A 239,641-nucleotide genomic window follows, 5' to 3' on the forward strand; every position below is an offset into this window, starting at 1 on the left:
AGGCAAAAGACAGATCTAACACAGATCTAATAAAATCTCAGCTTGTTTTTTTCTTTTGCAAAAATTGACAAACGAATCCTAAAATTCATATAGAAATGCAAAGAACAAGAATAGACAAAATATTCTTGACAAAGAACAAGGGTAGAGGACTCACACTTACTGATTTCAAAAATTACTACCAAGCTATTGTAATCTAGACACAATGGCACTGGCATAGGTTAGGCATATAGATCAATAGAACACAATTGAGGGTCCATAAATAATCCCTTACTTTATGAAGGTCGATTAATTTTTAATAAGGGTGTCAAGACAATTCAATAAGGAAAGAAGAGTCTTTTAAACGATACTGGAACAACTGGAATTCACATGCAAAAGATAAAGTTGGACCCCTTCTTTATACCATACAAAAAATTAATTCATAAAGGATCACAGACCTACTAAATGTAAGATCTGTAACTATAAAGTTTTCTTTTTTAAAAAAAATGGTAAACAGGCGAAAAAAACCACTTAGTATTAAATCTTCATAACCTTGAATTAGGCAGTCTTCCAAGATGCAACACCACAGCCACAGTGACAAAAGAAAAAATAGACAAATCAGACTTCATCAAAATGTAAAAAAAAAATTTGTGCAGCCAAGGAAATCATCAAGAAGGTAGAAAGACAAGCCATGGACTGGAAAAAAAATATCTGCAAATCATATCTGATAAAGGACTTGTATATAGAATATGTAAAGATCTACTAGGCCACTGTGGAAAACTTGCAATAAAAAGACAACCTAATTGGGACGCCTGAGTGGTTCAGTCAAAGCGTCTGCCTTTGGCTCAGGTCATGATCCCAGAGTCCTGGGATCGAGCCCTGCATCAGGCTCCCTGCTCAGGGGGAAGTCTGCTTCTCCCTCTCCCTCTGCTCCTTCCCCGCCCCCCACCACTCATGCTCTCTGTCGTTATCTCTCTCTCTCAAATAAATAAAATGTTTTTAAAAAGACAACCTAATTGAAAATGGGCAAAAAATCTGAATGGACACTTCTCCAAAGAAGACATAAAAATGTCCAATAAACACATGAAAAGATACTCAACATCATTAACCATTGAGGAAATGCAAATCAAAAACACAATGAGATACCAATTCAAAACATCTTGTATGGCTACAATCAAACTAATAGCAAGTGTTGGGGAGGATAGTGGGAGGAACTGAAACCTTCAGGCACTGTTGTTGCAAATGTAAAATGGTGCAGCTACTTTGGAAGAGTCTGGCAATTCTTCAAAAGATAAACATGGAGTTACTATATGACCCAGCAATTCTCCTAGGCATATCCCCAAGAAAAATAAAAACATGCATCTATACAAAACTTATATTCATAGCATTATTCATAATAGGCCAAAAGCAGAAACAACCCAAATATTCATCAAATGATGAATGGATAAACAAAATATGCTATATTCATAAAGTGGAATATTATTCAACTATAAAAAGGAAATAAGTACTGATATATAGTACAATATGGATCTTGAGAACATTATGCTAATAAACACATAGACCAGTGGAGCAGACTAGAGATCTCAGAAGTATATGACACATAAGGCAACAAATTTTCAACAAAGTCGCCAGGAGTATACAATGGAGAAAGGATAACCTCTTCGATAAATGGTGTTGGGGAAACTGGATGAACATATGCACAAAAATAAAATTGGATGGTTATTTTACACCAGACCATAGGATGTAAAAACTGTCAACTCAAAGTGGGTTAGAAACTTAAGCATAAGACCCCAAACCATACAATTTCTAGAAGAAAACATAGCAGAAAAGCTCCTTGACATTGGTCTTGCCAACACTTTTTTGAAAGTGACACCAAAAACACAGGCAACAAAAGCAAAATTAAACAAGTGGGACTCCATGACCTTTGCAAAGGGAGAAATAAAAAAAAATTAAAAAGTAACCTAGAAACGGGAGAAAATATTTGCAAATCATATACCCAATAATAGGTTAACATCTAAAATATATAAGAATCTCCTACAAATCAATATCAAAATAACAAATAACTCAAATTTAATGGGCAAAGAAAAACAGGAAGGAGAGGGTTCAAGATGGCAGCATAGAAAGATCCTGATTCACCTCCTTTCATGGATAAAACAAATCTACAACTACACATAGAACAAAGGAAGCCTAAAGCCAGCAGAAGGAAGGAAATAAAAATTAGAGCAGAAATAAATGTTATAGAAACCAAAAATCAATAGAACAAATCAATGAAAACACAAGCTGGTTCTTTGGAAAAAAATAATAAAATTGATAAACCTCTCGACGGACTTATCAAAAAGAAAAGAGAGGGGCGCCTGAGTGTCTCAGTCGTTGGGTATCTGCCTTCGGCTCAGGTCATGATCCCAGGGTCCTGGGATCCAGGCCCGCATCAGGCTCCCTGCTCAGCGGGAAGCCTGCTTCTCCCTCTCCCACTCCCCCTGCTGTGTTCCCTCTCTCACTGTCTCTCTGTCAAATAAACAAATAAAATCTTAAAAAAAAGAAAAGAAAAGAAAAGAGAAAGGACCCAAATAAATAAAATCACAAATGAGAGAGGAGAAATAACAACCAACACCACAGACATACAAACAATTATCAGAGAATATTATGAAAAACAATATGCCAACAAACTGGACAACTTGGAAGAAATGGATAAATTCCTAGAAACATATAAACTACCAAAATTGAGACAGGAAGAAACAGAAAATTTGAACAGACTGATAACCATTAAAGAAATTGAATCACTAATCAAAAACTCCCAACAAACAAAAGTCCAGGGCCATGTTATCCAACTGTATATTGTTTACTTTATTGTAAATACTGGTAAATATTTATCAATATCAATATCAATAAATAGTTCTATATTCCTTTAAAAAAAAAAGTCCAGGGCCAAATGACTTCATGGGCGAATTCTACCACACGTTTAAAAAAGTAAATATCAGCGGAGGAGCAAGATGGCAGAGGAATAGGAGACCTAAATTTTGTCTGGTCCCAGGAATTCAGCTAGATGGCTATCAAACTGATGAGGGAGCAGAAGGCAAGCTGAGGACAAAGCCGAAGCTGGCACTCTATACCCCTCCCCCCCACTTTGAGATGTATGTGACGTTCCTCAGGCACTCCTGACTGCCCTAAAGAAAAAACAAATGGTTAACTGATAGAGACAGTCCTGCAGGACAGGAGTAGCCCTCAATTTACAAATGTCCTAGTGATTTACAAGGAAGAGGTTTCTTATCAATAGCCTCACTTCTAAGAGACCCATAACTCAGTTTCGTGAAGCCCTAACATCACCCTCCCCTCCAAAAAATTAAGTGAGGCTGAGGCAGAAGGAAATGTAAATAAAATTGAATTTCTTTTGAACCTGAAGCCCACTGACAATGACGTGTGGTAGGAGGAATGTAACATCCCTCCAGGAAACTCCCAACTGTCTTCATGTTAGTGACTCATTAGAGAGAAAAACAACCTTGGCTTGACAATAACCAGGCCTCCAGTATCCTGAGAGTCTTTAGCATATGACAGTCCTTCTGGACACCCCATTTGTCCTCACCTCCCCAACTCCTGAGTATATAATCAGCCACGCCTCAAGACCACAGGGCAGCCGCTCTTTCTGCCCATGGGTCCTGACCCCGTGCTTTACCAAACCACCATTTTGCACCAAAGACGCCTCAAGAATTCTTTCTTGGTCGTCATCTCTGGACCTCACCCATATTCCAAAACTGCATAAAAACCATCCTAAACACCTACGAACTCAAAAGGAGATCGAAGAAAAGAATAGCAGCAACTATCTGAACAGAAAAGCGACCACTTACTGGAAGGTAGGACACGCGGAGAAGTGAATCCGAGGTGATATTCGGGAGGATAGACGGCGGGGGAGGGGGCTTCCGTCGACTGCTTCTGGCAAGTGATGGGAGCACAAAATGGAAACTTTTAGAAGTCGGCTCCGCTGAGGGACGTCGCTCCAGTGGCTAAGCAGGGAGTGGAACCCTCGCGGGACAGTGTGGTCTCAGGACCCTCGGGGTCACAGAAAGACCGGGGGTGCCTGAGTGCGGCAGAGCTCCCAGGGATCGGAGTGGGGAAGCCGGCTGCAGAGACGGAGCCGAGGCGCGGGCTCTCAGCTCGGGGTTGCCATAAACTGTGATCTGCGGCCCAGTCGGGCCACTGCGCTTCCAGCAGGGACCCAACAAGCGGCAGATCCGGGGAGATTCCCCTTCCTCCCCCGGTAGGAGCGGCGCGGGAGCGCACCGCAGGGATCTGCTGGGTTTGGAGACTCCACACGGGGTCGGGTGCCAGAGATAGAAACGCTCGGTCACAGGCCGGGTGAGCACGGAGTGCGGCCGGAGACCAGGGAGACGGGAGTGACTGCTTTTCTCTGGGGGCGCACTGAGGAGCGGGGCCCTGAGTTCTCAGCTCCTCCCGGGCAGAGATTGGGAGGCCACCATTTTCACTCTTGTCCTCCAAAGCTGTACAGAAAGCTTGCAGGGAACAAAACTCCCGAGAGCAAACCCCAGCAGATTACTTAGCCTGGACCGGCAAGGGTGGGGCACTTCCGCCTCTGGCAAAGAAGTTTGGGAACCATGGCAACAGGCCCCGCCCCCAGAAGATCAGCAAGAACAGCCAGCCAAGACCAAGTTTGCCGATCAATGAGAATGGGAGAACTCCAGCGCTAGGGGAATACTGCTCATAGAATCCATGGCTTTTTACAATGATTCTTTAGTCTTTCATAGTTAATTTTTTTAATTTTCTTTATTTTATTTTTTAAATTTTTCTTCTTTCCTTTTTCAACCAACATCTTATCTTATAAATTCCTTTTTTAAAATTTTTTTTAATTTGCATCTTTACAGTCATATTCTCTCCCTTCATTGTATTTAACCTTATTTATATATATATATATATAAGTTTTGCTTTCTTTAAAATTTTGGGATACAGTTTCTTCTAACAGACCAAAATATACCCTAAATCTAGTGTATGGCTTTATTCTAGTCTCCCTCCTGAACACATTCTCTCTCTCTTTTTTTTTTAATTTTTTTCTTTCCTTTTTCAACCAAATTCTTCTCAATTCCTTTTATAAAATCTTTTATAATTTTCATCTTTACAGTCATATTCCATCCCTTCATCCCCATATTTACCGTTATTTTTGTACATATATAAGTTTTTCTTTCTTTAAAATTTTGGGAGGCAGTTTCTTCTAACAGACCAAAATACGCCCAAAATCTAGTGTGTGGCACTGATCTATTCACCAGCCTGATCACATTTGATCATATTCTTTTTTTTCTTTCCCTTTCTTTCCCCCCTGCCCCCCCAGGTTCGTGTCTCTTCTGAATTGTTTAGTGTATTTTTTTCTGGGGTCGTTGTTACCCTGTTAGCATTTTAGTCTCTCATTCATCTATTGTCCTCTGGACAAAATGACAAGATGGAAAAACACACCTCAAAAAAAAAAGAACGAGAGGCAGTACTGACTGCCAGGGACCTAGTCAACACGGACATTAGTAAGATGTCGGAACTAGACTTCAGAATGACAATTATAAAGATACTAGCTGGGCTTGAAAAAAGCATGGAAGATACTAGAGAATCCCTTTCTGGAGAAATAAAAGAACTAAAATCTAACCAAGTCAAAATCAAAAAGGCTATTAATGAGGGGCAATAAAAAATGGAGGCTCTAACTGCTAGGATAAATGTGGCAGAAGAGAGACTTAGTGATATAGAAGACCCAATGATGGAAAATAAAGAAGCTGACAAAAAGAGAGATAAACAAGTACTGGATCACAAGGGCAGAATTCGAGAGATAAGTGACACTATAAGACAAAACAATATTAGAATAATTGGGATCCCAGAAGAAGAAAGAGAGAAAGGGTCAGAAGGTATATTTGAAGGTATATTGGAGCAAGTTATAGCAGAGAACTTCCCTAATTTGGGAAAGAGAACAGGCATCAAAGTCCAGGAGGAACAGAGAACCCCCCTCAAAATAAAAAAAATAGGTCAACACCCCGATATCTAATAGTAAAACTTACAAGTAACAGAGACAAAGAGAAAATCCTGAAGGCAGCTCAGACGAGAGATCTGTAACCTACAATGGCAGAAACACTAGATTGGAAACAGATCTATCCACAGAGACCTGGCAGGCCAGAAAGGACTGGCACGATATACTCAGAGCACTAAATGAGAAAAATAGGCAGCCAAGAATACTATATCCAGCTAGGCTGTCATTGAAAATAGATGGACAGGGGCGCCTGGGTGGCTCAGTTGGTTCAGCGACTGCCTTCGGCTCAGGTCATGATCCCGGAGTCCCGGGATCGAGTCCCACATCGGGCTCCCTGCTCAGCGGGGAGTCTGCTTCTCCCTCTGACCTTCCCCCCTCTCATGCGCTCTCTCTCTCTCTCTCTCATTCTTTCTCTCAAATAAATAAATAAAATCTTTAAAAATAAATAAATAAATAAATAAATAAATAAAAAATTAAAAAAAAAAGAAAATAGATGGACAGATAAAAAGCTTCCATGAAAAACACAAACTAAAAGAATTTGCAAACACCAAACCAGCCCTACAAGAAATATTGAAAGGGGTCCTCTAAGCAAAGAGAGAGCCTAAAATTGACACAGACCAGAAAGGAATAGAGACAAATACAGTAACAGTCACCTTCCAGGCAATTAAATGGCACTAAATTCATATCTCTCAATAGTTACCTTAAATGTAAATGGACTAAATGCCCCAATCAAAAGACACAGGGATTCAGATTGGATAAAAAAACAAGACCCATCGATATGCCGCCTGCAAGAGACTCATTATGGACCCAAAGACACCTCCAGATTTAAAGTGAGGGGGTGGAAAACCATTTATCATGCTAATGGACACCAAAAGAAACCTGGGGTGGCAATCCTTATATCAGACAAATTAGATTTTAAACCAAGGACTGTAATAAGAGATGAGGAAGGACACTGTATCCTACTTAAAGGGTCTATCCAACAAGAAAATCTAACAATTGTAAATATTTATGCCCCTAACATGGGAGCAGCCAATTATATAAGCCAATTGGTAACAAAATCAAAGAAGCACATCAACAATAATACAATAATAGTAGGGGACTTTAATACCCCCCTCACTGAAATGGACAGATCATCTAAGCAAAAGATCAACAAGGAAATAAGGGCTTTAAATGACACACTGGACCAAATGGACTTGACAGATATATTCAGAACATTCCATCCCAAAACAACAGAATACACATTCTTCTCTAGAGCCCATGGAACATTCTCCAGAACAGATCACATCCTAGGTCACAAATCAGGTCTCAACCCATACCAAAAGATTGGGATCATTCCCTGCATATTTTTAGACCACAGTGCTTTGAAACTAGAACTCAATCACAAGACGAAAGTTAGAAAGAACTCAAATACATGGAGGTTAAAGAGCATCCTACTAAAGAATGAATGGGTCAATCAAGAAATTAAAGAAGAATTTTAAAAAATCATGGAAACAAATGAAAATGAAAACACAACTGTTCAAAATCTTTGGGATGAAGCAGACACAGTCCTAAGAGGAAAGTATATAGCAATACAAGCCCTTCTCAAGAAACAAGAAAGGTCTCAAATACACAACCTAAACCTACACCTAAAGGAGCTAGGGAAAGAACAGCAAATAAAGCAGGAGAAGTGAAATTATAAAGATCAGAGCAGAATTCAATGAAATAGAAACCAAAAGACCTGTAGAACAGATCAACGAAGATAGGAACTGGTTCTTTGAAAGAATAAGAGTGAAAACACCTAGCCAGACTTATCAAAAAGAAGAGAGAAAGGACCCAAATAAATAAAATCATGAATGAAAGAGAGATCACAACCAACACCAAGGAATTACAAACACATAGGGGCACCTGGGTGGCTCAGTCGTTAAGCGTCTGCCTTCGGCTCAGGTCATGATCCCAGGGTCCTGGGATCGAGCCCCACATGGGACTCCCTGCTTGACAGGAAGCCTGCTTCTCCCTCTCCCACTCCCCCTGCTTGTGTCCTCACTCTCGCTATGTCTCTCTCTGTCAAATAAATAAATAAAGTAAAGTAAAAAGAAATACAAACAATTATAAGAACATATTATGAGCAACTATAGGCCAGCAAATTAGACAATCTGGAAGAAATGGATGCATTCCTAGAGGCGTCTAAACTACCCAAACTGAACCAGGAAGAAATAGAAAACCTGAACAGACCCATAACCACTAAGGAAATTGGAGCAGTATCAAAAATCACCCAACAAACAAGAGCCCAGGGCCAGATGGCTTCCCAGGGGAATTCTACCAAACATTTAAAGAAGAATTAATACCTATTCTTCTGAAATTGTTCCAAAAAATAGAAAGGGAAGGAAAACTCCCAAACTCATTTTATGAGGCCAGCATTACCTTGATCCCAAAACCAGACAAAGACCCCATCAAAAAGAGAATTATACACCAATATCCCTGATGAACATGGATGCAAAAATTCTCACCAAAATACTAGCCAATAGGATCCAACAGTACATTAAAAGGATTATTCACCATGACCAAATGGGATTTATTCCTGGGATGCAAGAGTGGTTCAACATTCAGAAATCAATCAATGTGATAGAGCACATTAATAAAGGAAAAGACAAGAACCATACGAACCTCTAAATTGATGCAGAAAAAGCATTTGACAAAGTACAACATCCTTTCTTGATCAAAACTCTTCACAGTGTAGGGATTGAAGGTACATACTTCAATATCATAAAAGCCACCTATGAAAAACCCACAGCGAATATCATTCTCAGTGGGGAAACACTGAGAGCTTTCCCCCTAAGGTCAGGAACACGGCAGGGATGTCCACTATCACCACTGCTATTCAACATAGTACTAGAAGTCCTAGCCTCAGCAATCAGACAACAAAAAGAAATAAAAGCATCTGAACTGGCAAAGAAGTCAAACTCTCACTCTTTGCATATGATAGGATACTTTATGTGGAAAACCCAAAAGACTCCACCCCAAAACTGCTAGGGCTCATACAGGAATTCAGTAAAGTGGCAGGATATAAAATCAATCCACAGAAATCAGTGGCATTTCAATACACCAACAACAAGGCAGAAGAAAGAGAAATTAAGGAGTCGATCCCATTTACAATTGCACCCAAAACCATAGATACCTGAATAAATCTAACCAAAGAGGTAAAGAATCTGTACTCAGAAAACTAGAGTACTCATGAAAGAAAGTGAGGAAGACTCAAAGAAATGGAAAAACGTTCCATGCTCATGGATTGGAAGAACAAATATTGTGAAAATGTCTATGCTACCTAGAGCAATCTATACATTTAATGCAATCCCTATCAAAATGCCTACAACTTTTTTCAAAGAAATGGAACAAATAATCCTAAAATTTGTATGGAACCAGAAGACCCTGAACAGCCAGGGGAATGTTGAAAAAGAAAAGCAAAGCCGGTGGCGTCACAGTTCCGGACTTCAAGCTCTATTACAAAGCTCTCATCATCAAGACAGTATGATACTGGCACAAAAACAGACACATAGATCAATGGAACAGAATAGAGAGCCCAGAAATGGACCGTCAACTCTATGGTCAACTAAACTTTGACAAGGCAGGAAAGAATGTCTAATGGAAAAAAGACAGTCTCTTCAACAAATCATGTTGGGAAAATTGGACAGCCACCTGCAGAAGAAGGAAACTGGACCATTTCTTTACACCACACACAAAAATAGACTAAAATGGATGAAAGACCTAAATGTGAGAAAGGAATCCATCAAAAGCCAAAGGAGAACACAGGCAGCAACCTCTTCGACCTCAGCTGCAGCAACTTCTTCCTAGAAACATCACTAAAGGCAAGGCAAGCAAGGGCAAAAATGAACTATTAGGACTTCATCAAGATAAAAAGCTTTTGCACAGCAAAGAAAACAGTCAACAAAACCAAAAGATAACTAAATGAATGGGATAAGATATTTGCAAATGACATATCAGATAAAGGGCTAGTATCCAAAATCTATAAAGAATTTATCAAACTCAACACCCAAAGAACAAATACCCAGTCAAGAAGTGGGCAGAAGACATGAACAGACATTTCTTCAAAGAAGACATCCAAATGGCCAACAGACACATGAAAAAGTGCTGAATATCACTCGGCATCAGGAAAATCCAAATCAAAACCTCAATGAGATACCACCTCACACCAGTCAGAATGGCTAAAATTAACAAGTCAGGAAACAACAGATATTGGTGGGGATGTGGAGAAAGGGGAACCCTCCTACACTGTTGGTGGGAATGCAAGCTGATGCAGCCACTCTGGAAAACAGTATGGAGGTTCCTCAAAAAGTTGAAAATAGAGCTACCCTACGACCTAGCAATTGCACTACTGGGTACTTACCACAAAGATATAAATGTAGTGATTCAAAGGGGTATGTGCACCCCTATGTTTATACCAGCAATGTCCAAGATAGCCAAACTATGGAAAGAGCCAAGATGTCCATCGACAGATGAATGGATAAAGAAGATGTGGTATATATATATACATTGGAATATTATGCAGCCATCAAAAAAATGAAATTTTGCCATTTGCAATGACATGGATAGAACTAGAGGGTATTATGTTAATTGAAATAAGTCAATCAGAGAAAGACAATTATCATATGATCTCACCGATATGAGGAATTTGAGAAACAAGACAGAGGATCATAGGGGAAGGGAGGGAAAAATGAAACAAAACAAAACCAGAGAGGGAGACAAACCATAAGAGACTCTTAATCTCAGGAAACAAGCTGAGGGTTGCTGGAGGGGAGGGGGCTGGGAAGGACGGGGTGGCTGGGTATGGACATTGGGGAGGGTATGTGCTATGGCGAGCACTGTAAATTGTATAAGACTGATGAATCACAGACCTATACCCCTGAAACAAATTATACATTTTATGTAAATAAATAAATATATATAAAGGAGAGTTAATACCTATCTTTCTCAAACTATTCCAAAAAAGAGAAAAGGAAGCAAAATCCAAATTCATTCTGTGAGGCCAGCGTTACCCTGATAACAAAACCAGATAAAGTCACCACAAAAAAAGAGAACTGCAGGGCAATATCCCAGATGAACATGAAGATAAAAATCCTCAACAAAATACTAGCAAATCAAATCCAACAATACATTAAAAAAAAATCATTCACCATTATCAAGTGGGACTTATTCCTGGGCTACAAGCGTGGTTCAATTATTCACAAATCAACATGATACATCACATTAATAAAAGAAAGGATAAGAACCATATGATCCTCTCAGTAAATGCAGAAAAGGCATTTGACAAAGTACAACATCCATTTATGATAAAAAACCCTCAACGAAATAGATTTAGAGAGAACATACCTCCACATAATAAAGGCCATAGAGGAAAACCCATAGCTACTATCATCCTCAATGGGGAAAAATTGAGAGTTCTTCCTCTACAGTCAAGAACAAGATAGAGATGTCCACTCTCACTGCTGTTATTTAACATAGTACTGGAAGTCCTAGCCACAGCAATCAGACAACAAAAAGAAATAAAAGGCATCCAAGTCAGCAAAGAAGTCAAACTTTCACTATTTGCAGATGACATCATACTCTATAAAAAACCTGAAAGAGGGACACCTGGGTGGCTCAATCGGTTAAGCATCTGCCTTGGGCTCAGGTCATAATCCCAGAGTCCTAGGATCAAGCCCCACATTTAGGTTCTCTGCTCAGTGGGGAGCCTCCTTCTCCCTCTCCCTCTGCTGCTCCCCCTGCTTGTGCTCTCCTGCACATGTTCTCTCTGTCAAATAAATAAAATTGAAATAATGGATGGATGGATGGATGGATGGAAGGAAGGAAGGAAGGAAAGAAGGAAGGAAGGAAGAAAACAAACCTGGAAGACTCCACCAAAAACCTGCTAGAATGATAAATGAATTCAGTAAAGTCACAGGATACAAAATCAATGTTCAGAAATCTGTTGCATTTCTATACACCAATAATGAAGCAGCAGAAAGAGAAATTTTTTTAAAAATCCCATTTACAATTGCACCCAAAACAATAAGATACCTAGGAATAAACCTAACCAAAGAGAGTGGAAAGACCTGTACTCTGAAAACTATAAAAACACTGATGAAAGAAAATGAAGATGACACTGAGAAACGGAAAGACATTCCATGCTCATGGATTGGAAGAACAAATATTGTTAAAATATCTGTACCACCCAAAGCAATCTACAGATTTAATGAAATCCCTATCAAAATACCATTAACATTTTTCACAGAACTAGAACAAACAATCCTAAAACCTGTATGGAACCACAAAAGACCCTCAATTGCCAAAGCGACCTTGAAAAAGAAAAGCAAAGCTGGAGGAATCACAATTCCAGACTTCAAGTTACATTACAAAGTTGTAGTGATCAAGACAGTATGGTACTGGCACAAAAATAGACACATAGATCAATGGAACACAATAGAAAATTCCACACGAACCCATAACTATATGGTCAATTAATCTTTGACAAAGAATATCCAATGGGAAAAAGACAGCCTCTTCAATAAATGGTGTTGGGAAACCTGGAGAGCAACATACAAAAGAATGAAACTGGACCACTTTCTTACACCATACACAAAAGTAAATTCAAAATGGATGAAAGACCTAAATGTGAGATCTGAAACCATAAAAATCCTAGAAGAGAACACAGGCAGTAACTTCTTTGACATCAGCCGTAGCAACTTCTTTATAGATATGTCTCCTGAGGCAAAGAAAACAAAAGCAAAAATAAACTTCATCAAAATAAAAAGCTTCTGCACAGCAAAAGAAACAATCAACAAAACTAAAAGGCAACCAATGGAATGGGAGAAGATATTCTCAAATGACATATCTGATGAAGGGTTAGTATCCAAAATACGTAAAGAACTTATAAAGCCCAACATCCAAAAAATGCATAATCCAATTCAAAAATGGGCAGAAGACATGAACAGACATTTTTCCAAAGAAGACATACAGATGGCCAATAGTTACATGAAAAGATGTTCAACATCACTCACCATCAGGGAAATACAGATCAAAACTACAATGAGATATCACCTCCCTCCTGTCAGAATGCTAAAATCAACAACACAAAAAACAACAGGTTTTGGTCAGAATGGAAACTGATGCAGCTATTCTGGAAAACAGTGTGGAATTTCCTCAAAAAGTTAAAAATAGAACTGCCCTATGATCCAGCAATTGCACTACTAGGTATTTACCCAAAGAATACAAAAATACTAATTCAAAGGGATACATGCACCCCAATGTTTACAGCAGCATTATCTGCAATAGCCAAATCATGGAAACAGCCCAAGTGTCCATCAACTGATGAGTGGATAAAGAAGATGTGAGATATATATATATTTATGAGAAATGAGAAGATGTGATATATATAATATGGCTGAGTAAATATTACTCGGCCATAAAGAAGAATGAAATCTCACCATTCACAATGACACGGATAGAGCTCAAGAGTATAATGCTAAGCAAAATAAATCATTCAGAGAAAGACAAATACCCTATGATTTCTCTCCTATGTGGAATTTAAGAAACAAAACAAATGAGCAAAGAAAAAAGAGAAAGGCTAACCAAGAAACAGACTCTGAACTATAGAGAACAAACTGATGTTTACCAGAAGGGAGGTGGGGAGATGAGTTAAATAAGTGATGGGGATTAAGGACTGTACTTGTGATGAGCACCAGGTGTTATATGGAAGTTTGGAATCACTATATTGTATACCTGAAACGAATGTTACAGTATATGTGAACTAGCTGGAATTTAGATAAGAATTTAAAAAAATAAAATGTGTACAACTTAATCTAATGATGATTCAGAGATATGAAGCAATTAGCATCCACTTCAGAGATATGATGGAAAATGGAGTGTGGCTGGCTTAATATAATATAAAATGATTGAATCACATAATCATAAAATCAAATCTGTAAAACTATGTGATAAGAAAACCTACATACAGAAGTGATTTTCAAATACTGAAAAGGTTTTATAACTGTGCCAAAAAAATTTAACATACATAATCCTGGATTGTCTAAAAAGGAAATGCCAGATAGAACATAGATATCTAAGGGGGGTAGAAACAATGACATGTTCTAAATCTGTAAGAAATATACTTTTGCCAGGGATTAAAAAAATAATAGATTATAAATTACATTAATCATCTGAAAAATTCCTGTGCATTTCAAGGCCTTAAAAAGGTACAAATATATACATTTTCAACCTATTAAAAATCTAAATTCTTCAAGACTTTCCAGAAAGAAAGAATTACAAAGAAAAGAAGAGAAACTATAAAGGAGGAAGGGGAAAATGGAGGAAGAGAAAGAAGAAAGGTAAGATAAAAGGAATTTCTCTGTAGTAAAGAAAGACTAGAATCTGAGGATAAAAGGATTCACTATACTTGGCTTATGCAAAAAACTAAGAGACGGTATAATTGGAGCATAGTGGCTAACAGGGCGATGAATGTAAATTGAGTTGGAGAAGTAAACAAAAGACGTTTATGGCAGCTACTTTGCAATACCTAACCCAGCTTCCATTCCCAATCCCCTTTCTCATTTGTCTGCTTCCAACACAGAGGTAAAGATGCCATATACACATCTTCCCAGCCTGTCTTTAAACTGAGGCTTTAGTAGGTGGCCATGTGGCATAGTTCTGGTGAAGCAGACATAAGCAGAAGTTTTTGCTTCCCAGACAAAAAAATGGATGGGCTGATGCTCCTTTATGCCATGATACTAAATGTGCTTCCTGGTACTCTACTCCTGCAGCCATGAGGTAACAAGCCAAAGCACTGAGGATAGCAGATAAAAGATAGAAGTACATGACTCCTTGATGACAGTGTTGAGCCCCACACTAACCCTGGACTGCCAATCTCTAGACATCCTGTTTCATGATGGGACACACCCCTAAGAACTTCTATTTGTTTAACTGACTGATAGGCAGACATTCACCAAAAGCACTCCTAAATGGTACAACCTTGTAGGCCCTATTAAGGAGCTTGAAATTTATTCAAGTGCAATGGGAAGCAGTTAGGGTTTTTATATTTTTTAAAGATTTTATTTATTCATTAGAGAGACAGAGAGAGACAGAGCACAAGCAGGGGGAGGGGCAGAGGGAGAAGCAGACTCCCCGCTGAGCAGGGAGCCTGACACGGGACTCAATCCCAGGACCCCGAGATCATGACCTGAGCAGACGCTTAACCATCTGAGCCCCCCAGGCACCCGGAGTTAGGGTTTTTAAACAAGGAAATGTCATGATCTAATGTGCCTATTCTGACTGCTATGTAGAGAAAAGCAAGAATGGAAGCAAATAATTGAAGGACAGCAATTGCATCTGTCTAGGTCAGAAATGATGGTGGCTTGGATTAGTGGAGATGGAGGGAAATAGATAGACAATAAATATTTGGGAAGTAGAAACGACAATACCCATAAAAGAAGAGAGAAGGAGAGTGTAATCAAGATGTGCCTAACTAATTGAGTGCATGATGATGCCTTTGAGAAAAGGAGGTGGAACGAAGTTGAGGGACAGGAGCTCAGTTGTGGACATGTTAAGGTTATGAGTAAATTTGAGAATCATCAGCATAGAAATGGGTTGATGTCACCTACAATAAGAGTATTAGGAGAGAAGAGGACTCGGGACAAGGCCCTAGAGCATCACCAGATTTAGAGACTGGCCAGAAACATAGTAGAACTGTGAGGCAAGGGGCGCTTGGGTGGCTCAGTTGTTAAGTGTCTGCCTTCGGCTCAGGTCATGGTCCCAGGGTCCTGGGATAGAGCCCAGCATCGGGCTCCCTGCTCCACGGGAAGCCTGCTTCTCCTTCTCACACTCCCCCTGCTTGTGTTCCTTCCCTTGCTTTGTCTCTCTCTGCCAAATAAATAAATAAAATCTTAAAAAAAAAAAAAAACTGTGAGGCAATACTCAGAATTAGAGGGTTATGAGATAAACTTACCGAAATCAGTCTGCCCACCTGTGTAGGTTTTTCCCACCAGCTATGTTCAGGTGCTTATGTGTAAACATGGAGATAGTGAGTGATTATTTTATCTCAAGTTGGAGTTTTACTAGTGTAACAGGATATTAGACTGGGACTCTCTGCCTCAGTTTTGACTGAGGAACCAATACAATAAATATAAAGATACCAAAGTGAGTATGAGATAGATTTTCCTCTTCAATATGTAGATATGATGTAAGAGCAGCTGACAAGTGGAGTGATGAACTGGGAAAGAATAAAATGGAAAAGGAGTATGGCCACTCCCCATACAGGCAGATCTGAGCTGAGAAAGGAAAGAAGAAAACAATCTTTTTCTTTTTTTTAATTTTTTTTTAAGATTTTATTTATTTATTTGAGAAAGAGAGAATGAGAGATAGAGAGCACGAGAGGGAAGAGGGTCAGAGGGAGAAGCAGACTCCCTGCTGAGCAAGGAGCCCGATGTGGGACTCGATCCCGGGACTCCAGGATCATGACCTGAGCCGAAGGCAGTCGCTTAACCAACTGAGCCACCCAGGCGCCCAAGAAGAAAACAATCTTTATATGATTAAATTTGTCCAAGAAGACCCAATATAAGTCTTGCCCAGCCAGACTTCAGACTTTTAAGATACATGCATAGTCTTCAACAGTAGCATACCAGTAGACTGGTACACCTGCCTGAGGAAATAAACTTCCTTTCCCCTACTCTCTTCTAAAAGGCTGCTTTAGGAAACTCTTTCTAGGAAAAACTTTTTTTGAGAAAAATAAATCATGAGTTCATACTGTATTTCCAAATCGATTTTAAGATTGCAAGGCTTTTACTTTGCTTCTTTGATTTTATTGTTATGGACTGAATTGTGTTCCCCCCGACAAAATTCATATGTATGTTGAAGCCCTAACCCCTGATGTGATGGTATTTGAAGACAAGACCTTTAGAAGGTATTTAAGATTAAATGAGGTCAGGGGCACTTGGGTGGCTCAGTTGGTTAGGTGTCTGCCTTCAGTCCAGGTCATGATCCCAGGGTCCTCTGATCGAAGCCCACATCGGCCTCCCTGCTCAGTGGGGAGCCTGCCTCTTCCGCTCCCCCAGCTTGTGTGTGCTCTCTCTCTCTGTCAAATAAATAAATTAAATATTTTTAAAAATTAAAATAAATAAATAAATGAGGTCGTAAGGGTGGGGCCAAATCCAATAAGATTAGCGTTATTGTAAAAAAAAAAAAGACACCAGTCTGTCCGCCCTCTCTCTCCCTGTGCACGCATAGACAGAGGAAAGGCCACGTGAGGACATAGCAAGAAAGTGATCATCTGCAAGCCAGGAAAAGAGCCCTCACCAGAAACTGACCCTGACAGCTCCTTGATCTCAGTCTTCCAGCCTCCAGAACCATGAGAAAATAAATTTCTGTTGTTTATGCCATACTTACACACACTCTTACCACCTCTCTGTCCCCTTGCCTCACATGGCCAATTTCCCAATCACTTCTCCAACCCACTTTCTTTCTTTCATTCCCGCTGCTCCAGTTTAGGTTTTCACCATCCCCTGACAAAGCATCTAGCCTCAAATCTCTCCAATCTCTGTTCTCTCCTCCACACTCCTACCACAATGATGTTGAAGACTAGCAAAACTATTCATATCTCTCAAAGGCTTCTCATCATTTAGAACAAAAAGTGAGGACAGGCTCTTAACAAGAAATGTTTCTTAGGTAGAGGCCTATCTCTGACCAACTTAGATCCCGGCCATTCTTTTCCTGACCGTATATGCTGGCAGTATCAGCCTCCTGCTCATCATACTGTCTCTCACAACCCAGCACCCCTGCACATGTTCTCCTTTCTGCCTCAAATGCCCTTCCCACATCCCACCTCCCTCTCCCCTCAAGCTACATAGCCCCTGGTCAAGGGCTATGTATTGATCAAGTCTCCTCTCTCCGCAAAATTATGCATTCCTTTCTCAAGGTTCCCATTACCTACAGTTGTTTTACACTTATTTCTTTACACCTGTCCCTACTAGACTGTGGCCTTTTTGAGAGAGGGAGTCTCCTTTGATTCATCTTTTTGCCTAGCACAGAGTCTAAGAAGTGTTCTATACCTGTTTGCTAAGAAAGAAAGGAGTGTTGGACCGACTGTGTGGGAGAATTCTTATTTTCCCAGTCTTCCCTCACCAGTTGCTAAGATGTTTCGATGGTTAAAGACAATGCACTATACCTGTATTTGGGCCCTCAAATTGTCTGTGCCAGTAGCCTATTGTTTTCTGTTTCTCTCGATTTCCTAATACATTCCCAGTCCTCCCTCTATCTGAGAAGGCGCCATCAAGCAGCCTGCTCATGGCCCATCGAACTCCTTCATAACTGTCACACATAAATACGTGCCAACGCTGGACTTCTCTCCGTCTCGTAGATATTGAGAAATAACACCTAAAATCAAATTGGGCACAAAAACCTACAGAAGTTATCTTTAAAGGAGCTGTGGGGGTAGAATGCTTAAGTCTCATCATTTAGCAGTGTCCGATGTTCCCGTGTTTGATGAATGAATGAGGTTCCTCTGATTTGGAAGGCCTTGTCCAAGCCTCGGAGCTCGGCGGAAGAAAAGGAAACCGAATGGAATAGTTAAATGAAAGGCCGGAATCCTCCACGCTGCAGTGGCTCCGCGCGTGGAGAAAGGGCAAGGACAAGTCCCCCGTTTACCCTCGGTCCGCGGTTCCCTTTAAGGGGGAGTGGGCGGAGTCATGCCTTTACCTACCCACCCACCCAACCCCACCCCCGCCCATGGCTTGATGGGACACGCGGCCAATGAGAGGAGCCGTCCTGGGCGGAGCGCCTTGTAAGGACGTGACGTCGCCACGCTCCGGCCGCCCATCCGGACTGCACGCGCCGGGAAAACAGAGGCGGAAGGCGAGCGCGGGTCGAGCCCTGCAGTTGCGGAGGTGAATTCGGAAGAGCGAGACGACACCCCCGTGAGAACCTGGAGGCGAGGCGAGTGGCCTGATCCCAGGGTAGTGCGGGGCGGGAGAGTCAGTGATCCCATTCTACCCCAGGTCCGGCCGGATGGACTCAGCATTGACTGATAAAGAAAGCAGTCCCAAGTGAAGATGTCCTCCAGTGAGGAGGACTCCCCCGGCCGTTCCGCCTAGGCCGTGAGCACGCGAGTAGCGGGGCTGGAGCCTTCAGGGACAGGCTCGCCCAGCGGAAGGAAAGAAGTAAGGGACACCAGTAAAGACCCACGTTTATTAGCGCTATTGAGCGCCTTCTAGGTTAAACCCTCAAAGCACTCCTGTGAGTAGATCCTGTTCTTATTCCCGTTTTGCACAGGGGGAAATAGAGGCTTAGATTAAAATGACAACTCTGTAAACAGTATGAAGGTGAAAGGTTGGGTTAGGGGAAATAGTGAAACGTGTAAGCATCTCTAAAGTGATTCCGGAAGGCCAACAAAAAGTGTTTCTGAACTTCAGCAGGTCTAGTAACAAAATTCAGCAGCATATTATACTTTGAAATTTGTTTTTCAGGTGACCAAAGCCACATAATGTCAGTAGTTCGTTCATCCGTCCATGCCAAATGGATTGTGGGAAAGGTGATTGGAACAGCAATGCAAAAAACAGCTAAAGTGAGAGTGACCAGGCTTGTTTTGGATCCCTATTTATTAAAGGTGAGGAGTGTCCCTTTTTCAGATGGCATTGATAAATCACAGCATATTATGGGTTCTAAGCAGAGAAACAGTTCCCTGTCAGTACAGATGCACTGAGCATCTGCTGTGAAGCAGACACTGCGCTGATCTGTGGGTATAACAAAGTGAATTGATCATGGTTCATTCTCAAATTCTGGGGACACATAGAGTTAATTTCAACTCAGTCTGATAACTGCTATAGTCATTCTATGTGCAAAGTACTGGGAGCAGTGAGCAGGATACCTGTTTCTTCCCACGTGGCTGAAGGAGAGCATCCTCAGTTAAGACACATTTGGGCTGAATCTCAGAAAGGCTTTTATCCAAAGGACGGGTTTAGGGGAGTCATTCTGGCCATGATGAGTTGTTTATGGAAGCTCTTTTAGCCATTAAAGGGCATGACACTGTGCAGGAACAAGTGGTTTGGCAAGGTCGAGCCCAGAGCTTGACCCTAAGTAGGCATTGACTGTTGCTGAGTGAATGCAAGAACACGGGGAGCTGGAGTGAGAGTGGTCTTGGATGTGGTATTTTTGGATTTCATCCTATAAGCAAATGAAGACAGACTTGGAGACATAGGATGAGAACTGGAGGTAAGGAAGTGGGTTAGAAGGCTATTGCAGAAATCTAGAACTGGATATAAGGACCTGAATAGTCCTTGGAGCAATGGGAATGGAGTGGGAAAAGTAGATTTCAGAAAGAAGAGTCAGAGTCCTTGATTTGTTAGATGTGCAAGGAAGGAAGAGGAAAGTGCCAGGGATGGCTCTGCGTTCCAGGTTGGGCACACAGGAAGGTAGAAATGCTCTTTGCTATCTAGGATCAAAAACACAGGAGCAGAGGTGACAGGGTTTTTTGGGTTTTTTTGTTTGTTTTTTTAAAGATTTTATTTATTTTTGAGAGAGGGGGAGCCCAAGCAGGGGGAGGGGCAGAGAAAAGCAGGCTCCCCACTGAGCAGGGAGCCCAAAGCGGGACTCAGTCCGGATCATGACCTGAGTCAAAAGCAGACACTTAACCGACTGAGCCACCCAGGCGCCCCCAGAGGTGACAGAGTTGAGGGAAGGGGGCATCAGGTGCGTTAAGGAGCAAAATAAAGTGGTCTTATTGGGGAGGGTATATGCTATGGTGAGCGCTGTGAATTGTGCAAGACTTGAATCACAGATCTGTACCTCTGAAACAAATAATGCAATATATGTTAAGAAAAAAAAAAAAAAACGGGAAGAATGAAGGGGAGTAAATCGGAGGGGGAGATGAACCATGAGAGACGATGGACTCTGAAAAACAAACTGAGGATTCTAGAGGGGAGGGGGGTGGGGGGATGGGTTAGCCTGGTGATGGGTATTGAGGAGGGCACATTCTGCGTGGAGCACTGGGTGTTATGCACAAACAATGAATCATGGAACACTGCATCAAAAACTAATGATGTAATGTATGGTGTACATACATTGTATGTATGATGTAACAATAAAAATTTAAAGTATAAATAATAAAAAAATTAAGTGGTCTTTTATTAACAACACAGGAGCAAGCTGAAGAGTGACAGCATGATCATTGGCCTGAGAGTCAGAAGACCTTAGCTTGAATATTGACTGTTGTTTCCTAGCTGCGCCCATTACCTTACTCCAGAGCCTGTTTTCTCATATGTAGAATGAGAATACCTTCTGTAGCAAGGTTGTTTATGACCATCTGTGGCTTGTTTGCAGTACTTCGAGCCACCCATGGAGCTAAGTGTTTTATGTATATTACAACATTTGATTTTCTGGTTAACTTTAGAGATGCAGATATTGGAGCCTCATTTTACATTAGGGAAAAAAAAACTGCGCTTGGAATGATGGAAGTGACTTGTTCCAAATCATACAACTAGAAATGAAAGTAGCATGTTTATAGGCTGGAGAGAAGGCTCCACTAGGAAGGAAGAGTTTAAATAAGGGTAAAGAAGGATGATGACTGATAGACAAGGATACTGAAGGTAATAGGCTGGAGAGCTCAGGGACATGATCCACTCTAGAATATACTGTTTTCCAGAAATTAAGCAGCTACTTTTTGTATTAGAAGCCTCCTAAGTATATTATCTTTTTTCCCCAAGTCCCAGCTTGTTTTCTGTGCATTACTCTTTCATATTCTATACTGTATTGTCAGATCACAGATGGGAACTACTGATTTGTTCCTCCTTCTTTCAACAGTATTTTAATAAGCGTAAAACCTACTTTGCTCATGATGCTCTTCAGCAGTGCACAGTTGGGGATATTGTGCTTCTCAAAGCTCTACCTGTTCCACGAACAAAGCATGTGAAACATGAACTGGCCGAGATCATTTTCAAAGTTGGACAAGTTATAGATCCAGTGACTGGAAAACCCTGTGCAGGAACTACCTACCTCGAAAGCCCAGTCAGCTTGGAAACCACCTGCCTAACCAAAAATCTGGAAGAACTCAATAGCTCTTCAGCACAGTGAAGGAGGATTGGAAGAAGGAGCCAAAGGGAAAGATCTATATGTTTGCTTTATGGAAAAAGGAAATTTTTCTAAGTTTCATTACAAAGTGTCCAATTTCTCTTCCAGTATTTATGGAATAGCTAAAAGTAAATGAAGTAAAGGCCTTGTTAAATGCTCATAAAAGTTTAAGGTCATGTTTTCAATTTCCTTTTCATTGAACATACTTTCCTCTTACAGTAAGCGTGCCTAGCAATCCCCTGCATTGTTTCGTAGGCTGTTTTAGAAGGTGTATTTTTTTTTTCATTCAAAGGAATCTTGAATTTATTTTAGAATCTTTATTTGAGGAGGAAAAATCTTTTGATATAAAACAGATAAGACTGCATTAAGTGAATATTTATTTTTGGTGGCATATATTCGAAATTAAATTTTTGTCTCTGATTTAACCAGTTACAAATCGAAATAATCTTTATCAGATTAAAGTCTGTATTATGAATGTTGACACATAGAAAATAAAACTTGAAAATCACTTTTCTTTTATCCTGTATGCTAGCATAGATTAGATAGGACTGAATTCATAAAATCCAATACATTGATGAAGTTTTAGAGCTTCTCACACTGTGCATTTGAGTTGGAGAGTTTCAGTTTTGTTGCTGCTTATTAATAAACTATGAACCTAGATTTTGACCTGAATACACACTGAATTACATATTTCAGTTTCCTGGCTCCTAGAAAGAGACCTGGAGCATGTTTCAACCTCAACTAGTATGTGTATTGTGTAAGCACAGGGTTTCAACAGTAACTGCAAGCACTACCCACCCACTGAAGGCTCATAATCTAGTGAGTGAGGTATGCATGGTTTCCTTCATAGCAAACAGAAGCATATGGGTGGGGAAGAAATTAGGATAACTTCCCCGGAAGAGACTCATACATAGTGCTAGACTGAATCTTAAAGGAACAGTCTCCAGGCTAGTAGATGAGGGTTGTGGAAAGGGCATTCCAGGCAGAGGGAAGAGTGTAAAATCCTGAAAGTATGAGAGAAAGGAGCATAACCAAGGGCTTCTGTAAGCTGATGAGGACTGCTGGGACATTTTGGGTTTTTTTGTTTTGTTTTGTTTTGTTTTTTTGCTGGGACATTTTGAACACGAGTGGAGCTCAGGTAAAGAAATAGGCGGAGGGCAACCCTGTCAGGACACCTCTCACTCCTGAGAGCTTTTTCTGTATCCTTGCTTAATAAACTTCTATCGTGTAAAAAAAAAAAAAAAAAAAGTGGAAATTACACTTAAGTGGTTGTGGGTTGTTTGACATTTTTAAAGAGAATGACATAATTAGATTCACTCTCCTATAAAAGTAAGAGCATCATGTGGAGAATGGGACTGGAAGGGGAAAGATTAGAAGGAAGGAGACAGACTTATTCAAAGACTGGTCCTAAGACCTAAACTGAGCTGGATAAGGAAAGGGGAAAAGGGGTTGGATAGATGATGTTCCAACAAGCAAAAGGGTGTCCAGGTCTCCCACGGGTGAAGCTATATGGAACCCGTTATCCTGGAAGAGACAGGACACCTATACAAGCCATCTCAAAAACCTCAAATATTTAAAATGTTTACATACACTCTATTTTTTGTCTTAAGATACCTTTCTGAATAATCTTGGTGTGAAAATTATGCTCCAGGAATATGCCCAATATTTCTCCTATGGCACTGAGTAACCTAAGCTATACACCTGTGAAATAAGAGTACCTCGCCCAGTAAAAAGCGTTGGGTTAATGGAACTCCGCAGCAAGAGGACAGTGGAGAAAAAAATGCAGAATAAGCGGCCTAATACTAAATAGCACAAAAGCACGGGCAACCCAAGAAATATTTACCAGGTTTACATCTCGAAAATACATTTGAAAGCATTTGTCTCTTGATAAATAACTGAGAAGTTGGGAAACTATGTGAAAAAGTCACAAGGGTACAGTGACACTGGCTTGAAGAGGCTTGCCTTCTGCAGAGGAGGATTCGGACATGTCCTTTCTGCCCTCCCTGAGGAAAGCTCACTTCAGCCTCCCTTTGGGCCTCTCCAGTTTCTTCACAGGCTCACCGAGCATTGGCCAGTTGAGTTCAGGAACCTGCTCAGCCACACAGCCTCTGGCCTCCTGGCCTGCGTCCCTTGGTCTTCTTTTCACTGGCCTCCAAGAAATCTTGTTGCCATTCCTCCGTCCACAGGACCCCATTGTGTCCTCCCTGGTGGCTCCTTGATATATTAACATGTTCAAATATTCCCCCGGTCAGAAAACTGCACCCTTTAAGCTCCAATGCTTCCTTTGCCTCCAAGAAGCGCAGTTCCTGTCCCCACCCGTCTTATGCAGAGACCGGCCTGGGTAACAGAGACCTCCCAGCTACCCAGTCCCGAGGGCATTTTCCTCTTGGCCTCGGCAGACTCTTGCACTGTCCTTCAAATGCTCCCCTTGCTGGCTGGGGCCTCTACTCTTCCCTGTGCCTCCCCCTTCTCTCACTGTCTAGCTCCCTTTCTGCCTACCTCCTCTTGGTTGCAGTTTTCAAGGTTACACCTGTGGCTCCTTTGTCTTACCCAGGATACATCGCCCATCCTGACCCAGGCCTTTAAGTTGTTTTCTTGGCCGAGATGTCCTCCCTTCCACCGGTCAGCTCCTCTTCCCTTGGGACTGCGCTGTTGTGCCAGCAACTCGGACTCTATCCTCTGCTTCACAGCCACCGCCACTTACTCGATCTCCCGTCTTTGGGTTCGCCACTTACTCGATCTCCGGTCTGAAGAGGTTCCCGTCCCGGGAACCTCTTCATTTCAACACTTGACACGCTCCGCCAATCGTCATTTCACATCCAGCCACACTAGACTGGACCGGCTTGACGGTGGAGACCCGACCAGCGCCCGCCAGTGTTGAAATGAAACGGGAACAATGTAGTCCCGAGACCACGAGATAACTTGAGTATGTTTTCAACCAGAATGTTTTTATTAAAGCGTTGTTTGGATCTGGTTTTGGTTTGAAAAGGCAATATATTTACATGGTACAAAGTTCAAAAGGTATTGGGGGAGAAGCCTGGATTTAACACAGTGTTACTCTTTTCTTGTACAGTAAAGCCTTGCTCGCGTTCCTCTTGCGCACCCTGTTCAGGACACCCAGCTCCTCTCGCAGGGGATTACTGTCTCCTAGTGCAGTCCTCTCCCGCGTGGCGCGCCCTCCTCACAGCTGCGGGCCTCCCCGCGCGGGGACCGTGCGCCCTACTCCCCCGGGCGGCGGGGCCGGCGCTGCAGCGGTCGCGCGCCCCGCCCCGCCCCGCCCCGCCCCGCCCCGCCCCAGCCTCGGCGGGCCCGGCCGGGGGAGGGGTCGCGGCGGCGGCGGCGGCGGCGGCGTCAGCGGCGGCCGGGGTGGTGGGAGCCCAGGCACCAGAGCAAGATGGCGGCGCGAGTACTGCACGCCCGCGGAGCGGCCTCGGCTGGCGGTGTCCTGCGGCGGGCCGCCCCCTGCAGCCTCCAGCCCGCGCTCCGGTGAGCAGCGCCGCCCTTTCCGGGAGCGGCCGGGGAGTGGCCGCCGCGGGGCGGAGGGCGCGGGGTCCCCCGGCGCGGGTCTCCGCCCCGGCCCGGCAGCGCTCCCTCGGGCAGGGCCGCCGGGGCTGCGGGGCGGCGGGTCCGAGGCCGCGGTCGGCCCGGCCGGGGCGGGCGGGAGCCTCGGCAGAGTCGGAGCGCGTTCCCGGCTTGCCGGGCTCAAGGTCACGACGGGGACGGCGCTCGGTGCCAAGGCCACGTCCGCGGGCCGTGCGGGCCCGGCCTGCGGGACCTTGACCCGGCGCCACCCGAGCGGTGGCCGAGGGCGCGCGCGCGGCTGGGGCCCCAGGCCCTGGCCTCGGCCTCCGGCTTCTCGCGGGCGCCCGGAGAAGGCTGTGCGTCCGCGCAAATACTCGATGTCTGCATCTGCAAATGGCAGTAGAGATACTACTTAACCTCTAAGGTGGTGAGGAAGAAATAAAATAACTCATCCGGGGTGAGCCCTCAGGGAAGCGCAGGGGAGTAGTGGGGAAGTCTCAGCACTACGAACAGTCTGACTTGCGTTGAAAAGTAGGTAACGGATCAAGAAGTATTTACAAGTTATCAACACTAAGTAGGCGTTGGGCTCAAGTTTAAACTTCTTCAAAACGCATTGGATTGAATATTCGGTTTAATTCATCCCTTTGACATCCATTCTTGTTTTCCATGTTCAAAAACCAACCTCATACTGACTTACACGTAGATTTGGCTTTCTTGTTTTCTTTACATTGGATAATTTAAACGTTATCTGTTTGTGGTTAAATAACGAGCCTCTAGAAAATTCACTTGTCACTTAACGAAAGAGTAAAGGGACTGCCTGTTTGTTAAATTCTTTACTATGAGCCAGAGAGTTTATTTAATCTAATCCTAGAAGCAGTCTTAAGTAACAGGATCTGCATTTTACAAACGAGATGGAACCTCAAAGAGGGTGAGACATCTAGCTAGAAAAGACATTTGAACTCAAGTTTATCAGTCCCAGCACCTTTCCTAGGACTGATGCCCAACTTGTATTTCCAAATTTGATGTGTATGTTTCCAAGTTGATTAACAAATCAACCTCCTTTTATTTTTATTCTGTTATTGAGCATCTACTGTGTCTTGTTTTTTTTCCCACACAGGTGATAAGAAACTGAAATTCATATTCTTTCCAAAGAGACAGCTGAGGCTGAAGGTGTTCACCCAACATATTCACCTAAAGTGCTCAAAGTCACAAAGCTAGTAAATTGGAGATTTGGACCAGGGTCTGCCCAGTACCCCCACTTCCTGCTGGGGCCAAATGCTCTTGAAACTGAAGCCCAACCTGTTGGCTCTTGGGATTACTCTCTCAGGCCCCCTGTATCTTTTGACTGCCTCAACTGTAGGAGTTTTTTGGGACTCAGTCTAGACCCAATTAATTCACTGATTCTACACATTTTGAATGTATACGATGTCTTTGAAGTCTTGTGGAACTCAGCATAATAGCCGTGGTCACTATCCCCAGGAAGCCATGGCAGACATAAAAATTCATATAGACTTAAAGATTGAGGTAGGTGGTATGAGAGAAGATCAGGGAACCTACCCCGTGAGATCATGGAAGGCCTCTCCAAGAAGGTGCCATTAAGCTGAGACCTGAAGGGTCAGTGTGCAGGAAAGCCCTGACTGGGAAGGAATAAGGCATACCAGGAATCTCCAGAAAAGCCTAGGAAGATGGAACATAGGAGTGAAGGGAAGACGGGCCAGGTGGCAGGAAGCACGAGCCCCATGATTCCAGGCCTTACAAGCCATTTTAGAGAGTTTGGATTTTATACTGAGAGCCGTGGAAGACATCCTTAAGGGTATACATTCTAGTGTGACATGATCTGATCTATGTCTTTAATTATCAGTCTGATTTTGGAAAGGAGACAGAATCAAGGGTAATAGCCAACTGGGCAGATGCTGGTGCCACTTACTGAAAGTCACTGGTTCCACAGGCATATGAGTGCCCACCATGTGCCAGGCGCTGTTGGGAAATATCAATGAATAAAGTTGTTGCCATCTGGGAGCTTGCTCGTAACTCAGAGGAGGAAGAACAGATACAGGGTGGGGAGAGGGGAATCCAGAGCACTTTTGAACCTGGTAAAATTTGAGATGGCTGTGAGCTATTCAGATGGAAAGGCATTTGGCCTGTTTGATCTATTTGACCCTCAAAGGAGATGTCTGGACTACAGGTTACATTTGGGAGTTGTTGGTATATAGAAATGCCAGATGTTGATAGATCCGTGGGTTTCATTATACTGTTTTGCATTTAATTGAAATTTTTCTTAGTAAAACATTTTTAAAAACCATAGGAATGGAGAAGATTGCTTGACGAGTGTGGATAGAGAAGGGGCTAAGAAACAGGCCCTGGGGTGTGTCAGCATTCACAGGCTAGCCAAATTATGGAAAGAACCCAAATGTCCATCAACTGATGAATGGATAAAGAAGATGGATGGATGATAGATAGATAGATAGATACACATACACAGTGGAATATTACTTAGGCTTCAAAAAGAATAAAATCTTGCCATTTGCAACAATATGGATAGAAGTAGAGGGTGTTATGCTAAGCAAATTAAGTCAGAGAAAGATACATAATTTCACTCGTATGTGGAATTTAAGACACACAACAGATGAACATAGGGGAAGGGAAGGAAAAATAAAGTGAGATAACAGAGGCAAACCATAAGAGAATCAAATACAGAGAACAAACAGGGCTGGGGGGTGGGCTAGATGGATGATGGACATTTAGGGGGGCACTTGTTGGGATGAGCACTGGGTGTTATATGTAAGTGATGAGTCAATAAATTCTGTTCCTGAAACCAATACTACACTGTATGTTAACTAGCTTGAATTTGAATTTAAAAAGAAAGAAGGAAGGAAGGCACATTCATTCATTCACAGGCTAGCTGTAGGAAGGAGAGGCAGCAAGGGAGACTGAGAAAGAGGAGCCAGCGAGGTCACTGTTTGTGGCAGTGCCCAAGGGGAGATATTTCAAGGAGGTGATGGTCAACTGTGCCAAATGCTGCTAAAAAGTTAGGATGACAGAAAACTGGATTTGCCAGCAGGAGTCTGAGTGACCTTGTAAGAGGGATTTCGGAGGGGAAGGAGGACGCCTTCCCAGGAGACTTACTTGCCAGCACCTCTTAGCTCTGCTCAGTGCCAGGCCTGGAGTTCCCTTTGCTTAGTGGACATTGTCTAGTGTCCTACTGGTCCTTGAGATGCTTTTGTACCCAGAATTTAACTCATCTTCCTCCTACAGAACCTGCTTGTTCCTCCCGGGTTCTCTCCCCAGTAATGGTACATCTTCCATTTAGTGGCCCCAAACCCACCCCGTCTTGCTCTCTCCCAGCTAGCCAGCTGCCAGATCTGTCAGTTCTACCTCCAGCAGGTCTTGACTCTATCTTCTCTCTCACCATTCCCCTACCTCAACTCTTGGCAACACTTGTCTGGAGTCCTATGAAGAGTAAGGACTTGAACCTGTTGGTGAAGGGGACAACTAAAGAATTCCGAAAAAGAATTTTTTCCTATTAGAAAGATCTCTATGACATGAACTTGGACTGGATGCTAATCCCATTTCTTTCCCATCCCACCCCACCCTACCCTTGCCAAGAAAAACTATAAAAGACATTTTGGGAACAACTGGGGACAGTTTTTGGTGTCTTTTTTTTTTTTTAAGATTTTCTTTATTTGACAGAGGGGGAGTGAGAGCACAAGCAGGGGGAGCGGCAGGCAGAGGGAGAGGGAGAAGCAGGCTCCCCGCTCAGCAGGCTCGATCCCAGGGCCCCAGGATCACGACCTGAGCGAAAGGCAGACGCTTAACCAGCTGAGCCACCCAGGCGCCCCTGGGGACAGTTTAATATATGAAATGGATATTAGATAGAATTATTTTCCTCAGATGTGAAAATCATATCATGGTTTTCTCTCTGTTCTTAGGAGGTGCATCCTGAAGCATTTACGGATAAAGTATAGTGTCTATGCTCTGCCTTCAAACGGTTTGGTAAAAAGAAAAAAGCAAATATATATAGAAAGACTTAAAATGATAAAATGTTCATCATTTTTTCACCTACATGCAGGGTATAGAGGTCTTCATTATACTGTTCCTTCATCTCTTTGCAGTTTTTCTTTTATTTAAAGATTTTATTTATTTGAGAGAGTGTGAGGCACACAAGATTTGGAGAGGGACAGAGAGAGAAGCAGGCTTCCCGCGGAGCAGGGAGCCCGATGCGGGGCTCGATCCCAGGACCCTGGGATCCTGACCTGAGCCGAAGGCAGACACCTAACGACTGAGCCACCCAGGTGCTCCTCTGTGTAGTTTTCAAAAATGAAAAGTTAGGAGATAGCTCTCTGTAGCAGCAGTGTGGAAGACAGGTTTATTGGGGTGGCAGGGGGTTTGGTGGTGAGGAGGGGAGTCACCTAGTGACTACTTTCATGCAAGACTCTTCTTTGGATCAGGCCCTTCAGCCTCCTCTGTCCCCCTCATGTCCTGCTATATTCACATACTCTTGGCTTTGGCAGGTTTGGTTCTGCTTCCTCTCTTGGGCGTCTACCTGACAAGTGTTCCTCATCTTTCAAGTCTTCAGTTCAACAAGTGCTTCTTCAGAGAATTGGTTCATGTCTCCCCCCAGGCCAACTTAGACTCCATTTCCTCTGCCCCCACCGATGTCACAACCACTACCGTATGTGTCCATCGAGGACTTACCTCCCGTTGGGCTGTGATCATGGTTGTCCATCCGCTCTCACCAGCAGACAGCTCTGTGAAGTCAGGGCCGGGTGCACTCATCTTTATAGCCTCAGCCTGGGCCAGTGCTTGGCAGGTGCGATGCGCAATCAGTAGGTATTTGGTGCTCAAATGAATGAAATCCATTTTACCACTGCAGCCTCATCCTTTGGTCTCAGTGCTAAATGTATTTCCCATCTGTGGTTTGCTCCAACTAAATCACAACACTGTCTAGACACCTAGTCAGGGCCCATGTCTTCTGCATTTCACCTCAGGAATATCTTTTGAAGGTATTCCTTCCCTTTCATTCCTACCACCATAATCGTAACCCAAAGTCTTGGGTTACGGGGCTTGGGTCCATTCGTCCATCCAGTGAGTACTGAATGCGTCAGCCAGCAGGAAGCCCAGGAACCGTGCTCCCTGCCTTTGTTGTTGTCCACCCACCACACCGCTGCCAGGCTGCTTTTCACAAACTTGCTAGCATTGCACCACATACAGGATACAAATGGGCATGGTACGCAAGAGCCCAACCCCTCTGCCCCCTTGCCTTCCCGTTCTTTCTCTCACCGTCCTCCCACACCCTGTTCTCCTGCCTTACTGAACTCTTTGCTGCTCCAGAAATATTCCATACGGTTTCACGACTCCATGCCCCTGGACATGTTGTTCCTTTCGACTGGGATTATCGCCTGCCTTGTCCACCAGTCTGTGTTGTCTTCCAAGACAGAGCCAGAATGTCAGCTGCAGTGCCTCTCCTCACAGGCCAAGCCAATGGTTCGTTCCCTTGACCTGCCACAGTGTGCGTGTGTGCGCGCACGCGCGCGCGCGTGTGTGTGTGTGTGTGTGTGTGTGTGTGTAAGTCTATAGTATCTGAGACCACTCGATGTTTACTGTGTTTTTCCTATGAGACTGAATAGGCGAAGCATCTGGTTCACCTTTATATCCACAGAGCCTGGCACATAGTGCTTATTTTTTTTTTTTAAGATTATTTATTTTAGAGAGAAAGCATGCAGTGGGGAGAGGGAGACAGAGTCTCAAGCAGACTGTGCTCTGATTGGAGCCCACCGCGGGGCTCCGTCTCACCTGAGATCATGACCTGAGCCAAAACCAAGAGTCGGACACTTAACCCCCTGCACCACCCAGGCACTCCATGGCACATAATGCTTATTCTATTTAAAGTCTAATATTCTGTGGGGTGCCTGGCTGGCTCAGTTGGTAGAGCATGCAACTCTTGATCTCTCCAGCCCCCACGTTGGGTGTAGAGATTACTTAAAAATAAAATCTTGGGGAAAACACAATAAAAATAAAGTCAAATATTTTGTAGACTGTACTGCCCCCCACCCCACCCTCTGTAAAGTGCCACGCAGCATATGTATAATGTTATAAAGACTGCTGATTGTGCTGTTTGTCACTCAAAAAAGAACCCCCGCCCGGATCTTATCACCCTGACAGCTGTTGGCATAGCTGCTTCTGCTGTCTTCTGTGATTCGGCTTGGACAGCTAGGTGGACTGGGCACATTAGTCAGCTCTGGTCACCTGACACTGAAAAGATTTCAGCTGTACTGGGGATTGAATGAGATGACATAGACATGCTACCTAATTCAGTGCGTAACAGGAAGTATGTATTTATTAATTTGTAATCCCCTAAAATTGCAAAGGAGGAAAAAAAAATACCTTGGGATCTTTTCCCTTCCAAATTTAGTTTGCCAAGATACCTATATGCCTTTCCTGTAAAGGACTCTCTAAATGTGCACTTTTATAGCTAATTTTAAGTATAATAATAATGTGTGTATATGGAAAATTTGTCAAATAGTCCAGAAGGCTATACAGTGAAAAGGAAAAACTCTACTCCCACCCCAAGCCCAGTCACATTCCCCAGATATCACTACTATTAACAGTTTACTTCGTGTATTTATGGCACAGTTCTGTACCTGCTTTTTCCACATAATTTATTTTCAGAAATATCAACATATCAGTGCATGTAGATCTACTTCATTCTTTTTAATGGTTGAATTCTATTCCAATTTTGGATATTCCAAATTTATTTGACCAGTCCCTGTTAATGGATATCTAAATTGCCTATACCAGGAAAAAACTGGAAACAAAGTGCTAATAAAGGTTCTGTTTATAAAGTATTAAATGTAGAAATTAAATATCTGTATGTACACATGATGCATGTCTACGCATTTCTGGAATTAAAAACTGTTAGTAGTGGTTGCTTTCGTGAATATTTGTTACTTTAAATGAAATTCCCTAATGCTGATATTTTTAGAAACTTTCATTGTACCCCTTTCTTAATTCATAATAGTTATTCCTAAGCTCTTACAATTTATTTAACCACCCCCCAAATTTTGAAACACAGTTTCTGTCTAGTGAACTTAAAATCTAAAATAAAAAACAGGAATTATATAGTCTTATTAAAAAATGTTAAAACTTTCTACTTTGTATATCACTAATTTTATATACTTGCCATTGTGCTTCATGATATTATTAAGCAAATATCCCAAAACGTGATATGTTTAAAACACTTAAACAAATTGGCAAAATGTTTTTATTGACATAAATTTTACTGTGGTCATTTGGAGAATTGCCGCCTTCAGAATTTATTTATATAATCAGAATAAATTGAAAACAGAAACAAACACTATATGGTTTTGGGTTTTGCTAAAAGGCTAATTTATGTATAATTTATTCTTTTAATTTTAAAAGTTTGTTTTTATTGAAAAAGTTTTAAAAACTTAATTTTTTAAACTTTTACCATATGTCAGGTGCTGTCCTAAGTGCTTTAAGCGATTTTACTATGGGGCTAACTATGTCCTTAAAAAATACAAAAGAGGGGCACCTGGGTGGCTCAGTCGTTAAGCGTCTGCCTTCCGCTCAAGTCATGATGGCAGGGTCCTGGGATTGAGCCCTGCATTGGGCTCCTTGCTCAGCGGGAAGCCTGCTTTTCTCTCTCCCACTACACCCCCCCCCCCCGCCCTGCTTGTGTTCCCTCTCTCGCTGTGTCTCTCTCCGTCAAATAAATAAATAAAATCTTAAAAAATATATATATACACACAAAAGTAAAAGCAAAGCATAAAGAATATGGTCAATGGTACTATAAGATGTAACACATATGGACATACATGGTAGCTACTTGGTGAAATAGCATAATGTATAAACTTGGAAACAAGGCGCTAATAAAATTTCTTGTGCATTCAACTTTGTGCACTTGTCTAAATACTGCCTGTAAGACAAAACTCCTAGTACAATTATTGGGCTGAAAGGCTTACACAGATTTAATTTTGATGCAGATAATGCTACACTGCCCTCTAGGGAGATTTGGAATCCGACTAGCAAGTGAATGGAACTTAAACATGCACTTAAAAGTTCATAGTTAAAGTGTAGTTTGTTATATATATATATAGTTCAGTCAAATTTATCCTCGCTTTCTAACAGTTTGTATGGTAGAAATTATAAAATGAAAATGAGAAAATGGTGTGTCGGGGGCACCTGGGTGGCTCAGTCGTTAAGCGTCTGCCTTCTGCTCAGGTCATGATCCTGGGGTCCTGGGATTGAGCCCCGCATCAGGCTCCCTGCTCCGCGGGGAAGCCTGCTTCTCCCTCTCCCACTCCCCCTGCTCGTGTTCCCTCTCTCGCTGTCTCTTTCTCTCTCTGTCGAATAAATAAATAAAATCTTAAAAAAAAAAGTGTGTCAATGAAATTTATATTCTTAAATTTGGTGTATATATATATTTATTTGAGAGAGAGAGCCAGAGAGAGAGAGCGCAAGCAGAGGGAGCAGCAGAAGGAGAGAGAGAAGCAGCTGTCCACCGAGCAGGGAGCCCAATGCGGGGCTCGATCCCAGGACCCCGAGATCATGACTTGAACCAAAGGCAGACGCTTAACCAACTGAGCCACCCAGGCGCCCCGATATAATTTTTTTAAAGAAAGAATTTATTTCTTTTTCCCTGTATATTTTCACACTTATTTGTTGTGCTAGAGTATACATAACATAAAACTTGCCATTTTAATCATATTTGTGTACAGTTCAGTAGTAACATTAAGTAAATTCACACTGTTCCGCAACTGTTACCACCATCTATCTCCAGAACTTTTTCATCTTCCCAAACTCTGTGCCAGGTAAAAAATAACTCCCCGTTCTCCTCTCGCCTTATCTTCTAGCGACCACTATACTACTTTCTTTCTCTGTGAACCTGACTACTCTAGGTTACCGTATATATTTTTTCTGTATCAGAAATTGTTTTGGAGGAGGGAAAAACATAGCAGAAATGGCAAAGATAAATATGTACTCTCTGTGAAAAGATGTTCAAACTCACTTATCATCACGGAAATGCAAATCAAAACCACAATGAGATATCACCTTACACCTGTCAAAATGTCTAGCATCAAAAAGATAAGCAATAACAAGTGTTGGCAAGGATGTGGAGAAAAGGGAACCCTCATGCGCTGATGGTGGGAATGTAAATTGGTTCCGCCATTGTGAAAAACAATATGGAGGGTCCTCAAAAAATTAAAAATAGAAATGCCAAGGGGAGTAGGAGGTTTAAGGCTTGCAGTTATGGAATGAATACATCACAAGGATGAAGGGTACAGCATAAGGAACATAGGGAAAAAGAAAATTACCATACAATCTAGTAATTCCGCTACTGGGTATTTAACCAAAGAAAATGAAAACACTAATTTAAAAAGATACATGCACCCATATGTTTATTGCAGCATTATTTACCATAGCCAAGATAGGGAAGCAACCCAAATGTTTATCAATAGATGAATGAATAAAGAAGATGTGGTATGTATAGATATACATATGTATACACAATGGAATGTTATCCAGCCACAAGAAAAGAATGAGATCATGTGACAACATGGTGGAACTGAAGGGTATTGTGCTAAGTAAAATAAGTCAGAGAAAGACAAATACCATACAATTTCACTTATATGTGGAATCTGAAAAACATAACAAATGAACAAAGAAATAAACTCTTAACTATAGAGAACAAACTGGTAATTACCAAAGAGGACGTGGGTGGAAGGGGGGATGGGCAAAATAGGTGAAAGGAATTAAGAGGTACAAACTTCCAGGGGCACCTGAGTGGCTCAGTTGGTTAAGCGTCCGATTTTGGTTCAAGTCATGATCTCAGGGTCATGAGATCAAGCCCCATGTCGGGCTCTGCACTCAGCACACAGCCTGCTTGGGATTCTCTCTCCCTTTGCCCCCTCCCCACACTCAGTCTCTCTCTCAAATAAATGAATAAAATCTTTAAAAAAGAGGTACAAACTTTCAGTTATAAAATAAGTCACAGGGATGAAAACTACAACATGGGGAATATAGTCAATAATATTGTAGTAGTGCTGAATGATGACAGATGGTAACTGCACTTATATAGCTTAATGTATAGAATTGTTGAATCAATATGTTGTATGCCTAAAACTCGTATGCCTGAAACTCATGCCAACTATACTTATAACTTAAAAAAAAAAAAAAAAAAACTCTCTTAGGAGAACCACAGGTTACATCTCTTACACTTTACTCCTGCTGTTCAGATTGCATGCTATCATAATGGAGAGTGGACACTTTGTGGTATCCCAGGTTCTGTAACAGTGCCTAGAACAGGTGCTCAAGGTATGTTTGCTGAGTGGATTGATTTTATGAAAACAATGTACTGTGTGACATTATCTAAAGATGCTGAAATCTTGGGCGCCTGGGTGGCTCAGTTGGTTAAGCGACTGCCTTCGGCTCAGGTCATGGTCCCAGGCTCCTGGGATTGAGTCCTGCATCGGGCTCCCTGCTCAGCAGGGAGTCTGCTTCTCCCTCTGACCCTGCCCCCTCTCATGCTCTATCTCATTCTCTCTCTCAAAATAAATAAATAAAATCTTTAAAAAAAAAGAATATATCTAATAAGATAGGTGTAAGATTTTTTAAAAAAAATAAAGATGCTGAAATCTTCATACTGCTCACGGGACTGAAATTTTTATATTTGTTATTCCATAGGAGATTGACGTCCTCCAATAATAGACCTCGAGAAGACAGCTGGTTAAAATCCTTATTTGTCCGGAAAGTTGATCCAAGAAAAGATGCTCACTCTAATCTCCTAGCCAAAAAGGAAACAAGCAGTCTATACAAATTGCAGTGTGAGTGATAGGTTTGCTATCTTCATAGTTGACTTTTTTCCCTTTGTTCGTAAGTTTATCGTTGAATTTTCTTTTGTTTCAGTTCACAATGTTAAACCGGAATGCCTAGAAGCATACAACAAAATTTGGTGTGTATACCAAACTATCCTTTACTTGGGGAAAATTAACAATTTGAATATGTGTTGGTTCAACTAACACTTGATAGCAGAGTGAGATCTTTGATCCCTCTTCTTGAAGCTGAATGTTCAGAGGCTCTTAAGTTGAGCTCTGTGTGGGATTGCCAAAGGCATCTTGATTTTTAGGACTCCCATGGCTAACTCATCACGTAAGCTCTCAGACATTAAAATGTTCTAGACTCTTAAGGTTGGAAGGCACCTTGTAAGTCTGTCTAGTCCATCTGCTCATCCGTGCTTGAGTCCTTTCTGCAGACCTTCCTGACTGGTGTGTTTAAGTACATTCATACATTCCATCTCTGGATAGCTTTGCGTGTTAGGAATTAGAACTCACATCCCTGTGATCTCTGTTGTTTCCAGTTTTACCTCTAAGTAAAATTGCCACATCAAAGTCCTGTATGTATTTGAATATAGCCACCATTTCTTCTCAAGTCTTCATTCACCAGGATTTAAGTCCCTTTGGCAGATTTTCATATGATAATGAGATCCATATGCTTTTACAGAATTTGTAAACTTTACGACCAAAGAGAAAAGTGTATTCGGTCTTAATTAAGCTAACAAATTATATTTTAACGATCAGTTGTGAGCAAACATCATTAAGAAGCATTTTTTTACCTTTCATATCTGCTACTTTCATGAGAAAGCAAATGATTTTGTCATCAGAATCAGCATAATTATCAGATGCAAAAATCTTGTTGTTTTATTTTGGGAGGTGATTTATGAAATATAACATTAGCATAGAGTTTCTTAATCACCTCAGCACAGTTCTCTTTATTAAAAAATGTCCTAAAACAAAGCAGATGCTTATTTCTAAATCTTTGTTCATAAAATGAAATTTCCTGTCTGTGCTAATGTTTCCCTGGATTATCTTTCCTGTCCTGTTTGTATCACTTCATCGCCTGTCTCAGATTTTCATTTCCTATCTATTCATATTTCCATTTGGATGTCTTCCTCCCCCTTCAAATTCAACGTGTAGAATCACCTGGCCCTTCCTGCTCCCACATGTGTCAGTCACCATGGTTTTATTTAACCTTTTCCTTAGTTCTTTGCATTTGGTTGCTAAGAGCTGTGCATTCCTCATTTGACTTGCATTTTGGTTCTGTTTCATTTCCTTCTCCATCTCCCTCTCCCAGCCTGTTGAGCCCCATTTCTGAGTAACCTCCTTGCTGACTGCCGTCCTGGCCTCAAGGTTGTACCCGTACGTTACCCCACACCCAGTCCGTTACGTATAAGTTTGTCAAAATGATCTCCCTGAAGTTCTCCTTTTTCCTTCATCATGTTTTTTTCTTTTCTCTGAAACTTTCAGCAGCTCTCTGTTTTCAGTGCATCAAGACTTAACTCCTGCCTGGTTTTTAGGGGCCCCAGTGATGAGGTTCTGCCCAACCCAGCCAGTTCTGGGTACAAGGACTACCTGCCTTACAGCCTTCATTCATGTAAGGAAAGCCAGGGCTTCCAAGAGCAGCTTTGGAGTCCCCAACAAAGAAGATACGACTTTGTATTGGGGAATAACCTAGGCCTCACCGTCAGGCCCCAGCCCCTTTCTGGACCCCACATGGGTCATCCGTACAGATTTTCTTCTACATTGGCTCTCATTCAGGGTTGTTTATGTCATGACAAAAAAGGAAAGCCAGGGGCGCCTGGGTGGCTCAGTTGGTTGGGCGACTGCTTTCGGCTCGGGTCGTGATCCCGGAGTCCTGGGATCGAGTCGATCGAGTCCCACATCGGGCTCCCGGCTCAGCGGGGAGCCTACTTCTCCCTCTGACCCTCTCCCCTCTCATGCTGTTTCTCTCTCTCTCTCTCTCTCTCTCTCTCTCAAATAAATAAATAAATAAAATCTTTTAAAAAAGAAAAAAAAAGCCATTTCCAATAACTTCACATAATCCATCTTTCCCCACCCCTGATTTCCATCAGTCCCATGTTATTTCTAACATAAATCTTTTTTGACCTGTACAATGATCACACCATGTGTATGGCATTTCAAAAAATACACATGGTGTGGTCATTGTTCAAGGTCATGAAAATGTACAGGTTTTCATTTAGTTAGACATAAGAGCATTCTGAGCTTTTCCCTGTTAACTGCATATACACTCAGTTCTAGTGCCCCAGCCTCTGGTGGTGATCATGAACTTAATTTTCACTCAGTGTCAGCAGATAGTTCGATCAGGTTCCATTTCTGACCCTTGATATCCTTTTGCATTTATTGTTGAATCTGTATTGTACTTTTTCATTGTAATTTTTCTATTCAAAAAGTGTGCAGGTTTTAGCTTTTATTTTGGGATGGCACAGTTCTGTCTCTTCCTTTTGCCTTGCTCTGTACACTAGAATCTGTACCATAGGAAGGTTTCCCTGGAGCCAAGCTCTGGCACGTCTGTGAAATTAATACACGGCCATGACTGTCACAGTTCTGCCGCTAGTGCTGCACAATCTCTGGTAATGAACTTGGGGGTGTGCGACATGGGACTGTATGATCCTTCTCAAGTCCCGTCAGCTGGTTGACTTGAATAGAACCTAATTTAGGCTCCATGCTGAATCTTTAATTTGGGTCCCTCTGCCATGTTGATGCCCTTGGGGACTGTTAGAGCTGGGCTGCTTCCAGACTGTGTTGGGTTCTAGCTCTGTCTTCTTCTTCCTTCCTGCAGCCAGCTTGTTCTCTGCCCCTGCCACCTCTGCCTGCTCATGCCACTTCTGTGGCCCCCTGTCTTAAACATCACTTCCTGCTCTTATTTCTTCTTCCATGCTCTTTTTCTACTCTTCCTGTTTCTCCCCTTTCCATTTTGGGAACGAGCAGAGCTTAGCTCTTAGAAACTTCACCATTCCCAGGTACTTCTTTTTTTTTTTTTTCCTGAAATAGCAAACAGTAGACCCATGTAGTTCCTGGAATCCTGGGACCTTTGGCTCTTCTTTATCCATTTTTATCACTATACTTGAGTTGTTTACTTTCTTCTAGGTAGTTGGGGTAACAGAAACCTAAGCCTCTGATAAGTGGGATATTAGAGTGCAGTAGAATTCAGCTAAAAGGTTAACTCTGCACGTATTTTTATCACAAATATTTCTGAGGTCAGTTGTCAGAAGAGAGTAGATGGCCTTTTTCCTATTGTTGATCATGTGTTGGACCTGGTATAATCTTGTCAGTTGTTTAATTAGTGTTGCTGTTTCTTCTCTTTAAGTCAAGAGGTGTTGCCAAAGATTCATGAAGATAAGCATTACCCCTGTACTTTGGTGGGGACTTGGAACACGTGGTATGGCGAGCAGGATCAAGCTGGTAGGAAGCAGAAGTCTTTGGAATAAACACTTGTTCCCTAAGCCTTTGCTGTTAACGACTTAAATAATATTCAATTTAATGCTTGTTTTTATAATCAAAGCTTTCCAAGTCTCAGTCTAGTTTTGTGGTTAAAGTAGTTTCTCCAGTAATTCAAAAACTACTTTTTTTTTGTTGTTTTAACATTTGAATCCATTATTGAAACTTTATGGTGTAACTCATATGCCAACACATGGCACATTACAATTTTGTATTAACATTATGTGTATTAGACTATTTTCAAGGTAGGAGTATCATGAAACTCTAAATGTGTGTTTTTTTTTCAAAATATATTTCAGTCCACCTCTGGAGGTATGAAGGAGGCTATCCAGCCCTCACAGAGGTCATGAGTAAACTCAAAGAAAATCAGGTAATGATTTTGAAAAATGTTTATTTATTCAGACTAATGATATAATAAATGATAGTACAGAATTAAATGACTCTTTTCTGTCCTTGTTTTTTTAACGGTAATAAACTTCTTTGTAGTAAAAGTTTTATTATTTGGATTCTTGAAGCTGTATTGAAACATAATTAACCAGTTGTAATACTATTAACATAACAATTCTTATTGTAAAAGTCAGTTGTACTTTGAAACTGCTGAGCTGGTACTTTGATGCCAGTAAATCAGCATGGTAGACACAGTCCGCCCTGGATTACCTAAACGCATATCAGCTTCGGGAACCGCCAACCACATAGTCTCTCCCTGGGGCTGACTTCCATCTCCTCCCCCTCCCTTCAGTAATAGGTGCAGGTCAGGGAAGAGAATTTTAACAGCCATATGTTATTAGGAAAGAAAACCTTTTGTGTAGATTCCCAGTCCAAATATAAGTGGCTTTTGGACCATCTGGTATTTTGTAGTCTCTATGTCACTTCTATTAAAATGTTGTCAGACACCATTAGGAGAACTTAAAAATGTAGGAAATTAAATTTGCTTACATTGTTACTAAAATAATTAGGATGGCCATGAAGTTTGTCATCTAAATCTGGACACTTTTGAGAGTGAAAGTGAGTGCTTATAGTTATTATGTTGGTTCAACAAAATGTAAACCAGGGCTGTCTCGGGCCACCTGGGACCCTTTTTTATGATAGTATTCTATTATAGGAGGAACATAAATGATACTAAAATGGGTTTATATGTAAATATTAGCAGATATCATGAGCACTTTTTTTTCCCCCTCTAAGGAATTTGTGGAATTCCGCAAGGCAAGAAGCAACATGCTTCTCTCTAGGAGGAATCAGCTGCTGTTGGAGTTCAGTTTCTGGAATGAGCCTATCCCACGGTCAGGACCTAATATATATGAACTCAGATCTTACCAGCTCCGAGTAAGTACTGAAATATGGGATAATGGCCCTCTCATTCTTCTGTGAGGAGGCGTAAGCACCCCTTAGTGCCAGCAACAAAAGTTGAGTTTACATTTTTTTTTTTTAAAGATTTTATTTATTTATTTGAGAGAGAGAATGAGAGACAGAGAGCACGAGAGGGAAGAGGGTCAGAGGGAGAAGCAGACTCCCTGCTGAGCAGGGAGCCCGATGCGGGACTCGATCCCGAGACTCCAGGATCATGACCTGAGCCGAAGGCAGTCGCTTAACCAACTGAGCCACCCAGGCGCCCTGAGTTTACATTTTGTGATGTGTGTTTGGCATAATATTTTAATCGGTTTGTTTTCTTTTCTGTCCAGTCCCTCTCTTCTTTCCTTTTTTTTTTTATCTTCTTCGCTCTCATTCCTTCTCTTCTGCTAAGCTCTTTTGTTTTTTATAATCTTCCATATAATGTTTATTATTTGACATTTTCCATGTAGCATTGCTGTTTTTAAGAGGAGAGACCTAACATGCAGGACTAGCTGTAACATGTGGCATTTGCTGTAATTGAACTAGAGCAACTAATAAATGTGAGACTGCGGAATAAATTACACGGCACTGTAAGAGTCAAAGGGAATAATATTTTGTAAGACTTTCATGTTTCCCCACTAAGTGACTACTAGAAAGAAAGCCCCAGATAGCAACATAACAACATTATTAAAAGGAGTACATTGCAGCAGTAGTTCTTAGTAGTCTAAGATTCACCATTATATGGGAAAAAATAGGGATTCAGTTAAATTGAATTTTTTAAAAACTTCACGATAAAGTCTGAATGGATACCAACAATTTAATCATAAGTTCAGTACGTCTGGAGGATGGGCCTAACTATGGTTTTGATAACCATAATTGGATGACTTACTGTAAATATTGCCTTCTTATATGAATTAGAGTAGAATATTACTCCCACTATGGGATAGAAATGAGCATGGTAAATAATATTAATTTGTTTCCTTTTTTATTTGTTACACTTCCCATTATTAAAAGTAATTTTTAAGTTAGTTTTGTCATTTGATATTTTTATACTATTTCCAAATTTCTTCACAGAAGAACTAACAAACCAAAATCCAAATCTCTTTTCAGCCAGGAACTATGATTGAATGGGGCAATTACTGGTGAGTATATTCCCAAATGATGAGTTTGCAATCTTATTAATAGATTATTTTAGGTCATAGTGTTAATTCTAGAAATAAAATCTGGGGATAAAGCTATGACTTGATACTAGACTGCTTTATTTGATGTTTCTATTATCAAATTTTTTGAACATACACAAAACTAGAGAGAATAATACTGTGGATCTCTCCACCTTCCATACCCACTACTTAGCTTCAGACATTACCAGCACATGGCCAACCTTGCTTAGGTCTAACTCTCCCAACCCAGATTATTTGAAGGTAAATCCTGAATAATATGTCATTAAATTGAATTTTTTAAGAATTTCACAATAAAATAATACGTCATTTCATCCATAAATATTTTATATATATATATGAGAGGTAAGGATTCTGGGTTTTTTTAAAATAAAACCCCAATGTTGTATTAGGTTATTTCATATTCTTCTTGGATATTACCTTTTTTGGAATGTTGGGGGCTTTTTTGTTGTTATTGTTTTTTTAAGATTTTATTTATTTATTTGACAGAGACACAGTGAGAGAGGGAACACAAGCAGGGGGAGTGGGAGAGAGAGAAGCAGGCTCCCCACGGAGCAGGGAGCCCGATGCGGGGCTCAATCCCAGGACCCTGGGATCATGACCTGAGCCGAAGGCAGACGCTTAATGACTGAGCCACCCAGGCGCCCCTGAGTGTTGTTTTTGTCATATAAACAGCACCACAGTGACACAGTTGCTTGTTTTTTTCTTCATTTAAGTAGCAAAGTACCAATTTTTCCCCAGACTGATCTATAAATTCACCACAATCCCAGTCAAAACCCCAGAAGGCTTCAGAAATGCAAAGGACCCAAAAGAGCTAAAACCACCTTGAAAAAGAAGAACAAAGTTGAAGGACTCACACTTCTCAATTTCAAAACTGACTACAAAGCTAGAGTAATCAAGACAGTGTGGTACTGCATAAGAACAGGCATACAGATCAATGGAACAGAAGTGCAAGTCCAGAAATAAGCTCACATATATGAGCCATTAGTTTTCAATCCATGCACCAAGTCAATTCAATGGGGACAGACAGTCTTTTCAGCAAAGGTGCTGAAACAACTAGGGATCTTTGCAAAAGGATGAATTTAGACCTCTACCTTACATATATACCAAAATTAGCCATAACAGAGCTTTTAGAAGAAAACATAGGAGAGAATCTTTGTGACCTAGGGCTAAGCAAAGAGTTCTTAGATAAAACACGAAAACCACAGCCCACGAAAGAAAATGATAAATTACGGTTTATCAAAATTAAAAACTTTTATAATTCAAAGGGCATCATTTATTTTTATTTTTTTAAAGGTTGGATAATTTTTTTTTTAAAGATTTTATTTATTTGTTTATTTGAGAGAGAGAGAGAAACAGCACGAGAGGGGATAGGGTCAGAGGGAGAAGCAGGCTCCCCACTGAGCCGGGAGCCCGATGTGGGACTCGATCCCAGGAGTCTGGGATCATGACCTGAGCCGCCACCCAGGCACCCTCAAAGGGCATCATTTTAAAATAAAAGGCAAATAAGTCATAGACTGGGAGAAAATTTTACAAATCATATCTGATAAAGGACTTGTATCCAGCATGTATTAAAAAATCCTACAACTCAATAATAAGAAGACAAATAACCCAGTTAAAAAATGGACATAACACATGTTGGGGAGGTTGTGAATAAGTTGGGGCCCTCATACATTGCTGGTGAGAATGTAAAATGGTGCAGCCACTTGGGAAAACAGGCAGTTACTCAAAATGTTAAACATGGAATTACCATATGGCCCAGCAGTTCTATTCCAAGGTATATACCCAAGAGAATGAAAGCATGCATCCATCATATAAACTCATATACAATGATCATAACATTTTTCATAATAACCAAATAGTGGAAACAACCTAAATGCCCATCAGCAGAGGAAAGAATAAATGAGTTGTGGTATATCGACATAATGGAATACTCTCCAGCAATAAAAAGGAGTGAACTACTGATATGTGCAACAAATATTTGCTATGTGCAAGAGTCCAAAGGAGCACATAGTCTATGATTCCATTTGTACGAGATGTCCAGAAAAGTCTAATCTATAGAGACAGGAAGGTGAGTGGTTTCCTGGGGCTGGGGGTGGCAACAGAAAAGGATTATAGGTGGCACAAGGAATCTTAGCATAATTGGATTGATGATTGCACAAGTCTGTAAATTTACTTAAAAAAAAAGTTCTGTGCATCTAATTGAATTTTATGGTATATAAAATATACCTCAGTGAAGCTGCTAATGACACACCTCACTAAAGAGAATTTATACCATGAATCCAAGGATAATTCAAAATGAGGAAATTGATCAGTATAACACAGTCAAGTGTGTAACCGGTGTCTGGCCTCTGCACCCCAGCACGTTGCCTCCATGCCTCTGTTAGAGTGCTTGTCACCCCAGGGGAGGCCCCACTTTCCAGTTCTGCGACTCTGTCTACAAGGCCTGGCACATCCTGGGTGGTTGGTAAACACTGAATGGATGGTGGAAACTGGTAGTTACATATGAAGAAAAGGTCAATTGCCAAACCTGTGAACAACCTATGTGTCTGAGGGAAATGGACTATAGTATATTCGTGCAGTAGAATCTTAACACGGTGGTGAAAGTAAAACACGGGGGGCGCCTGGGTGGCTCAGTCATTAAGCGTCTGCCTTCGGCTCAGGTCAGGATCCGAGGGTCCTGGGATCGAGCCCTGCATTGGGCTCCCTGCTCGGCGGGAAGCCTGCTTCTCCCTCTCCCACTCCCCCTGCTTGCGTTCCCTCTCGCTGTCTCTCTCTCTCAAATAATAAATAAAATCTTCAAAAAAAATAAAAATAAAACAGATCGGGTCACGGATAAATATTGAAAACACCAAGATGAGGAGAAAGCTAGTTAGAGAATATGTACAACACGATGTCTTTTAAGTAAATTTTAAAATGATATAACGAGAGTTTATAAACAAGTTTTCTATAAAAAGATATAATTATTGTTCATGGATACGTACACATGAAGTAGAAATAGAAAACCATGGACAGGAAGACTTGTCTTCAAAAGAGAGGTAACTGCTTCCACAAAGTGGTGACTCATGGGGATGGGGGGAGGGGATGAAGATGAGGAATGCAAAGGGAGCTTCAACCGTTTCTGTGGTGGTCATTGCTTTTTGAAAAGATCTGAAATATAAGAAAATGTATTGATGTGGTTTTTTTAATATTTATTCATGAGAGACAGAAAGAGAGGGGCAGAGGCAGAGGGAGAAGCAGGCTCCCCACTGAGCAGGGAGCCCCGATGCGGGACTCGATCCCAGGACGCTGGGATCATGACCTGAGCCGAAGGCAGATGCTTAACCATCTGAGCCACCCAGGCATCCAAGTCCTGATGTTTTAAAAATCTAGGTGGCCAGAGTGTTTTAATGGGCACAAATTAACAATATAAAAATCATCTTAATACATGTTCAGAAGGCATTTGATAAGATTCAATACCAGTTTTATTTTATTCATGACACGAATTTCTAATAAGAAGCACTTTAAAAATTAGGAATAGAGAATATTTTTTTAAATTTTTTTTAAAGATTTTATTTATTTATTTGAGAGAGAGAGAGCGTTGGGTCAGAGAGAGAAGCAGACTCCCCGCTGAGCAGGGAGCCTGATGCGGGACTCGATCCCGGGACTCCAGGATCATGACCTGAGCCGAAGGCAGTCGCTTAACCAACTGAGCCACCCAGGCGCCCAAGAATAGAGAATATTTTATTTAAATCACGGGTTGGCAAACTTTTCTGTAAAGCACCAGTTAGTAAATATTTTAGGCTTTGTGGACCATTCTGTGTCTAAAACAATTAACTTTGCTGTTTTAGTGTGAAAGCAGCCAAGAATGATTTGTAAATGGATGAGCATGGTTGTGTTCCAACAAACCTTTATTTATGGATGCTGAAATTTGAATGTCATGATTTTCATGTGTCATGAAATATTCTTTTTTTTTTTTTTTTAAGATCTCTTTATTTATTCATTCGAGACACACACAGAGAGAGAGAGAATGAGCGGGGGGAGAAGCACAGGGAGGGGGAGGAGCAGACTGCCCGCTGAGCAGGGAGCCCGACACAGGGCTTGATCCCAGGACCCTGGGATCATGACCCGAGCCGAAGGCAGACACCCAACCATCTGAGCCACCCAGGCGGCCCTGAAATATTTTTCTTTTGATGAGATTTTTTCCAAGCATTTAAAAAGGTAGAAATCATTCTTAGGTTCTGGGCCATGAAAACAAGCTACAGAAGGTGGGATTTAGTCTGAGGGTCTGTTTTGCGAGCCCTGATCTATAAATGATAAAACTTTCCATTTCTTCCATCTTCCATCACATTAAACTTAATGGTGAAATGCAAGAAGCATACTCATTAGCATTATCACAAAACACCAACTTTTACAATCATAATTTTATATAGTTTTTGAAAATCCTATTGTGAGAAAAAAAACAAATAGAAGTTATAATAATGTAAAGCCTCAGTAATTAAGAGGGATACAAGAGTAGGTTATTGGCCATTAGATATTAACCCTTTGGTTTCCTTATCTTTAAATGAGAATCTGTGACTTTTTACTTACTTTCAACTTAGATGTGTTCTCGTTTTTCAGTTATGAAATATCTTGCTTTGAACTGTATAATTTCTAAGATCTCTTCTAGCTCCAAAAAACGGTCTGGATTTTTTTTTTTTTTTTAAGATTTTATTTTTAAGTAGTCTCTGTACCCAACGTGAGGCTTGAACCCACAACCCGGAGATCAAGAGTCGCATACTCTACCCACTGAGCCAGCCAGGCACCCCTGTGATTCTTATTTCTAATAAATCTTTTCATTTTGGGTCATCAGAGGTTACATAATGCAAGTTAGATTTTTTTTTTAATTTGAAAACTAAGACATACCTATTTAATTGGCTACCACTGTTTTATAGGCACCACTTTAATAAGAGACCTTTTTTCGGGAGGGGCCTTATAAATGTAATAATTTAGTTGCCCACAGAATAGGATCATTCATTAGTTCTATTTTTGCACGTTACTATTAAGACTTGCCCACTGTGAACTTCGCAAGGAAGTACTGAGGTTATTCTTAGTTATTTAAACAAGTATTTATAAAGCCAGTTCAGCATTCAATTTATATTTTGGCACATAGGTAACTATTTAAGATGGTGATCTCCTCTTCAGTACATGCTTCTGATTATTACCAGGCTAAGGCAAGTATGTTTTCTTTGCCTACTGTAACTGAGTTAGAAAAATTCATAATGGAATGAATAATCCTGAATATTTATCACTATCAATGAAAGACAGTTTTTCCCTGAGTTAGAGTGCACGTCAAAGTGATTTGCTCAATTTCAATAATTTACCAATCAGATTTGTAATTTTTGTGAAGTTATTGATCACTTAATTCTAACTAGAAGCGTTAAAGATTTTAATATCGTTTGGGGGTAACCCATGGGGGCAATAGCAAGAGATCCCTCCTTCACCACAGAAGAACCTGAAAGCTTGGGTCCCCCTCAGAGTTGAGCTCATGGGGATGAGAGCCGAGATGCATAAATCGATCTTGAGGACTCTGGCTTTATCACTCCCACTCTGGTTGCCCTTGCTCTGATCCTGTGCCCCACCACTGCCTTGAGATGTGCCAGTTCAGTTGCTATGAAGTTTGCCTCCAGGACAAGAATGTACTGGTCAAGCCAACTTGAATCTCTTGTCCCTCAAGAGTTATGTCTCACTGTAAATATTAGTAGATTAGAATCTTTGTTCATATGCCTCCAGCTCCTTTAAGTTAATGAGAATGAATCCATCTTCCTAAGTCCTGTCAATTCTGGTACCTTGATGTGACAGACTTGAGGCCCAAACCCGGGCAGTGTTGATGTAAATACACTGGTGGTCTGTGGTGTGGAGTCTCTGACGGACTCCAGCTATGCTTTCCCAGGTGACCTCCTTGTATCACTTCAAGCCACTTCCTTCATTTTCAAGTTTGATTCTTGAAAGAAAACTGCTTTTGGAAAACATACACATTTTTTAAAAAGATGTTATTTGCGAGAGAAAGCGCGGATGCACATACCCGAGCTGGGGGAGGGGCAGAGAGAGAAAAGCCGACTCCCCGCTGTGTGTGGAGCCTGATGAGGGGCTCGATCCCAGGACCCTGAGACTGTGACCTGAGCCCATATCAAGAGTGGGATGGTTAACCGACTGAGCCACCCAGGTGCCCCTGTACATTTTTTTTAAAACCATTTTAGGATTTCAGATGCATCACTAGATATAAAAATAAAGTGCGTGGTGCAAATAAGAGAGAAGGTGTTTAAGGAGCTGATACCTTTTGCAGTAGGAAATGTTGAAAGTTTAAGACGTGCCATTTTTTAGCCAACTTAATCGCAATTTCATGTTAGACACATAGACACATATATATACACACATTCTTCCACACATAGGAATGCCATTTGGTATTCATTATCCTGATGGTTTGTTCTGGTAAGAAAAAAAACAAGAAGCAGGGGTTCTTTGTTTCATTTTTTATTAAGTATAGTTGACACACGTGAAATTAGTTTCAGGTGTAGAGCAGTGATTTGACAAGTCTGTACATTATGCTGTGCTCACCCCAAGTGTGGCTGCCATCTGTCACCACACAACACTATGACAATACTATGAGGCAGCTTCCATTTTGATAGTGATGGTGTATTGCCAGGAAGCTCCACGTTCATGGTTCTTCGGTGTGTTTTCCAGAATTCATGGTCTGCAGGTGCTTTGAAGGTGTGCTCCCTTCATCCCTGTCTTAAACCCCATTCTCCAGGGGTGGTCCCTGTCTCCCTAAGACACAGTAACTTCTGGCATCTTGAGTGGTCTAGCATCCACGTTTCCCTCACTCCCTATCAGCACGTTCTTAGAGAAGCAGTTCTTTTTAAGTTGATGGGTCCTATCCTCAGCCAATTTTCTCGACTATGTATTCTCGAGCACTGATTTTAAGAGTCATTAATTACTGTCTGCTTCCCCCAAAAATGACTTACAGCTACAGAAAAGTACATTTACATCTTATATATGTTATCTACATTAAAATAATTTTCAACTGCATTTGATAGTTAAAAAACAATTTGTCTTCATATCGTACAACTTGCTCTGAGGGCAGACGAAATCGGATTCTTTTCGACATACCTAGTTCAGTATCCGAACATTGTCATTTTTCCTTACAGGGCTCGTGCGATTCGCTTCAGACAGGACGGTAATGAAGCAGTGGGAGGATTCTTCTCTCAGATTGGGCAGCTATATATGGTACATCATCTTTGGGGTATGTATTTTTTCCTTCATTTTTGTGTTACTAGGATTTCAGAGTTCATTACCAAATAAGCTATACTAGGGCAATAAAGCACATCGCAAGTCAGTAACTTTAAACAATGTAGCAGGGGCGCCTGGGTGGCTCAGTCGTTAAGCGACTGCCTTCGGCTCAGGTCGTGATCCCGGGGTCCTGGGATCGAGCCCCGCATCGGGCTCCCTGCTCCGCGGGGAGCCTGCTTCTCCCTCTCCCACTCCCCCTGCTTGTGTCCCCTCTCTTGCTCTCTCTCTCTGTCAAATAAATAAATAAAATATTTTTTTTATTTTTTGGGGGGCCTCGATCAGAAGGACTTGGGCCCCCCACAAGCGGCGCAGGGGAAAATAAATAAAATATTTTAAAAAATAAACACTGTAGCAAATCTAAACATCACAGATAGAAAGTAAGTGCTGGGCTATCTAGAAGGAAAGAGTCAACAGTGAAAGGCCCATAGCCTCGGGGCACGTAAGTAGGCTGGTACGAGAGTAGGGGTAGCGGTGAAAGGAACAAGAGAAGTGAAGCACACAGCCATGGGAGAGAGACGATGATACAGCTGCTGTCCCTTTCTAGACACTTCCCATGGCTCTTCAGAAATTATCCTGCATTTTATCCAGAGAGGCAGCTCCCCACATGTTCACTCACGGCCTGCCTTGTGTCTGATTCCATCGTTCTGGAGGCCCTTCTGTCACCTTTTCCATCCCCACCCACTCCTGTCTGGCACCGTCTTTGGTGTCTCTCCGGTCCTGACTCGGGCATGCCCCCTCGCCCCCCAGTGAATGTCTCTCCCCTCCTGAGCCCCCAGAGCCCGGTATCATGTAGGTTGTCACACGGTGGCTATCTGTGTCTGTCTCCCTGCTAGAACAGGAACTGGGTCTGAGTAATAGCTTGGTACATTTTGGGCACATCTGTATATGTTTGTTAAAGTTAAAAAAAAATGGACAAACCATGAGAGACGATGGACTCCGAGAAACAAACGGGGTTCTAGAGGGGAGGGGGTGGGGGGATGGGTTAGCCTGGTGATGGGTATTAAAGAGGGCACGTTCTGCATGGAGCACTGGGTGTTACGCACAAACGATGAATCATGGAACACTACATCAGAAACTAATGATGTCATGTATGGTGATTAACATAACATAATAAAATTTTTTTTAAAAGTTAAAAAAAAATGAAGGGACTCAGTTAAGTGTCTGACTCTTGATCTCAGCTCAGGTCTTAATCTCAGGGTCATGAGTTCAAGCCCTACATTGGGTTCCACATTGGGTGTGGAGCCTACTTTTTTAAGAAATGAAAAGCATAACTCATTTCCAGACCATATTAATTAACCGACGTATTGGTTTGGCCTATCCAGTCGCACGCAGTGCTGCACCGTCCGCCTGCTGTGTGGGCATGGCAGGCGTACAGAGACTGGTGACGGGTCTGAGAGGGGAAAGCCAACACGAGGGACTTGCCACGAGGCAGTGTGTGTGATCAGTAACATAGGGGTTTATATTCGGGGCACCCCCAGCACTTACGGGGATATAAACTTACACGTAATTGGGGGAAACCAGTAAAAGGTGAATACGATCTAAATGGGTTGGCAGGTAAATGCAGGAAGGAAGGGGCAGAACAGTGATGGGAAAACGGGAGATTATAAAAAATGGTCAGAAAATGAAATCATGCAGACTGGCTAAATGGTAGGAGAGCTGCCGGGGACCTAAGTCTGAATGGGAACCCCTTTCCCCCCCAAATCTTCAGGGTCTGGGGAGGAGACCCCCATCAATCACTGCTTGGACCAGATGCTCAGCTCAGCTGCACACACGGGGTTTCCCTGGCGTGTGAGCAGTTGAAGACCCTGCACCAAGGGGCACCCAGTGGCTCCGTCGGTTAAGCGTCCAACTCTTGGTTTCAGCTCAGATCATGATCTCAGGGTCGTGAGATCGAGCCCCGGGTCCAGCTCCGTGCCCAGCAAGGAGTCTGCTTGAGATTCTTTTCCAGTCCCTCTCCCCCCACCCTGCTCTTCCCCCTACTTGTGCTCTCTCTCTCCTTCTCTCTCCCAAAATAAAATAAATAAAATCTCGAAAGAAGGAAGGGAGGGAGGGAGGGAGGGAGGGAAGGGGGGAAGAAGGAAGGAAGGAAGGAAGGAAGGAAAAGTTTTCACATGTAACATTTGGAAACACATCTTTAAAATCTGCCTTTGGAGATTGTGCTAAACATAATTTAACCTTTCTGGGTTTGACATCGTTTTTATTATTATTATTTTTAAATAGTATGTGTTCTGTCCGGAGAATATAAACTGAAAAGTCAGGCCTGTTCCCTTTGCACACTTTCCTCTCCCGCTTGGCGCCTGCACACCTTCCCAGACGTCCTCGGTACACGAGCACAGGGACTGCACTCGTGTCAGGGCTTACAGTGTGTCTGGATGGGAGCTCCCAGGTGAAGGAGGAGACAGGCAGGCACCAGGGCGTCCCAGGCCCTTAACTCTGTCCCGCGGGAAGGGCTTGAGGTTTCACACATCAACAGCAAGATGAGGAGTCCACCAAGATCATCCTCGGAGCGCAGACGCAGAAGCTAGGAACAGTGTGGTGCTTCGGCTTTGGAAAGTGGCCAGATTGCAGCTCGTGTCTTTTCTGAGGCCGTGCCTTTCTCTGCCTTCCTTTGTTGTCCCAGTTAAGTGTCCCAAATGTTCACTGCCTGCTTCCTCCTTTATAGGAAAAAGTATTGAGATATGCAGAAATGAATTTTCAGTTGCCTGCCCCAAAAACTTACCCTCACTTTTCCATACTTTTTAGAGAACCACATTGGTCAGGCACCTCCAGTGTGTTGGTTATTTTAAGCATCATTCTCTTTAATCCCTACAACCACAAACCACAATGAGGTACCTGTGACTCATGGATGATAAATAAATCACTTAGAATCCACAGCTGTTGAGTCACTGGACCAGGCTCAGACTTGGGCACGTCTGGCTTCAAAGCAGGCCTTCCTACCAGGTAGCACCTCTCCTTCTACCCTTGCACTTGATGCCACTCCTCCCCCCCCTTCTGCAAGGCCTTGCTCCATCCATTTGCTCTAGCACCACCCCATCTAGGGGCTCCCTCCCCAGTAATATGTATATGCTCAAGTGCCTCCCACCTTCAAAAGCCTCGCTAACAGAAAATAATAACATAAAAGCCTCCCCAAATCCAAATGTCCATTGACGGATGAACAGATAAAACAAAATGTGGTACGTACGCACATTCATCCATAAAAAGGAGCGAAATGCCAGTACATACTACGACATAGATAAGCCTTGAAAACATTAGATTCCACTTATATGAGGTGCCTAGAATAGGCAAATTCATAGAGATAATGCCAAGTAGCGGTTACCAGGGGCTGGGGGTGGGGGCAGGGAGAATGGGGAGTTAGGGTTCAGTGGATAGAGTTTTAATTTGTGATGGTAAAAAGTTTTAGAGATGGATAGTAATGAAGGGGACAATTGTGAATGTACTTAATGCCACTGAATTGTACATTTTAAAATGGTTAAAAGTAAATTTTGCTGGGGCGCCTGGGTGGCTCAGTCCGTTAAGCGTCTGGCTTCGGCTCAGGTCATGATCCCAGGGTCCTGGGATCGAGTCCCACGTTGGGCTCCGTGATCAGCGGGGAGCCTGCTTCTCCCTCTGCCTGCCCCGCTCCCCCTGCTTGTGCTCGCTCTTTCTGACAAATAAATAAAATCTTTTAAAAAAATGAAAAATGAAAAATAAAGTTAATTTGGCTGTGCATGTTTTACCATAATAATAAATTTTTAATTACGAAAATTAAAATTTGAAATGAAAAAAATAAGAACACAGCCCTCCCCAACCTGTGTGTCAGCACACAGTGCACCGGCCATGCACCTGACCTCAGTTGCAAGGCTGCTGCTTGTCACGTTAATGCTAACTGTTTTGCTCTGGGTGGTGAGAGGTACAAGATTTGTTTTCCTTCCATTTTTCAGCATCTTCAAAATTGCATGTAATAAATGTATACTCCTTTACTACTTGAGGGAAACCTTAGATGGTTAAACTCCTAGGCCTACGAGGGTAGGTCTTCTCATCAGGGAAAGGAAGTCTTGTGGAGAACAGGTGTGTGTCCCAGAAGAGAAACTAGAAGCCCTGATTCTTGTCCTTGTCTTGACTGAGCCCCTGTCAAGATGCCTAGGAGGTAGTTCCCTGGTGAGTACTTGGAAGCAGGTTGCCTAGGCTGGGAATCAGAAACCAAGGCCCCCAGATGAGGTACCTGAATTGCACCACATGACACCGAAGATTCTGATGCCTTTGACCACGCTCTTCTCTCCACCTGGAGCAGCTTTCTCTTCTGTTCCTGTCGACGTTCTTTTCAACCTTCGAGACCCACGTGATCAAATCACACCCTCCAGACAGCCCTCTCGTCCCCTCCGTGCCCTTGTGGGCTTGGTTCTGAAGCATACCCCAGAGCTCAGCAGGGGCTGACCTTGCCTTTACTTGTCCTTCTGCTCTCCACTGCATTGAACACAGCCTGTCCAGCACATCATCGTAGTGCTTGGAAATGTTGAGCAAAATGGAATCGAATATTGCTTACCTGTAGCCTGACGGTTTCTGATTATAAATTTAACGTGTTATTGAAGAAATTCACTTGGTTTGAAAGGTAGGTCTTGGATCCACTGGATTTTCAAATTTAAAGAGTTGTTTATTTTGCTTCTCTCACAAGGCCTAACATAATTTTGCTCAGAGTAACCAGCTCGCAGTGATCTCAGCTTATTGTTAAATCCCCAGAGTGGTCTGTTTGAGAAAACTAGCTGAGCAGCTGACTTGATGGACATACTAGTGGAATGCAGGACATTTTGTTTGGTTTAAGCCTGCTTCTTCTGTGTGGTTCTTTTTCAGCTTACAAGGATCTTCAAACCAGGGAAGATATACGGAATGCAGCATGGCATAAACATGGCTGGGAAGAATTGGTATATTATACAGGTAATACTTTCATAAACATAAAACTTGTCATTCTTCTCATCTTACTGTTTTATGTTCTTTCCCCCTCAAGGCTAATATGTGTTTTGGTTTGTTTTTTGTTGTTGTTAAATAGTATGTTGCTCTAGGATGGTGAACAAGGTTGCGGGGGGGGATGGAGAATAGTCAGATTTTTCCTTAATAGTTACCTGCCTTCTTTTCAATAAGGAAATTTCATTCTTTCAAGTATGTGGGGGGGGGGCACCTGGTGGACTTGGTCAGTGGAGTGTGCAACTCTTGATCTCATAAGGTTGTGAGTTCAAGCCCCACATTGAGTGTAGAGATTATTTAAAAATAAAATCTTAAAAAAAAATAGCAAGTGTGTATATTGTCTGGTACAGTTTTCAGACACTTGTATGTTGGAAATTTTACATCATTACTTTTTTTTTGTACTTTTCTATATTCTCTGAATATTTATTACACAATTTTTTTCTAAGCTTTCCCTTTCTCATCAAAATTATCTAGTCCCAAAAACACTGTAATACAGCAATTAAAAAGTAATTTTGAAAATTAATTCGACATTTTGACTTTGTGTGTGTACACGTGTATGCATGGGCATGTCCATGTATACTATGAAGTCCTGGTGGCTTGATTTTTATAAGAACAATTGGGCTGAATACAACCCAGTAATACTGACCCAGGTAGTAAGCACCAATCATGTTGCTTGTCAGGTACATTTAAGCCCGTATACTACTAAGAAGATCAAAGAGTACTTTGTTCCAGAAAATAAGTATTATCTTGTCTTTTAGGTCAAAACATCATATAATTGTATGTGACTGGTTGCTTATTCTTACATGTTCATTAGCTCCCAGAGGCGTATTTGACTCAGCAGTGAGTTTTACAAGTGCTGGTTATACAGTCACAGGCAGTATGATTTGATTTTATATGACTTTGTTTTAGCTCAGAGTTCTCAACCTTTTGAGAAAGCACCACTTTTCTTACAACATGGACTTTCCTAAGTTCCGACAAATGAAACAGATCTCCAGATAGAATCTGCTTTAATTTTCAAAAACATCTCCCGGGATGTTAACTGATCTACCCTTAGCTCGTATATTTCTGTCCCTGAGATCAGTTCTCTACTTTCCAGTACTCTGTTCTGATTCCAAGCGGCATGTCTTCTGAACATTCTCAGCAACCTGTTTGTTACTGTACATTTACCATAATCTGTTTAGAAAAGAACAAGCACAATAATCTTGATCCTTGTTTTCAGTCCCACTTATTCAGGAAATGGAATCCAGAATCATGATCCCACTGAAGACCTCACCCCTCCAGTAAACAGATTTTAGACGTGCCTACATAAATTTATGTGACAAGTATTTGTCATAAATTAATTTTAATTGTATATCAAGTGAAAAAGAAACACTGAAGTGTAAACTGCTGTATATAGCTTGTGAGAGGCCTCTTTTCTTTAAAATTTACATAATCACAAGAAAGGAAACGATTAGAGTTGGATTGTAACAGTGCTCTGTAGTCCTCTTTGAAACATCCCTGTGTTTGTTGAATACACCTTATACTACCAGCTACCCTTCTCCACCCTCTGGGAAAAGAGGGCCCAAATTAAAATTTGAATCCTCTCCAAATAGGAACCTAACCATGAAAAAAAAGTTAGCCATTTCTTTATAAAAAGCAAATCTGTTTTATAGTTACAGATTTTTAGACAAATTTCTTGTATCAGGAAGAAATATAAATTTTGTCATGTTACTCTAGCAATTTTTCTGAGCCTCAGACTCGGAACAAATTAAGAGCGTACCCAATACCTGAAAATGTTTTACTTCCCTCTCATTTTTAATCAGTTGGCATAGTAAACGACATGTCATTACTAAGCTGGTAGTGGTTGCTAAGGTACCCTTAATCAGTAATTCAGTCTTTACATAGTGTATTGTGATAGCTCGATATGAGGGGAAATAATGGCTTGACCCTGTGTATCATATGTGATTTTGAAATGAACACCTTGAATAGCACTAATTTTTATTTGTAATATTTTTCTATAATAAAACGAGTAGCATTAGGAAAAGAGGTTTTATTTTGTAAACAATCATTTGTGACCTCAGACATCCTGTAGTTAATGTTTTAGTAAGCTCATAGCAGATACTTCAAGATCATGTATGAGGGGTGGTGCATGTTGAGATTTAAGTTGGAATAAAGTGCATACTTTGTCTAGCTCTGTTTGATTTAGTTTTTTTTAACATAGTGTGCCTATTTTGTGACTGTCATCATGTGAAAGTCCCACTGAAGTGAAAAATTATGTCTGACCCCCAAATTAAAGAATTTTTGTGTAAAATAAAGTGTGAATAAATCTCAGAGCAAATGTCAAACTTTTACATGTGAATGGTTTTCTCCAAGAACCTATAAAAATCAATAAAATCCTCTTGATTTTCACATATTACTTGTTTGTAGTCTTTTTTTTTTACTGAACTTGTGCTGAGAATGACCCTGTCCCTCTTGAAAAACAGCTTGTCCCTGCTGAGTGGGCATATGTGAGTCTACAGAGCAAAATATTAAGAAAGCTCCTCAGCGTCCCCCTAGCCGTTTAGCAAAGTGTTGTGTGTTTTTTTTAAATATTTATTTATTTATTTATTTATTTGAGAGAGAGAATGAGATAGAGCATGAGAGGGGGGAGGGTCAGAGGGAGAAGCAGACTCCCTGCTGAGCAGGGAGCCCGATGCGGGACTCGATCCCGGGACTCCAGGATCATGACCCGAGCCGAAGGCAGTCGCTTAACCAACTGAGCCACCCAGGCGCCCTAGCGAAGTGTTTTGAGGACCGGGTGTTTGTACCAGGGCTTGGGGCCTGGGGGACTGGGTCAGCTGGTAGAAGAACAGGCACTTCCAAGTCCAGGCTCTGCTCCTTGACGAGGTACTTCCCGTCTTTGGTGTTCAGTTCCCTGAATCCGTAAAATGGGGAGGTGGAATCCCATGGCATTTAACATCCCTTCAGCTCTGAATCTTTGTAACTTCTTAATGCCACGGGAAGCAGGAGGAGAGAGAAGGGATGGGGAGCTCCAGCACAGAAGACCTGCATTTTAGCAGTTGTACTAATTGGGTGCTCAGAGCACGTTTGTAGGATGTGAATGAAAGAATTATTTATATGAAACTGCTTTCTACACTATATAAAGAAAAATGGTAGAATTAGTATTACTGGTGAATTAGCTTTACTGGTGATCTAGCTATTCGGAACTGGGAAAAAAAACTGCTAGGAACGGAGGGAATTTTCACTTACAAGTTGTGTGGACTTGAACCCTGCAGAAGTCCGGAATTTTCTATCATTCACTAGGGCGTTAAGGTTCTCCAGAGAAACAGAACCAATAGGATATCTAGATGAGATACGCGTAAGAAGAGACAGGAATTGGCTCATGGTTATGGAAGCCAAGAAGTCCCAGAATCTGCCATCTGCCCGCTACAGAACCAAGAAAACCAATGGTACAATTCTGTCCCAAGTCCAAAGGCCTGAGAATCAGGAGAGCTGATGGTTTAACTCCTAGTCCAAGGTCAGAGGCCCAGGAACCAGGAGCTCCAGTATCTGAGAGCAGAAGATGAACACCCCATCTCACGCAGAGAGCCTACATCTGCCCTTCCTTTGCCTTGTTCCACTTGGGCCACCAATGGATCAGATGCCCCCCTACATCGATGAGGAGGATCTGTATACTCATTCTGTTGAATCAAATGCTAATCCTCCAGGAACACCCTCACAGGCACACCCAGAGATGTTTTAGCAGCTACCTGGACATCCCTTAGGCCGTCAAGTTGACCTATAAAATTAACCCTCACAACTGAGCTCACAGTTGGTGAATGAGTTAGATGAGGCTCTCTAAACTGCATCATCCACCCAACTCCCTATCCAGGGGCCATTCGGTATCTGGTGAGCACCATGATGTCCAGATGCCAAATAGAATATGCAAGAATGAGGTTTTCTTTTAGAAGCTTTGCTTTTCTCTTTTTGTGTTGCTTTCTTAAAGGAGCTTTCTGTTCAGAAAAGCACAGAGCAACAAACTGTAAAATGGAGCTCTTTCAGAATATACCCTACTCTAGGAAGAGGAATTTCTGTCCTAATCAAGTCATTGGATTTCACAAAGCAGCCTGCCTCACGCTAGGCTTTAGTCTTCCTTCAAGTCAACAAATACTGAGTTTCTGTTATGTGCCAAGCATCAGACACAGGGAAGAACATCATGAACAAAACATGATCCCTGCCTTTGTGAAGCTTACAGTCCAGTGAGAAGAGACTGGCAATTAAAATATAAAATACTCTTACGTTACATGATATGGTAGAAGTTGATACGTGCTCTAGTGGGGGAAGGTAGAACAGGGTAATGGAGATCAGGAATCTAAGGGTGGGCTGGGAGAGGCGGTATGCAGTATTGTCAGTTGGCCTCGCTGAAAAGCTGAGATCTAAGCAAAAACTTGAAGGAGGTGACAAAGTGAGCCAGCATTTGGAAGGGGGTCCCACCAGGCTGAGGGGATGGACTACAGCAGAGGCCCTAAGGCAGGGTCATGCCTGGCATGCACTAGAGCGGTGGGGACCAGTGGCTGAAACGGGGGAGGGAGGACTTGGTGGGAGAAGCCAGAGGTCATGGGGCTGGATCAGTAGAGTGTTGGGAGCCCCTGGAGGGACCTTGACTTTTACTCCGAGATGGGATCCACTGGAAGGTATTGAGCAGAGGAAGGGCATGATCTGACTCAACATTTTAAATGGTGGCTTGGACTAGGGGTAGCAGTGGAAGTAGGGAGAATGGTGAAATTCTGATTTTATCTTGACAGCAGAGCCAAGATGATTTCCTGAACGAATGATTGTGGAGTGTGAATGAAAGAAAAAAAGATCAAGTGACCGAAGTCCTGTCCTCCACAACTGGAAGGATGGAAGGCTATATGTAGGTGGTTAGGTGCAACAGATGTGGGGAAGTGAAGATCAGGAATTGTTTTGCTCGTGCTGAGTTTGAGATGGTCTATGCAGATACCCAGGTGGAGATACCAGGTAGGCACGTGTGAATTCTGCAGTTTAGGAGAGCAGTCTCACCTGGAGATAGGCATTTGCGAATTGTCTGCATAGAGAATTTAAAGTCTTATGGGGAGTGCGTGTAGACAGAGAAGACAACCAGGGTAAGGAGGAACCAGGAAGAGAGTCAAAACCCATCAGGGAAAGAGGAAAAAACTCAAGGAAGTGGGATGTCATGAAAGCTAAGTGAGCAAAGTCCGTCAAGGATGAGATCACCCGTGCCAAATGCTGCTGCGAGACTGGGTTAGAGGAGGTCTGAAAACTGACCGCTAACTGAGTAACATGGTGGTCACTCGGTGACTTACAAGAACGTTCTCTCATTATGCTACTTTATCAAATAATCACTATTTTACCAATTCCTGCCCAATCTGTCACATCCTTTTATTAAATGCCCATAGAAGAATGAATTGTATTATTTTGTGCCACTACAAATTTTCATTAGGAATATTCAAAACTTCCAAACTCATTTTCCATTCGTTGGGTGTAAGCCTGGTGAATATTACTTGCACAAGCCCACTCATTTTTTTTTTTAAGATTTTATTTATTTATTTGAGAGAGAGAGAATGAGAGATAGAGAGCATGAGAGGGAAGAGGGTCAGAGGGAGAAGCAGACTCCCCGCTCAGCAGGGAGCCGATGTGGGACTCGATCCCGGGACCCCGGGATCATGACCTGAGCCGAAGGCAGTCGCTTAACCAACTGAGCCACCCAGGCGCCCACAAGCCCACTCATTTTTAATTATCATTTATGTGGTATCATCCCTACTTCTTTTCAAAAGCCCTCTAGGACCCACACTTTGCTCTCCTAAAACCAGCATTTGACAGAACGTATTTCTTTCCCCCTTATTCATACCATGGCTGCCTGTGAAAGAGCCTTTCTTCAGTTCTGCATTATATTTATTAAATTGATACCTTCAGTTTCTGGCTGGGACACAGTAGATGTTCAATAATGTGCTTGATGAATGGACAGAAGGAAGGGAGGTGGAAAGTAAATGGAGAAAGGGAAGATAAGAAAAGAGAAAGTATGGAGGGCGCCCGGGTGGCTCAGTTGGTTGGGCGACTGCCTTCGGTTCAGGTCATGATCCTGGAGTCCTGGGATCAAGTCCCATATCTGGCTCCCTGCTCTGTGGGGAGTTTGCTTCTCCCTCTGACCCAACCCCCTCTCATATGCTGTTTCTCTCTCTCCCTCTCTCTCTCTCATTCTCTCTCTCTCAAATAAATAAATAAAATCTTAAAAGAGAAAGTATGGAGACTGTCAGCTCCAACTGACATGAGGCTCTCGGAAAGCAGGGCAGTGTCTTTATTCATACTATTTTTGATGCAAGTTCTAGCGATCCTTGGAAATTAAGATACATGCCCAGGTAAACTCAGTAAAAACAATTCAAAAGGAAAATAATAAACATACATCAAAATATGTTCAGAGGTGGAAACTGATCAGCAAAGTACTGAATGGTCCTCTATTAACTAGTGCTAAAACTAGGACTCTTTGCAGAGTTCAATGACCATTGAAAATGAAACCACTTGAATATTTTGTAAAATAGGTCTTCCAACCTAGGGAATAAAATCTCATCTACTGCATTAATATACATTAACACCTGTGATCACAGTGTTAAGTGTTAGCTTACGGTAGATTCTCCTGGCCCCAGTAAATTAACTCTCCAGCAACGCACACGATGAAGAACGCTGTGGAAATCATTGGCCCGAGCTCCAGCTCTGAAAGTCATTAACTTTTGTGAGCTTGCTGCCGTCTGTTAAAAAGACAGCGGTATCTATGCTGCTGACCTCAGGGTTGTGAGAATCACATGAGGACATGTGAAAACACCTTGGAAATGTGAAAGTAAGCAGTGTGACATGTGGTCAGATCACTGCCCAGGTTTTCTGAACCTGATCATAACAATCCTGAGGGTCACAGAGGCCAAAGCCATTATGCTTGTGCCAACATTTACTGAGGCCGACCACTTGAATCTCTGGAATCCTCTAGAATCCTCCTAGGCTCCTGCCCCAGGTCTGGAACGCTCTGCCCAGCTCTTGGGAGTGACAGCCCAGCGGGCCGCCCCAGGAGTCATGGAGAAACACTTGTCTCCAGGAGAAGAGAGAGAAGAATCCTAACAGCAAACCACAGAAGGGGGCTGGCGTATGAGATAAATGCCATGGGGTTGTCTCTTTTTTTTAAGCAGATAAAAGCTTTGAGGGACTTCCACCGTTTCAATTTAATTTAATTTAATTTAATACCACGAAAACCCTGAATTCTTAACTTTACCGGCTTAAAAGGGTCCTGTTCAGGCCGCTGCGCTGGGGAAGGCCGGCCTTGGAAGCGTTAGGGGCCAAAAGCTCCTGGGTCCTCCGCCCACCGCCCGCGGCTCCCGCCCGCGCGCTGGGTCCCCGGGGGACGGCAGTACGCAGCCCTCCGCGGAGCCGGCCCGCCCGGGGCCTGCCCCAGAGCTCGGCTGGGCTCAAAGTGCCCAAGCCCCGGAACGGCCGGCGGGCGAGCTGCCGGCAAGCACCCTCACCGCCTCGTCGTCTGGGGTCTCATTTAAACGTTGCCCACACCTATGTGACGGCTCTCCGCTCGCAACTCGGATTTGGAAGGAAATCTGATTCATCTGATTTGGTTATTTGGCTACATAATAACCTGATTATTTGACCAAATTTGATTATTTGGTTAAATTATAAGTTTTTCAAGTAATTTCCTATATTCAACCCTTCCGGGCCTTTCTACTTAATTGTCGACTGCATGCCTCTCCCTAGAGCTGTGCTTTATCCTCCCTCATTTTTCTGCCAGGGAGGATATATGACCGCATACTTTCAAAGCATGTTCTGAAATCTTGGCACCGCACAGAATAAACACAAACCTGGCTTTCAGGTCTTTCCAAGTCCTCTGTTAAGAAAGAATGGTTCATATAGGCTATTAGGAGGTACTTCTTAATTCATTTAAGGCGAAACTCATTTGGGATGAGTAAAATGTGTTCTTAGTTCTTTTACTTCATGTGATTATCAAATGCCCCCTTTTTTTTTAAAAAAAGAGTTTGTTTATTTGACAGAGAGAGACACAGCAAGAGAGGGAACGCAAGCAGGGGGAGTGGGGGAGGGAGAAGCAGGCTTCCTGTAGAGCAGGGAGCCTGAGGCGGGGCTCGATCCCAGGACCCTGGGACCATGACCCGAGCCGAAGGCAGACGCTTAACCACTGAGCCACCCAGGCGCCCCTCAAATGCCCATTTTTTAAGGTCACTACTTTTGTCTAAGGCTCCATTTTCTTTTAAAAGCCTTTGTAACAGTCCCAATATGACAAATTCCAAGAGCTAAGAAAGCACCTCCAGCTCTCTGGCCCAGTGTGAGGGTTGGTGGGGGCTGCCCTGTGACCAGCACGATGCCCTGTGATCAGGGTGGGGTCTCCAACTCCTTCGTTCCTTGCCTGGAGGTTGTTTCTACTCAAACACTGAAAGTACTTGAAATATTTGATATTGAAATACATGATAGGCAGAAAGTGACAATGCCACCAATCTGTACTGATATATGGATAAACTTTTATTTACCTACCAAAGGGAAAACCAACATTTACTTAAAGCTGCCTAACCCATATCTCCAATAGGGAAGGTGTTTCATTTACTATCCACCTTTAAAAGGTTTCAAATAAAATATCGCTAGGAAAATACATAAAGAATTCAGATTATAAAACTCTCCAGCTAATTAATGGTCATAATAATGCTGGGATTGCAGTTAAAAAAGAGCAATTTTCCATAGTTTACTTGGAAGTACAGATAATCAGTACCACATCTATACATTAAGTTGTAATAGGCAATTGTAAGCAAACGGTATCAAACTGTAACTTTAAAAAATTAACCTGAAGTTGTTATGAACCGTATAAAAATTGATATTATTCTTCCAGTTCTCCCAAAAGCTCTACAAAATCAGTGATGTACCATTGTGCATTGTCTTTTACTTGTTGTCTGATCACATTTCCTCCAAATCCAATGAAAACATCCTAAGAGGGAAAAAAAAGAGGAAAGAGTTAAAAAAAAAAAAAAAAAGATACAGCAACACCCTGGGGCAGTAAGTGTTATTTGAAAGAATAAACTGTTTGTGTAAAGACAGGTAAAGCCCAGCCTCGAGGGGGTGCCTCCCCAGCTCCCTGGGCCTCCTTGCCTCCTTGCCTCCCCTGTCCCAAGAATGAAGGAGTCAGGGCACCACTGCTGCAAATCCATTCAGGCTGGGGTCATTGCAGGCTTCAAGGAGAAATCAAGCCCCTTTAAAACCAGTAAAATTGCTTACAAAGATAAAATCCCATCAGGTGGTAAATGTCTTTAGTTCTCAACTGGATGCAGGCACAGCCAGGCCAGGCAATCTCAAAGAGGGAAGATGAAAGAGAAGCCTAGGGTGCAGCTGAAGTCCCACTGGGCCTAGAACCAGGGCCAGAGCAGGTAGGTATCTCCTGACAGGTGCTCTGTGTGAACCTGACGGACCTCCCTCCCAGGGAGGGTGTGGTTCTGGGCCAAAGGAGATGACAGCCCCACCATCTGCTGGCAGCACTCCACTTTCCATCATTAAAATTATTTAAATGTTACGTCTATGTTGTTTCCTTAATTTCTACCGAGTGATGCCTTCTTTTAAATGGTATTTTCTCTTTTTGATCTTTTAAATGGTATTTTCTCTTTTTCTGCCAGGATAGAGGCACATTATACCTAATTTGGACATTCAAAATTCTTTTACTTGCCTTTTCTCTTCATTTTTGTTTTCAGACTACACAAGGGGGCAAAAATAACGAGATTCTGACCTTCCAGCTAAATTTAGCCTCCTAACTGAGCTTCCTGCCCCTGTGGCAGCCCTTACTGCATGCACCACCAACTCAGCTGTCCTAACACACTGATGCATTCCTTCTCTGTCCAGAAGCCTTCCAGGGTTCCCCACGACCTAATGGTAACACCCAAGAGCCTGATACATAAAGTCTTCAGCAGTTGCTGAAGAGAAAGCCCATTCCTGCCGGGTCTTGCCCCCTGACCGGCCCAGGTCCGTGCCTAGTACATGCCCACTCTGCTCTGCTGCCCCCTCCCTCAGTCCTGCCAGGCCTTCACGCGGTGGCCACTAACCTTCCTCCAGATCACTCATTCCTCTGACCACTTCTGAGGGCTACACACCTGCATGCGCACACTCGCGCTTGGTTCAGTCAGGCCATGTCATCTTCTGATGACTGCTAGGGTCCTCTGGAATTTATAGTTTTGTCATTTCTTGACATCAGGATGAGCAGCTCCCTGACAGAACTAGGCACCGTTTCCTTCCACACACTCCTCATAAAACTAGCCCAGCTTTTGTGACTTAGTCAACCCCAATGTGGGTTGTAAATCATCTCAAGATGTCTTATCTTGAATTGACTCAAGTCAGTTAAAAGGATCCAAAGATTCTTTAACCACTCTGGGTTAATCATTTACAGAGACAACTATTTTTAGATCTCAGGAAACTAATAAAAAGTTCACCACTATATTTTTGGTTCAGTTTTTCTTTAGGATGAAATGATAAGGGCAAAGTCCTACGTGAAAGGGACACATCTGATATTCAGGAACACTTGCTATACAGGCTGTTTCCTGCTAGTCTCAGAAAACAGCATTCATTCAGAAAAACAAAATGCTTTAACACAGGCACATTATCAAACCTCATGAGCCGCAGTTCCCTAACCAGTAACAAGGAGAAGATAATGTATGAAGAAATACTTTATCAAATATAAAAAAGACAGGGGCGCCTGGGTGGCTCAGTCGTTAAGCGTCTGCCTTCAGCTCAGGTCATGATCCCAGAGTCCTGGGATCAAGCCCCACATCAGGCTTCCTACTCAGTGGGAAGCCTGCTTCTCCCCCCACCCCTCCCCACCCCTCCCCACCCCTCCCCAACCCCCCCCTCCGCTCCTGCACGCTCCCTCTCTCTCTCCCTCACATGCACGTGCATGCTCTCTCTCTCAAATAATGAAATCTTATATATATAAAGACATTAAAATTTTGATTACAGTTGTAAGAGCTGTCTTATTATTTGTGGTATTGTTTGGGGAAGTAAAGCCGAACCTGGAGCACACACCTGGGCTGAGAGGTGGCAGGAAGGGGGTCGTAAAGTTCTAAGTGGTTTTCTTCCTTAGGTTTGCAAAAAGTCGGCTGACATGCTGAGATTGAAGTTGTTTTATTTGTTTTGGTTTTTTTACAATGATACCTAGAAGTTCTCGTTTAACTGTCACCGATCTTACGGAGTTCTAAATCAGCCATCTAAAACAAAAATACAACCAGAAAAGGCCAGCACACTCGATACATACAGCAGGAGGGCAGGCTTCCATGTCTGTGGCTCCATCTCCAATCATGACTATTTTCTTAAATTGAAATTTTTCCTTTAAAAGTTTAATAACTTTTCCTTTCCCACCAGATTCGGCTGTTGGCTGCATCTCATCAAAACCTGCATATTCACCTTAAAAGAGCAGTTAAAACAGTGTCAGTGATCCACAGAATTATACCAGTAGGGCCAGCTTTGTGCACAGATGATACCCTCACTTAAATGTCACGGAGAAAGCTAAAAATGGCCCTCAGTAAAGTAACACAGCCTGGATTTCCACACCTACTTCCCCGCATAAACAACCTCTGCCTTTAAACTGCAGATCCCTCTTGTTGAGGTTACTCCTTTAGGTCATAAACACCTTGGGGTCAATCGGTTTTATCCTCTAAGCTGTCAGAGTTGTAACTCTCAAACCTCGCTCAGGTGGCAGAACACCATGAAACAATAATATATTGACGTTTTTTAAAAAGTTAATATATAATTTCATCAAAGAGGAGATTCCAACTTATATTTGATGGATTTTCTTTCTTACAGTAATTACCACACTCCCTGTCTACATTTTTTTTAATGATCTGTGCCTGTAGACCCTTCAAAAATGTTCCACCAACACATTTAACATTTTAAAATTAACATTTGGTTTTGGGGTGCCTGGGTGGCTCAGTCGGTTGGGCGTCTGCCTTCAGCTCAGGTCATGATCCCAGGGTCTGGGGATCGAGTCCCACATCGGGCCCCCTGCTTGGCAGGAAGCCTGCTTCTCCCTCTCCCTCTGCCTCTGCAGCTCCTCTTGCTTGTGCTCTCTCTCTCATTCTTTCTCTATGTCAAATAAATAAATAAAATCTTAAAACAAAAACAAAAACATTATTTGGTTTTAAGGATGTCAGCCACCCGTTGCCTTAACTAGAGACCTCCTGAGATGGTAGTAACCACAGCCGCAGCTCTGCGATGGTCCAGAGAAGGGCCAGGAGGCACTTCAAACCCAGTGACAGAGCAGTGACTCGCTGCTAACAAACTCTCCCTCCTGGGCCTAAACTGGTTCAAATACATAAGAGCTCTCAAAAAAACTGAAATATAACACATAACAAAATGAGTCATGTGGGTACACAGGAATCAAGTGCAGACGTTTATATTCTGAGAGAGATTAGATGGACACACTAAAGCCAGAAGAGGTGATGGCCTAAGTCTATTTCACAGAACAAAGGATACCAAGAAGCAAAAGACATCAGTCGAGAGAATCCTTCATCTCAGAAAAAAAAAAAAAAAATAGAGGGTATTATGCTAAGTGAGATAACTCAGTCAGAGAAAGACAATTATCATAGGATTTCACTCATATGTAGAAGTAAAGAAACATAACAGAGGATCATAGGGGAAGGGAGGAAAAAATAAAATAAGATAAAATCAGAGAGGGAGACAAACCATGAGACTCTTAACTCTAGGAAACAAAACTGAGGGTTGCTGGAGGGGCGAGGGGTGGGGGGACGGGGTAACTGGGTGATGGGCATTAAGGAGGGCACGTGATGTGATGAGCACTGGGTGTTCTATGCAATTGATGAATCACTGAACTCTACCTCTGAAACTAATAATACACTATTTTAATTAATTGAATTAAAATAAATTAAATTAAAAAAAAGAATCCTTCATCTCAATATTTAACTCTGAGGCTGCCTTAAGTTGCATTCCAACAGACATTATATAAGATATTGAACAATAAAACTGACAAGAAAGGGAAAATGGTACCATTAAAGTCTTACCATTAAAGTAGAATTTCAGCCTATTGGCAAAAACATTGGTTGACGGGATATTGAGCTTTGAAGCAACGTGCTCTACAATGCTCCTAAAGCCACCAGATATTAGGAAAACCTGAACATTTCGCTCTTGGAGGCGACTTACTAGCTCCCTGCAAAAAAAGAAATATAAAACACCAAAATGATTAATATAAAAGAAAAAACATGAAACATGAATAGGAAACTAAAATACATTTTTTTCTTCTCAAAGCATTTGCCCAAATATATTGGATAGGTATATTGCCTGGTTAATCATAGTGTTTTATGTATTTTTTAAAAGATTTTTTTTTAATTTATTTGAGAGAGAGAGCTAGAGAGAGAGAGAGAGCACACAGAGAGGGAGAGGGATAGAAGCAGACTCCCCGCTGAGCGGGGAGCCCAACACAGGGCTTGATCCCAGGCCGCTGGGATCATGACCTGAGCCGAAGGCAGACGCTTAACCACTGAGCCACCCAGGTGCCCCATGTATGTTTTTCTAAATGCACCTAGAAATTAATAGGTGGGGCTGGACTGCTTAGGAAACCATCCCACAACTCTATTCTGCCCATGAATCTAGAAACACAAAATGAAGAGGAAGCTTAGGCTCTCCCTCAGGAGAGATGACTTGGGCAGGGCCAACCACTCAGGACCACACGTAAGAGCTGAAAGGAGCAGGGAGAAGGGAGGACTAGAGCGATGACGAGAGACTCTCGAGGACATCCCCCCAAATGCAGGTGCTGACAGAGAGACAGTACCCAGACCGGGGCTTCTCTTACCTTATGCCCGGGGTCAGGTGTGGGGGGTGCTCTGCTATGAGCCTTTGCACCTGTTCCCTGGAGGGCTGGATCAGAGCTAAGCGCTCTGTGAGGGCAGCCTTGAAAGGCACTGCCCCACCCATGGCTCGCCGCGTCCTAGGAGGAAGACCCAACCATCAGGCTAGCCATGTCAGATGTCCCTGAAGTCTACACCTTACCTCCCTAGCTCGTCCAACGTCCACCCGTGAGGAAGGGGCTACCTAGAGCCCCACCATACGGCAGACATGCTACAATGCCATGGGAGCAAGGCCTGGTAATAAACTTCCTGAAAATTTGCTTGAGAATCATATTAATATTTTGTGGCCACGTCTTGGTTTTATTTTTTTATTGTTATGTTAATCACCATACGTTACATCATTAGTTTTTGATGTAGTATTCCATGATTCATTGTTTGTGCATCACACCCAGTGCTCCACGCAGAACGTGCCCTCTTTAATACCCATCACCAGGCTAACCCATCCCCCCACCCCCCTCCCCTCTAGAACCCTCTCTTTGTTTTTCAGAGTCCATCGTCTCTCATGGTTCGTCTCCCCCTCTTACTCCCCTTCATTCTTCCCCTCCTGCTATCTTTTTTTTTCTTAACATATGTTGCATTATTTGTTTCAGAAGTACAGATCTGTGATTCAACAGTCTTGCACAAATCACAGCGCTCACCATAGCACATACCCTCCCCAATGTCCATCACCCAGCCACCCCATCCCTCCCACCCCCCACCACTCCAGCAACCCTCAGTTTGTTTCCTGAGATTAAGAATTCCTCATATCAGTGAGGTCATATGATACATGTCTTTCTCTGATGGACTTATTTCACTCAGCATAACACCCTCCAGTTCCATCCACGTCGTTGCAAATGGCAAGATCTCATTCCTTTCGATGGCTGCATAATTGTGGCCACGTCTTGCATCAAATGCAGCTGAACATGAAATGGTCCGTGACCTGGTGACTGCAGGCAGCAATGCGGAGGATAGGAAGGAGGGAAGACTCTCACCCAGGCATAAGCTGAGAGACTCTGAACCAAAACTAGCTTTCTAGCAAACCACTAAGGCCACACATTCAACCGCGACACAAAGCACTGGACGCTTGGTGACCCCCTACCCTGTCATCTTCTTTGGTTAGTTATAGCCATAGTTTCCCTGACTGAGCTAAAAGCATGTCATCCATATTTATTTGTAAGAGGCAACAATTTTTTTTTGTGGTCCTAAGAATTTGTATAAATGGATGACTGGATGATGTACACTAGCTAATTCAGCTCTGAGTGAAGGAAGAAGCTTACTGCCCATGATTTGCAGTCAGGGACTAAAAATCGGGGAGTTGTGGCCCTGGTCCTGCATGTCATCCAAAAGTCACTCTCTTTTGCAATTCTTTATCATTTCATAAAGTGAATAAATACTGTTCCTACATTTCTGACACAGCATCCTCAACTCCACAGAATTTGGCTAGCTCATCAATTCCTTCTTCTCTGATGACAGTGCTATCAACATCAAAGCAGACTGCATCCGCTGAACAGAAAAGTTTCCTCAACTCTGAATGGGAGACCATCCTTGGAAGAATCTTCCTCCTACAACACAAAAAGATAAATATATTTAAAGACCCATCATCATAAAAAGATCCAATTTTGCTTACTAATGCCAATATACTTTGATCCGTGTCTTAAGTCAGCATATCCCACATAAACATGGACTCATGGGCTCATTCGTTTTTAACACAAAGTCAGCACCTTCTAAATGTCAGGTTCTGGGGATACAAAGATGAGCAGGACCAAACTCTTCTCTACTGAAGGTACCAACTTATAAATATATTTGATGTTCAACCAATATTCAGCAATTTTTGACCTGACAATTATTGCAATAAGGCAAGTTCTGAAGTGGAAACAGGCATAAGATACTAAAGATATTATGGGCACACAGAGAAAAATGCTTAACCTCGCCTATGAGACAGGGCTTCCAGGGGCATAGAAATTCGAACCGAATCTTGAAGGGTAAGTGGCCTGAGTGGGTTATTAAAGGACAGGGCATCGGTTTGGTGGGTGCTGGGAGTAGGGGGCAGGGAGATGGAGGAAAGAAGAGAGGGTAATGATGGCAGAAAGAAGAGCAGGGGCAAAGGCAAGGAGCAAGAATGATGGATGACATGCTGGAAGCTGCCCAGTGGAGTCCAACCGCCAGGCGGGGCACCAGGGGGGTCCTGGGCCGGGCTGATGAGTTTGGATTTTAACATCTAGGTAATGGAAAACCTTGAAAGGCTTTTCGCCACAGAAGAGAGGTCAGAGCTGAACGGCACATCTGTTAGTCACCAGTGTAGAGGCGGTAATTGAGGGTATGGCCTGAGGAAAGTCACCAGAGAGTGGAGAGAGAGGGGAAAGAAGGGGGCTGAGAACAGAGCCCGCAGGAACAGAAAGGATCAGATCAGGAGCCTGTGAAGGAAAAGGAAAAGGAAGTCAAGACTCACAGGAAGAGGCTGAGAGACCACAGTGCTGCAGAAACTATGGAGGACACAGTTTCAAAAGGAATCGTGTGGGGTTTTTGTTTATTTTTTAAGAAAATCGCTGGACTAGAATCTTGGGGGTAAATGGGATCCTAGAAGTTGCCTAGACCCATCTCTCCTCAAACATGTCACGTACAAGGCCACCCAGATGATGCAAATAACCTATATTTAGAATAGACACTGGCTAAAAACAGACTCGAAGGAGCTGGCCAACACACTTCATAACTGATTTCTAACCAATGCATCTGGCAGAACGATCCAGGTCAAAGTTGACCTGGGGAAAAAAAGACATTTTACGCCAGGGACTGGCAAACTATAGCCAGTAGGCCAAATCAGCCTGTTTTTGTATAGCCTGTGAAGTAAGACTCATTTTTTTAAATTTTTTTTCAAATGGGCTCCAGCCAGTCAGGGTTTGAACTCACAACCCTGAGATCAAGACCTGAGCCGAGATTAACAGTTGGACACTTACTTAAGCAACTGAGCCACCCAGGCACCTCTATATTTCAAATAATTGAAAAAAAATCAATAGAATAAAACTTTGTGACACACGGAAACCGCATGAACTTCAAACTTCAGTGTCCATAACTAAAGTTTCAGTAGAATACTGCCACGTTCACTTGCTTATGTGTCCACAGCTGCTTTCATACAACAGAGGAGATGAGTAGCTGCAACAGAGACTGAAAGGCCTGCAAAGCCTAAAATATTTACCACCTGGCCTTTGACAGAAAAATTGCTGACCCCTGTGTGGAACCCTTACAAAAGAGTGCTCCTAATGGGAAACAGGAGTTTCACAGGAGACCCACTAAAAAAGGGGAAAGAGAAGGCAATTCATGAATCCAATAAGATAATAGAGTATTAAACTCTAAACTAGTATCAGCCTCAATGTAAGTGAAGTTTCCATTAAACAGAGACTCAGCTCCTTTGCTCGTTGCTTCTCTTGCATTCTCTTAATGTTGCAATGACCACGGTCCACCTCTGGTCTTCTCTAACCATACTCACTCCCTTGATGAATTCATCCGGGCCCGCGGCTTGAAATGTCATCTCTAGGACAGGAACTCCCAAATCTGTACCTAGAGCCCAGTCCTCTCTCCCAAACTCTCAACTCAAACCACCTACCTGACCTCCACTCAGGTGCTGGGAAACACCCCAAACTTCGCATGCCTAAAACTGAGTTCCTGATCTTCCTGTCCCGCCGAAACTGCCATTTTTGCACCTTCCTTCTCTCCCTTGATGGCCCATATCCAATCATTCAGGAAACTATGTTGGTTCTACCAACCAAAATCTGACCACTTCTTACCACTGCTATCTCTCTAGCCTGAGTTACCAGTGTTTCTTGCCAAGACTGTACCAAGAGCCTCCTAAAAGGTCTCCCACCCCAGTTTTTGTTCTCAAAAGAACAGCCAAAGTAATCATGGTAAGCGAAAGCCAAATCATGTCACACTTCTAGCTCAAAATCCTTCAATGGCTCCTCATTTTATTAAGAGTAAAAGCCAAAGTTCTTACAATTACCTGTAAGGTCTGCCCCCTACCCTCATACCACTACCACCACCACACCCTCCCCATTACACCTCTGACCTCATTTCCTACTCATCTCCCCCTGCTCACTCTGCTCCAACCACACTGGTCCTCCTGTTGTCCTGGAAAATGCACAGACCGGGCTTCCCACTCAGCGCCTTTGGTCCAGCTGTGCCCCTGGTGGGAATGCTCTTCACTTGGATACCCACTTGGCCAATCCCTTATCAAGAGTTTGCCCAAACAACATTGTGTGTCAACTATGCTTCATTAAAAAAAAAAAAAATGAAATTTTAAAAAACGAGTTTGCCCAAGTATCTTTTCCATGGCTTTTTCCATGAGCCAACCCTGACCACCCTATTTACGACTGCAACCTCTCCCTCCTTATCCTTAACCCAACTTTACTAATATCCCTCACTATGCCTTACTTTTTCTTTTTTCCATAACATCTATCATCTTCTAACATATGATAAGATACACTTATTATGTTTATTATGTACTATCTGCCCTCATTAGGATGTAAATTTCACAAGCGTAGGATCTTTATCACCTTTGTTCACAGCTGGATCCTTAGGACTGAGAACAGTACCCAGCATATAGTAGGGCTTAATAGTATTGGTTGAATTAAGTGAATGAATAAAGCTCACATGCCATCTTCACTATAAAGTCTCCCCTGATTCTCTGGGGCTGGAAAAAATTTCTCCCCAGAATTTCCACAGTACTTCATGTAGACCTGTCTTCAATATATGAAATTCATAATATTCCTACTTATCTTAAGCTTATTTATGTGCGCGTCACCTCCACGCCTGGATCACAAACTCTTTATACTAAGATCCAAAATTTTCCAAAATACTTATTTTGCGCCTCTTTTGAGCAGATGATTAATTAATTTCTGAAGGCTGAATGAATAAATGAAAGGATATAACTGTGAATTACATACCCACAACTATTTTTTTAACTTTTTATTGTAGAGAATTTCAAATACATACAAAAACAGAAATAATGAATACATGAATTCCATATATGCATCATCCTACTTCAACAATCATAGTAAATCATGCTTCATCAACCCCACTAAAAAGGGTTCTGTACCCCAATTCCAACATGGAGGGATTCCTATATATCTGAGCAATTCTTAGACACCAGCACAGTGTCCCCTATAAGTCAATTCAATTCTGACACTATCTACCCAGATAGCACCAAATTCCACAGGTCAAGGGTTCAGTTCCACAAGACTAGACACCCCCCCCCACCACACACACACAGACACACACAGACACACACACACACACACACAACTTATGCTCAAGGTATACAGAGGATGTCTTGTTCCTTAAATATGTCATGGTTTTTGAAAGGCATGTCTATGCCTTTGCAAATGCTGTTCCCTCTGCCTCAATCACCTAATCCCTCATTCCCAGTGGGCAAATTCCTATTTATTCCTCAAGATGAAGATTAAATAACCTTCCCTATACTACATTATCTCCTTCCTACTCCTTCAGAGAATTAATTAATCACTCCCATTCCTCTCCTTGACTGAAGTATCTTTCATCTCTGTTTCCAGGGCAGGTGTAAAGTAAATGTTTCATAAATTAAATAGAGTTGAATCTAAGAAGTTATTGAGAACTCAGCAAGAATTGAGATTATTGTTCTCAATAAAACTATTCCAACTTAGAGTGCTATCAGCCTAAAATTAAAATCCTTAACCGCAATGACGACTATCGCCAATGAAACAGAACTGACATCATAAATTCTGAAGTTGAAAGAAACCTCAAAGCCATCATCTGGGTCTGGCCCCATGCCCTTCTGCAGGAACGATATTAATGTGTCCATTTCACAGATTAAAGACTAGAGGTATAAGGAAGTTAAATGATCCAAGGTCACACAGCTCCTAAGCACTGGCTAAAAAACTAAAACTTGGATCTCAAATATACAGAGACAACATAAAAGGTGGTGGATAAATTAAGAGGTGGATAAATTGAGAGGTAGATAAATTAAGCAGAACTAAATAAGGTTAAACATTTCATAATAACCTATGTGGACTCAGGAAATGTCAAAGATTTTCATGAAGAATTCAGCCCAGGGTGCCTAGGTGGCTCAGTCAGTTAAGCATCTGCCTTTGGCTCAGGTCATGATCCCAGGGTCCTGGAACTGAGCAGGGAGCCTGCTCTCCCTCTCTCTGTGTCCCTCTCTCCGCTCATTCTCTCTCTCTCTCATAAATACAATCTTTTTTTTTTTTTTTTTTTAAAGATTTTATTTATTTATTTGACAGAGAGAGAGAGAGCACAAGTAGGCAGAGAGGCAGGCAGAGGGAGAGGGAGAAGCAGACTCCCCGCTGAGCAGGGAGCCCGACGCGGGGCTCGATCCCAGGACCCTGGGATCATGACCTGAGCCGAAGGCAGCCGCTTAACCAACTGAGCCACCCAGGTGCCCCTCTCATAAATACAATCTTAAAGAGAAAAAAAAAAGAATTCAGACCAAAGTTCTGCTAGCTGGGCAACACAATGGGTGATGATTCATTAACAGTGAAAGAAGAAAGTCTGCACATTCTTTGGGAGACCAGCAGATAGAAACGGGTTTCATAAATCGTCAAATTTCCACCAAGCCGGGGAACATCAAGGAGCTTCATATCCCACTTTCTCTGTGGCTCAGTAACCACCCATGTGGCTCTGGTCCAGAGGGAATCGACACAATTCATACCACACGGCTAGGCGGGCTCGCTTAACCCAGCCTAGCAGACAGCAGTCTGTCAGCGGAAAAGCAGTGCTTAGTGCAATGCAACCCCACTGAGCACAGAGAACGAGTCACACGTAAGTGGAGGGAAAGCCAGGAACAGACGAATAACATAAGAAGAGCTCAAATGAGATCAATGGGACACAGGCTAAAGACTGTGCATGAGGCAATACAATGTACCTAAGAATGGGCAATACTCCTGAGAAGGACCGACAGCCTTCTGAAGCTTTACAATTCCTAACAGCAAAGCCAGTCCACACTGGCCCCGTGCCTCGCCGAAGACCTGGGAAGTACAGACCGGGCACCACCTCCAAGAGGTCACCAGGCTCCCTGAGATGACCAGACAAATCATTACTGCTCATGTCTGAAAAGCCAGTGGCTTGAGCCTGTCCCCAACCACTGACAATAGAAATAGCTTCAACCAGACCATCAGCCTCAAATATGAAAGGAAAGACACACCTCCTCAAACAAAGTGAGGACTGATTTCCAGATCCCCAGATGAACACAAGTCCTGACTTAGGACTCCAAAATGCTGATCCCTGCCTCCTGGGGTGCACGGTGGCACCAAAGGCAGAGAAAGGAGGATGTCTGAGACGAAAGTTGCACTGAATTTACTTGGAAGGCTGATTCTGTCTCCACACCCTCCCTAGGAGACAGAGCTGGATTATATAACCGTAACTTTGCCCACAAAATGCTCACATCAGGGGATACGACCTCCACCACGGGGGTTACACAGGTTTCAGCTCCCTGCTCAGACTTCAGACGGCCTCAGCCTCCTTCAGCCTTTCCCAGCCTGCACTGTAAAATGCCCTGCCTCCTAGCTCACTTCGGTTGCCTCATTTTTCAGGTCTCAAATGGGAGCCACTCATAATTCATAGTCAAAATTCTCACGGCTACCGGGGCGGGGGTGGGGGGTGGGGGGGAATCTGCTAAGTTCAGGTGCTTCAAAGTAAACTGTACATTAGAGTTTCACACACACAAAAATCATTGCTAGAGAATGGACTCTGGATCCCTCACATGTGGCCCTGGGAGGGGGACAGGACTAGGGGTGGAAAAAATTCTGGTGGAAGGGTATGTGCTTTGACATGGCAGCTCCCAGGCCCAGTCCTGACCGCTGAGCCACTGCCCTTCTGTGGGCAGAACAGGTCTCCCACCCGCCCGGCGCCCAGCTGGTCCATCTGGGGGAAAGAGAGCCTCTTCTAAATGTTAAAGAAGCCGGGCGCCTGGGTGGCTCAGTTGGTTGGGCGACTGCCTTCGGCTCAGGTCATGATCCTGGAGTCCGGGGATCGAGTCCCGCATCGGGCTCCCTGCTCGGCGGGGGGTCTGCTTCTCCCTCTGACCCTCCCCCCTCTCATGCTCTCTCTCTCTCTATCTCATTCTCTCTCTCAAATAAATAAATAAAATCTTTAAAAATAAATAAATAAATGTTAAAGAAGCCTCCTCCGACGACTCCTTCTCACCCCCAGCTCCAAAAGTACAAAAGCAAGGGTTCCTTCAGAGCCAGCCTTAGGAGGTCCGATTTTAGGTGAGAGGAAAAACCTCTTCCCCCAAGCTCTCTTTGAACTTCTTCATCTATGTATTTCAGGAGAGGCATCTGAAATTGCCTTCACCAACTTACTCTTTTATTAGGACTAGCCTCTTACCTTCACTCATGTAAGAACAAATACAAGCTGGTACAGAGGCTGTGGAGATTGTGGAGATGAAGCACACCCAAGAGAACAAAACTTACTAGGCTTAGATGGATGTCACCTTGGGTAGGAGGGCTGAGTCTGTTTCAGGTCCTCTGGGCATTGCAACAATGCACAAATGCAGCCAGGGAAGCTTCTGGATCAAAGGAGAGTCAAAGAGCCTCCGGTAACTAGGCCTAGGGTTCCTGGTCAATGCATTTATAGTACATTTTATGATTTAAAAAAAGAACAGCTGTTCTGGGGAACCTGAGATTTTATGGATCCCACATACATTATAGCAGACAATTTTTTTTTAAGACTTTATTTATGTATTCATGAGAGACAGAGAGAGAGAGAGAGAGAGAGGCAGAGGGAGAAGCAGGCTCCCCTCTGAGCAGGGAGCCCGATGCGGGACGCGATCCCAGGACTCTGGGATCATGACCCGAGCTGAAGGCAGACGCTTAACCAAATCTGAGCCACCCAGGCGCCCATAGCAGACAATTTTATTCAGGTGAAGAGGATACTGATAACTGATAAATAACAACAACAAAAGACAAATCGGACTCACGTTTCTCCAGTGCCGGATTCCTAGGAAATGACACTCTTCTCTTCCTGCTTCTTTCCTGAATAAAAATGTAGCATAAAGTTCTGACTACAAATTTCTTTACGAGAGATCTTGTGAGTTCTGCAAGAGGAAGAGCCTAGAAGGAGAGGAGGAAACGAACATCAAGGTCCAGACACAAGAGAAGAAAGAGAAACAGTCAAGCTTTCCTCTCCCCGCTGGTAGGACTGGTATGAAGGGTCAGATGCCAAGTGCCCTAAGACTGCTTCCCTTGCGAAACGCTTGACTTCTGCCTCCTTTCAGCACTGCAGAGGGGTAAACACATTATTTTCTGTGGCTTCGATTCTGTAAAAGCGTCAGGTCTGACAGGAAACCCCCCACAGCTGATTAGCAGAACGCCAAGGAGAGGGAGGGGAGAGGACCTACTGAGAGAACAACATGCAGACACAGAGGAGCTGACTCAGGTGTATCACAGACTCTGCAAAACAGATCCTGCTATCTTCAAAATGAGTACACAAAGTCGCCAACATGCCAAGAACAGTCACAGCAGAGTCCCGTTGCCCAATATCAGGGGAACACAGCCAACAATTTTGAATTAATATCCTCATAATTAAAACTGTAAATAGTAGGTAAAAGTGCCAAAACTCAGAAGAAGAAAAGATAAAAGAAATAATTAAGAAGATGAGGCAAGAAAAAGCAAAGAGATTGGAAAGGAGGGGAACCGTAATGGGAATAAATAATTCAGAGGGTTCAAAATCCAGTCTTTGCATAGCCTTTCTCTCATCCGATTTCTGAGTTAATCTCAAAAGCAAAAACAGGAATGTGGCTTCCATCTTGGCCCAGCCTCCCTCCCTGCTCTAAGGAAAGGCAGTTGCCATGTTGGTAGCTGCCCTATGGTGAGGCCCATCTAGCAGAACTGGAAGGGGCCCCCAGGAAACAGAAAGGAAATGAGGCCCTCAGTCCAACAACCCTCATGGAACTGAATCCTGCCAAGGAGCTAGGCAACAGATCTTCTCCAATAAAGCATTCAGGTAAGTTGACCTTGGCCAACGACCTCTTAAAAGACCCTTAACCGAAACCACCCAACTAAGCTGCTCCCAGATTTTTAACTCAAAGAAACTGTGAAAAAAATAAATGCTTGTTGTTTTAAGCTGCTAAGTTTGGGGGTAATTTGTCATACAGCAATAGACAGCTAGAATAACAGCTTTGAGGTAGGCAAAACTTTCTTAAATAAAACCCCAAAAGCATGAACAATAAAAGGAAAACATGATAGAATGGACTTCATCAAAAATAAAAACTTCTGTTCTTCAGAAGATACCATGATGGGGCACATGGGAGGTGCAGTGAGTTAAGCATTTGACTCTTGATTTCAGCTCAGAATCATGACTTAGGGTGGTGAGATCGAGCCCCACGTTGAGCTCCACGCTGGGCATGGAGCCTACTTAAGATTCTCTCTCTCCCTCTGCCTCTGCCCCTCCCCACCTCTCTAAAAAACAAACAAAAACAAAACAACAAAAGATACCATTATGGAAAAAACAAAAAAAAGAAATGAAAAGACAAGCCATAGAACAGGAGAAGATATTTACAATACACATATTTGACAAAGAACTTGTATCCAGAATAAAGAACTCTTACAACTCAGTAATAACACAAACAACTTATTAAAATATGAGCAAAATATTGGGATAGACATCCCAAAAAAAGAAGATATGAAAATAAACTGAAAAGAAAAATGACTACAATAAAAAAGAGTACCGAACTCTTTGAACCCTCTGAGTTATTTATTCCCATTACAAGTATTGGTGAGGACATGGAACACCTGGAGCTGCCAGGATAGAAAATGGTACGACCATTTTGGAAAACATTTTAGCAGTTTCTTATAAACATATATGGTAGGGTAGCAATCCCACCCTGGAGGTTTATCCAAGAGCAATCCAAGAGCGCTTTATTTGTGACAGCCCCAAACTAGAATGTCCATCAACAGATAAATGGATGAACAAATGGCAGTATATCCTCACAATGGAATACTACTCAGCAATAGAAAGGAAGGAATTAGTAGTACATGCCAAAACAGGGATAAATACAAAAAACATTATACTGAAAGAAGCCAGACACAAAAGAGTACATACAACATGCTTCCATTTATATGGAACATTAGAAAATACAAACAAATGCTATAATGACAAAAATCAGGTCATTAGGGCTAGGGGTGGGGCGACCTGGCTGCAACAAGACTTTAGGAAATTTTCAGGGGTGATGGAAGTGTTATATTGTGCTGCTGATTATAAGTGTGTATACAATTGTCAAAATTCATCCAAATGTACACTTAAAATGGGTGCATATCATTGCATTAAATTATATATCAACAAAACATCAGCTTTGGGGCGCCTGGGTGGCTCAGTCATTAGGCGTCCACCTTCGGCTCGGGTCATGATCCCAGGGTCCTGGGATCGAGCCCCACCTTGGGCTCCCTGCTCGGCAGGAAGCCTGCTTCTCCCTCTCCCACTCCCCCTGCTTGTGTTCCCTCTCTCGCTGTGTCTCTCTCTGTCAAATAAATAAAATCTTTAAAAAAAAAAATCAGCCTTAAAAAAGTTATTAGGCATGTATCAAATTATCTGAAAACTTAAAACGTCCTGACTACTTTATTTCACCAACATATAAATGACAGCACTATTATTATACTGAAAACCTACCAGGTAGTTGTAATAAAATTTAGAAATCCTGGATTTTATCATTTTCTTCCCTGATCCTCATTCCAATACCAGTCAGTCAAATATTTAAAGAGTAACCACAATGTGCAAGTTGCTTATAAAAAAATATAGTAAATAACTTTTATGAATGAAAGAATATTTTAATTCCCACCTTGAAGTTGTCGCTTTACAACAATATATCTGGTAAGTGCTTATTTAAAATTCTAATTCGGACGGGAAAGAAGATGACAAAGTCAGACAGACACGGCCACTCTAAATTCCCGAGATTTTCCCAATCTTGTACTGATGACTCCCCTATGCAGGATTGCATCATTCATTCATGCTGTTTGGTAACAGGCACCAGTGGGATAAAACAAGGGAAAACCACTCAAAAGTAAATTGATGAAAAGAAAGCCTTGAAATCCCATGAAATTTTTTACCTATCCCGATTAAGAAAAATACACGTAGATTCAGAGCTCTGGATGTGGAAAAGGCAGACTGGTAAACCAGAAAGCTGGGCACCCGGAGAGAGAAACACATGCCCAGACTCACCTGGGTGCTGCTGTTCCTTCCTGGGCCGCCGCCACCGCCTCCCGGGCTCCCGCGGCTCTAACCTTCCGACTGCGGGGGGCCGAGGGCTGGCTCCCACCTTCAGTCGCGGAGATCCGAGGAGGTGACCTGTGCAGACCCGCAGAGCTTTTACCAAGCAGTCAAATGAGACCTGCTGATAGTGCGGTGGATTCTGGTAGGTTTTGCACGTGCTTTTCTAAACTGCGGACTGCACATTCACACTCCACAGAGCGGAGCTGGGCAGAAGCGCCGAGCCCCGCCCCTGGGTGGGGCTCCCTGAGCCCGCCCCTCCGCCCGGCTGGGGCTCCGGGCCTGCCGCCCAAGACTAGCTCCGCGGTGGAGCCCGGAGCCTCACCGCCCCGACTTTGCCGAAGCGCTCCCCGTCCGCACCACTAGGGATGAGGGTAAGAGAGAGAAGCCAGGGACCTCTGTGCTGATTTTGCAATTGACGAAAGCTCCTTAGGGACCTTTTTTGAATCCGCGTTTGACCTGTTCTTCTAGGAATGTAGGTCTCCAAGAGAATTTCAGTAACTACTTATATTGATATTATATGCCAACTATACTTCAGTTTAAAAATATATATTATCAAAAGCAAAACTACTTATATTCGCAACTAAAATGCAGAAAGCCATGAATGACAAAATGAGTATGCAGCCTTTTTCTTTTCTTTTTTCTTATCTTATTTTCTTCTAGGTGTCATTTGCCTAGCTACTTTTAAGTTGACTATAATACATGGGGTGAGCTCCTCCAAACATTTACCTTTGGCTCAGCTGGCTGGAGCTGGGCAGCGAGGCCCCGCCCTAAAACCCAACCTGAAACCTCACATGCTAACAGTTCAGCTTCCCTACAAGTGGACACTCCGGCAGGAGGATGCAACTGCTGGAGCAGGACATTTGGTCACCGTATCCCTGCCCTCTGCTACAGAACTTCCCCAAAACACAATTCTATCCGGAAACAGGAGCGCTGCTGCTCTTTAGTCAGGCGTGCCCTTGACGTTCAGCAAGAAAATGGCGGCAGGTTTGGGGCACACCTGGTTTAGTTTCTCCCAGATCGGTCAAAGAGGGTTCTGATTTGAAGAGTGGAGAGGAGGAATTTTGCTGTTTTGAAATAGGAGCTAAAAAATGATACCACGAATGGGGGAGGGCAAAATAAGGGGGTCTAAAGCAAGAATCTAGTCAAGAACCTGTTTATATTTCGTAGTAATTTAGAAATAAGTATAATAAAAGAACAAGATGTTAAACACCAAATATTTGTATATAGATGTTATATAAGTATATATGTATATAAATATATAAGTATATAAGTATAAATGGTAATTATTTCTAGGGGGAAAGAAACCCAAGTACAATAATGTGAAAAAGCAATATTAATTTCTGCTATGTTCATATTTCACATACGTTTAATAATTTCAAATAAAATATTTGTACTGAATAAAATCTGTCAGCTATTCATGGTCTCCGTATCACACCTGTACTAACACTTGTGGTCATGAGGTGGCAGTGTTGTAGACACAAACCACATTAAAGACAAAAAAAAAATGTCCAGAGGAAGCTAATGGGTGGTCACAGATACATGTAAGAATCACAAAGTAATCTTGCCTGACAATCCATAACTATACAAGCAGATTAGAATATGCTTCGTTGTTGTTCTTCTGGAATAATGTTAAATAACACATGTGAGCCAAATACAATGCAGTATAATAAAAACATTAGCAAGTTATTTGCAAAGTTTTAATCATAATTGGTTAGTAAGAAGTAATACAGGTAATACTAGTAGTGTTCCTGAAAAATTTCCTATAGATCACAGTTTTATAAGCTAACATATTGACTGATGATTAACTGTGTCAGGATCATGTACTTTTTATTTTTTTAAAGATTTTATTTATTTATCTGAGAGAGAATGAGAGAGAGAGAGAGCACGAGAGGGGGGAGGGTCAGAGGGAGAAGCTGACTTCCCCACTGAGCAGGGAGCCTGATGCAGGACTCGATCCCGGGACTCCAGGATCATGACCCGAGCTGAAGGCAGTCACCTAACCAACTGAGCCACCCAGGCGCCCTAGAATCATGTACTTTTAAAAAATTATTCAGTGCTAGGGGCGCCTGGGTGGCTCAGATGGTTAAGCGTCTGCCTTCGGCTAAGGTCGTGATCCTGGGGTCCTGGGATGGAGCCCCACATTGGGCTCCTGGCTCAGTGGGGAGCCTGCTTCTCCCTCTCCCTCTGCCTCTCTCCCTGCTCATGCTTTCTCTCTCTCTCTCTCTCTATCTCTGTGTCTCAAATGAATAAATAAAATCTTTAAAAAAAAATAAAAAAATAAAAATTATTCAGTGCTAATAAAATAGGCTTCTAAAATATAGTAAGCTGGAACAATCACTCCAGAAAACAATATGATATCATTTAGTAACACTGAACATGCACATTTTCTATGACCCAGCAATTCCACCTCTGGAATGCACTCAGAAGAAACTTTTGCCCATGGGTAGCAGGAGTCACATATAAGAATGTTCACAACAATACTGTATACATATAAATAGTCATTGACCAGAAACTTAAAAGAGAGAGTATCATTTAATATCATAAATGGTAACTTACAACATAAAACCTAACCTGGTAGTTATCTCTGGATACAGGAAAGAAAATGAGATTGGGAAGAAATTATAGATTTCTTTAATGGCAGTGAGTATATAGTTTTTTTTAAATCTGTGAGTATATACAAAATATGATACATGTGATACTTGTATATCAATACACGTAAATACCAATATACTGAAATATCATGAATGTTTTAAAAAGAAAAGAAAAATACAACTTAATGTAAACATTGACATTCAAAATAAGTCACACCATGGAAATATGTCCATGATGTGTCCTGTGAGTGAGGCAGACTGCAGAACAATATATATTGGTCAATTCCCATTTCTGAAAGAAGAAAACTCTGTGTATGTCAATAGTAATTCTGGCAAGCAATTAATTCTGGGTAGTAAAAGGAATGAAGAATTTACCTTTCTAATTAATTTGGTTTCATATTGGTTGAGATTAGTTTAAAAACATTTTTTACTTTTGTAATGATTTGTGAATCAGTTAAAACTAAATGCTTTAGGAGTAGGGGGAGGGTGAAATAGGTAAAGGTGGCCAAAAGGTACAAATTTCCAGCTATAAATAAGTAAGTTACGGGTATATAATTAAAATGAGAAAAACTCAGTTTTTTCCTTCCCATGTAGGAAGCAAAACCCAATTCCTTCCTCCTGTGTTGTCTTTTACTGCTGACACAAAACACTTTACTTCTGTGGAATTTTACCCCATATCAAATAATTCTCTGCAACACCAGCTGTATATCCTATTATCCTGTAATTTAACTCAGTTCTGACACTATCTTCTCAAAGCATAATATCCCACAGGTTAAGGGCTCAGTCCCACAAGACTGCCCGCCTCCACACACACACTTCAGATACCAGTTATAATCTGTGCTTCTGACCAATTGAATATAGATCAGAGGTTCCGGTGACCCCCTCCTTAGGTTTAATTGATTTGCTAGAGTGGCTCACAGAACTCAAGAAATACTTAATTCACCAGCTTACTACAGGATACAGATGGGCAACCAAATGAGATACACATAGGGTGAAGTCTGGGAGAGTCCCAAGTGCAGGAGCTTCAGTCCCCATGAAGTTGGGGTGTATCGCCCTCCCCACGTGGATGTGTTCACCAACCTGGAAGCTCTTTGAATCCCATACTTTTGGGATCTTATGGAGTGTTCATCACATAGGCATGACTGATCATTAACTCCATTTTCACCCCTCTCTCTTCTCAAAAAAATGGGGGGCAGAGTTGAAATTTCCAAGCTTCTAATCATGGACTGGTCTTTCTGGTGACTAGGTCTCATCCAGAAGCCCACCCAGAGTTGCTCTGTTAGGAACAAAAGACGCTCAGTCAGTTGAGCATCTGCCTTCGGCTCAGGTCACGAGCCCGGGGTCCTGGGATTGAGCCCCCGGAGGGCACCCTGCTCGGCGGGGAGTCTGCTTCTCCTTCTCCCTCTGCCTACTGCTCCCCCTGCTTGTGCTCTCTCTCACTCTCTCTCACCCATGAATAAATAAAAAATGTGTTTTTTTTTTTAAGATTTTATTTATTTATTTTCTGACAGACAGTGAGAGAGAGAACACAAGCAGGGGGAGTGGGAGAGGGAGAAGCAGGCTTCCCGCCGAGCAGGGGGCCCCCAGAATCCCGGGATCATGACCCAAGCCAAAGGCAGACACTTAGCAACTGAGCCACCCAGGCGCCCCTACATAAAAAATCTTAAGAAAAGAAAAGAACAAAAGACACTCTTCTTACCCAGGAAATTATAAGGGTTTTAGGAACTCTGTGTCAGAAAGAGAAGTCAAAGACCAATATTAAAACAAGAGATGCTTCTGGCATTCTTATCACTTAGGAAATAACAAGAGTTCTGGAGCTCTGTGCCAGGAACCAGGGGCAAACCAATATATATTTTCTATTATTTCACTGTAATATACAACATGGTTGCAGAGTTAATGATACTGTATTGCATATTTGACAGCTGCTAAAAGAGTAGGTCTTGGACACCGGATGGCTCAGTCTGGTTAAGTGTATGCCTTTGGCTCCAGGCATAATCCCAGGGCCCTGGGATCGAGTCCCACATTGGGCTCCCTGCTCAACAGGGATCCGCTTCTCTCTCTACCCCCACCCCCTGCTCATGATCTTTCTCTCACTCTCTCTCTCTTTCTCAAATAAATAAACAAAATTTTTAAAAAAGAGTAGATCTTAAAAGTTCTCATCATAAGAAAAAAATTGTAACTAAGTATGGTGACGGATATTAACTAGACTTATGTGATCGTTTCACCACACATGCAAATATCAAATCATTATGTTGTACACTTGAAACTAATACAAGGTTGTATGTCAACTATACCACAGTAAAAAATAAATAATAAAACAAATTCTAAAATAAACGAATGAATAAATAAATGCCTCAAATCGCTAAGTCAAATGATTACGTATCCAAAAAGTTATCTAAAGTTGCTAACTGATCTCAGCCAATTGTGAAATCCTGTAATCCACATTCCCAGCTCTCCTTCAACTTAGGGTGACCACGCATTCCTGATTTGATTAGTGAGATTCATACAGAAACATGCTGAGGAGTTTGCTGGTCAATATGAAGAGAATAACATCTCTGGCCTACTCCCTTTCTATTTCCTCCAGCCTCTAATATTAACGAGATGAATGGAGGTACAGCAGTCATCTTGCAACCATGAAGAAAGACCAAAAGAATGACAGCAACCCAACTCTGAAATGATTGCACCATGGTTCCCAATACCAGCAGCCACCCATCTTTAGATTTCCTTTTTTTTAAAAAGAAAATCCTATTTGTTTAAGCCAGTGCAGGTGAGCCCTCTGTCATCTGTAGGTGGAAGGCGAAAGGAAGCTGAAGAGAGATTTCAGCTGCTGTCCACTACAGAGTAACAGAGTTTGTCATTTGAATTTTGTCAAAGTAGAGGGGTTTGGTACACATCTTTGGCTTTCCACTACAACCCCAGAAGGACCACAGTTTAGGAGTAAATATTATGTCCCAGAACGGAGTATTTGCTCTAAAACTGAGAGCTAAGGATGAAACTAAGGGACCCAGTCTTCAAAGGGTTTGCTTGAGAGGTCAAGAGGGGACAGTCGGACAGACAAAGGTGCTGGGCTCAGCGAGGGGAGTTTAGCCCGGAGTGGCTGAGCTTCCACAGTGTCTCCCAGATGCTTTGTGAAGCCCTCTCAGGGCCAGCTGCTGACCTAACAAAATATAATATCAAGAGACCACAAGTACAAAGCAATCAACTAGTATTTTAACTTCCTGGTAGAACAAATGCAAGCATTCTTTAGAAAAAGAGTGGAAACTAAGTCCTGAAAATATTCAATCCAAAACATCCAAAATGTCCAATATCCAATCAAAAATTAAGACTTTCTAAGAAACAGGAAAATGTAACTCACAATCAAGGGGGGAAGGCAATCAATATAATAGACCCCAAGATAACAGAGATGTTACAATTCCCATACAAGATTTTAAAGCAATGAAGCTAAAGCTAAATATATTCAAAGACCTAAAGGAAAAAATTGTCACATTGATTGCCCAGATGAGAAATCTCAGGAGGAAATGGAAGCTTTTTAAATGAAAAATATAGAACTAAAAATTAAACATACTAAATAAAAATTTACTGGATTGATTTAACAGCATATAGAAGACTACAAAGGAAAAGGTTCAGTCAACTTGCAGATACATCAATAAAGAACCAAGGTGGGGGGCGAGGGGGAGGGTACAGAAAAAGAAGAGCAAAGTAAACCCAAAGCAAGCAGAGGAAAGAAATAATAGATATTAGAGCAAAAATGAATGAAATTGAAAACAAAAAATACAGAAAATCTATAAAACCAAAAGCCGGTTCTTTGAAAAGATCAATAAAATTGACAAGCCTCTAGCAATATTGACCAAAAAAAGACACAAATTTCCAGTGTAGGAATGAAAGAGGAGATATCACTGTAGACCTTACAGATACTAAAAGGATAGTAAGGAAATACTCAGAACACATTATATACATAAATTCAACTTTGATGAAATGGACCAATTCCTTTGAAAACCACAAACTACCAAACTCAACCAATAGGAAAAATATATAATCTGGATATTCCTATATTAATTAAAGAAATTTAATCTGCAGGGTTTTTAAAGAAACTTTTGAAAAAAATTTCCAGGCCAAGATGGTTTCACTGGAGAATTCTATCAAACATTTAAGGAAGAATTAACATCTATTTTACACACTCTCTTCTAGAAAATAAAAAAGGAGGAAATACTTTCCAATTCATTTCATGAGGCCTATATTACTTGATACTTAAAGTAGACAAAGGTAGTACCAAAAAAAGGAAAGAGTGAAGCAACGCAAGGCAAGGCAAGGCAAGGCAAGGAAAAAGGAAAAGAAATTAAAGAAAGGCATAGATTGGTATCTCAGGAACTGAGGCACAAAAGTTCTCAAAAAAATATTAGCAAATCAAATCCAGCAATGAATAAAAAGAACTATATACCATGACCGAGTGGTATTTATTTCAAATATGCAAGACTGGTTCAACATTAGAACACCAATCAATATAACACACTATATTAACAATATAAAAAAGAAAAAACACATCTTATTAACCAATGCAGAAAAATTACTTGACAAAATTCAACATTAATTCATGATAAAAGCTCTCAGCAAACTAGGCATAGAAGGAAACTTCCTCATTCTGATGAAAGGCATCTACATAAAACCTAGATATATCCTCATTCTTAATTAAGAAAATCTGAATGCTTTCTCCCTAAGATGGGGAATAAGGCAAAGATATCCACTCTCACCACCATTCCTATTCAACATTATATTACACTAGGCAGTGCAATAAGGCAAGAAAAAGAATAAAACTGTCCTTTTTTTCAAATGACATGATTATCTACATAGAAAATCCCAAGGGATTAAAAAAAAAAATCTCCTACAACTAAAAAGATAAGAGGATACATGGTCAACACACAAAAGTCAACATACTAGCAATGAAGAATTTGAAAAAAAAAAAACCTAAAAAACAAGACCAATTATAATAGCTTTTTAAAAAGGAAATACTGAGGTATAAATTGAATAAAGTTAATAAAACATGTCCAGAACTGTAGGCTGAAAATTTTTAAATATTGATGAAAAATTTGAAGACCTAAATAGATAGACATGCCATATCCACAAATTGGAATATTCAATACACTAAAGAAATCAACTCTCTTCAAATTGATCTATAGATTTCTTGCAATTCCAATCAAATCCCCAGCATATTCTTACAGATATAGACAAGCTGATTCTAAGTTTAAATAAATAGGGGGGGGAAAAAAAGGCTAGATTACCTGTAACAATTTTGAAGAAAAGGGATAAATTTGAAGGAATCACAATACCTGATTTTAAGATTTATTATAAAGCTACAGTAAGGCATTAGAAAAGGATAGGCACATACATCAAGGGTGCAGAATAGAATCCAGAAACAGACCCAAACAAATATCACCAACTGATTTTTTTACAAAGGTGTTAAGGCAAGTCAGTGGAGAGAGGATATCTTTTTCAATGAATGGTTTTGGAACAATCGGAATTTAATATGCTCAGAAAAAAAAAAAAAGCAAATGAACCTCCATGATCTAAAGTTCACACTTCCTTTAAAAATTAACTCAGATGGGCACCTGGGTGGCTCAGTCGTTAAGCATCTGCCTTCGGCTCAGGTCATGATCACAGGATCCTGGGATGGAGCCCCACATCGGGCTCCCTGCTCCGCAGGATGGCTGCTTCTCCCTCTCCCACTCCCCCTGCTTGTGTTCCCTCTCTTGCTGTGTGTCTCTGTCAAATAAATAAATTAGATCTTTAAAAAAAAAATTAAAAATTTAAAAAAATTTTTTAAAAATTAATTCAGTATGTACCATAAATCTAAATAAAAACACTGAACTATAAAACTTTTAGTGAAAAAATGTAGGAGAGAATCTTATGACCTGGGGTTAGGCAAGTAGTTCTTAGACAATACTAAAATCCCAATCTAGAGAAGAAAAAAAAAAACATAACAATGGACTTCGTCAATATTAAAAGCTTATGCTCTGTGGTTGTTTAATGAGTAGAGAATTTCAGATCTACAAAATAAAAAATTCTATATGTCTATTACCCACAACAATGTGAATATATTAGCACTACTAAATTATATCTGAAGTTCCAAAAAGAATGATTAAATAAATCATATATTTCATAGTCAATGAAATATGGTCTCATCAATAATGCTGTATAGGATACACGGTCACCCATATCTATGTGTATAGGATACCCCCACTGATAAAGATGTTCATATTTACTAAATGAAAAAGTTGTTACATAAGGACATAGTTAAATTCAATAATACCATCAATCCACTAGATATAATTGACACCTATAGACTATTTCACCCAACAACAGAACATTCTTCTTAAGTTCACATGTAAATTCACCAAGATAGACCACATTCTGCACCATAAAATGTACCTTAACAAATATGAAATAACAGAAATCATACAACATCTGCTTTCAGACCACAGTGAAATTAAACTAGAAATCAATGACAGAAAGATAATTGGAATCCCCAAAAATGTGGCAATTAAACAATACTTCTAAACAACACATGGGTCAAAGAAGAACTCTCAAGAGAATTTTTTTTTAAAGATTTTATTTATTTATTTGAGAGAGAGAGAGAAAGCACAAGAGGGGGGAGCAGGAGAGGGAAAAGCAGATTCCCGCTGAGCAGGGAGTCTGATGCGGGACTCGATCCTGGGACTCCAGGATCATGACCTGAGCCGAAGGCAATTACTTAACCAACTGAGCCACCCAGGCGCCCACTCAAGAGAATTTTTAAAATATTTTTAATTAAATGCAAATGAAAACACAACTGATCAAAATATGTGGGATACAGTAAAAACAGTGCTTAGAGGGAAATTTATAGTATTGAATGCTATATTAGAATAGAAAAATAAGATCTACCTTAAGTTTCTACCTTAAGCTAGGGAAAAAAAGAGCAAATTAGATTGACAGTAAGGAGAAGAAACAAAAATTAGAGCAGAGATCAATGAAATTGAAAACAGGAAATCAATAGAGAAAAGCAACAAAATCAAAAGCTGGTAAAGTTATTAAGACTATAGTCAGGCTAACTAAAAAGAGAGAGAGAGAGGAGACACAAATTACAAATATCAGAAATGAAAGCGGGGACATCAGTATAGATCCCGTGACAACTAAAATGATAATATAGAAATATTATGGGGACGCCTGGGTGGCTCAGTTGGTTAAGTGTCCAACTCTTGATTTTGGCTCAGGTCATGATCTCAGGGTTGTGAGATGGAGCCCCAAACAGGGCTCCGCGCTGGGCATGGAGCCTGCTTAGGATTCTCTCTCTCCCTCTCCGTCTCCCTCTGCCCCTCCCCTCCCCTACCCCCACCCACATGCTCTCTCTCTAAAAAAAAAAAAAACTAAACTAATGAACACCTCTATAAACACAAATTTGATAACTAGATGAAATTGACCAATTCCTAGAAAAACACATCTAGCAAAACTCACAGGAGAAGACAATTTGAATAGGCCTATATCTATTAAGGAAATTGAATCAATAACTGGTCATTTTCTAAAACCAAAGACCAGGGCCAAATGGGGATAACTGGTCTACCAAACACTCAGAGAAGAAATTATACCAATTCACTGCAATCTCTTTCAGAGGTTAGAAGAAGTGGGAATACTTACTTCCACTCATTCTATGAGGCAAGTATTATTCTAATATCAAAAACAAAGACATTACAAGAAAAGACAACTATGGAACAATATCTCTCATGAACAGATGCAAAATTTCTCAACAAAATATTAGCAAGTCAAACCCAACAACATATAAAAAGAATTATATACCACAACCAAGTGGGATTTATCCAAGGTATACAAGGCTAGTTCAACATTTGAAAATCACATAATGTAATCATCACATCAACAGGCTAAAAAATAAAAATCACATGATCATTTCAACAGATGCAGAAAATACAACAAATAAAATACAAACACAACAATACTCATTCATGATAAAAATTCTCTGTAAACTAGGAATAAAAGAGAACTTCCACAACCTGATAAAGAATAGCTACAAAAAAAAATTTTAAAAGACACCCTACAGTTAACATTACACTTAATGGTGTGAGAAACCAGTTTTCCTATTAAGATCAGGAACAAGGCAAGGATGTTACCACTCACCACTCCTTTTCAACATTGTACTAGAAGTCCTAACTAATGCAATAAAATAGGAAAAGAATATAAAAAGTATACTGATCAGAAAAGGGAGAAATAAAATTGTCTTTGTTTAGAAATGGCATGTTCATCTAATAGAAAATCTGACAAAAATCGACAAAAAAAAATAGTAAGTAGAGCAAGGTTGCTGGATACAAGGTTAATACATAAAAGTCATCTCTTGCCTATATGCTAGCTATGAACAAGGAGAATTTGAAATTTTAAAAAAATGCCATTTACATTAGCACTCCCCAAAATGAAATACTTAGGTATTAGTCTAACAAAATATGTACAAGATCTATATGAGCAGAACTACAAAACTGATATATAAAATCAAACAAGTACTAAATAATGGAGAAATATTCCATGTTCACAAATACGAAGACTCAATATTGTCAACATGTCAGTTCTTCCCAACTTATTTATAGATTCAGTGCAATACCACTCAAAACCCACCATGTTATTTTGTGGGTATAAACTGATTCTAAAGTGTACATGAAGAACCAAAAGACCAGAATAACCAACACAATATTGAAGGAAAAGAACAAAGTAGTAGGACTGCTTTAAGACTTTAAGACTTACTATAAAACTACTAATAACCAAGACAGTATGGCATTGGTGAAAGAGAGACAAATAGATCAGTGAAAAAGAATAGAGAGCCCAGAAATAGACCCATATTAATACAGTCAACTGATCTTCAATGAAGGAGCTAAGGCAATACAATGGAGCAAAGACAGTCTTTTCAACAAATGGTGCTGGAACAACTGGACATCCACATGCAAAAAGTAATGAATCTAGATACAGGCTTTACACCCGTCACAAAAATTAACTCAAAACGGATCACAGACCTAAATGTAAAATGCAAAACTGTAACACTCCTAGAAGATAACATAAGAGGGGTACCTGGGTGGCTCAGTTGGTTAAGCGTCTGCCTTCGGCTCAGGTCATGATCCCAGGGTCCTGGGATGGAGCCCCATGTCGGGCTCCCGGCTCACTGGGGAGCCTGCTTCTCCCTCTCCCTCTGCTGCTCCCCCTGCTTGTGCTCTCTCGCTCTGTCAAATAAATAAATAAAATCTTAAAAAAAAAAAAAGATAACATAAGAGAAAACTTACATGACCTTAAGAAGGGCAATGACTGTTTAGATACAACACCAAAGGCATAATCCATGAAAGAAATACTTAATGCTCATTAAAGCTGAACTTCATTAAAATTAAAAACTTCTACTCTGTGAAAGACAATGTCAACGGAATGAGAAGACAAACCACAGAGTAGGAGAAAATACTTGCAAAAGATATATCAGATAGTTGTTATCCAAAATATACAAAGAAGTCCTAAGAGTCAACAATAAGAAAACAAACAATCCAATTTAAAAATGGGCCAGAAATAAATTTAAAAGTGGGTCAAAGATCTTAACAGATACCTCACCAAAAGAAGATATACAGGTGACAAAAAAGCATATGAAAAGATGCTCCACATCATATATCATCAGGGAAATGCAAACTACAATGAGATACCAGTAAACACCTATTAGAAAAATTCGAGGGCGCCTGGGTGGCTCAGATGGTTAAGCGTCTGCCTTCAGCTCAGGTCATGATCCCAGAGTCCTGGGATCGGGTCCCACATCGGGCTCCCAGCTCCTTGGGAGCCTGCTTCTCCCTCTGCCTCTCTGTCTCTCTCTGTCTGTCATGAATAATAAAAAAAACAAAAACAAAAACAAAAAATTCGAACACTTAACAACACCAAATGTGGCAAAGGTGTGGAAACACAGTAAGTTTCATTCATTGCTGGGAGAAATGCAAACGGTACAGCTATTTTAGAGGACAGGCAGTTTCTTAAAAAACTAAACATGCTCCTATCATACAATCTAGCAATTGTACTCCCTGGTATTTACCCAAATGAGTTAAAAATTTATGTCCACACAAAAATCTGCACACGGATGTTTATAGCAGCTTTATTCATAATTGCCAAAACTTAGAAGCAACCAAGATGTCCTTCAATAGGTGATTGGGTAGGGGTGCACCTGGCTGGCTGTCAGTAGGCATGAAACTCCTGATCTTGGGGTCAGGAGTTCAAGCCCCACACTGGGTATAGAGCTTACTTTTAAAAAATTAAAATAAATGGGTGAATGGATAAATAAACTGTGTGTAGTACATACAGACAAAATATTAATTACTCAGTGCTAAAAAGAAATGAGGTATTGAGCCTAAAAAAAAGACATGGAGGAAGCTTAAGTGCATATTAATAAGTGAAAGAAGCCAATCTGAAAAGGTTATATACTATATGATTCCAACTATATGACATTCTGGAAAAGGCAAAACAATAGAAAAGGTGAAAAGGTCAGTAGTGCTAGGGTTTGCAGGGGGTGGTATGGGGTAGGAGGATAAATTGAATAGGCAGACCACAGAGGATTTTTAGGACAGTGAAAATACTCTGTGTGACACTATAATGATAGATACATGTCATTACATATTTGTACAAACCCAAAGAATGTACAACACCAAGAGTGAACTCTAATATAAACTATGAACCTGAGTGAACAGGATGCGTAGGCTCATCAATTGTAACAAATGTACCATTCTGGAGAGGGACATTGATAATGGGGGAGGCTATGCATGCATGGGGGCAAAGGGTATATAGAAACTGTACCTTCCTCTCAATTTTATTTACTTTTTTAAAGATTTTATTTATTTATTTGAGAGAGAGAGAATGAGAGAAAGAGCACATGAGAGGGGGGAGGTTCAGAGGGAGAAGCAGACGCCCTGCCGAGCAGGGGGCCTGATGTGGGACTGGATCCAGGGACTCCAGGATCATGACCTGAGCCGAAGGCAGTCGCTTAACCAACTGAGCCACCCAGGCGCCCGCTTCCTCTCAATTTCAATCTGGACCTAAAACTGCTCTAAGTATATAAAGTTTTTAAATATTAAAAAAGTAAGCTATAGTAAATTTAAAACCATTCTGAGTATATATAATAAAGGGAAGTTAAGACAGAGAAATAGTTAGATATTTAATGGAAGAACTAGGAAGCCTAACAGAGTATGGTAAAGCAGCTCAGAGATTAACAATTGCAAGAAGCCATTACCAACTCTGGGGAAGTGGTAGTACTAGGCACAGGATTATCCGATAGAGCTGGAACCGCAGTGACCTGCCCAGCTGAAGCAGGAGCCACAGAGGGAATACACGCACTGCCACCTGAAACATGGGAGAGAAATACCTTGGTTTCTCACTTCCTCTCTTCAGGGCTTTCTCTTGGCCAAACCTAGCGAGAAGCCAGCTGACACAGGCACCTGAGGGGAAACGTATTTTTCCTAGGTGTCAGAGCAGAGCAAAGGAAAAGCAAGGAACAGATATGACAAACGCAGGCCAAAGAACAGCACAGATTATAAGAAGGCCTACAAATAAGAGGAGAAAACTAATTGCAGTAGAAAAATGGGCAAACAACATGAATATGCAATTCACTAAAGGCCAATAAGCAAACAAAAGATCTAATTAAACTAGTAAAGAAATTCAAAGAAAAATAATGAGTTACAAATTTTTTCACAGACATACAAGATTGAAAAGGTTGATAAGGACGCAGGAAAATGGGCACTTATTGGTAGTGTGAATATAAATCCACGCAATTTTTTAACTACGAGTTACCTATCCCAAAGAGCTCAATCAATGCATAAATATTTCTCTTTTAGGATGTTCATTAGATAAGCCAAACAATTTATGGTATATACATCTATTGTACAATAGAATACAGCATAGCCATTAAAAAGGATGATAAATCTATATTTATTGACAAAGAACTTTGGACAAATTACTGAATAAAAATGCAGAATACAAAACAATATATACAGTATGAACTTATCCATACAAATCTGTATGTAATTGAAAGATATTTGAAATGTTTACCAAAATGCTGAACGGCTGCCTCTCAATGATTTTCACTCTTCCTTATACTCTTTTGTATTACTTGAATTTCCTACGTGGTTATGCATTATGTATTATGTTTGTCATTAGGGAAAACATAAAGCTATCCTTATAATGGAGAAAAACAGGAAAATTTATATTACAAAGCAATATGATACAACATAAAAAGTACAGCAATTCATGACTGAATCTTCCCTCTCCTCCTAGAAGTTCTACAGAGCACCAGAGAGATGATTGAGGGGGACCTGAAAATCCTGTATTCCATAAAACTAGGAGACGAAAAGCAACTGGAGACTCCAAGACCTGAGTAAGGGCTACCAAGAGCAGCCGAGATTGGGCAGCAACTACATGGGAAGTGGCACTTGGAAGTGTTTAAGGGAACCAGCAGCAGCAGATCCCAGAAAACACCAGAAAGTACATTCCCTGAGGATGAAAAGTTCACATGAAAATGAAAAAGCTTGTTGTTCAAAACACCCAGAGCATACATAGAGATAAGAAGTGAGGTTGAACTGAAGCTACAAGGAACACAGTAGACAGAGAAGGTACAGAGTTTCCAAAAGAAAGTCTTGGAAACCAAATATGGTAAATCTCAGAAAGTAGATAAACAGCTCACCTCAAATGCAGGCACTGTTTCCTGGGTGCAATGACCAGTGACGATGCCAGGGAGCACAGGCATGACACGAGAAGTCTTACTGGGCCCATTTAGAACAAGGAAGCAAAGGAAGAGGGGCTACACAAAAACCGCAAAGAAGAGCCACATGGAACGAGGTGGTCTGACTGCGGAGCTAAAAACTTTGGTACTGTTCAGCCTGGAAAACTACCTTGGCCCCTCTTGCCCTTCCTTCACAGGAGATCCCTGAAAATCGTGTGTCCTAGAAAACACAACTCATTTAAAAATGGATTAAAAATAAAATAAAGGAGAACAAAGTGACAAATACCTTTGTTACGAGTTAAAATTGTGTACCCCCAAAATTCATATGCTTAAGTTCTAACCTCTATTAAGTTCTAACCTAGTTACTTCAGAATGTGAAAACAGTTGGAGAGAAGGTTCTCAAAGAGATGATTAAGTTAAAATGAGGTCTTTAGATAGCACCCTAATCCAATCCAGCTGGGATCCTAATACAAAGAGCAAAGTTGTGGGGCGCCTAGGTGGCTCAGTTGTTAAGCGTCTGCCTTCAGCTCGGGTCATGATCCCAGGGTCCTGGGATCGAGCCCCGCATTGGGCTCCCTGCTCCGCAGGAAGCCTGCTTCTCCCTCTCCCACTCCCCCTGCTTGTGTTCCCTCTCTCGCTGTGTCTCTCTCTGTCAAATAAATAAAATCTTTAAAAAAAAAAATAAAAGAGCAAAGTTGGGATGCATGGAGAAACACCAGAAATGTGAGTACATACAGAACAAAGACTCTATGAGGACACAGTGAGAAAACAGCCATCTACAAGCCAAAGAGAGGCCTTGGAAGAAATCAAACCTGCTGACACCTTGATCTTGGACTTCTAGCTTGCAGAACAGTGAGAAAATAAATTTCTATTGTTTAAGCCACCCAGTCTGTGGTTTCTTGTTATACAAACTAATATAACTTTTCATACAAAATTACTATATAAGAATGGTAGAAAAGGGTAACAAATCTTACCTACAGATAAAAGTACACACCAGAAAACTGTTAGTCACAGAAAGGACAAAAACTAAGATTGATTATACATTCTGTCTTGATATTAAAAACACACTGAGTTGCCTCCATCCAAACAAAACTACAAAGGCAGGAATTCAGGGAAGAGATGACAAGAGAAGAGGAAGACATAAGACAAAACATAAAATCTAGGGAAAAAGTCGAAGGGGGAAAAAGCAAGAAATAAAGATGAAACTAAAAAGAACACAAATAAAAATAGATACTATGGAAAACTCATTTACCAATACAGAGGATAAAAAGGAGCAAACCAGCAAACAATTTATAATGAAAGAGAATTAAGAAAACTATATAAAATGAGAGAATGAAAGAGAAAATGATGTTACAGAAAACAGGCAAGGGAGAGGCAGCAAAAGCACAGCTGAACTTCCCAAGAAAATAACCAAAACATGAGAACAAAATAAGTATTTAAATATACATAAATAGGGGCGCCTGGGTGGCTCAGTCATTAAGCATCTGCCTTCGGCTCAAGTCATGATCCCAGGGTCCTGGGATCGAGCCCCACATCGGGTTTCCTGCTCCGCGGGAAGCCTGCTTCTCCCCCTCCCACTCCCCCTGCTTGTGTTCCCTCTCTCGCTGTTTCTCTATCAAATAAATAAATAAAATGTTTAAAAAAAAACACTTAAAAAAAGATATATAAATAACAGCTACTGGATTTAAAAATAAGGAGAGACAGTTGAAGAAACCATCATCAGCTTCCTGCTCACCTTGTTGGTGGGAGGCAGGCGCTGAGCTTCCATCAGCTCATTGTCCTCCTTCAGCTCCTCCCCCTCCTGGACCTAGTATCATAGCTCCATGACAAGGCCTTCCTGATCTTTCCAGCATCGGCAGGACATTCATCCCATCAAGATGAACCATAGTGTGGTCCTCACTTCTAAAGGCCATTTGAAAGCAAGAGCCACTGCCCTCGCCAGAGATAATGGTGTCTGAATCAAGCCCAGAGGAATGAAATGGGGGAGTTGTGAAAGATGCAGTCTGGAGATCCATATAGTTCTTGGGGATCTAAAGATCTCTTCAGGACAGGAGTTAAGATGGCAGAAGAATAGGGGGACCCTAAGTTTGTCTCATCCCTCGAATACAGCTAGATAGTTATCAAATCATTCTAAACACCCAAAAAATCTATCTGAAGTCTGAGAAAACAAATGCTGCAAGTCTACTAGTAGAAAAGCGACCACTAATTTGGAAGGTAGGAGGTGTGGAGACTTGAATCCAGTGTGATATAGCTAAGGATATGGTGGCGGAGAGAGAGCCCGCCTAAGGAGACCACCGCAAAGTCTTAGAAGCAGCAGAGCCAACATTGGAACCTGTAGAAGTCTGCTAGAGTGGGGGATGTGCCTGGCTTAAAGGTGCTCTGGTGGTGAAGCAGGGTGGAGTCCCAGGTGTGACTGCAGGGTCTGAGAATCCCCAGGTCCGCAAGAACGGGAGGTGTCTGAGTGCCAAATGGTTCCCAGGCATAGCAGCATGAAAGCCCGCTGAGAACAGAGTCTAGGTGCCAGCTGTTTGCTCTGTGTTGTCATAAACTGCAAACCGCTGCGGGGTCGTGTGACCACTTTCATGGGCCAGGTCCAGCACAAGACAGAAAGGTGGCGAGACTCTCCCTGGGAGGAAGAGTGTGGGTCTGCGCTGCAGGAGCCCCTAAAAGTTAGAGTTTTGGAACTCAGTGCATGCCTGAGATAAAAATGCTCAGACACAGGCAGTGTGAACCCAGAGTTCTGGCAGAAACCAGCTGGACAAGAGCGATTGATTGCTCTCCTGTGAGGGCTCACTGAAGAGTCTAGGATGCAAACTTTGAGCTCTGTGGCTGGAGAGCTGGGCAAGGAGATACTCATCCGGCCCATCGGTGCTGAAAGCCTAGGGAGCCAAACAGCACCACCTAGTGGACCCCAGGACTGCTTACACAGAGCCCTGCCTCCCGCACATCTCCACTAGGGCAAGTCCACCTGAGACTCAGGGCAACAGCCCCCCCCCCCCCCCCCGGAAGACCACCACAAACAACTCATTCGCACCGTTTACTGATCATAGAGGGCTGCAAAGCTTCAGCTCTAAGGGAAGACAGTATCTAGCATTCTTTGTATTTTTATTTAGTCTTTTAGTATTACTTTTTCAGTTATTTTCTTACTTTTTCAATTCTTTTTTAATTTTTATTTTATATATATTTTGTAGGTGTATTTTTAGTTTCCTTTCATTGTATTTTATTTTACTTTTACATATATATGTTTTCTTTCTTATTTTGGGATCTAGTTTCTTTTAACAAGCAGACCAAAACACACCCAGGATCTAGTTTTTTTTTTTCTTTTGTTTTTTGTTTCTGTTGTTATTTTTGTTTTCTTTTCTGGACAAAATGATGAGATGGAGAAATTTACCCCAGAAGAAAGAACAGGAGGTAGTACCTACAGCCAGGGATTTAGTCAGTATGGCTAAGATATACAAACTGGAATTTAAAACAACAATTATAAAGATACCAGCCAGGCTAGAAAAAAGCATAGAAGACACTAGAGAATCCCTTGCTGTAGAGATACAAGAACTAAAATCTAGTCAGGCCAAAAGTAAAATTGCTATAACTGAGATAAAGTCCCAAGTGGAGACCACAAAAACAAAGATGAAAGAAACAGATGAGTGAACCAGTGATATAGAAGAAAAAACTATGGAAAATAATGAAGCTGAAAAGAAGAGGGAAAGAAAACTATTAGATCACAAAGGTAGACCTAGGGAACTTACTGACTGCATAAAGCAAAATAATATCTGTAATATAGGAGTCCCAGAAGAAGAGTGGGAAAAGAGGGCAGAAGGTTCATTTGAACAAAGTATAGATGAGAACTTCCCTAATCTGGGGAAGGAAAGAGGCATTCAAGTCCAAGAAGCACAGAGAACTCCCCTCAAAATCAAAAATAGGTCAACACCTCAAAATACTATAGTGAAACATGCAAATTACAAAGATAAAATCCTGAAAGCAGTTTGGGACACGAGGTACCGTGCCTACAAAGGTAGGCACACAGGCTGGCAGCCAACCTGTCCACAGAGACCTGGCAGGCCAGGAAGGACTGGCATGATATATACAATGTGCTAAATGGGAAAAATATGCAGCAGCCAAGCATACTTTATCCAGCAAGGCTGGTCACTCAGAAAAAAGGAGAGATAGTTTCCAAGACTAACAGAAACTAAAGGAATTCGTGAACAATAAACCAGCCCTGCAAGAAATACTAAAGGGCATCTTTTGAGCAGAAAGAGAGATCAAAAGTAACAAAGACTGGAAAGGAACAGAGACAATCTACAGGAACAGCAATTTTATAGGTAATACAATGGCACTAAATTAGTATCTTTCAATAATTACTCTGAATGTAAATGGACTAAATCCTCCAATCAAAAGACAAGGGTATCAGAAAGAAAAACGAAAACAAGACACATCAATATGCTGCTTACAAGAAACTCATTTTAGACCCAAAGACACCTCCAGATTCAAAGTGAGGAGGTGGAGAACCATCTATCTGCTAATGGACACCAAAAGAAAGCTGGGGTGGCAATCCTTATATCAAACTAGATTTTAAACCAAGGACTGTAATAAGAGATGAAGAAGGACATTATATCATAATAAAGGGCTCTATCCAACAAGATCTAACAATTATAAATAGTATGCCCCTAACTTGGGAGTGGCCAAATATATAAATCAATTAGTAATGAACTTACAGAGGGTGCCTGGGTGGCTTAATCAGTTAAGCATCTACGTTTGGCTCAGGTCCTGCATCAGGCTTCCTGCTCAGTAGGAAGTCTGCTTCTCCCTCTCCCTCTGCTGCTCTCTCTCTCTGTCAAATAAATAAACTCTTTAAAAAAAAGTTTAAAAAAATAACAAATTTAAAGAAACTCATTGATAATAATACAATAAGAGTAGGGGACTTTAACATCTCACTCACAGCAATGGGCATCTCATCTAAGCAGAAATCAACAAAGAAATGAGGGGTTTGTTTTCTTTTTTGTTTTTTTGTGTGTTTTTTTTAAATTTTTCAAAAAATTTTTAAAGATTTTATTTATTTATTTCAGAGAGAGTGAGCACATGAGAGAGCTACAGAGAGCATGAGCAGGGGGAGGGGCAGAGGGAGAAGCAGACTCCCCACTGAGCAGGAAGCCCAATGTGGGGCTCGATCCCAAGACCCTGGAATCATGACCTGAGCTAAAGGCAGATGCCTAACCAACTGAGCCACCCAGGCACCCTGAAACAACAGCTTTGAATGACACACTGGACCAGATGGACTTAACAGATATATTCAGAACATTTCATCCTAAAGCAGCAGAATACATATTCTCTCCAAGTACACATGGAACATTCTCCAGAAGAGATCACACACTGGGTCACAAATCAGGACTTAACCAGAACAAAAAGGTTGAGATCATACCATGAATATTTTCAGACCACAATGCTATGAAACTTGAAGTCAACCACAAGAAATTTGGAAGGACCACAAATACATGGAGGTTAAAGAATATCCTACTAAAGAATGAATGGGTCAAGAAGGAAATTAAAGAATTTAAAAAATACATGGAAGCAAATAAAAATGAAAACATGACAGTTCAAACCCTTTGGGATGCAGCAAAGGCAGTCTTAAGAGGGAAGTATATAGCAATACAGGCCTTCCTCATGAAGCAAGAAAAGTCTCAAATACACAACCTAACCTTACACCCAAAGGAGTGGGGAAAAAACAGCAAATAAAGCCCGAATCCAGCAGGAGAAGAGAAATAATAAAGATTGGAGCAGAACTCAATGATACAGAAATTAAAAACAAAACAAAACAAAACAGTACAACAGGTCAACAAAACTAGGAGCTGGTTCTTTAAAAGAATTAAAAAGATTGTTAAACCCCTAGCCAGACTTATCAAGAAGAAAAGAGAAGGGACCCAAATAAATAAAATCATGAATGAAAGAGGAGAGATCACAACCAACACTGAAGAAATACAAACAATTATAAGAGAATATTATGAGCAATTATATGCCAACAAATCAGGCAATCTGGGGGAAATGGATGCATTCATAGAAACATATAAACTATCAAAACTGAAACAGGAAGAAACAGAAAACCTGAACAGACCCATAACCAGCAAAGAAATTGAATCAGTAATCAAAAATTTCCCAACAAACAAGAGTCCAGGGCTGGATGACTTCCCAGTAAAATTCTACCAAACATTTAAAGAAGAATTAATATCTATTCTTCTGAAACTGTTCCCAAAAACAGAAATGGAAGGAAAATTTCCAAACTCATTCTATGAGCCTAGCATCAGCTTGATCCCAAAACCAAAGATCCCGCCATAAAGGGGAATTACAGACCAATATCCCTGATGAACACGGATGCAAAACTTCTCAACTAGATACTAGCGAATAGGATCCAAAAGTACATTAAAAGAATTATTCACATGACCAAGTGGGATTTATTCCTGGGCAGCAGGGGTGGTTCAACATCCACAAATCAATCAATGTGATTCACCACATTAATAAAAGAGAAAAGGATAAGAACCATACGATCCTCTCAATAGATGCAGAAAAAGCATTTGACAAAGTACAGCATCCCTTCTTGATAAAAACCCTCTACGATGTAGGGATAGAGGAAACATACCTCAACATCAGAAAAGCCATATATGGGGGCACCTGGGTGGCTCAGTCGTTAAGCGTCTGCCTTCGGCTCAGGTCATGATCCCAGGGTCCTGGGATCGAGCCCCGCATCGGGCTCCCTGCTCGGCGGGAAGCCTGCTTCTCCCTCTCCCACTCCCCCGGCTTGTGTTCCTGCTCTCACTATCTCTCTCTCTCTGTCAAATAAATAAGTAAAATATTTTTAAAAAAGGAAAAGAAAAGAAAAGCCATATATGAAAGACCCGCAGCAAATATCATCCTCAGTGGGGAAAAACTGAGAGCTTTTCCCCTAAGGTCAGGAACATGATAAGGATGTCTACTCAACGAAGAGCAATAAAAAGCATCCAAACTGGCAAAGAAGTAGTCAAACTTCCACTCCTCACAGACAACATGAAATGTAGAAAACCCAAAAGATTCCACCAAAAAAAGTGCTAGAACTGATACAGGAGTTCAGCAAAGTTGAAGGATATAAAATCAATGTACAGAAGTCTGCTGCATTTCTATGCACTAACAATGAAGCAACAGAAAGAAAAATCAAGGAATCAATCCCATTTACAATTGCACCAGAAACCTAGGAATAAACCTAACCAAAGAGGTAAAGGATTTGTACTCTGAAAAATATAGAACACTTATGAAAGAATTTGAGGAAGGCAAAAGAAACGGAAAAACATTCCATGCGCATGGGTTGGAAGAACAAATATTGTTAAAATGTCTATGCTACCCAAAGCAATCTACACATTCAATGCAATCCCTATCAAAATAACACCAGCATTTTTCACAGAGCTGGAACAAATAATTCTAAAATTTGTATGGAACCAGAAAAGACCCCAAATAGCCAAAGGAATGTTGAAAAAGAAAATCAAAACTGGAGGCATCACATTTCCAGACTTCAAGCTGTATTACAAAGCTATAATCATCAAGACAGTATAGTATGGCACAAAAACAGACAGATCAGTGGAACAGAAGAGAGAACCCAGAAATGGATCCTCAACTCTATGGTCAACTAATCTTTGACAAAACAGGAAAGAATATCCAATGGAAAAAAGTCTCTTCAACAAATGGTTTTGGGAAAACTGGGCAGCTATGTGCAGAAGAATGAAACTGGACCACTTTCTTACACCATACACAAAAACATACTCAAAATGGATGAAAGACCTAAATGTGAGACAGGAATCCATCAAAATCCTAGAGGAGAACACAGACAGCAACCTCTTTGACCTCAGCCACAGCAACTTCTTGCTAGACACCTCTCCAGAGATACAGGAATCAAAAGCAAAAATGAACTATTGGGACGTCATCAGGCAAAAAGTTTTTGCACATCAAAGGAAACAACAAAACTAAAAGGCAACCTACAGAATGGGAGAAGATATTCACAAATGACATATCAGATAAACGGTTAATATCCAAAATCTATAAAGAATTCACCAAACTCAACACCCAAAAAACAAAAAAATCCAGTCAAGAAATGGGCAGAAGACATGATCCAAATGGCCAACAGACACATGAAAAAATGCTCAACATTACTCAGCATCAGGGAAATACAAATCAAAACCACAATGAGATACCACCTCACAGAAGTCAGAATGGCTAAAATTAACAACACAAGAAACAACAGAAGGTGGCAAGGGTGAGGAGAAAAGGGAACCCTCTTACACTGTTGGTGGGAAGGCAAACTGATACAGCCACTCTGAAAAACAGTATGGAGGTTCCTCAAGAAGTTAAAAATAGATTGTTTCTCAGAGTCCAATCTATTTTTAACTTCTTGAGGAACCTCCATACTGAAAAACAATCTGAGGGTTTTAGAGGAGAGGGGGGTGGGGGGATGGGTTAGCCTGGGGATGGGTATTAAGGAGGGCGTACTGCATGGAGCACTGGGTGTTATACGAAAACAATGAATCGTGGATCACCACCTCAAAAACTAATGATGTACTGTATGGTGACTAACATAAAAAAACAAAACAAAATAAAATAAAATAAAATAAAATAAAAAAGGAGTTAAAAATAGAGCTACCCTACGACACAGTAATTTCACTAATAGGTGTTTACCCCTAATATTTATAAATAAATAAAAATCTTAAAACATTTTTTTCAGTTTGCATCTAAAAGTGAAACCAAACTGTATGTTGCATTATTGAGGCTCACCTAATGTGATTCAGAAGATTGAAATAGGATGACTAAAGATCTGCTAGTCAAGGGCAAATAAAAGAAAGCAGAAGTAATAATTTTAATAGAAAATAAGGTGGAGGCCAAAAATCGCTAAGAAATACTGCTTACAGTTATAATTCACAAGGAAAAGTTACAAATATCAATTATGTAATAACATTGTATAAATCAATTATGTAATTATGTTGTATAAATATCATACTCATAAAACAAAAATTACCAGTGATATAGGGAGAAATAAACTTACTTTTGCAGTAAAAGAGGTATTTTTAATGAGTACTTAAATTTACAAAAACATTAGCAAGTTTGACCACATATAAATAAAAATGTTTCCACACAACAAAAACACTCCACAAAGTTAAAAGACAAATCTGTTGATTCGAGTGCATAAGGAGTCCAAAGTGGTCAAGTGACAGTCTTAATTTCCAATTCATTGGAATTATTACTGTTAGAAGCATTTCTCCCTTTAGAACTAAGATAGTAGGCTGGTAGAGCATAAGGTTGTATGTAGGGATAGGTAGCAAAAAATTTACTGGGTTACTAGGGATGCCATTCCCACTCCCACCCCATGATTCCTAGACCAGTGAATGCTTGCTATGAGAAAAACAGCACCATATATTGGACATTGATTCAGAGCATATAAGCCTCCTGGAGAACCTTTTCCCCAGTCCCACTAGGTACTGCCTCCTGGCTGGCACTGTGACTGAGTCTGAAAGGCCAGTCTACCATTCTGTCAAACCAGCTACTTCAGGATGGTGGGGAACATTGTAAGACCAGTGAATTCCATGAGAATGGGCCCATTGCCAAGTTTCATTTGCTATAAAGTGAGTCCCTTCACCAGAAGCAATGCTGTGTGGAATACCATGATGGGGGATAAGGCATTCTGAGAGTCCGTGGATGGTAGTTTGGGCAGAAGCACAGTGTGCAAGGAAGGCAAATCCATGTTCAGAGTAAGTGTCAATTCCAATAAAAACTGTTGCCTCTTCAATGACAGAAGTGGTCCAATGTAATCCACCTGCCATCAGGTAGCTGGCTTATCACCCCGAGGAATAGTGTCATATCAGAGACTCAGTGTTGGTCTCCGCTGCTGCCAACTGGACACTTGGCAGTGGCCATAGCCAGGTCAGCCTTGGTGAATGAAAGTCCATGTTGCTGACCCCATCATAACCTCCATCCTGCCACCATGGCCACTTTTAAAATAAACTCAATGGGCAATGACAGTGGTGGCTTGAAGAGGCCAATTGCTATCCACTTATTAAAATCCTCTTCTGCTGAGGTCACCCTTTGGTGAGTGAGCATTTATATGGGACACACATATTCATGTTTTTCACCCATTCAGAAAAGTCAATCTATGCATCTCTTTCCCAGAGTTCCTTGTCCCCAATTTTCTAATCATGTTCCTTCCAAGTCCCTGACCATCCAGCCAAACCACTGGCCACAGCCCATGAACTGGTATATAATCACACAACAGGCCATTTCTCCTTCCAAGCAAAATGAATAATCAGACGAACTGCTTGAAGTTCTGCTCACTGAGAGGATCTCCCTTTATCACTGCCTTTCATGGATGTGCACAGCTGCCCTCTTTTGGGTGGTGCCTGCATGTCTCGCAGAACCATTCGTAAACCAGGACAAAGTTTTCTCTTCCTCTGTCACCTGATCACAGGGAACTTCCTATAAAGCCACAAGTGCAGACTGGGAGAGAGAAGGTAGGATAGCAGGAGTTGGGACCATGAATATTTGGGCCACTTCTTCATATAATTACTTGTGCTTCCAGGGCCTACTGGGATATTAGTCTAGTTACAGTTCTAGAAGCAAAGAGGGGTGGTGGGGATGGGTTCTGAAGAGAATCAGCAGTATCCTTCAAGGCAACTGCCTTGGGGGAGACCATTACAGCTTCCTAGTGCAATGCGGGGTTTATCTCCTCAGACAGGAGCTATAGAGACAGACTGCTTCTACTGGCAAAGTACAACGGAATTTACAGGCCCAATGTCCCCAGCTTCATCAGGGTATTCTCATACATTCCATTCCAAATATCAGGATCCCATTCCTTCCTCATCGATGCCCTCACTTTTCAATTCGCACTATAATTCAGCTACTAACATGATGAGATTCTGGGTTTGGTTTTCAGCAATCTCAGCTCTGCAGCTACAGGAGTATCTTTCAGGATAGACATAGAAGCTTTCAATCATTTATACAGTGCTTGGGGCTGGGAATCTGAATCCCTGATCTCATCCTTTTTTCTCCCCACTTTGTTCAGTTCCATTAGGAGCAACAGCCAATCTCATTATACTCATTAGTTTGACAACAATGTTTGAAGGTATCACATACATGGTAATCCAGTTCCTTGCCTCTCGTTAAGTGTTTGATTAGGAATATCCAATAGTGATATTTGGCATATTTCTATTTTTATATCATGTCACAGACTTTATCATTACTTCTAGTCTCTTTACTATTGGAAACAGAATCATTAGTGTCTTTAAATCTAATTGGACCAGAGAGCCAATTCTAGGAACACCAGAGCCAATTCAGAGAATTCATCCTTAAGATTCTGTTCCTTTAGAACCACTCTTAGTATCAAAATCTGTATTAGTTAGGATTCTCCAAACAGAACCAACAGGATGTGTATACATCCATATATCCATCTATAGTGAGGGCATTATCTACTGTTGAGAGATTGAAAGAAATTTATTTTAAGGAATTGGCTCATGTGATTGTGGAGGCTTGGTAAATCCAAAACCTGCAGCATAGAGAGAGTTGCAGTTTGCATCCAAAGGCAGTCTGCTGGCAGAGTTCCTTCTTGTTATAGGGAGGTCAGTCTTTATTCTATTAAGGCCTTCAACTGATTGAATGAGGCCCACCCATATTATATAGAATAACCTGCTTTATTCAAAGTCCACCAATTTAAATGGTTAATCTCTTATCCAAAAAACACCTTCACAAAAGTTTCAGCATAATATTTGACCAAATATCTGGGAACCAACGTGGCCCAGCCAAGCTGACATATAAAATTAACCATCACAAATGGTTCTCTCTGAAGGGAGTTCTGTGAATTTATTTAAAAATCTGTTTTTGCTACTTTTTCTATGATTATCATGTATTATCTTTGTAATAAGTAAATATATATTTTTAATAGTTTTTTTTTAAAGATTTGCTTTGGGAAGTCTTCCCTAGTAGCATGGCACTCAGAACATACCATTATAGCTGTCTAGTACATCGTATATATTGTGTGTCCTACCGTATGTTTGTCTAATAGACTGGGAAGGCTCTAAAGGAAAGAGCCTTCTCTTTTCATGTGCATGTTTACCCCAAGCACAGTACTCTGCCACAAAGTACACTCAAAGAATGAATGGCCAATAACAGAAAAAATATTACCCCAAATCAATACTATTACTCCACCTACCCATTCTAAACCTGCCCCACTTCTGGGATTTCTCTGACCTCTTCAGACTCCTAGACTACAAATGGTAACCATGTAGTACATGTTTCAAAATTCTGTCAATTTTACCTCAAGAATTCCTGTAGTCCCTGGCCTTTTGGTATCTGTATGTCCACTGCTTTAATTTGAATATCCCACATATAAAACATGTGTTTTATTAAAAAAGTAATACATACATAGGTCAAAAGAACAGATTTTTCAGAACTAGATAATTCTATACTTCATTTAGGAAAAACAAACATGCAAAATAGCCAGAAAATTTCTGAAGAAAGATTGAAGAGGATCCAGCTCTACCAAATTTTGAAACATATTACAAAACTACAGTAAATAAAATATGGTGTTCCTACTTGTATGGACTTAGCTATGAATACAGTCCAAAGTGGGTCCAGATACATATGAGAACGTAGTATATGCTAATAACTGCATTACATATTAATGGTGGAAAATGTGAATTAACCTGGAAGAAAATAAAACCGGATTCTGTGTGAGCTCTTTCCAAACACCAATAACCAAATTCAGTCCTCAGACATCAACTTCCTCGATTCTCCAACACCAACTGGGTGTCCAGCAACAACTCAGTTCAATTCTAATTCTACCTAGAATTAGCATAGACCCTGCAGTGAAGGGCTCAGTCCCAGACTGCCTCCACTTCAGACACGAGTTACAAGTGCCAGGCCTACAATGCTACCTCCATTTCTGTCTGACTTGGCTGCAAGTTTGGGGGTTCCCACAATTCCCTCCTCAGGTTTGAAAATTTTTGAGACTTGACTCAGAACTTGGGGAATCACTTCACTTAGGTTTATTTATGAAGGATACAACTCAGGAAGAAACCAAATGGAAGAAATGCACAAGACCAAGTATTAAGGAAGGAGCAGAGCTTCCAAGCCCTCTAGGTACACCGCCCTACCACGGTATCAATGTGTTTACCCACCCCGGTTATTCAATCATTTTTGTAACCTATCTGCTGCCCACCTCCACTCCCCCAGAGGATGGGGGAATGGGACTGAGAGTCCCCACCCTCTAATCACTGTGTTTGGTCTTTCTAGTGACCAGTCCCCAACCTGAGGCTATCTAGGGTTCCCACCTCAACTCACATCATTAGCACAGACTCAGGTGTATTCTAAAGGGGATGGTTAGGGATAACAATAGATACTCCCATCACTCAGAAATGGTTAAGGAGTTCTGTGCCAGGAACCAGGGGCAAAGACCAAATACATATTTTCATAATACCACAGATTCTTATTACATTCCTTACTAAAATAAATTTCAAATGAATCAAGGGTTAAAATGAAAACTAAAACCTTAAAAATACAAATGAAAACCTGGGAGAACTTTAAGAATACTTTTTAAGAGCATAAGGCCTGTCTTACACAGTATAGCACAAAATCCAAATGCCCATAAAAGGGAAAAAAAAAATACATCTGACTACATGAAAATAATTTTTTAGATTTTTATTTTTTTTATTTTTTAGATTTTTAATTGGAAAAAAGACAAATACAAAATACTGTACAAACAGTATTGAGACAAGTTAATATACACACATACACTTGGGGGACTTAATAAAAATAAGACATTGGATATACTTTGTAAATTTTATATTTTCATGTATATACTTCTGCATCTCCCTTCTGTAGATACATAAATTTGGGGAGGTCCGCAAAAATAAAAATATTCTGAATTTTTTAATATATTAATATTTTGATGCATACCCTCATTTTGGTATAGATACATGGGGAGTGGTTACAAAAATGAGAACATATAATTTATGCCACTTAAAACGTTCTTCCCTCTTATCAAGAACACCTCTTTATGTCATTAAATATGCCTTCATCACCTTCTGCGTGGACTTTTCAACATCCTTCTCTCTGATTGCCCTATCCTTTGTCTTCTCCCTTAGTTCATCCTCCATTCTACCTCCAGAGTAATCTTCATCACTAGTTTGTTGTGTTCCCACTGCTGCCCAGATGTCTTAACCAGGACACGACAGTCAGGAAATGCTACTTCTCCAGATTTGTCTCTTGCAACCTTCTTCCCTCCATCCTAAGTAACCACCTTTCAATGGGCATGCCAGGTCCTTTCACTGTTGCTCTGTCTGGAATCACTCTCCTAAGCCCTCTTCTTCCAAAAAGTATCTATGTATCTTTCAAAATCCTGTTAACTTCATCTCCAAGAAACCTTCCTTGGTGCTCAAAGCTAATACCTTTGTGCTCATTGTACTTCATTTATCTCTTAACTATAACATCCTACACTTTACGGTCATTTACCTGTTTACAAGTTTATCTCCATAACAAGACCATGCGCTTTCTTGAGGATTAGGGATTTTATTTCTTTCTATACCCACTGGATGGGAATGGGGATAAGAATGAGGAGAGGAGAGAAGTGGTCCTTGAAGAGTGGTTCAGGCTGAAGAAAGGCAGGTAGAATGTTCCAAGCACTGAAAAATTCAGAATGACCAAAGCATGAAGTGAGTTTCAGAAAGAGAGAGAGAAAAGGGTTTTAACCCAGAGAGGTAGGCACAAGATGTAGTTGATTCTGGAAGCAAATTAAGGCATTTATATTTCAGTCTAAGGTCTTGAGGATAACAGGGATTATAAGCAGAGCTGTGGCTTATAGATCTACTTTTGACAGATTGCTCCAGTAGTAACATGGGGAATAAGGCAGAACAATTACTTAGGGCACTATAGTAGTTGTACAAGTAAGAAATCATCATGGCCTAAACCTGAGTGGTGTAAGTGGAGATGGAGAAAAGTAGATATATCTAGAAAGTGAAACTGTTCAGGGAGTAAGTGGATGTGGGGGGCTGGGGCAAAGGGAGAAGTCAAGGGTGAAACCTAGGTTTTTGGCCCTCTCCTCATATAACACAGCATGACCCTGTTGGTCATTTAACCTTTCTGTGTTGATTTAATCATCTATGACACCGGTTTGATTATACCTGACCTATTAAATTTCAAAGGATTCATATTAGGATCAAATGAAACACTACATGTGAAGGTGCTATAAGAATTATACAGCTAAAAAAAAATTATATGCCTTAATTATACCATATGAATGCAAAAGTGGCAATTACTTCACACCTTCCATGTCAGGCACAATACAAAGCATGTTACACATGCAATCTCATTTAATTTTCTCTAAGATGTCATTTACCCCTATTTTATGTATTAGGAAAGAGTCAAAAAAGTTAAATAACTTGTCCAAGTTCACCTAGTGGTAAACATTGCAAATCTAGAATTCAAACTCAAATTGTTTGATTCTAGGATTCTTTCTAATATACCACCTTGCCTCATTAGGGTTCATTCCTCAAAATTTTATTCTTTATTGAAATCCCTCCTGAATCAAATGGCGAAACATCTGCTACCACCTCAATTTTTTCAATCATGGATTGAAACGGATCTGCTCCCACAACATGACCTTTTGTGTGAAATTCTCCAAAGACGTTCTGAAGTTTTCCCACTCTATACATACATTACCATATAGACAACACTCTTTTGCATCATATAATGAAAACAATTAATTTGCTTGAAAGTGATAACGGAGACCAGTAGAATGATATATGCAAACAGACTGCCTCTACAGGGATCATGTGGATCTTTCTGCTTTGCTGAGACTTTGGTGTGATGTTAGTAGAGATACCTAATTAAAATTCCATTCATTGTGGATTTCTTGCATTAATTTTGACTTTTTAAAAAAATATTGCATTAAAATATTATCAATCTCAATTACTGAGTTTTATGGTGCCCCTTTTAAATTTTGTACCTCAGGAGATCCACTCCCCCTTTCTCTACCTGCAAGCACATGCCTGAAAGTTCCACAATCTTCATCTCTGCTCACGTCTCCCCTTACATCTGTAACAGTAAACAAATATGCATACTTACCAAATAAGGTAAGCACAAGTCTCCTGTGTAATGCTTTACTCAAACATATATGTGCTTTTGATTCTCAAATATACAAAGCCACTTAAAAGCATTATATACCATTATATATATATTCTCTGCAACTTCAATAGCAAAAGATTGGGAACAACCTAAATATCAACCAGTGAATGACTAGTTAATTTTGTCACCTTTGAATTCTAACAATTTTTGTTATTATAAAAATGAAATACAAGACGTTACCTTGTACATCTAATGGGGGGGTGAATACGGGATACTAGAAAATAACTGCAGACATCTTTCGGAATTTTGTCTTAAAAAGGAGACCACTACTCAATCATTTCGAGATTTAAAACCTGCCTTGAGGAATGCCTGGGTGGCTCAGGTCACGATCCCAGGGTCCTGGAATCCAGTCCCTCATGGGGTTCCCCGCGCAGCAGGGAGCCTGCTTCTCCCTCTGCCTGTTCTCTCTCTCTGACAAATAAATAAATAAAATTGTTAAAAATAAATAAATAAATAAAACCTGCCTTGAGAGCAGTGTGTCCGGAGCGGGAAGGGTGGACTGACCAGCTTCTCCTCAGCCGCCAACACACCAATCCTGTAGCTTGCTAAAAAGGCATCGAGCACTTTCTACCTTGCATTCATCTTCCCTAAACTTAAAACACCTACACTCTGGGCGAGGAGCCCTTATCAGATTCACTTCTGTATCCCCACAGCACCGAGAACCCCTCCAAGCACACAGTAGATAGTCAAGAAAACGCTGGTGACAGGGAGGAAAGAAGCGAGGGGAGGAAGCAAGGCAAACCGCGCGAGTGGGGGAAAGAGGAAGCCCACCCTACACCTGCGGCCAGAGACCTCCAGGAGAGAGCGGCCCGCTCTGCAGTCACGCCCGGACGCGCGCGGCCCACAGGCCCCGCCTCCGTCCTCAGGTCCCCGGTCTGCAAAGCTGGGGCCCGACGGGCGCCAACACCGGACCGCCGCGAACCCTTACTGCCCCGGAACAGGGCCCTCCTGTGCGCAATGGCGCCTGGGCCGGCTGCGAGGGGCGGGACCGTAGGCGCCGCGACCCAATGAGCGGCGCGGGCCGACCTGCGGCCCAATGGTAGCGGCGCACGGGCACGCTGGGGGCGGGCCGGACGCGCCCGACTTTTCCAGAAGACCGGGGCAGCGAACGCCTCCTGGACACGCTGAGTGGGCTGTGGGCCCTCCGCACGCCGGCTCTTCTCCTCTTCCTGTGCTAGTTAGCTATGGCGGCCGTGAAGACCCTGAACCCCAAGGCCGAGGTGGCCCGAGCCCAGGCTGCGCTGGCGGTGAACATCAGCGCGGCCCGGGGCCTGCAGGACGTGCTGAGGACCAATTTGGGGCCTAAGGGCACCATGAAGATGTAAGGCGGGGCTGGCGGAGAGGGCCGGGTGGGTACCTAGCGCCATCACGGGCCTGGCGCCCCCGGGCCTCTGCGCTCGTCGCTGCGGCCTTACTTACCCGCAGACTCCCGGGTCGCTCCTGTTTCCTGCCCCGGTCGTTTCCTCTTGTAATCGATGCCATCTCTGCGCAGAACAAAGCTGCCCGCGTGCGCGGCTCGCCCCTGCGCCCTGGGACCCTAACTGAGAGTTGGGCAGGCTGTTTCTCTGAAGGGGGGGGTGGGGGGTGGGCACTGCACCATTCCTGTTACCGGGTGGGGAGAACCAGCCTCGTGGCCCCAGGTCCCTAGGATCTGGGTAAAGCCCGATAGTAATGGGACTCTTAATTAGGTCTCCGTTGAAAAAGTCACACTGTGATTCATTTGTGCCCGTTGAACAGGCTTGTTTCTGGTGCTGGAGACATCAAGCTTACTAAAGATGGCAACGTGCTGCTTCATGAAATGGTGAGAGGCTGCTATATTAGGTCGAAAATGTCTTGGTTTTCCGTATTGCATGTGATTCTTAGTAAGATTTTTAATGTTCATTTTCAAGATAGGAGAAATGCGTCAGCTCTCAGCAGGTCTTTCAGACAATGGAGGAAGTAGAAAAGGAATGCTATCAGTGATAGTACTGACTGTACGATGCCTGGAGGAACCTGGAGTCTGATAACTTATTTTTGAATCCTTATTCTTGCCATGTAAAGTCCTTGGTTAAAGGATTGTAGTTATTAAAATTAACTCTATTAAAATCTGAAAAACTAAGCGATTGACATAGTTAGGTAAGCGCAAAATGGTTATACTTTTTCTCTTTTTAAAAGATGGATTTCTGTCTGTTAACATCTCTCTCCACCTCCAACTGAAGGGGAGATAAAACTCTTTGCTTTATTAATGTTAAAAGTCCCACTGACCAAGAGTGTGAGACTGTTGAGAGGAGCAGTTGTTTTACTCATCCCTAAGTTTCCAAAATCTAGCACTTAAAATCCAAGAAAAGGAAATGATTTGCCTGTGTTTTGAGTTCAGAATAAGATTTAGGGGTTTTTTTTGTTTTTGGAGCCCAAGGCTGGGCTTGAACTCAGGACTCTGAGATAAGAGCCAGAAGCTTAACCAACTGAGCCACCCAGGCGTCCCTCTGGCCTAGATTCTTAAAACTGTCAGTGTCCCCAAAAACAAAAGGCTGGGAAGCTGTTCTAGATTACAGGAGAATAAGGAGACTTAAAAACCAAAAGCAGTTCAGGAGCATTTTTTGCATCCTTTGTAATTAAGAATCTTTGGGTGATATAGGAGATACAATATTCTGTTTTTACAGAACCTTTCAGCGATTTAGCATTCACTGATGATCTTTGTTAAAAGATCTTTTTAATTTTTTGTTTAATCCAAGTAATACTGGAGGCTGCTGAGGTTTAATTTTAGAAGGAACCTGGTTTATTCTCACAAGAGTCCTAAAGAAGCTTGCATGGATTTGAAATTATTTCTTCCTGTTAACTCTGTCATCTTCAGTAAAACTTAACTGGGCCTCAGATTTCCTCATCAGTAGAGTGGAGATAATCTTCTCAAATCTAAATGTGAAAATGTTTGGGTTACCATAAATGGATGTACAAAATAGTTAATGGTGAGTTTTAAATCAGTATGGCATGTAGTTGAACACTTGGGCAATTTATGCAAATAGATGCACTTAAGGAGACCCTTCACACATTTTAAGGTATACTTAGACTATTTCAACTTAAGTAATTTTCTTCTTTTTTTACTTTCAGCAAATTCAACACCCAACAGCCTCCTTAATAGCCAAAGTAGCAACAGCCCAAGATGACATAACTGGTGATGGTACCACTTCCAATGTTCTAATCATTGGAGAGCTACTGAAACAGGCGGATCTCTACATTTCTGAAGTATACATGATTTTTGTGTTTCCATGGTAGTTTATATAATATAGGAAATTTATATAAATTGAGGTGTTAATAGTAGCAAGGCCATATGGTAGAATGTAAAGAGCAGGGGGTTTAAATCTGGGAACCAGAGCCTATATCCTTGTCTTTTTTTTTTTTTAAAGATTTTATTTATTTATTTGAGAGAGAGAATGAAATAGAGCATGAGATGGGGGAGGGTCCGAGGGAGAAGCAGACTCACTGCTGAGCAGGGAGCCCGATATGGGACTCGATCCCGGGACTCCAGGATCATGACCTGAGCCGAAGGCAGTCGCCCAACCAACTGAGCCATCCAGGCGTCCCTACATCCTTGTCTTAATACAAGTTTATTGTGATCCTGGACAGATTAAGGAACCTTCCTTTGCCTGCAGGGTTTTTTTAATCAAGTTGCATCACATATTATATATGTCTGTCTATAACAGATTGATAGTTGAGATCTAGAAACAGGATATTCAGGACTAGGCATATTTATAAGGAAAGCCATATTTATAAGGAAAGAAATGTAAATTTAAAGAATTACACAACGTTTTTAGCCCTGGGTTAGTTTGAAGGTTAAAGCAAACCTTAGTAGTAATCCAGTGCCAAGAAATTCTTGGGAAGAGAGAAAAAGCGGACGCTTCGTCTCCCTGTTTGTTTTTGTTAGTAAATGATATGAATTGGAAAGATAAATGGTCCTACTGAGTACAGTTTTAGGTTTTGGGCATTATTCCTTGTGGTTTGCACAGTGAACACCCAAGTGTGCTTTATAGTTCCCTTGGCTTTGATTCTGTGCTAGAGTAATGTCTGCTCTTTTCCTCTGCATTGAAAGGATTATTTATCCTTTTAAATGTATTCAAAAAATCAGCACATTATATTAAAGCATATGAAAGATCCAGAGTATTGCTTTAAAAATTTACTTTTTCATCTAATTGAAGAACTCCAGTTGGTGGTTATGTAATTGTATGTTTACAGGGTCTTCATCCCAGAATAATAACAGAAGGATTTGAAGCTGCAAAGGAAAAGGCACTTCAGTTTTTGGAACAAGTCAAAGTAAGCAAAGAAATGGACAGGGAAACACTTATAGACGTGGCCAGAACATCTCTACGTACTAAAGTGCATGCTGAACTTGCTGATGTCTTAACAGAGGTATGTTAAATGTGGTATGTGTCCGGTGTGTGCACCTATACTGAAACCCCTGGCATACTTTCTAGTTGGAATTACAAGGTGCTATCTAAAACTTTCACAGTACCCTACCATGTGAGATAGTTTCTTTTTTTGTGGCAGTGAGCGGCTGATGTATGTGAAATGAGAAAATCAAATAATAGTATACCTGACCATATTATAAAGATATAATTGGAGTTTTCATTAAAGGTTTATAAAAATGAGATTTTTACTGTGGAAAAAACTTCCACAGTAAAAATCAATATTTTTAATAGAATAGTTGAGTCTTTATATAATTATGAATTGAGATGTCAGAAATGTAAATGACTTCAATCCTTTACGAGTAATGTATTCTGTTACCTCATAGAAAAAGGCGAAGACTGATTCAGATTTTAAAGAAACGTACATTTCTCTGAAGAACAAGCAACATAAGTGTCTGGACTGCAAATCAAATTCATCTAATGGTTCTGCTCTTATTGTAGGCCGTAGTGGACTCCATTTTGGCCATTAAAAAACAAGATGAACCTATTGACCTCTTCATGGTTGAGATCATGGAGATGAAACATAAATCTGAAACTGATACAAGGTAGGTGGTAGAATGCTATGAAATACTTATAAAGTGTGTTTACAAATTTACAGGCACTTCATGTAATACGTATTATTTGGCTGATGTCTTTTTCTTTGAATTTATGTGTATTGCCTAGAATATTTAGTTCGCTCAGTAGTGTTTCCTCCTGAAATGAGGTTACTGTTAGGTGTTTATAATCAGTGTGATTCTGAAAAGCGAGCTATGTCAATGATTTATTAAACTGTAGGTTACAAAGCATAGTAGGAGACTGTTGGGGAATTTAGAATATATATTACATATCAAAGACCTAGTTAAAAAATAATTTTTAAAGGAGGTGATCACATTTGAGAGCCTACCAGTTGCAACTGTTTCTCTGCAGAATTTTCTATACAAGATAAGGATTGTTACTTTTGTTTGAATGGCTTGTTTTTGTACTGTGTTCTGGATATTGCTTTTTCATAATTGAACCTGCCTAGGTTTCACCCAAAAGTCTTTTTCAAAAATTCAAGAAATAAAGTTGTGTGAAAATTATCAATACAGTCTCTCAATTCAGTATTTGAATTTCATTAGTGTATGTTATCTGGAAATCAATAACAACACGACTTATGTGTTTCAACAGCTTAATCAGAGGTCTTGTTTTGGACCATGGGGCACGGCATCCAGATATGAAAAAAAGAGTAGAAGATGCATACATCCTCACATGCAATGTATCATTGGAATATGAGAAAACGTGAGTTTATAGCCCGTTACAAATAGAGAGGTGGAGGAGCTTGGTATTTTGGGCAAGTCACTTACGAGACTTAAGTTTCCCCACTGTGAGGGCAGTAATGCCTCAGTTGGGTTCGAGTGAATTACAGGAAATAACCTCTGAAAATGTACCGGGGGCAGGATGGGAGCTCAGTGGCTATTTGTTAAATCTCAGGACCTGTTTCTGGGGCTACTGGTTTATCTTCTCAAAAAATAAACATTCTCCCCCACTCCCCTTCTGTAACTTTTTTTTTAAATAGAGAAGTGAATTCTGGCTTTTTTTACAAGAGTGCAGAAGAGAGAGAGAAACTTGTAAAAGCTGAAAGAAAATTCATTGAAGATAGAGTTAAAAAAATAATAGAACTGAAAAAGAAAGTCTGTGGTGATTCAGATAAAGGATTCGTTGTTATTAATCAAAAGGTGAGAATGAAACGAGTCTCTATTATCCATTGTTATTTTTAAGGTGACTTCTATTGTAATATAACTTTTGTTTTTGTTATAGGGAATTGATCCCTTTTCCTTAGATGCTCTTGCAAAAGAAGGTATAGTAGCTCTGCGTAGAGCTAAAAGGAGAAATATGGAAAGGTATGGGTAGCATATTACCTTAGTGATGTAAATTTTACTTTTATTTTGCAAGTTAAGTGGGATTACTTCTTTTCCCCCTTTCTTATTAATTGTGTTTTTCCTTTTTTGTTGTGAGTAAAATATACATAATACAAAATTTACCATTTTACTCATTTTTTCAAATGTATGACCTAGTGGCATTAAGTTACATTCCCGTTATTGTGCAACCATCATCATTCATGTCCAGAACTTCATCTTCCCAAACTGAAATTCTCCTCATTAAACAGTAACTTTGTTTCTTTCCCCTGCCCCTGGTAAATACTATTATTCTATTTTGTCTCTATGAATTTGGTACCTCATATAAAGGAATCGTGCAATATTTGTCCTGTTATGTCTGGCTTATTTCACTCAGCATAATGTTTTCAGGAGTTCATCCATGTTGTAACATATTAGAATGAATGTCATTCCTTGTTAACGATGAATAATACTCCATTGTATGGATGTATATCACCTTTTGTTTATCCATTTATCAGTGGACATTTAAGTCTCTCCCTTTTGGCTGTTGTGAATAATGCTGCTGTGAACATTGGTGTATGCTTTAGTTTTAAACCATGACATGTATATGTACGTTACCAACCATGTCAAAAGAGCATCAAGGGGTTTCAGAGAACTACTTTTTCCCCAGATCTCACCATGATAAAGAGCTCTTGTTCATCTTAAGATTTCTTAGTAGTATTTGCTGACTTTGAAAGAGTGGGTTAGGGCGCCTGGGTGGCTCAGTTGTTAGGCGTCTGCCTTCGGCTCAGGTCATGATCCCAGGGTTCTGGGACCGAGCCCCATATCAGGCTCCCTGCTCAGCTGGGAGCCTGCTTTTCCCTCTCCCACTCCCCCTGCTGGTGTTCCCTCTCTTGCTGTCTCTGTCTCTGTCTCTCTCTCTCTCTCTCTCTCTCTCTCTCTCAAATAAATAAATCTTTAAAAAAAAAGGGGGGGTGGGTTAAATGTCGAGTTAGGAGAAAAGACTGGTTTTTAGCTGGTTGGTGAATGGGAAGGTTTAAGGTTATTTAAAAAATAACATTTTAGGATTTTAGTATGTAATTCTGAAAGGTTGCTTCATGAAAGTTATTAATAATCTCTTTAAACATAACAAAGCTGCATATACATCTCCCAAAACACACTTCAATATTTCAGGCTGACTCTTGCTTGCGGTGGAGTAGCTCTAAATTCCTTTGATGACCTAAATCCTGATTGTTTGGGATATGCAGGACTTGTCTATGAATATACATTGGTAAGTGTATTTTCTTTCCGAAGATAATATAATAAATAATGATTTTTGGGTCATGAATTCTTCGGTAGTAAAAATTCAAACTTAGGACCAGATTTTTGCTTTGTTTACATACATTTTGAAGGTTATGTGTAGTAATGATAAGCCATTGATGGGAAAAATCACTTATGCGATTTTTTTTTAAGTGAAGTAATTTGCTTTAATGTGATTGGTGTGTTCCCTTATTAATACGCTACTTACTCTTCTATAAGCCCTCAACTCTTTTCATTCTTTGTACAAACATATCCTGTTTTTGAAAATATTTTCCCTTCTTCACATAGGGAGAAGAGAAATTCACTTTTATTGAGAAATGTAACAATCCTCGCTCTGTCACATTATTGATCAAAGGACCAAATAAGCACACACTCACTCAAATCAAAGATGCCATAAGAGATGGCTTGAGGGCTGTTAAAAATGCTATTGATGATGGTAAGATCTTTACTGTATTTATATTCTTTGGCTAGTGTGAAAGGCATGGCTGAATACTGTGTTCTTTTTATCAGTAGTTTACACAGCCAGACACCATGCAAAAGTAAAGTCTTCCCTTTAAAATGCCTGTGATGGTATGCTAAGCTTTTTCATAGCATACCATTTTTAAAAGTGGATACAAGTAAATGAATTAATACTAAGAGCTTGCAAGTACTAGTTAAATTGAACATTTTGCTATTTGATGTGTTGCTTATAATGCTTTCAAGTGCAGTATTAACATTGTGGTGGCTATGCTACATTCTCGAGAAATTGTTTTTTATGTTAATGTTTTATGTCTTTCCTTAAAATGATGCTACAGTTTTATGTGTTAGTTCAGCATTTCTCTCCTCCCCTCTCCCCCACCAGGTTGTGTAGTTCCGGGTGCAGGTGCAGTGGAAGTGGCAATGGCAGAAGCCTTGATTAAGTACAAGCCCAGTGTAAAGGGCAGGGCCCAACTGGGAGTTCAAGCGTTTGCTGATGCATTACTCATTATTCCCAAGGTATGACTACTTTAACAGTCAGTGTTCTTACATCAAAATGAGTTAGCTGATGAAAGTATTTGATAATGTGGGGTCTTTTTCATAATGTAGATTTTGAGTAAACAGGTTTTATCAGCTTTCTCCTGAATGTAGGTAGAGCAGGTATCTCATCATCCAAATGTGTTTGGTTCCTCTGGAAGGGAATTGAGTATCTGAAGTTTCAGGTGCAGGAGATAAACCGTTTTTAGAGGGTTTGCAGTGTAGGGGTTATACTAGAGTACAAGCTTGCTTTTTGTTTTTATTCTATTGTGTGCTCATTTGGGGGTATTGCTTATGATCGGTGTGTTGCTGGGCTTGAAGTGGATTAATGAGTAACAAATGCCTATTCTCTGAACATAAATACTGGTCTGTCTTCATTAAGGATTTGTTTTTTTTTTTTAAGATTTTATTTATCTATTTGAAAGAGACAGCACAAGCAGGGGGAGCTGCAGCCAGAGGGAGGGGGAGAAGCAGGCTCCCCACTGAGCAGGGAGCCCAATGCGGGCTCGACCCCAGGACCGTGGGATCATGACCTGAGCTGAAGCCAGATGCTTAACTGACTTAACCACCCAGGCACCCCTTTGTTTTTCTTAACTGGGATTATGGTTCATTTATTGTAGATTGACTATCACTTCTTGGGTTCTGTCCTTAAAGGATTAAATTTGTTTGCTTTAGGTACTTGCTCAGAACTCTGGTTTTGACCTTCAGGAAACACTAGTTAAAGTTCAAGCGGAACATTCAGAATCAGGTCAACTTGTGGGTGTGGACTTAAACACAGGTAAGAGAATGCACCTATTAGTAGGGGGAGAACTAGATTCAGGTGAGATGAAGCCCGGAAGAATAAAAAATGGAAACAAACGAATCTTGGAGAGATGTTTTGCAGTTTGACACCCAGTGTTATTAGGGAACCCTGAGTTCTAAAAAATTATATAAAAATGGAATGACTAGATACAGTAATTAATGGAATATAGAGTAGACATTTGTATAATTTCAAGGAGTATGGATTTTTGATGTTGCTGAGTAGTAGTAGGTGGTTCAGGTTAATATGGAAGGATTTCATGGGCTGGCTTTACTCAGTCTTTTATTAGGGACTTTAATAAGAAAATACATTAGGTGATCGTATTCTTGGGTGAAAAAAGCCTGAGGATAGCAAATAACGCTGGAAGATGGGCCCCGGTCTTAGTGAAATGATTTAAAGCCCTCATCTTAAATGCAGTGACACAAAATAGACAAGTACAAAGTGGAAGAAAGAGAACTGAGAGAGACACCCATGCAGTATGTGTAAGACCTATTGTTGTCAATAACATCAGTTACATTCAAGTTAGTAGAAAAGGTTTCTGGGATGAGGGAAATGATAAGCCCATTTTGGCCCGATTATAGTTCAAGTGCTTTACTTTAATATGGACAAATGAGAATGTGTCCTGAAAAAGAGAGATGTTCAAACATTTGGTAACCAAATAAAGCATTACTATTACTAAAAGTCTTCTGAGATCAGCCACTTAATCAAAGATACTGTATACAGGAGTCACGGTTTGGAGCAAAATTGGACTAATTGAGGAACTTTGGATAATGAGAATAATCAGTGATGAGCAAATCAAAAAATACTCTGTTGTCTTAGCATTTTGATCTTATAACCTGCTCTGTGTGATTGTAAGAATACTGGGTTACTTTGCAGGTGAGCCAATGGTAGCAGCCGAAGTAGGCATATGGGATAACTATTGTGTAAAGAAACAGCTTCTCCACTCCTGGTAAGTTTGAGAAAGCCAAAACTAAAATAACCTTTAGGGAATCATCATACTCTTAATTTGGTGTGTTCTGTTTAATTACTTGGGTTTGGGTTTGGTTTTTTGGTTTTGCAAAAATTGTAATCAACTGAAAATATAGAAATAAAACTAGCCTTCCATGTTTTGGAGGGGAAAGGAGAAACTTAATTGGATATAATTTGCAGTTTGTTTGGAACTTGAGTTGAATTAGGGTTCATATCTCAGATCTGAGCCATCTGATTTTCCACTCCTTTCAGCACTGTGATTGCCACCAACATACTCCTGGTTGATGAGATCATGCGAGCTGGAATGTCTTCTCTAAAAGGTTGAATTTAAAGCTTCCCTCGTGTCATCCGAATCATGAAGACTCCACAAGTGATCCTAAGAATATAGCGATGGAATTTTTGTCAAGCCTCAAATAATTTTCAAAAGCATTTTCTTTTCCCATATGAAAAAAAGAGAACACTGACACCTAAAATTCTGAAGTTCTGAAATTAATGTTTTTTTTAATTGCACTTCAATGTACACACATTCAGCAGGCCGTTTTTACCCAATGAAAAGGATGTTTTGCTTTAGCTTCAGTGATATAAAAGTACCGTGTGAGATAAGTGTATGTTATCCACCTTGTTATTAAATGTTCCTTGAAAAACAAATTATAATGGTTTAATAATAATTTCTTCTAATGGATGTATTTTAATTTATCCAATAGGTCCCTCTACTGTTACACTTGTAAGTTTTTATAATATAAATACTTTAACTTAAAATTTTGAAACATCCCTGTTTTAGTATAAATTCCTATGAGTAAAGCTATTGGATCATTGGGACTTCTAATGTTTGCAAAGTAGCTGTGCTAAAATGCTCCCCAGAGGGGTGCCTGGGTGGCTCAGTCGTTAAGCATCTGCCTTCGGCTCGGGTCATGATGCCAGAATCCTGGGATCGAGCCCCGCGTCGGGCTCCCTGCTCGGCAGGAAGCCTGCCTGCTTCTCCCTCTCCCACTCCCCCTGTTTGTGTTCCCTCTTTCACTGTGTCTCTGTGTCAAATAAATAAATAAAAATAAAAAAAAAAAATCTCCCCAGAAAAGTTGTAGTGAACAGAAAGATGGGTGAAGTACAGGCAAGGGAGTTGAATAAGCTCAAAGTATGAAGTGGGGAAAATAGAGGAAGCAGAGGTAGAAAGACCTTTCAAGCATGGGGGCTAAGGGAGAGGATATTTTCAGTGGACCATGTTTTCACACCCTTGCACCTTTGCTTATGCCGAAGTACCCATCCCAGACCCTCCAGTGCCCTTTCTCCCACCTATTTGCACAAAATTGTTTTTATAGTCAGTATATCTCTGCAGTCCTTGACCGTGAAGTTGTGTGTTGCAAAGCTTTGTATTTTTGAGGACTTGGGCGTTGCGTACAATAAGTGCAATAAATGTTAAGCTGAAACCTTTTCTTTGATCTTGAAATGGTATTCCAGCGCCCAAGAGGGGTTTGAATATAAAAGGGAAGGAAATCAGTCAAAATGTTCTGTTCATGGGGAAACAAAGGGGCTTCTGGAATGGCCTGGTCCCTCAACGCTAACCCTAAGAAAATTGCACCTATCTGGCCCCACGTACCTTAAATTCGGGGGATCCAGCTGTAGCCTGGGACCAGCCAAACCCATCGGCCAAAAAAAAAAAACAAAACACTCGGGCAGTGCGCACGCGGTACGGCGGCCGACGTGGTGCACGCGGGGCGCATGCGCAGCAGGGCCCACGGTGTGTGCGCTGCTCGTGTTCCCGGCATGGGCCCCTCGCCGCCGCTGCTGATGTTGCTGTTGCTCCTGTCTGGCCCGTGGTTCGAGCTAGGTCAGTGTGCTGGCCTGACCCTGTGTGCCCCGGGAAACATCAGGAAGGGGGTGGGTCCCCCGCCCTGGTCGGGGAAAGAGACCGTGGCCCCTCCACCCGCTTCCTGGATGGGCTTGGAGCGGACGGAGGCACCTCCCAGAGGCGGCCAACTTGGCGAGGTGGTTAATGGCTCATGTCCTATCTAACTTCTTTTTTACTTTTTTGAACATAAAGTAAAAGAGAATATAAAGATATCCTCTCGCATGTACCCGTCGCGCAACTTAAAACAGTTGCCAGTTTATAGCTAGCTAATCTTGCTGTTTTGGTGTCGCTCCCACTTTCCCATTTCCCTGGGGCCTTTTTGAAATGAATCCAGGCATTACACAATTTTATTTGTAAATACTCAGCTTGAGAAGCCAAAAAGACAAAGAGTCATGAAAAAAATACTGTCCTCTTTCCCTGCCTTAAAAAATTAACAGTTCTCATTAATATCATTAAACGTCGGGTTAGTGTTCAGATTCACCTACTGTTTGTTATAGTTGAGTTAGTGTCAAAATAAAGTTCATACATTGCAATTGTATGTTGTTTCTTAATTCCCTTTTAATCTGAGGTTTCCCTGCTTGCTCCATTTTTTTCTCCCTTGAAGTAGATGAAATCATCAGTGTGAGTGTGTCAGAATGAGAACAAGAGGGCTAAAGATAGAGAAACATGAAAAGACGGTGGACTCTGCTGCCATTAAGGAACTTATGGTACTTAGATATCCTTAAGAAGAAACATAACATTCTGAAGTGTGAAGACAGGTGTGGTGGGTTGGAAATAGCACTGACCTGGAAGTAAAAAGACCTGAATCGAGTCCTTATTCCTTGTTAACTAGCTCTTCTCGTGATTTTGCTTTTGCGGTCTTGGTTTTTTCCTGTTAAATAAGACAGTTGAACTAATGATCCTTTTAGTTGTGATTTTCTGAGGTGTTCAAACAGCAGATATGAAGGATCTCAATCGTTTGCTAATTACTGTGCTCTTGTGCTAGATGCCTGGAATACAGTGGCAAAATAGGTATTCTCTGGAGCATATGATATAATGGTGAAAATCATTAAGAAGTGGGCGGGAAGAGGCAGAGAAACAACAAGAGCAGAAGTATGGGTAGAAAGCTGCTGGAAGTATTTCAGGGTCTTAGTGTCTAGATTTACCTAGCTGGGACAAAGAGTTGTGTACAAGAATAGAGCGGTAAGGACAGAAATAAACATTTGTTGAATAATTACCATCTCACATTTCACACATGTAATTTTAATTTATACAGCCGCTCCTTGAAATAGTTAGATGTTGTCTCCATTTTGTGGAGAGAAAGCAAAACTCAGATTAACTAATTGCCTAAGGTCACCCAACAAGTTAAGTGGCAGAACAAGAATTTAAGGCCAAATTTTTAAGCCTACATTTTTTTTCATTACACCATTATGAATATTACATATAATCCAAATATTGCCACTTGTTTTATATATATTCATGTATTACTGATGATGCTTCTTTTTCTCTGCAGGGAATGGGCAGACTACTAACATGATCCAGCTACCAGGTGGGAGATACCAGATGGGAACAAATTCACCAGATGGCAGAGATGGTGAAGGGCCTGCCCGAGAGGTGACAGTAACACCCTTTGCCATTGACATATTTCCTGTCACCAACAAAGATTTCAGGTACATCAGGTGTTCTTCCAGGAGGGGTAGAGGCTCTTTCTAATTTTCATTCCTAATACCTAAAAGGAAAGTAGCTTGTTTACTATAACATATCATCTTTGCAATAGTACAGTGGGATAAGTGTTACCTACATTTTTCAGATGAAGAATCAAGTCTGGAGACTCACTCTCTGTTAGTGGCAGAGCTGGGCCTGGAACTCAAATCCCCTGACTCTTCAGCCAGTGGATTTTCCATTACATTGGGTATAGCATTGAGAAATATGGGCAGAAGTCAAACACTCAACAAAAACCTCTTCCCCAGCAGGGAGGGATTGGGAGAAGGGTCATAGTAGCTGAGAGTCTCATAAATTCCCTTTATATTTACTTAGGGAAATGGCATTAGTTTAGGACAAACATTATGGTTCCAGCTCAGTCTAAGAAGCCATGTTGAGCTGTCTCAGTCTCCTCAAGGCGGTATGTTTTGTATAGGCTAAAGTAGAAAATGATCCAGGAGATATCTGTAATTTACCTTAAATGATACAAGGGGAATATAGAAAGAGGAGTGGGAAAAGGAGGGAACAGAAAGACAAAGCAATGTGGGAAATGACTTAAATGTTACACTGTGGATTTAAAACTCTTTAAAATAAAAAGTTATGGGGAAAAATTGATTCAAGAGACCCAGACTGAAGTAAGCATAAGGATGGTTGGTGTACTTCTCAGGCCCTTTGACTTAGGGATTCCATCTTTAGAGGTTTTCCTTAAGGAAAGAATTAAGGTCTTCCAAAAAACCTTTAGCTAAAAAGATGCCGTTGTAAACAAATATTAACAATATAAGGATCGCTTAAACATACTGTATCAACATCACAGAATACTTAGCAGCCATTAAAATCCTTTTGTCAAAAAGAATTGTGAGATGTTAAGTGAAGAAAGTAGCTTACAAACAATACACAGGGTATGACCGTATTTTTAAAAAGTATGTACATAGAGTGTATATGCATTTAAAAAGAACTGGAAGAGGGCGCCTGGGTGGCTCATTTGGTTGAGCGACTGCCTTCGGCTCAGGTCATGATCCTGGAGTCCCGGAATCGAGTCCCACATCGGGCTCCCTGCTCAGCAGGGAGTCTGCTTCTCCCTCTGACCCTCTTCCCTCTCGTGCTTTCTATCTCTCGTTCTCTCTCTCTCTCTCAAATAAATAAATAAAACCTTTAAAAAAATAAAAATAAAATAAAAAAATAAAAAATGAACTGGAAGATGTAACATTGCATTAGGTAACAGATTTTACCCATGTTTTCGTGACTTCCAAATGAAAATAATTCCAGGGAAGCATCCCCCTTTTTTCTTTTTCCCCAGGGAAGCACCTTCTTAAAGCTATTTACAAATTCTTGCTGGGGGGCAGAACAGGAAAGGATATACACGGCTATGCTGTATCTTAGTTGATGCGATAATGGATGATTTCAATTTTTTTCTTTTTATCTACCTGTATTTTCTCATTTTTCTGTAATACAATGTGCACTACTTATATGTGCTTTTTGAAAGAATTTTTATTAAAATTGAAGGAGAAATCCCTTTTGATTAGGCTGGTGCTGTATCATGACAACCAGAAATAGCTAGCTAGCTAGATGCACAGTGTGCACTTTTATATATTTCAAGTTATGACATTTTATGATAGAAGTCTTTTATATTTCAAGTTATGGCACCTATATATTTATTTATTTTTATGACCTTTTTATGATAGACTTCCAGCAAGCCCCTAAACTTTGCTTAGAACCCATGATTTGTCTCTGCTTCTCTGGTAAAAGATTTTCAAACCGTTCAGGTGCTCTGAGGTTGATAAATAGCTATTGCTACCAAATCTGATCACCTCCTCCATTCTCAGTGCCCCTTTGATGGGTGAACAATGTCTTCTCATATCAGAGGGCTGGCACAGATGGGGTACTTTTAGCCCAATAAAAACAATCCATCTTACCCTGGCAGTTTGCTTGCTGAAATTTGCTATACCATAGCAAACTATGTGAACATCCATTCTAAAATTTCAACACATTATTTTTATTTGATTCCATGTTTTTCATCTGTTAGATGGAGATAGTAACACACGTTCTGCCTCCCTCTCGCAATTGTTGTGAGAGTAGGTATGTGAGGAAGACCTTTCAGAAAAGAGACCCAATCCCCACCCTTAAATCTTCTCAACAGCTTTATTCATAATCTCCAAAAACTGGAGATAACCCCGACGACCTGCATGCACCTGGTGAATGGATAAGCAAAATTCGGTACATCCATGCAATAAAATGCTACCCTGCAACAAAGAGGGACAAACGACCAATACTGGCAACACATGGACGAATCTCAGAAGCATTATGCTAAGTGAAGCCACACACAAAAGCTACATAATGTATGATTCAGTTTCTGTGAATTTATATTCTGGGCAAGGGAACACTATAGGGACAAAAAACAGATCAGTGGTTGTAGAAGCATGAGGGAATTTTAAGAGGCGTTTGATAGACTTGCTCTGTATCTTGATTGTGATAGTGACTATATGCTTTGTCAAAACTCACAAAACCATGCACTAAAAAGAGTGCCTTTCTATATATGAATTACACATAGAGCAACAGATTTTAAAAGAAAATCTCCTACTCAGGCTTTCATGTTAATTGCTTGTTGTTGATGGAAACTCTGTGATGTGTGGCTTTGAGGAGAAAGATATATGAGGTTTTCCGGAGCAGGAGGGGGTGAGAGTGGGACATGGAACCTTATCAGTTTAACCAAGTGAAATATCTCTTTTCAGGGAGTTTGTAAGGGAAAAAAAGTACCGGACAGAGGCTGAGATGTTCGGGTGGAGTTTTGTCTTTGAGGACTTTGTCTCCGATGAGCTTAGAAACAACGTGACCCATCAGATGGAGGTGAGAGAACCTGGGCTTGCAGCTGAGGGAATGCGAGCGGGTTATGGGCCCACCGGAGCCACCACAGAGAATCCCACCTGAGAGCTGCAGGCAGGGAAGGAGCAAGAGAGATCCTCCGTGGAAGAGTCAGAGGGGCACACACTGAGCTGGTTTCTGCATACTGAGACTCTCTAAGGAACCAGATACATGTAGGGTTCAAGTTACTCCCTGAGCTGGCAGGAGAACTGCTTGACATCCCTCTAATAATGGTAGTGAGATGTCCTGCTTTCCGGGGTCCAGAAACAGCCCCACTTGGACCACCTGAGTCCCAGTCTGAAGTGTTTGTTCTGCCTCGTGTGTGTCAGTCAGGAAGGTGCCCTGGCTGGGTCAGAGCATCTTGCAGTCGTACTTCTTTTTTGCAGTCTCTTCTCTGGTGGCTTCCAGTGGAAAGGGCGTTCTGGAGGCAGGTAAGGGTTGGTTCCTCTGCCTCGTTTTCTACCCCTGTTGACTCTTAATCTGGAGGCCTGGCTTCCCTAGAAGACCCCTTGCCTATCTAGAGACACTAAATTTAAAAGGGTGACAGAAATTTCAAGGCAACAGCCAAGCAACCCTGTTTCCTCTGCCCTGAGCTTTTTTCCCATTGCCCATCCCATTTCTCCCTTGGCTCATATTTATGCTCTTTCTGACTCTAGGCCTCTCTTCACTCACCAGGCTATCTCCTCCAACTTCCTTGCTCCATCTAGTGGTAAAAGCTGAACTCAGGCACCCTAAGCCTAGCCTTCCTCAGACTTCTGTGTGCTCCCAGAAGCCTGTCTCACTTCATCCTGGCTGTCAGCCTGCAGGTCCTGGCTCTGGCATCCGAGAGAGACTGGAGCTCCCGGTGGTACACGTGAGCTGGAATGATGCTCGTGCCTTCTGTGCTTGGCGGGGGAAACGGCTGCCCACCGAGGAAGAGTGGGAGTTTGCTGCCCGAGGGGGCTTGAAGGGTATAGAGATGGCGCGGCGACTTCCCTTTATTCTTCTCCCCGTCCTGTCCTGCATGGGGAGCTTTGAAGTGTGGGAAGGGTCCATACTCTCTAGAGCAGTGCTTCTTAAACTGTGTGGTGGAGGGCCAGTCGTTACTGTTTTCAATTCTGATCCATCTCAGACCAGTATTTGTGTAAAATGCCAAAAAAATTAATAACTGGAAAACTGGAATAAAGAAACAGACATAAAATTTCTTGGAGATTCCACCCAGGCATGTTACATTTCAATTAAGATAATCAGAACAACATAGCCGAAGAAAAGAATTACCCAGACTGCTTTTTCCATAGGTGTGAAGGGACTCATACAAACAATGAAGTTTTGCAATCCTAACTGAACAAAAAGTTAGGAGAGGGAAACAGCAACTCCCCATGTTCAACACCTCTGCTACTCTTTAAACACCAGCTATACCAATAGTCAAAATTCTTGTGATAAACGAGGTTCCTTGTTTATTTATCCAATCTAAGTCCAGTTGACAAGTTTCTGAAATCTTACTCTCAATTTCTGTACTTATCTGGACAAGATCTGGTAACAGATACCTTACCAGACTGGCATTAGTCAGAACCACACCTGGGATTGCACTGTCCTGGAGCAGATCAGGAGGCCAGGGGCTCTGAATGCAGGACAGTGAGTGGAAGGGACAGGCATGGGAAATAAAAGTAATCTCTCTTTCCTTTTCTCATCACCTCCTGACTTCCTTTTGGTTCCCTCACTCTCTCTGTCTTTGCCTCTTCCACGACCCTTCTCCTCCCCCTCCCCCACTCTCTCCTTGTTCTCCTGGCAGGTCAGCTTTACCCATGGGGAAACCAGTTCCAGCCAAACCGCACCAACCTGTGGCAGGTAAGACATACATTCCTCACCCCTGTCCCTTCTCAAAGCACTGAATGAAGCCTCCTGAGGCTAAGCATCGAGTTGGGCTGTGGGACTGCAGAGGGCTTTGTGTTCTAATGGGACTGGTAAACTGGTAAAGCAAAAGGCAGCGTGGTGGGGCTGCATACTGAAGAGTTGTAGAAGTGAATGGCTGCCTGCGAGTGGTGGGGGTGACTTCACAGAGGAGATGACATCGGAGCTGCTGGAATAGGAGTTTGCCAAGTGAAAAGTGGAGGAAAGGGCATTCACAGCAGAAGGAGCAACGTGAGTGTCAGCACTGTATTAGGAAAGGGTACTTACTGTGTGTTCAGAGATGGGACAAATTCAGAGAGGTTGGAGCACAGGGAAACGGGAGGTGCAGGAGATGAGGTAGACAGTGGGTTGTAGGCGGATTATGAAGGAGCCAAGATACAGTTTTAGATTTTCCTCTGTAGGCAGTGGGGAGCTGATGAAGGTTTTTAAACAGGGGACTAACAACATAATTTGATTTGGGGAGGGTGCTAGTTGCTAATTTGTGCAGGCCTAAATGAAACAGAGCTGCAGTGGTGGCGGGGTGGGAGGTGTCTCTGAATTTGAGGCTGTGGCAATGGCCCGGGGGATTGTGAACATGTGAACTAAGTAAAAGTGGAATGGGGAAGAAGCCAGATGGGAGAGGCATGCCTGTAACGTAGACGGGGTCTGGTAGTGAAGTGGAAAAGCGGGAGGGAGTTGGACTGAAGCATGAATCTAAGCTTGGGCAACAGGGTGACAGTGCTACCATTATCCAGAACAGATGATACGCATTTGGGGTCAGAGGGATAGAACTCGATGGGGTTAGCATCAGCTTAGTTTAAGGTGCCCTTTGTCATTTATATGCTCAAACATTGAAAATATGAGTCTAGATCTTAGGACAGAGGTCTGGGTCAGAGCAAGTGGTTTGGGAGTCATCAGCATATATCTTAGGCAAGAATGTTATCCCCCAAGGAGACTCTGTAGAGTAAGGGGGGGCACAGCATCAGCATTTCATGGGGGGAAGCATTAAAAAAGAACCCAAGGGGTAAATTGATCTTTTAGATGATCTTGGGGTCAGAGCTTTGCAAAAAGATCTGATTCACTGTGTGATCTCTGATAAATTAACCACTTTGAGCCTCAGTTGTCAGTTTTTTAAAGGGAGAAAATACTTGCCTCACAGCCTTGTAAGGATTAAGAGAGAGAAATGTGGCAGCCTGAACACATAGTAGCTGTTGAGTAAGTAATTACCTCTTCATCTTCCCTTTAGTGAGATCAGCTTCCATGGAGTAGGGGGAGCTGAACCCCAGTTTTATTGAGAAGATTGAACAAATTGCATCAGCAAATATAGGTTCCTTTTTCACGCATTTTGGTGGTAAAGCACAGATGAGAACAGTAGAGTCAGGGCAGACGAGGGAGAGTTAAACCTGTTGGCGGTAGAAGAGAAGAAATGGTACAGGAGAGCACAGGGCAGGCGTCAGTGGTCCTTGAGAAGGCAGGTGGTGCTGAGCAGAGGAGGGGAGGAGGAGCCTTCCCAAGGCACTGAAGCACATGGGGGTCAAGGCAGAGGGGTGGAAGCTGCTGAGAGTGGAGAAAGTGGAGGTGGGATGGGCTTGACATAGATCACTGTGGGCACAGGGAAACCACACATTCCCTAACCCAGCCAGGAGGTGATGGTGGAGGACATGAGGTGACTAGTTTGGGAGCTCAGGATGGCCACCTCAGTTCACTGCCTCATGGCCTTTATCCTACCCCAGATGACACAGCAATATGACCTTGGTTTTCCTCTGGCCAAGTGGGAACATCCACCTTGGAACAGGATGATAAATTTTTTAGCTTAAATTTCTACCCCTTAGGGAAATTTCCCCAAGGATGACAAGGCTGAGGATGGCTTCCATGGAGTCTCCCCAGTGAATGCTTTCCCCCCACAGAATAACTATGGTAAGATTTCCTGTCATGTTGCTGTCAATACTCACAAACTGGTTGGTGGGATCATTCTGCCTGGAAGATGAAGCAGAGAGAAACACCACCAGGGAAGCTTCCCGAAGCCTTTGATACCTAGAGGGCAGGGGATGGGGGATGGTACTGCCCAGCCTGGAACTGACCCACCTCCTGTGCTGCAGGGCTCTATGACCTCCTGGGCAACGTGTGGGAGTGGACAGCATCTCCATACCAGGCTACAGGGCAGGACATGCGTGTCCTTCGGGGGGCATCCTGGATCGACACAGCTGATGGCTCTGCCAATCACCGGGCCCGGGTCACCACCAGGTGAGGAGACTGGTAGCTGGGGGCCAGGGGTCTGGGTCCTGGTGTCCCAGAGCTGGTGTTAATGCTGCTTCCAATCCTCTATCTGCACCCCAAGTTGTGGGGACAGAAGAGAGCATACACAGCATTTGCCATGAGAAGCAAAAGGGCTTCAGGCAACTTGTGCCTTTTCTTGCCAGCTCTCGGTACCCGGAGAGACTGTGTGTCCAGCATCATAAGGGTTTCTCCCCTCGTCCTTGTAACTGGTGGCGGAGGCAGGGCAGTGGAATGGCCACATCAGTATTGGTCATGGAAAGACCCTTCAAACTGGAGAGCACATGAAAAATCATTTTTTTTCTTTTTTTTTTTTTTTTTAAAGATTTTATTTATTTATTTGACAGAGAGAGAGAGGGAACACAAGCAGGGGGAGTGGGAGAGGAAGAAGCAGGCTTCCCGCTGAGCAGGGAGCCCGATGTGGGGCTCCATTCCAGGACCTTGGGATCATGACCTGAGCTGAAGGCAGATGCTTAATGACTGAGCCACCCAGGTGCCCCGAAAAACCATTTTCTATAACGATGTCGTTTTACAGTCAAGGAAAAATAGGTTGGCTGAGGTGCTGGGACCCACTCATGTCACACAGATGGTTAATGCTGGCACCTGAATGGTAGGGTCTCAGGCTCCCAAGTCCCCTGCTGGGACTCTCTCGACTTTGCTCATCTGTAGGTTTATTTTGATGCTTTCCCTCTGCCTCCTCCCATTCCTGGGTTCCAGAAGGACTAGAAAGAGACCGCTGTTTCTGTGGCCTCAGGAAGTCAGGTTTGCAGATGTTTCTTGGATACGTTGAGGCCCCTGCTTTCCCTCACCTCCTTTTCTAGGACAAAGTAGTGGAGAAAGTACTGGCCTGGGAACCAGGAAGCTGGGTTTGCCACTGGATCTCTTGTGCCCCTGAAGCAGTGGTTGGCCGTGGCCAAGACATTTGCATATTCCTAGTATCTGATTCTGGGTCTGTAAAAATGGTGAACAAATCCTGCCTGCCAGAGGTGTGGAGAAAAGGCAAATGAAGGAATATATGCGAAAGTCTTTTGAAAAGTATGAAGTACTCATTGGCACTATGGTATTTTCGCTTCTTACTGACAGGTTTTTTTTGGCTGAGTTATTCTAAACTATGAGCAGTTGAAGTTACTAGTCATTGCCTTTCTTGCCTTCCAGAGCAGACTCTCATGACTGCTCGGTCACACTTCCTACACCCTGTCCTAAGTCCCTCCTTATCCCCTTTTCCCCAGGAGTGCCCTCATACTAGGCTTCTTTCTAGACCCTGCCCTCAGTCCTCAGGCACCCTGGACCACAGCAGACCCTAGGAGGTTGAGCATGAAAGTTGGGTAAGGCTCCAGGCCCCTTTCTCAACAAACGTCCATTCTCTTTCCTCTTCTCTGGTGGCAGGATGGGCAACACTCCAGATTCAGCCTCAGACAACCTAGGCTTCCGCTGTGCTTCCAATGCAGGCCGACTGCCTGCGGAGTTGTGAACGGCCATGCAGAGCCAAGAAGAAGAGCCCGTTGTACCCGTGTCACTCCCTGGCCACATTCCAAACACAGCCAAACTTTAGCCTCAGGAATGACTTCCTCCCCCTTCCCCCATCCCTCTGTGGCAGGCCTCTCTCACCAGGCCAGAAGAGGGCTCTGACCTCAGAGGAGGGGGACCGCTGTCTCTTGAAGAAGGGACCTGACTTATTGATGGTGGCGGGGGAGCTGGGCGTTTCTCTTAGAGGTCAGATATTAACCGTATAGGGGCCAGTCCTCAAACAGTTGGGGCAGAGTGCTCTGAAAGGCACTTTGTTAAAAATTTTTAAGTCTGTTCCCTCCCCCTTTCTCAGTGTCTGATGCAGGGATCCGACATTGTTTTCTCAAGGCAGAATTTCCCCATTTTTCTTTGTTTTCTCAGCAAACTGCTGTAGAAGGAAAATACTTTCTTCATTAGCCTCATTTGTAGTGTTTCGTATGCCTCTGAAAGAACCTAATTTCTGTTATCGGTATGTAGAATGCAGTAGCGGGGCTCTTTAAAGCACAGTGTGAGTCTTAAAAGGGTCTAGGAGAACCGAATTATGTGCCAGACAAAACTACATTGTGGGAGTCACAAAGTAAATAATACTCCAGAGAGACAAATACCAGAACTTTCCCTTTCTATTGTTAATTATATGAGGGCTTCCACATGCCTGTAAACACATGTCCCTGGAAAAGAACCTGCTCCCATGGTGTCACTGGATGCCGTGAGGTCAGTAAAATCTCTATGATTGTGTATCTCAAACTGTCCTCTCTTTTATCCTCCCCCTGGGACCCTCAGGGATGTACACATGAGTGTCAGGAACTCTGGTCCTCCCCTGAGAAGGACCTGAGATGGTGGTACAGCTGGGAAGTAGAGAAGCAGAAAGGCTCTCAAACCACCTCTGGTTCCCTTTCCATGGGGCCTGGCCCTGAGCACACTTACCAACATGTGATGGGAGCACCCTGCTCTTCTTGTGCAGAGCCTCTGAGAGGGGATAGTGGCCCTAGTTCCAGGGGTCCTGGCCAGGGCCAAGGGCCCCCTCTGGACAGAGGCCTGGACATGATCTTGCTCCTCAACTTACATTTCTGTGGCTTTGCCTCCTTGCCTGCCCCCCACCCTACCTTCCTGCCTGCCAGCCCCTCATTAGTCCTCCTCAGCCAGGGAGAGGAGCACAGCCTTGGGTGTGTTCTCGAAGAGGGCAGCCCGGTTCTGCTGCTGTCCCTTCTTCACCCAGTGGCCATAGATTCGGAAAGCATAGGCATCGATGAGTCGGCGCAGAGGCCGGAGGGCATAGGGGTCACGGATGACGATCTCCCGGGTCACAGGCTTCACCCGGCGGTACTGGTAGTAGATCCGCACCGAAGCCAGCACCGTTAGAGCGATCACCTGTGGAGAGCCAGAACTGAGGGGCTGCGCCCAACCCCTGCCGGCCTGTCTTCTTCCCCCTCTGGTGCCGGGAGTCCCTGAGCTTGTTTGCCATGAAGCCTTGTTTGCCTACTGCTGGGCCCTTCCTCATGTTCCCCCTACCATCCCAACCCCTCCAGCATCTGCAGAGATGTAGGCTGTAGGAGCCAGATGGGTGACATCTGCCTTCTCTGAAGCCAGAAGTTGAGCTGGAAGCATCACAGGGATGGGTGGGGAGGGGAAGGGCAGGTGCTCTGGAAGCCCTGTGGGTGAAAGGAGGAGTCCCTGAGGGAAGGAAGGAGACTTGGGGGCTTGGACGTGAGGAGTCCTGCCCCAGGGCCCTGGCTGGGAGGGGAGCTTCAGTACCTTGAACTTGCCCCGGGGGCTGAAGTGACGCACTTCTTCCACCACATACTGCTGGAAGAAGGGATGTGCTAAGGCCTCTTCTGCTGAATAGCGGCCCTTGGGGTTCACCACCAAGAAGCGGGAAACCTGAGAGAATAAGGAAGGGGAGCTGCAAACACCAAGGCAGGCTCCCCTCCAGCACTTGAAAAGACATAGGGTCTTCCCAGCAGGGTCCTCCGTTCTATAGCACGATACGCCCCCCCCCCCACCCCTGTTGGGGACTTCCCCTCGCCTGAGTGGAGGAGCCAGCAGGCCTGGCCTCTCACCAAGTCCTTCACAGTGTCTGAATAATCATCCCATTCAGGTGAGCCAAACTGGTAGTTGCCACTCATGATCATCCTCAGCATCAGCATCTGTTTCCGGTGCCAGAAGGGCGGGGAGCCAGCCAGCAGGGTGTACATGATGACCCCTGTGCTCCACCTGGCACCAGGTGGACAGGGAGGAAGGCAGGAGGGCTGGCTGTAGCTCCTGCCATTTCCTCCCCTCCCCAGTCAGGTGCTCCTAGCTATGGGGACATCCCTGTCCCTATGGGTCACTGCCTTCCCCAGCACACTCACATGTCCACCTCCTTCCCATAGCCTGGGTGGTCATCGTTCATGGAGCATTCAATGATCTCAGGGGCCAGGTAACTGGGGGTCCCACAGACCTCTGTAGGAACAGTTACCATCAGGATAGGTCAGCTGGGGGCACTTGAAAGACAAAGGTCCAAAGAAAACAACGGATATGAAAGTGCCACGGTGCTTGGGCTGGGACTCAGATTCTAAAACTGGCCAACTTCAGGACCAAGGGCAGGGGCTGAGTGCTGGCTCCTAGGACCACCTGCCAGGGCCTGTCATTTCCTGGCCTGGAACTCAGGCAGTGGGAACCTGGCCCAGCCCTGAGAAGAGGCTTACCTGAAGACACACGTAGCCTGAAACAGTAAGATTTTTATTCGGGGGCGGGGGGAAAATTGGGGAAGAAATGTAAGCATTTTCTGTTCCTGGGAGCATGGATGAGAGAGCCTGAGCCCCTGACATGGGTCAAGGCCATGTTACCAGACCTCGAAGCTTCTCTCCTGGCTCCAGCTGGCAGGAAAAACCAAAGTCTGTGAGCTTGATGTTCATGTCATCATCCAAGAGGATATTCTCAGGCTTCAGATCCCGATGCACAATGTTGAGTTCGTGTAAGTTGCGGATAACCTCCAGCAAGGCTCTCATGATCTTTCTGGGGTGGGACAGGCACATGTTACTCTTATCTCCTCCTCTGCAGGCCAGGTAACAAGCAGGGAGACCAAAGCCCATATCCCTGCCAGACTGCCAGTGAGGGAGGACTCGGGACAGGCTGGGGAAGGCTACAAAAGCCTGCAGGGCACACCCCCAGCCCAGACAAACGCATGCTTTGCCCCTCCAAGACCCTGGTGGCGGTACCACTCGTACTCCGGGGCAGGGAGTGGTGATGGGGACAGGTGGATCCTTACCTGGTTTCCTTCTCACTCAGAGTGACTTTCTCAGTGAGATAATCAAAGAGCTCCCCTCTCTTCATCCTGTGGGGACAGAGTGTTTGGAGCTGGATTGGTTCCAAGACCACCCCCTCCTTATCCTGCTCCCAGAGACCTATTTCCTTCCTCATATCTCCAGAGAAAAAGTGGGCCACAATGAAGGACCCAGGGCTGTAGGGAAAAGCTGGGGAAGTGAGTGGAGAGGCTATCTGAAGATTAGAAGAGCAGGGGATGCTGAAGGGGTGGGATGGCTCCAGTGTTGGGGTCCCCCCATCGGTGGAAGTGACAGCACAGACTGGGATCTGTGAGGGTCAAAATCAGGGCTGGGAGGTGAAAGAGGGACCCAGAGCCACTGGCCCAAGGCCCCAAATCCAGATTTAGAAGGACAGGAGTATCCTGATTTTTCCCAGGAATGAATGGTAGAAGCAATAGTTCAAGTGCTGGGGGAGCAAAACTTGCTTATTTTAGGATTAAGAATTACGGTTCAGTCTTCTCACTTCTTGGGATGACGTAGAAAGAGGTCTCTGCTAGAACATACTCTGGAGGGCAACTCAGGACAGCATTAAAAATAGCTTCCCTAAGCAACTTCTTCAAAGGTTAGGGATATTTGAGCTGTCCCCAAGGGCTCTACAGGACCATGCCACGGAGCGGAGTTGGAACAGCTGTGGCTGGTTAAGTTTTGGGGGTCCTGGAAGAGTCTCCCCTGGTTAAATAGGAAAGGTATGTCCTGCCCTCTCCCACTCACCCCTCCAGGGAAATAGGTGAGATTCCTAAGGCACAAGGGATTTGGCTGGTGGCACAGAGGCAAGAAAACCCTTGAGCTTAGCTGGTGGGGTGGGGAGGGGGTTCTGTTTGAGGAGATAGCCTAGAATTTACAGAGGTGAGCCTTACTTATACAGTACCTGTACTGTGTTCCTAAAAGGCAATGCGTGAATCCAGTTTTTATCATTTTTTTTTTTTAAGATTTTAGTTATTTGAGGGGCGCCTGGGTGGCTCAGTTGGTTAAGCGACTGCCTTCGGCCCAGGTCGTGATCCTGGAGTTCCAGGATCAAGTCCCGCCTCGGGCTCCCTGCTCAGCAGGGAGTCTGCTTCTCCCTCTGACCCTCCCTCCTCTCATGTGCTCTCTCTCTCTCTCTCATTCTCTCTCTCTCAAATAAATAAATAAAATCTTTAAAAAAAAAAAAAGATTTTAGTTATTTGAGAGAGAATGAGAGCACGGGAGGGGAGAGGGTCAGGGAGAAGCAGACTCCCCGCTGAGCAGGGAGTCCGATGCAGGACTCGATCCTGGGACCCCAGGATCATGACCTGAGCCGAAGGCAGTCACTTAACCAAACAAGCCACCCAGGCACCCCCAGTTCTTATCATTCTAATTCCATATTAAATACACGAGGAGAATTCACTGTTAGCAGCTGCAGAAAGATTTACCAGGAAGCACTGGGTACTGCCTTCCTGGAGCTGGTAGTTTAATTGAACACACAGACCAAGTTACCTTGTGTCTCCACGTAAAATAACCCTGCACATACTCAGTATGGCCACAGTATGAAACGTTCACAATCAGTATGAACAGTATGAAACAATACAAAATCTACTTGAATAATTTCCTCAAGTAAATCCAGTCCCTAAATTAGCTGTTACATATGGAGAAATCAAGACACCCCCACGACATGATTCATGCAGCAGAGATTTGCATTCTTTAGTGAGGACTCAGTGGAGTGGGGGAACAAGGAGCTGGAGAGCTCCCTTCTCTGGCAAGCTTTTCTGATAAAAATCATAATAAGTCTGAATGCATTGTTCACAGAACACTTTGTGGTGTTGGAATTCAATGCTGAGAGCCTGGCTGGTGTCATTTTTCCTTTCTTGAGAAAACAGAGGCTCCCAGAGCTAAAAGGCCCACTGGGAGCAGGGCCCTTGCTCTGGCTCTTTCTTCTGCCCTTCTGCTGAGCCTTCTTCAGGTCTTGGCTCTGATCCCTCCCTCACTTCATCTGGGTCTCTGCTCAGGTCGCCTTGTGGAGAACATTCCCTGACCATTCCATTTAAAGAAGTCCCACCTCTCTCTAACCCCTGTTCTGCTTTATGTATCTGTACGTGCACAGTTAATTAGTATGGCTTATTTTATGTTACTGCTTTCTGTTCGCTCTCTCTGAAAATTGTTACATGAAGTCAGGGACCTTATATGTGTGGTTCATTGCTGTCTCCTCCATGTCTAGAATGAGTATTCAGTGACCACCTTTGTCATCATCATTGTAGTTAATAATTTATAGCATTTACATCCTGCCATTCACTGTGCTATTATTACTTCTGTAATACCCATGAGAAAACAGATAAAGAAATCATCTAGCTTCTAAATGGTGGACCCAGGATTCAAGACCTAGCAGCCTGACCCCCAGGGCTGATCTACCTAAAGCATTGGTGATCCTATTTGGCCTCCACAGTGTAGAGAGCTGGCTGTTGGTCTCCAGGAAGCACTGGAAAGGGGACCACAACAGGAGGTTCTCCGACAGGCACTAGGGTGTGGCTGGCTCTGGGGCTGGGTACTTACAGATCAAACACCAAGAAGAAGAAAGTGTTGGTCTCATAAGTGTCCTTCAGCTGTACTGAAATGGAAATGACTAACTTGTAGCAGGAGAGCCTGGGCAGAGAGGCAGCAGGAGTAGAGGGGCAACAGGATTAAAGCTGCTTGGACCCACCTCAACACCTGGAAGCGGTATCAGAATGGCGTTCAAAGGAGGACCCCCAGGGAGGGACCCGCCCGGGGACTTCACTTTCCCATTCCCTGACCTGCAACCAGCCCCAGCCCTGCTTGCAACCCCTTCAGTCTGGCTGGAAGAGGAGGCTTAGAGCTGAATCTCCACAGCGGTGAGCATGGAGCTGGGAACCTCAAGTCTCAGGGCACTGGGCTGGTGGGGCTTTAGGGGACACAAGACACCCTGGTGGTTCTGGCTAGCTGCAGAGTGGGGCCGCACTCCCTGACTTGGGTTATTAGAGCAGAATCATGGTGGAGCACCCTGCTGGGGCCTAGGGCCATGACTCACCAATGTTGGGGAGCCCTGAGACCTTGTGCAGGATGTCCACCTCCTTGAGCGTGGCCTTTCGCAGCTCCCGCACCTCCTCAGAGCTGAAGCTGCCTCCACCAGTGACGTCAATGATCTTCACAGCGTACTCCTGGCATGTGGGCTTGTGGATGCAGCGCCTGACGACGCTGCTAACTCCTCTGGGGGTGCAGAGCACAGGTGGTCCCGGGGGCCCCTGACCCCAGGGAGAACCCCGGGTCCAAGCCCCCACAGCGATGTCCTGCCTCACCACCAACTCCCTGGGAGCTTTGGGGGATGGTAGGATGAAGAAGGCAGATGGAGGGTGATTTGTCTGGAGCTGATGAGTAATAAGCCTGGTCTTAGGACTCTTGACTCCTAGTTCAGTGCTCTTTCTCAGCATCTGAGGCCATAATCTTCCCTCTGACCCCGATCTCTGACACCTGGCACAAAGCTGGGTTTGGACATGCTTGTCAGCAGCACCGGGAGATCTGTGCTGGGAGAGGTCTCTTATCTGGGTGCTTTCATACCCTTCTCTTCTGTCCTGGTCAGGAGGGCAGGACCCCAAACTAAGGGTTTCTCCAAGTGGACAGTGCTTTGGGGATGGAAAAGGGTCAGTGCTCAGGGCCCATGGAACTGGCTGGAGCCTAAGACAGCACTTCCTGGGGAAGGTCTGGGCCTTACCTGCCCAGGATCTCCTTGGGCTCATAGTTCTCATAGAAGCCCTGTGCTGAGTACGAGTCTGGCAGTGCCTCGTCCCGCGTCATGCTCAGCAACTCTGGGGTGATTCTGAGGGGCTCTGAGAGAGAAATAGAAGTTGTCAGCTAAATTCTACCCCTGAAACTAATAATACACTAGGCGTTAACTAAATTGAATTTAAATTAAAAATTTAAAATAAAAAAAAAAAGAAGAAGAAGAAGCTGTTAGCCATCCTGATCTAGGTGATGTGCTTTTTGAGGGCTGGAACCCTTTCTTGCTCGTCTTTATCTCCTGGCACAGAGCAGGTCTATTGTGAATGTTCAAAATAAATGTGAATTGAAAAACCCTTTGCAAAGAGTCCACCTGCATCTTCCCACTGGATGTAAACTTTTGTGAACCGCAGGCAACCATGTGGCTCCCCGAATGTTCTCGCTGTAAGCTGCCGCACCCCTAGTAGCAACAGCAGATGGTTGGCCAGGCCTAAGCCCGGGCCAGAGGCAAGAGGTTGGGCCATCAGCCCCCAAGATCAGCTCTGACGAGGCTGGCACACCCTTGCTTTTAGAAAGAACCCCAGAGAAACTTTGCAGAGGACAAATTAAAGGGCTGTTTCCTCTCCTTGAGGAGATGAGGCTGGTCCTGCTTTTCCTCTGCTTGTTCGCTGCACTTGTGGAAAAGATGAGAAGCTTCATGATTTCGTCTTAATAAGGCAGTCCTATAGACGCTCCTAACCACCTGCAGTCCTAACTGTGCTCACCTGAAAACTCCCCTCCTTCCAGGACACACTTCCAGTGCTTCCCACTGTTTCTTACTCATTCTGCCCTTAACCAGGGCTTCCGAAAATCATCTACCAACAGGAAGAGGGGCAGACAGAAAAGGGGCACAAGATGACACTCAGCAGGGCCAAAGCTGCCTCTAGGCCCACTCCTACTGCCCTTTCTGGGCCCAAGAAGGCCTGGCCTATCAAAGGGGCCAATTTGCTGACCAGCCAAGTGGGGCTAGCTGTTCCAGGAAGCCTGGTGTCCCCAGTGCTGGTGCCTGGTTACCAGAGGAAGAATTAGAATAACAACAGTCTCCTCTGCCAACAGCCGGTGCCTGGGCTGCTCACAGCCTTCCCAGTCAGCAACCCCAACCGAGCACAGAAATATCTGTTCCTGTTAAAACAAGCCCATTTCCTCGCAAGTCCTTTTTAAGTTCCCAAGATGGGCATCTGTGCCCCCCACTTCCCCAAACTGGGTAGCACACGGTCTCTCCCTTTCCCCAGCCCACTAAAGGCAGAAGATATATCTGGACGCACCCCAGGAAGCCATCCAGGCTGGGGGCTCCATTCCGGGGCATGGCGAGCCTCACAGAACTCTGGATGCACTCACCTCTCCTGGGGTGGGGCGGAGGGCCAGCCCCTTGCTCCAGGCCTAACTTGGGGCCATCTTTGGGCTTCTGTCCATTGCCTCCGCCCACACTCCCCACACCTTTCCCAAGACTCCTTTGGAAAGGGTCCCCAGACAGGAGTAGGTAACCTGGTTCTTTTTGGAACAAAACATCCCTCCCCCAAGCTCAGAGAGTCTGAAAATACAGGGAACCCACTTTCTGTAGGCAAATACCCTGAGGGGGCTTCAAGAGTCAATGGTGTTACTCTGTATCCATCTGCCTTCAGAAGGGAAAGGTGGGTCTAACAGCTCTTGGGGTTTCTGTCTTCTCTGCCGCAGAGCCTCTCCCTCTGCCTGTCGCCTGGCTTTTGTCCATCACTGGCCCAGCTACTCACTGTTAGGTCCTCGCAGGCCCTTGAGTGAATGTGACAGGAATCCCAAAGGTCTTAGAGCCCCTTGGGGAGTGGGGACAACTGAGGGCTGAAGCTGGTCCCCCGCGGACTCGTGGCCACAATAGGATATCTTGCTGCTCGTCCTTCGGGCTTTGCTACTTGGTGACGGAAGGCTGACGTACCAGAAATAAATCACAACTGCAAACCTGGGATGCAGGCCAAGGCCCAGCAGGGGCCAAGTCTCACCAGGAGGTGACCTCTGCTGGAGGGTGAGGGAAGCTCAGCAGAGGTGACCAGTCTCCCCTTTGGAGCTCCGTTGGCCTCCGGGCACAGAGGAGACAAAGCCAGCCTTGGTGGGAATGCATTCACTTCTCTGGGAGCCATTTCTGTATGTGCAGAGAGCAGGGCTCTGGAGAAACCCCAGCACTGGCACATCCACAGAGCAGCCCCGGCTGCCATGGGGAACCAGACGTTGGGGCCCACCCAGGAACAGTTTGTGTGGCTGACCTGCAAAGTGCAGACTTTAAGCGTTAGGGAGCATCCCCGTTAGGAATCCATCTCTGATCTACCTCCATGATTTCATCCTTAACCCATTTGGTTTTCAGCCTGTGGGCCATTGGGAGGAGCTCCGGGTGCCAGGAAAAGCGTATGAGCTCTGACAGGGTACACCTTCGGGCTGTTTGGGTGAGGGTCCCCATCAGTATGATTAAGAGGTTGACAGAATTGGAAATAATGTATGTGACATGCTGGCACACAGTAGACACTTACTTGTTGCTCTCTTGTTCTAAAGCTACCTTTTTTTTTTTTTAAAGATTTTATTTATTTTTCTGAGAGAGAGAGAAGCACACAAGCAGGGGGAGCGGCAGGGGGAGAAGCAGGCTCCCTGCTGAGCCAGGAGCCCGATGTGGGACTCAATCCCAGGACCCTGAGGTCATGACCTGAGCCAAAGGCCGATGCTTCACCAACTGAGCCACCCAGGTGCCCCTAAAGCTCCCTTTTTTCAAACCCCTAATTCTAATATAACAAATGAAGGGAGCCGTAATACAGTACTTCACATAGAGGCTGAGCCCACAAGCACCCATTTGATTAGCATTTCACAAAGCACTTGCACATCTTCACTTGCACCCTAAAACTATGGTATTAAGCCCATGGTAAAGAGAATGTGACTTGCTCAAGGTCACTAAATAGGTGAGTAGGAGGGCCCAGACTAACCCCAGGTGTGGGCCCAAGTGCTCTTTCCACTGTTGATGCTGACCACCTATTTCTTCCACTCTGGGGAGATACTTTGCTGGATTGCTGCAGAGACAGGAGTTGCGCATGACTTGGGGTCTATGTATGGTCTCTGCTTGCTGAGATGCAACATCTGGCTCCAATGATGGGAACACTTCCATCTCCTCCTTTCACTCACTGTCACTAAGCTCCCCGACCCCTTTTGTTGTCCTCATGCTAAGCTATAGACTTGACTTCTGCTTTATACTTTCGTTTATAAAATCCCTTCTGACCTCAGGGCAAAAGGCCAATGTATCTAGTGGATTATTCCCTGGGTCTATCTCTGTGTAGCCATGGCTCCTACCAGGGAGAGGCCAGGACAGCCAGACTCTTGCATTTTATTGATGTCAGCAGTTCATTTTCCTTTTACTTTTTACCTTATTTAAATTCAATTATATACTGTATTATTAGTTGCAGAGATAGAATTCAGTGATTCATCAGTTGCATACAACACTCAGTGCTCATTACTTCAAGCGCTCTCCTTAATACCCCATCCCCCCGCCCCCCTCCCCTCCAGCAACCCTCAATTTGTTCCCCATAGTTAAGGGTCTCTTATGGTTTGCCTCCTTGTTTTCATCTTATTTTTCCTTCCCCTCCCCCATGTTCATCTGTTTTGTTTCTAAAATTCCACCTGAGTAAAATCATATGGTATTTCTTTCTGACTTATTTCACTTAGCATAATACCCTCTAGTTCCATCCACGTCACTGGAAATGGCAAGATTTCATTCTTTTTGATGGCTGTTTACTTTTTTTTTTAACGTAAACTCTACACTCAATGTGGGGCTTTAACTTACAACCCCAAGATCAAGAGGGACATGCTTTACCCACTAAGCCAGCCAGGTGCCCCATTTTCCCTTGATTCATTGATTCAATACACTATTAGGGTACCCACCATACACCATCACACCTTGGACATAAGGGGCAATAGCACAATAGCACTATGAACTTAGAAGTCCTGAGCTTTCCCAGAAATGGGCAAAGGAGCCCACTGATGAATCCAGAAGGAAATATGGTGGGGGATTTGCCAGGAGTGAACTGTATGTGGTGATTCAGCAAGGTGGTCTTGGCCCCTTTCAGGAACTCAGTAAGAGTGGAGCCCTCTAGGGGCACCTGGGTGGCTCAGTTGGTTAAATGTCTGCCTTTGGCTCAGATCATTATCCCAGGGTCCTGGGAGGGAGCCCCACATCAGGCTCTCTGCTCAGTGGGGAGCCTGCTCCCTCTTCCTGCCGCTCCCCAACTTGTGCTGTCATTAAATAAAATCTTAAAAGAAAAAAAAAAGTAGAGCACTCTAAGAACACAGCTGAGAACAGGAGACAGCAACTGAAAAATTTACTCAATAGCACTTTCCTCACCCTGTAGTAACACAAGTCTCTCAAACTTACAGATTGGAAAAGAAATCAGATAGCCTCGGAAACGTCCATTGGAAAGTAGGAAAAGTGCAGAGCACAACGTAGGCTGGAGATAACTTCCAGAAGTGAATATAATTTTGAGTTGTGAAGAAGGGAGCTGGGTTCATTTTTAAAAAATGATGCACCCCAAATTGAGTCCATCTCAAGACAACATGGAGTGGGCAGTCGCAGCTAGCTTGAGTCTTTCAGCAAAGGGAAGCTACAGTGCCTTAACATAGAAGAAAAACTTTGCAGGGGGACTGCCTGTATTGAGAGGCTGGTTTTCATCTCTGACCAATTAACTGGATACAGGAGGGGAATTGACATGTAGTGCTGACCTGGCCAGAGGAACCCACTCACCTAATAGGTCTATTCCCACATTTCCTGTTACTGCTCAGTTTACCAAACACTGGCCTGCCACCTGGAACCTTTTTTAAAGAGCACTATGTTTACTAGTGAGCTACTCCTTACAGAACTACTTTTCTACAAAAGCTCAGGGAGCCTGGCCAGATCATCCAGATGGATGTGAATTTAATACTGAGACTATAAAACGGATATGCTTAAAGACATGTTAAGACAATGGAGTACTTTTACAAAATGCAAATACCGTTATCAATTTATAATCTTACACTTCAAAGACACATTCTGGGAGAAAATCACTTTATTCTAATTCACAAATGAGAACATCACAAAAGGTGATTTAAGGAGGCACACAAATATCTGCCCAATCCCAAATTCAAACCATCTCAATGAACTTCTATACAGTAAGAACAACCTTTTTTATTCCAATTCTGAAGAAAGCTGTATTTAATGATGAAGGAGAAGCTTAACTGGTGGTTTTACACTTTATATATTCACCATTCACCATCAATTATATTTTTATGCTAAATTAACTTGGTTATGAGAGATGATTTTCCTTATCTTCAATTTGAACTTCTTGATTAGGCTAATCCTGCAAACAGAAAAGATCAGTGAGAAGAGAAATAGCTGTATATTCTTAGCAAAGCAGAAGCCCTCCAAATGGTAGGAGGGATGAAAGCCCGAGGTTATCAGTTTCTTGCCTAAATGAAGGCAGGAAAATGAAAACGGAACATTTTAACAGATGGTGAATTCTTAGGTCAGTAAGGGGAAGTTATACAAAAACAAGCTCACTGCCAACATTCCACACAGCCCAAACCTCAGACTTCCACTGAGGGACTGAATACACTTGTCTCTCAAATAATCTGTGAAGAATGCCAAGGACTTATCAGTCTTTATACCCAACCTTGGACTTCAGTGAAAATGGAATATCATTTTTTATTCACAGCTTTAAGGCTGTAACACCCACATCCTGTAACCAGAACAAGACCTGGCACACTAATCTACACCCACTTAAGAATCAGATTCACAACATAACTGGTAAAAGCGTAAGATAGTGACTAGAAATCACTGGACCAGCTCTTTGTTAGAAAAACTAGATTATTTTTAGAATGTAAACAAAATCTCCTCTAACTTGTCAGTTTAATTTACTACACAGACTCCCAAAGTTCTATAGGGCCCAGGAGTATCATGCTGTGAATTGCACAGATGCAGGTTCAATCAGGGATTGATGTTATCACCTACCATTTGCAAATCTGCACTGTTTCAGCACCTCGCTGAAACCTTCACAAAGCTTCAGGTCACCCTGGTTCTGGGCACACTCCAGAAACTGTTTCATCTCATAGTGGCATGGGCCAAACTGCTGCTGCTCCTGGTATGCTGGCTGGGTTTCCTGAGGCTCCTGCAAAGGCGTTAACATTCAGAACCATTAAGAAAGGAAATTAGATTTACGCCTGAACAAAGAACAGTATCCAATGTCTTTGAGGTCAACTGGGGAGACGTAACTAGAACTAGATGCAAATTAGTTTCCATCTAATAACATGGAAAGTGAAAATTTTTAAAGGCAGAAAGCAAATCTGTGTCTTTGGGGCGTCTGGGTGGCTCAGTCGTTAAGCATCTGCCTTCAGCTCAGGTCACGCTCCCAGGGTCCTGGGATCAAGCCCCGCATCGGGCTCCCTGCTCGGCGGGAAGCCTGCTTCTCCCTCTCCCACTCCCCCTGCTTGTGTTCCCTCTCTCGCTGTGTCTCTGTCAAATAAATAAATAAAATCTTTAAAAAAATAAAAAAATTAAAAATTAAATTACAGACAGCTCCTATACATAAGAAACTTACAAATAACTAGGTTTTCTCGTAACGCACCACTGAACAGCAACACTGCCCCAAATCTTACCTGGTAAGTGATGTCAGGCCTTGAAGGCTCAGCATTGCCTCCTCCACTGAAGCCCCCAGTGATGGCATGACCTATCGTGTGCCCGACAGCAGAGCCCACAGCCACGCCAGCTGCAGTGGTTGCCATCTGGGCCATGAGCCCTGGCTGCCGGGGCACAGCAGCAGGTGAGCCAACAGCAGCTGGTGGAGCCGCTGCTGGAGGCTGAGCTGCTGGCGCTGGTCTAGGTGCCACTCTCATCTGAGGTGCCCGGCTAAGAAGGAAAAGAACAAAAGTATGAAGTGCCCACTTCCTACCAGGCTTGGAAATCGTCAACCTAAAGAAATGGTACTGTTGAGCAGTTAACACCACAGGTTTGAATTGCATGGGTCCACATTTTTTTTGATAAGTACACTATCAGTATAGTACTCTGTTTATCTTCTCTTCCGATTTCTTAGTAACGTTTTTTCTTTAGCTTACTTTATTGTAAGAATACGGTATTATAGTAATATAACACAAAATACATGTTACTGCGACTGTTCACGTTATCGCTAAGGCTTCTGGTCAACAGTAGCCTTTCACTAACGTGTCCAGTACTGCTTTAAAAACCTTCACATATGGGGGCGCCTGGGTGGCTTAGGTCACGATCCCTGGGTCCTGGGATGGAGCCCAGCGGGGAGCCTGCTTCTCCTTCTCCCTCTGCCTGCAGCTCCCTCTGCTCGTGCTCTTGTCAAATAAATAAAATCTTAAAAAAATAAAACAAAAATTTTCACATGTTATGTTCCCTCTGGCCATTTTTAGATTGTCTCCTTGGGTGCTCGTTCCCCAAATAAGGCTAAGCCAGAAGTTTATGACTTCACTTCCACCACTTGATTGGCATCACTTTACAAAAATGTGGTTTTCTGTCCTTTGCAGAGAAGCTTCTTTCCGTTAAGTGAACCACTTTCCTACACTCCTAGTATACCATGTGAACACAATCCACCTAACTCCAGAGAAGCAATGTAGTACCATGCTAAACGTCCTAAACTGGTCACTGGAAAACTCGGGTCAGACCTGGCTTTCCTACTTACTGATAGAGTGACCTTGGACAAGTCACTTATTCCGATTCTCGAATTTCCTTATTTCTGGGAAAGAGGAATAACATCTATCCCTAAGGTTACTGGTGTTAAGGTTAAAGTATAATTAGCAGTATATTTTAATATCTTAAGAACTAGAAAAGAGGGACGCCTGGGTGGCTCAGTCGGTTAAGCGTCTCTCAGCTCAGGTCATGATCCCAGGGTCCTAGGATCGAATCCCACATCGGGCTCCTTGCTCAGAGGGGAGCCTGCTTCTGCCTCTGCTACTCCCTCTGCTTGTGCTCTTTCTCTGACAAATAAATAAATAAATTCTTAGGGAAAAAAAAAAAAGAACTAGAAAACGTCATGTACACGTGAGGCTTTACTTTAGTAACTGCGTTCCCAACTGGGCCGAGGCCCTGTAACACTCATTGCTGATGCTCAAAGATTATCCAGTTTACTGAAATGCGATCATTTTCCCGATTATACTACTTTTCTACGACACTGGTTTTTTTCTTTCTCTTTTTTTGGGCTACTTTTGAAGTTTCAGCCGTTTTACACTCAAAAATACCCACTTCTTTCTAGGATATGACCGTTTTAATTTAAAATGAGCTCTAGGAGCGCCGGGCTGGCTGAGTCGGAAGAGGAGCGTGGGAGTCTCGATCTTGGGATCGTTGAGTTCCAGCCCCATGCTGGGTGTACAGATTACTTAAATAAGAGCTCTAAAGTATTTTAAGTACTCATGGGCGTTCGAAATTAGAAAGTTTGCCACTAACGGGAAATCTAGCTAAAGCCCATATACAACCAGCCTACGGCGGGCGGAGACTGGCCCACGCCACACCGGCCTTCGGACGCCCCCGCCCGCGGCCTCCACCGGCCTCCGCCAGGCCGCGGCGAGGCCTAGCGTCTCCTCCGTCTGCGTCACGGCGCCGGCAGGGCCCCAAACCCCCGCGGTGGTCTTACCTGGCCGGAGGGGCCACGCGGGAGGTGCGGCTCCGACTTCCACGCGGCATGGTGACTTGCAGAGCAGCTCAGGGTCTAGAAATCCGAGATTCGGCCGAGACCCCAGCGCCTTGTGCAGAACGGAAAACGGAGGGCGGGATTGGCCTCAGCTCACGACCAATCAGCGCACAGGCAGAGGCCTCTCGCTCGCCGACGTCTCCCCGGGACCTGAAGGTCACTGGAAGAACAGGACGTCACGGCGGCGCCTGGTCGTACGCGGTTTGCGTCATGAGCTCCGCGCCAGGCTCATTCCGGAGACCGGAAGTGCCTGAAGTTAGCCGCGCGGTTCGTCCTCCCGTCCTTGCCTGAGTCAGAACCGCTTGCTGTTTGCATCCTAGGGCAGGAGGACCTCGTTGCTTCCTTCCAAACGTTTGTATTAACACGGTAGACAAATCCAACCTTGAGAATGAGGCAGATATCTGGCGCGACTGCCACTGGACTTTAGACGAGTTAACTTTCCTCAGCATTACGTTACGTGTTTGGGTAAATATTTTTTGAGGACCAATGTGGGCATATAATACGAACTGAACGAAGGAAACCGAATACTTTAGGCAGAATCGACAGAGCTGGGTTGATTCTATTTGTAACTCTTATCTGGATTCAGGCAACAAAAGTTGAGATTGTAGTAATGCTTTCACATTCATTACTATACATTTTTAGGCCTTTTTCATATGTATCATAGTACCGGCCCATAATTGGGATGGTATTCATTCACTGATAATTAAAAATGTTCTGAATGATTTTCAAGTGCTGGCTAGGTTCTGGAGATAGATACATACCAAATAAAACAAGACTCTTTCTTTCTTTATTTTTTTTTTTGGTCGGAGAGCGCAAGCAGGGGGAGCTCCAGGCAGAGATAGAAGCAGGCAGAGGGAGAAACAGGCTCCCCTCCGGGGCAAGGAGCCAGATGAGGGACTCGATCCCCTGACCCTGGGATCATGACCTGAGCTGAAGGCAAATTTTGCTTAACCCTCTGAGCCACCCAGGCGTCCCAACAAGACTCTACCTTAGTGGAATTTAAATTCAGGGAGGGGGAGACAGAAACGCCTACATAAATCAGGTAGTGGCGACAGGAAGCAAAAGCAGGATAAGTGAGATGGGGGTTAGAGGCTGGAGAGGCAGGACTCTTTGAAGAGGCAGCATTTGAATAGACTCCTTGAGGAAGCACTGAAAGAACCAAATGTTTATCGAGGTTAAGAGCATGCCAGGCAGAAGGAACAGCAATTGCAAAGGCCCCAAGGGTGTGTGTTTTAGTGACTGCTGGTGTGACATGCTTGTAACAGTACTGTTTTAGAACCTCTACAGTAGGGGAAAGGTTGGCTAGTGGCATTTCATGGTGGGTTTCATGGGAAGGTCCTTGGGATGGGTGGGATTTATGGAGGAGAAAAAGCAGGGGTGTTCCCTCCATTTCTGCTTGGGTGTCAAAGAGGAACTTCCCCCTTCCACCAGAGGTAGCAGAGTTTAACACATTCTTTCCACTAACAGCCGAATGTGTGTGGAACCAAAGGGTAAATAATGCAAAAACCTTTCATGAAAAACAAAGTTCTATTTTCACAGAACTTAATAAAAGTTTTACAAATGATATGACATTGTACTTGCCCTTGGATAATTCATAAGCAGAGACAGAGCGAAGGAGCCTTATAAAGGATATCATGGCACAAGAAGAGCTTAGAATAAGCATAACTTCGGACAGTTTAGACAAGCATCCAGAACAGCGACAATTTTAATCATACCCGGCTAAGTCATTAATTCCTACACTGAGGAGAGAATATTAGATATTTGTACAAGGTTATTTTGTCATTGTATAGGATTGGAAACAACCTAAATTCCTGTCAGTAGAATACTGATTTTTTTTAAAAAGCCACATCACATAATGTGCAACTATAAAAAGGAATAAAAAAGCTGCTCCAGGCAGCAGCTCTTTCTGCCCACGGGTCCTGTCGCCGTGCTTTAATAAAGCCACCATTTTGCACCAATGTCTCAAGAATTCTTTCTTGGTCGTTGGCTCTGGACCCCTTCCCCCCAAACCTCACCTCTATTCCAAAACCACATCATTTGGCGCCTGAATGTGGGGCTTCTGAGTCTTTTCATCGGGACTCCGAGCTTTGGTGCAAACTTGGTGAGTACTGTACTGTCTCTCTTCCTTTACTTTCATTCCAGGGGCCCTTCAAGGAGTATGGGACACATGAAAGTGTTATTGGAACACTTTCATGCCGATTGCTTAGGCCGCAATCCTCTAGCCCATGGCTGCTCTACGGGGAGGAGAAAGCCTGCCTTTTGGCTGAAAGTTAGTACCCTGGCCAGAATGGTAGCAAGACCCAGAAACTTGGTGCCCTCTCTTTACTGCTGTCCTTATACAAAGTTGTTTGTCCTGGGCACGGGACACCACCTAAGTCACCAGGATAGCGCCAATCTTAAGACTCCTGTGTGAGCTTTCCTCCTGACTGATCTAATGTGATCCCCTTCACATCCCTGGTCTAGCCACTTCTGGCCACAGGACCTCCACTGGGAGCCCGCCGAAGCCAGTACCCGATTGAATTAAAACCCAACCAGGGACTGTTTCCTAGGGAAATTGGCTGTAAGGACTACATGTGTTGGGATGTCACTTAGATCATGGTGGATTTCTATCTTTACTGTTTTCCATCAATGTCCTCTATTTACTAAAGCTATAAAATTCAGTTAAAATGGCAGGTTCTTCAAGCCAAAGTAAAATAAGACATGACCTTCAAGGCACCCATCTGTAGCCTGGGATGCAATGGGGAAATGGGGGGACACTAGCATCCCTCCTACAGGGGCCTTTATCGGCAACGATGGTTATAGCGATTTTGTTCGGGAAATGCCTCGGGTGACTTTGACACCATGAACCTCTGACTTACCCTGGAACGCCACCTGGGAGTCGGGAGTGGAGGGCAGGGGGATTTTCTAGGTAATGGACCTTCTCTTTTCTTCAGTTCCCAAGAACTCTCCCTTGGGGTGCCTTTTAACCCCCTGGAAACAATTCAGATTGCAAAACTTAGGAAAGGACTGAGCTCCTGTAACACTGCATAGCCTCAGTGGGATCTATTAGCTCTCCTCTGCAGGAAATAGGGCGAATAGATCTAGGGTAACTTCATTGCTCATAACTAGCCTTCATTGCTCTACACCAGGACCTCGACCTAAAATGGCCTCTTGCAGAATTTTGCCTGAACATTCTGGCTAGTAACCTCCTCCCCACGCCGACATGTTGTTTGATAATTATCTAAATAAGCCTCCGAATTAACCCAGGTTGCTGGAGGAAACACAGGCCCTTCCTAGCAAAGGGGACTCTGACTCTCTCACTGTTCCTCCTCCTAATAGATGTGGGGGCTTCTCCTTCACTCATTTCCCGGGTTAATGGCTATAACTGGAGCCAACTGTGGTTAGTCTCCCTCGGACGGGAACTTTGAGGGATATTCCCAAGCAGCTGCTGAAACTCCCTTTGTTTCAGGGACATTCCCTGTCTTCTCCGGCCTGACATGGACTGCCTATTCCCCGCTGTTGGCAGGAAAACATGGTGTCTGTGCCTCTGTTGGAGCTGATGAGCTCTGGAACCGGGAACCCTTTCTCTGCCTTCTGGCAGCACTTGGCATCTTCTGTCTCCCCCTCCCCCTTTCTGTTTCCGCACCACCTGGGTGCGGCCTGCATAACTGGCTTCTAGACCATCTTTGGTGCCTCAGGCACCATGGCTCCTTCCCTCACTATCAAGCAGCAAGAAGAGCATCCCCTGGACCTAACACCGCCCACTCCAGACTTCCCCACCAGCGTCTCAGGTAAAAACTGACAATGGGAAGGAAGGATCCAGGTGGAACATAATTTAGTATTTAAGCTAAGTTAAGTTTGTTGGTTTAAGATAGACCTGTCTTTAAAGTTAGCACTAAATGTGAAACTTTTATTCTATCGAGGTTTGCTGAAGGTCAAATAACCTCGTGTTAGCTCTGTTGCAATTTGTTAGTAAAAAGATGACTAAAATGACGGTTAATTGTCTTATCAAAATTTTCATGGGTAATTGCTTTCAAAGTCTTTGGTAACCTGAAACTAAAGTTTTGCTTGGATGATGAGTGGGATTAAATTCATTGGACATCTAGGTAAAGTGCTAAAGCATTGATTACTGAATGTAGGTTTGCACTTTTGACTTCTTATTGCAAAGAAACTAAGGATATTTGAGTCTCTTGGTAAACATTGTGCTTAATAGATTCATAAAATTGCCGTCTAAAAAGTTTCGGTGAAACAGTTCATAGTTGGTTACTACTTAGTTTTCACTGGAGATGATTTCTAAAAGTGAAAAAGTTCTACTAACTGTAAGACTGATGGAAATAAGGGCACCTGGGTGGCTCAGATGGTTAAGCGTCTGCCTTCGGCTCAGGTCATGATCCTGGGCTCCTGGGATCGAGTCCCGCATCGGGCTCCCCGCTCCTTGGGAGCCTGCTTCTCCCTCTGCCTCTCTCTCTCTGTCTCTCATGAATAAATAAATGAAATCTTAAAAAAAAAAAAAGACTGATGGAAATAAGAAAAGCAACTCTGTGTAAGAAAAATATAAGTGATGTAGGAGAAAGAATTCTTGAGATGTCTTTGGTGCAAAAAGGTGATTTTATTACAGCATGGGGACAGGACCCATGGGCAGAAAGAGCTGCAATGGAGTCATGAGGAGTGGCCCATTATATACTTTCAAGTTGGGAGGCAGTTAGGGATAGCGTAAATGTCTAAGGAATTTTGGAAGCAAGGTTTCCAGGACCTTGAAGGGGCTAGCTATTGTTGGGAAAATGTCATTTATTACCGTCTAATAAAACCTTAGTCATGAGACCCTTCAGATATATATCGGTCGGCCATATGCTTGGGGGGTTTAGTGATAAAGGAAATTTCTAAAGGAATTTTTTTTTTTAAGATTTTATTTCATTTATTCCTGAGAGACAGAGAGAGAGAGGCAGAGGGAGAAGCAGGCTCCCAAGGAGCAGGGAGCCCGACACGGGACTCGATCCCAGGACCCCGGGACCATGACCTAAGCCGAAGGCAGACGCTCAACCATCTGAGCCACCCAGGCGCCCTCTAAAGGAATTTTTATATGTTAAAGTAGACTTACAGGATCCTGGGGGTCGGGAGGTCAGGCTAGGACTGTCTTTTGCCCTTAGCAAAATACCAATATCAAGGCAGTTGAGTCCCTAGAGGAATGCCACCCTGCCTGTTTCAAGGACTTGTCAGTGGGTAGTAAGGAAATTTAATAATTTTTCTTCTGCTTTTGTTTCCCACATCATAAGGAATGGAAATGCATTTTTGTTGAAGGTAAAAGAAGGCAATTTTGTCCTAAATGAGACTGGCTAGAAAGAAATGGCTCCGGACAAAATCTGAATGCAAAGTAAAGTTGTAGGTTTGTGATGGGAAATCTTTGGAAAGGAATTTTAGGAGTGGTCAGGACAGCCTAAGATTGAAATGAATGGATTTTAAAAATAACATTGGTATAAGATTGAAAGTCTGCTTTCTCTCTGTTAAAAGGACAAAGTTTTCTTGAATTGTTGGTCTGCTCTTGATAAGAAAATGTAAATAGTTGTTTTCTCTTTGCCTGCCCAGAAAACCCATTTTCTGTGTTTTGCCTTTATCAGGTCTTTGACCATCCCTAATCCTATTAGGCATGTGCTTTAAAACTTTCTAAGGTTTTAACAAACTTCCCCAAGATTTAAATCAGGACCAAAATCTCGACTAATTAGGCTTATTTGTTTGGTATGTTACCTTCTGGTATAAGGTCATTATCACTCAAGTTCTGGCTATTGAAGTGTTAAAAGAAATAACTGAGTTTCCCAGTCAATTGCATCATAATGAATTCTCAGATCATTAACAATGTCCATTTCTGAGTTTTTGTCATTTATAATTGTTCTAATTCTCTTGCAAAATGAGTTTCAATCTTCAAGGAAGTCCATAAAAAGGACTTTTAGGACAAATACAGGTATTCAGTATCTTTAAGATCAAAATTGAAATGGGTAAGAATTCCCAGAACTAACTAAAAAGCTGCATTCAAATTAAACAAGAATTAGTAACACGGGACTAAATGAACTAAAAAGATGATTATAGTTTTGTGACTCTTGTTTGAAATATTGCTGGTTCTCTAATGTTTACTTTTTCACATTAAGCAAACTTTCTCTTAAGATGTCTATGACTTACAGAAACATGGTAACGTATTCATTTGTGAACACATTGAAGCATTTAACTTTTCTTTCTACCCGAACCCTTTGAAATTCAAAAAGGTCTCAGTAAGCTTTCTTCCAGTCATAGTCATTTGCATAAGTTCAACACGAATCTGTTCTCCTGGGGCACCTGAGTGGTTCAGATGGTTAAGCATCTGCCTTCAGCTCAGGTCATGATCTCAGGGTCCTGGGATTGAGCCCCCTCATCTGGCTTTTCTCTCTCTCTCTCCCCTGCTCATATTCTCCCTCTCCCTGTGTCTCAAATGAATCAACAACGACAAAAAAAAAAAAAAAAGAAAAAAAAATCTGTTCTCCTTGTAATAGGACACCATTGGAAATACTGGTTATTTTACCGAGGCTTTGACTGGAATATCACATTTGAGAGAGACATGCATAGATTCAGATATGACCAAACAGCTTTCAGGAACTAAGGTTGACTTTATGAAACCTGGAGCCATAAAGCCCTTTGGAAATGTTGGCCTGATACCTTGCTAAAGAGTTCCCAGCAGCCTCACTAGGTGAGTAAAGAATATCACCTCCTGGCAGGTGCAGGAGCCTCAGGATACTTTGGGGACCTTGCGAAGAGGAATTCGCCCTACAGGTATCATAAGGCTTGTCTGATGGCAAGCACTTGGCTTGGCTTCTGGCCTGGAGAGGCCACTACAAGTTCAACCTAGAGATTCCTTATAAAAGTTCCAGGAAAGATTCTAAAAGATCTGTATGATCATTATTCTTGCTGAACGTATGTAAATAATTAGGCTCAGTTTGTTAAAATTGGACTTGTTTTGCAAACAAATTAGTCTTGACTTGGCTATCTCTGGAAATGAGGATTATTTTAGAGGGAAAAATTATGTTTCAATAACCCAACTTTGTGGATGTTAAATCCTAGTTTTGATTGGTCCTTAGATGTTGTTTGCTTTAGCTAGACAACTTGAGGTAAACTTCAGAGAAATTGCCACAATAGCTCACATATAAGCAGTCTTCTTGCTTGTTATTCTGTGGGGCTAAAAACAGGACCCCATGGGCATATGATTATTTCAACAACTGGGAAATGGGGTAGATTCCCCAACAATCGTATAACTCAGCTATCACCTTGACCAATTCTATGTGGCTGGGATGACAAAATCGCTCCTTAAAAGCCAGAGCATATACCCCACTCTATGGGGTTAACAAGGGACTTGTGGAGATAATGGATGACCCTACTTTCTTTATGATTAGATTGGATGATACACTTGGGGATGCCCTTATCTCTTGAGATAAGTCTTCTCCCACTTGCTAGTGATTCCTTGTAATTAGGATATTATTAATGCTGGACCTCAAACAGAGGTGGTCTTGATGGTATCCCTTAGTCATATTTATCCTAAAAGCCACCTCTATTGAGGCACAATGGCAAACAAAGCCTTTAGCCACATATACAACCGTCCTCCTGGTAAAAGGAGCCTTAAAGCTCACTATGGGACAGCCCCTGACTATAATGACTTCTCATCAGGCCCAGAGTGTCTTAGAGACCAAAGGCCACCAATAGATGACGGGAGGCCGACTTATTAAATACCAGGTTATGCTTATAGATATGCCTTAAATAATACTTGAAACCTGTCAGACTTTAAACCCAGCTACCCTTATGCCTGGACCTGGCCATACTTCTATACAGCATAACTGTTCAGAGGTTATTGATCTTATTTATTCTAGTCAAACAGATTTAGAAGATTCCCCTCTTGAAAATGCTGATGACAGTTGGTTTACTGATGGCAATAGTTTCAAGGAAAAGGGAATAAGAAAAGCTGGGTATGCTATGGTGCTCACTCGTGCTTGCAATTGCCAAAGCCTTAACAATTAATATTTACACTGACTCCAATATGCCTTCCTAGTCCTACGTGCTCACAGAGCAATTTTTTAATAAAGATTTTATTTATTTATTTGTGAGAGAGAGATCACAAGAGAGCACACAAAGCAGGGGGAGCGCTGGGCAGAAGGAGAAGCAGGCTCCCCGCTGAGCAAGGGACCCCCCCCCCCCTTGAGGGATGATCCCAGAACTCTGGGATCCTGACCTGAGCCGAAGGCAGACGCTTAACCGACTGAGCCACCCAGGCGTCCCCCACGGAGCAATTTGGAAGAAAGGGGGATTATTATCAAGCCGTAACACCCCAATCAAATATGGGTCTGAAATTATTACTCTTAAGGCTGTAAACCTTCCTAAGGAGGTAGCAGTAATTCACCTCAAAGGACAGCAAAGAATATGACCTTAGAATCTAAAGGAAACAATTCACTAGACCGTGCAGCCAAGCGGGCAGCACAAAATAAACATTTAAGGATTTTACCAGTCTTAACTCCAATAAAGTCCATAAGTCCAATCTATCCAGACCAAGAAATGCACAGGACTGGCTTGTTAATAATGAGGGAAAAATCTTTATACCCAAAAATAACCAATGGAAGGTAATACAGGGTTTACACCAGGCTCCCGAGTTGGTTAAAAAAGCCATGGAGGTGGCAAAAACTTTGCTAAGAGAAATTGTCCCTAGATTTGGACTCCCTTGGTCCCTAAAAGTGACAACGGACAGTCTTTTATTACACAAATTCAAAATATCGCCCTCCAAAACTGAATAGTCCTTGATATCTTGACTGCAGTTAAAGGGGCCCGGAATTATATGACTGTGTTCTAAGGGGACCCAATGGCTATGTGGCTCTAACTTGTGGCCATGGCTTCCCCCAGGCGAGATAGGCTGCTGAAGATCACTCTTTAGTAAAATTTATGTAACAACTTCTCATTCCATAGTGATTTCAATCATTCTCAACAAATTCACATATAGGGGTGCCTGGGTGGCTCAGTTGGTTAACCATCTGCCTTCGGCTCAGGTCATGATCTCAGGGTCCTGGGATCGAGCCCCGCATTGGGCTCCCTGCCCAGTGGGGAGTCTGCTTCTCCCTCTCCCTCTGCTGCTCCCCCTGCTTGTGTGCTCTTTCTCTCTGTCAAGTAAATAAATAAAACCTTAAAAAAAAAAAAACAAATTCACATATACTAATCAAAATTTGAACAAATAACTCTTGGAGGAATTGTTACATATATGTGATACCAACGTTTGGATGAGTGGACCCCTGATGACTGCAATAAAATTCTAGTCAGGTGGTAGGTACCAGAAGTTTTAAAATTGTGCAAACCTGTTCCAGAAATTCCACATCTAGGAATTCCAGAAACAGTCATGAATGTGTAAAGAAATTAGCTATAAAGATGTTCATTTAACAAGTTGTATAAAATAGGGAAAATCAAAGTGTCCTACAATATAGAATTATATAAGTTATGATTCATACACATGATGAAATGTTATGCAGCCATTTAAAGTATTATGAAAGAATACCTGACATGAAAGTATCTTCACAATATATTAAGTGAAAGAGTAGGTATATATAGTATGTTTATATTCTGAGAAAGTTCATACGTATTTTAAAGACTTGAATTATGTACACTTAAGTAGTGATGTTAACGACTGGATAGTGATTGCTTCCTTTTTTTTTGTTTTTGCTTGTTCATATTTTCCAATTTGTCTAAAATGAACACACTTTTAGTAATTAAACATACCATAGTGGTTTAAAATAGGTCCACAGATTCTTCGACACTTCTTTCAAAAAGTGGAGCCTGATTCCTCTCCAACATCATGACCCTAAGCTAAAACCACCCTGTTAAGCCACTTCTGAATTCTTTACCTTTCTCTAGAAACTAAGGTAAGTATCTGTTGCTGTAAGCCACTAGGTTTTGGAGTAATTTATTACACAGCAATAGGTAACTAATACACAATTTCTACAGTTACTATATTTAAACTATAAAATTTTGTATCTAAGGTGAGCAAAATCTCGTTAGAACACCTAGAGTGTTGCTTTAACATGGCTTATGTCTGTCTGGGATTGTGATGAACTGGGAATTGTGTACCAACTGATATTAGCCCTAAGGTCCTTACACTAAGATCCTTACACTCTAAATCTAATTTTTTCCATTGGATAACTAAGACATACTTATGTGAATGCGGTGCCTTGCACATACCAGACAAAAAAGAATGAACCAATGAATGAATTTTTAACTGTTTATCTAAAAATACAAAATACGGGATGCCTGGGTGGCTCAGTCTGTTAAGTGGCTGCCTTCGGCTCAGGTCATGATCTCAGGGTCCTGGGATCAAGTCCCGCATCGGGCTCCCTGCTCAGTGGGCAGTCTGCGTCTCCCTCTCCCTCTGCTTGTGCTCTCTCTGTCAAATAAATAAAATCTTAAAAAAAATAAAAATACAAAAATACAAAATACTATATACACAAGTGGTTAGGTGGTGTTTAAATGAAGTTCTATGGATTTCAAAAAGGGATGGAGGGGCGCCTGGGTGGCTGTCGTTAAGTGTCTGCCTTCGGCTCAGGTCGTGATCCCAGGGTCCTGGGATCGAGCCCCGCATCGGGCTCCCTGCTCCTCGGGAAGCCTGCTTCTCCCTCTCCCGCTCCCCCTGCTTGTGTTCCCTCTCTCGCTGTCTCTCTCTCTCTGTCAAATAAATAAAGAAAATCTTTAAAAAAAAAAGGGGGGGGGGATGGAAATTCACCGTGGGTGAAAGATTCGGAGAGAAAGTGGCACTTAAAATAAGTACAGGTGGAATTTATTTTAGAAAGATTAAAATGGTAAAGGGGAAAAGGGCATGCTAAGTAGGACAGCACAGATTCACATGAAGAAGCAGAATCGAATATGGTGAGGACGGGACAGAAGATCTGTGTCAAGTACCGAGTGTGTTTTTGGAAGTTGTGGTACAAACTTGAAGAAAATCTAATAGATGATTTCCAACACAATGTAAGGAATCTAGGCTTTTTATCCTACAGGGTTAGAGCAGTCCTTGAGGGTTTTTTTTATGTTTAAAATGGTCTTCAGGAAGATTAATCTGGACATGGTATCTCTGAAACACAGCAGGAGAGGAGTAAGGAAAAATCCTGAAGGCCAAGACAGTGGCAGTGGGAAGAACATTACTAACGATGTAAGTGCTGTGCTTTGCTTCAGCAGCACGTATAGTAATCATGTGAGGGCCTATTATATACCAGGCACCAAGAACTTTACATGTATTATTTTTATTTTTTAAGATTTTTATTTATTTGTCAGAGAGAGAGAGCATAAGCAGGGGGGAGCAGCAGAGGGAGAGAGAGAAGCAGGCTTCCCACCGAGCAGGGAGCCCGAAGCGGGGCTCGATCCCAGGACCCTGGGATCATGACCTGAGCCGAAGGCGGACACCCAAAGACTGACCCACCCAGGCGCCCCTACATGTATTATTTTATTTACACCTCACAAGAACTCTTGAAATAGGTACAGTATTATACCCACTTTATAAATAAGGGAACAGATAACTTAAGAGTTTAAGCACCTTGCCCAAGTTCATACAGGTGTTTGACTCCTCAACACCAGGACCCCTACTATAGCACATAAAGTAAATGAAGAATATAACAGTTTGACTAGAGAGGAAGAAGGGATTGTGTTCTGTAAACTTAAAAATAGTTGCTATTGATTACCTCTTATGTGCCATGTGCCAGGCCCTTAACTGTGTTGAGGTGATTTATGTATTTAATCTATAATCCATAGTTTGGTACGGTAATCCAGTATCATTCCCATTTTACAAATGAGAAACCAGAAGCTTGGTGTAACTTGAAAGTTGTTACCTCAGTAGTGTGCTGAAAGTCCCAGCGATGAATAGTCAGAGTGAGGATTAAAATTCAGGTTGCTCCTTCCAGTACACAGCACTCTTCTCTTCTCAGAAGGACACACCACTGAGAGGCCTAATGGAATGCAGGCTGAAGAGAAAGGACAGCCACCATGACACTGACATTGTGGGTATAATCTTTAGGCCACAGCTCAACCCTTGTCTTTGGACGTGGAGTTTGTGGGTGGTTCTGAACAGAATATTGCATATGATAGAGGAAAACTGTGATGCCGGAAGGAGGGAATGCTTTCAAGTATCTGCTATACCTGGTCGTCTTTGTAACCAGCTGTATGACCTCTGAAAAGTGACTTGAAACTGCTTTGCCTCAGAATCCCCTCTACAAAATGGGAGATAGCAGCGCCCACCTGAAAGGCTTGTTGTGAGATCAACATTGCAGAGAACCTAGCAAATGTTCGATATACACTATTACAACGGAAAATATTCCTATTCTGGCAAATATTAAACTTGCACACCACATCTATAAAATCTTGTACAGATTCCTATCTTTGTTTCCCCCATTCATCTTCTTTACCCATAAGATGAACTTATTTGTTCATTTGCGGTCTTGAAACGAGTTACCGTAGCAGCTGGAAAAAAAAAAAAAAAAACCACCAAAAGAGTTAAAATGCCGTTCTTACTGCTTTTAATTAAAAACCCTAAAAAGGCATACCCACTTGGACACTTGGATGTTAGTAACAATCAGTAAGGAAAAGATACTGAAGCGGTAAACTTAAGCGATGTCGAAAAGAAGCTATGTTGACCAACATGGATTCTCCCCCTTTCGACCAGTTACAGCTGGAGTCAGAGATAATACTTTTATCAGGGCCTTCGGGTATCCTGCAGAAAACTGACAAAAAAATAAATTATTCTCTTTAGCCCATGCATTGGCACTGGAAGTAAATTCTTCACTTATATTTCATTTCCTAGCCTCTTCTCCCAACTACAAAATCCAAAAGGTAGCGTTTTACACTATTCTGACTGCAGCCCAGAGATAAGCTGGGCGTTTAGGGGGTCCAGCTATGACTCGCCAACGCGGAGCAGCCTCGGAAGGGGGCGACACTGCCCGCGTGCAGTCGCAGAGGGCCGAGGCGAGAGGCGCCCGGGCGGCCAGGGTGCTGGCGGGGCTTCCCAGGGTTCCGGCCGGTTGCAGCCCGCACGCACCTGCGCTCAGACGAGCCGAGTGCGCGCCCGGGGCTGCAGCTGGCGCTGGCGCCGCTTGCGCTGGCCGTTGAGGAGCTTCTGCGCGATCTTGCGCTCGTGGCCGCCGGGCACTGGCCAGTTGGTGCGCAGTTCCCGCTCGCGCCGCGTCCGACCCTTGCTGCGCCCGGCCCCGCAGGCCGGGAAGTCGCGCAGGTAGTAGTAATCCAGGCTCTCGTAGAGCTCCTCCTCGGAGCTCACGGGCGGCCACCCCTCGGGCGGCTGCGGGTGGAGCTGAGCCCGGGCGCCCAGAAGGACCGCGTCCATCACGCCGTTTCCTCGGGGCCGCGCGCCCGCGCGCTTGCTTCTGGAGGGACCTGCCCCGGGTTTCGATTGGCTCTGCCCGCGGGGGCGGGGTGACGGGTGACGTCACAGAGCCCGGAAGGAGGCGCACGCCGGGCCCCGGCCCTGCGGTCCCAGGAAGCGTGACCCTTTCCTCTGGCACTTCCTTGTGCGCTGGTGGCGGGAGAGGGGCGTTTGGCAAGATCCGACTGAGCAGTTTGTTTCTTTCGGCCCGAACTGGAAAACTACCCAAGTGCCAGCAACGATGAGGGACTGCTTAAAGAACACGGGCCATGCATTCCTCTGGAGGACTTTTATCGGCAGTATTTTGTTAGGCTGTTTGATGACAGGAGAAAGTGCTCAATAATGATGTAAAGTGAAAAAATCGCTTTGAAGACTATCTCTGGTATCCCAGTAGCGTATTTTTTAAAACATCTACCTATATAAAAGATTGAAAGGGAAGCCATCAAAACTCTAAAAGTACTTCTGGCTGGAAAGGCCATACATACATTAGCTCTTTTTCCTTCCCGCCGTCCCCGTTTTTGGTAAGCAGTATGAATGAATTATGTTAAGCGAGAGATTATAAAGGCCTGCTACAGAGCCTGGAACCGCGCGCAATTTCGCATTATTCGCGGGTGCCCAGGTCCTCCGGTCAGGGGACGCCAAACTTGTTAGCTTGACGCGCCGGCAATTTGGGGTGAGGGCCAGAAGTAGGGAGCGGCGGTGCAGGGGACTTAGCTGTGTCGGGCCCCTGCGGGCTAACCCGGGGGCGGGGGGGGGGGGCGAGAGCAATCAGGCCGGGTGGCCGCGCCCGAAAAGGCCGGGTCTCCCCCCCCCTCGCCGAGGCGGCAGCTGCAGCGCAGGGCGGGAGTCTTTCCGCTCCGTGGCACCCCAGGGTCTGCGGCGACTCCCAGGTCTCATTACCTAGTTACTGTCTCTCCAAACGCTGCTCTCAGGGAGTTACTGCGAAGAAGGCCTTTGGGTGAGGTTTAACTAGCCCAGATAATTCTCTTTTCACAAAAATTGCAGCTATCGTCTCGGGGATTTTCTTTTTAATAGATCAAAAATAATTCCCTACTTAAAAAAAAAAAAAAAAAAGGCCTTCCCAGATATTCGATCTTGCTTAGTTTGCTGCCGATTTGAGATTTTTTTTTCTTCGGCACTGTGAAGCCCTATCCCTGGTGGGGCGTGCCCTACATACCACGCTCTGAGGGCAATTTTGGTGGTTCCTTAAAAGAACAAGTCCCGGGAGAGTGTTTTTAATAAAACACCGAGAGGATTTTCTCTTCCACCCATGTCTTACATTTGCTATTGCGAAAAAGAGAAACTAATATTTATCCTTTTACTATTCTCCCACGCATGATCTTTTTAAAAAAAGTCTCTTAAGCGTTTGTTGTTATGAAAATATTCAGATAACTTAAAAGTGCAAAGAATAGAACAATGAACTCCCGTATCCCATCATACAGATTCAACGATTATCAAGATCCTGTCACATTTGCTTTATATATGTCCCTTTCTGTTTTCCTCTGCTGCAGACCTAATGTCATTTCACCCCTATATTTCTCCATATACAGTTCTACAAAACTAGACTTATTGCAGTGTTATTTTCACATCTGACAAAATCAACCAGTGCTGTTATTAGCTAATACCCAGTCCAGAACATTTCTCTGATTGTCTAAAAGACATCAGAATACAATTCAGAATATACATGAAATCTATACATGAGGCTTGCTTGGAAGTCTCTCATATTCTAGGGCAGTCTCCCTGTCCTTTTCATTTTCCCCTGACATTGACTTGTTGCAGAAACTGGGTCAGTTGTCCTGTAAAATGTCCCACTTTGTGGATTTGTCTGCTTCTTTGTGGTGTCATTTAACTTGTTCCTCTCTCTTCCATATTTCCTGTAAATTGAGGTTGGATCTAGAGGCTTGTTTATACTCAGATTCAATTTTGGGGGCAAGAAAACTTCCTAGGAAGTAAAGTGTGTTGGCATCACACCAGGATATCCACAATAGTTCATTGTCTCAATTTTAGTGATGCTATTACTGATCAGTGAGCTCAGGTGGTAACAGCCTTTCCTTGAAATTGAAGTTCCACATAAACTTTTATCTAATGATTTCATCTGTAGTTCATTGCTTTATTTGCTATTATGTTCATTTGCTATTATTTCATTATGGGCTATGAAATGCAATCATTCCTTCCACATTTATTTGCTAGAATTCCTTCTCTCATGAACCTAGGCCATTTGGTTACCCTGAAATACATTTTGACGAGAAAGGGAAAACAAATGTTTAATTCCCTTTACTCTTTTTAAAGTTTGTTTGTTTGTTTATCTAATCTCTACATCCAATGTGGAGCTTGATTGAACCCATGACCCAGAGATCCAGAGTCACATGGTCTTCCAACTCAGCCAGCCAGGTGCCCCTAATTCCCTTTTAAAGATGGGTTTTCAGGGTTCTAATGGACATGGATCTTTTTAAAACACAATTAATGTGTTCAATCAATTTCATTCATTTTTATTCTTTTTTAATGCTCAAATTGTTCCATCTTTGGCCAGTGGGAGCTCCTTCGTGTGATTCCTATGTTCTATTGGCATTAATCTAGTAGTCTTGGAGAATGCTCTTGCTTTCTGGTAAACCAAGATGTCCATCCAGGCTCATCCTATACATTGTATGCCCCAGACCTGGAATCAGCCATTTCCCCAAGGAGTCCTTGATCTTTTTAGTGTAGAGAATGGATTTAGACACAACAATCTTAAGGCCATGTATTATGTTTTTTGGTCTTTACAAAAGCCCTGTGAAATATTACTGTCCCAATTTTCCAGATGAGGAAACAGTTTAACAACTTCCCCAAGGTTATATAACTAATAAAAAGCAGAGCCAGGCTAAGAGTGAGATCTTCTGATCCCTAGGTAATTGTCTCTTCCATTTTACTATGCCTCTTCATATAAACTCCTTACTTGTCAGTTCACAGATTGCTAAATATTCCTGCCCACTTTGTTTCTGAGATGATACTTAAAAGCAGGTGCCACCATCTGTCTTGCTCTCTTGCCCTAGAACTCCAAATTGGTTCTGATGATACCATTGCAGTAAGATTTTAAAGTGGACTTTGTACCTTATTTAGTGGTTTGACTCCAGATCCAGGGGATAAACAACTAACAATCATGCTCCAGGAGCAACTTTAATTCCTCATGTTAGCACACACAGTTTATAAAGCTCTCTCTCATCACTTTCTAAAGAATTATGGCAACTACCTCATAAAATAGTGGAAAGAAAAATGGAGATGCAGCACGGTCATTCGCAAACTCAGAGCTGACTACGGCTTATATTCAACACTTCTTTCTCTTCCCCATTTATTCATGCATTTGCATTACTCATGGATTTGTCTAGCTCCCCTATAAGATTAGAAACACCTTTGCCCCCATCCCCATCTCCAGCTCACAGTAGGTATAAAATATATGCCTATTAAATAAATACATATATATATATGTATAAACAACCAAAACCATTAAAAACTATTAATGAAAATGAGTGAAATTAAAATAATTTAAACCTCATTCTTTCATTCAAAATATATTTACTAAACATGTATCATGTGCTAGATACTGTTTTAGACTCTTAGGATAAAGTTCCCTGCTCTCATGCATTTTATTCTAGAAGAGGCAGACCATAAAAAATGTGTAATATATGATCTCTCAGTGATAAATGCAATTAAGAAATATGCAGCATGAAGATGTCATGAATGTGATATTTTAGACACAGAAGTTCTTTTTGAGGAGGTGGTATTGGAGCAAAGGGCAAAATGAAGACACCAAAAGTGACATGAGCAAAATAGTAGCCTAGGAAGCCCCAAGCTCTTGTTCCCACACAAGACATTAAAACAAACAAACAAATAAACAAAAACCAAAAAAACCCCAGAAACTGGCTAAAATAATCCTGTAGGAGTTCTGGTAAACAGTTATAATAAATACCCAATCAAGAAAAAAATCACATTCAAAACAGTAGGAAATTTTATACTGTTTTTACTTGTCCTTGCCCCACACCTTTCATGGCATAGCAATGGTCTTGATCTGAAAGAGGCAGCAGCCCAGTCCCCAATTCCCTCCTTCAAACCAGAGAGAGCAGAGCAGAACTTACTTGGTTTTTTTTTTAAAGATTTTATTTATTTATTTGATGGAGAGACAGAGACAGTGAGAGAGGGAACACAAGCAGGGGGAGTGGGAGAGGGAGAAGCAGGCTTCCCACTGAGCAGGCTTGATCCCAGAACCCTGGATCATGACCTGAGCTGAAGGCAGATGCTTAATGACTGGACCACCCAGGCGCCCCGAGCAGATCTTACTTGTAACAGTCTAACCTGCCTGGTGACTGAGGACTTGTATCTGCTTTGTCTAACCCAAAGCTCAGGTGGAAAAGTGGTGGGCACTGCTCAAGAAAGCTGCAGAGGGACTACAGACCTACAGATGCCTGAGGGAAGAGATTATAGGTGGAGATATATAGTAGACCATCTAGAGCCCCGAGAAACTGGATGAGACTCTGGAAAATTAAGACGTTCAAAAGTAGCCATGTATACAGGGGAATTAGTAAAGCCACACAAGCTGAGGGAAGACACCTACTTGGAAGGGACCTCAAGCTGATCTCAAGGTCTAGAGAAGAGCCAGATAACTAGAGAAGAAATGCTTGAGTGCAATACCAGTCTGCAAAGACTAGGAGAGATGGGTTCTTTCTAATGCCCAATTTTCATTACCAACAGAATTATAAGACATACAAAGAAACAGGAAAACATGACCCATTTAAAGGAAGAAAATAAATTGGCAGAAACCATCCCTGAAAAAGCACAGCATCAGACTTACTAGATAGACTTAAAAAAAACTATCTTTAAATACCCCAAAAGAGCTAAATAAAAACACAAAAAACTAAAGGAAATCATGAATATTATATGTGAACAAAATGAGAATATTAAAAAGGGGTAGGAATTATAAAAAGGAACTAAAAAAATCTTGAGCTAAAAAATACAAGAACAACTTAAAAATAAATTAGATGGGCTCAACAGCAGATGTTGAGCAAGCAAAGAATTAGTGAACTTGAAGATAGGACATATGGAATTATCCAATCTGAGGAGAGAAATGAAGAATCGTGAACAGAGCTAAAGGAACATGTGGGGTATCATCAAATGGATCAATATATGCATTATGGGAGTTCAGAAGGAGACATGAGGAAGAAAGAGGCAGAGATTATTTTGAGAACTAGTGACCAAGCACTTCACAAATTTGAGGAAATATATGGGTCTACAAGTCCAAGAAGCTCAATGACTCCAAATAGGATTAAACCCAAAGAGACTACACCAAAACACATTATAATCACACTATCAAAAGAAAAGACAAAGCAGTGAGAGAAAAGTGATTCATCATGTGCAAGAGATCCTCAATAAAATTTGCAGCCTGGGCATGTGGCTGGCTCAGTCAGTGGAGCATGAGACTCTTGATCTCGGGGTTGTGGGTTCCAGCCCCACATTGGGTGTAGAGATTACTTTAAAATCTTAAAAAAAAAAAAAATTGCAGCCAATTTATCAGCAAGAACTTTGGAGGCCCAAAAGGAGTGGAATTATATATTTAAAGTGCTGTAAGAAAAAAAACCCTGCCAACTGAGAACTCTACATCCAGCAAAAATGAGGGAGAAAATAAGACATTCCGAGATGAATAAAAGCTAAGGGAGGTTATTACCGTTCAACCTGTCTTCCAATAAATGCTACAGAGAGCCCTATAGGTTAGAGTGAAAAGGTTCTAGACAGTAACTTGTAGCCATATAAAGATTTAAAGATCTCTGTGAATGGTAAATACATGGGCAAAGATAAAACCAGTACTGTTATAATTTTGGTTTGTAACTCCACTTTTTATATTCTACAGGATTTAATAGACAAGTGCATGGGGATAATTATAAATCTATGTCAATGGGTATATGATACATAAAGATGTAATTTGTGATACCCATAACAGATAGTGTTAGTTGTATCCAGTGCAGTTTTTGATTGTATGTGATTGAAGTCAAGTTGGTATCAATTTGAAATTGTTATAACTTTGATATGCAATCCCATGGTAACCACAAAGAAAATATTTATAGACTACAAAAGGAAAGGAGAAGGGACTCAAAAGTGTCACTACAAAAAAAATTAAACATAAAGGAAAGCCATAATAAAAGAGATGAGGAACAAAAAAAGCTATAATATGTGTAATTTTCTATAATACATACAAAAACAAATAACAAAATGATAAAAGTAAGTACTTCCCTTTCAGCAATTACTTTAAACATATATGGACAAAACTCCCTAATCAAAAGACAAAGATTGGCAAAATAAATTTTTTAAAGATTTTATTTATTTATTTGAGACAGAGAGAGAACGTGAGGGAGGGAGCCCGATCCCAGGACCCCAAGATCATGACCTGAGCCGAAGGCAGATGCTTAACCAACTGAGTCACCCAGTTGCCCCGGCAGAATAGATTCTTTTTTTTAAATAGCCAACTATATCTTATATTTTATTCTATTTTTGAGTTTAAATGCATTTTATTTTTAGACAACCTACATGACATTTTTTTTTCTTGAAAACAATGCCTAAACTCCAAATAAATCAAAGTCAAGTTAATGAAGAGTTTAAGATGACATCAGATGTCTAAGTCCTGGTGTTGTGTGGATGAAGAGCAGCAGCCAGTTATGACAAGTGATACATCCAAAGCAATAGCCAAATTAATTGACATTTTTCCATTTCTAAATCATTCTTAAAGAAAATCATATGTGGAGTCACACCATCCTCACAATAGTCCAGCAGAGCAACCATTCCATCTGGATTCATGTTTTCACCAATAAAACTGGTAGTTTTTGAAATTAGCAAGGATGTGTTTGATTTATTCTGCAGCCCATCATAAAAGTTTTTAGTCTTTTTGGTCTCCATTCTTAAAGTTTGCCTTTGATTGACTTCATGTAATCTTTTATGTACTTCTATCTTTAAAATATATATTTTTTTTATTTAAGAGAGAGAGCAAGACCAGGGAGGAGGGGCAGAGGGAGAGGGAGAAGCAGGCTCCCTGCAGATGCCCCCCAAGATATTAATTTTAGATCTAAGGACACAAATAGTTTGAAAATGAAAGGATGGAAAAAGAAACCAGAAGAAGGGCGCCTGGGTGGCTCAGTCAGTTAAGTGTCTGCCTTCAGCTCAGGTCATGATCCCAGGACCCTGGGATCGAGCCCCATGTCAGGCTCTCTGCCCAGAGGGGAGTCTGCTTCTCCCTCTCCCTCTGCCTCTCTCCCCAGCTTGTGCTCTCTCTCTTTCTTAAATAAATAAATAAAATCTTTTTAAAAATGGTAACCAGAAGAGAGCTGGGGTAGCTATACTAATATCAGACAAAAAAGACTTTAAGTCAATAATTGTTACAAGTGACAAAGAAGGACATTTATATTGATAAAAGGATAAATTTACAAGAAGATAGAATAATTGTAAACATACATGTATAAAATACCAGAGATCCAAAGTATATGAAGCAAACAATGAGTTGAAGGAGAAATAAACAGCTTTACCATAATAGCTGGACATATCAATACCCACTTGCAATAATGGATAGAACAAGAAAAAAGATCAATAAGAAAATAGAAGAATTGGGGTGCCTCAGCTGATTAAGGATCTAACTCTTGATTTCAGCTCAGGTCTTGATCTCAGAGTTGTGAGTTCAAGCCCTGCATTGGACTCCACACTGGGCATGGAGTCTACTCAAAAAAAAAAAAAAAAAAGAGAGAGAGAGAGAGAGAGAGAGAGACTTGAACAACAATGTAAACCAATTAAACCTAACAGACATCTATAGAACAGTTGAACCAACAACAGCAGAATACACATTTTTCTCAAATGCCCATGGAACATTCTCCAGGATAGACCATATGTTAGGCCACAAAACAAGTCTTAATTGAAATCACACATAATTTCTTTTCTGATTATAGTGGAATGATGCTAGAAAATAATAACAGAAGGAAGACTGGAAAATCTGCAAATATGTTGAAATTAACTATACACTCTTAAACAACTGATGGATCAAAGAAAAAAAATCACAAGGGAAATTGGAAAACACCTTGAGAAAAATGAAAACAGAATAACAATATACCAAAACTTAAGGGATGCAGAAAAAGTAGTGCTAGGGAGGAAATTTATGGCTGTAAACATATACATGAAATAAGAAAGCACTCAAATCAACAACCTAACTTTACATTGTAAAGAACCAGAAAAAGGAGAGCAAATTCTACACCAAGCTAGCAGAAGGAAATGTGAGAGATTGGAGTGGATATAAATAAAAAAGAGAATAGAAAAACAATAGAGAAAATAAGCCAAACCAAAGGTTGGTTCTTGGGAAAAGATCAACAAAGTTAACAAACATTTAGCTAGATTGACTAAGAAAAAAAAGAGAGGACTCAAACCACTAAAATCAGAAATGAGAGTGGAGACATTTTACCAATCTAAAAGAAATTAAAAAAAAAAACTATGAGAGTACTATGAACAATTTTACACCAGCAAATTGGATAACCTAGATGAAATGGATAAATCCCTAGAAACACAGACCTATTAAGACTGAATCATGAAGAAATAGAAAAGCTGAATAAATTAATGACTAGTAAGAAGATCCAATCAGTAATCAAACACCTTCCAACAAAGAAAAGTCCTTGACCAGATGGATTCACTGGTGAATTCTACTAATCTTAAGAAGAATCAACACCAGTCCTTCTCAAACTCTTTCCAAAAAACTAAAGAGGAAGGGACATTCCTACTTCATTCTATTAGGTCAGCATTACCCTCCTAAATGGCCAGATAGATACTATAAGAAAACTATAAACCAATATCTTTTATGGACATTGGTGCAAAAATCCTCAACAAAATTTGCTAGTAAAGAAAATTTAGCAGCATATTAACAGGACTCTAGACCAAGACCATGTGGGATTTGTTCCTGGAATGCAAGGATGTTTCAGTGTAAGAAAATCAACAAACTTCCAGTTATAAAATAAATAAGTCATGGAGATGTAATGTCTATCATGGTGACTATGGTTAATAATACTGTGTTGCATATTTGGAAGTTGCTAAGAGAGTAGATCTTAAAAGTTCTCATCACAAGAAAAAATTTTTTTGTAATTATGTATGACGACGGAAGTTAACTAAATTTATTGTGGTGATCATTTCACAGTGTAAACAAATATCAAATTGTTGTGTTTTACACCTAAAACTAATATAATGTCATATGTCAGTTATACTTTAATAAAAAATAAGAAAATTAATGTAATACACCATATTAACAGAATAGAAAAAAATAAACCATATGACCATTTCAGTTGATGCGGAAAAAACATCTGTGAAGATTCATCACCGTTTTATGATAAAAGACTTGGCAAGCTAGGAATAGAAAGAAACTTCCTCAATGTAAAAAAAACCCACAACTAACATCACACTCAATGGTAAAAGACTGAAAACTCCCCCTTCCCCCGCTAAGATCGTGAACAGGACAAGTTTGCCTGCTTTCACCACTTCTATTCAGTACAGTATTGGAAGTTCTAGCCAGAACAATGAGGCAAGAAAAAGAAATAAAAGGCATATATATTGGAAAGGAAGCAGTAAAATTATTCTTTTTTTTATTTTTTTTAAGATTTTATTTATTTATTTGAGAGAGAGAGAGAATGAGAGATAGAAAGCATGAGAGGGAAGAGGGTCAGAGGGAGAGGCAGACTCCCCACTGAGTGGGAAGCCCGATGCGGGACTCGATCCCGGGACTCCAGGATCATGACCTGAGCCGAAGGCAGTCGCTTAACCAACTGAGCCACCCAGGCGCCCAGTAAAATTATTCTTGTTTGCAGATAACATGATCTTATATGTAGAAAAGTCTAAAGAGTCCACACATACACACACAAAAAAACTGTTATAACTAATAAATTCGGCAGAATTACAGAAAGAAAAATCAACATTGATAAATCAGTCACATTTTTCATCAACAGTGAACAACCTGAAAAGAAAATTAAGAAAATTCCATTTATAATAGCATCAAAAAGAATAAAATACTTGGGGACAGATTTGATCAAGGAGGCAGAAGATTTGAACACTGAAAACTACAAAACATAGCTGAAAATTTAAAGTAGTTGTAAATAGGTGTGCCTGGGGGGCTCAGTCAGTAGAACATGTGACTCCTGATCTTGGGGTTGTAGGTTTGAGCCCCACATTGGGTGTAGAGATTACTAAAAATAAAGTCTTAAAAAATTTTTTTTTAAATTAAAGATGTAAAAAAATAGAAAAACAAATTCATGAATTAGAAGACTTCATATTGTTAAGATTTCCATACTACCCAAAGTGATCTGCGGATTCCATGCCATCCCTATCACAACACAATGACCTTTTTTTTTTTTTTTTTTTTTTCCAGAAATAGAAAAAGCCGATCCTGAGGATCCTGAACAGTCAAAACAATCTTGGGGAAAAAAAAATTTGGAGGACTCATACTCCCTGATTTCAAAACAAACTACGATGCTAAAGTAATCAAAACAGTACGGTACTGGAATAAAGGCAGGCATACAGACCAATGGAATAGAAGAGAGAGCCCAGAAATAAGCATATATGGTCAAGTGGTTTTTAGCAGATGGTGCTGGGTAAACAGGATATTCACATGCAAAAGAATGAAGTTGGACCCTTACCTTACATCATATACAAAAATTAACTTAAAGTAAATCAAAGGCCTAAACATGAGACCAGACTTTATAAAACTCTTAGAAGCAAACATAGGGGGAAAGTTCATGACATTGGATTTGGCAATGATTTCTTGGATATGACCCTAAAACACAGGCAACAAAAGAAAAAATAGGTAAGTTGAACTTCATTAAAATTGAAAACTTTTGTGCATCAAAGGGCACTATCAAGAGAGTGAAAAAACAACCTACATAATGGGAGAAAATATTTGCAAACCATGTATCTGAGAAGGGATTCAGATCCAGAATGTATAAAACTCATCATCAACAACAACAAAAACAACCCAGTTTAAAAATGGGCAAAGAACTTGAATATACACTTCTTCATTCTGAACCTTCCTTGACATGTTGATTTCTAGCTCTAGCCTCTGTGGTACTCCAGCAGCTATGATCAGTAGGAAGGGGTCTTGCTGTTTACAGATTTATTGCTTCTTGGTTCCACATTCACTCTTCATTGCTTGCTGTGCAAAAATGGAGCTGGACCCTATAAAAGTAATTTTTCCTTTGTCAGGTAGTACAATGTTAGGCTTTGCCAGCTGTGAGCTCTGGAGAGCAATTGCATGAGGAAGGGGTTTTCCTTCTTATTCTGGTGTATTCCAGCAGGCTCCTGCAGTATGCCTGGATTCCTCAGTGCCCAGCTCTTGCAGTGCAGATGACTTTTCCAGCACCATGGCTCTGCAGCTCATGTAGCTCCTCCAGAACTTGGCTCCTGCAGTAACAGTGGTTAGCAGCACCCAGGAGCCATGTATTGTCTCCCGGAAACACCCTTTGTTTGACTTTGTAGCTGGGTGCCTCCAGTGAGACACCTTTCTGTGAAATGACTTTCATTGGCAGCTCAGAAGGTAGGTTTCCAGCAAATTCTGGAGGGCAAATTTCCAGCAACTACTATTGCACAGCACAAAGCAACTTCTGTGCCATCCAATTACCCACAGCCATGTCCTCTCCAGCAAGGTCGGTTCTCAGCCTGGGTGCTCTACCTCAGTGTCAGAGGTGGTCTGTGAACTTTATATCTGCTGATCCTATGTTCTTTAGAGTTCTCTTTACCTTTTTTTTTTTTAAGATTTTTATTTATTATTTTGACACAGAGAGAGACAGTGAGAGAAGGAACACAAGCAGGGGGAGTGAGAGAGGGAGAAGCAGCCTTCCTGCGGAGCAGGGAGCCCAATGCAGGGCTCAATCCCAGGACCCTGAGATCATGACCTGAGCCGAAGGCAGATGCTCAACGACTGAGCCACCCAAGCGCCCCTACTTTTTTTTTTTAAGTTTTATTTACTTGTTCATGAGAGACAGAGAGAGAGAGGCAGAGGCAGAGGGAGAAGCAGGCTCCCCACGGAACAGGGAGCCCAATGTGGGACTTGATCCCAGGACCCTGGGATCTGAGCCGAAGGCAGACGCTTAACCGACTGAGCCACCCAGGCGCCCCATAGAGTTCTCTTTACTTTTCACCAGCCAAACCCTCATCACTCAAATCCCTTGTTACAGTTAATAATTCTACACATTAAAATTTAGCTGTTAAAATTACCGTGTGGCTTCCATCTCCTAATTTGACCCTGACTGATACAGGATCCCTGCCCAACACAACAAGGAAGAAGGACATACAACTTCTCACCATCATACAACATGCTGTGCTAAACCAGAGTGCTGGGGGCAGCCCGTAAGAAGGTGCCTAGACGGTCGATGATGACTAATGAGAGAATTAAGTTGAAAGGAGTAGATCAGGGCACTCCAAGTTCAACAGTAACACCTCTTGTCTTTCTCCTCATGCTCTCATAATCAATCTCTGAGTTATATCAACTCTGCCTCCCAAGTCTGGTCCATGATTTCCACCCCACTGTTGCTCCTCAGGCCAGGCCACCATCATCTCTGGCTGGTTTATTATGAGAACCCTGTAATTATCCTCCTTTACTTCCAGGCTTGCTCACTTCAGCCTGTTCTTCACACTGACACCAGAGGGATTCTTCTAAAATGCAAATTTGGGTCAAAATGGTCTTTGACCAAAAACTGCTGGTGGCTGCCCATTGCCTTTTGGACAAAATCTGAACTCCTTTTTTGGTCACAAAGCTTAGGAACATCTGGTCTTTGCTCACCTTCCCAGTTTTATCTTGTGCCATCTTCAAACACCCATGCTGTCCAGCCACATGGAATGTCAGTTTCCTTAGGGACCTACACAAGTACTGCTCCCCGTCCAGGAAACCCTCTCCCTACCCCTACCCTTGCCCTTTCACTCTCACCTTTGCTTTCTTAGCTCATCCTTAGCCTCAGTGAGGATATCTACTCTTCTGGGAAGCCTTCCAAACCTGCTCTCTGTGACCTTTTGTTTGTTTTAGTCACGCCCTATACTTCTCTCATCCCTTATCACAGGCTGGCAATGGTCTAACATATATATCTCCTCACTACACTGTAAACTCCATGAAGTCAGAAACTTTTGTTCACCATCATTTCCTGAGCACCTGTCATAGTGCCTGATACATATTAGGTGTTCGATAAATGTTGGGGAACAAAAAGAAGGCACAAGCAAAAGTGACAGGGAGAGTATGCATGAAAGTATGTCACATAAGCAGAGTGTAGGGACATGGGTAGGAGTGGCTGGACTTGAAGGGCAGGCCGTTGGAGGCCAGGTTGGGAAGGGCCCTTTTGTTCGTGTGAAGCAGTTCATACCATACAGCCGTCCCACATTGTCTGTTGGTCACTGCACTGCCCTTCCTGTTCATGCATTTGATTTGACCAGGAGAGTTTTAAAAACTTTCAAATGTGAATGCTTTTCAGTTTGCCACAATTCCCACCGGTCCTCATATTAACAGGTGCCCTTTCCTCATTTAAACTGGCTGTCTGCCCCACTGAGATCTGTGTTTGCTATCCCTGCAGATGGGTGGGAGGTAGTCGGAGGAGGGGAAGCATATAAAGGGAAAATTTAAGATACAAGTTCTAGAAAGATAGATGGATCCACCCTCAGTAGGGAGTGTATTTTTTTTTTTTTAAAGATTTATTTATTTATTTGACAGAGAGAGACACAGTGAGAGAGGGAACACAAGCAGGGGGAGTGGGAGAGGGAGAAGCAGGCTTCCTGCTGCGCAGGGAGCCCGATGCAGGGCTCGATCCCAGGACCCTGGGATCATGACCTGAGCCGAAGGCAGCCGCTTAACGACTGAGCCACCCAGGTGCCCATTAGGGAGTGTATTTTTGAGAGTTTCTTGGGAGAAGTGAATTTATTTTATCAGAAGGGCCCTGGGAGCAAAGATAGACCCAGAAAATCAGAAGAATTGCCCACATTTTGAACATCATATATCTTTAGACTGCTAAGGTGGCCAGTGCTAAGCTGGGTCCACTCTTTCCTGTTTACTTTCTGAAATGAAAACTGCCCTGATGGAATCTGAAGTCAGAGCTGCCGTAGATCAACATTGACTCAGCAGCCTGCCATGTTGCACGGCCTTACGCCAGCAGCTGTGCAGGATACAAAACATAAGGGAGAGCTGGAATATAGCATCTCCTGGGGGACATGACAGCCAGAGACACGCACAGTAACCCAGCGAGACAGTGGCCTGGTGCTTTGGCAGCGCTTTACCTCGGTGAGGCCTCCGCAGTACAGAATGTGCCCCGCAATATTATAGGTCCAGGAACTCGAGTTTTTCATGTTCCCAACATAGGTAGGGAATTAGGGAAAGGTTCTTTCTAAAAGAAACTTCTTGGTTTTTAAGCCAGCTGGTCCATTTCTTAATTTATAAAGGGGGCATTACCCCTGTAGTAGCCTCAAAACTCAGGCCCGCTCTCCAAAGACTTCTGTCCCAATGTAAAGGCTCTTGGAAAACTAAGCTGCTGATCGGAAGGAAGCCATGAACGAGCTCAATGATCAATCTTTATTCAAAACAAAAACAAAAACAAAAACAAAATCAAAAACAAACACACCTCTTTAATGACCAGAAGACCCTCTCCATCAACCAAGGCTGGACAGACTGGGGTGAGTTTTTAAGAATTTAATTCTCCTTTTACAAAACTTCACCTAAGCTCAAGAATCCCTCAAGTACCATCCTGTGCTTTCATGGCCATTCCTCCACTTGTGGTTCTTGCCAAGTGAAAGCAAATGATACCCTATCAAACTGGATGAACCAAAGTTTCCCAGTAGCCGGAATAAAGAAAGATGATGGACAAATGTGTCCCATTTGGCACCCACAGCTGAGGCATGCAGACCTCAACACCTGTGCCCCAGATGCCACCTTTCCCTGCAAGAAGTTCTGGAGTGAGGCTTTTGCTTTGTAAATACCACTGGCAACAGTTTATAGTGGCAAATGAAGTAGTAAATACTTCATGAACAAACTCTGTTCCCAATTCCAGCATAAATTGGATAAGATAATCATTTTCATGAAGATTTCCGTATGTCACAATCCTAATCATATCTTGAAGCGAACGGAACAATTCCATGAAGATAAAGAGTTGATCCTTTCAAGAATTGCCTGTGCGGGCGCCGGGGTAGCTTAGTCATTAAGCGTCTGCCTTCGGGCTCAGGTCATGATCTCAGGGTCCTGGGATCGAGCCCCACATTGGGCTCCCTGCTCGCAGGAAGGCTGCTTCTCCCTCTCCCACTCCCCCTGCTTGTGTTCCCTCTCTCGCTGTCTCTCTCTCTCTGTCAAATAAATAAATAAAATCTTAAAAAAAAAAAAAAAGAATTGCCTGTGCACAGTGTTGGTAAAGCATGAGTCCTGATAATATTGAACATACAAAGCCTCCCTTGAATTTAACTTCATTTTTTAAAGGTTTTTATTTGTAAGTAATCTCTACATTCAGTGTGGGGCTCCAAACCACAACCCTGAGATCAAGAGCTGCATGCTCCACCGACTGAGCCAGCCAGGCACCCCTACTAATTTCATTTTGTAATACTTGCTTATTTTGTGGTAATTTTGGGGGTAGTTGTGATTTTAAAAATTAACAGAGTTTATATTTAGAGCTGTTTTAGGCTTATGGAAAACTGATAGGGAAGTACAGAAAGTTTCCACATGCAAACCACTGTTTCCCCTGCATTTGCATCTTGTATTAGTGTCATGCATTTATTACAACTGATGAGCCAATATCAATACGTTATTATTAAATAAAGTCCAATAGTTTACATTAGGGGTCACTCTTTGTGTAGTATAGTCTATGTGTTTTCACAAATATATGATGACATGTGTCCATCATTACCGTATTGCAGAGAACAGTTTCATTGCCCTAAAAATCCCCCTACTCCACATATTTGTCCTTCCCTCCCGCTAACCTCTGGCAAAACTATATTACTCCTAGGGGTGCCTGTGTGGCTCAGTTGGTTGGGCGACTGCCTGCAGCTCAGGTCTTGATTCTGGGGTCCCGGGATAGAGTCCCGCATCGGGCTCAGCAGAGTCTGCTTCTCCCTCTGGCCCTTCCCCCTCTCATGTTCTCTCTCTCTCAAATAAATAAATAAAATCTTAAAAAATATAAAACTCCTAGAAGATAATATAGGTGAAAAACCTAGGTAACCATGGGCTTAGCATTGGCTTTTTAGATACAACACGAAAAACATGGTCCATGAAAGAAAAAAATTGATGTTGGACTTCATTAAAATTGAAAACTCCTGCTCTGTGAAAGACACTGTTGAGAGAATGAAAAAGCACACCACAGACTGGGAGAAAATCTTTGCAAAACTTGATGTTTGATAAAAGACTGGTATCCAAAATATACAAAGAATTTTTAAAACTCAACAATGAGGAAATTAACAGTCTGCTTAAAAGTGGGCAAAAGATCTGAACAGACACCTCACCAAAGAAGATATACAGATGATAAATATGCATACGAAAATATGTTCTAGGAGTGCCTGGCTGTCTCAGTTGGTAGAGCATGAGACTCTTGATCTCAGGGTCATGAGTTTAAGACCCACGTTGGGTGTGGAGTTAAATTAAAAAAAATGAAAATTTGCTCAACATCATATATCATCAGGGAATTGCAAATTAAAACAACAATGACACATGACTGCATGCCTATTAGAATGGCTAAGTTTCAAAACACTGACAACACCAAGTGTTGGTGTGGGTTTGGAGCACCAGGAACTCTCATTCATTGCTGGTGGGAATATAAAATGGTATAGTCATTCTGGAAGACAGCATGGCAGTTTTTTTAATAAAACTAATTGTGGTTTTTTTAAGTTGGAAATCAAACCTATAACTTGTTTGAAGTCAATAGTGCCATAAGCAGATTTTCTCTAAGAGCTAAACAAAACTTAAAAAACAAGTAACAGTGGGGGCACCTGGGTGGCTCAGTCAGTTAAGCATCAGACTCTTGGTTTTAGTAATGCTGTCAGAGTGGTGGGCTCGAGCCCTGAGATGGGCTCTCTGTTCAGCTCAGAGTCTACTTGAGAGTCTCTCTCCCTCTCCTTCTGCCCCTCCCTCCCATGCATGCTCTCTCTCCCTCTCTAAAATTAACAAATAGGGGCGCCTGGGTGGCTCAGTCATTAAGCGTCTGCCTTCAGCTCGGGTCATGATCCCGGGGTCCTGGGATTGAGCCCCACATCAGGCTCCCTGCTCCGCGGGAAGCCTGCTTCTCCCTCTCCCACTCCCCCTGCTTGTGTTCCCTCTCTCGCTGCGTCTCTCTCTCTCAAATAAATAAATAAATAAAATCTTTAAAAATAAAATAAAATTAACAAATAAATAACATTTAAAATAAAAATAAAAGCAAGTAACAATGGAAGACAAAGTTTCTGGCATTGGACCAGTAGTACCAAATAATGCTGTATGAGTGCCTGAATAATAAGCCCATTTTGTAAGAGACAAATTTAAGTACATATTGTAGATTCCCCATAGTTCAGGCAGAATTCAAACTCTACATTTTTTTTAAATTTTATTATGTTATGTTAGTCACCATAGAATACATCATTAGTTTTTGATGTGGTGATCCACGATCCATTGTTTTCGTATAACACCCAGTGCTCCATGCAGTAAGTGCCCTCCTTAATACCCATCACCGGGCTAACCATCCCCCCTCCCTCCCCTCTAAAACCCTGTTTGTTTCTCAGAATCCATAGTCTCTCATGGTTCATCTCTCCCTCCGATTCCCACCCTTCATTTTTCCCTTCCTTCTCCTAATGTCCTTCATGCGATTCCTTATGTTCCACAAATAAGTGAAACCATATGATAATTGACTTTCTCTGCTTGACTTATTTCACTTAGCATAATCTCCTCCAGTCCCATCCATGTTGATCTAAAGTTGGGTATCCTTTCTGATGGCTGAGTAATACTCCATTGTATATATGGACCACATCTTCTTTATCCATCTGTTGAAGAGCATCTTGGCTCTTTCCATAGTTTGGCTATAGTGGACAAACTCTACATTTTAACAGCTAACTGTTCCTAAATAAACTATTTTTAAAAAGGTATAACCCAAGTGTTTTTTGTTCTTATTTTAATTTAACCAACTTCATCTAAGTTTAATGTGTCTAAGGGCTTAGGTCAGTGGTTTTCAAACTGTGAGCAAAAGGGATCCACAAGGTGAAAACTATTTTGATAACAATGTTAAAGATGTTATCTGCCTCTCACTCTTGTTTTCTCATTAGTGTAGAGTGGAATTTTCCAGAAGCTACGTGAAGTGTGGTAGCACAACAGATTGAATGCTGATATGAAAATCCAGCTGTCTTTTATTAAGCCAGACATAAAAATGCAAAAATGAAAAATGAGTCCACTTTTCCCCCTATTTTTTTTTTGTTTTAGAAAATATAGTATTTTAAAAACATATTATTTGGCTAAAATTAACAACACAAGAAACAATAGGAGTTGGCAAGGATGTAGAGAAAAGGGAACCCTCCTACACTGTTGGTGGGAATGCAAACTGGTGCAGCCACTCTGGATAACAGTATGGAGGTTCCTTAAAAAGTTGAAAATAGAGCTACCCTACGACCCAGCAATTGCAGTACTGGGTATTTACCCCAAAGATACAAATGTAGTGATCCGAAGGGGTATGTGCACCCCAATGTTTATAGCAGCAATTTCCACAATAGCCAAACTATGGGAAGAGCCCAGATGTCCACTGATAGATGAAAGGATAAAGAAGATGTGGTATATATATACAATGGAATATTATGCAGCCATCAAAAAATTGAAATCTTGCCATTTGGAATGACTTGGATGGAACTAGAGGGTATTATGCTAAGTGAAATAAGTCAGTCAAAGAAAGATAAACATCATATGATTTCACTCATATGTGGAATTTCAGAAAAAATAAAACAAGACGAAACCAGAGAGGGAGACAAAACATAAGGGACTTTTTTAATCAAAGGAAACAAACTGAGGGTTGCTGGAGTGAAGGGGGAGAGGGATAGGTTAACTGGGTGATGAGCATTAAGGAGGGCATGTGATGTAATGAGCACTGGGTGTTATATAAGACTGATGAATCACTGACCTCTACCTCTGAAGCTAATAATACATTATATGTTAATTAATTGAATTTAAATTAAAAATTTCAAATTAAAAATTTAAAAATGAGGAAAAAAAAGAAAGTATGGGGATTCAAGGAATTCAAGGGTAATTTGGATGCTAAGAGACACATAACTCTTTGCTTTGATGTATAATGTCTTTTGGGAATTAAGCTTTGAAGTGTGTGTCTATTAGATAAAATATGATAAATAGCCTGAATGAAGCATCAAGAGGGTACTTCATAAATATCAGATAATAAGTAAATATACTTTTTTAGAACATTTATTTAAATTATCATTAAAATCTAAATCCCAACTAATAATCACCTGCTTACCTGCTTATTAATAAGTATGGTAGCTGCATTTTATCATAAATTGTGATTACACTCTACTGTATAGGTTTTTATGCCTTATTTAGCTAGTATAGTGAGATATTTGTGAGTATAATAAGGTACCTAACCTTAATTTTGAAGGAATTTTACCTAGACTTCAGTTAATTGTGAAAAAAGGTATTTTGTATATACTTTTGATGAAGGCAAGTAGAATTTGCAAGAAAAAACTATTATTATATAATATAAAATTTATCCAAACATTTTAAATAAAGTTAAAAATAGAACTACCCTATGATCCAGCAATTGCACTGCTAGTTATTTGCCCAAAGAATACAAAAATACTAATTTAAAGGGATACATGCACCCCTGTATTTATAGCAGCATTTTTTACAATAGCCGAATTATGGAAAAAGCCCAAATGTCCATCAACTGATGAATGGATAAAGAAGATGTGGTATATACAGTGGAATATTACTCAGCCATACAGAAGAATGAAATCTTGCCATTTGTAATGACATGGATGGAGCTAGAGAGTATTACACTAAGCAAAATAAGTCAGTCAGAGAAAGATACCATATGATTTCAGTCATATGTGGAACTTAAGAAACAAAACAAATGAACATGGCAAGGAGAGGGAGAGAAGAAAACCAAGAAACATATATTTTCATTTCTTTTCTGGAAAGTATCTAGGAGTGATATTGCTGGGTCATAATGTAGATGATATTTAACTTTACGAGAAACTGCCACATTTTCCAAAGTGTTTTACCATTTTACATTTTCCAACAATGTGTGATTGTTTCAGATTCTCCACTTCCTGGCCAACAATTGTTTCAGTTGCTCTACTTCTTTGTCATTGTTTTTAATGTTAGTCATTCTAGTGGGTAGGAAATGGTATCTCGTGGGTTTAATTTGAATTTCCTTTTCAGAAAACATCACCCATCATATTAAATTAATGCTACTCATTTGAATCTTACTTATTTTGTGCAATTATATTTAATTTTAAAATCTGCTTTGGTTTTATACCTGTATAAGCAGCTATAAGAAGAAGGCATTTGTAAGGAAATATTGCCCCAGTGTTCCATGTCTTGCCTTCTCTGAGTCATTGACAGAACAGAGATGTGTTGAGCCATACCAGATTCTTTTCATTGATCATTTCTCTCTTCTCATCCCCAGGACTTGCCAGAAAAGTTCCCTGGGTTATGTCTGTACTTAGTGCCTGTGATTGTTGGAGCACAGATGGCTGTGGGCAAGAGTATGTGAGTGCAAAGGAACTGTGTGCTGCTTGTGGTCTGATTTTTGGCAACTTGACCTACACTTGGGGTCGGTCTCTACAGTGATTTATGTCATTGTAATGGTTTTACTTCTAACTGACATTTTTATCAAATGTATGAATAAATACATAAATACATAAAGAATGGTAGAAAAACAAGAATAAGGCATTTATATCTAGTTTTCTATTTGTATGCATTAAGTATATAAAAATAATATAGGTCAACATTTGAGGGTCATAATTTTTCCTTTACAAGATATGTTTGAACCACTAACCTAGGCCACACATCTCTACTATTCTAGTCTCTGTCCAATTCTCAATAAGTTAATTCAGCTACAGCTTGCTTTATCTACATTTACAACTTGTTTCTAGTCACCTTATTTGGATTCAGGTGTTTCTCAAGCCTCCATTAAAATTTCAAAAAGTGTACTAAGCTAGGTTTTTTTCAAAGATACCTTTCATTGTGTTAATGTTTACTGGTGTAATTCTTAGAAAATAACTTTACTCTTCACATTATGAGGGTCACAACTGAGTGTGTAACAGACTCAAAATAGCTCTAAACAACTCTTTACTAGGTTCTGAAAATAGTGATAATATTAACTTTGGGAGATATATATGGCTTTTAAAATTTGGGCTTGAGGCTAGATGAATAATGTGCTGAAACTTTTTTAAAATTTATTTTTAAAATATAGATATATATAACAGTATTATCAAGAGTTTGGAGGGGCGCCTGGGTGGCTCAGTTGGTTAAGCGACTGCCTTCAGCTCAGGTCATGAGCTGAAGTCCTGGGATTGAGTCCCACGTCGGGCTCCTGGCTAGGCAGGGAGCCTGCTTCTCCCTCTGACCCTCTCCCCTCTCATGCTGTTTTTCTCTCTCTCTCCCAAATAAAATAAAATCTTAAAAAAAAGGAGTTTGGAAAACATGAGAAAATAAACAGAATCACCCTACACTAATGAGAAAACAAGAGTGAGAGGCAGATAACATCTTTAACATTGTTATCAAAATAGTTTTCACCTTGTGGATCCCTTTTGCTCACAGTTTGAAAACCACTGACCTAAGCCCTTAGACACATCTAAACTTAGATGGAGTTGGTCAAATTAAAAAAAGAACAAAAAACACTTGGGTTATACCTTTTTAAAAATAGTTTATTTAGGAACAGTTAGCTGTTAAAATGTAGAGTTTGTCCACTATAGCCAAACTATGGAAAGAGCCAAGATGCCCTTCAACAGATGGATAAAGAAGATGTGGTCCATATATACAATGGAATATTACTCAGCCATCAGAAAGGATAGGGAAGAGGTATAGATTCAGAGAGGAAATGGAATGGGGGTGGAGGGAGCCAAACAGGTAGGGAAAACAGCCTTGGAAAGACCTAGACAGTTAAAATGGTAAACTTTGTTCAGGCTATGGGGAGTTAAGGGTGGCTGGAACATTTTGGAAAGAGAGTAATGATAATCACAATAACATTTAACATAATATTTCATTAATGCTCACACAAACCACAGGCAGGTGCCATAATTATCCCCATTTTACAGATGAGGTGATCAAGACTTAGGGATAATGAGTGATTTGCTCAAGCTCATATAGATACTAAAACAGTCAAATGTAGGGTCTGGTCCAAATTTTGAGTGTGCTTTGTTCATTAGCACCGGGCATCTCATCAGTGAAGAGAGTAGACAGGCCATATGGAGGAGGCACTTAACATGTCATGTTAAGATTGGACTTTTTCTTAGAGACCATAGGGATCCATTAAAGATTTTGGAGTAACAACCAAATGTGGTTGTTAGAAAGTAACTTTGGTGGCAGCATGATGATGGATTGGATAGGAAGAGAAAGATGAAGGAAGGAGAAAGGGAGAGAAAGAGGAAGGCAGGAAATTAGCTAGGCACTATTAACTAAGATTTTTATGATTGCCGCACACTGGATTCAGCAATTTCCATTGCAAGAGCCCAGATGATAACTGTGGAATTGAAGAGAAGGCACCCACAGATTCTTAGAAGGTAGAATCAGTGAGGTTTGTGACGACTGGTTTGATGTGGATGGTGAAAGAGTAAGAAGTTTTGACGAAAAAAACAAATCTGTTTTTGGGTGCATATAATGAATCTATCTGGTGAGCTGCTATCTTGGAGGTGCATAGCATCTATCTGGATAAAACTAGAAGACATCTGGAAATGAGCGTGGTGCTAAAAAGATGGATTTGGAAGCAGATAGGGAGCAAGACATTGAAGCTTTGTCAGGAGATAGTAGAGCAAAATAAAAAAAAATAAAGGGAACACAGTCCAGAAAGCTGAGTATCACCTTCACAGGTGGGCAATGGAGGAGCTGCTAGAAGTGGAGAAATGAGGGGGCTACAGAGAGTGCCCATTCCTTCACCCAGCATGCAGGAACCAGGGGCCCAGGGGGGTCTGAGGTGGTCTGGAATAAGCTGACTAAGCTTGTCTATGAACTGCTATGCATGGCACTGAGGGTGCAAAATGATGAAAGAGATTGTCACATGGAAGGAAAACATTAAATTCCAGGAGAATAAGGTCAACAATCAAGGAAATCATCATCAGGGATGGATAATTCAGAAAACTAGATAAAAAGCTTTTAAAATATTATTGTTGTGGTAAAAAAAATGCGTGACATTAAATTTACCATCTTAACCATTTTTAAGTGTACATACAGTTCAGTAGTGTTAAATATATACAGATCTCTAGAACTTTTTCATCTTGCAAAACTGAAACTCTATACCCATTAGACACTAATTCCTCCTCCCTACTCCCCACCACCTGCTGTTATCTTTCTACTTAATGTTTCTATGATTTTTACTATTTTAGATACTTTATATGAGTGGAGTCATAAAATATTTATACTTTTAATAAACTGACTGGTTTATTTCACTTAGCATATTGTTCTCAAGGTTCATCCAGTTATAGCATGTGAAGGAATTTCCTTGTTTTTTAAGCTGCATATTTCATTGTACGTATATACCTCATTTAAAAAATATTTTATTTATTTGAGAGAGAGGGAGAACAGAGAGAGAGAGTGAGAGGGAGAAGCAGGCTCCCCACTGAGCAGAGAGCCCGATGTGGGACTCCACCCCGGGACCTTGGGATCATGACCTGAGCCAAAGGCAGACACTTAACCGACTCAGTCACCCATACCTCATTTTTTTTTTGCCCATTCTTCTGTTGATGGACATTAGGGATATATACCCAGAAGTGGAATGCTAGGCCATATGGGATATTCTTCTTCAAACTCTTTGGTCACCTGACCACCTCAGACCCCCCTGGGTCCCTGCACCATTTTTCATTCTCACTAGTGCACAGGGTTCCAACTTCCCTGCATTGTCACCAACACTTACTGTTCCTATTATTTTCACAGTCCCCATCCTAATGTGTGCGAAGTGATATCTCATGGTAGTTCTGATATGCATTTCTTTTATGATAAGTGATGTTGAGCATCTTTTCATATGCTTGTTGGCCATTTGTATTTCTTCTTTGGAGAAATGTCTATTCAAGTCCTTTGGCCCCTTTAAAAATCAAATTATTTTGTTTTTATTGTTGAGTTTTAGGAGGTCCTTATATATTCTGGATATTAATTCCTTATCAGCTGCATGATTTGCAAATATCTTCTCCCATTCTGTAGGTTTCCTCTTCACTCTGTTCATTGTTTCTATTGACGCACAGAAGTTTTTAAGTTTGCTGTATTCCCATTTGTCTGTTTTTGTTTTTGTTGCCTGAGCTCATTCCATCCAGTTGCTCCATTCTGTGGTCTTGTTCAATAGGAAGCATCTGCATTCTAGGCAGAAGGACGGAGGGAAGAGAAAAAGGAGGAGGGAGGGGTATGTGCCATATTTTGAGGAAGGTTCCCTGATGTGTCCAAATCTTATTTGGCCTCGTCTAGCTGCAAGAGAGACTTAGAAATATACTATTTATCGTGGGCAGCCATGTAAAATCAGAGTGTGTTTGATTACTACAGAACAGTGATTTTCAACTATGGCTGCACATTAGAAACATGTAGGAGCTTTAAAAATCCCAAGGCCCACAGAAGTCAGTTGCATTTCTATACACTGACAATGAAGCAACAGAAAGAGAAATCAAGGAATCAATCTCATTTACAATTGTACCAGAAACCATAAGATACCTAGGAATAAACATAACCAAAGGGGTAAAGTATCTGTACTCTGAAAAATATAGAACACTTATGAAAGAATTTGAAGAAGACACAAAGAAATGGAAAAACATTCCAGGCGCATGGGTTGGAAGAACAAATATTGTTAAAATGGCTATACTACCCAAAGCAATCTACACATTCAATGTAATCCCTATCAAAATATCATCAACTTTTTTCACAGAAATGGAACAGAGAATGCTAAAATTTGTATGGAACCAGAAAAGACCCCGAAATAGCCAAAGGAATGTTGAAAAAGAAAACCAAAGCTGGTGACATCACAATTCCGGACTTCAAGCTATATTATAAATCTGTAGTCATTAAGACAGTATGGTACTGGGGCGCCTGGCTGGCTCAGTCATTACGTGTTCGCCTTCAGCTCGGGTCATGATCCCGGGGTCCTGGGATGGAGCCCCACATAGGGCTCCCTGCTTGACGGGAAGCCTGCCTCTCCCTCTTCTACTCCCCCTGCTTGTGTTCCCTCTCTCGCTGCCTCTGTCTGCCAAATAAATAAATAAAATCTTTATTAGAAAAAAAAAAGACAGTATGGTACTGGCACAAAAACAGACCCATAGATCAATGGAACCACATGGAGAACCCAGAAATGGACCCTCAACTCTATGGTCAACTAATGTTCAACAAAGCCGGAAAGAATATCTAATGGAAAAAAGACTGTCTCTTCAACAAATGGTTTTGGGAAAATTGGACAGCCATGTGCAGAAAAATGAAACTGGACCATTTTCTTATACCAACACAAAAAATAAACTCAAAAGGGATGAAAGACCTAAATGTGAGACAGGAATCCAACAAAATCCTAGAGGAGAACACAGGCAGCAGCCTCTTTGACCTCGGCCACAGCAACTTCTTGCTAGACATATCTCCAAAGGCAAGGGAATCAAAAGCAAAAATGAACTATGGGGACTTCATCAAGATAAAAAGCTTTTGCACAGCAAAGGAAACAGTCAACAAAACTAAGAGGCAACCCATGGAATGGGAGAAGATATTTGCAAATGTCTTATCAGATAAAGGGCTAGTATCCAAAACCTATAAAAAACTTACCAAACTCAACACCCGAAAAACAAATAATCCAGTCAAGAAATGGACAGAAGATATGAACAGACATTTCTCCAAACACGGCATACAAATGGCCAACAGACACATGAAAAAGTGCTCAACATCACTCATCATCAGGGAACTACAAATCAAAACCACAGTGAGATACCACCTCACACAGGTCAGAATGGCTAAAATGAACAACTCAGGAAACAACAGATGTTGGCGAGGATGCAGAGAAAGGGGAACCCTCTTACACTGTTGGTGGGAATGCAAACTGGTACAGCCACTCTGAAAAGCAGTATGGAGGTTCCTCAAAAAGTTAAAAATAGAGCTACCCTACCACCCAGCAATTGCACTACTAGGTATTTATCCAAAGGATACAAACATAGGGATTTGAAGGGGCACATGCACCCCAGTGTTTATAGCAGCAATGTCCACAATAGCCAAAGTATGGAAGGAGCCCAGATGTCCATTGACAGATGAATGGATAAAGAAGATATGGTATATATATACAATGGAATATTACTCAGCCATCACAAAGAATGAAATCTTGCCATTTGCAACGATGTGGATGGAACTAGAGGGTATTCTGCTAAGTGAAATAAGTCAGTCAGAGAAAGATAAATATCATATGATTTCACTCATATGTGGAATTTAAGAAACAAAACAGATGAACATAGGGGAAGGGATAAAAAAATAAAATAAGATGAAATCAGAGATAAACCATAAGAGACTCTTAACTATAGGAAACAAACTAAGGGCTGCTGGAGAGGAGGTGGGTGGGGAGCTGGGGTACCTGGGTGATGGGCATTAAGGAGGGCACTTGATGTAATGAGTACTGGGTGTTATATGCAACTGATGAATCACTAAACTCTACCTCTGAACTTAATAATACACTGTATGTTAATTAATTGATTTTAAATTAAAAAATCCCAATGCACAGCCTGCACCGAGACCAAATAAATCAGAATTGCTGGGGATAGGTTACGGGTATTGGTATTTAATGAAACCCCCTAGGAAGTTCCAATGTGCAGGCAAAGGTCGAGAACCTCTGCTTTAGAAAGTTTATCAGGGAGAAGCCAGCAATGTTTGCCCAGCTACTGATTATAGACCTCAGCCCATTGGAGTTGGCTTGAGCCCCATCCAAAATTTAATAAATCTAAATCCAGGGTTGGGAAGGATGGGGCTAGAGAATCTGAATTTGTAAATAAGTTTCTCAGGTGATTTTTGTTTTCTTTCCCATTTGACACATTTGGAAAGATAAAAAGATATTTTCTGTTCTTGATTTGTCTAGATGAGTAGTCCTTTTCTTTCAATGAACAAATGTTCATTGAACACTTACTATATGCCAGAGTCTATTCTAGTTGCTAGAGGTATATCAGTCAAAAAAGAGACAAAGATTCATGTCCCCATGGAGCTTACATCATGGCAGAGGGATGATCAACCAATCTAGTAGATAGGTAAGGTATATTAAAGTTGATAAGTGTTTTTGGGAAAAAAAGAAAAACTTGAGTAGGGTAAGAGAATCATTCATGCAAGACAAAGTCATGGCTTCCCAAAGATGCCTATGTCCTAATGCCTGGGACCTGTGAATATTTTACCTTAAATAGCAAAAGGCACTTTGCAGATATGATTAAGGAGTTAATATGAAGAGATTATCCTGGATTATCTGGGTCAACCCAATGCAATCACAAGGGTCCTATTAAGGGGAAGAGGGAGGGAGGAGAGTCAGAGTTGGAAAAGGAGATATGGATGGCAATGGAAGCAGGGGTGAGAGAGATTTGAAGATGCCACAGTGCTGACTCTGAAGATGGAGGGGCCATGCAGGGGGGCTTCTCGAAGCTGGAAAAGGCAAGGAAACAGATTCTCTCTGGAGCCTCCAGAAGGAATGCAACCCTGTTGACACCTTGATTTTATTCCTATAAGACTTAATTTGGATTTTTGACCTCCAGAAGATAATAAATATGTAAGATAATAAATTTGTGTCATTTTAAGCCACTATATATATGATAATTTGTTACAGCAGCAATTAGAAATTAATAGTGGGAATGGGAACAGAGAACAATATAAAATAGAGTGGGTTGGCCTCAATGAAGCGGACATTGAGCAATGGCTTGCAGGAGGTGAAGGAGCGGCCAAGGGGCTAATTGGGGCAAAAGCATTTCAGGCAGAAGGAACAGAATAAAGGCCCTAAGAGCTGTCTGGTGTGTCTGAGGTTCAGGGAGGTGGCCAGCAGAATAGAGAAAGTGAGGGAGAAGTAGGGGAGGAGGCGAGAAGATTGATAAGCATGGGTCAGTGAAGATCATGTGAGCCATTGGAGGTCATTGCCTGGACTTCGGCTTTTACGTGGAGATGGTAATTACAGGAGGGTTCTGAGCAGAGAAGTGACATAGTCTGTGTTCTGATTTAAAAGGATCCTCTGGCTGCTGAGTTGAAAAGAGACTGCAGGGCGCCTGGGTGGCTCAGTTGGTTAGGCAGCTGCCTTCGCTCAGGTCGTGATCCCGGGGTCCTGGGAACGAGCCATGCGTTGGGCTTCCTGCTCAGCGGGGAGTCTGCTTCTCCCTCTACCCCTCCCCCCCGCTCATTCTCTCTCTCTCTCTCTCTCAAATAAAATCTTTAAAAGAAAAGAAAAGGTACTGTAGGAAAATTTTGAGTAGAAGCCGGGAGACCATAGCAGCATCTGGGTGGGACATGACAGTGGTTCTGGCCCGGGTCAGAGAAGTGGTCAGATCCTGGATACTTCTTGAAGATCAACAGGATTTCCTTCCTGAGGGACTAGACATGGGGTGTGAGGAAAGATGGGGCCAAGGTCGAGTTTTAGTCTTGTGAAATTCTTAAATGATTTTTGAAAATAAAACCATCTTTCCCAAGCCCACCAACTACAGGAAGCTAGATTAAAGAAATCTCAGGTCAGATCAGCTCCTCTTTGGCTATGCGCCCTTGTAACACTAAAGCCATGTAATCGGGTTTGTGATGCTAAGGCTAGGAGACCTCCACATAGTTGATTAAATTTATTTCATCATTCTTGATAATCTCATATATATGTGGTTTGGGGGATTCTCTGTTATAACATCTCATTGATTTTTCCCTCTCAGTTCTGATTAATGAGGAAATGAAATTAAGTTGTTTGCATACTTTATCCAAGATTGGTGTCATACTGGCTAAGTCAAATCAATACTTGAGCAAATGTGAAATTACAGCTTCTTTAGCGTGGAACATTCTGGGTATCATTATTGAAGAAGATGTCGATTAAAAAGTAGTCTTTAAAAAACAGCTGCTATCAGGGTGCCTGGGTGGCTCAGTCGGTTGAGCATCTCTCAGGGTCCTGTGATGGATCCCAGCTCAGGCTTGGTGGGGCATCTGCTTCTCCCTCTGCCCCTCCCCCCAACTCGTGCACACTCTCTCTCAAATAAAAAAAATCTTAAAAAAAAAAACAGTTGCTAGGGGCGCGCCTGGGTGGCTCAGTCGTTAAGCGTCTGCCTTCGGCTCAGGTCATGATCCCAGAGTGCTGGGATCGAACCCCACATCGGGCTCTCTGCTCAGCAGGAAGCCTGCTTCTCCCTCTCCCACTCCCCCTGCTTGTGTTCCCTCTCTCACTGTGTCTCTCTCTGTCAAATAAATAAAATCTTAAAAAAAAAAAAAACAGCTGCTATCATTTCAATTACTTGCTTATTTAGGCACTTTGAATTTTTTCATTGGAAGGCACAATAAAGAAAGTAGACTACTGACATTTGTAATGGATTTAGCATTCATAATTTGACTCTGCCTGACTGCCTTCCAGAGTTGTAGTTTTGCTACTGAAGTTTCAGAAGCCACTCAGCTAATGACTTAGCTAACCAGCCACCCAGCATTACACCTCAGTGCTCTTTTGTTTTTCTCTACTCCTCCTCAAACTTGGTCACAAGTGATAAAAACTTGCATTGCTTTTTTTTTTAAGATTTTATTTATTTATTTGAGAGAGAGAGCACAGAGGTAGAAGCAAATTCCCTGCTGAGCAGAAAGCCCGACGTGGGACTTGATCCCAGGACCCTGAGATCATGACCTAAGCCAAAGGCAGATGCTTAACAAACTGAGCCACCCAGGAGCCCGCCTTTTTTTTTTTTTTTAGATTTTATTTATTTATTTTATTTGAGAGAGAGAGAGAGAGAGTGTGTGTGCAAGCATGGGGAGGGGCAGAGGTAGAAAGAGAATCTCAAGCAGAGTCCATGCCAAGGGTGGAGCCCGACTCGGGGCTTGCTCTCACCACCCTGAGATCATGACCTGAGCCAAAACCAAGAGTCAGATGCTTAATCGACTGAGCCACCCACGAGCCCCAAATTTGCTTTGATTTTTTTTAAAGATTTTATTTATTTATTTGAGAGAGAGAGAATGAGAGATCGAGAGCACGAGAGGGAAGAGGGTCAGAGGATCATGTCCTGAGCCGAAGGCAGATGCTTAACCAACTGAGTCGCCCAGGCACCCCTGTTCATTCATTGTTGATGGACATTTGGTTTATTTCCACTTTTGGACTACTGTGAAAAATGTTGCTATGAACATTCATGTACAAATTTTTGTGTGGACATATGTTTTCATTTCTCTTTTTTTTTCTTTTTTCAAGATTTTATTTATTTATTTGAGAGAGAGAGAGAATGAGAGAGAGAACACGAGAGGGGGGAGGGTCAGAGGGAGAAGCAGACTCCCTGCTGAGCAGGGAGCCCGAAGCGGGACTTGATCCTGGGACTCCAGGATCATGACCTGAGCCGAAGGCAGTCGCTTAACCAACTGAGCCACCCAGGCGCCCTGTTTTCATTTCTCTTGGGTATAAACCCAGGAGTGCAACTGTTGCATCATATGGTGACTGTATATTTAACCTTTGGAAAAACTGCCAGACTGTTTTCCTAAGTGGTTACACCCCCACCAGCAATGTATCAGGGTTCCAGTTCCTCCACATCTTCACCCAATTATTATTTGTCTTTTTTATTATAGTAATCCTAGCAGTGTGAAGTGATAAAGCATGTTTGTTTGTTTGTTTGTTTGTTTTTTCAATTAATCACAATGGGGGGTGCCGGGGTGGCTCAGTTGGTTCAGCATCTGAATCTTGATCTCAGCTCAGGTCATGGTCTCGGAGTTGTGAGATCAAGCCCAGCATGGGGCTCTGCACTGTACATGGAGACTGCTTGGGCTTTTCTCTCTCCTCCTTCCGCCTCACTCCCCCCACTCATGCTCACTATCTCTCATGCTCTCTTCCTTTAGAAAAAAGACAAAACAAAAAAACAAACTCTCAATCACAATGGGAATTTAGTTATTTAATGCAGCCACTAATCTATTGTCACCAATAAAATCTAAGCAGTTATTTCACAAAACCAGGGTTATAACCAGTAGACATGTGTTAATAATCTATACAGCTTAACATTACACCAGAAAAGGAGTTGAATATGAAATTTCCCTTGATTTTTGGTGGTCATCAAATTTCATGGCACAGATTACCAATAAAATTGTAAAAAACAGATTTTAAATATTTTCAATAAAATGGTAGAAATTTAATGAGCCTTTTAGTTTTCTTTCTTTTTTTTTTTGGTTTTGTTTTTTGAAAGATTTTATTTATTTATTTGACAGAGAGAGACACAGTGAGAGAGAGATCACAAGCAGGGGGGGAGGGGTAGAGGGAGAAGCAGGCTTCCCACTGAGCAAGGAGCCTGATGTGGCACTTGATCCCAGGACCCCGGGATCATGACCTGAGCCAAAGGCAGACGCTTAACCGACTGAGCCACCCAGGAGCCCGAGCCTTTTAGTTTTCATATCGGGCTGAAGATTTAAAACATCAAGCTGGCCCCAATCTGTAAACAAATGACAGATAAATATTTACAATGACTGGTCAGTTTATTCAATTATAATAGTACTGGAGGACTACTCACCGCTGGCAAAAAAGCAAACAAAAAAAACACCATTTGGGGTTAATTTCTCAATGCAAACAAGTATGTGTAAATACTGTGATAATATAAACTTGGAATCAAGATGATGATGAAAAATAACACACAAGTCAATTTTATTTCTGATCTGTCTTCATAAAGCCTTCTGGCACCAAACACCCAACACTGTTCCTCAATAAAACTAAATTAAGAAGAGTAAAATGACTCTACTTGCTGACATTCTTCTACAGAATTATCTTTCACTAGGGCAAGGCTCAAGCTGCATTAACTTGCTTCTCTAGAGTGTGATTAGCAGAGCACCAAATTTATAAACTTATAGGACCGCTCAAATGCTGAACACACTTTTCAAACAGAAGCAAACATCCTCCCCGCCCCGTTCCTAGTTCCATGTGTCGTTATTCTTGAAACTTACGTGGTTACCAATAATAGAAGAATTAGGGAAGCTTTGAACATACCTTGTACTTTTTGTCAAGGCTAAAGTGCAAAATATTTCCATATTTTAATAGGAAAAAACATCAAACATACATAATAAAGGAACTGAAGTGACAGTAAAGCTTAAAAAAAAAAAAAGCCTCCTGGGTGGCTCAGTCAGCTAAGAGTCTGCCTTTGGCTCAGGTCATGATCCCAGGGTCCTGGGGTGGAGTCCCACATTGGAATCCCAGCTCAGCTGGAGTCTGCTTCTCCCTCTCCCTCTGTGTGCACACTCACTCTCTCTATCTCTTTCAAATAAATAAATAAAATCTTAAAAAAAATAAATATATACTTGAAGACTACAGAAGACCAATTTAATTTTTCTTTCTTAAGTGAAATCTGTAAGTGAACCAAATTTTCCTAGAACTTGACATTTTGTTTTGTTTTTTTTCCTAAAGATTTTATTTATTTATTTGACAGAGAGAGACACAGTGAGAGAGGGAACACAAGCAGGGGGAGTGGCAGAGGGAGAAGCAGGCTTCCCGCCGAGCAGGGAGCCCAATGCGGGGCTAGATCCCAGGACTCTGGGATCATGACCTGAGCCCAAGGCAGACGCTTAACAACTGAGCCACCCTGGCGCCCCTTGTTTGTTTTCTTTTTCCCAGGATCAGAAATTCCAAAATTTGAGGGAAAAAAATGGAAAAAAAAATAACATTGTGTGACAAATAGACATTAAGTTCATAAAGAATCTTTTTTAAAAAATGAGATATTATGGAAGAAAATACCATGAAAATAATAATAATATGAAAATGGCTTTTTAGGCACACTAAATTAGAGCCTTGATCTTCATGAAGATATTATAGCTTATATAGGAAACTATAAATATATAAGACTCCAGAAAAAAAAGTCAAAATACATATTATTTAACATTCTGTAGGCCTAGAAAACTTTTGAGGGGAGGAAAAAGGATAGCCAACCGAATCTTCACTTAAGAATACAGAACTATGGGGCGTCTGGGTGGCTCAGTTGGTTAAGCGACTGCCTTAGACTCAAGTCATGATCCTGGAGTCCCAGGATCGAGTCCCACATCGGGCTCCCTGCTCGACGAGGAGTCTGCTTCTCCCTCTGACCCTCTTCCCTCTTGTGTACTCTATCTCTCATTCTCTCTCTCTCAAATAAATAAATAAAATCTTTAAAAAAAAACACAGAACTATGGGGGTGCCTGGCTGTCCTAGTCGGTAGAGCATGTGACTCTTGATTTCAGGGTTGTGAGTTCAAGCCCCGTGTTGGATGTAGAGATTACTTAAAAATGAAATCTTAAAAAAAAAAAAAAAGAATACAGAACTATGAAAAATTGCTGGGTCAAAAGGGTACTCCAAATGGAATCATAGTTTGTGAAATCATACAACTTAAATATATTTTTTAAAAGGAAAGAAAAAGTACCAGATAATTACACTTCCTTCCAAAAAGGAAATCTTAAATTAAGGGGAAAATCTTCTAATAGTGTAAATGAGCCTGGCTCAGAAAGCAAACCGAACCATGTATCCAAGATTCTATCCATAAAAGTAAAGACATTACATCTTTAATATTAAGGAAATAGGCTATAAAAAAGTTCATTCTCAGACATGGTTTTAGTAAAAGCTCATTTGTGCTCCTTTGTGGGTGCATAATAAGGTTCCATGGGTTTGTGCACTTTCCAGTATTACTCACCGACCAATTCCAAAGAAAAGGAGCCATTTAATACAGTGAACTGCCCACTGGCTGTTGTTATGTAAACGGTATATTACTGCTTCCCACTGGCTGTGTCGAGGTTCATCTGGTTTGGTTTTCCTTTGCTCCGAAGTTCTTCTGAAGCTGACCTCACAGCCAGATACTTGGATAAGTGATCAACAGCGGCATAATCTTGTCTGTGCACTATCATCTTTTTCTGTGAGTGTGGGATGACGCCTGAATCCTTAGTCAGTTTCACTAGCACCATCCAGTACTGGATCGATTGCCACTGTTGCATTGCTGTTATCAAGCTCACGCCAGGAATCATCAGATGTTTTGGTCCGCTTGGTACTAGGTCCTGTCTCCACCGTCTTCTGCTCCACTCCCGTTTTCAATCTGCTGTTTCTTGCCTCGCTGTAATCTGTAGTCCTTCCTCAATGCTCTCACTGAGTGCTTGCTGATTATCATGCTTGTGGATCCTGGCTAGTACTCTCTCGATGAACTTCATACTGATCACAACTTGGATAAATTTTACTGATGAGTGCATGGAAGTTTGGGTCTGGCCTTAGTGATCTTTCAGAAACTAGCTTTTTCTGACAGGTAGGGCATTCTTTGTTTGTTTTAAAGATTTATTGATTTATTTATTTTAGAGAGAGCATGAGCAGGGAGGGACAGAGGGAGAAGGAGAGAGAGAATCCCAAGCAGACTCCATGCTGAGCGTGGAGCCTGACTTGGGGCTCAATCTCATGACCCTGAGATCAAGACCTGAGCCAAAACCAAGAGTCAGACACTCAGCCAACTGCGCCACCCAGGCGCTCCAGGACAATCTTTATTGCCATTTCCAAGGGCTGTAATAGTGCAATCTGCACAAAAACGATGTAAACACTCCTTTGCAGTCATGGTGTTCTTCAACATATCCAAACAAATTGGGCACATTAATTCACTATGTAGACTTGGAGATGAAATCACAATTTCTAAGCCATCCATTATTGCCTCTTGAGGTGTTCATTGTAATTCATACAAACTGAGTTCCCATGTTCTGCTTATGGTTGAGTTCCATTTGTCTGCATAGTGTGAGACCTCGCAGCTCCTGCTCCAGCCCAGGACTTGCTGGCCACAGCCAGACCCAGATTCAGGTATGAGCCTCCCAGTATCAAAACATATTTCTTAATGAAAAATGGCCTGAAATGAAAGTTAGTGCTAGATCTGGATACTGAAATTTAGGAAAAGCTAAGAGGCATCTACTCATTTTTCAGCCAGAAGACTATTTTATAACTGACTTTCAAATCCTGTATCTACAGGAATCATTAAGAGTCTGAAGGATTTTGCTCGCTGAGGGCACATCTACTTTGGCACCAGTCATAGCAGTCACAAAATCCCCATAGCATCAATTTCACTGTCCAAATTACAGAAAAGTACGTACTACTTGAGCGCCACAAAAAATATCACAGCACCATCTAAAAATGGTTTCAGACTGTTTTTAAAGCATTCTCCGGTATAATATTTTAGCACAGCTGAGATATTTGGAGAATCCCTTGGAAGTCTGTGATAAAGGAATGTTTACTCAGCCTAATCATGGAATGTGACCAGTATTTTTCAGTTTACTCAGCCTAATCACTAAATGATTAATAATACAAATCATTTCTATACCTCTAGGTATATGTGTAATTTCGAACATGGCAGATCCTTAAGGCAGAGTGTGAAGAAGGGAGACTGAATATTCTCCCTCTGCTGTGAACAAATCTGCCAGACAGATGAGCTGGAGAAGGTCATTCAACCTCTCCGAGCTACAGTTTCTCATTTGGGTTCAGAATTAAATATCTCTAAGGTTCTTTCCAATGTAAAGAGAATGCTATTTGCTATTCAAAGACCTGGATTTTAGTCCTGGCTTTGCCAGTTATTAGCTGTGTGACCTTGGGCAAATTATAAAACCTCTTTCAACTTCTGACTTCTCACTTGTAAAATGGAGATAATAACACTTCCCAGGTTATTCCGAGGGCCAAATAAACCAATATATGGGATAATACTTTCTAATAAATCATGAGGTAATAAATTAATGCAGAGGTATCAATTTTTATTTTTAAGAGTAGCTGATCATAGGGGTGCCTGGGTTGCTCAGTGGGTTGTCAGTCAGATGTTTATCTGACTCTTGGTTTTGGCTCAGGTCATGATCTCAGGTGTGTGAAATGGAGCCCCGTGGCGGACTTTGTGTGCTCAATGCAGACCTGCTTGAGATTCTCTCTCTCCCTCTGCCCCTCCCCCTGCTTGTGCTCTCTAAATAAATAAATAAATAAATAAATAAATAAATAAAAAAAATCTTTTTAAAAAAGAGTAACTGATCATAAAGCAAAACAAAATAAAACAGTTTTTATTTGTGGTTTTGGTTTCTTCAAAAGTCACGAAACCAGGAAAATTATAAATGTACTTACTGGGCCTTTATAGCAACAGGCACTTAGTTTAAAATATTCATGACTTATAATATATAAAATGCTGCACTCTGGGAATGCTTGGCCATGGTGAAGGAATAGAGCCTATCAGTTCTGATACAGAGGAGCACTGAGCCAACACTAAGGAGCAGTGGGCTTATTGGTTTCCAGCAAAGGCACAAAACACAGCATATCAGGTAGCCATGAAACACTTTGCTTCTTGGGACCTAAAAAAAATCATACTTTTCCCTGGGTGCAATCCCTAAAGATTCAAATTATATACAACAATTTTGATGGACTCTAGAGTGTGTGGGGGAGTGGAGGGAGGGATAACTTTAAGTAAAAAGAAATCTGCTTAACTATTCCATGACCTGAGTAATTTAGGCATGCAATGCCTTGAAATGAAGTTGGAAGTCCCAGTACCATGGACTGATATTCTTGGTAATGCATTTTCTTCTACCAAGAGTCTGTAGACTGCTCCATGGGATCCCAGTATTCTTTAGAAGCTGCAGCAGAGCCAGGAGGCAATTCCCAAGGGTTATTAGAGTTTGGATATATGTGTTGGGTGGGATTATATAATATTGTATCTGTCTGGGATATATGATTATTAATTCATTTCAATTCGTTATTGAGTTATCGACTAATTGATTCAGCCTTTAGTGGGGGCCTACTGTGTGCTAGGCTTTGTGCCAGGAGCTGGAAGCACAAAGTTTAGTAGGACTGGTCTTGATTTCAACTAGCTCACAGTGTGATGCAGGAGAATGATATAAAAACAGATACTGTGCTTATAACTCAAGGTGTTAACTGCATACGTCTGGATTCTACCACTTCTGTTTATTCTTTCTGAGTCTCAGTTTTCTCATCTGTGAAAGGCAAGTAATAACACTTCCCTTACAGTATGTGCATAGTTGTTTGTGTAGATCCTGGTTTCTGATATGTTCTTGTTCCCCTCCCCCACACGGAGAATTATTTGGTGATGGGAGAAGGCTGTGCTCTCTTTTTGAGGGTCCGATTCCATATAGCTTTTCAGGCTACAAGGAAAAGCTGGGCAACCTAAAGACTGGGAGACTTCTTGTAAGGAATTCTAGTATCCAACCAGCTACTCTCTCTTTCTTGGGGTCTTTATTTCTCTCTCTGATTTCCATCATCAGCCTTTCTTTGGGTTTTGATTGGATCCGTTAGTCACCATCCAATGGAAGACCCACAACTGAAAGACTCAGATAGGAGAAGACTCACCATCCAGTATAAAAGACCCACCAAAGATAAAGACTCTGGCCTAGAGAAGTCTGTCCAGCATAGCTAGACATTTTCTTTTCAAAGGTCAATATGAATAAAGGCTGATATTTTTCTTTCTTTGTAAGTTTTTTTTTCAAGATTTTATTTATTTATTTGACAGAGAGACACAGTGAGAGAGGGAACACAAGCAGGGGGAGTGGGAGAGGGAGATGCAGGCTTCCCACTGAGCAGGGAGCCTGATGCAGGGCTCAATCCTAGGTGACCTGAGTTGAAGACAGACGCTTAACGACTGAGCCACCCAGGCGCCCCTCTTTGTAAGTTTTTATTTTAATTCCATTCAGTATTATATTAGTTGCAGGTATACAATATAGTAATTCAACTCTTCCATACATCACCCTGTGCTACTCACAACAAGTGTACTCCTTAATCTCCATCACCTTTTAACCCGTCCAGCCAGCCACCTACCCTCTGGTAACCCATCAGTTTGTTCTCTATAATTAAGAGCCTCTTTCTTGCCTTTTTTTTTTTTAAAGATTTTATTTATTTATTTAATTGACAGAGAGAGAGAGAGAGACAGCGTGAGAGGGAACACAAGCAGGGGGAGTGGGAGAGGGAGAAACAGGCTTCTGGCTGATCAGGGAGCCTGATGCAGGGCTCGATCCCAGGACCCTGGGATCATGACCTGAGCCAAAGGCAGTTGCTTAACCAACTGAGCCACCCAGGCACCCCAAGCCTGTTTCTTGCTTTGTCTCTCTCATAAAGTAAAGGGAAACCTTTACTTGTTTGTTTTGTTTCTTAAATTCCACATATGAGTGAAATCATATGGTATTTGTCTTTCTCTGACTGATTTATTTCGCTTAGCATAATACTCTCTAGCTCCATCCATGTCATTACAAATGACAAGATTTCATTCTTTTGTATGGCTGAGTAATATTCCACTACATATATATACCACATCTTCTTTATGCATTAATCAGCTGATGGACATTTGGGCTCTACATAACTTGGCTATTGTAGATAATGCTGCTATAAACATCAGGGTGCATTTATCCCTTTGAATTAGTATTTTTGTATTTTTTGGGTAAATACCTAGTAGTGCAATTGCTGGATTATAAGGCAGTTCTATTGAGGAACTTTCTGAGGAACCTCCATACTATTTTCCAGAGTGGCTGCATTGCCACATCCTCGCCAATACCTGTTACTTGTGTGTTGATTTTAGCCATGCTGACAGGTGTGAGGTGATACCTCATTGTAGTTTTGATTTGTATTTCCCTGATGATGAGTGATGTTGAGCATCTTTTTGTGTGTCTGTTGGCCATCTGTATGTATTCTTTGGAGAAATGTCTGGTCATGTCTTCTGACAGTTTTTAAACTAGACTATTCATTTTTTGGGTGTAGAGTTGTGCAAGTTCTTTATATATTTTGGATACTAACCCTATAGCAGATATGTCCTTTGCAAATAACTTCTCCCATTCTGTAGGTCGCCTTTAGTTTTGTTGATTGTTTCCTTCACTGTGCAGAAGCTTTTCATTTTGATAAAGTCCCAATAGTTTATTTTGCTTTTATTTCCCTTGCCTCAGAAGACATATCTAGAAAAATGGCTGCAATGGCCGATGTCAAAGAGGTTGCTGACTGTGTTTCCCTCTAGGATTTTAATGGTTTCCTGTCTCACGTTTAGGTATTTAATCCATTTTGAATTTATTTTTATGTATGGTGTAAGAAAGTGATCCAGTTTCATTCTTTCTCATGTTGCAGTCCAATTTTCCCAACACCATTTGTTGAAGAAATTGTCTTTTTCCCATTAGATATTCTTTCCTGCTTTGTGGAAGATTAATTGGCTATATAATTGCAGGTTTATATCTGTATTTTCTGTTTTATTCTATTGATCTGTATGTCCATTTTTGGGCCAGTATCATACCGTTTTGATTCTTACAGCTTTGTAATAGAACTTAAGTCTGGAATTGTGATGCCTCCAGCTTTGCTTTTCTTTTCCAAGGTTGTTTTGGCTATTCAGGGTCTTTTGTGTTTCCATACAAATTTTAGGATTGTTTGTTCTATTTCTGTGAAAAATGCTGTTGGTATTTTGATAGGGGTTGCATTAAATGTGTAGATTGCCTTGGGTAGTAGGGACATTTTAATAATATTTGTTCTTCCAATCCATGAGCATGAAATGTTTTTCCATTTTTTGGTGTCTACTTCAATTTCTTTCATCAGTGTTTTATAGTTTTCAGAGTATGGGTCTTTCATCTCTTTGGTTAGGTTTATTCCTAGGTATCTTATTATTTTGGATGCAATTGCAAAATGAGATTTTCTTAATTTCTTTTATTGGTGTAGAAAAGTGTAACAGATTTGTGTGCATTGATTTTGTATCCTATAACTTAATGAATTCATTTACAGTTCTAACAGTTTTTTGGTGTAGTCTTTGGGTTTTCTATATAGAATAGCATGTCATCTGCAAATAGTGAAATGTTTACTTCTTCCTTACCGATTTGAATGTCCTTTATTTCTTTTTGTGGTCTGATTGCTGTGGCTAGAACTTCTAGTACTACGTTGAATAAAAGTGGTGAGTGGACAGCCTTGTCTTCTTCCTGACCTCAGGGGAAAAGCTCTCAGTTTTCTCCAATTGAGTATGATACCTGTTGTGTGTTTTTCATGTAAGGCCTTTATTATGTTGAGCTATGTTCCCTCTAGACCTATTTCACTGAGGGTTTTTATCATGAATGGATATTGTACTTTGTCAAATGCTTTTTCTGTATGTACTGAAATGATCATATGGTTCTTATCCTTTCTTTTATTGATCCAATGTATCACATTGATTGATTTGTGACTATTGAACCATGCTTGCAATCCAGGAATAAATCCCACTTGATCGTGGTGAATGATGTTTTTAATACATTGTTGGATTCAGTTTGCCAGTATTTCATTGTGAACTTTTGCAACTATATTCATCACAGATATTGGCCTATAGTTCTCTTTTTTAGTGATGTCTTTATCTGGTTTTGGTATCAGGGTAATGCTGGCCTCATAGAATGTATTTGGAAGTTTTCCTTCCTTTTCTATTTTTTGGGATAGTTTTAGAAGAATAGGTATTAACTCTTTTTTTTTTAAGATTTTATTTATTTGACAGAGAGAGAGAAAGAGAGCACAAATAGGCAGAGAGGCAGGCAGAGGGAGAGGGAGAAGCAGGCTCCCCGCTAAGTAGGGAACCTGACACGGGGCTCTATCCCAGGGCCCTGGGACCACGACCTGAGCCGAAGGCAGACGCTTAACGACTGAGCCGCCCAGGCGCCCCGGTATTAACTCTTCCTTAAATGTTTGGTAGAATTCCCCTGTGAAGCCATCTGGTCCTGGACTTTTGTTTGTTGGGAGTTTTTTGGTTACTGACTCAATTTCTTTGCTGATTATTGGTCTGTTCAAATTTTCTACTTCTTCCTGTTTCAGTTTTGGTAGTTTATATGTTCCAGGAATTTATTGATTTCTTCTACATTGTCCAATTTGTTGGCATATAATTTTTCACAATATTCTCTCATGATTATGTTTATTTCTGTAGTGTTGGTTGTTATTTCTCCCCTCTCATTTGTGATTTTATTTATTTGAGTTCTTTCTCTTTTTTTCTTGACAAGTCTGACCAGAGGTTTATAAATTTCATTGTTCTTTTAAAAAAAAAAAACAACTCCTGGCTTCACTCATGTGTTATATGTATATTTTTTAGTTTGTGTATAATTTATTTCTGCTGTAATATTTATTATTTCCTTTAGCTTGTTTTAGGTTTTATTTGTTGTTCTTTTTCTAGCTTCTTTAGATGTAAGGTTAGGTTGTTTATTTGAGATTTTTCTTGCTTGTTGAGGTAAGCCTGTAGTGCTAGAAACTTCCCTCTTAGACCCACTTTTGCTGCATCCCAGAGGTTTTGGACCATTGTGTTTTCATTTTCATTAAGGCTGCTATTTTTCAAAAAGTACAATAAGGGACAGTGTAAATGACTTGTAAGCTTCTGGCTGTAAGACACAGACCTGAGAACGGAACAGTTTGTTGATTTGGGGACATTCACAATAGCTACTCGAAATTGTTCACATAAAATGTGCTTTACATGGTCCCTTATTTTATCCTCACAGCAACCCAATGAGAGTGAGGATTATTACACTTAAGAGACAAGATAACTGAGACTTACAGATCTTAATGAAGTTGTTTCAGTGCAAGAAACAGCATATGCTGGAGTAAGTTCTGTTGGACTTCCAAGCCCCTGTGATGTCATGGGGGCTTTCCCCTCTGAGACCTAAACGGGAAACCTTTTCTGAAGTCAGTACCTGCACTACTTATATTTCTTATTGCACACTGGTTTATTTTTATCTTTAGGACACCCAGGGAATTGCTTATTTTGCTCCCTTCTTCACAGTGGCTAATGGTTTATGAGGTACAGAGAGATATAAGTATAGATATAAGAGTGTGTGTTGGGGAGTGGTAGACATACAGTAATTCCCTGTGCTCTCCCAGGGAGGCCTGGGAACAGTGACACCTAACAGCCATGAGCATGCCTAATGACCAGATCTTAGCTTCTAAATACTACTCCCCACTAAAAGTAAAACAGAGCTCCTTGAGAAATGACTAATTTCAGACAAGGCTTGGACAGAGAATGTATAAGATGGACCTGGAAATTTTTGTTGTGAAGAGACTGTTCAAGTAAAGATGGGAACATGCCAAAAAGACACAGAAGCGGGGTGCCTGCATGGCTCAGTCGGTTAAGTGTCCGACTCTTGATTTTGGCTCAGGTCATGATCTCAGGGTTGTGAGATCAAGCCCCATCTCAGGCTTCTCACCCAGTGAGGAGCCTGTTTGAGATTCTCTCCTTCTGCCTATCCTCTCACTTGCTCTTAACTCTCCTGCTCTCTCTCTAAAATAAATAAATCTTAAAAAAAAAAAAAAGACAAAGGAGGTAATTTGAAGGAGCTCCCACTTGCCACATCTGGGACAATTTGACCATCAAAGTAAATAATAATAATAACTTGTTAAAACCAATTGAAAAATATAGGCATTCATGATCTAAATAATGAACGAATAAACTCTTCTTCATATAGCAGAATGTAGATTACCAAACACAGAGGGAAACAAGAGGGGCTAGAGATAGGAGAGAGTCCAACAAGTATAGTGGAAGCCAAAAGAAAGAATTGCATTGGGAAGGCAGTGACTATTCCTGACAGGACAAGCAAGGTAAATTCTAGAAAGGATCTGGCAGATCTGGGCCATGGAGGTCACTGGCAAGAACTGACTGGATGGGTTGACGAGGGAATGGGAAGTGAGAAAGCAGAGACAGCAAGCACAGTCAACTCCATGAAGTTTGGCTGTGAAGTGGAGGAAAGAGGGGGATAGCAACAGAGGAACATGCTGAGTTTAGGGAGGGCTTTTTAAAATGGAAGAAACATGAGTAGTTTAAATGCTAATTGGAAGGAACTAAAAAAGGAGGATGGATTAAAGATACAGGAAAGTGAGAAAACATTTGATGTGAGGTTCCAGAGGTGAGAAGGGGTCCACCAGATGGGGGGTTAACGCTTGCTTTATAGCCTGAGCGAAAAAGATGAAATAAAGGATAGTAGGTAGATTTAGGGGCAAAAAGTTGAGGAAGTTTCTGTCTGATGGTTTCCAAGTTTTTGTGAAATAAGAGATGGAGTTATTGTCTGCAAGTGAGGGGCAGACTCCTGGGGCTAGGGACATGAAGAACACACAAAATGTCTGAGGAACAGGGGAGATAAAAAGCTGGCTCGAGACATGCAGACCACTTCTTGGAAGCATCAAGGGTCCAGTGGAGGGTGGCAGTCTTGGAGTTATAGTGGCTCCAACCTTTGTGGTTATGATGGTCTTTCTCCTGTACCTCTCAGACTGAGTCTGCAAACCTGGAAGACCCAGCTTCCTTTTTCTTCCTTCTACCCTCCCTTTCTTCTTTCTTCCTTCCTTTCCTTGGCAGGTAGAAATGATGTATCACGTACTGGTTATCAACTGATTGCCTCTAAGTTCCAAATTCACCCTTCAAGTCCTGCTCGGCAAACACGGAGGTCCGTCCTTTAAATGTTTCCTTTGCCAGCTGATGCAATATGAAACACTGTCAATAGAGGATGCTAGGAGAAACAGTGCAAGAGGAAGGGACTTTTTTTTTTTTTTTTTGGTCTGGTTCTGGTGTACTAATCTCCACAGGTAGAGAGCTTCCCAGCGCCAGACTCCTTCAGTGCATGGTGGTTAGCAGCACCTAATGGTCAGCAGGTTTCCCCAGGACTCCACTTGAGTGGTTTTATAGTGGAGCACCTCCAGTGAGATACCTCTTAATTAACAGTTTAATGTAGAACCCTGAAGGATAGGGACACCTGGGTGGCTCAGTTGGTTAAGTGTCTGCCTTCTGCTCAGGTCATGATCCCAGAGTCCTGGGATGGAGTCCCACATCAGGCTCCTTGCTCAGTAGGGAGCCTGCTTCTCCCTCTGCTTGTGCTCTCTCTCTCCCGACAAATAAATAAATAAATAAATAATCTTTAAAAAAATAAAAAAAGAAAGACCCTGAAGGATAGATTTCCAGCAAGTTCCAGAGGGCAGATTTCTAGCAACTCCACCAGGTCTGCACTACAATGACTTCTCTGCCTTCAATAACCCGCAACTGTGTCTCCTCCAAAAGGTCTGGATCTCAGGTCTGCAGGGCGGGGAATCCCTCCCTTGGGCACTCTATGTCAGCCCAGGGATAGTAGCTACTCCTTATATCTGCTCGTCTTATATTCTTTAAAGTTCTTTTTACTTTTTACTAGCCAGTCTTTCATTACTCTGATCCTCTGTTATAATAATTCTTTATATTAAACTTTACCTGTTCAAGTTCTGTGTGGTTTATGTCTCCTGATTAGACCCTGACAGACACAGAACTGGTATCAGGAGTCATAGCAGGTGATAGACCCACAAAGATGGGATTTGGTGACGAGTTTGGGCATGCTTTCACCCTTGTGCAGTGCTGAGCTCTTTGTCAGTGGAAAATGGGATGTGGGTAATTTATGACATGAAGTGACATCACACTTAATCAAGCTATCACTTGTTTATTGTGATGAAATGCCAACTGAAATAAGTGCCGTGGAGGCTAAGTGGTTGCTGCACTTGACCTTTAAAGCAGTAATGATGACTAGGAAGACTATGGTGTGGGATGGGGGCACTTGAGCACTTACAGAGAGAAAACCCACAATCTCAAATCTTTAACACTTAAGTCATGGTCTTCGAACCCAAGAGTTGCCATGACAGCCTTAAAAGAATTCCTTATTTCTTGTATCCATAGGGTTATTTTTGAAAATTGAATACAAATTTAAGTATGTGGGATGCTGAATTACAAGAATTTACAGTCTCACCAAATGAAAGTAAAAAATTCCCGTGTGAAACTAGGGAATTATGTAAAAGTTGAGGCATCACTTGGTAAAGAATATGATCCTAAAACTTGGAATAGGAACATATATTTGGACCCAGATGAAACTGCAAATCTTTCATGGAACCTGAGAAGCCAAAGGTGAATTATGCATTATTATTAATTTACTGCCTCTCAGCTCAAAGCCATTCTTTATTGCCAGCTCTGCAGAAATAAAGATGGACCCTTTAAATATGCTTCCTTGGCCAGCTGGTATGATGATCAGCTTTGTCAGTAGAGGGTAACAGAGAAGACATTGCAGGAAGTTTCCCTTCTTGCTTCGGATCTGTTCCTGTTGGCCGACTTCTGTGACACAGGCAGTTAGTTTCTCTAGTATCCAGCTCCTGCCCGATGGGTGGCTTCCCTCTCCTGGATGCTCGTTCCTTTCAGTCACATAGGCTAGAAACCTCAGAGTCATATGAAACTTCTCTGTTTCCCTTGCTGTCCTATATATTGATCATCAGGTCAAGTTGATTCTGTCTGCTGAATATTTCTCATCCTCCATTCCCTCTATCTCTATCCTTAGCCCCCTCTCAATTCCCATTCTCACTGCTTCAGTTGAAGCCTCACTTAGAGGATTTGGATAGCTCCAAACCTAGAGCCTCTGCCTGTATTTTCACCTCAAATTAATTCATTCTCCACACTTCAGACAGAGCGATTTTATTAAAATAAAATCTGATCTTGTTACCCCTGGGTTAAATTCTTCAAATGGCTTCCCATTTTTTACAGCAGTGGTCTCTATACTTTGTTCCTGCACCCCCATCAGTAAAATGTTTTTGGCCATGCAACCACAATGTAGGTACATTAAGTTATATACATGTTCTACTCAAAATTATGAACATAAAATGTATACAAAAAGAGGAATGAAAATGGGCAGTGTAAAAAGAAATGTAAATAGAATTTCTAGTATTTTCTTCCTATGCCTCAATAGTTATTTTTGGAGTCTCCTGGGGAGTGTTTGCTTACTTTAGATACCACTAATTAATTGGTCAAAAGAACTGCTTAGCTGAAATAAGTCAATCAGAGAAAGACATGTATCATATGACCTCACTGATATGAGGAATTCTTAATCTCAGGAAACAAACTGAGGGTTACTGGAGTGGTGGGGGGTGGGAGGGATGGGGTGGCTGGGTGATAGACATTGGGGAGGGTATGTGCTATGGTGAGCGCTGCGAATTGTGCAAGACTGTTGAATCACAGATCTGTACCTCTGAAACAAATAATACATTATATGTTTTTTTTTTTAAGATTTTATTTATTTATTTGACAGAGACAGAGATAGCGAGAACAGGAACACAAGCAGGGGGAGTGGGAGAGGGAGAAGCGGGCTTCCCCCCGAGGAGGGAGACTGATGTGGGACTTGATCCCAGGACCCTGGGATCATGACCTGAGCCGAAGGCAGACGCTTAACGACTGAGCCACCCAGGCGCCCACATTATATGTTAAAAAAAGAAAAAAGAAGATAGTAGGAAGGGAAAAATGAAGGGGGGGAATCGAAGGGGGAGACAAACCATGAGAGACTATGGACTCTGAGAAACAAACTGAGGGTTCTAGGGGGGAGGGGGTGGGGGGATGGGTTAGCCTGGTGATGGGTATTAAAGAGGGCACGTTCTGCGTGGAGCACTGGGTGTTATACGCAAACAATGAATCATGGAACACTACATCAAAAACTAATGACGTAATGTATGGTGATTAACATAACGTAATAAAATAAAATTTAAAACAAAACAAAAAAACAAAACAAACAAACAAAAAAGAACTGCTTAGCTTAACATACAAAGCCCTCATGATGACTCTTTTTTAACGTTAAAACTGGGCTTAAGACTTATGTCATCTTCTTTACTTTTCTGTTGGAAGTTGGAGACTTCTGTCCATGGTCCCATAGTCCTTTTTTCATATTTTTTTCCATAGCAGTTTTCATCTGTGGCAGGTTCAGAGTCTCCACCTCAGAAGACTTAGAGGCAGAAATTGGGTGGAGGTGGTTGGGTTTGGAGGGGGTTGTGGCTACCTGACTTGTCCTGACTTGTCCTAAGTCCTGCCTTAGATTATAGTGATTTATCTGGCATGACTTTAGTGAAAGGATGTTGAAGGTGATAAGGGTATTGAAGCTTCCCAGCACCCACCTCTTGGCAAATCCCAGAGATTGGTGCAGGGCTGTCAGGGTCTGTTGATAGAGGACTCATCAGGAAGGAAGAAAACCACAGCACACATGTCTGGTTCAAGAGTGATGGGCCAGGGTCAAGGGAAAAGTAATTCTGAGAGGCCTGCTTAGTCTGTTCCTCTCATCATCCATCATCCTCCAGGCCACAGTCATGTTAGACTTGTTATAGAGGCAGACAGGACCAGACCTTGCCATGGTGAGCCATTTAGGATGTGTAGTGGGATGCCTCTGTAGGGTTTGGAACCAGGGAATTACATGGTCTGATTCATGTTTTATATGCACCACTCTGGCTGTCTTATGGAAACTAAATTGTAGAGGGACAGATGGAAGTAGGGTTAGCTTTGTGTGGATATTGTGGCAGCAATGGGGCCTCAGGTGGGCCATAACCCTGGCAGTCATTGCTACACTGGGCCCCAACAATGCCACGAGTTATAATTAAGTTTGTGCCACATCAGAGGAGATCCACTGGAGTAGCCAAGAACACATGTGACACATGCCCTTGGCAGATCAGGATTTTACAGCAGACGGAGTTCCCAGAAAACAGGTGGGTAGGACAAAACCAATGACATTCTCCTAGGACCATGGTGGTGGCCTCATTTTTCATCTCCAGGCTAGCATTAGCACGGCCTGGGAAGCATGGGTTACACCTTTATTGCTTTGCTTTCATCTGTCATTAAGAATTCACTTTTTAATTGGTATATATATGAATACACAATGAATATATGACTATATGATATGTATATATCTTCACACAAACTTTCAATGTGAAAGAGATATTTGAATACCAAGAAATTGATAAGCTTCCTTGGGCTTTTGAAACCATCCCTAGAACAAATACCAAAGAAGAACAAAATATCATCACTAATGAAAATGGACAAAGAGGACCATGAGTCAATAGTACTTTGCACTTCAACCACCTGCCAACAGAGCATCTCAAAGGGCTGGATATATCTGAATATCATATCCTTCCACACAGATTAGAAGGCTGTGTCATTACTACCTCTCTTAAGACCTAAGTATGACCCTTGTCAGGGTGAAATCAGCAGCTATTTCCCAAATCATAGAGATATTGAATAACAGCTTTGGTCAGGAAATGGGTATTGCATTTGGCTTGTCATGACAAGTTCCTGGCCTGGGCAAATGGAATATTGCAGAAATATGTGTGTGTGAACACTCATGTGCACACAGGTGGGGGTGAGGGTGGGGAGTTGAGCTTGATAAAATCAGCAGGAGGCAGGCCAAGTAGGAGGGACATTGGCTTTGGCATCAGGCAAGATTCTGACTCTGCCTTTACCAGCTGTATGACTCTAGAAAATTAACAAATATCCATAGACCTCAGTTTCCTCTTCTGGAAAATGAATTTATAATTCCTACCTTGATGAGTTACATGTGGATTAGATTAACCAATATGTGCAAAGTATCTAGTATGTAATAGGTGCTGAGCAAATATTATTGCCTGTAACTCTTTCTTAATCATTGCTTAATTTAAAACAATTTAAAATGACTACTGTTTTTGAAAAAATAATTTGTAATTATATAAAATTCAAGTCATATACAAAAGTACAAAGAAGAAAGTAACAAATCATGAAATTTCCTACCACCAAAAGAAAAAAACCAACAACCTGTTTTTAGCATTATGTGATAATCGTTTCATACCTCTTTCTGTGCAAATATGTAATTTAACAGATAGATAGACAAATAGATTAAAAATAACTTTACAGAGGTGCCTGGGTGGCTCAGTCAGTTGAGCCTCATCTCTTGATTTCAGCCCAGGTCATGATCTCAGGGTCGTGAGGTTGAGCCCAGGATCAGGCTCCGAGCTGATCCCTCTGATCCTACCCCCTGCTCTTTCTCTCTCTCAAATAAATAAATAAATAAAATCTTTTAAAAATAACTTTACGTATTTTACATATATTTTAAATACATATGTTAACTTTAATTTTGCTTGATATAACAGAAGCAAATGAAACTAATGATGGGGGATTTTCTGAACTTCAGATAAATGCTTATGCACAAGTGGTATTTGTTTCTTAAAGATTCATTAAGGTTATATAAAAGATAATGAAACTATGATGATTCTTTTTAATGTGCAGTTTTCATTTTAGCTCATATGTGCTTTATTTCCCGAGTTGGTGCATGTTTGAGAGTTTCTGCTTAATGATTTTATACATGGATGACATTTTTATGAGTGGAATATTCTAGATTCCCTTCCTTTGCGCTATGACTCTAGTCTTCCTTCGAGCTATGACTTTAGTATCACCTCACACTGGCTGGCTAGCTGAAGATTTTTCTCATGTGAAGGTCATGCTTTCCTGCCCAAAAGCCGGTGGAATGCCTTCTTTATCCTTGAAGTTCAATAGTTTAGCGAGGATTGACTCTGGGTCAGTCATTCTATGTTAATTTTTCCAGGTATATGGTGTGCCCTTTGACCGCTGATTACATTCTTTTATATCTCTGCAAACTTTTCCTGTTTCATTTTTCACATTCTCTACCTCAGGGCCACCAGTTAACAACCTGGATTGCCTCTTTCTTTTTCTTTTTTTTTCAAGATTTTGATTGATTGATTGATTGATTGATTTGACACAGAGAGAGATTGAGCACAAGCAGGGGGAGCAACAGGCAGAGGGAGAAGGAGAAGCAGGCTCCCCACTGAGCAGGGAGCCTGATGCGGGGCTCGATCCCAGGACCCTGGGATCATGACCTGAGCCAAAGGCAGATGTTTAACCAACTGAGCCACCCAGGCGCCCTGGATTGTCTCTTTCTAATTTCCATAATCAATAATTTTTGGTGGGTGCTTTAATCTATTTCTTTTATCCTCTGAATTCACTCTGATTATCTCAAAATTAACTTTTATTTTTGATCATATTGATTCTCTTCCTTGTTTCTAATTGACTAGATTTTTAATGGTGGTATTTTGGTCCTCTCTTTGCTTCCCTGGTTCTATAATCTTCCTTTCATCTCATTTTGTGGTGTTGTTTTCTTGTCCCTGTGCTCTTATTTTCTCATTCATCTATAGTGCAAAGCACTTGTAGGGACATTTTCTTCTAATTTTGGGCTATGTTTTCTTTCCAAACAGGGTCCTAAATGTTGTAGCATCTGTAAGATTAGTCCTCTTGTCTGTCTACATCCTTTGGCTAGGTGATTTCTTCTAACCTTTGACTTTGGATGCTATGTATATGTTAACAACTGGCATATTTATACCTTAAGAGTACACCTATCTCTTGAACTCAAATTAAATTTCAATGGATTCCTTGCTATTTCCACTTGTATATTTAATATGCATCTTAAAAGCCAAATGTCTTATAGGGAACTCTTGGTTTTCATTTCTTGCCTCCCATTCACTTGTTCCTCCCTCAATGTTCTCATCAGAGTAAATGGCACCAATACTCACCCCGTGGCTCAAACCAAAGGCCTCAGAGTCATCCTTTTCATGTCCCACATCCAATCCACTACCAAGTCTTGATATTTCTACCTTCCAAATGTGGCCTAGCATTCTGCATGTCTTTCATCTCCACTCCATTGTCATTTTTTTCCTGGACACTGAGTGCAGGATGCTTAGCTGGCCTCCCTTCCTCCACCGTTGCCCCCATACAATTGATTTTCCACTCAGGAACCAGGATGTGGTGGTTTAAAACATGTCTGCAAATTCTTTGACACTATCATCAAGAGATGGAACCTAGTTCCTTTTCCCTTGAACGTGGACTTAGTCACATGCCCATGACTTCCAAGCCCAGGTCATAAAAGATGATATAGCTTCCACCTGGCTCTCCTGGGATGGTTTCTCTTTCAGTTCATTTGCCATTCCTCAAGAGAGCCCAGCCCACATGGACAGGTTGCATATAGGTGTTCTATCAGACAGCCCTAGCTAAGGTCCCAGCTGACAGCCCACCAGATACTTGAGCCAAGAAACCTTGAGATGACTCCAGCCACAGTCAATATTTACAGGCAACTACATAAGAGACCTGGAGCAAGAGCCACCTCATTGAATCCAATCAGCCTCCAGAATTGTGAGAATAATAATGATAATAATGAGTGTTGCTGTTATTTTATACCACTAAGCTTGGAGTTGTTTGTTATACAGCAATAAATAACTGATACACAGAGTGATTTTCAAATATAAATGATATTATGTTACTCCTCCACTTGACAACATTTAATGGTTTAGAATTGAGTTTAAAATAAAATAAGAAAGAATGAAGGGGAGTAAATCTGAGGGGGAGACAAACCATGAGAGACGATGGACTCTGAAAAACAAACTGAGGGTTCTAGAGGGGAGGGGGTGGGGGATGGGTTAGCCTGGTGATGGGTATTAAAGAGGGCACATTCTGCGTGGAGCACTGGGTGTTATGCACAAACAATGAATCATGGAACACTACATCAAAAACTAATGATGTAATGTATGGTGATTAACATAACAATAAAAAATTTAAAGAAAAAAAGATAAGATAAAATAAAATAAAATAAAATAAAATAAAATAAAATAAAATAGAGCAAATCCTAGATCTGGTTCTGCCTGCCATCTCCTAACCCTTTCCTCTTGCTCATTGTCCTCCAGCCACATGGGTTTCTTTTCTGCTCCTATAAATACCAAGTGTTTTCTCTCCACAGAACTTTTGCACATGCTCTTCCCTGCATGAAATGGACTTCCCATGCCATGGCTAGATCTTTCTCCTCTTTCAGGCCTCAGCTCAAGCACCAGCTCTACAGAGTATTTCTCTCTCACCTTGTCTAATCCTCCTTCCCATCACATCACCCTTCTCAGTTCCCTCAGAGCAGAGGGAACTAATCTAATCACATTTAAAAAATTAGCTTGTTATTTGTTTTTTAAATTGCATGTCCTCCTCCCCAAGTTAGAACATAAACACTGTATGGCAGGAGTTTCATCTTGTTCCTTCTCAGAACCTAGCATAGTGGTTGGCACATGGGAAGCATACAGTAAATGTCTTTAGAATGAACGAGTATCAAGGGAAGATTTTGGGATTTGCCACCTTTACATGGAAATCCTACCTACCATTGACACATTTCATCTGATGGTATTTCCTATTTTTGAATCTAAACTAATTAAAAGGGAATAACTTTTTGCTGGTTGTCATCAATCACTTTTATTCATTCATTCACTCATTCATTCATTCATTCATTCATCAAGTACAAAATTCCTTCTCCCAGAAGGTGGGGGTAAACAAACAATAACCACTAAAGATATAATGTAAGGTTAGGATATGATAAGTCTATGAAGAAAAATAAAGCAGGGCAAGGGGATAGAGAGTGAGGGGGCACTGCTTAGATGGAAGGATTAGGAAAGGCCTCTCTGAGGAGGTGAATTGAGCAAAGACTTGAATGAAGTGAGAAACAGAATCACGTAAAGATGTGAGAGTCTTCCAGCATGGAGATCAGTAAGTGCAGAGTCCCTGAGAAAAGAGCATGCCTGGTGTGTTTGAGGAATAGCAGAGAGACCAATGTGGCCGGAGCAGGAGAGAGAGGCAGGAGATGAAGTCTGAAGGGTCATGGGGGCCCGTCAGGAAGAGTTTCTGAGCCCCTAGTAAGGTCTTTGGTTTTTATTCTAAGAATATTGGAATTGTTGGAGGGTTGAGTAACTAGTCTTTGTTTTAAGAACATTCTAGCTGCTTGTTGAGAAATTGGACATGGCGGGACAAGAGACGGAGCAGGACGATGGTGAAGAGCTACCACATCAATTTCCTTTGATCATTCCAGGCCAAGTTTTGAGCAGGGCCTCGGAGAAAATATGACCCAACCCAGATCCCTTCATCTTCACATTCAGTGCCTGTTGAAGGCCCAGTGAGGTCAGGCTGTGGAGGCTTCTTGGGAAATCACTGGCTTCTCAAACCAGTATCTTCATTCATTCCTTTGATGTTGGAGACAATGGCCTGTGTCTCATCACACAACTGCTGCATCCGATTGCAAACTGAGTGGAGTGTCTTTTAGCTCAGCAGTGTGTGTTTCTCAAGAGTTCACAGAAAGAGAAATCATTGTTGCAGGCTCCCCGCTGAAGTGTATTAGTTATGACTCAAAGCAGCCCTTGGGCAGCAGTGGGTTTCTAAACAATGAATGTTCCCCCTACACCTCTTTTCCCAAGTTTGTCAGTGAAACCCACACTTTGAGAGGGAGAAAGAAATGGGAAAGAGAGAACAAGAAACCAACCAGACTGGTTGGCATAAACACTAAGTTCCTTAAAATTATTTTTTACTTTCTCTAATAACCTTTGAGTTTTTTCTCAGTTTCTTTGTTATGTTTTTTAAAAGTTTCCAAATGGTATTTTAATTGTTTTCCTTCTCAGTAAATTCGAACATTGAGGGTCTATTCTGTCATGGAGTGAAGCAAAAATTATACACTTGGGAAACCATTTGTAAATTATTGGATTATAGAAAGGAAGGGTACAAGACTGGAGACAAGGCAGAGGGGGGTGTCACTATGGCTGTGTCCCTCTGTTCCTTGCCACCTCCTTAGTCTCCTGTCGCCCATCCCTCCCCCCCTCACCCCACCAAGGACTGCTCTCCCAGCGTGCTTGTTAAGTGGCATAGTATGCAAAGTGAGGGATTACCAAATGGGATATCCAAAAGGCATAATTCTTGGCCTCACAGAGTTCATTTTATTTAATTTGTCTACTCATAAAATTCATTAAATGTGCACATTATCTGAGGGCTTCTGAATATCTACACCAGCAGGTGCCTGGGTGGCTCAGTTGGTTAAGCGACTGCCTTTGGCTCAGGTCATGATCCTGGAGTCCTGGGATCGAGTCCCGCATCGGGCTCCCTGCTCAGCAGGGAGTCTGCTTCTCCCTCTGACCCTCCCCCCTCTCATGTGCTCTCTCTCTCTCTCATTCTCGCTCTCAAATAAATAAAATCTTAAAAAAAAAAAAGTTAGTGTGGGCGCCTGGGTGGCTCAGTTGGTTGAGCGACTGCCTTCGGCTCAGGTCATGATCCTGGAGTCCCGGGATGGAGTCCCGCGTCGGGCTCCCTGCTCGGCAGGGAGTCTGCTTCTCCCTCTGACCCTCTTCCCTCTCGTGCTCTCTATCTCTCATTCTCTCTCTCAAATAAATAAATAAAATCTTTAAAAAAATATCTACACCAACTGTTAAACACAATGATGTTATTAGAGTATTAAAACAAGCTTCGTATTGCATGGAGCACTGGGTGTTATACGCAAACAATGAATCGTGGAACACTACATCAAAAACTAATGATGTACTGTATGGTGATTAACATAACATAAAAAAAAAAGAACCAAAAAAACCAAAAACAAAAACAAGCTTCATTTTGTAACTGTGAAGATAGGCAGCCAGGATGAGTGAGTTGTCCATAAACTGGCACAATCTGGCAGCAATATGGCAGCAATCTGGAGAACACAAGGCCCTCTGCAGGCACTTGGTTAGAGCGTGTGGACTGGCTGCATGGTGGCATGCATTCCTTCTCTTTCACCTGCCAGCTCAGTGACTGACGCCACATGTCATACTGGCCATCTAACCTGGGGACCTGGGAGCCTTCTTTGGCTCTCCTTTCATGCTCCCCACTAGATCTGCTTGTTCTCCAAGTCCTATCTGGTTGTACCTCCAGACCATCTCTCCTGTCCGCCTCCCCTCTCCTTCAGCCCACGGCCACTGTATCAATCTCGCTATCATTTCCGGCCTAGAGTACTCCTACTTAGTGTCTTTTAAACTCCTTCTAATCAAAGAGAGCTCTTTACAAAACAGCTAAATTTAGACACTTAGAATTATCATGCACTGCCTTTTAAGTGATCCACGTAGCATTTCTGTATGTTTAAAATGTTTAAGCAATTCTAATTACCATATGATCCCAAAAGGACACAATTTGACTCTTGAACTCATTGAGTGGTAAGCATCAAATATGCATGGCTTTTTATATGTCAACCACACCTCAATAAAGTGGGGCTAAAAAAAGACACAACTTTAAAGAAAACAAACTGTGTAGGCACCTTTTTCATTAACTTTAATCGTCATTAACGTACTTCAACTGTGATCTCATTAGGACGTAATGAAACTGATCATTTGTAACCCACTGGATTTCCTTAGACCCCAAAGCTAGTGCTAATGCATTTTACCATATCTAGAAGTGGAAAATCATTTTCTCCTTCCACTTTGCTGAAGTTGCTCCCCAGCATATTTAGTTAAGCTTCATTCTGGTTCACCAGAACAAAGGCATCCCTGGCTGTCCTAGAGTGAATGCTTGCATTGTCTGACTTTATTGTGTCCTATTTCTGTGGGGGAAATTCCAGAGGTGCTGGGGGAGCAGATTTTACTAGCTCACAGCTTTCCTTCCTAACTAAATACTTGAGGAACAGGCATGGATTTAAGAATATAAGAGATAAGCCAAAGTAGGGCTTGGAATCCTTTCTTGTGCTAATTATAGAATTGGAAGGGAGAGCAGAGAAGCAAAAACATGGACCTGCCCCCAGCTTTCTTGGGGATTTCCCCAGTTCTCACCCGAGTCCTTTTCTCTCTCCTTCCTCCCCTGTCTTCCTTTCCCCTCCTCTTTTCATATTCTGGGAACCAAAGGGAAAAGATGTTAATCTTATTTCCATGGGCAATATTTTAATGGAGGGGAGTCCAATAAACACTATTTCTGATAAAAATCCCTGCTCAACTTTCAAAATGTTGCTTTCTTCACACTCCATTTTTTCCTTTCCTTATCTCTTAGCTTCCAATTTCATGAAACATCTCTGGGTACTCCTTTCCTCCTTCGACTCTTGGGTCTTTTCTATGTGCTGTCTTGTTATTTCCATGTTGTTTATTTTGCGTTGGGAATTAGAAGCTAAGTTTCAGGGGCACCTGAGTGACTCAGCTGGATGAGCATCCAACTCTTGGTTTCGGCTCAGGTCATGATCTTGAGAGTCCTGGGATCAAGCCCAAGTCAGGCTCCACGCTCAGTGCAGAGTCTGCTTAAGATTTTTCTCTCTCCCTTTCCCTCTGCCCCTCCCCCATGCTCTCTCTCTAAAATATACAGATAAATCTTAAAACAACAACAACAAAGAGTGGAGCATGTTGGGAAAATGCAGGATGCTTACTGTGAAATTTAAAAAATAATAATAAACAATAAAAGCTAGGTTTAATTTGGGCTGAGAGAAAGTATATAGAAAAGCAGACATTGCGACTAATGAATCACTTTACCTCTGAAGCTTGAAAGAAAGAAGGAAAAGAAAGGAAAAGAAAAGCAGATGAATTACTTCCGTCTCTGCTAGCATAGATATCAAATATCTTTTCAGGTTTCTCCCCTATTTCACCTGTTCCCTGACAGTTGGCCAGTTGTAAAGTCTCATACCGAGTGGGAACAGTCAATGCTCTCCTCCAGTTTGAATGCTTTTTGTTTACTTCAAGACTAAAGTAACTTTCACCCCTACTTGATGAGCCTGGTCTTTATTCACCTAACTAGGAAAAATACATGTGTTCTTTCTGTCACCTTAGGCCTCTGGGGAAGGAGTTTGGAGCAGGGCCAAGCCATCCTAGCCTTTGCCCTCAATTGCACCACAGAGTGGAGAGTCTCTTAGTTCAGGAGTTTGTGCTGCTCAAGAGTTTGCATAAACACGATGTTGAGAAATACCTCTGGCTGGAGTGGGTGCAAAAGGCAAAGGACGAACTGTTCCCCTGAGATGGAGACATTACCAAGTTGGCTTTAGCTGTTCCATATTGGACCCCTAGTGGGAATAGCTGATCTAAGTGTCATTCTTCTCCAACTAATTAGTGAATTACTTAGCCTCTTTGGAACCCAATTTCCTCAACTTCAAAATTAGGGGTGAGACCACATGTTCCCTAAAATCTTTTCATCTCGGCTGTTTTATGAGTTAATTAGTGAGATTTGTTTTGCAATAAGCACCCAACCAAAATAGTTCTGTCGTCCTCAAGGTAGGCCTTATGTGTGTTCCTATAATCTTGTAATCACCCAAAATAAGGGGTGGGTGGTATTCGAGGGAAAGAATCTTCCTTCCTTCCTTCCTTCCTTCCTTCCTTCCTTCCCCCTTCTTTCCTCCCCCCCAATGACTTCCTTCCCTCCCTCCCTCCTTCCTTCCCCCTTGACTTCCCTTCCTCCCTCCCACCTTCTTTCCATCCTAGCTTTATTGCTTTCTGATAACCTGAATTGTCTTTTGAGACTAGAGTTGACATTTACAAATAGCCATTTGAGCTATAGGTCTTGTGAATAAGTGAGTGGTCAAGCATGAGGCCACAACCTTGGCTACAGCAGTTTCCCAGAGAACATGCTGTGAACTCTGAAATGCTGCCTGCCAGTCATGAGGCCACAGTTCACATTTCTTGCCAAATTCAGAATTCCATATGAAAATTCCATGGAAAAATTTTTTCCAATGGAAAAAAAAATTCCATATCCCTAATGTCAAAAGAGTAAAGCACTAGGGCCTTCTCTTTTGTTTGATCTGTTTATTTTCTTGGATCTGGAATTTTTATTTTATTTATTTATTTTTAAAGACTTTATTTATTTATTTGACAGAGAGAGACACAGCGAGAGGAGGAACACAAGCAGGGGGAGTGGGAGAGGGAGAAGCAGGCTTCCCGCAGAGCAGGGAGCCCGATGCGGGGCTCGATCCCAGGACCCCAGGACCATGACCAGAGCCAAAGGCAGACGCTTAACGACTGAGCCACCCAGGCGCCCTGGATCTGGAATTTTTAACTGCTGACTGGTTTTGGTAATACTAGATACTCCCACTGCGTTTTTTCTTTTGCTGATTCGTCCAGCTGCTTAGAGAGATCTTTTGTGTTTTATGTGTCAAAATATGTAAACTAATAGTTGCAGAAACATTCTACATGTTTCAGGTTACTTTAAAAATTAGACTCCCTCCCAAAATTTTTTTCAGTAGGATCCACACCCAGTGTGGATCCCAATGCAGGGTTTGAACTCACAACCCTGAGATCAAGACCTGAGCTGAGAGCGAAAATTGGACACTTCACTGTGAGCCACCCATGCACCCCTAGACCAAATCTTTTTTCACAATTTACTTTACAGCTTTCATCAAAGCAGTTGACCATCATTTAAAGAGAATAGAATCTTCTGACCTTTCCACCATTCTCACAGGTTGTAGGGTGCCTGCATGGGCATGGATGAATGTTACAGGCAGGCGGTTTCTAGCCCAAGTATAACAAGGATACCATTTCTAACCATATCACTGTGCAGATGTAGAATGATAAGCTATGTGGCAGGGAGCTATATCAGGAATTCAGGCAGCATGTGGATGGCTAGATTTACAGGGCCTTTTCATTTCAGAAAATTTTACATTTCCGTGATTCTGACCCCCTCCTTACCTTCAATATACGTCCATTGCAGGCAGCTTCCGACAAGGTTCCCAGTAATCTTGCCTCTTGGTTTTGACTCCTTCATATAATGCCTTCCTCTTAACTGTGGGTTGGACCTGGTGATTTGCTTCTAAGGGATGGAATGCACAAAGGTGATGAGATATCACTTCCATGACTAGGTTACAAAAGATTGGGACTTCCATCTCACTAGCACGCTGACACCCTCTCTCGCTTTTTCTGCTTGCTCATTCTGATAAAGCAAGCTGCCATATGGATGGCAAGAAACTGAGGGTAGCCTCCTGAATAGAGGCCCTTAGTCCAACAACCAGTGAGGAAGTGAACCTGCCAAAACCACGTAAGGGAGCTTTGAGGCAGATCCTTCTGCAGTCAAGCCTCAGAGAAGACTGCAGCCTTGGCTGACAACTAGATGCAGCCTCGTAAAAACCCTGAGAAAGGGACACAGCTAGGCTGTGGATTTCTGGAAGCCTGGACTCCTGGCTGAGAGAAACTGGGAGGTGATAAGTATTGTCGCTTGAAGGCATGAAGATTCTAAGGTTGGGGGTAATTTGTTGTGCAGCAGCAAATAGCCAACACATCATCCAAGGTGGTCAAGAATCCTCACTCTCTTAACATTGTTTCCTCTTCCACAACTCCTTCTTGTATGTCAAGTGTTTCGTTTACAGGTTTAATTTTATGGAAATTTGCTATTAAAGGGGCTGGACTCAGTCGTTTCATAAGTTCCCCTCAGCTGTAAATTTCAGAGTCAAATTCTTTGCTCCCCCCAAAAAAAGAATCGTTCACTTTTTCATCCTCATGAAAGAAGGGCGATTGGCCACAGTTGCGGGCATAAGAACTAAGTACCTGGGCAGAGGGCTGCTGGTGTGAGCTGCTTCGAGAGCAGGGCATGCTGCCTGACCCCTGCAAGCTCCCTTCCCCTCCCCCTCCGGGGAAGCGCAGGGTCCTCACGGCCAGCCTCCCACCTGGGTGGGCTCCCCCTCAAACGCTTACCATTTGTTCTTATTGTGGTTCCTGTCTTGTAGCATTACTAGAGACATATCTGTGATGCCTTTCTTGATTCTTTTGAAAGAACATTTGAATTTAGAGTTAAAATGTGCCTGAATCCTCCCTTCTGTTGAGGGCATTGAGACAGGGGCAGGTTAAGTGGCGGCCAAACCCTGGATTTCCTTCCTTCAAATGTATGGTAGGGCATCCTTAACCCTGAAGTAGCTTCACTGGGGAATGAACTTTAGGCCTCCTAAGCTTAGGAAGATGGCGTTGCTACCAGGACTCCCTGGATGGCCTGACTTGGATGTTTCATTCTGCTGCCTAAATTCTCCTGGGGAGGGGCGCCTGGGTGGCTCAGTCGTTAAGCGTCTGCCTTCGGCTCAGGTCATGATCCCAGGGTCATGGGATCGAGCCCCGCATTGGGGTCCCTGCTCAGCGGGAAACCTGCTTCTCCCTCTCCCTCTGTCTGCCGCTCTGCCTACTTGTGCTCTCTATCTCTGTTAAATAAATAAATAAAATCGTAAAAAAAAATAAATTCTCCAAGGGAGTTTCAAAAGTGATACTGTTGGCTTTAAACTCTTCCCTCTTTCCTTTTCTTCTATTTCCCTTCTTTTCTGTCCCTTTCTCCCTCTCTTCATACCTTCCTATATCACCTGCTATAGGCAAAGCCATTAAAAGAGGTTTTTTCTTTTTTCTTTTTTGCTTTTACAAAAACCAGATTGATGTATCTCAATTAAAAATGTGAACAAACAACACATTCCAGAATTCTTTCTTTCTCAGCCCCAGGCATTCTAAGGAGGCTTGATTTGGAGGTTACAATCTGTGGCCAGAGCCTGGTTGATGGGTTCTCTAGTGTATCGTGGAGGTTGTTGTGGAGTAACGGATTTCCTGGGGCTGCGTCAGCCTGTGGATAGATGGAGGTCACATTGATAGTCATGAATATCCCAAATGTCTCTGGGTCTAACTCTCAACTACTATCATAGGATCATCCTTCTACCATTAAGGGGAGTCTCCTAGGGTGTCTTATTCGTACTCCTGAGAACTGGCAGGTTTGCTGCCCCAGGGCATCCCCCAGCCCCCCGCTCTGGCCTCCTTGGTTGATGTCCACAGCCCCTTGGTAGGCCTGACCCCTGCTGGGCTAGTGACATCCTTGTAGAAACTTGTATCCCTTCTGAGAGCACAGTGCTCTGAAGCTTCTGGAGTTAAAAAATGTTTAAAAGTGCCAGTATTGGTCAAAGCCTTATGGGCAAGCATCACAATCAACTCAAGCTGATTAGTTTTTTTAAGATTTATTTTTATTTATTTGAGAGAGAGAAGGGGGGAGCAGAGGGAGAGAGAATCCTCAGGCAGACTCCCAGCTAAGCGTGGAGCCCGACTTGGGGCTTGAGGCTGGATCCCAGGACCCTGAGATCATGACCTGAACTGAAATCAAGAGTCGGCAGCTTAACCGACTGCGCCACCCAGGCACCCCAACTCGGGCTAATTTAAAAAGAAAAGGAACTTCTTATTACAACAATATTGGATATTGGATGGTTTTCAAAATTCCTGAATGGCCAGAGAAAACATGATGGGAAGCTCTATAGACAGCAGCAAAGGTCCAGGTCCTATCTGGGGGCTCTTATGGTGAAGAAACCCCTCCCCATGATGCCCTGGCAGGACACCTGGCCTGTCCCCACTGACACTAGAACCCTGTCACTGTCACCTCCAGAAGACACTAGATGGAGATGTGTCTACTGTTCCTGACATAGGCCGGTGGGTCTCCCCATACCCCACCTCCAGCAAAGCTGGGAAAAGCAAGTGTCTAGTGTTTTCAGCTCTTTCAGTGGGAGGTAAGCTCTGCCTCCTTAGGTGGGACATTGCCCAGGGTAGGAGCAGTTTAGATCCTGAGTACCTGGGATCTCCCCCTGCCCCACCTGACATTCCAGCCTTCTCTGAGCCACACAGCATTTGTGCACCGAGGTGCATGGTGTGGACCCCAGCGCCCATAGGATCACTTGGGAGAACTGCTCCTTCAGCCTGAGCTGTGGCCCCTCCTCACCTCCTCCAAAACACCTGCTGAAATCTGTTCCTGGAGCAGCCTTCTCACCCAGCCAGGGTAAGAGTTTGCCCACCGTACTGGACATCAAGGAAATCATGGAAACTCTTTCCTAGATACATGGAGCATTTCCGCTATTTTCTGCACAAGCAAGTGGTTGAGGGGATCACAGTTGGTGTGACAGAGTATCCTGGAGGCAGCGGTGGTACTTAAATGTGTCCCGTGTCTGGGCCTAAGTGGCTCCCTTCCTCCCAAGTATCCATCTGCATCTACTGACTTATATAAGGGGGGCCCTGGAAAAATCAGCTTCAACCTTGTTCACAATTTAGAGCTATATGAATTTATAGGAAGGATTTGTTGGGACCAGTGGAAGCAGACTTATGGAAATTATCAAATTCCTAATGGCACTTGGTGTGGTAGCCAGATGTTTAAGTGGGCCAGGCTAAAGAGGAAAGAGCAGGTGGACCTAGGAAACAGCCTTGGGTCTGATGTCAGAAACCATCCGAGGAGTGTTTTTGCTCCAGGGAGAGTGACCATGTCTGTCAGTTAAGAAAACAGTTTTACTACTCTCCATCAGTTTGGGGCCCAAATAATAGTGTCCCAGCCTCCCCAAGTGAGCTTAGTACTGAGGGAGGGAGTTGTTTGCTTATTTGATTCTGTTATTTGCTTTTCATGGACATTCGTGGCTGGGGGAATCAGCAGGCATTTGCCCCTCAGGGAGAGGGAGAAGCAGACTCCCTGCTGAGCAGGGAGCCTGGCATGGGGCTCAATCCCGGGACCCTGGGATCCTGACCTGAGCCGAAATCAAGAGTTGGTGGCTTAACTGACTGAGCCACCCAGGCGCCCCCCTCACAACCCTATTAAGTAGATATTATTATCATCATCTTCCTTCTACAACTCAGCCTTGGACAGGACATGTGGCAGATTGCATGGTCCAAAGATGGCTGCCACAGCAATATCTCTTAACCCACATGTTATTCTGCAATGTGACTTGGGTCCTCCTACCATTGAAACATGGGGTCTGTTCCCCTCCACTTGAATCTGAGCAAACTTCTGAATCTCTTGTAACCTATAGAATGCAGCAGAAATGAGGCAGTGTGACTTCCAAGGGTCAGAAAGGAGATGCACTTTCTACCTTGTTTACAGAGATACGTATCCTGCAGCCTTGAGCTACCATGGGGCCACCATGCTGTGAGGAAGCTCAAAAGTAACCCACATGCAGTGACCACATAGAGAGGTCCCGAAACTACATGAAGAGGGAGGGAGAGACACCCAGCGAGCCCCAGCTGCTCCATTCCCTGCTGTTCCAGTTCCAACCACTGTCTGATTGCAACCACATGAAAGACACTGAGCCAGCCAAGTCCTTCTGAAACTCCCAACCACAGAAACCATGAGAAATAATAAAATGATTATTGCTGCTTTAAACCATTAAGTTTTGGGATAATTTGTAATGCAGCAACAGATAAGTAACAACTTGCCCACGGCTTGTAAGTGGTGAGGCTGAAATTTGAGCTCTCAGTCTGGCGAACAAAAAGACAACACATACACGAAAGCACTTTTTTTTAGATCTCCAGATATACCTGGGGAGGGAAACTGATTCTTGCATAACCATCTGGTGTTCAAAATTCACAAGATCCAGTTATAATTTTATTGTGACCTTATGTGTACCTACAAATTGATGAGGGCTGAGATATTCAAATTACATAGGAAAGTCAGACCTTTTTTAACAAAATATGTTTGGTTTCTCTCTAGCATGTGAATGGCAAGAGTCAAAACTGCTTCTCTGGGGCGCCTGAGTGGCTTAGTCGGTTGGATGTGGACTCTAAGGTCATGATCTCAGGGTCGTGGGATCCGTGCTCAGCAGAGGAGTCTGGGGATTTTCTCTCTTTTCCTCTCCCTCTGCCCCACCCCTCACCCCCTCTTCCGCCTACTCGCTGGTGCCGGTGCATGCTCTCTCTCTCAAATAAATAAATAAATCTTTAGAAAAATGCTTCTCAAAGACTCACCCTAGAGGGGAGGGGCTGGTTAAAAAATGCAGATTCCCAAGTGCCACCTGAATCTCTGAATCTGAATCTCTTAAAGGTAGTACCCGGAATCTGAATTTTTAGCAACTCTCCAGGGATTCTTTTTTTTTTTTTTTAAGATTTTATTTATTTGACAGAGACACAGCGAGAGAGGGAACACAAGCAGGGGGAGTGGGAGAGGGAGAAGCAGGCTTCCCGAGGAGCAGGGAGTCCGATACGGGGCTCGATCCCAGGACACTGGGACCATGACCCGAGCTGAAGGCAGATGCTTAACGACTGAGTCACCCAGGCGCCCCTCTCCAGGGATTCTTAAGCAACATTAGAATTTGAAAACAACTGCTCAATGACCAATATCATTTAACCTAGAGAATATTCAAGGTGGGGCTTACTAATTACCCTCCCCAGGAAAATCAGGCACTCACCAACCTTTCAATAGATGTTATTGCCTGAATTTGCCTGATCATAAGGATCACCTGGAGGCTTGGCAAAAATACACATTCCCAGGCTTCTGCTCTGCCGGGAATCCGGTAAGAAGCAACACCCAGGAATCCGCATTTTACATTAGGTTGTTAAATGTTCTTTAAGTAACTACACAATTCGACGTGCTTCATGTAGTTATTGGAATACATATCAGTTCAATTTGGGATAGCATTTACCCAATATGATAATCTTCACCTTCAAATAGCAGTTTATTTTAAGCCATTGCTTTTGGAAAAATGTAAGTTCACAGAATGCTGCATTTTTCTTTCCTCCATAGAGACCAAGATTAAGATAACAATAGTCAACATTTATTGATCACCTACGATGTGCCAGGCACCATGTATTTAACCCTCCTCAAACCCTCCGAGGCAGTTACTACTGCCATCCCCATTTTATGGCGGAGGGAGGTTAAGTACCTTTCCAGGTGTGTGCAGCTAGTAAAGAGGTAGACCTGCAACCTTTGCCCTTAACCTACACAACGCAGCCTCTCTGCCCTTATTCTAGAACAATTCCTCTGATGCTCAACATGTGCCTTCATTCAACGTGCTTTTGTGAAATGGATTTCTAATATATAAGAGTTTTATCTTGTGCTGTGTGCAACTCATGGCCAAAAGGTTGCTGGAAGAGGCCTCGTTCCTTCTAAAAAATCTTTTCTGTACCAGCAAGGAAAGATCACCAACAAAATTATTAAAGACAATAAAGCCTTTTGTTAATGATTTTTGAATTATTTATTCTTGGGCTACCTGTGAATTGTTGAGGAGTTCATAGGGTATCTTGGGAAGTCTCTAATTAGGAAGTTTTAAAATAAACAAAATGATAAAATTTCATAGGAGTTGTGTTTGAAGACAACTGCTTTTAACACATGATGCCACTAGGAATTCAGCATCTTGGCAGGGGTTTATTTATTATGTGTTTTGCTTTAAACAGAAAGCACACACATTGATTAGCTCGAAAGTGTCCTTGTCCTCATAGAGTGAGGAAAGGGTATGCAACAAAAGAAAGTGTGGTGTGCAGGGACAGCTGGCATATGTCTTCGCTGCTGGCTGGGATATGGACTGTGGGCAAATTAACTCACCTCTTGAGGGCATATGAGCCTCCTCAGAGAATCTCAGAAATCCTTAGGGAGAGAACCCTGTGAAACCAGGGCTTGCTGCAGTCACACAGATTGACTATTCTTGGTGACAGAATGTGGGAGAATGCAGAGACATTTAGGTAGCCCAGCAGGATGAAAAATGGTCTGGAAATGGCCATGAAGATGGAAAAGATGCCCCAGCCAATCTCCTGCTGGGACTATGGGGAAGACATTGATTAGGTCACAGCAGGTCTCCAGCGAGAGACTCGGTTTGGTGAGTAAGAGAACCGGAGAACTAGAAGGAAAAGAGTGTGTTTCAGTTACTCTTGCTGCATAATGGATAACCCCTTAGCTTCAGAGGCTTAAAAAACAATGTGTTTTTTTTTTTTTTTCTTTCATGGTTGTGGGAGTTGACTGGATTCAGCTGGGCTGTTTTCGCTTGGGTTCCTCGTGCTGTTGCTGTGATTGGGGCTGGAGTTACCGCAAAGCCTTCTTCAGTCCCATGTCTGGTGACTAACGTTGGCTGTCAGAGGAGACCTGGGGCTGTGGGCTGGGAGATCTAAATGCAGCCTCTCTGTGCAGCCTGGGCTTCCTCACAGCATGGCGGCCGGGTTCAGAGAGCAAACATCCCGAGAAGACCATGAGGAAGCAGTATCGCCTTTAATGATCTAGCCTCAGAAGGTACAGAGGGTCACTTCTGCCACAGTCACAGACACTCTTGGACTCAAAGGAACATAGACTCCACCCTGACCAGAGCAGGGTCAACATCACAGTGAAGAAGAACATGTGGCATGGGGAATCTCATTGCAGCCATCTTAGAAAATGCAATCTGCCATAAAGGGTAAGTACAAAATGCAGAGTATTGGATCTTAAGAATTCAGAAATCTGACCATCCAAAAGGATCACAAGGGCTGCTCCTATGGGCAGCTTACACGGAATGGAAGTAAAGGTCATCAGACGTGAGGAAGATATGGGACGATGAGTCAGGGGAATTGCATGGCCATCACATGGCCACTGACATCCTCAGGAAAGCTGAGGACTTGAGAGAGGTATGGTGAAGGCAGAGAGGGCAAACACTATTGTAAAAACTTCTGAGTTTTGCCTTTGGTTCTGGGGGTGGTAAAAAAAAAAAAAAGTAATCCCTGTGGGGAGGACTTCTCTTGTTAGATCATAGCACAGGAGCTAAGAACATGGGAGCTAGACTGCTGGCGCTTGAATCCCAGTTCTACAACTTATTAGCTATGTGATGTTTGGCCTCTCCGAGCCTCGGTTTCCTAATCTGTAAACCATAGAAAACAATAGTTCCTACATCAACAGTTGTTGTCAGGATTAAAGGAGTCAATACAGGTAAAGAACTTACAACAGGAGGACAGGGACATGAGGCCTGGCGGGGGACGTCACAGGCTTCAGGGGTCCTATTGGAGCTCTGGGACCAAGCTTAGGCTATCAGTCAGGATACCTGTGCTGGGGTCCATGGATCTTGGGAGGAAAGGACCTCCATGAAGACCTATCAAAGCGTCCTCAGGCTGCCCCAGCATAGTATGTGAGATAGCAGTGTGCAGATGAAATCTCAGCAGACTTCAGGATTTAACCCTGGGTTCAACCTACTGCAGACCACAGGGAAATAACTCTTTTCACCTTGATGTAGGAACAAGATCTTGGAACTTAGTTAACTGATAGAGTAGAATGGAAGGGGAGAGGCAGTGAATAATCCACTAGGAACAAGCAGAGCATCCAGGTTAAATTGAGAGGTGGTTTCCCAGAGGGAAGCCACATAGGTGGAAAGAGGGAGGGCACTTGAATCAGACAGGCCTGGGTTCTAATTCAAGTGCTACCTCTTTTTTTTTTTTTTTAACTCCAGTTAGATAGCATACAGTATAATATGAGTTTCAGGTGTACAGTGTAGTGATTCAACATTTCCATACAACACCCGGTGTGAAGCTCTACCTCTTAAGTAATTGAGCAACTTACTTAATCCTCTGAGACTTACTTTTCTCCTGAAAACTGGGGATAATGATACTTGCCCTATACAGATCTTAGGAAGTTTAATTATATCATATCAAGAGGCTGACACAGTGTCCAGCACTTAGATGTGTGCTCAGTCTCTTCACCTGGTGGGTCAGCAGGTCATCTGTATACACAGGATGTATACTGGTCCACTCTTCATCAGTTTTTAAAAATGAGCATTTCCTCTGTACTGATAGTTATGAAATGATATCAGAATCCATTATCCCTTGAGGAACTGGAGGGTGTCATGCTGAGCGAAATAAGTCAATCAGAGAAAGACGTGTATCATGTGACCTCACTGATATGAGGAATTCTTAATCTCAGGAAACAAACTGAGGGTTGCTGGAGTGGTGGGGGGTGGGAGGGATGGGGTGGCTGGGTGATAGACATTGGGGAGGGTATGTGCTATGGTGAGCGCTGTGAAGTGTGCAAGACTGTTGAATCACAGATCTGTACCTCTGAAACAAATAATACAATGTATGTTAAAAAAAAAAAGAAGAAGAAGAAGATAGCAGGGGGGGAAGAATGAAGGGGGGAAAATTGGAGGGGGAGACGAAACCATGAGAGAGGATGGACTCTGAAAAACAAACTGAGGGTTCTAGAGGGGAGGGGGGTAGGGGGATGGATTAGCCTGGTGATGGGTATTAAGGAGGGCATGTTCTGCATGGAGCACTGGGTGTTATACACAAACAATGAATCATGGAACACTACATCAAAAACTAATGATGTAATGTATGGTGATTAACATAACAATTAAAAAAAAAGAATCCACTATCCCTTGAATGAGAAACTGACACATCCATCCTCTCAATAGGACATTTACTTTGAGTGGTATTTTCCTGAAGGGCCCTGGGAATCCCGGGCTTTCACAGATTCTGCTGTAGAAAGATATCTGACCAGCTGCTTCCAATAGTGACCTACTATATCCTTGCTGTGAACTTCCCCAAACAAAAAATGTAGAGTAGAGCATTCTCACTCAGCAAAGGAGGTTTGGGGTCATGAACGAGCTTATGGAAACATTTTTGGATGGTAGATTAAGCGAACATAGAAAATACAAAAATACTAATACAGAAATATTGGATAAAACGTTCTCAGAAGGGGCACCTGGGTGGCTCAGCCGTTGGGCGTCTGCCTTCGGCTCAGGTCATGATCCCAGGGTCCTGAGATCGAGCCCCGCGTCGGGCTCCCCACTCGGAGAGAGCCTGCTTCTCCGTCTCCTTCTGCTGCTCCCCCTGCTTGTGCTCACTCTCTCTCTGTCAAATAAATTTTTTAAAAAATCTTAATTAAAAAAAAAGTTCTCAGAAAAAAAACTTCACCACATAGCCAAGCTTGGCAGAAGAAAGGCACATCTCTAGGTGTTGATGAAAGATAGACCTTAAAACCAGCACAGGGAGTGGAGATGCAGGGATTTGTAGTGACAGTGGCCCTGAGGGGATGTGGCCGTGGATGCTGGCCCCAGAAGCCAAGGTGATGAGCTATAGCAGAGATCCCTGCCAGACTGAATGAAAGGGAATGGGGAGAGAGTCTTTGGGAGCACAGACTGGGAGGTTTCCTGAATGAGGTAGCATTCAGGCTGGTCTCATTCATTCATTCACCCGTTCACCAAGTACTGTGCCAGGCACTGCACCAGCTACTGGGAATAGCAAAGACCAGCCACTGGCCTCACGGAATTTGCAGTTAGTGGAGACAGATGTTAAGTGAGCAATTACAATGCAGAAGCTCTTTATGCACACTTTTTAAACAGCTTTATTGAGATATAATTCACACACCATAAAAATACACCCTTGTAAAGTGGTTTGAGTATATTCATATAGGTATGCTTCCACCACTGCTATCGAATTCCAGAACATTAAATACCTCCCAAAAGAAACTCAATGCCCATTCGCAGTCCCTCCACATTTTCCTTCACCCCAGCCCCTGGTTACCACAAACCTGCTTTCTCTCTCTAGGGGTTTGCCTATTCTAGACATTTCATTTAAAAGGAATCATACAATATATTATAGCTTTTTATGTCTTCTTTACTAAGTATGTTTTCAAAGTTCATCCATGTTGTAGCATATGTCAGTATTTAGTATTTCTGTGGCCGAATAGTAATATTCCATGGTACGCATATACTACATTCTGTTTATGTATTTGTCAGTTACTGGTCATTCTTTGGCCATAGGAATAATGCTCCTATGAACACTCCTGTATAAGTTTGTGTGTGGACACATGTTTTCAGTTCTTTTGGATATATACCTAGAAGTGGAAATGCTGGGTTATATGGTAATTCTGTGTTTAACGTTTTGAGGAATTGCCAAATTCTTTTCCAAGTGACTGCACCATTTTACATTCCCCACCAGCAATGTATGAAGTTTCCATCTGTGCATAAATTTTGACGTTTACATTCTTGAATTGGAAATCAATCTCCCAGAGTTGTGCCCACTAGCGGAAGACCTGGGTTCCCCATTGGTACTGCAGAAAGGCTGATGAACAGCTTTGCCTGTCTGGAAGCAGAGGTGCTTCTTCTCTACAACAACAGGGGCTCTCCCCTATGAGCCCCCAACAGGGACAGCCTCACCTAGCTTCTCCCACAACGTAAGCTCTGTGAGGCAAGGGCCATTGCTTGTCTTCTCCACTATGGCTCCAACTCTTGCAGTTGTTCCTGCACATAGTAGGTGCTCAATAAATATTTGTGGAATAAATGAATGGATTAGCCTCCTGCTTTGTCTGTGCAGTTACCTCTTCCTGCTTCTGGGAATAGCACTTTTTTGTTCTTTGGGAGGACTGCTCCTTCGGAGAATCTCCTATGGGTGTGTGGGGCTGCCATCTTCAGCACTCTTTCTAGCTACAGGGCCCATGGGTGACCTAAGGCTGGTCAACCTGGAATTCTTCATCAGGATTTTAAAAATTGATTGAAGGGATGATAGGCAGTTCCTTTCTGGTAGGAGAAAACAAAGATGCAAGATGGAGGAAGTACAGTGGTTACTTTTGCTTCTGAATGCACAAAGCTGTCCTGAGAGGACAAAATCAACACATAGAGGTGGGAGATGGGCAGAGAAAGTCCTCATGGGGTTTGAGTCCCTGGCCTGGTGAACTGGGTGTGTGTTACCAGAGTCCTCACTATTACAGATTTTATTTATTTATTTGACAGAGAGATAGAGCCAGAGAGCACAAGGAGGGGGGGATGGCAAAGAGAGAGAGAGAAGTAGGCTCCCCATGCAGGGCTTGACCCCAGGCCCTGGGGACCATGACCTGAGCCGAAGGCAACGCTTAACTGACTGAGCCACCCAGGCGCCCCAGAGTCCTCACTATTACAACAGTGGTGGGAAAGCCTTCCAGAAGAAAGATATGTAAGCTGTGAATAGGTAGAAGTTTGAAATCTCCAAGGTGAGAGGTAGTGGAATGTATGTGAGGAATTCAAAGTCTCTTCTATTGTTCAGCAAAAAAACACCACTAAGAGAGGGAAAAAGCAAGACACAGTGTGGGAGAAGATATCTGCAATACACATATTGACAGAGGATTTGTATCCAGAATATATAAAGAACTTTTATAATCCTATAAGACAATCTATACTGCCAAGGGTTGGTGAGGATGTAGAGTATAAGGAAATCTCATACACTGCTGCTGGGAGTTTAAATTGGTATAACCACTTTGGAAAGCTGTGGGGTAGTCTGGTGGCCCTGGTGGTACCGTGCTCAGATCTTCCTTCAAGACAGCCACCTGTAAGGGGGCCAGTCAGCCAATAGCCCCCAGCTGCCATGCCTTTGGATCCACCCCACTGTTCATGCTGACGCCATGCCTTTTCCAGGCTGCTCCAAAGCAGTGACAGTGTGTGGCAAAGGTACTAGTTCCAGGCCATCCTGGCTTGCAGACAGCTCCTGTGATGGATGGTCTGTATGCTGGCTCCCTGCCAGCCTGGCTGAGACTGCAGGACTTTCACAGTGGTCAGACCTGCACTGTGGTCTGGAGGTCCTCCGTGGCCACTCTTGCTCCCTCTCTCCTTTATCCTTGGCAGACATTGCTCCCTGTAAATCCCTTGCACATCTAATCCTACCTTGGCATCTGCTTTGTGGAAGACCTGAATTGACAGAGGCAGTATGTACTAATAGTGTTTGACTCTAATCCCACTCCTGGATGTATTCCCAATAGAAATGAGTGCTTATGTCCACCAAAAGAAGTTTACAGGATGTTCATAGCAACTTAATTCGTAACAGCTAAAACAGGATCAATGTCTATCAACAGTGGAGAGAATGGATAGATAAAATTGTGGTTATGGAGAGGAATAAGACAGGGATGTCCACCATTGTTATTTAACATAGTACTGGAAGTCTTAGCCTAAGCAATCAGACAACAGAAAGAAATAAAAGGCATCTAAATCTGCAAGGGAGAAGTCAAACTTTCACTATTTGCAGACAACATGATACTCTACTTAGAAAACCCGAGAGACTCCACCAAAAAATTGCTAGAACTAATACATGAGTTCAGCAAAGCCGCAGGATATAAAATCAACATACAGAAATCTGTTGCATTCCTGCACACCAATAATGAAGCAGCAGAAAAAGGAATCAAGGAATCAGGATTAATCCTATTTACAATTGCACCTAAAATAATAACATACCTAGGAATAACCTAACCAAAGATTGCAGAAGAACTGTACTCTGAACATTTATGAAAGAAATTGAAGAAGACACAAAGAAATGGAAATACGTTCATGCTCATGGATTGGAAGAACAAACATCGTTAAAATGTCTATATACCCAAAGGAATCTACACATTTAATGCAATTCCTATCAAAATACCACCAGCATTTTTCACAGAGCTACAACAAACAATCCTAAAATTTGTATGGAACCGGAAAAGACCCCAAATAGTCAAAGCAATCCTGAAAAAGAAAAGCAAGCTGGAAGCATCACAATTCCAGACCTCAAGCTATACTACAAAGCTGTAGTCATCAAGACAGTATGGTAGTGGCATAAAAACAGACACGTAGAACAATGGAACAAAATAGAAAACCCCGAAATGGATCCATGGCTATATGGTGAATTAATCTTTGACAAAGCAGGAAGGAATATCCAATGGAAGAAAGACAGTCTTTTCAACAAATGGTGCTGGGAAAACTGGACAGCAACATGCAAAAGGATGAAACTGGACCACTTTCCTACACCGTACACGAAAATAAATTCAAAATGGATTAAATACCTAAATGTGAGGCCTGAAACCATAAAATCCTAGAGGAGAACACAGGCAGCAACTTCTTTGATGTCGGCTATAGCAACCTTTTACTAGACACGTCTGTAGAGGCAAAGGAAACAAAAGCAAAAATGAACTATGGGGACTTCATCAAGATAAAAAACTTCTGCACAGTGAAGGAAACAAACAAAACTAAAAGGCAGCCTCCAGAATGGGAGAAAATATTTGCAAATGACGTCTCTGATAAAGGGCTAATATCCAAAATCTAGAAAGAACTTACCAAACTCAACACCCAAAAAACAAATAATCCCATCAAAAAATGGGCAGAAGACACGAATAGGTACTTTTTTCAAAGAAGATATACAGATGGCCAATAGGCACATGAAAAGATGCTCAATATCACTCATCATCAGGGAAATACAAATCAAAACCACAATGAGATATCATCACCTCACACCAGTCAGAATGGCTAAAATTAACAACTCAGGAAACAACATCTGTTGTTTGGAACATCTCTTGGCAAGGATGTGGAGAAAGGGGAACCCTCTTACACTGTTGGTGGGAATGCAAACTGGTGCAGCCACTCTGGAAAACAGTATGTAGGTTCCTCAAAAAGTTAAAGATAGAACTACCGTATGATATAGCAACTGCATTACTAGGTATTTACTCAAAGGACACAAAAATACTGATTCAAAGGGACCCAATGTACCTTGATGTTTATAGCAGCCTTATCACAATAGCCAAATTATGGGAAGAGCCCAAATGTTCATCAACTGATGAATGGATGAAGAAGATGTGGTGTGTATACACACACACACACACACACACACACACGCACACACACACAATGGAGTATTATTCAGCGATTAAGAAGAATGAAATATTGCTATTTGCAATGACGTGGATGGAATTAGAGTGTATTATCCTAAGTGAAATAAGTCAGTAAGAGACACCATATGATTTCACACTATGTGGAATTTAAGAAACAAAACAGATGAACATATGGGAAGGGGTAAAAAAAAAAAAAAAGGAGAGAAGGAGGCAAACCATACGAGACTCTAAACTATAGAGAACAAACTGAGGGTTGATGGAGGGAGGTGGTGCGGGGATGGGCTAATTGGACGACGGGTATTAAGGAGGGTACTTGTTATGATGAGCACTGGGTGTTATATATAAGTGATGAATCACTACATTCTATTCTTGAAAACAATATTACACTATATGTTAACTAACTAGAATTTAAATAAGAATTTGAAACAAAAAATAAGATATAAAGTAAAATAGGGGTTATTCATATAATGAACTATAACACAATGAGAGATAACAATAACTATGTACAATAGCATGGATAAACCTCACACACATAATGATGGATGAAAGAAGCCAGATGATCAACAGATCTCACCAAGTCAGGAAAGGAATATAGAAGGAGGGGGGTTGCAGGAGAATGACTTCGCTCAGATTTACGGAAACCACTAGAGAGTTAAGAGTGGTGATCTTTTTGAGGACTGTGGTAGGCAGCCTTTAAGATAACTCCCAGTAATCCCCTCTCCTGGTTTCCATGCTTTTGTGCAATGCGGACTGGACCTAGAGACCAGCATCTTTTTTCCTCCTCTAGCTTTATTAAGAAATAATTGGCGGGTGCCTGGGTGGCTCAGTTGGTTAAGTGACTGCCTTCGGCTCAGGTCATGATCCTGGAGTCCCGGGATCGAGTCCCGCATCGGGCTCCCTGCTCGGCGAGGAGCCTGCTTCTCCCTCTAACCCTACCCCCTCTCATGTACTCTCTCTCTCTCTCATTCTCACTCTCTCAAAATAAATAAATAAATCTTAAAAAAAAAAGAAATAATTGGCATATAACATTGTATAAGTTTAAAGTATACAACATGTGATTTGATATGCATACGTATTGTTAGATGACTACCACAATAAGGTCCGTTAACACATTCATTGCCTCATGTAATTAATTACCTTTTGTATGTGTATGTGGTGAGAATGTTTAAGACTTATTCTCCTAGCAACTTTCAAGCATATAATACAGTATTATTAGCTACATTCACCATGCTGTAACTTCGACCCCCAGAACTTATTCATCTTATAATTGGAAGTTTGTACCCTTTGACCAACATCTTCCCATTTCCCCCACCCTCCAGCCTCTGCCAGTCACCAATCTACTATCTGTTTCTGAGTTTGGCTTTTTTAGACTCCACATACAAGTGAGATTGTAGAGTATTTGTCTTTCTCGGTCTGATTTATTTCGCTTACAGTAGTGTCCTCAAGATTCATCAATGTTGTCTCGAATGATAGGATTTCCTTCAGTTTTATGGCTGAATAATATTCCATTGTATGTACAATACCACATCTTCTTTATCCATTCATCCTTTTTTTTAAAGATTTATTTATTTATTTATTTATTTATGTATTTGAGAGAGAGAGCAGGGGGAGGGGCAGAGGGAGAGAAACTTCAAGCAGACTCCCCGCTGAGCACAGAGCCTGCTGGGGGGGCTCAATGGTCCTGGGGCTCTACTGTGGAGGGGCTCCTTCGTGGTGGGGCTCCATCGTGGCCATATGATCCCCATTGAGTGGGACCCCGTCACATGGCTCGGTCCCACGACCCATGAGATCATGATCTGAGCTGAAACCAAGAACTGGTCGCTCAACCGACTGAGCCACTCAGGCACCACTTTATCCATTCATCCTTGATGGACACTTAGGTTGTGGACTAGCTTCTAAATAATAGAATAAGTAAAAGTGATTGACTATTCTGAGATTAGATTACAACAAAAATTGTGACTTCTATTTCCCTCTCATTCCTTGCCCTGGGGGAAGATAGCAACTTCTTATGGAGAGGTACAAGTGGCCGGAACTAATGAAGGACCTGAGGCCTGCCCATGGCATTTGAGTGAGCTTGAAAGATTCTCCTGCCTTGAAATGCTTGCAGCCCTGGCTGAGTTGAATGCAGCTTTGTGAGAGACCCTGAGCCAGAGGACCCAGCAAAATGGCACCCACATCCCTGACACACAGAAATTGTGAGAAAATAAGGGATTTTTGTTTTAGGCTGCTAAAGTTGGAGTATCTGTTATCCAACAATAGATAATACAAGGACATTGCTTATTACTCAAAATCACTGTATAAAGCTCCCGAATTCTCTTTGAGAGCTGCAACCAGGGAAAAGCTGGCCATCTCCAGGAATGGTGTGTTTCTTTCTTCTCAGAGATGGTGACAATCACACACCAGGAACCTCAGAGCCAAATTTATGGTTCAATTTTAATAATTATGGAAGACCCTATGACCTGCTTATCTGTGTTCTTACTCCTGTTGTTTCCTTTTATTCTGACTGGTCTTTTTCTTTGTCCTGGTTTCTCAGTTCATTTTTACATTTTTCTATATTACATTAATTATGTTAAGCCATCTCAAGTTCACCTTACAGAGAAGCAAGGCATTCATAAATAATTTTTTTTTATAAATAATTTAAAAAAATATTTAAGTTTGCACTTGTTGAGCATGGAGGTGCTTGGAGGTTGTGCTGGGGAATATCAGGTAATGGAAACATGGCTCTGGAGCTCTGGGCATTGGCCAGGGTTAATTTGGATTGGGT

General features: G+C 42.1%; 8 protein-coding genes, 2 non-coding genes and 1 pseudogene across 28 annotated transcripts; 6 read left to right on the top strand and 5 right to left on the bottom strand.

Moving 5' to 3' along the window:
- Positions 1-18,791: 18,791 nt before the first annotated feature.
- MRPS17 (mitochondrial ribosomal protein S17) lies at positions 18,792-22,231 on the top strand. Of its 3 annotated transcripts, none has more exons than XM_027614075.2 (3): positions 18,792-18,937; positions 19,468-19,607; positions 21,800-22,231. In XM_027614075.2, the coding sequence occupies exons 2-3, from the start codon at positions 19,485-19,487 to the stop codon at positions 22,067-22,069; spliced, it is 393 nt and encodes a 130-aa protein (XP_027469876.1). In that variant the 5' UTR covers positions 18,792-18,937; positions 19,468-19,484; the 3' UTR covers positions 22,070-22,231. The 3 variants fall into 3 exon arrangements, with proteins under 3 accessions (XP_027469876.1, XP_027469877.1, XP_027469878.1); XM_027614076.2 differs by having other exon boundaries at positions 18,832-19,237; XM_027614077.2 differs by having other exon boundaries at positions 18,842-18,957.
- Positions 22,232-25,368: 3,137 nt separating this feature from the next.
- NIPSNAP2 (nipsnap homolog 2) lies at positions 25,369-57,048 on the top strand. The gene is made up of 10 exons (XM_027614095.2): positions 25,369-25,552; positions 36,293-36,432; positions 36,515-36,560; positions 39,773-39,867; positions 40,203-40,273; positions 41,086-41,226; positions 42,343-42,374; positions 49,577-49,671; positions 54,546-54,629; positions 55,876-57,048. Exons 1-10 carry the CDS (start codon positions 25,461-25,463, stop codon positions 55,938-55,940), a joined length of 861 nt encoding a protein of 286 aa, XP_027469896.1. The 5' UTR covers positions 25,369-25,460; the 3' UTR covers positions 55,941-57,048.
- Positions 51,760-113,218, bottom strand: PSPH (phosphoserine phosphatase). Of its 10 annotated transcripts, XM_027614085.2 has the most exons (8): positions 92,461-92,478; positions 80,723-80,848; positions 77,487-77,619; positions 69,925-70,083; positions 68,488-68,622; positions 67,700-67,845; positions 65,938-66,086; positions 62,825-63,633 (listed from the first exon to the last, which is right to left on the bottom strand). In XM_027614085.2, exons 4-8 carry the CDS (start codon positions 70,062-70,064, stop codon positions 63,526-63,528), a joined length of 678 nt encoding a protein of 225 aa, XP_027469886.1. In that variant the 5' UTR covers positions 70,065-70,083; positions 77,487-77,619; positions 80,723-80,848; positions 92,461-92,478; the 3' UTR covers positions 62,825-63,525. The 10 variants fall into 10 exon arrangements, with proteins under 10 accessions (XP_027469883.1, XP_027469882.1, XP_027469884.1 ...); XM_027614082.2 differs by lacking the exons at positions 77,487-77,619; positions 92,461-92,478 and adding an exon at positions 51,760-52,372 and having other exon boundaries at positions 63,572-63,633; XM_027614081.2 differs by lacking the exons at positions 77,487-77,619; positions 92,461-92,478 and adding an exon at positions 51,761-52,372 and having other exon boundaries at positions 63,493-63,633.
- Positions 113,219-113,378: 160 nt separating this feature from the next.
- CCT6A (chaperonin containing TCP1 subunit 6A) lies at positions 113,379-124,078 on the top strand. 2 transcript variants are annotated; one of them, XM_027614068.2, is made up of 14 exons: positions 113,379-113,618; positions 114,035-114,098; positions 115,385-115,519; positions 116,507-116,680; positions 117,178-117,281; positions 117,883-117,993; positions 118,271-118,430; positions 118,513-118,595; positions 119,763-119,859; positions 120,177-120,324; positions 120,730-120,863; positions 121,557-121,659; positions 122,557-122,629; positions 122,902-124,078. In XM_027614068.2, exons 1-14 carry the CDS (start codon positions 113,482-113,484, stop codon positions 122,972-122,974), a joined length of 1,596 nt encoding a protein of 531 aa, XP_027469869.1. In that variant the 5' UTR covers positions 113,379-113,481; the 3' UTR covers positions 122,975-124,078. The 2 variants fall into 2 exon arrangements, with proteins under 2 accessions (XP_027469869.1, XP_027469870.1); XM_027614069.2 differs by having other exon boundaries at positions 113,572-113,646.
- LOC113933784 lies at positions 116,273-116,406 on the top strand. The gene has a single exon (XR_003523491.1). It is a non-coding gene; the product is annotated as a small nucleolar RNA SNORA22 (small nucleolar RNA).
- Positions 120,368-120,507, top strand: LOC113933780. The gene has a single exon (XR_003523487.1). It is a non-coding gene; the product is annotated as a small nucleolar RNA SNORA15 (small nucleolar RNA).
- Positions 124,079-124,336: 258 nt separating the features above from the next.
- SUMF2 (sulfatase modifying factor 2) lies at positions 124,337-135,423 on the top strand. 3 transcript variants are annotated; one of them, XM_027614094.2, is made up of 10 exons: positions 124,399-124,474; positions 125,103-125,202; positions 125,988-126,144; positions 128,905-129,019; positions 129,421-129,465; positions 129,834-129,984; positions 130,806-130,861; positions 132,736-132,820; positions 133,003-133,147; positions 134,564-134,794. In XM_027614094.2, the coding sequence occupies exons 3-10, from the start codon at positions 126,008-126,010 to the stop codon at positions 134,646-134,648; spliced, it is 819 nt and encodes a 272-aa protein (XP_027469895.1). In that variant the 5' UTR covers positions 124,399-124,474; positions 125,103-125,202; positions 125,988-126,007; the 3' UTR covers positions 134,649-134,794. The 3 variants fall into 3 exon arrangements, with proteins under 3 accessions (XP_027469893.1, XP_027469894.1, XP_027469895.1); XM_027614092.1 differs by lacking the exon at positions 125,103-125,202 and having other exon boundaries at positions 124,337-124,474; positions 134,564-135,423; XM_027614093.2 differs by lacking the exon at positions 125,103-125,202 and having other exon boundaries at positions 124,337-124,474; positions 132,811-132,820.
- Positions 135,424-135,746: 323 nt separating this feature from the next.
- On the bottom strand, positions 135,747-143,621 carry PHKG1 (phosphorylase kinase catalytic subunit gamma 1). 2 transcript variants are annotated; one of them, XM_027614079.2, is made up of 11 exons: positions 143,439-143,621; positions 142,434-142,523; positions 141,665-141,779; positions 140,984-141,162; positions 140,491-140,545; positions 137,931-137,996; positions 137,514-137,677; positions 137,032-137,122; positions 136,741-136,894; positions 136,436-136,561; positions 135,747-136,051 (listed from the first exon to the last, which is right to left on the bottom strand). In XM_027614079.2, the coding sequence occupies exons 3-11, from the start codon at positions 141,745-141,747 to the stop codon at positions 135,809-135,811; spliced, it is 1,161 nt and encodes a 386-aa protein (XP_027469880.1). In that variant the 5' UTR covers positions 141,748-141,779; positions 142,434-142,523; positions 143,439-143,621; the 3' UTR covers positions 135,747-135,808. The 2 variants fall into 2 exon arrangements, with proteins under 2 accessions (XP_027469880.1, XP_027469879.1); XM_027614078.2 differs by lacking the exon at positions 142,434-142,523 and having other exon boundaries at positions 143,439-143,618.
- Positions 143,622-146,735: 3,114 nt separating this feature from the next.
- Positions 146,736-150,494, bottom strand: CHCHD2 (coiled-coil-helix-coiled-coil-helix domain containing 2). Its single transcript, XM_035722585.1, has 4 exons — positions 150,333-150,494; positions 148,339-148,588; positions 147,695-147,851; positions 146,736-147,044 (listed from the first exon to the last, which is right to left on the bottom strand). The coding sequence occupies exons 1-4, from the start codon at positions 150,380-150,382 to the stop codon at positions 147,034-147,036; spliced, it is 468 nt and encodes a 155-aa protein (XP_035578478.1). The 5' UTR covers positions 150,383-150,494; the 3' UTR covers positions 146,736-147,033.
- A 10,244-nt stretch (positions 150,495-160,738) lies between these two features.
- On the bottom strand, positions 160,739-163,810 carry NUPR2 (nuclear protein 2, transcriptional regulator). Of its 4 annotated transcripts, XR_003523134.2 has the most exons (5): positions 163,432-163,808; positions 162,945-163,117; positions 162,803-162,857; positions 162,230-162,361; positions 160,739-160,797 (listed from the first exon to the last, which is right to left on the bottom strand). XR_003523134.2 is itself a non-coding variant. In XM_027612251.2 (2 exons), exon 1 carries the CDS (start codon positions 163,732-163,734, stop codon positions 163,438-163,440), a length of 297 nt encoding a protein of 98 aa, XP_027468052.1. In that variant the 5' UTR covers positions 163,735-163,810; the 3' UTR covers positions 162,897-163,107; positions 163,432-163,437. The 4 variants fall into 4 exon arrangements, 2 of the variants coding, with proteins under 2 accessions (XP_027468052.1, XP_027468051.1); XR_003523133.2 differs by lacking the exons at positions 160,739-160,797; positions 162,230-162,361 and having other exon boundaries at positions 162,381-162,857; XM_027612251.2 differs by lacking the exons at positions 160,739-160,797; positions 162,230-162,361; positions 162,803-162,857 and having other exon boundaries at positions 162,897-163,107; positions 163,432-163,810.
- A 33,864-nt stretch (positions 163,811-197,674) lies between these two features.
- LOC113933654 lies at positions 197,675-198,812 on the bottom strand (annotated as a pseudogene).
- Positions 198,813-239,641: the final 40,829 nt, after the last annotated feature.

Source organism: Zalophus californianus, chromosome 10 (genome assembly GCF_009762305.2).
Source record: "Zalophus californianus isolate mZalCal1 chromosome 10, mZalCal1.pri.v2, whole genome shotgun sequence".
NCBI classification, from domain to species: domain Eukaryota; kingdom Metazoa; phylum Chordata; class Mammalia; order Carnivora; family Otariidae; genus Zalophus; species Zalophus californianus.

Bases quoted from the DNA above. Each gene is read 5' to 3' on its own strand.
- SUMF2 (XM_027614092.1), top strand. From the start codon at position 124,366: ATGCGCAGCAGGGCCCACGGTGTGTGCGCTGCTCGTGTTCCCGGCATG. The intron at 124,475-125,987 runs GTCAGTGTGCTG...TTTTCTCTGCAG, and splicing joins TGGCCCGTGGTTCGAGCTAG to GGAATGGGCAGACTACTAAC. The intron at 132,821-133,002 runs GTAAGATTTCCT...CCTGTGCTGCAG, and splicing joins CCCCCCACAGAATAACTATG to GGCTCTATGACCTCCTGGGC.
- NUPR2 (XM_027612251.2), bottom strand. From the start codon at position 163,734: ATGGACGCGGTCCTTCTGGGCGCCCGGGCTCAGCTCCACCCGCAGCCG.
- PSPH (XM_027614081.2), bottom strand. From the start codon at position 70,064: ATGGTCTCCCATTCAGAGTTGAGGAAACTTTTCTGTTCAGCGGATGCA. The intron at 68,623-69,924 runs GTAGGAACAGTA...TCTTCCTCCTAG, and splicing joins GAGGATGCTGTGTCAGAAAT to GACGCGGCGAGCCATGGGTG. The intron at 63,634-65,937 runs GTATGTATCGAG...TTTCCCTCTTAG, and splicing joins TGGAAGCCTGCCCTCCTGCT to GATGTTTTCATTGGATTTGG.
- PHKG1 (XM_027614079.2), bottom strand. From the start codon at position 141,747: ATGACGCGGGACGAGGCACTGCCAGACTCGTACTCAGCACAGGGCTTC. The intron at 140,546-140,983 runs GTGAGTCATGGC...TTTCCATTTCAG, and splicing joins CTCAGGGCTCCCCAACATTG to TACAGCTGAAGGACACTTAT. The intron at 136,895-137,031 runs GTGAGTGTGCTG...ACCTGGTGCCAG, and splicing joins TATGGGAAGGAGGTGGACAT to GTGGAGCACAGGGGTCATCA.
- CCT6A (XM_027614068.2), top strand. From the start codon at position 113,482: ATGGCGGCCGTGAAGACCCTGAACCCCAAGGCCGAGGTGGCCCGAGCC. The intron at 117,994-118,270 runs GTGAGTTTATAG...TTTTTTAAATAG, and splicing joins TCATTGGAATATGAGAAAAC to AGAAGTGAATTCTGGCTTTT. The intron at 120,864-121,556 runs GTATGACTACTT...TGTTTGCTTTAG, and splicing joins CATTACTCATTATTCCCAAG to GTACTTGCTCAGAACTCTGG.
- MRPS17 (XM_027614075.2), top strand. From the start codon at position 19,485: ATGTCAGTAGTTCGTTCATCCGTCCATGCCAAATGGATTGTGGGAAAG. The intron at 19,608-21,799 runs GTGAGGAGTGTC...TTCTTTCAACAG, and splicing joins TGGATCCCTATTTATTAAAG to TATTTTAATAAGCGTAAAAC.
- NIPSNAP2 (XM_027614095.2), top strand. From the start codon at position 25,461: ATGGCGGCGCGAGTACTGCACGCCCGCGGAGCGGCCTCGGCTGGCGGT. The intron at 36,433-36,514 runs GTGAGTGATAGG...CTTTTGTTTCAG, and splicing joins CAGTCTATACAAATTGCAGT to TTCACAATGTTAAACCGGAA. The intron at 36,561-39,772 runs GTGTGTATACCA...CTTCTCTTTAAG, and splicing joins GAAGCATACAACAAAATTTG to TCAAGAGGTGTTGCCAAAGA.
- CHCHD2 (XM_035722585.1), bottom strand. From the start codon at position 150,382: ATGCCGCGTGGAAGTCGGAGCCGCACCTCCCGCGTGGCCCCTCCGGCC. The intron at 148,589-150,332 runs GTAAGACCACCG...TTTCCTTCTTAG, and splicing joins CGCGTGGCCCCTCCGGCCAG to CCGGGCACCTCAGATGAGAG. The intron at 147,852-148,338 runs GTAAGATTTGGG...ACGCCTTTGCAG, and splicing joins GGCCTGACATCACTTACCAG to GAGCCTCAGGAAACCCAGCC.